Source organism: Anguilla anguilla, chromosome 12 (assembly GCF_013347855.1).
Source record: "Anguilla anguilla isolate fAngAng1 chromosome 12, fAngAng1.pri, whole genome shotgun sequence".
Classification (NCBI taxonomy): Eukaryota; Metazoa; Chordata; class Actinopteri; order Anguilliformes; family Anguillidae; genus Anguilla; species Anguilla anguilla.
Genome location: NC_049212.1, coordinates 31,875,050 through 32,120,049, shown reverse-complemented (window position 1 = coordinate 32,120,049; position 245,000 = coordinate 31,875,050). Strand labels below are relative to the sequence as shown.

The 245,000-nt window shown below is 43.5% G+C and overlaps 10 protein-coding genes and 2 long non-coding RNA genes across 17 annotated transcripts in view; 8 read left to right on the top strand and 4 right to left on the bottom strand.

Moving 5' to 3' along the window:
• The window catches only part of bmp16 (bone morphogenetic protein 16), a 9,081-nt gene extending 8,771 nt beyond the window's left edge, over nt 1-310 (bottom strand). For both annotated transcript variants that reach the window (XR_004761642.1, XM_035383807.1), the window contains exon 1: nt 1-310. This exon is cut by the window's left edge and continues 433 nt beyond it. The gene's annotated coding sequence lies outside the window, so the exon portion shown is untranslated.
• Nucleotides 311-44,651: 44,341 nt separating this feature from the next.
• Nucleotides 44,652-71,382, top strand: LOC118209814. Its single transcript, XM_035385492.1, has 16 exons — nt 44,652-44,672; nt 44,760-44,807; nt 50,101-50,152; nt 50,269-50,456; nt 52,197-52,328; nt 52,843-53,037; nt 55,456-55,554; nt 56,061-56,255; nt 58,048-58,073; nt 58,280-58,329; nt 59,469-59,608; nt 60,222-60,322; nt 64,013-64,245; nt 67,033-67,337; nt 68,133-68,204; nt 69,808-71,382. Exons 4-16 carry the CDS (start codon nt 50,324-50,326, stop codon nt 70,104-70,106), a joined length of 1,980 nt encoding a protein of 659 aa, XP_035241383.1. The 5' UTR covers nt 44,652-44,672; nt 44,760-44,807; nt 50,101-50,152; nt 50,269-50,323; the 3' UTR covers nt 70,107-71,382.
• Nucleotides 71,383-72,643: 1,261 nt separating this feature from the next.
• Nucleotides 72,644-75,960, top strand: LOC118209138 (usherin-like). Its single transcript, XM_035384297.1, has 2 exons — nt 72,644-72,901; nt 75,651-75,960. The coding sequence occupies exon 2, from the start codon at nt 75,670-75,672 to the stop codon at nt 75,958-75,960; it is 291 nt and encodes a 96-aa protein (XP_035240188.1). The 5' UTR covers nt 72,644-72,901; nt 75,651-75,669.
• Nucleotides 75,961-76,721: 761 nt separating this feature from the next.
• Nucleotides 76,722-80,567, top strand: LOC118209815. The gene is made up of 2 exons (XR_004761772.1): nt 76,722-76,820; nt 79,004-80,567. It is a non-coding gene; the product is annotated as an uncharacterized LOC118209815 (long non-coding RNA).
• Nucleotides 80,568-98,559: 17,992 nt separating this feature from the next.
• Nucleotides 98,560-108,275, top strand: si:ch211-261a10.5 (potassium channel subfamily K member 13). Its single transcript, XM_035384296.1, has 6 exons — nt 98,560-98,908; nt 103,072-103,924; nt 104,143-104,196; nt 104,927-105,010; nt 105,472-105,613; nt 107,940-108,275. Exons 1-4 carry the CDS (start codon nt 98,560-98,562, stop codon nt 104,994-104,996), a joined length of 1,326 nt encoding a protein of 441 aa, XP_035240187.1. The 3' UTR covers nt 104,997-105,010; nt 105,472-105,613; nt 107,940-108,275.
• A 1,586-nt stretch (nt 108,276-109,861) lies between these two features.
• calm3a (calmodulin 3a (phosphorylase kinase, delta)) lies at nt 109,862-120,293 on the top strand. Its single transcript, XM_035385330.1, has 6 exons — nt 109,862-110,268; nt 112,897-112,927; nt 114,675-114,818; nt 115,995-116,101; nt 117,016-117,151; nt 119,191-120,293. Exons 1-6 carry the CDS (start codon nt 110,266-110,268, stop codon nt 119,217-119,219), a joined length of 450 nt encoding a protein of 149 aa, XP_035241221.1. The 5' UTR covers nt 109,862-110,265; the 3' UTR covers nt 119,220-120,293.
• A 9,441-nt stretch (nt 120,294-129,734) lies between these two features.
• Nucleotides 129,735-164,321, bottom strand: ptgir (prostaglandin I2 receptor). The gene is made up of 2 exons (XM_035385944.1): nt 162,573-164,321; nt 129,735-134,029 (listed from the first exon to the last, which is right to left on the bottom strand). Exons 1-2 carry the CDS (start codon nt 163,395-163,397, stop codon nt 133,757-133,759), a joined length of 1,098 nt encoding a protein of 365 aa, XP_035241835.1. The 5' UTR covers nt 163,398-164,321; the 3' UTR covers nt 129,735-133,756.
• Nucleotides 164,322-186,214: 21,893 nt separating this feature from the next.
• LOC118209004 (4F2 cell-surface antigen heavy chain) lies at nt 186,215-196,189 on the bottom strand. 4 transcript variants are annotated; one of them, XM_035384084.1, is made up of 10 exons: nt 192,302-192,552; nt 190,475-190,871; nt 189,944-190,108; nt 189,392-189,480; nt 189,105-189,182; nt 188,798-188,853; nt 188,183-188,378; nt 187,763-187,870; nt 187,474-187,548; nt 186,215-186,782 (listed from the first exon to the last, which is right to left on the bottom strand). In XM_035384084.1, the coding sequence occupies exons 2-10, from the start codon at nt 190,860-190,862 to the stop codon at nt 186,648-186,650; spliced, it is 1,290 nt and encodes a 429-aa protein (XP_035239975.1). In that variant the 5' UTR covers nt 190,863-190,871; nt 192,302-192,552; the 3' UTR covers nt 186,215-186,647. The 4 variants fall into 4 exon arrangements, with proteins under 4 accessions (XP_035239975.1, XP_035239973.1, XP_035239974.1 ...); XM_035384082.1 differs by lacking the exon at nt 192,302-192,552 and adding an exon at nt 195,821-196,189 and having other exon boundaries at nt 186,218-187,045; XM_035384083.1 differs by lacking the exon at nt 192,302-192,552 and adding an exon at nt 191,953-191,973 and having other exon boundaries at nt 186,218-187,045.
• On the bottom strand, nt 194,776-202,635 carry ppm1na (protein phosphatase, Mg2+/Mn2+ dependent, 1Na (putative)). Its single transcript, XM_035384086.1, has 6 exons — nt 201,589-202,635; nt 200,377-200,948; nt 197,791-197,908; nt 197,482-197,596; nt 197,254-197,317; nt 194,776-197,016 (listed from the first exon to the last, which is right to left on the bottom strand). Exons 1-6 carry the CDS (start codon nt 201,995-201,997, stop codon nt 196,987-196,989), a joined length of 1,308 nt encoding a protein of 435 aa, XP_035239977.1. The 5' UTR covers nt 201,998-202,635; the 3' UTR covers nt 194,776-196,986.
• LOC118209006 lies at nt 195,212-198,158 on the top strand. Of its 2 annotated transcripts, none has more exons than XR_004761660.1 (3): nt 195,212-195,285; nt 196,935-197,032; nt 197,788-198,158. It is a non-coding gene; the product is annotated as an uncharacterized LOC118209006 (long non-coding RNA). The 2 variants fall into 2 exon arrangements; XR_004761659.1 differs by lacking the exon at nt 197,788-198,158 and adding an exon at nt 197,378-197,468.
• A 1,582-nt stretch (nt 202,636-204,217) lies between the features above and the next one.
• rtn2a (reticulon 2a) lies at nt 204,218-220,778 on the top strand. Its single transcript, XM_035383880.1, has 10 exons — nt 204,218-204,416; nt 206,242-206,295; nt 207,281-207,919; nt 209,287-209,487; nt 214,703-214,910; nt 215,883-216,021; nt 218,074-218,143; nt 218,664-218,710; nt 219,711-219,769; nt 219,975-220,778. The coding sequence occupies exons 1-10, from the start codon at nt 204,386-204,388 to the stop codon at nt 220,054-220,056; spliced, it is 1,530 nt and encodes a 509-aa protein (XP_035239771.1). The 5' UTR covers nt 204,218-204,385; the 3' UTR covers nt 220,057-220,778.
• Nucleotides 220,779-226,828: 6,050 nt separating this feature from the next.
• Nucleotides 226,829-233,250, top strand: rhoub (ras homolog family member Ub). The gene is made up of 3 exons (XM_035386658.1): nt 226,829-227,266; nt 230,238-230,296; nt 232,377-233,250. Exons 1-3 carry the CDS (start codon nt 227,053-227,055, stop codon nt 232,830-232,832), a joined length of 729 nt encoding a protein of 242 aa, XP_035242549.1. The 5' UTR covers nt 226,829-227,052; the 3' UTR covers nt 232,833-233,250.
• Nucleotides 233,251-245,000: the final 11,750 nt, after the last annotated feature.

The following is a 245,000-nucleotide window of genomic DNA, read 5'->3' as shown; positions in this document are numbered from 1 at the left end:
CTGCAAAACCCTCCAGCTTACTCTTTCTGTACCTCTCTTCTTCTGTTCTTCTCTTGCGCCCTGTCTTTTTATCTCCTCCCCCTTTTTCCTCTCTCTCTCTCTCTCTCTCTCTCTCTCTCTCACGGTGTGCTGAAGACCCAGCTGGTAAACTCAGTTTAGCTTTAATTGACTTTCCTGTCTGTTTGGATCCTCCCTGATAGTGATGTCACCAAGGCCTATCCACTCACTCACTCTCTCTCTCACATATACGCGTGCACACAATCAGTCGCGTAAACGCACACACATACACACACACACACTCCGAGACAGAGACACACACATGCTCTCACAGATAAGGCCGACGCTGGGTTTCCACACCACCTCACAGTTACTCATTAGCCTTGTCATGACATGGGGCAAATACTACATATCTATTATATTAGATATCACAGAAGCCACTCGCTGGGGCTACAGCACATTGACACCAAGCAGTACAACTCATAAACACCACACAGTGCAGCAGGTAAACAACAAGCAATACAGCATGCAATCACTGAGCAGTACAGCACATAAACACTGAGCAATACAGCATGCAATCACTGAGCAGTACAGCACATAAACACTGAACAGTACAGCACATAAACTCTGAGCAGTACAGCACATAAACACTGAGCAACACAACACATAAACACTGAGCAGTACAGCTCATAAACACTGAGCAGTACAGCACATAAACACTGAGCAGTACAGCACATAAACACTGAGCAGTACAGCATGTAAACACTGAGCAGTACAGCACATAAACACCGAGCAGTACAGCACATAAACACTGAGCAGTACAGCACATAAACACTGAGCAACACAACACATAAACACTGAGCAGTACAGCTCATAAACACTGAGCAGTACAGCACATAAACACTGAGCAGTACAGCACATAAACACTGAGCAGTACAGCACGTAAACACTGAGCAGTACAGCACATAAACACCGAGCAGTACAGCACATAAACACTGAGCAGTACAGCACATAAACACTGAACAGTACAGCACATAAACACTGAGCAGTACAGCACATAAACACTGAGCAGTACAGCACATAAACACCGAGCAGTACAGCACATAAACACTGAGCAGTACAGCACATAAACACTGAACAGTACAGCACATAAACACTGAGGAGTACAGCACATAAACACTGAGCAGTGCAACACATAAACACTGAGCAACACAATACATATACACTGAGCAGTACAGCACATAAACACTGAGCAGTACAGCACGTAAACACTGAGCAGTACAGCACGTAAACACTGAGCAGTACAGCACATAAACACTGAGCAGTACAGCACGTAAACACTGAGCAGTAACACAAGAGATGGCAGTAAAAACAGAGCCAAGGGCCGAGGTCGTGGAAGGCACGACTTGATTGGTGGAATCGGCCAAGGAGGAGGAGTGGGTGTCACATGCGGCCATTTCGCGGCGTACGTGAGCAAGGTGTAGCTGTCCTGGCAATGACGTCTGTCAATTTGGTATGCATCTGACGAGCCTATGAGCGAGCGTCTGTTTGGATGCATTGTCTGACAGATTAGATTGCATCTGGAGGATTGCTTGCCTGACCCACCCCCCAACAAAAACACACACACACACACACACCCACACACACTACTCTCCGCTCTCCATTCAAAAGGGATGAATGATCTCTGTTCTCATCCGCAGTCTGCGGTTGTCTCCCTACCGTCCCATTTACAAACCTCCTTGGCATTAAACCATTTTTGTGCACCGGGACAACAACAATGAGATGTAGTCAGAGGTTTGGACTCCCCAACGACCACCCTATCACCAATATTCTATCATTCATCCAGTAACAGACCAGCGGAACAGAATATGCCAGGTTTTTAAATAAAAAATAAGTCACAACTAGAGATGTCTTTCAAGGAGAACAAAACAGTAGCTACACGTGCTTTGGTACCCAGTCCCATTGCGGCTGACAAGTATATCAGAGATCAGTCCTAAAGAGGCACACATCAATTATTACCTTTACACCACAGTTGCGTGACGCTGCAGTAATGTTGTCGAAATGTTTTTCCGTCCCAGGGAAGGGAGGTAGTTTGCTCTCTGATCCTAAAAAGCAGGTGCTACTCCCTTCTCTCACGGGGAGTGAGGGAGGGGATTGAGTGCAGAAAACAAAACTTTGCTTCCTCCATCTTTCCCACTCAAAGGAGCAGATGTGCCGGGTCATTAGTCCAATGCACGCCGGGTCTGTTTTAGGCCAGGCGGCCGTCGGCGGAGCTATCCAACTGATTTTCTTCGGACGTCAGGCTTGAGTGGAGTTCTCCCACTTCTCTGAAACCTCTCACTCTTTCTTTCTTCTTTTTCCTTCACTCCCACTGTTTCCCATCTCTTGGTGCCTAGCAAGGGCAAATCACAAAGCCAACTGCTATGTAATGTGGAGGAAATGCTGATGACTAAGCATACTTTTTCTGCTTTATTTTATTTAAAAAAATTTTTTTTTTTACTGATGTAACACTATTAATTTAATTACATTCAACAGAAGCTCTCTTCCAGAGCAGTTTTTTTTACAGGGAATCAATTTAAACAGCTGAACATTCAGCAAATCAAGTGCCGTTAAGTACTTTGCTCAATGGGGACAATTGCAGTGCCCACTCTCAAAACTTTGACCTCCTGTGTTAAAAGCCCCAGTTCCCTAAGCACTATACTACACAGCTGCCTGATTAATAGACCCTTCTTTCACCCACGGAATGCTGTTGTCATTACAACCGAATGCTACAGGACGTCTGTGATGATTGACACCACGGGATGTATATAGCTTAAGAGCTATGTTCCAAGGTAAAGCGATAACACCAAGCCAGTGGTTTGATCCTCATCGATTCTCACTGAAAAAAACATGTACTAAAACCAGCTACTGCTAATAATCCTTGCATTCAGTGAACAATATCATGTCAAAGTTCCCCTAAAGTACTTCTTTAGCAGGTTGAACAAACCCCACAATCAAACTCAAAGGCCCCATTCTCTAACAGCAAACCTGGCATGTCGCAGGAGATACAATATTCAAGTCAATATTGGCCACTACATTTTCATAGTTTTGCAAACTGACATTGCAGTCACGGTTCAGATGATGACCTAAGTGGCAACTTTTGTCAGGTAACAGGTGGGTGAGCTTCATCATTGGCTCATCTGAAATACGGAAAGACAGAGAAAAATATGGCAGAAAGAGAGCTTTTCCTAAAAAGCTAGCAGAAAACACAGTACCCATCACAAAGCACCCAGCTCCTTCTTTGGATAAGGCAAAAACCACCAAATGCAATCTGTAGCATCACCTCACCTGCAAAATGGACCACATCACACAGCAAGTCTATCTTTACTGTGGCATGTTTATGGTTTACTATCCATGAGAGGCTGTTAATCTATTCATGTAACTGAATGTCTTCCTCCTTTGGCAAGCATACTTTGAGAGTTACGAGGCACTTAAAGGTATTTTTCCCTAGTGTGTACCGCCACCGTTTTGGGAAAGGTTTTGGGATTTGGATACTTTTTGTCAGCGAGCATCAGATTTCTCCTGGTCATCGTGCAACCCCTGCAATTCTCCTTCCTGTCTCCCAGAAAACAGGTCACAGACAAGGAGGGAGGGGTTCCAATCACAGACACTTCCAGAAGCTTCTGGGTGAGCCTGAAGAAACATAGGTAGATAGAGAGTAAGAGAGAGGGATGGGGGGAAATTCAGCTCTATTAGAGGGCAAACACATACACAGGCTAGCCCTACATTAACAAGAATTCCAAAGTACATTTTTTCAGTGATAAGATTCCAATGGGCTGACTTCATTTCACTCTGCTATGGGGTAAAGAAACAGTGATGATGGGGGGGGGGGGGGGGGGCATGTTTGGGTATCCTCCCACCCCCAAAACCACCACCTCCACCCCCGCTGCACGACAATGAGAAACAATGTGTTTCTTTTAAAGGAGCTGTTTACCAAAGACCTTCCAGAACATTCCCAGCAAACATTCAGAGGAGGATGTTTCCTTCTCTGCTCAGCATGATAAAACTCACCCCCCCATCTCCCTCTCTCTCTCTCTCTCTCTCTCTCTCTCATACACACACACACACAGACTCTCTCTCCGCCCACCCTTCTCCTTCTGAACACATTCCGATGAAATCATCGCTGCAAATGTTAAAAACAAGGTTGTTGGAGGGTGGCGCACAGTCCTGGGGGTGGTGTGAGGAGGTGTTGCTGGCAGGACGTCGGGTGGATGGGTAGTGGGGGGGTGGGGGGGGGGGGGCAGTGGTGTTGGTGTTCGCCCTTGTTAATGTGACAGTGGTTTAATAAACAAGTGCGTGTATGGGGTTGGAAGACTAAGTGGAGGAGATATGTGACATCTCCCGTCCAGAGGGCCACCCGCCTGCCCGTCGTCCCTTATCCAGGACTTGCAGGAAATACTGACGAGTACTTCTCAGAGTCGTCGGGCTTAGACTGTGACCTCACCCTTGACCTTGAGATGAAAGCAGACCACGCATGCTCAACTTTCAGGGCCAGTGTGTTTCTGAACAGAATCACAAAGATCATTTTTATCACAATCACAAAGATTACAGTAACTCCCCCCCACCCCCCACAAACACTCACACACTAAATGGATAAGTAGATATCATGGCTTCTGTAATCACCAATAAACCATAGTGGCCCAACATGGAAAGCTCACCAGGCCGTACAAGACACAAGATTGACCTGTCTGTTTGGACCAGTCCTACCTTTAACAGACTTAGTTTTGGGTGACTCGGTTGAGATGAAGCAGTTGGGATGTCTGGTCCCTACCACAGACCGACCAACTCAACCATCTCAGAGGAGCTTTTATTAGTATGTGGATGGGGGAAGAGTTTCGGAAAAGAGTGTAATAAGATAGCCCTTTAATTCACAGGGGCAACGGTGAGTGTTTTCTATTCTGTTCACTGTTTCAAAGTCCTCAGTTGCCTTGACAACAGTCCCACAGCTCTGGCACGTAACTGACTTGCCCCACCCTGACACAACTGTCAAAACTCAGGAGGGAGGAAGTTAAGGGATTGTATTTTTATAAAGGAAATAAAGTACCTGAACCTTGTAATAGCTTTCTAAAACTATTATTTAAAAAAATAGAAATGACAATTTTAGATGTATAAATCAAACAATTCACGTGTGGTTAAAATGTGCATTCTCAGATTTTATTGAAGGGTTTTTATTTTTTTACACCTTTAAAATATAGTTTCACTAGAAATTTGAAATTACAGCAGTTTTTATACGTCACCACACCCTCCATTTCAGGGCACCATAATGTTTGAACATATTCTGAATGGATATAAACTTAATGTCATGTAAAGGAAAGTAGTCATGCTTTAGTACTTTGTCACATGTCCTTTGCATGCAATGACTGCTTGAGGTCTGTGACCCACAGACATCAACAGGTGCTGAGTATCTTCTCTGGTGAAGCTCTGCCAGGCCTGTACTACAGCCAGCTTCAGCTCTTGTGTGTTCTGGGGGGTAGTTGCCTTAAACTTTCTCTTCAGTATATGAAACACATGTTCAATTGGATGACTTGGCCAGTCAAGAGTTTTCCAGTTTTTGGCTTTGACAAACTCCTTTGTTGCTTTAGTAAATATGTTTTGGATCATTATCTTCCTGTAGGATGAAGTGCTGTCCAGTTTGAAGACATTTGCTTGAACTTGAACAGATTAGACACCTTTGTACACTTCAGAAATCGTTCTGATGCTGCTATCAGCAGTTACATCATCAACAAAGACAACTGAGCCAGTACCTGTGGCAGCCATACTTGCTCAAACCATAACATGCCCACCACCATGTTTCACATATGAGGGAAGGTGGTCGTTCCATTCTCTGGTAGTTCCTTTTGGCCCCCAAACTTTGATCTCGCCATGATTCTGATAAAAGTTCATCTTTGTCTCATCTTTCCATAAGACCGTTTTACAGAATTTGTGCAGGCTCTTTTAGGTACTTCTTAGCAAACTGTAACCTGGCCATTCTGATTCTGTGGCTAACTAGTGGTTTGCATCTTGCTGTGTAGCCTTGGTAGTTCTGTTTGTGAAGTCTCCTGCGAACAGTAGTCACTGACACATCCATGCCTGCCTCCTGAACAGTGTTTCCGATCTAGCGAACAAACACCAATAACAGACTCCAAAGGCAAGCCAGACACTGAAAGCTCTCTGAGCACTAAGCAATTGAAAACTCCTGATTTATCAGAAACACCTGTATTTTTACAAAGAGCTGCAATTTCTACATGGTGAAACCAAGGTATATAAAAATATCCTTTAATAAAAGCTGCAAATAGTTTGATTAAAAATCTAAAATTGTGGCGTACAGAGCAAAATCAAGAAGAGAAATAAATATAGTTTTCCCAAACATAATGGATCTCACTGTGTGTGTGTATACATGTATATGTATGTACATGCATAGTCACAATATTTCAATTATAGTTTTGGATTGCAGTTTAGCATGTTGCCACTCCATCCTTGTTTGATTTAACCTGCACGTGAACTATCTTGGGAGCTCCAGAAACCGCAACATCATGCTACAAATAATATAAGGCTGAATTCCAACACTGTATACAACTTTGGCATGTGGTTAAACAAAACAGCCGTTGAATTTCGCATAACCAAAGCTACTCCCCCACACTGTCTCCGGCCTCTGTCTTCCCATGTTGGTGGCCGTGCGAGGTAGGCTTTCTGAAGGCCACTGTGATCCTTACCCAGAAACCCGCTGCCCAGGTTCTTTTCTCTCGGACTGAATTTTCTATCTGCCTCAATATAATGTTGACGTATGCATTTTGAAGGCATAGAGACGGTGGCTTGATCTGATCTTCCGAGGTAGTCTGAAAAAGACCCTTTGGTTTTGATGGATTCAGTCCCTGTACGGCTCGACCAGTCCGCTCCGTCGGATTAGCAGCTTGGATCCTTTCCCAGGATGTCCTGAAGCACGGCGGCCAGACCTGTGCCATCTGGCACTGAAGTAACAGCCTGTTTGGCCATGTAGCTTAGCTGGCTGCTAATGGCTAACTGCTGAGGTGAGAGTGGTTTAGCAAGCACTACAATAGCTAGCAAGGCCAGCTAACAGTCAGGGCTTTTCGGTGTTCACTGCGCTGATGTTTCTAGACAGGCAGTTCACAAGCGCGGTCAGAATGTCTCTCTCTTCTCGGTCGTGTTCATGGCCTGCAACGGCCCGGACTTTAACCTCGCTCCTCTACCCCCCGAACCCTGGCGTTCAAAACGTTTGTTCCCGCAATCAGCGCACACGAGACAGACCTGTAATTCACTTAATCTGGCAAGCAGCTTATCTCCAGTGGGAGCAATGACTACACAGGCTGCAAAATCACTGTTTTATTCACATACACCGGGGCATGCGGGATATTTTCCACTGGTGGGGTGAGAGGGTGTGGGGGAGGGGAGGAGGTGGAGGTGGGGTAGAAGGGACAGAAATAACAGGAAACAAATCCCTCTGTTGATATAAACCTGTCTGGGTGGCTTGCCATGTGAAATAAATAGATAAATAAGGAGGGAACCTAAAGTTGTGGAATTTAAAAACCAGCGACTCCTCAATCCAAACAGGAACACCTGCGGCTCTCTCTGGACCGGGCCCGTCGTCATGGCAATGCTAGCATTGCACGTAAACAGTTTATAATCTGGTTGGTTGGGAGGAGGCCAAGGAAGGGATGGAAGGGTAGAGGATGAAGAGATGGAGACCAAGGAAGGAGAAAAAGGGTGAAAGAGGGAGAGACAGGCAGGGTGAAGATGGAATGCTGGTTTTTTATTTTTTTGGCTTTTACTTTCTTTTTTTACCATTAATTCCGGAAACAGATGGCTATACGGGCAAGAAAAAAAGAGGCTTCCAGCATCTTCCAAGGTCACTTCCTGTTCCTGTCCAGAGCGCAGGCGACACACCTTTGTGGGAATTGACCCAGAGAGGCCCTGCATCTGGTCGCAGTGGCACCCTCTTTTTATTTCGATCACACCCCCACAGCCCTGCTTCGCCCACCCTGCTCAGCCATGACTACATCTCTCATCCTCATCCGGATATAACAGATGTGCAGTTCACTCAAGGTATATGAATTTCAGTAGCGTCGTATCCTGCGTTCATTCCAACGTGGGATATGGATTCCAGCGAGATCACATCCTGCTCGTGCTCCGAAGTGGGCTATGAATTCCACTAAGATCATATCCTGCGTCCACTCCAAGAGGGCTTGTGAATTTCATTAGGATAGCATTCAGTATTTTTTCTAACATGGGAGCAACACACACAAGGTTGTGCCTGATACTAAATTTTGCCCTTCGGAAGTATCTTCCCACGTGAGTGCAGTTACACTCTCTTAATGCGTTACTCTTGTGTCACAATTACATTCTGCATCTTCAAATGTCACTCTGGGTGGAAACGATCGCTGCAATCGTCTGAAATACCAAGTTACGGTTTTCTTTTACACCTGATTCCACATGATATCACCTGTAAGCTAACCGCTAATGCATATACAGCCACGCGATTTGCATTCATTTGGTCTCTTGCACTTTTCTATCACAGCCTTAATTGCTAAAGAAGATGACAGGAGCCAGAAGGAATGCTAGCCCCACCGCACAGCGATGGGACAATGAAGATAGCGGGTCTATTACTTCTGCAGGGCACGAAAGACAAGGTAGTAGTAAACCTGAAGCGATAAAATAGCATACTGTATATGAATCAATACAGGACATTACTGTAATATCCTCCTAAGACCTCAGGAGAATATTATGTGTATTTATATAATATACAGGTACATGCTATATAGTGAAGAAACCTTTCACTGTATAGTGAAAAAAAGAAACCTCAAACTCATGCCCCCCAACCCAATAAGTGTACTGTCAGAAAAAGCCTGATAACTCACTGAGGGACAGCACCGGATGGTTACAGATCGCTAAACGCAGTACACACGCTCTCTCCGACAGGGTCTGGGCCCTTAGGCCGAGAGGTTCTGAGGTCACAGGAGTCTGACACGGGGTGCGGCGTGGCGTCACGGTCGCACAGTTATCCGCCGCACCCCGTGGCAAAAAAGGCCTGGGCGTGACATCATCACCGCGCGCCATCATAACACCCTGGTCCCAGGCGAAGGGGATACGTATGCTCCAGAGGTAAAGAGACCCCCTCACCTGAAGGGCTGCTCGAGCCTGGGGCTGCAGCTTAAACAGGGGAAGGGTGTTCCTGTCTGGGGATGGGGGTGGGGGGTGTTTTGAAAGGCGGAGGGGGCCTCTCTTCATTATCTCAGTTTACTGTTTACCCAGATTTGCGTTTCAGGATATCATCAGTAAATAAGCTGGCTGAGATAGGCATGTTCTGGGGCTTCGCCAGTACGCCCCCACTCCCCCCAACTGCAACTCCAACCCCCCACTCCCACCCCTGCCCCTAATCCTCACAGTCTTCGTTGAGGCCCCACTACCAGGTTCAGGCTTGAGTGGCAAACCTGGAGACAGTGGTAGGGGTGGGGGGCGATGGTAAGGGTGTGGGGGGTGGAGGTAGGAGTGTGGCGGGGGGGGGCGTGGCAGGGGTGAGGGAGGTGTAGAGAATAGGGGGCACTTTTTCTTTGAACAGAACAATTGAGCCAAAACAATCTGGGCCCTACTGCCCAGCTCTGAACACAAGAACATCAAACAAAAAACAAAAATGGGACTAGAATTTGGGACTAGATTTCAAAAATTATTGCACCACCTAATTACTGAAGCTGGCCCACACGGGCCAAAATTACTGCAATGTTTATTAATGCATATAATTGTAAGTGCTACTGACAGAAACGAGTTAAACTAGGACAGGTGTGTTTTCAACACCCTCCCCCCTCCCCCCTCCCCCCTCCCCTGTCTGCAGTGTCATGTGACACAGGGTGGCTGCGGTTGGGTTACCATTGAGATTTTGCCACGAGGATGGGGCAGATATTGCGGTGCGCTCCGTTCCGCTGCAGGCGTCGATGGAGCCGCTGGCGACGACTCGTCCGCCGCTCGCGAAGGTTGCCGACCCCAATTTGGCGAGGAAGAAGGCGGAGGAAAGGAGGGAGGAGAACGCACCACCTACGTCAGCCGCTACTCTAATGGGCAAATGTCCTTGTCCGGACGCAAGTAAATCAAGCAGTTTGGGGGGGAGGGCGGGGGGGGGGGGGGATTGAGACAGATTAAGAGACACAAAGAGACAGAGAGAGAGAGGGAGGGAACGACAGAGAGAAATCACAGTTTGGGGGAACGGGAGGGGAAGAGGCGTGGGTGCGTGTGTGAGTTGAATTAGAGGCGATTACATCTGCTTCCCAGCCCATCCTCAAAAGTATCTCTTGATGATGTGAAAGAAGGGAGAGGAGATAAACGCAGGAAGGAGAGGAGAGAACAGAGCGTTTCATACTCAAGGAGGGCAAAAAGAAAGGGGCCGGGATGGGGGGGGGGTCTTGGGGGGGGGACTCAGTTCCTCTGAAATGTCTTAGATTTTTTAGCGTTTCATAGCCTATCATTTAGGCAGAGAGGGAATGTTAACGGTGAGAAGATCGACTTAAGAGCCAATCACAATCTGACAGTTACATTATCAATTAAGAATCTAATCCACTGAGCACTTTACACATCTACAGGAGTACTAGTGGTTACAAGAAAGGTATAGTAGTTAATAATAAATACTAGTTGCTACTGTTTAGTTCTTGGTAGTCATCTGAGAAGGATCACCAGAGGGAGAGAGAGAGACATCAAATTAAATAGCTTAGTTCCTGATTGTCTCTATGTTTTTGTTCATGTTGGTAATATGAGCCCATTTTTCACGGCAATGAAGCACATTTGAAATTCTAACTGAAAATGAGAGAGATGGTGAGTTTCATAGCAAGCTACAAGCAAAAACAAGCCAAAGAAAGAAGGAACGCAGCCGATTTAGGAAGGGGACGCAAACGGAAAGCAGACGGTCTTTCCGCCCCCCTTTCACTGGATGATAAAGATGTTATTTCTTATTGTAAGTCGCTCAGAAATTAGCGATTTGGCAATGCGAGATAGGGTTTGGGTCTTGGCGCGCAAATGAATAGCTTGAGCCCTGGCAGGAAGTATGCTTTTTAGATACTGCCTTTTCTTGTGCCCTTATGTGTGTGTGTGCGCGGGCGTCTGTGTGGGTTTTTTTTTTTTAATTGAATGATTATTTCTGTGAGGGACTTCTTGGCTGCCTCAGAGGTATGTCTAGGAGTCCAGACTCCACTGGGTGTCCTCTTTAAAGTGTGCCACGGATGGTTGGGAAATCGTTGGCGCTGGTGGTCTGCCGACGCTTGTCTGTATCGCTCTGCGTCCCTCCCCCCTCCTGTCGAAAGCAGAACCTTCAAAGTCAACAAACAGCCCCTTGCCACCAGACCGGCTTTTTAATAAAAAAAAATAATTTTGTTACCTCGAACTTGGCTGTTTTTGATTATTTGGAGTCGAAGACAGCAACATTGTCTGGAGGTTTGGCATTAAAATATCTAAATGTTTACTGAAAGATGGAATAAACGGCACAAAAGGCTGCTGGGCTCGTCGTTTTAAGGCCCTGTTTTACTGCGTGGGCAAACCCCGCGTTTCAGTAGGGCTTTAGTGGAGATTAACTCAGATGATTGCATCTCTCCATAATTAGAATCCCCTATCTCTCACTTCCTGTCTAGACTGGAATCGGTACCCATGTCACACCCACTACCCCCCAAGCCCCACCCCCCTACACCAGCTATGTGACTCCGCTCAGCGTTTTGACATCACTACGTTTACAAATGAATAACTGGAGACTGTTTCCAAGCAACAAGTTCCAATGCTGGACTAAGATGGTGCTGCAGTGTGAAACAGCAATCAGCAAAGAACTTGTGTTCCAGCATTTTGCTTGAAGAGGCCCAACGCCGACTCTTGCTCCTTACATTCACCAAACTGAGTTTGAGGCGGAGATCGGCTGAAGTCTGAGAAGGGCCCACACTGGCTCCTCGTGACTCGGCAATCCTCGGAGCGCCTCAAAGTCGTCCGCCACAGAAGATGCGACGCAGACCGGCAAGCCAATGACTCATCCTCCCTGTCCTCTGCGGCAGCCTAAAAAACACGCCCCCGCATCTACAAAGCAAGCTGGTCAGCCGCAGCACTGATCCAGGAACAGCTTTCCCCGGTCAGTATTCTAATCGAATCCATTCTTGGCTAAAGGGCATGAACTGATCCGAGATCAGCACTCCTTAGAAGCTGTCCTGAATACGGTCCTGAAGGTGCCGCTGTTTGCCATTGCATGCCCCAATCTAAACACACGTGCCTACCTGCCTACCATGCCCAGAGTACATTCATTTGAGGGAGACAGAGTGGAACAAAAGTCCTTTTGCTCCTCTTGTGACTACCTAACCACAGGTGAGACCATAAACACATGGGCAGAGTCTGAATCTGCTACATCCTCACATGCAGGTGAAGGTGCACGAATTTGGGATGAAAAGCGACACAGAGTTTGCTTGTTTTCTGTTGAACCTGTAAGTAACATTACAGGCAGTGTGAAGCTGGCAACAATAAGAACTTTTGCAAAGGTCTGAAACAACAAGAAAATTACTATTACTTTCAACATAATTCAATAAGCTATAATCAAATCTGCCTTTTTACTGTCACTCATAGTTGCTCATTTCACGATACTAACATTACCTCTAGCTATCCAGCTAGCTGTGTTAGGTAGGGTAACTTACACGGTGCGAGTGGGTGGGGTTGAAGACAGAGGAGGAGACATCTTTGATTGTAAAAACAGACTAATAAATCCAGCATAGTATGCCTTCAAATATCCTACATTTATAGAAAATTTTGCTACTTAACAATTTGGGCTGATTTGGACATGGCCATGGTTTCTAAATTTCAGGGGTTCAAAGGCGTTGAGTGTCATTGTACAAGGGAGGCTCCTGGTTGCTGGGTTTCTCCCCATTTCATCGCGCACAGGCAACTTCTCTGGTGGACAGGGTGCCTGCAGTGGTCCTGCTCCAGCTGCACGTGGAGTGTACGTCTGCGATGCATTGACTGCGCAGCAGAACTGGCAGGCTCCGCAGTGGAGAGCAGCAGTGGCCGGCACCACGCACTATGAGTCCCGCGTTGATGGACACACTAGTGGCGCTTCAGCAGTGGGGTGGTCCTAGAAATTCCATTAGGCATTCTGACTTGGGTGAAGAAAAAAAAAAACAGCAGTAGATTTTTTCTTAAACAGAATGCCTAGCAACGAGTCTAAGTTGAAAATTCACTGGAATTGTTGTGACCTAATGGCTGTGTTCATGTATTTTTGTAAGTTATCACTGACACGTTCCCTGAGCTTGACAGGAAGTGAGAGAGGACCACAAACAGGAAGGTGTGGAATGTACTTCCTGTCGGCTGGCAGTGGCAGCAGATTCCTTGTACAAGTAGAACACCTCTCCCCTCTGACTGACACACACACACACAGGCGCATGCACACACACACACACGCAAGAGAATGTTTTTCCATTGGACTCAAAGAGTGGTAGACTGCCAGGAAAATAGTCCAACTGAAGAGAGTGGTTTAAAGAGAAAGGATGAGCACTGATAGCAAAGAGTCTGAAAGTGTGCCCCCCTAGTGTCTACACTGGGTACTGCAGAAGAACAGCAGCGCACAGAAACATGCCATGTACCTTTCTCTTCCCGCTCATGTTCAGTAGGGATCTGGTAGCCAAACAGTTTGAAGAATGATCAGTTGGATAGAAAAAGAGACAGTTTCTTGGGAATTTGGCCAGGACACCAGGGGTTAACACCCCTACTCACTTTCAAAAAGTGTCATGGGAAATTCATTGTTTACAGTGACTCACAGGTTTACATCTTATTTTAAGCACTGCAGCAGTGTCCCGCCAGCTTCACCACAGATGACTTAACATGCTTTGACTCTAACACATTTGAAACCCAAGAGAATTGTACTTGAGATGCATAACGCTAAATGATAACGTCAGCAAAATGAATGTAATTACAGAATAATGCAATAGCACAACATCAATAACTCCCGAATGTCTCATAGACCCTGCGAGCTTGGATACGAACCACTTGTGCACTTAGGCTTGCCTGACGCATAACAAGGTGCGACCGACCTTGTTCGTCCTTCCTTATTAAATCATAAAGATGAATGACGAATCAGGATCTTGCTCTCTTCAGCGCCGGCCGTCTGTGGATGAGTCACCCGTTCATTCACAAAGGCACATCCTGACGGAATGTTTGGTACAGTGCACCCACGCACAGACATAGCACTAATCCTATCCCCAGCCTGCTCCGCCCTGCCCCGTGCTACAGAAAATTCCTACCTCTAATAAGATTGATATAATTCATATTTCTGTCTGTTACATTTAAACGTAGGTCATGTTCTGGAACCTACCCAGATATTATAGCAAAATATCTGACCTTACATTGTTATATTGAATGTAGTAATATCACAATAGTGCTAAATGTTATCAATCGTGCTAAAAATAAATAAATCTTAGCATATGCTTGTCAAGTTAACAACATCAACAACAACAACAACAATAATAATAATAATAATAATAATAATAATAATAATAATAATAAAAACATAATGCACTTAATAGTTTTAATGATCACTGTTATCATTGTCATTAAGAAAGCTACCGTGATTTTAAAAATCTATACACTTGATTACCTCTTGCTATTCACTGCATTGCGTTACACAAACATTCATGTTCTTGGCATTCATACAGTAGCATTAAATGTCCTCTTCAGTCTCAGACAGGTTTTCTATAATATTTCAAAAACATGTGCTAGATTCAGGACAGAAGCTTTGGCTGCATTATTTCAGAGCAATTGAATGTGTTGAGTAAAAAGGCTGTCGAACATAAGCAACACAGGTAATGAGCAGAGGTGGAAAGTCCAGGGGTCAGAAAGTAAAGATCCTGACATGCGTTCCTTCCACCTATGCAATACTGGGGGGGGGGGGGTGGTCTCTTTCTGAACCTGGATTTTCCAAGCTCTGGTATTGAGCTATATTTCATGCTAAAAAATAATGGGAAATTATGTACTTTCATACAAACAAAAAGAAAAAAAGAAATCTGCCATAATCTTAATTCCCAAACAGATAAGAGTCAGAATTATTGACACCCCTGTTATAAGTACTTAGTGCGGTCTCTCTTCACAAGGGTACATTTACTGTAGTAGATTCAATTTAAAACATAAATATTCAGCTGGGTCAGGTCTGGAGCCCAAGATGGCCATTGCAATCAGAGGTAGGAAATCCAGATCACACACACACTCACACACCAATGGTGAAAGTCTAATATGCAAGGTACCAATCAGCTCGTTGGGAGCAATTAGGGGTTAGGTGTTTTTCTCAGGGACACTTTGACACGCCCAGGGCGACTGCCAGATAACCGCTCTTACCTCTTACCTATCTGAGCTATGTTGTGGCACATGGCAGGACTTTTACTTTGTGAAACCAGGACTTTCCACCTCTGTCACAAACACGTGTGCACATCCCAACCCCTGCCCCCCCCCCCCCCCCCCCCCCCCCCCCCCCCAACACACACCAGTAGATGAATTGTTTATGTAATTCAATGCAAGTTATTCACACTTCAAACTGACAGCTGAATTAATATAGACAATGTCATCGGTTCTGAGCCCACTAACTAAAGTATTACATCTAAATTCCACCTGCAACCACTTCCTCTTCCCGTGTCCTTTTCCAGAAATACTTTTCAACAAGAGATGGAAAATGGCTCACTTTGGATTCTTACATTACATTACATTTATTTGGCAGATGCTTTTATCCAAAGCGACATACAAAAGTGCATTTCATGGTCATGGACAACCACAAAACACAGGTGACACAACCCATCTCCACTGCAGGAACAATGGCATAATTACACCACCTAGTGGCGATTACATGGTGGAGCGGCCTGGAAAGACGGGAACATGGTGCGATAACCAATCAGATTAACCCTTTAACTGACCGCTGAACCGTGCGGTAGAGCTGACTTTGACATTGAAAGAAATCATGAGAAGAAAAAAAAATCTGGCCAGCATCCTAATTGGTGTGGGGCTCCAACCCCCCTTAATAAAGTGGCATAGACAGCATCTAATTTTAGCATTACTACATGGAGCAGCAGGTATCACACTTATCCCTCTTTCAAGACAAGGAGAGCATCACAAATCACTCCCCAGAGCTTAGGGCATAAAGCAGGAATTTGGTATGTAAGAGATAAACCACAATGTGCTTCAGCTAGACGAGATCTTAATGTCATGGTTTCTGTGCAGGGTAGATCATTTTTCCGTGCCTGCACCGGCTCAGTTTTTAGCATTCAGATTAGCCACGTTATTTTGGGTTCCTGTGGGATGATTGTTCCCGCCCTAACATTCCTTGCATTCCTGCAGGATTACCACGGTGATCCGTTTCACTTGTTGGTTGCTCACATCTTCCACTGATTACCAGCTACACCTGTGGCTGGGTATTTAAAGCATTTAAAGCAGTATTTAAAGTAGGCAGTGGAACAGTGCTTGAGTGTAACGTGTTTCGCTCTAGCCAGTTCGCTGGCTCTTTTCTGAGCAAGGTATAAGTATTTTAGGAACCAAGGAATTACAAAGAATTCAGACTTCAGTTTTTTTTGGGGGGGAAAAGGTATTGGGACGGTATTTGTCCAGTTTCTGAGGTTGGCGGTTTTAGGGGTTATTATGTCACCGCACCGCTTCCGCAGGCGAGGCCCCCCGCAGCGACAGAACCTCTCCAACCTTCGCTATCCCTCACTGACCCCCTGTGACAACTTCACGGTCGCAGGAGGGCTATGGAACTGCCAGTCTGCTACGCGGAAGGCTGACTTCATTTCGGCCTACGCGTCCCTCCTCTCTCTACATTTCCTTGCCCTCACTGAGACCTGGATCACACCAGGCAACACTGAAACCCCTGCAGCCCTCTCCTCCTCCTTCTCCTTCTCTCACACCCCCCGCCCGTCTGGCCGTGGTGGGGGCACAGGTTTGCTGATCTCTCCCTCCTGGAAATTCTCTGTTCTCCTCCTCTCTCAACTCTCCATCTCTACCTTTGAATACCACTCTGTCTCAATCACCTATCCTGTTAACTTGTATATTGTTGTTATCTGTCGTCCTCCAGGGCCCCTGGGAAGCTTCGTCGATGAGTTCGACACCCTGCTCAGCTCCTTCCCAGAGGATGGCACCCCACTGATCCTCCTGGGAGACTTCAACATCCACCTAGATGCCTCCCAGTCCGCAGCCTTCCTGCCCCTACTCCACTCATTCAACCTCTCCCTGATGCACTCCCCACCAACACACAAGGCTGGCAACCTCCTAGACCTGGTCATCCTGAGGAATTGCTCCTCCTCCGATCCCACGGTGACCCCTCTGCTCCAGTCTGACCACCACTTCATTTCCTTCTCCCTCCCTCTTGCTCCCCTCCCTCCCTCCCCTCCATCCACTCCTACTGTCATGGTCCGCCGTACCCTCCGTCACTTCTTCACTCCCCCCTCTTGAATACCAGTCTCTGCTAGCTGCATTTTCTACTGCTGTAACCTCTGCTAAAATTAATTATTATCAAACAAAAATTCATAAATCTGCCTCTAACCCGCATCAACTGTTCTCTATTTTCTCTTCTCTCCTCAGCACCCCTCCTCCCCCACCTCAGTCCTCCCTCGCTGCAGATGATTTTGCGGTTTTCTTCGATGAGAAGATTGCAGACATCCACAGCTCCTTCACGTCCACCGCCACTCTTCCCCACTCCTCCCTCTCTGTTCCCTCCCGTTGTTTCTCCACTTTCTCTCCCCTCACTGACTCTGATGTTTCCCAGCTCCTACTCTCCCACCGCCTTACCACCTGTGCTCTTGACCCTATCCCTTCCTCTCTCCTCCAGACTATCACACCTGACATCCTCCCGTTTGAACTCCTCCTTGTCTTCTGGATGTTTCCCGTCTTCCTTCAAGCTGGCCCACGTCACCCCACTGCTGAAGAAGCCCACTCTGGATCCCTCCGTCATCCAGAACTACCGTCCTGTTTCTCTTCTCCCTTTTTTATCCAAAACAATTGAGCAAGCTGCTTCTAACTAACTCTCCTCTTTTCTCTTGCAGAACAACCTCCTAGACCCCCACCAGTCTGGCTTCAGACCTGGTCACTCGACAGAGACCGCACTCCTCTCGGTCAGTGAGTCGCTTCACGCCGCACAAGCAGCCTCCTGTTCGTCCGTCCTGATCCTCCTAGACCTTTCTGCTGCCTTCAACACAGTCGACCACCCCATCCTCCTGTCCTCCCTGGCAGCTATGGGGATCTGTGGCACAGCACTAGACTGGATCGAGTCCTACCTCTCCGGTCGCTCCTTCCAAGTCGCCTGGGCCAGTGCAGTATCGGCACCTCGCCCCCTTGCCACAGGAGTTCCCCAGGGCTCAGTCCTTGGTCCACTGGCTGCCTGTTATGGCTCGCATCAAATTTAAGACTTTGGTGCTTGCATACCAGGCGGCTAAGGGGTCAGCACCAGGATACATCCAGAGGATCATCAGACCCTACACACCAGCCAGACCTCTCCGTTCTGCCACCTCTGGACGCTTGGCACCTCCCCCTCTTCGTGTCTGTACTTCCCGTTCTCGTCTGCTGTCTGTCCTGGCCCCTCGCTGGTGGAATGACCTTCCCGTGGCGGTCAGAACAGCAGAGAATCTGACAACCTTTAAGCGCAGACTAAAGACTCATCTCTTCAGGCTGCACCTCTCCCCACCCCTCCCTAGCCTCTAGTTTAGCTCTACTCTATTTACCTCAATGTACCTAGTTAGGCTAATGTTATCTCGTTAGTTTTGTATTTGGCAGGATTGTTTTGTTTGATTCTGATTAGGCAAATGTGATTTCAGTGCTAGTTTTGTACTTGGCAAGATTGTTGTTTATTTGCTCAACAGGTTACCTTACAGGGTTGGAGTCCTGATCTATGTGGTCACTTCTGGCACTACGATCTTTACTTCACTCTAGTGTTTTTCTGCACCTCTGCACTTTTAACTGATGCACTTGTTGTACGTCGCTCTGGATAAGAGTGTCTGCTAAATGCCTGTAATGTAACGTAATGAGTTGGAGTCTGACCCATAAAAATCACCAGGTCTCTTCTCTGGTGACACTCTGTCAGGCCTGTGCTGCAGCCATCTTCAGCTCCTGCTTTTCTTTCAGGGGCTTGTTTTGGTCAGTTTTCTCTTCAGCATATGAAATATGCTGCTAAAGCAACAAAGATGTTTTTCAAAACCAAAAACTAGAAAATACTCGGACTGGTCAAGTCATTCACTTGAACTGAATGTAACTGAAAATGCATTTTCATATACTGGAGAGAATATTCATTATCATTATAAATATATATCCTTCATTTTCAAACCATTGTCATGTCTGTTATTTCATTAAGTTGGGCTCTACAGACATACAGAATTCTGATTGGTTGTTGAACTTAGGCTTCTGAATAAACCTGACCAAACCTCACAACACATTTTTATGCAAATATTTGGGCACCCCTGGCCAATTTGCATGTTTTTTATTATATTTTTCCCCAGCATGGAACAAACTTGACATGATATTAGGGGATAAACTTGAACTGCTATCATTGAATGTTTAACAACAAAATCTGTTGTTTTCAATGTTGTTTTAGTGTCACCGACCGTTGTCATTTTTCAAAGTGAGTCGGCAGCTTCATTATTTAAATGATCAGCATGCCCCTTGTTTCAACATGCAAGCCTTGCATGGGGAGAGTCAGCGGAATGCACTCTCATCACACTGGTCTAATGGAGACTAAACACAAGCCCAACTGTGTTTAGAAGAGTTGGAAATACTAAAGCTGCTGAGAGAAATTCCAATGTATTTTATATTTTTTTTGTTCAACCTTGGCTGCTACTAAAACAACACAGACAAAATAAATGAAATCCCACGGTGGCTTTTCAGCCTTTCTCAGTTGGTACGTGCTCTCGCTCGCCGTCATGAGATATCTCCGGTCTCAGACACCTACTGTGGAAAGAAGCACACTTATAAATCCTGTACTGATTCATGGTAAATGGACTGCATTTGTATAGTGCTTTTATCCAAAGCGTTTTACAATTGATGCCTCTCATTCACCCATTCACACACACACTCACACACCAACGGTTAAAGGCTGCTGTGCAAGGTACCAATCAGCTCGTTGGGAGCAATGAGGGGTTAGGTGTTTTGCTCAGGGACACTTTGAACCCGCAACCCTCCGACTGCCAGACAACCGCACTTTCCTCCTGGGCTATGATTCATAACACAATCCACGTGTGCGGCAACTTAGGCAGTAGGCACGGTCTTCCAACTGCCCTGAATTCCTCCCACAAACTGAGCCCTGCCAGAACACAAAATTTGTCTTCAAAAGTTCATTTTGAAGTAGAAAATTAAAAATAAGATCTCTCCCTTGCCTTCCTAGAGCTAATTAGTGAAATCAGCTGGCTGAGTTCATGGGTGGAAGAAACAAATGGCAGGACTTTTCAAGAGTTTCAATAGAAATCACAATACATCCTGATATACAGTGAGCTCCATAACACTTGGGGAAAAAATACATATTTTTCTTGATTTGGTTCTGTACTAATTTTAGATATGTAATCAGACAATCAAGTGGTTAAAGTGTGAACTCAGCTTTTACAACCACAGTGTATAAAAATCCACTTTAGTTTCCTCAAGTAGCACTTTTTCCCACGGTGCGCAGTAACTGGCACCGTGGGCTATGTATTGCAAATTGTGGTCACTCACTCACTTCATTTAGTCGGAGTAAGCAAAACAGGATGCATGCGCAGGTGGTGCTTCGTTTAGTCGGAGAAGGCGAAATGCGAACATGTTAGGGTTAGCTAGGGTGGCCACCAGCATGACCTCAGCAAGGAGGACACTTCCGCAGTGGCACGTTATTTTTTCCTGATTCACTGTCTTTTTCTTGGGGTTTTGTTGTATGCTATTATTATTCCTGAATTAAAATGTCACAATGTGGGCGAAAAGTTACCAGGATGTGGGCAACATCAAAGTATACAGATCAGAGGGTCCGACCATCTGACGCAGCTGAAGGTAGTCCAACGTTAGTGTGGACTGGAAATATCTCAGCAAGATGGGAAAGCACTTTGTTGAGCCTTTGTTGGAAGCATCAGTGGCTAGAGAGAAAGGAAGCCCACTGTCCTTTATGTAGTCAGTGTGGGTCTCGACAGAGAACGGCGCCAGTACATTTTCACAGAGTGCCTTAGCCTTTGTTTTTCCGCATGTGATGCGTTCAGCTATTGTCGAACCGTTGTAAATTTCCCTATCCACTTTAATGCCACAGTCTACACTCCTGTAAGACTGATGGTGTTTGACAGTGTGATAGACTTTGCACAGCTCTGCTGCTGTCGTTTTGTTCTCGATCGGGGATCCGGTAGGAAGGAAAAAAGACGAGAGATGTACCTGCACTCCTCAGACTGAGTCGATGCTTGTCGGTCAAAGCATGGCGTTCTACGGCGCCTTTCCCTTTGCTGCTCACATCGAAGTCAGTTCTACACACTGTGCAAAGTGCATGAAATTCGTCAATTCTACTTCTCTTTATGAAATCCGTTTCCTTGCTCCATTCTTCGCTAAAAGACGTTTTTCTTTTAGGCATCTTTCAACAAATTTTCGTTGCTAGCTAGCTGGTTAGCTGGTTAGCAGTTTCATCCGACCTCACATGAAGTGTCTCTTTTCAAAAATCCATTTCAATCATTCACAAATGACCTGGGACTTTCAAGTTATAAGGCGCTATCAAGTCTCCAGTGAAAATACTGCCCTGGCCATATCAGTCAGAATTAAAGTTGCGCCGTGGGTCTGGGCGGTTTCCTGCTTGTTATACATAGCCTAGTCCCCTGGGATTTCCTCTGGGATCCCATCCCTATCCCTAACATAAAACCTATTTCACGAATCTTTGTGAAGATAACCGGAACTGTGATTAAATGACAAATCCACAATGTGCAACCTGTACATGTCTGAGGGTGAGGCTGCCAGTTCTTGGCAGTCACCTTGGCTTTCAGAGATTACAGAAAGCTTGACCAAAGAATAAATGAGCAAACAGGCCTGTCTCCTTCTGTCCCACCTACCCCACCCACCTCCCCTCCTCCATCTTCACAGCGCATATTCCACACATGGAAACATGGCAATTCATCAAGTCTGAGGCCTGGTTCCCACATGTCTGACTCCTAATTGATACCAGTGTCCATTCAGTCTTCTTGTTCCAAAATTTAGTTCAAGGAGCATTACGGTTTACAGTTTCAGTTTTCACCGAAACCTGGCTAAAAACTGACAGCATTGCAACTCTTGTTGAAACTTGTCCTCCCAACAACAATTTTTTTTCAATCAGTGAGACAGGAGGAGGTGGGGGAATAGCTGCAATTTTTCTGATCAGTTTAGCTGCACTAAAATTGATTTGGGTAAATTCTCTTCCTTGGAATATCTTGCCATTGTGCTAAAAGGTTAATCAAATGTACTTATTTTAACATTATATAGACCACCGAAGCAATCGGCAGTATTGCTTTCTGAATTCTCGAGCTTATGTCTACCATCATTATTAGCTATGATCGAATAATTCTTAATGGAGACATGAACATTCATATTAATAATAGCTCTGACCTGAAGGCCATGGAATTTATAAATCTCCTAGACAACCTAGGATTGACACAACATATAGGGCCTAACGGAAGCTGCCCACCAACGGGGTAATACACTTGATCTGGTAGCATCGCATGGAATAACCATTCACAAAGTCTCAGTGTCTGACATTGCTGTTTCAGACCATTACTGTGTGCTCTTTGATGCTATGTTAAGTAGGCCTACACATAGTAACAAAAGAGAATTTATAATCAAAAAACGGTACATAGACACTGCACCAGAACAAAAGTTTTCTGAACTCTTTTGACCCATGTGATGTACACTGCTCGATAAATGAAATGGTTGATGCCTTTAACAATAACTTAAGGAATGCATTGAACAGTATTTCTCCAGTTAAGACTAAAAAGAGGTCACATGACAAAATATCACCATGGATGAATAGCACTATCCGTGATCTTAAGAAATTATGTAGAAAAGCGGAACGAAAATAGAGGAAAACTAAATTAGAAATTCACCTTAGCATTTTTAAGGAGCAGATTAGTATGTATAACAAGGATATTCACTCGGAAAGAAAAACCCACTTTTCAAAGATAATCGCGGATAATAGCAAGCAATTCTAAAGTACTGTTTTTAACTATCGAACGATTATTAAATACCGCGCCAAACCCTTGAGATTCTTAGCCTGACCTCTGGCTCAAAATGTGAGGAATTTTCACAATTGTTTAATGATAAAATAACCATTAACCATTAGAGCACACATGATTTGCCCTGTAACAAGCCAGCAACCATGAGGAATTTTAACAGTATCTCTGATGCAGAACTCGACAGAATTATAGCACAGAGTATATCATCAACCTGCTGCCTCGACCCTGTCCCTACAAAATGTTTGAAAAAGGTTGTTAATACTGTTTTCACATCAGTTCTAAAAAATGATTAACACATCTCTCGAGACTGTAATTTTCCCCAACGCATTCAAAACCGCTGTTGTGAAATCGCTATTGAAGAAACCAAATTTAGACTACAATGTCCTAAGTAATTACAGGCCGATATCAAATTTACCCTACGTGAGCAAGATACTTGAGAAAGTAGTCTTTAATTTGGTAAATGGACTGCATTTATATAGCGCTTTTATCCAAAGCGCTTTACAATTGATGCCTCTCATTCACCAGAGCAGTTAGGGGTTAGGTGTCTTGCTCAAGGACACTTCGACATACCCAGGGTGGGGTTTGAACCGGCAACCCTCCGACTGCCAGACAACCGGTCTTACCTCCTGAGCTATGTCGCCCACTTTGGAGAAAAACGAGCCCTTAGGTCCTCTGAGGCAGGTCTTTTAAACGTACCAATGCTTCCCCAAAAGAAAATTGGGGAAGCTGCCTTCATCCACTACGCACCAAAATTGTGGAACCTCCTGCGACACGGTATTAGAGAGGTGGACTCATTAGACATTTTTAAACGACAGCTGAAAACATACCCTTTTAACCTGGCATACAACTAAAGATACCCTTTTCTACTCCTTTTAATTATTTATTTATTTATTTTATTTATTATTTTTTGTTTTACTCATTGTTGTGATATGGTTCATTGTGATTTGGTGATATGGTTTTATTCTGATATTGTGGTATGACTGTGTTGATCTGTCAAAGCACTTTGAGCTACATACTCTGTATGAAAGGTGCTATATAAATGAAGTAATTATTATTATTATTAGTATACGGTCTGCTGAAGGCCCATGCTAAACAACAAGACTGGAAATCTGCTTTTGACTGCCAGCATTCGTATGAGGTGTCCAAGGACAAACCTTCGCTAGTGGAGTCTGTGAGAACTGGGTAGTAGGGGAGTGTCTGAATAAATGTAATGTATCATAAATGTAACACTGTCATGGTTGTGCCTCCTCTGTTCCCGCCTCCCCGTAGTTTTTGTCCAGTCTCACGTCCCTTAGTTTGGTTTGCCTGTGTATGTCTTATTCAATTATTTTCTGTCTTGTTATTTATTCACTGTTCCCACCTGCCTCTTGTTACCCTCACTTCTGTGTTAATTGTGCATTATGTTCTCCTGCTGTTCAGCAGGAGGTGGAAATAATTAGTGAAATCAGCTGGCTGAGTTCATGGATGGGAGAAATATGAATTACATGAGACACCTTTTATCTTCAACAGTTCATTTTGAATGGTATGAGTAATATATCCCAGAGAAAAGGAAAATTCAAAATAAGAGCTTTTACATAAGACAAAAATGAGCTCCATTCAATACCAAGAATAAAATGCTACAATGTGAGATGCAATTCAAAGAAAGCTTTTTGCTAATTATTCAGATTGTTTAAGAATGGCAGCAACCTCACTTTGTAGTTATCTATTTGCCATAATCATTTCTTAGTCATTATAGGCAATATTGATCTCATTTATTCAGCAAATCAATTTAATTGTTAATACAAAATAAAACATGCAAACCAATTGTTCAGATTAAAGGTAGCCTTAGGCTGCTTCACACCAAATCAGGCAAGGGGTTGTGTGGCAGTGTGGGCGTGTCACTACATGACCCTTTTGTGTGATGTCGTGTTGTGAACTTTAACCCCCCCCCCATTTCATGTCCACTAACTCGAGAAAAAAAAGGACAAAAACGCAAACCGAAGGAAGCTTCTTGCTATTGTTATTTTGCAGCGTAGACTTCCAGCTAGACGCAGACGTCGAAGCTGGGTGCACAAAATAAATAAATAAACCAAGCGAGGACACAACTGGGAGAGTATCATCGTTTGGTCCATGAACTCCATAGTCCTAGGTACAAGAACTGCTAAATAGCAAATCTTTTATACAGCTTAATTCCGACGTTCGGAATTGATATTTAGTAGCCTAATTATTGTTTCGGTACTCGTCCCATTACCCGGTAGACCTACTGTCATATCACAATGACGATAATAAAATCAAATCTTAGGAAATGAATCGCATCAGTAATTCATCTGACAGTTGCTCGGTGAACAGCAGACTGCTATATGGTAATTTAAACAACTTACGTGATTGGCCACTGCAGCGTGACGTCGGGTTGCGTTCCGGCAAAAGTTGATTCTGGTTCAACTTTCTTGCCGCAGGCCGCTGCTTTTTTTTCGGCACCCCATGCGGTGAAACACTGCCACAGCCTAAACGCACTACCCCCATTCAACTGAATAGGAAGACTGCCGTTTTTGCCGCACAACCCTGCGGCAAGCTGATTTGGTGTGAATCCAGCCTTAACACCCACTTTTTCCCCTTTTCCAGCACACTGGGGTATCCTGGGGTATCATCCAACCCTTTTATTCCTAGTCAGGGTCACGGGGGTTGCTGGAGCCTATCCCAGCATGCACTGGGGCGGGAGGCAGGAATACAACCTGGACAGGTTGCCAGTCCATCGCAGGGCATCAGGAGTACTGGAGGAAAGGAAACCCATGAGAAGAACGGAAGAACGTGCAAACTCCGCATGCAAACCAAGGGCCTTCTTTCTGTGAGGCAACAGTGCTACCCTCGGTGGCACCGTGCTGCCCACACCAGGGTATGCCACTCAAAAAGAATGCCTGAAAAAAAGAAGGTGGCTGGCAAACTCAGGGGAAGTTGCTTGCTATTCTAATAGTTCACAAGGGGGCGTGACGTGAGGGGTGTGTGGCTTGAGGCGTCTTCAGGCCACGGCGTGACCGTGATGGGGAACCATATTGGAAAAGGTGCCATTCAATGTCCATCAATGAATTTCCTTCGTTCTTCCTCTTTTAAATATATTATTTAGGTAGAACTTCTTAAAGAATGAAGATAAACCAGTTGTACATTTCTGAAATTAACAGTCCATAGAGAACTTTTCTTGCTGGGAATTATCTGATGCCACTCTGTAAAAGAAGATACATATTCAACACCTGCTATATGAACAGAAGAGAGTAGACTTTGAACATACTTATAACATGACTCAAACTACATGCTTTGCCCAATAGATGTATTATCACCATGAAGGTATTTCTTAATATCTAAAAATTTACAATATAATAAATCACATTTACCTCCAGCATTATGACTAAAGAAATGACTAGGATCTATGGCCTCCAATGCCACATAGTGCTTCACGATTAAATAAAAATAAAAGAATGAACAGATATCAACAACATCAATAGCACAATAATAAACACCCCGTTTTTTTATGAGACACACTAGACCAGTGGTGTCAAACTCGTTGCCATGGAGGGCCGTGTGTATGCAGGTTTTCATTCCAACCAATGCTGCCTTAATTGAGTCCAATTACTCATTCAGCCATATGCGTTTAACTGCATTGAAGCACAGAATATAAGAAAATGTTTATTTAGACAATGCGGGTCACCATAGACGTCGGGTCACCATTGTGCACAAACCTGCATCCCTAATTCAGCAAATAATTTAACTAATTATATAATCAAGATCTGAGGCTGGAATGAAAACCTGCATACACACGGCCCTCCATGGCAATGAGTTTGACACCACTGCACTAGACTGAACACCATCAGGATTGTTTGGAGACTGAGGTCTACTCAAGTAAGTTGATTGAGGAAGGAGGGGATATTGAGGAACGCACCTGTAGTGATTTTCCTCCAGGGTATCGTCCCACAGGTTATGTAGGCCCAAATCTAAGCTAACAGAGTCTGCATCACAAGTAGGTGGCGAAACCTCGACAGGTGCCTCATGTGTCCTCACGCTGTTATGATCGGGTGGCAGACCCGCCACCAGGTCAATTGCTTCAGTCGTCTGCCATCCTAGGGGCATCGTGTTTGTTGTAAATCCAGTTGAGTTATGCTTTCTCACGTAATACGCTGTTACCGCAGTCGGGGTTCACAACATCCCAGTCCCAATGGCATCTTTCAGCAGTGGTAAATAAGATCTTTTGCAGTGTAGCATTAAAATGCTAAAATGCTCCACTTAGCTGTTGGACTGATGCCGAAAAGGGGTGGTGTGTATCCTTTCAATTCCCAATAGTTTGCACATTCTTTGGAACACTTCAGATTCAAAATGAGCTCCACAGTGACAGTGTAGAATTTGCCATTTCAGCCAACACTGATTTTACTGATGTGCAGATGGGACTGGGTAGAGTCTCTTCCATCTTCACAGTCAGCCAGTCCTACCCCTACTGAAGTCAGCTCCATAGAATTTCAACAGAAACTCTGGGGATTTTCAAGACTAGGCTTGATACAGTGTTAGATACTATCTTGTCTGTAGGTAAATAGAGCACTAATTTAGTCAGGTTAATGGCGAGCATTCTTGGGCTGAATGGTCTGTTCCCATCATTATATTATGTAATGCTATTGTGGTGTGAGGATGGCTGGTTTAAGCAGCCACACCTGCCCTAGGTCAAGCTAATTAGACGTGGCTAATTAGATAATTAGTTAAGATAATTGGCCATGCTAATTGGAACCGGGAACAGGGGTGGCTGCACCTGTGCGTAGTGAGGTAATCAGTGCGCACAGGTTAAATCTACCATCCCCACCCACACAAGGGAGAGTCTCTGGAGTTACCCATTGTTGGCCTGTGGCACTTTGGTGGCCTGTGACAGGCGTGTTTGCCACAAGTATGTTATGTTAACTTCAACTGCTGCCCTGGCCAAGCAACCACTCAAGCTAGAGTTTATCCCTTTCTGGTGAAAACACTTATTGTTCAGGGCAGGATCTGGCACAGTGCATGGACCTACGAGCCAATGTAGGCGGCTGTAGTCAGTGTGGATAGGGAATGGCCTTCCCAGCAGGCATGCATGTCTGAGCAAGCAGTCTGAGGCATGAGGTGAATTTAATCATTGCTAGGCACTCCCACCTGGGTGTGCAGTAATTTTGTTCAGGACAGAGTGTAGCACAGTGGGTAAGGAACTGGGCTTGTAACCGAAAGGTCACAGGTTCGATTCCCGGGTAGGACACTGCCGTTGTACCCTTGAGCAAGGTACTTAACCGAAATTGCTTCAGTATATATCCAGCTGTATAAATGGATACAATGTAAAACAAATGCTATGTAAAAGTTGTGTAAGTCGCTCTGGATAACAGTGTCTGCTAAATGCCTGTAATGTAATGTAATGTAATATGTAATGTTCAGTGGAGGACAATCTTATGCACCAATAGGCTAATACTTGTTACTCCCCAACCTGCATCTGGGACAGGACAGCTCAGATTCCAAAGACACCACAGTCCGTGTACAGGATAAGGTAGCCTAAAACTGGTGCAGAGGTATTTTAAACTCCTGAAATGATCGTTGACATGCCCGAGCCCAGTGGAAACAAGCATACTTAGTGAGTGGGTAAAGCAGTTGAGCTGCTGAAGTAAAAACAATAAATATCAATAATTTCCTGAATGAAAACTGTGTCTCATTTTAATTTAAACATCATGTATGTCCCTTCATGCCTTCATTGTAGTGGATTTTAAAAATATAAATCACATCTTGTTTCACAACACAAATGAATGACACTTCCATTGCTAAATGTGATCTATAGAGGTAAATGGCTACCGTTAGCCATATATAGACTATATTGTTTTGAACTGGTAAAAGTAATATATATTGGGGGCTAACAGAATGAGGTAGTAGCAAAACATGTAGTAGGCTACTTGCTGTCTGGGTGTGTTAAAAACTACAGATGATCTGGGAGTGCCCTGGAAAGAATGTTGTGGGAAAACTTGCAGATGTGATTGAACACCCCCAATGACAGGGTTGGCTACTTTATGACTGGGTCGGCTACATTCTTGGGATACTACTTTTGTTGCGGGTGACACAACAAATTCAGTTAAACTTACAACAACAAAAAAAGATGGTTGACAATAAATGATTGATCTCACTGGGCTGGAAGCACAGTTAAACTGAAACCGGCTTGTTAATCTTACTCTCTTGTGCAGCTTCCCACTACATCAGTAAAATAATTAACAATTAATATTGAAATTAATAATTAAGTGAGACCACTTAAATAAAATAATCATACAAATCATCAATGAACTGGAGAGCACTCCTGAGTAGAGAAGGGTGTAGAACAGCGTTTCCCAACCTTTTTCCTTCTGCGGCACACTTTCCAAATTTACAGAATCTCATGGCACACCACTCTCAAAAGCATAAAAAATAAACACCCCGCAGCCCCCCTCCACACACACCCGCACGTAGGCCTAAATGTTCTTTTGGGGTTTTAATTAAGCAATATGCATTTTAATGACATTTATTTTGGCTTTTGTTTGTGAACGGTATTTGTTCATTTAAGTTTTTTTTTTTGATTCAATTGAACATTAAAATTTTTTTAAAGGATTTTTCACACGGCACACCTGACCTCGCCTGACGGCACACCAGAGTGCTGCGGCACACCGGTTGGGAAACACTGGTGTAGAAAATCTTTATTTTGACTCAAGTATTTACTTGCATTGAATTCTCAGGACTTTCACTGGGGCTTACCAGATGCTGAGCATTCCAAGGTGTTGTTTGTCGGAGTGTGTGTTTTCAGGATGGATGAACTTTCCCTTCCTTAATGTCCCCCCTGCCCTTTCCTTTTCAAGGAGGAATCATGCTGGACACCACTGTTGTCCCCATAACTCTCACTTATTAATGAATGAATCATTGCACTGGGGAACCCCCTACTCTTTGTGATAAGTGTAATGGACTCCTTTATGACCACAGTGAGTCAGGACCTCAGTTTAACGTCTCATCCTTGTGTTAGCTAAAGAATAAACGCCAGCTCCTGATTTTGAGCATGTCTCTGTGGAAAACATTGGAGGTTGTTTGTATGTGTGCGTGTGTGTGTGGGAGGGCATTTAGGCTATTCATTGTGAGCTCATTCTAATCACTTATTTACGCTCCTTGTATCCATGCCAAAAGCTTGAGATTACGTAAGCCTATATTACACTACGCAACATTACAGGAATTTGGCAGTTGATCTTATCGAGAGCAACTAACAGAACGATGAGCAGTCAAGGGTATAAACAGATGTTAAGATGAACAGCCCCGGAAGTGGGAGAAAAATCCACAGAAACCACAAATATGAAAAACAGGATTGACTGCAAACTTCCCAGGTGGGAAAAACACAGTAATCATGGGGTTGTGTTTCCAAGCTTCCGTAGAGGGGAAACACCTCTACAAACTGTGGAATAGGGAGGACAGATAATTAAAAAGTGTCCATCTTTATTCTCACACCTAGGCACCAAGGAATGCAGGGGATGTAAATAGATACCTATTACCTCATACAGCGATCAAATGATGCAAAATTATAATCATGCATGCAGTCTCATAATTAATAACAACCAGTGATGTAACAAAAGCTCAAGTTCTTTGAGCTGCTGAAGCATTTATGTGAATAATAATCTAATGACATGGTTTAATAAAAAAGAATTTATTAAGATAGTCGTGCCATTACAATTTGAAAACAAGCCCAAATACAATGTATAATTAAAGTATAGTATAGTATAATGGCTAAGGAGTTGGTCTTATAACCTAAAGGTCGCAGGTTCGATTCCCCGGTAAGACACTGCCATTGCACCCTTGAGCAAGGTACTTAACCTGCATTGCTCCAGTATATATCCAGCTGTATAACTGGATACAATGTAAGTCGCTCTGGATAAGAGCGTCTGCTAAATGCCTGTAATGTAATGTAATGACACATGAAAACAAAAGAGAAAGTTGTGTAAGGTAAAATTTCAATTTTCCTAATCAACTCCATTGTCCCTTCACAACGGGACATATTCTTCCATGGCGTGTACACAGGTGGAGCTGTAAAAATTCCACTGGTGCAGAAACTTCTGAGAACAAGTCTAGTAACAAGTTCAAAGGCTTTAGACCTTAATATAAAAACCTCTGAGTACAAGTCTAGTAACAAGTTCAAAGGCTTTAGACCTTAATATAAAAACCTCTGAGTACAAGTCTATTAACAAGTTCAAAGGCTTTAGACCTTAATATAAAAACCCCTGAGTACAAGTCTAGTAACAAGTTCAAAGGCTTTAGACCTTAATATAAAAACAAGTTTAAAGGCTATAGTCCTCAATATAAACACCTGTGAATGCAGTAACAAGTTTACACTTATAATTAAATAAATAGGCTATAGCTTATAAAAACATTTGAGATAGGCCTGTGCAAAATAAAAATATACCAAAATGGCCTATTATTAATACAAAATAAACATTGGTTTATTATCAATGAAACAGACAATAACCAATTAAAAATAATTAAACTAAAATAAATGTTGGCTTAGAGGCCAAATAAAATTAAATAGGCATAGGCCTGTAACAAGTTAAACCGTATTTTTCTTTGAAAGTACACCTTCAAGAAAGTAAGAATACAGAAAATAACAATGGCATATTTAGCACTGCTATAAGACCTAGCAGGCCGTGCTTTTAGAGGAAAAAGCACATTTTAGAGAAACTGCTATTTTACCCTTCACAATAAATAACAAATGGGAATTTTTTTGAACCAAGGGACTTCCTCTGGATGGGCCGGCCATTTGGCTCTCTGAAATGTTACCACCTGGACACAACTAAGATAAGGGGAACTAGTCTCTTTGTCTGTGGTTGTGGGTGTGGGTGTTTTGGGGTCATAAAGGGTGAAATGGCCGGCCACATGGTGGGGCAACTGCGCGGGACAGTACCACAGTGTCCTTATGTGGGCCCCTCTGCCATTACACTTTTTATTTCTTTTCTGGATCTGGACTTTAAACCATCTGTATCTCTTATTTACAAACCCCGGAAAACCTTACAAACCATGCACATGTTTTCATTGTATTATTATATTATGCCTTATGTAATAATAACATGGATTGCATGTACAATGGTTAAACAAAAGGGTATTTTCATGACAACTGCACCATAATATTACATCAACTTGACATGTTTGGTATGTACGTATGCAACATAAATCAAGCAATTGAATGATATATGTTTCATACCAAATAACATTTAATAAAACATAGTTTCAGTAACTCAGGAAAAAAATTAACACAATGGAATGTCCTCTCTGGTAATCATCTCCTTTTCCCCATTTCCTCACCAATTGTTTTAACAACCCTAACCCTAACCCTAACCCAAATGGTGGGGGCCGGAATTCAAGATTTATGATTCGGCCAGGTTAATTTATGGCAATGCCGCCTAGACCAAACGCGGGATTTGGCTTAAAAGGAAGGGAGACAAAGCAATCGAGGAAGATCGTAATCGACTTCCCACCGTGCACATACTATGTGCGCTGTGTGTAGACAGACAAGGAAGATCGCAATCGACTTCCCGCACTGCGCATACTCTGTGTTCTGTGTGTAGCTAAACAGGCTGGGTAAGAACTCTTTTACTCTGTATTTATGTTTTTAAACCGTATAATTGATTTTGAATTTGAAGATAACAACCTACCTGCCTGTTAAATAAATTTTTCTTATTTTTAACTTGCGTGGTCTTCATGATTCTAATCCATTTTATCTTCTTTTCAGCCGAAATTCCGCTTAAATACTCAGGGGGACAATTATGACTAGGACCTACTGATCAGGGGTCTAGTACAGCAAACGTCTTTAATGGGGTTTTCAAGTTAGATAGGCGACCACAATCTGCCCGCTAAGGGATTGGTGGTATTGGTTCTGGTGTTGTTTGGCATAAGAGGACCCATGGGCGTTGTACGCCGGTTCTCCCCAAATTCGCCTTAAGGAGCCTGATAGATACGCACCGTCCTGGGCTCATAACTATCGATGCACTATCCATGTAAGCCAGGCATGGAAGGCATGTATTATGGTGGTCAGCCTCCTACCCTCTGGATTCTTCACCGAACTGAGATTTAACAATAGTGCTAAATCCGGGAGCATATATTGAGGAATGATGGCACAAGATAGAGTCGAGTGTAACCACTCCCAAGTTCCACGTATAGTCAAACCCAAATTTTAAATTATCATGTAATATGGAGTCAGATTAACACGAGAGTAAAACATAGTAACTGTTACGCTTTCTTGCTGTAGTCATGAATATATTTGATGTGTTGTTCCGCGCATTTGTGAATATTCTGATGCTCCAATTGGAATATTGACAGTCCGGCGACAGATCGGATATATCTCTGATGACAGCATAGCCCCTTTTTACGAACGGAGAGTAACCAGAATGTTACTGATCCGTTTCAGGCCAGTTTTAAGCGGGATATGAAGCAGCGCCTTCATATCTAACCCGTGGCCATGGAACCAGTGCATTCTTAATTATAATTGTGCCCTGTTCTTACGAACAGAGGAAAAATAACTAACATCTCCGGTTTTGAATCACACCAGCCAAGGGAGAACACGCGGTGCCTTCCCCTCCAGCTACAAACCCTCATTGGTCTAGCTGTGAGGTGTTTACAAAACTATAAATTGCATGCCTAGACACATCATTTAAGATCTGTTTAAGATCATTTAAGAATTTCAATTGTGGACTTTAAACATGCAATGAATGACTCTGTAACTGAAGTATGTCCCTGCTCTTAACCTCTTCTCTTAATTATTGTTACATCTCTGTCTCATTCCCCATTTGATGTTTGTATACTGTGTTAGAATTAAGTCTTGTTGGGTAACCTTGTGTTTCATATCAGGTCCCCCTTGCAAAAGAGATTTCAATCTCAATGGAGTTTTCCTGGTTAAACAATGGTTAAATAAAATAAATAAAAAAATATTGTGGATTTCATACCAACTTCCCTGTTTCAATACCTGCAAAGTGTGCTATATTGTTCATGGAGTCTCCACTGTATTGTTCATAAAGCCTCCACATTTATCATATTGACATGTATTTATGTATATGCTTAACAGTTTCTATGATGTAATGTGTCAGTCCCACAGGGAAAGGCTTCATGCTTCACTTTTAGTGAAGTGAACTGTCCTGTTAACCATCCTGTTATTTGAACAAACATTGTACTACAGAAGATGGACTATCACATGATGCCGAGGCATACAGAGATGGACCTGGAAAAGTGAGCATTCAGGCCAGTTCTTCAGAACCCAGGAAGACTCCTGGGACTTGCTTGGCTTCAAAAATGTGTCACTTCCAGTTTGTCATGTAAAGCATCATGATCCTGCAACTCTACACAATGGACTGAAAACTCGTCATCTGTGACCCCCTGGGTCAGTAGTTCCTAGTGCCCCATGTGGTCAAAGGGGGGACTGTAAGGTAAAATTTCATTTTTCCTAATCAACTCTGTTGCCCCTTCACAACGGGACATACTCTTCCATGGTGTGCACACAGGTGGAGCTGTAAAAATTCCACTGCCGTACATGAGTGGAGCTGAGTGGAGCCATAAAATGCCCCAGGATAGGGACGGCAGCTGAAAGCTGCATGGGACTGTCTTTTGCAATCTTCAAATGGCTTATCCTCCTGGAAGAGTTGGAGGAATTAGGTGGCAGGATATTACCCTCATGGAGCTGTGGCCATTCCAGGTGGCGGGTCAAGAAGAACTTCAATTGGGGGCCATGAACGGCTGCTCTGAAATACATGGACAATGGCCCAGGCTCTCCTGGGTCAGACAAAACTACTACTATGGACTGAAAGAATGCATCATATGTATTTGCATGTGGATAACTAAGGATGATATAATAAATGTGGAGGACTGTGAATAATATCGTACATAGACAAGCACACTGAACGGGTATGAGATGGTATGTGGGGTTATGATCACAAGTATGTAAAGCATAGTATATTTATACACAGGTATGCCTACATAAGTGCCTGGGTCACAGATGGGTCACCACCATGGACTCCCATAGAGAAGTATTTGGAGAATAGTGGACAGAACTGTACAGAATCCTTTGAACACTGGATGTCTCCAACCTTTCTGATGAAGTCGTTGACACTTTGTTTGACGGCTCCACCAATTCAATCGGGTGCACCGTTTCCATGGCACCTCCCCAAAACATTCCAGATCACCTCTCCAAGAGAAAGAGGAACTGTGATCAATAGATAGAAATTCAACTGTGTAACAGGGCCATCACTTATGCAGTGCAGAGTGGTTATGGAAGAATTCTGTTCCTTCGCATTATCCAACACTGGCTTCAGGCGTGCCCAAACAGCAGAAATTGAAGCATATGCCTTTGACCGATATTCACCTCTTGTTTTCATCAGACTAAATGTAACTAAATATAAAAAAATAAATATCATTAATTTTGTCTATTTTCTACTGAAATCAAGTGGTATATTGTAAAGTAACTGTGGTCACGGGTCCAGAAAATACAAAAATAAAAGTAGATGTTATTGTTTTGAATAAATATTAAGTTATTTATGAGGTAGAACTCTATTAGATGATAATCATTGTTTTATGGGTGCTTTGTAATGTTAACACCTGTCGAGTCAAATTTGACCAGCTAACATAACAGGTGTGTGGCCATTTATAACATCATAAGAAGGTTAATTGTGTTTTATTGAATATCTTGTATCTTGCCATTCTCCTTTCCTCTTGTTGTTTTGTCATTTGTAAACTGTGAAGCGCATTGCATTTTGTGTATGAAATATGAGTCACAAATAAACTATTACTATTACTATTAGCTTGCTGATTACTGTGGTGCAGGGCTGCAGCCAGCACAAATTTTCCTATTCTTGTGCTGTGAAGAATGAATAGAGTGCAATAGCCTATGACTCGTGACATTTTTCATTTCCATAGTGTATTCAGCTACTTTGAGCTCTTCCAGCTAACTGTTACAAACTTCTTCACACATTCACCCCGCCCCCTGAGTAGCCCTGGCTTCCCAGTCACGCTGTTACTGCCAGCCCACCACAATGGGCATTGTGAGTGCTAAAATTAATCCAATTAAAAATCCAAATCTGAAAGTTGTAGTACAGCCAGTATAGGTGGCTTTCTACTAAGTAGTGTTGCTTTTAGTACTGTCCTACTGACGGCAAAGCTATTGAATGCACTCCACGTTCCTTGTAATGTGGAGTAAACTTAAGAGCTTAAGAGTTGATCGATGGCTCAGACACAATATTTAGTGTTAGTATCTTCTTTGGACGTCGTGAGCTAGCAAGTCCGAATATCCCAATACAAAACGAATTTAGTAGTGACGCAGAATAACTGCATATCGACGATCGACTGGAACAACTACAGAACACAGGTCAGACAAGATAGCTACAATTCACATAAAGTACCAGTTATCCATAGCCATGAACATATACATAGTATGTACTTGAGAAAATAAAGACGTGAATATCTGAATCGGATACGCATAACTTCGTGAACGCCCAAGACAGGATCCCGTAGCGTTGAGTGACAGGTCACACGTGCGCACTCCTTACTCCTCCGCGCTCAGGAGCCCGGGCGTAACCCGAGATGACCGGCGTTTCCCCCTCTTTCCAAATACAGCAGCTGCAGTGAATTAGGCTGTCAGCTGCTGAAGGGTCTGCCCTTTTCTCAACAGACCCCACCGGGGGGCAGTAGTGATTGGGCTGTAGTGATGGGGGCAGTAGCGATGGGGCAGCAGTGACTGGGGCAGTAGTGATGTGGGCAGTAGTGATGCGGCAGTACTGATCGGGGTAGCTCTGGTTAGTTTGTGCCCAGCCATTGTGGAGCTGGGAGGTTTGTCTCTGCCTGTCTCCTCTTCACCTTACAGAACTATGCAGCTGTGCTGGCTTTCCAAGTGCCACTGCATACTCCAAACTCACACTGCACCCAGTCGAATTACTGTGTGTCTGTGTGGTTTCCTGCAATTCCGTGCTACTGTTTCCACTGTTTATCTGGTTGTAAATGGTTCATGCCTGACTGGGTGCACTGTGAGTTTGGTGGGCATTACTACGTGGAAACAGGTCTTCCCCGTTCTGAAGTACCGCAGCTACCCAAAACTGCTGTAAGCAGCCTGTTGTCTGTGTTGCCTTTTTAATTTTTGCGTTTTGAAGTGTGGCATTGTTTTTATTTAGCGTGATTGGGCCTTTTGCCCCGATTGTTTTTGGGGGATTGAGCCATAATGCTGGGCACTGGTAGTACAGAGTGCCGACAGGGGTTTAGTCCTCTCTATCCTTTCACATTGCTCTGACACTGATATGATCTGTCTTATTGAATGTGATAAGGCCGCTAAATTTAGCTTGCAAATCTGTACTGGCTCTGAAATTGTTTTGCTTGGCAGAACGTTTATGGAGGTGGTATTTGCTGGCAGAAATATAGCTGCCTTGATCCAAAGTATCCATTTGGGGAAAAGGAGACCTGCATATTTAGGAAATAGTTTTTTGTTTTTTTTGGACATTGCATGTTCGAAATATTTAATATAGCTGCGTTTCCACCGCAGGAATTTTCCCTTTGTTTGATATAACAATGTGTTCTGCACTTTTTGACCTATTTACCTAAGTTATTTTTTTGTACTGATAGTATTTGGACTGATTGGACTGTTTCTCTCATCTGGTTATTAACAATTTGTGTAGTTAAGTTATCATGGAATAGCCTAGGCTACTGTAAAATGTGTGTGCATGTGTTGTGTTACCTGTGAGGACCTAGCATTTAATTTGTGTTGTATAATCATATAGCCTTCTTTATGTGGTTTCCTGTACATTTAGCCTTGATGTTGTCCTTGTCTCAGGTTAGAAATAATTGTTTCCACGAAATAAATTGTTTACTAATTAATCATACCTACTCATCTTTCTTAATATTGTTGTGTTTTAAACTCAGATTAAAGGTAGTCCTTGATTCTGGCAAAAGGCTGTTGATAATTGAGCTCAACAGCCAATCAAATTACACTCCTCCCTTTCGTGCTGCTGAAGCAACGTCCTGATTGGCTGGAATAGTGTATGGCTCTGTCCGAGCCACTTTGTTTTCCATTTAAAAAGCCAAGACCTGAGAGAGCCTGAAAATATTGCCTGATAATTTTGAGGGGGCCCTTTGATTAGATGTAGCCCCAGAGCCCTCTGTGTTCTTAATCCGGCCCTGGTTAAGTGGTGCGCTCAATGTGAAAATGATCGTGACACTGCCTATTAATGTTACCGTATGGAATAATTCATGTTGCTAAAAAATAAGATTTTCAATACCTCTGACCATCTCACCTCTTCAATTCCCGTTTTCCCGTTTTCTTCAATTCTTGTAGCGTCGAGGGTGTTGAAACGGGGTCAGAGGGTACAGAAAATAATGTTGTCAAGGGCTCAGATTCTGTGGTCATTGCGGTTATTTCTCTGGGGAACCCTGAAAAGCGCCAAACTTGGCGCTGAATATATATATATATATATATATATATATATATACACAGTTGAGGCCAAAAGTTTACATACACCTAGGACCTAGGCTAAAGATATTCAAACTCAGTTTTTCACAACTCTGCACATTTCATGTTACCATACATTTCTTTTGGCAAGTCAATTAGGGAATCTACTCTGTTCACACCCAATATAGAGTGTTCCTATTGCATAGTATGCAATTGATCTTACTCGACGGTCAAGGGACGCCCCATAATACATCACGACTGCATGTCCATCATCTGTGCAACCAATCATGTGGTATGATTGCAAGGAATAATTTCTGACAAAACAACTATGACAGTGGCACCACATGGCTTTTAAAGAGATAGTAAGGATTTTTTAAAAATTTCTAGTCTGATTTCAGACTTATTACATTACATCATTGACTCACCAATGATGTTGTCAATCTATAGTCCAGCCTTCGCATCATAACATCATTGGTCCTGAGCCACAAGTTATAATGGCAGTGAGGGGGGCAACCTTCATGCAGCCCCAAAACCACTTAAATATACTACATAGTTTACTTTCAGAATCCAAAACGTTGAAGTCAAATTACCGCTAAATTTATTAGTGTAAAATGTTCTATAGAAGATGCAGAAGATGCAGCGCTAGTGAGCAGAGACGGGTACACAGAATGATATGACAATGAATTGCAACTCGCAAAGACTCCAGACTAGAGTATAAGCATCTGCTCTTCATTGAACATTGTTGGGAGACAATTTGATGTAGGGGCCTACATAGCCCCTTGAGGGCGCAAAGTTATTATTATTTCAAGAAACTAGGACTGAAAAGTTTAGCTAAGTAAAGACAATCTAGCAAGGTGTTGTTGGCTAGCTTCGGGGCTACCGTAGCTAGCACATGCCTGAACATGCCTCCCTGGGGGTCATTCATATGTTCCCAGGGTCCTAAATTTGACCCGAACACAATAGGAGGGTTAATGTGTGTTAATAGAACTGGGGAACATAAGACCCTGGGAACATAGGACCTTGGGAACTTAGGACCCTGGGAACATAGGACCCTGAGAACATACTTGTAGATACGCTCTTGCTGCTTGGATAGCCAAAGCTGTTATCCCGGTTTAAAAGCGTTTTCATGTCTAGCAGAACATACAAGCTGTACCGTCAGGCTCGGTGGAATATTTAGACAGACTCTAAGAGCAATGACAGAGGCTCATATTGTAACGGTTGCTAGTGGCGCTAGATAGCCACTGAAAGGCTATAGAGTAAGTATGTGCATGTAGCTGCTTTTTGCTCGGCTACAGTATCAGCATTTTCACTTACTGTATTGTGGCCAAGGATTTTAAAAAATGCAACAAATCATTTCACAAAAAAAAAAAAAAAAAATATATATATATATATATATATATATTTACTTTTTTTTTTTCTTGTAAATCTAATGAGGTGGGTTACCATTGCGTTTAAACATTTTTGAAATAAACTATTGATGACCACAGGTCTGTGGCATGGCTAAGTAACCAAAACATGTACTAGCTGTTATACTAACTGTCTCACTATGTTGTAAATAGTACATACTAACGTAGGATTTAGTATGTAGTAAGCTAGTATGCGGTTTCGAACACACCCACAGTCTCGAAGGGCCACAAAAAACCTGTATAGTATACCTTTAAAGACAAGTAGGCTACCAATAATCAAAGAAAAAATCACCCTGACGTAGTTCCTACTAAGGCCTTTTTTAAAAATCAAAACCATAAATTGAATAAATAACTACATTTTAACTATGAGTTAGACACAAAAAAAATGCAGTTAATGCATATGATGAATACTGACCAAAAGATAGATTTCTTTATTGAAAATATATTTTATGCTTGTTAAGCAGGTTTTTGATCTTCTTAATACAGTATAGCAATCTGTTAGCAAGGCAGAACCGTTCCCAGTGTTAAAATATTAAACAAAACAAAAAACGGGGAGTTAGAACCCATGCCCAAAGTGAGAACAGGATGCTTCAGACCTTAGCCTGCACAGAGAGGGGTGAGGGAGTACTAGCAAGCCTCCGTCTGCACGCTCATGCCTTTTTTTTTTGTGGGTGCACCATGATATATTACCTAAAATTAATTCTGATAGACTGAACTTGCAGCGTGACCAGTTTTGTCTTGCTCCATGGTACAACACCCATTGAATATCCTAGATCTTTTTCCAGACTAACTGAATGGTTTAAAAAAAACAAAGCAACTATTGTTTTTGGAGGAAGTTTTACGTATGTGCACACGTGCAGGTGTTATCCGGTAACATGGGTAAAAAGTACCAGGCCGAACAATCTCAAGAAAACCGCACAGACGTCAGATTTGCATGTATCACCATCAGCAGGAGACTGGAACGGCTGAGAAATGTCACGGCGTGTTCGGACATGTTCTGCGTACGCCAGTGTGTGACGCCAATGCGTGACGCCCATGCCAGAGCGCATGCTCTCCTGAGTCTCGGGGTGCACTGGGGGAACTGTGATTCTGCGTGCGGCTCAATCGGGGTGGTCCTCACCAGTCAGCACCGAAACCTGAATCTTCTGTCAGAAGTGAATTCAACCACCTGTGAATTGTTTGACTTCAAATCTAAAATTGTGGAGAACAGAGCCAAATCATGAAAAAATAGGTCTGTGCGAAACATTATGGAGGGCACTGTATGTGACAAAAGAAGAGCTTGATCACTGCACCAACTTTGAAATGTTTACAAAGGATTGATTTCTAGTGAATTTTAGAAACAATTATTATTTTTTTTTTTTTTTTGCATTTGGAGCTCTTCAGCAACACACTGTAGTGGTTTGGTCTGTGTTTGAGTCTTGATTAGACTTGATTAGCCCTTGATTAGGGCGACATAGCACAGGAGGTAAGACCAACTGTCTGGTAGTCGGAAGGTTGCCGGTTCAAACCCCGCCCTGGGCGTGTCGAAGTGTCCTTGAGCAAGACACCTAACCCCTAACTGCTCTGGCGAATGAGAGGCATCAATTGTAAAGCGCTTTGGATAAAAGCGCTATATAAATGCAGTCCATTTACCATTAGAGCCCGTCCGATGCCGATCCCGATTTTGGAGAGTCCTAGCCCACCGATTACCGATGTTTTGACCAATATTTTGTCAAAAAGTGCAACATTTTCAAATCAATTTGAAAAACCTATATTTTATTAAAGTTTCTATATTTAATAACATTTAACTTATAAGCAAACAAATAAAAATAAACACACAAATAACTTTTTAGATTAAAAAATGTAAAAGATGATATTAAATTAAATATATATATTGACACCATCTTTAAGTGTGTGGAATCAAAATAACTCCACACCTTGCTTTTCCTCCTTTCTTTTCCAGCCATCTATAAAAAATTAATTTAAAAAAAGTTTCAAACATGTATTTTTATGAATATTATTATTGTTGTTGTTGTTGTTATTAATTTATCACTATTTCTTAAAAAAACGGGAATTTCTTTGATTATAATTAATCTATTCTCAATAAATTAATTATATTTTCTTATTTTATTCCTACTACATGATCTCAAAGAGTAAGACTTTATCTAGCGAGCTTCCCTGTCCATAAGAATTCGGTGGTGAAAAAAACTACAATGCGCTCTGACGCGTGACTAGATGACACACTCGCTCGCAATAACGCATTAGCTATTGACACAGCCTCATTATTTCTTATTATATATTCTCAGTAAGTTAAATGAATTATATTTTGTTATTTTATTTCAACTACACGATCTCAAAGAGTAAGACATTATCTAGCGGAGCTAATGAGTGAATCAAGTGTAAAGTTAGATGAAATTAAATTGACTGGATGAAATAGGCCTACGTGAAAAAAAACTACAATGCGCTTTCGTGCAGGTTACCCGCGCTAACTGTTGGTTGATTCACTTCTCCAACAGCAATCCTTCTCTCATGTTATCACGACAAAGTTAGATAACATGGCTTAAAATGATCCACGTTATAAGTGTTTTATCGGCGTTTTTACTGTCTGGTTAGCTTGCTACGATGACGCGTGACTAGATGACACACTCGCTTGCAATAACGCGTTGTCTATTGACACAGCATCATATAGTAGCTAATATCATTATCTCAGATAAAAAAACTAATGTGTGATGCATTCAATCACCATTTTATTTTGGCTGGTTATTTATTTGAGAATACAGCGATGTCCTCTGGAAATGTAGATCCTACGCTGCTTAGGTGCTCACTGCCACATCACAAAGGCTTGCTAGCCAGCTAGCTTGCGAAAGTGAACCAAATATGTTAGCTAGCTCGCTCGCTTGATAATGAGGATTGATAAACATAGTGATCCTATAAACGCATTTAATAAAAAACTTTCACTAAATATACATACCTTTATTGCGGCAATTGAATATGTGCAGACAAGTCTTGCAGTGGAGAATACTGAATGAGGCACGAGTGACAAACGTCTTTTTACAGAAGTAGCGCGTCAGCTGCTGCAGTTCACACTTGTATTAGAGCTCCCTCTACTGGATAATTCTAGTAAATAGCAATTACAACGTTCAAACAGACAAGTACAGATAAATAATCAATGTTTTTTTTGTTTATTATACTTATTTAAAAATCGGGACACATCGGCTGCATAACTGCCAATCTCGATGTCGTCAAAAAAAGTCAAATAATGGCCGATATATCGGTCGGGCTCTTGATGTGAATGTGAATACAGTGGTGACCAAAAGGGGCTAAAACGGACACTCCCAAGGGGGCTAGTGCAATTACTATGTTTATACATCTTTTATCACTTCATCTTCCATTTCATCCCATAACTTTCTTGACACATCTCATAGAGGAACTGTTGATGCTACTTGGTCTTTTCTCTCTCTCTCAACTGCTTCCACGGATGTTCGATTGGGTTCAGATTCGATGACTTTGGTGGGAATGTCATCCTAATAAGCTCCCCTTGTTCTCAATAATGTATTCTTGAATAAGAAGTGAAATTGGACTATCAAAATTGCATTATACCTTGATAAATAATGAAAAAGATCAGCTCTTGGTGGTGTCCTCATACTTTTGGTCCCCACTGTATATCAATTGAGGTTCATTACTGTTATTAGGGATTTTTATGGTTTGACCTAAAGCAAGATTGCAAACATTGGTCACCTGGGTGGAGTGGGATTTATTTAATTTGTGAACGGGGAAGTGGTGTCAGTGTCGGGAACTGGCGAACTTGAGATTGTGGACTCTAGGGGAGTGGTGCTCTGTCAAAGATAGGTAGTCAATCGGCAGTCTCTCTGTAATGTCTATGAACCAATCCAACATCATCCTGCGAGCTACTACATACACTAATTTCCTTAATCAGGGTGCGGCTTTGTGCGATGTGTTTCAGTAGCTTGTGAGCATCAGACATAAAGCCTGAAGGCAAGTAAAGAAATAAATAAAATAAAGCCTGAAAGCGTGTGTCTCGCACTATAAGTGAGAGAGTTGGCAACCATGCCACACCTGCATGCAAGTTAATTGGCTTAAAGACCTCTATTTAAAATAACACATGGGATTCCTTAGACCTTGCTAGCTTCTCAATGCCAATGTGGATACATGTCTCAGTTTTTGCACATATTGTAAATGCACACACACACAGACACACACACAATGTATCTGATTACTTTGGACATTGAGATTTGTTTTGTAGTAAACTTTTTGTTGTTGTTTTTGAATATATTGTGATTTTGGCAAACATGGTGTTGTTGACTATTATGTTGCATACTTGTCAGAGTAGGTAACACACACACACACAAAAACACACACATATGATATATTTGATAATAATTCTGACAGTTCCTGAGGTCCTATGAGAATACAGCATGGGAGTCATCTAGACTTTATGTGCACTCTTTCATCATTTTGGAGGGAATGATGAAATAAGCAATAAAAATAAACAAATGCTACTAATGTGGTCTAAAATTAGTTATAGATTCCATTACCCAATGGGAAGATGGGAGGAGGATCTTCCAAATTCAGCACAGAGTATTTAAGCCCACACATTTACAGTATGACTTCCCTCTTCTGAAACAATGGGACTCAGTGCTGCTGTTTTCAGTAGGTTGAACATCAGGGATATTTTGTCTATTTTTTACACAAATAATTTAGGCAACTGTATACTTACTATTCACTTGTTTTTTGCAGTTCTGGTGGCAGCTAATGCCTGTTTCCATCAGGTAACATGTGCACCAGGTAAGAGGATGCAGATTTCTTCTTATATCTTGTGTTCAACTGTAAACATTTAGAGGTGCCAGTAGATCTGTTGGTGTTGCTTAATAATAATAATAATAATAATAATAATAATAATATTTAAGCTTGACTTGTGAACTTGAGTGAATGTGTTATATTTTGTCTTGTGAGAACAGAGTTAACCGGAGATGTGAACTGTTTCACAATTATTTTTAATTTATGAAACAGCAAGTTTCACTTTCGGATGGAATTGGTGTCAGGCATAAGAGATACAATAGAGAGTTTCAGTATTTGAATATTCATGAGTAATTCAAATTTTTTATTCCATGTGCTTCATTGGACCAATAGGGTACAGCTCTCAGGACTGAAAGTTATGTTTTATAAGTTTTTGTATTTGGAAGCGATTCCTTCTAAAAAAAAATGTTCCTGCATTCTGCGTATAATGAGCTTGGTTGCTAAGCCAGCTTTATGCTTGCAAACCCATATACTTGCTATTTGAAATTAATGTATTCTTGTTAGAAATAAGTAATTTTGAATCGGAGTTACCATTTATCCATCGTCACAGCTGTTAAAGCTGTAACTGGCTAAGTCAACTGGTAGCACGATCTCTCAGCTAAGTTGACGGGAAGTTCAGTGCGATAATAGGCTAATACTTTAGTCTCAATATTGACAGTAGCCATCTTTAAGTATACAACAGCAATATCTTAATACACGATTTACTCTTAACATAATCCTCTGAATGGGATCTATCTATCTTTTGTAGTGAGGTTTGGTCAGGTTTATTCAGAACAATTGAGGTCATCAACCAATCAGAATTCTGTCTGTAGAGCCCAACTTAGTGAAACAACATAGACACAACAATGGTTTGGAAATAATGGATATATATATATTTGCTACGATAATGAATATGTGATTAAGCGCATTGAAAACAAGAATTTGCATAGTAAGAGAAAAGACATGATACGATTATTAATCAGAGAAAATGATGATTCTGCGACGGCTAAACATTGAGGTTAACAGTAGGCTATCACTACCATTTATCAAAGATTAATTTGTGTTATGAGTTAGTTACTTTCTTACGTGGTTCGTTCGTTTAATCAGTCTCACAAAATTAAGTTTTAACAATGTAAAAAAAGGTCAGGGAATGTGCTATTCCAAACCAACACACGCATAGCAAAACCACCATAACAACTAGTTACAAGTTTTACGCTATTCCATGATTTGATGTCAGTGTTAAATAAAATGTGTTTCAATACTCAACGGCAATAAAGAGGGAGGTCAGTTCCGTTAGGTGATGCGTCAGCTCGTCAGCTGGTCCGAGGTCAGTGGCAATGGTCTCTTGTATATCTCGATGGCTCGGGGACTATGTCGGGGTTGCGACGGTGTCCAGTCAAGATTACTTTGGATGTGTGAAAATCTTCTACTTGGGCCATATATTTAGGCTATGTCTATGGGTAAGTCCCGTGGGCAGGATGCCGGAGGCCACAAACGTTACTGTGTAGAGGAGGGTGGGGCAAAACCTAACGCGGGATGAAATATAACACATACTTTTTAGGTAGATGCATCGTGCTTGAACGACGTGTTTCAGGTTAAATGCGCAGAATTACCGGGAGCGTATCTATGTTCCCAGGGTCCTATGTTTCCAGGGTCCTAGGACCTTGGGAACATAGGACCCTGGGAGAGCACATTTGTAGAGCTGAGGAACATAGGACCCTGGGAACATAGGACCCTTTGTCATGTTCCCAGTATGTGCCATATACATATGGGGAACATAGGACCCTGGAAATGTAGGACCCTGGGAACATATGTACACTTGCAAACTTTATTCTTCATCAGGAAAACCTAGTTATTTTTATTAGCCGCAATGACTGTATGACACAAAGGGCACAATGTGATGTTGTGTGAGTTTTAATTAGTGCCAGAGTAAAACTGGATTTTTTGGACTGTATGCTGACACATCAACTGGAGATATTGGAAACTGTGTGGGGTACTGGCGGTGTTGTGTGTTCACTAACTATGGCAGAATTGCAAACAGGGGGTGTGGGGGGTGGTATTGGGGAAGGTGAGGAGATTATAATTTAATTTTATTACTTTTCCCCCTCTTTTGTTTTTGTTGAATCTTTCAAGTACGTATTGTTGGACATTTGAATCTGGTGATTGGTTAAAAGGAGGACTACTCAGTGTATGGAATTTTTTTTTTAATAATAAAATTGTCTGTCTGTCCATCACTGCAAGTTCTGATGATGGTCTCAACTAGACTATAGACTGCATCCAGAATTTGATGCTAGACGGTTGTGAACCAACAGAGGGAGACAATGACAGTAAAGACACGTGAGTCTGAAGCCCAGCCAAGTGGCAGCAATAGCAGCTTTGAGTCCTCATCCCTAAATGGTAAATCCAGTCAGGATCCACTGAAAGAGAGGCCAACGAACTAAGAGGCGATTTAATCTGCAGTGTCAGGTAATAAACTTGATACAGCTGCTGTGCTGAAGTAATGGTATTCCCCGTAACATCCTAGTCCTTTGTATTTCACAAGATATGATGTCACTTTATTCTTATCTTTAAAAAAATGTTTTAAATCATATTTGTACTGGGTTTTGTAAACGATAAGATATGAAATCTCACTGAAACAGAACCCTATATTTAATCTAGCAATCTAGGGCCAGATTTACGTACATAAAACTTGCAGCGCAAAAGCCTGACAAGAGTATGTTGGTGTTAACGTCTTATTAACTACAGATAATTACACAATCTGTGAATGGGACTGCCTAGTAATCGCTGTTTGCAAATGAAGCAGAGCTTAAAATAGTTGAAAAAGTTATATATATATATATATATATATATATATATATATATATATATATATATATATATATATATATATATATATATATATATATATATATATATAAACTCCTGTATGGTATATTGAATATCTGCATTGGATGTATTTTCTTGCGCAATGTCAGAGCATATCCTGCACTACAGTCAGCATCGGACAAAATGCAAACTGTGACATTCCAGCTGTGGCAGTAACTGTCTGTTGAAATGATGCAATTGTAAGAGGATGTGTAATGATGCAAGGCTTGGCTATTTTTGGTGGGATGGAATGGGAACATTGTGTGGACGAGGACGGAGTGTAGCACAGTGGGTAAGGAACTGGGCTTGTAACCGAAAGGTTGCAGGTTCGATTCCCGGGTAGGACACTGCCGTTGTACCCTTGAGCAAGGTACTTAACCAAAATTTCTTCAGTATATATCCAGCTGTATAAATGGATACAATGTAAAAATGCTATGTAAAAGTTGTGTAAGTCGCTCTGGATAAGAGCATCTGCTAAATGCCTGTAATGTAATGTGTGGGAGTTCCCTGGAGTTTCCCACTGTATTAATTATTATGGCTGATTAATTGATAATGTTTGATGATTTCTTGCTCCGGGAGCTGAAATAGAGTGATTCTTGCTGTAGAGAATCTCTCATTGCATCTTTAATGCCTACAGTATATGTGTGTCTCCATATTGCTTGTGCCTTGATTTATGCCTGATCCTTAGAGGTGGATAAATGTAATGCAAAAATCGACCCTCGTTAATTGCGTGAACAGAATACATAATCAGCTACAATTATTATATCTCTGCCCTTTATTTGCAAGATCCTCCCTTAAATGCATATGTATGAAGGACAGAAGTGCACCATGTGATGACTCTCATAGATGACTTGCATACTGTGCTTCTAGGCTCGTGCGCTGGTTTGATTCATAAGCCGTATGTTTCTGGAGCAGGATGTGCCATACCTGCGCCTGAAACTAGTCCCAGAAGGCTTAGTAAATCTGGCCCATAGTCAGTTATAGTTCAAAAGCCATTCAATCAAACAGACTAAGCTTTAGCTGTTTTCAATAAAGCTAACTTTATGCTCATAAGGATCAACCTTATACTCATAAATACTGAAAATATAACAGGAAAGAGTGTGGGAGGAGTATTTTGGGAACAGAGCTTCTAATGCAAGGTTGCAGGTTCGATTCCCAGCTGGGTCATTGTCAGTGCCCCCTTGAGCAAGGTAGTTAACCTAGCTTGCTTCTGTATATCCTGTTGCATAAATGGACAGTGTATTTAAAAAAAAACAAAGCTTGTAAGCTGCCCTGCATAAGGGCGTCCGCTAAATGATAATTGTCATTCTTAAAAATGAAAACCTTACAAGGGAAAAGGTTTTATTGCAGGGAAAAGGCAAGCAGAAGTTGGCATGAAATGCCAAGTTGGCTTCTGACAACCCAGCTCAACTGATTGTAGCAGTTTTAGTTAATGCATCTCTTATGGTTAATAAATTCATCTTTCAATGGATCAAGAAATACATTAAAACGTGTGTTTCACTGTTGCACTGGTGCTTAAGAACTAGCTTGTTTCAGATGGATCCAGCTGACCCAAAATGATTTTTTTCAATTCATTGGAAAATGTGTCTCATTTTGTGTTCAATACTGTTCAATGCTCAAGTTCTTTTCTTTAGTATCTTGGGATTTTCATGACTTGCCAATGAATGAAAGAAGATAAAATTGTACAAATACAACTGGTCAACTACAATGGAAAAAAATGCCAGGGTATTCTGATTCAGATCCCCTAACGATTATTGGGGTCACCAATTTGTATTGATTCTTCTGCAAATTAATTGTTTCAGTGGTAGTCAAGGAAAGTAAGTTGACAAGGGTTGGCAGTAGGTGCTTAAAGTTAAAGCTTCTGCCAACTCTGTTTCCAGTTTTCCAGTTGTCACGAGCTTATGTGTGACCCATAGTAGCGGACTGACCCATACTAACAGAGTGACCCATACTAACAGAGTGACTCATACTAACGGTGTGACCCATACTAACGGAGTGACCCATACTTACGGAGTGACCCATACTAACGGAGTGACCCATACTAATGGAGTGACCCATACTAACAGAGTGACCCATACTAATGGAGTGACCCATACTAACAGAGTGACTCATACTAACGGAGTGACCCATACTAACAGAGTGACTCATACTAACAGAGTGACCCATACTAACAGAGTGACTCATACTAACAGAGTGACTCATACTAACGGAGTGACCCATACTAACAGAGTGACTCATACTAACAGAGTGACCCATACTAACGGAGTGCCTCATACTAACGAAGTGACCCATACTAACGGAGTGACCCATACTAATGGAGTGACCTGTACTAGCATTGTGACCATTACTAACATGGCCCATACTAGTGTGTTTTGTGGCGTCTCACATATGCTGTGTGTGAGGGCTGCAGTAAATTTGTTGCCATCTTTGTATCCAGAGGATCAACATAACGGAGCCCCAGGATTCAACAATGGCATCTGTGCTGAGAGGTATTATGCCCTGTGAGTGTGACAGTTAGCACTCGTTCTGACCTCACATATAGCGTTACTACCTCCATCCGTGTCTGTCTCTGATTAGTAACCTGTTGCATGGGTCTGCCTTTTAGCTGGAGGGAGGTGTGCTGCGAGGATGGCACTGTGCTGAGACCTGGAGATCCAAGCATGCGGTGCTGTGGACAGCAGACGTTCGACCCCAGGTTCAGCTCCTGCTGCAAAGGGCACCTGCACCAGGAGGCGGGGCTTTCCTGCTGCAATGGCACCGCCTACAGCCCCTTAAATTCCACCTGCTGCCTGGGTATGAAAGACAGAGAGAGAGAGAGAGAGAGAGAGAGAGGATAATAGAAAGAGAATGAGAGAGATAGAGAGAGAGAGAGAGAGAGAGAAAGAGAGAGAGAGAGAGAGAGACTTTTGACAGCGTTTACTGAAGCGTGTCACCTACAAAGAGCAAATAAACATCCAAACACATACAAATAATTAAAGAAATGAATCCCCCCACACACTCCCCATACTTACACCTGAACCATTCACTGCACATCAACCCCCACTCCTCAAATGCCCCAAAAACCCTGAACCCTGAACAACCCCCCACCCTCCAAATGTCCCAAAAACCCTGAACGTTAACTCTGTGACCAGATGTCCTCTCAAAACCTGTACAGGTGCCGATGAGCCCATTCCACCCACTTTGTTTTTCCGAGTGAGAGAGAGAGAGAGAGCGTGTGTAATGGAATAATATCTGTCCTATGGAACGGAGGTCAGTAAGTCATTAGTTTTTTTTGGTAAGAAGGTTTATTTAGAGTAGGGCTCAATGCCATTTTCATTTTTAAATTGCATGCCCCATTGAAAGCAAGGACAGTTATAGAAGCATTTAACCCCAAGAAAGGAAACAAAACATGCATTATTATGCTTGACTATAAAGCATTATGTGTTGGTTTTGCTTTCAACTCTTTACCTGATTTGAAAAATGCATAAGACTGCATACTGCTCTCTGGTCGTGCACTCTGTCCTGTGCAGTCTTATGTGTATTTTTACATGATTCTCTTGGCTACATATTTCTATTGAAAATCAGATCTTCAATGAAAAGTGGTGAACAAAATCCTAACCTGACAGCATACGCCACACCAAACAAATGTTTCTCAGGCAGCTTCCAAAAGCTCCACTCATTTCGTAATTTTAATGGCTTGAAATGTACATGTGATGTCAGCCTCCTATAAACCAACAATATTTGCAGTGCGGTCGATACTTAACTACTACTGCTTAACACTATGTTCATTACTGAAGACAGACAGAAATGAAATGTGACACAAACCTATGCTGGTTTCATGTTCTGTGTCAGAAAACATACAAATTGTCCATAATGTTTTATTTTGCATCCGATTTAGCACTGAATTATAGAAAGGACTGTTGTATTAGAGTATCCCTCTGATGTTTTAAGGGCTGTCAGTTTTGAAAGTCAAAAGAACAACTTGAAAATCCTTGATACATAGCATACTGTATGTGTTGCAGTTGAAAGCTGCTCAACAAACATTTAGTCAGTAAGACTTATGCTGTGAATTACACATTTTTTCCCTAGTTACCTTTTACGTAAATTGGTCACCAGCGCACCAATGCGGGAAATAACAAGGAAATGGCATATAACAAGACTAGTAATATAGCAGCAGCATACTAACAACTGTGAAACATTGTTGTGCAGTTTGTGAAATTATTGTTCACCTAAATAACCATCACTCTCTCCATCATGCTAACCCCTAGTGCTAACCTGACCGATGCTCCTTTTTAAGTTACACCTTTAACCATACCTCAACCCTTAATATAATCACAAATCATCTGAACCCTAAACACAACTTCATACCTTAACCAAGCTATATAGCTGTATAGTATTTCTCCCTTGCAATCATGTTTTCCTTGACAACATATAGTGGCAACATGTATGAGAGTTGTCAGTGTGTTTCTGTGTGTGTACATACTGTACATGCATGTGGGTATGTTGTGTGTTTCCTTTGTTTGTGTGCAATTGTCTTTGTCAATATTTTTGCAGGTGCCGTGACAACAGGCGTTAGTGAAATGGTGTCAGATTGCTGTGAAACAAGGGCATTCAACCCTGTCACTCAGGTCTGCTGTGAGTCCCGCATACACCAACGCTGGCCAGATTTCGACTGCTGTGGGACAGGTTGGGAAGTCCAGTCACTTCACTGAGTGTAACTGTGTTTCCAATTGTGTCATGTTGTTCTGTTTTATTTTCAGCAATACCATGTATATTAACATATGTCAGCATTCACTGGATTAATTAAATGGGCATATTGTACAGCATGCAATTTGCCGACAACATTAGTGACGTTTCTTGTACTTCTATGAATATTTTGAAATATTTAATGAAAATGTCTTTCAAATGTTATTTCAAATTTGATTGTGAATGCTATCCCAAAGGAAGTAGGAAACTGGCTGTGAAATAAACGCACAACTTTCTGTATGTATGCTGCATCATAACCCAACTAACTTCTTGTTCTCTTCTTGGCAAGCCGTTTGATCAGGAAAGGGTATTTTTTTTTTTCATATTAAGTGATGTTAAGACAGAAAACTGAACAGGAGAGTGAACTGGGGGATAAATCACAGTGCATCACAGTCAAATGGAATGCTCGGGTGCATTTTTTTGTGATCAGAATTCTTATGACTCTTTCATGCAGAGCGCTTCAATACGACTACGCATCTGTGCTGTGGCAAATACAAGGATACGATCGTTGTAAAGCCGTCTGCGCACCATTCATGTTGTGGAAAAGAATCTTTTGACAAGACTACCCACTGCTGCACAGCTGATACCCTGAAGATACTGCCCCTGAACGACACAAATTGCCACACCTACGAAATTCCACCTTCCCCAGGTTGGTTTTTGGCTGAACCGCAACAGTGGGCCAGCCCTACAAACGCGAATGTCTGTGACTTAGTGACTGAGTGATGAAGTTACACCATTGGTCGGCCGGATCACGTGTGTCATGACAACCAAATAAACAACCGTGCGAGTACAGCATTTTCTCCTCAGGCAGAGTGACAAACAAGGGCAGGGAATAGGATTATGTTATGTACCGGAGAACAAGAAAAAAGGTAGATTTAACTAGCTAACGTTAAGTTAGATAGATTTTGCAGTTTAAATAAACATTCGCAATGTATTCTCTATTTATGTTCATGGCCAACTAATTCTTATTAATATTAATAATATATTGTGAAATAATGTTCCAGCTAACGTTAGCTAGGTAACGTAAACAGATTTGCAACTATGAAAAATGTCCTTGTTATCCTCCAGTGGTTATTTTTTCAATACTTTCGCGATTTTTTCAGTGCTGGCAAGTAAAGTCAGAGGTGGCCCAGCGCTAGCTTTTGGTTGCTAAGGGGACCTGTATCGACCATCCCATATAAATGAATGGAACTTGACATCAATTTACTAGCATACTGTATAAGTGTCCTGTATTGCGTATTTGAGGTTAATATGAGAAAGGGTGGTCGCTATCGGCACGTCCAGGAATCTGTACATATTCACAGTTGTAACCCAAGTCACAGGACGCAAAATAGCCATTAGGAAAGCAGTTTGAAATTATGAAGCAGCCTCTGTGCCATTGGGTTTAGTGGGTCGCGATGAGATAATAACAAGCGTGTTGCTTGTCTTAAAGTTGATATAGTAAATAAGGCTGTATTAATATAACTAAATTTATATGTATTGAGTTGTTTTTTTCACATTTAGGCTGGTTATTATGTGTATTTTTACATGACTTACATTTTAATAGGTAACGATGTCCAGTTCTCTCTAATAAATTACGAAGTAAATACACTAGCGGTTCAGGTGGTCGATACACGTCCCGCCCCTCGGGTGGTAGATAAGGTGCTCTCGCTCTAACGTTACTTTCGCTCGCTAGAGAGGGGCTCAACGTTCTTAGCTATGCCCCGAAGTTTTGAATAGAAAGAAATGCCTTCTAGTTCTAATATATGTAACGTTAGTGGTGGCTACTACAACATTTTAATGTTCTTACTGGTTGCGTAATCAACTATTTGTGATGTGAGAGAATTATCTAACGTTACTCATTCTCAAATGTAACCTTATTAGACTAGTACACAGGGAGGAGTACTGGAGGCGAATGGAGCAGGAGAGCAGAGTAAAGCAGGAGAGAGGGCAGAAAGAGATTTGTGGAGAGGACAGGAGAGAGGAGAGAAAACGAAGACTGAGCACAGGCTATCAGGCTGGGACCCTAAATGGGTAGACAAGACAAGGTTCCACCCATGGCTCTCAGCCAGGCTGCAAACTTTGCCACTGAGGCTAATATACAATGCCCTCTGTAAGTAGTGGGCCAAAGAGGCATTATGTATGAATAGATGTCAATAAATATGTTCTAATGTTTGTTTTGCAGTAAAGTGTTATTTTATTTCATATTTTGAAATGACCTATTGATATTCACTCCGGCGCCACATGCACACCACCCAGGTACAACAAAACCCTTTCCCCCGCTGCTGAAAAAAATCCTAGAGGAAACACTGTTAGGTCCAGCCGTATACTAGGTTTTAACATGGTCTTGTTTGAGATTCAAATAGGCCTACTGCCTGTAAAATGTTGTCCACTCAGCCAAGTGTTTATAACCAAAACCAATTGGCGGTCTTTATCAGGGGTCTACTGTGTGTGTCATAATGACGGACCTGATGCGTTTATCCCACACTCATCTTAATTTCACGTAAAACATTGTGCACAAACAGATCCCAGGTAGAAGTGCCCAGCTGCAAGGAGTCAGTAATAAAAATCTAATTGAACTTTGCAATCTTTAAATAAATTCCAGATGTCCAGACCACGCTGAGAAACGGCAGACTATTTCCAAGAAGAAAAATAAATAATAAGAAGAATTATTATAATTTGTATTATTATTGTTGTTGTTTTTGTTGTTGTAGTTATTATTATTATAAAAAATAACAGAGCTGGGAGAAGCAACACACCACCCGTATAAGCATTCAAAGAAGGTTCTTAGAACTTCTTAGCATGAGTGAAGTCTTTATACCAGTGCACAAACAAGAAGGAACGTGAAGAATCATCAGTTCACTGGTCACAGTGTATTGATAAACTAAGAATATTACCTACCATGTCGTGAGACACAATTTTTCCCAGAGAAGAATATTATGTTTTTCATGACTACATATAGTGGCAAAATGTCATGTTAAATAAAGTGTGGCCCATTGTCAGTGTGTTTCTGGTTTGTATATACATGCATGTGGGTATGTGTATGTTTCTTTGTTGTGTGTAATTGTCTTTGTCAATATTCCCACAGGTGTGGTGACAACAAGTGTTAGTGAAATGGTGTCAGATTGCTGTAAAACAAAGGATGTCAACCCTGACCCTCAGCCAGATTTCAACTGCTGTGGGAAAGGTTGGGAAGTCCAGTCACTTCACTGAGTGTAACTGTGTTTTCTATTGTGTCGTCTTGTTGTTCTGTTTTATTTTCAGCAATATCATGTATATTATCATATATCAGGATTCACTGGATTAATTAAATGGGCATGTTGTGCAGCATGCAATTTGCTGACAATATTAAGGAGGTTTCTTGGACTTCTATTAATATTTTGAAATATTCAATGAAAATACATTTCAAATGTTATTTAAATTTGGTTGCAAAATGGCTGCAAATTCCAAAGGATGTATGTAAATGGCAGTGGAGAAATAAACTGCTGCATTTCAGGATATATGCTGCATCATAGACTAACAGACTTGTTCAAAGCCGTTTGACCGAGAAAGAGTTTTTTTTTTTCATGTCAAGTGATTTTGTGACAGTTGGCCTTGCTCAGAAGAGTGAACTGAGGAGAACTCACAGTGCATCACAGTCAAATGGAATTCTGGGATTTTTGTGTTCAAAATTCTTATGACTCTTTCATGCAGTGTGCTTCAATAAGACTACGCATCTGTGCTGTGGCAAAGACTTGGATACGATCATTATGAAGCCGTCTGCGCACCATTCATGTTGTGGAAAAGAATCTTTTGACAAGACTACCCACTGCTGCACAGCTGATACCCTGAAGATACTGCCCCTGAAAGACACAAATTGCCACACCTACGAAATTCCACCTTCCCCAGGTTGGTTTTTGGCTGAACCGCAACAGCGGGCCAGCCCTACAAACGCGAATGTCTGTGACTTAATGACTGAGTGATGAAGTTACACCATTGGTCGGCCGGATCACGTGTGTCATGACAACCAAATAAACAACCGCGCGAGTACAGCATTTTCTCCTCAGGCAGAGTGACAAACAAGGGCAGGGAATAGGATTATGTTATGTACTGGAGAACAAGAAAAAAGGTAGATTTAACTAGCTAACGTTAAGTTAGATAGATTTTGCAGTTTAAATAAACATTCGCAATGTATTCTGTATTTATGTTCATGGCCAACTAATTCTTATTAATATTAATAATGTATTGTGAAATAATGTTCCAGCTAACGTTAGCTAGGTAACGTAAACATATTTGCAACTATGAAATAGGCGAAATATCGCTAACAAGCGACATAAACTGCACCACCCATGAACGGCCACATGCCTCAGGTTGGTTTTTCGAGATTCAAATACAGCCTGTGAAATGTTGTCCACTCAGCCAAGTGTTTATAACCAAAACCAAACCTAACTGAAGCAAGGATGCCATGAAGATATAGAGTATGTAGAAATGTTTGTTTCAGATCCTTCCACAGCATTACTATTGGGTTCCAGTCAGGACTTTGACTAGGCCACTCCAAAACTTTGTTACTTTTTCAGTCATTCAGATGTTTTACTTGCTTTTGTGTTTCGGATCGTTGTCTCGCTGCATAAACCAACTACACTTTAGCTTCAGCTCACGCTCAGACGACTGGACATTCTCCTTAAGAATTTTCAGGTTCAGAGCAGAATTTATGGTTCTTTCTATAATGGCAAGTCGTCCAGGTTTAGAGGCAGCAAAGCATCCCCCCACAGTCACACTACCACCACAATTTTTAACTGTTGATATTCTGTTCCTACTGTAAAATTCTGCATTTGCTTTATATCAGATCTGTGTCCTCTGAAAAGTTCTACTTTTGACTCATCTGTCCACAGAACATTGTCCCAAATGTTTGGGGATCATCACGGTGCTTTTTTGCAAATGTTAGATGAGTATTGATGTCTCTCATGGTTAGCAGTGGTTTCCCCCTTGCTGTACTCCAATGAATTCCATTTTTGCCCAATCTCCCTCTTATTGTGAGGTTGTGTGCACACTGACCTTAGCTGAGGCTAGAAACGCCTGCAGTCATTCCTGGATTAGTTGTAGCTGCACCCTTGGAGAAATTTTAGCAGGCTGGCCACTCCTGAGAAGATTCAGCACTGTTCAAAGTGTTTTCCATTTGGAGGTGATGGCTCGCACTGAGAGTCCCAGAGCCATGGAAATGGCTTTGTAACCCTTTCCAGACTGATATATTTCAACAACTTTTTGTTCTCATCTCTTTGGGACTACCCCTTGATTGTGACATGGTGTGCTTGCAGTAGCTTTGTCATGACTACTTCACTCTGATGATAAGGTTCAAAAGTGAGTTTTAGATTCAACAGAGCTGGCTCCAGTCAAGTCTGATTGTGTTCAATCAGCTGAATTTAATCCATTAAATTTGGTTAATTGGTTGTTTGAGTATCTAAGGAGGCAATTCCTTTTTCACAGGGGTGATATGGGTGTACTTTAAAAATATATTTTGTGTTTACTCCGTTCCCCTTTGTCTAAAGATCTGAAACCATTCAGTGTGACAAATATGCAATGATAGCAGAAATCAGGGAGGGGCAAATACTTTTTCATGGCACTGTATAGTGAATGTTTTTTTCATTTTGTCTTTTCCTTTGTGTGTTGTGTGTGTGTGTGTTTCAATTTTCCAATTCACCAGGGCAGCTGCTAGGGCGGGACTACCAGGTACGTTGTCCTGGGCCCTGGAGGAGAAGGGCGGACCAATGGTCTGTGGTAACTGTTATAGTCTCTAGCTCGAGCAAACCATACACACATAATCAGTGATTTTACAGATGGCCCTTCGGCTATCTAAACTGCATGGCACATGTACTAAGCCATAATTTCCATAAATGCTCATGTCTGCTTTAACACTGAAGCTTTTCTGTCTCCAGCGGGGCTCAGACCAGAACCCTGCCAATACACCACCATGTCAGAGAAATGGGTACGTTTTTTTTTTGTTCTACTTAGTTTTAATTGAAGGCTTTCACATGATATAATTGCGACAGTAGATGCTCACACAGGACAGTTCACAAGATGAGTGAAATGAGGAAAATCCCTCCCATCCCAAATAGGGTTGGGTATCAAGACACGTGCATTTCGATTTTGCAGTTCGGTTCCTAACTTTTGAATATTTCAGTCGCGCTCCCGAGTGAACAGCAGTGGGCACTTTACAGTCCATAAAAGTTGCACTTATCTGCCAGGACCTGCTACGCGGACCTAACGTCACGTCATTTGTTACGCAGTACGTCAACAAAGCATATGAGAAGAGACACATCTGTTTACATCCTGGACCATGGCTGAACGCAGCAAACGCTCGGAAATTTCGCTTAGTTTCACTAAAAAAAATAACGACACAGAAAAATGCAACAGCATATTTCGTGCAAGGGAGGAAGCTCCTCCAATATGACGAAGCATGTATTTCGCAAAAGGCGAATGTCAGCTCATCTGTGTTTTGTACCTGAGCGTGAGACGTTGTCATAACATTTTTCCCAACCATGAAAACTGCCAGACTTGTTTACATTTTGGACAGATGTGGCTAGTGGGTAAACTAGTGACTTAGCCTACTACTAGTTAAGTATTTTAGTATTATTTCTGCAGCCTGCTTGAGAATACTTGGTATACGGAAACAGCGATAGATTTACCCACTAGCCACATCTGTCCAAAATGTAAACAAGTCTGGCAGTTTTCATGGTTGGGAAAAATTTTTATGATAACGTTGCTACTGTTAACGTTAGCTGTACCTTGTTGGGTCGTTATTGTGGCTGGGAGACCGCAACACATCGAACACGCTGCATTCCTTCAGATTCGTTGCAGGTCAGCCAGCGTGGTTGAATGGAATGGCCTGCCAACGGCCCAGACCTCAACCCAGTTGAACACTTGTGGGATCAGCTCCGGCGTGCTGTACGTGCTAGAGTGGCTAACGCAACCACGCTGGCTGACCTGCGACGAATCCTGGTTGAGGAATGGAATGCCATCCCACAGCAACGCGTGACCAAGCTGGTGACCAGCATATATATATAATGTGTGTGTTTTTGTACATTCCTGTGACTGTGTGCATGTGTGCATGTGTACCACTGACAGTATTTTCCAGCAACGCTGTGGATTGGACTGCACATACGACCCACAGAAGGAGCGCTGCTGCATCAACAGGACATCGCACAGTGGCAGGCCTTACCTGCCTGGTTACACCTGCTGTGAAGGCCAGCTCACTTCTACCCCAGGTATTACAGTGCAAAGAAATTCTTCTGAAATCACACACATTTCTGCTCTAATGGTTCATTTTAATATCAGTAGGCCTATCAGATGTCACACAGGAGAAAAAAAGGTAAATTTCACATTTTGAAAAAGAAAATTTCAGTGACTTTTCATTTCTGCTTGGAGTCCAGATTTGATACCAAACCGTGGTGTATATTAGGACAGTGTCAAAACAGAATGAGCCATCCAGCTGTCCCTTTTTATTAAAATCACAAATAGAGTTACTGTTCTGCACATTTGTATTGACAGCCAGATTCCAAGCAAGATTTCTCTTCATAGTACCATTCGAGAAAACTCCCAGAGATATGAAACGTGTTGTATGCTACCTATGACTGTGGTGCATAAATCTGTACAGGCAATGCTCATTTAGAGCAATGTCTTTCTTTCACCAAATCTATTGTACAGAATGTTTTTGTTTCATGGTGTAAAGACGCTGTCCTTAGCTACCATTAATCATCTCCACTATCTTTCTCACTCGCCTCAAACTGCTCTCCCTCTCCTGTCAGCATAGGTCTGTACTTTATCTTCACAGAGCAACCTCTACCCTTCTCTCCCCTACCCCTTCCCAACCTCCCACAGGTATATCTGAGGGGCGGTGCTGTGGTTCGGTGGGGTATGACCCCAGAAACCAAATCTGCTGTGGTGGCAAGGTGACCACAAAACATCCAAATGGAAACCAGGTAAGCCCTGCCCCCTTTTTTTTTCCTGCCAAAGAAACCGAACGATAGGACAAAGAAGTCTCTGTGTTTCAGTTCACTCGGACCGTTTGCCTGGAGAATTATTCTATGTATTTTGCAAACTGTGTGTGTGTGTGTTTGTAATTGTGTGTGTGTGTTTTATTTATTTTGTTCTACACTTAATTTGTTTGCTGTCTATCAAAGGGCACAATGGCTTTTTTGGAATGTTGGGTGTTCACAAACAGAAATCCTTTGGAGAGTAGAATTTTAAATCATAATTTTTGAGAGTTCAAAGGCTTAATAGGAAACTGGTTAACTATTAGCAGAATTTCAATGGGATCCATACAATGTTTTTGAAATTCAGATTGAAATCACAGAATTCAGTTTTAAAACCGTACATACAATTTCAAATTTATGTAATCCAAAATCAGATTAACAAAATTCAAATTCAGTTGTCTGGTGGCACAAGATTTACACCATACTCCTTTAAATGCATCAAGGAGAGAGCTGCACCATGCAGTGATTCATGCAGATGACGTGCATACTGTGCTTCCTGGCCCGTGTGCCAGTTTGATGTGTAACAACAGCCACTTTGTGGTTACCCACCCACTGTGGCTTGTGGTTTCCCATAATCATTAATGTCGAGAATCTTACCACCTTCAAACGCAGACTGAAGACTCATCTCTTCAGGCTGCACCTCTCCCCACCCCTCCCTAGCCTATAGTTTAGCTCACTGTACCTAGTTAGGATAATATGATTGTTAGTGTATCTGGCAGGATTGTTTTTGTCTGATTAGGTGTGATTAGATGTGATTCCAGTGCTAGTTTGTACTTGGTAGGATTCTTGCTTGCTGAACAGCTTAGTCTACAGGGTTGGAGTCCTGATCGATGTGGTCACTTCTGGCACTACGATCCTTACTTCACTCTAGTGTGTTTCTTTTGCACCTCTACATCGTGAACCAATGCACTTGTTGTACGTCGCTCTGGATAAGAGCCTCTGCTAAATGCCTGTAATGTAATGTAATGTAATGTCGAGGAAATGACCATGTAGCTTTACACGGGACACCACTCATGCCAGGAATACGCTTATTTATTTTCACGTCACACCATTTGCGTAGGCGTCGCGGTGTAACCGAACAGTTGAAAATCAGTCTCATTAACTTAGTTATCTAGACTATCCAACCATAAATTTGGAACTTCAATTAATAATCAAAATTACAAAAATGAATGGTCAAATAATTAAATCAAAGATTTAAGAGATAACCTGAAGGATTTAGTTCTTTGCCCAACTATATTGATTCTCACATTCTGGTAATATCAAAACGGCTTTAATAAAATAATTAACGTACAAACACAGTGCATACACAATCTAATCTAACTGGGGAGAACTATGGTAAATATAGGAAGGTTGGAATGGTGTTTGCGTGCGCGCATGTGTCCATTTGTCTATGGACGAAAGGGGGAAGGGCAAACGGTAGGTTGGTTGTGTTTGTGTGGGGTGGTGTGTATATATGTACAGTTTAACTGGCGTGACTGAATAACTTAGCTCAGATACAAATGAGTATCGTTCCTGGTAGTGCCAGAGTAGGTAGCGTAACTTCAGCTCCTAAGCAATAGCCTACATGCAACCAAGCTAGTTATTCGCCCACATTCCTGACTATACTACGAGTGAGGTGTCGTTAGAGTTGGGAAGTTAGTCAGGGAGAAAGAGACGGAGAGAGAGAGAGACCGCATGTATGATTGCACTCTATGGTTACATTGTCAGCGCAAATAATTTGAAAGGCCAAATGGAAATACACAAATTTGCATTAACGTCAGTACAGACTAAGGTAAGTTAAGCCTGTCGAACGATACTTGTTGCCAAAACAAATATATAATCCTACCCAAAACACACCAATTTGCCGTCTTCCAGTCAGACACACACACACACACACAAAAACAAATATTTAAACTTTAGTTGCTCATGTAATGACATTACATTACATTTATTTTGCAGACGCTTTTATCCAAAGCGACGTACAAAAGTGCATTTCATGGTCATTGGACAACTAATGACGTGCAAGGGACGTCTCAATTGACCATGTGTGAACAACACATAACCTCCTTACACAGAGGGTTATGTGGTGGCTGCAGTTTTAATCAAAAGCAGCGATTGTTTGTCTGTAAGGCATCTGAAGCAATGATTCACTGGCCGTCATAAAGTCCTGTGTTACTGCCCCTGCAGGCCCGTGTCTCTATCAGCACTCTTGAAGCCTGGCTTCTAAGTGGGGATCCTAAGCGTTATTATGTCACTTCCATTCAACCGGAGCCAGAATAAGCATCCTATTGCCTTCTGTTAAAATCCACTTTAATGGTAGATTGCAGTTAGAATTAGACTCAAGTGTGGCTGCAAATCCTGAACTGAAACAAGGGGGAGCTCCACCATCAGGACAATCATCCGTCATTGGCCAATGCTAATCACCTCAAATTTCCAGAAATCCAATAGCCACTATATAAATTTTGCCCTCCTTTACAGCCTTGTACACAGCCTATGAAAATAAAGCTGGACAAAAAGAAGAAGAAAAAAAAATTCTTCTTCAAAAAAGTCAAAAACACAAAAGTGTGTGTAATGCACAGTACGTACGTAAGAGGGGGATGCAGTCATTCAGTGGTGCAGCTTTTACTGCTCACTGCTCACTGCTCACTGGTCACTGCTCTCTCAAATGAGCTTCAGTCTGAGCACTGACTGCTGGTCTGTAGGTGAGTGAGCTAAATTCTTTTGTGAGTGTTAGTTTGTGTGTGTGTGTGTGTGTGTGTGTGTGTGTGTGTGCGAGCGTGCGTGTGTGTGCGTGTGTACGGGCAAACGTGTGAGTGCAAAACCTTGCATGTCCTTGCTTGTGTGTGTTTCTGTAAATGTGTGTTCATGTGTATGTGCATAGATGTGTGTGAGTACTTGTGTGTCTGTGAGTGTGTGGGTGTACAGTACGTGCACATGTGCATGAGGACTGCATTTTGGTCTGTGCACGGTTCTCCAGCAACTGTCTGTAGCTGGTTACTATTCACAAAACTCACAGGTTTTCTGTGTGTGTGGCCCAAATGCGGTGTGTGGTGGTGTGTAGACATAAGATTATGAGAGCAAATCATGCATGTTTTTTGTGAAAAAAGTGGGTGTACAGTAATATGTGTCCATTCGTATAGAAATGGACATGTTTATGTGTGTACGCGTGTCTCTGGAAATGATCTGCAAAATGTTTCCTTCAGTGACTTAGGGATGTGCTTCTGGTAAAAAATTTGCTTGTAGATTTTGGCCCAATGTTTATAAATCAACTGCTATAATGTTATCATTTTATTGATCATTTTTGGTTTTTATAACAACGTATCCCATCCTAAGGCAGACAAACAACTTTTCTCTTTTACATTATGAAAGTATGAAAATGACCACACTATAAAGATGAAATTGAATATATATTCATTTCAATGCAACAATTGAGACTTTAAAATGTTTTTTTTTTTTTAATTTTCAGAACTTCAGTGAAAATGGATTTGCTTTGTAAATTGTACTTGACAGTGTGAGGAATCTGTCAAGGCAGTTCTAACCTCATTTGGCTCAGTCAGTTATTGTGGGTGGGTTTTCGATGCGATAATAATAGCATGTGTGTGTGTGCGTCTTTAGTCAGCGTGTTCCTCTGGTGAGCTGCGGGTCTCTCTTCCACAGTGTTGTGGAGAGAAGTCGTACAGTGTGCTGGACCAGACAAAGCTGTGCTGCAGCGGAGTGCTTCATGACCTGATCGGATGCAGTTTGGAGGGAGCGGAGTGCGTTGGGACCAGGATTCACTGCCCACAATCAGAAACTCAGTGCGGGTCGATTCTGCACCCACAACGAGGCCTGCACTGCTGCGGAGAACAGACCTATGACCCCGATAAGGACCTATGCTGTGCTGGACACCGGTAGCTGCTACATCTGTCGACAGTATCCTAAAAACAGGCTACTTATTGGCGCATGCATCTGTTTGCTTGCCTGAGAGCGAGCATCCCATACTTGTCCCGGAAGGGAAAATTTCTTCATCAGTGTTAAAGAATATGTTCACTTTTTTCAGCCCAGACTTTATTGAAATGTTGTTTATCATTTATATCTGCATAGCACAACCTTGCCGATAGCTTTAGTAGAGAGACTTACCCCTCCACTGCAGCTTCTCGGTGGGTTTGACTACCGTCCAAATGGGGAAATTGTTTAGGACTTCAAAAATCATGATAAATCTCAATTTCAAAAAACAGGAAACTCGTAGTACAATTGCATGCCTCTTTGTGTATTTTATGTCTATTCAGAATATGTTTCAAATAACAGTAATATCACTTCTGATTTGGAACTATTCCTTGCAATTGTACATCCCAACCGTTAGTAAACTTCTGCATTAGCTTTTTGGAGAGCAGAAATTTCACTTGTTGGTGCCCGGTCGCAGCCCCATAGAAGAAGATGTCCTGCTTCGGGCGTGGATATAGCCAATAGAATGGATTTACAAAAACACAAAATTAAGTCAATGAAACCTGACAGAAAGCATGGTTTGCAGCCCATTTTTTGATATCACATCTAGGCATGTCTGAGTAGTCTGTGAGTTTCCCCACTTGAAAATGGCTTTTTTTTTAAAGGATTGTACACAAAATAATGAATCTAAACGGATTCATTACATTACATTACAGGCATTTAGCAGATGCTCTTATCCAGAGCGACGTACAACAAGTGATTCATCAAAAATCCACCTGAGAGCAATACACAAAGTACCAAAAGAGAGTTCCTATGAGACAGATAGGGACATACAGCAATGGGATCCTCATCTTGTAATTTTTTTCCCTTTTAAAGAGGATAATGTGGCTCCTGTTTATGACTCCAGAATTGATGTGGGATCTTGGAGAAGCGTTTCTTTGATCTGTTGTGAGGTTTGGAATGTTCCTCCACCCAGATTCTGGAGCCTTTGGATCTCACAGTTTCTGGGCAGGCCCAGACAGCCCACTTCAGTCAGTTTACATGCCAGGAATTAAACATTTTCTCAGTGCAGCGGTATGTCACGCGGTCTTATCCTGTATTGATGTGGAAGCCAGACTTTGTTTCCCAGATCGCCTACTGTGCATGAACATATATTCTGTTCCAAAAGGATCTGCTGAATGCCCCTGGAATGGCCTTGGCTAACTGCCAGTAACAGTTACTGTAAAGGATACAGCCTGGTTGTCTTTGAGTGGCTGGAATTCTTGGCTAACTTCTCCTCTTGCTTTAATTGCTTGGGAGTTGCCTCTGGAATATGCGGTGGGAAAGAATGGAATGCATTTCCCACATGCTCATGTAAATGTCACCTGGTCAAATGCCTGGTGTTTGGCTGAATACCCTCCTTGCATGACGCAGTGCTTGGTGCCAAGTAACTCTGGTCCCCTGCCTTTTTTCTCAGCAATACTATAAAAAGAAGAATTCGTTTTTCCGTTGGACGGACATCTAACTTTCTAGCGTGACATTTTTCATATTACAAACAGGCCCTTGTTGTCTACCATGCTGGTAGACAACAAGGGCCTGTTTGTAATATGAAAAATGGACTGCCCAAATATACTCTTATCTGTGCCGGCTCCTCAGTAAGTTCAGTAAAGGCAGCAGTGGTACTGCTGGCTTCTAACTACAGATAACAGTTAATGATTCATTAATGTCACTGATTGGCCAGTGATCTGGTGTCCCAGGTCTAATTTTTTCCCTGACTGGAAGGGAAGAATGAAAGCCAGCAGCGCTACTGGCCTCAAGGGTCAGATTTAATGCTGCCTTCATGTGCTCCTCGTTACCTCCGAGTTCACAAGTACAAATTGTAACGTCATGCACTCAAGTGCTCTTAGTCGTTTCTTTTTGTTGCTAGTATTTTATTTATGAAGGCAAGCAGGGACAACACGAAATGTCACAACTCGGCAATTCAGGTATCATAGCAAAACATTTTCCACTGGAAAATGACCCACTTTGCTGGGTCATTCATGTGTGCGCAACTCGTAAATACAGATATTTCTGACAGCACGTGAAGGCAGCATAAGTATCCCTGGAGTAGAGGCACATTTCCCGCTTGTGACAGTAACCTGTAGGAGCCTGGTGAGATGGTAAGGGGCGTCAGAGCAGCGGTGACACAAGGAACTCTCACCCACCAAACTCCAAAAGGATGAAGCCTTGGTAGGATAGGGCCTTATACAATCCTGAGGGGGACTCATAGTGTTAAGCTTGGTTGAGGGCTTTGCAGCGGTCACAGCGGCGCACTTCAACATGTTGCTATCGTTAGTGACTCAGTTTGGCGTGGCAGATGTTCAGTTTTCCAGTACCTCAGGACACTTGATACACATCTTCGCATTGCAACTTTACGTGTATTAGTGAAATGGCTTGGGAACTGGGCTTGTTCAATTAATCAGGCAACAGGATTCTGTGTTATTTACTGGATTACAATTTTCCTGCATCACAGATACTGTAAGGGCCCTCTGCAGTGGACTCCTGGTCTTTTTCAGCCCATAATAAAAGCAACATTTACCAATTTAATTTAATATTTGTACATTTTTCTTTGTACACCATATTTATAAAGCACTACTACACAGTTAAATTAGAAAAATGATAATGATTATTGTTATTATTATTATTATTATTATTATTATTATTATTATTATTATTATTAATATCCACTCGGGAATGTTGCTAAATTGAGTGTTTATTTCTTTGTTTCTTTGAAGATGGCCAGGGAAAAGGGGAATGGGGTGCTGTGGGGTCCAGCCCTATGACCCTGGGGACCCCAAAACGAAGTGCTGCTCTGGCCACCTCCACAGCCTGCAGGCGGGGCACCATGGCAAGGCGCAGTGCTGCGGGGTCCACCTGATCGCCAAAGCGTCCCTCCAGTGCTGCGCCTCGGCCCAGAAGCAGCTGCCGTACCCCAGGACGCCCGGCCTCTCCTGCTGCGGACACTTCCAGTACAACACTACCCAGCACTACTGCTGTGCGGGACACCTCCGCAGAGCCACCCCCGCCGTCCGGCACAGGGGTGAGTCCCGCAGCGGAGGCCGCGCCCGAGCGTGTCTGTCTGTCTGTCCCGCCTGCGTCTGCCTGTCCAACTACAACGACAACCGCAACAACTCCACTTGTGTAGTAGTTTCAATCACGGTGCTCAAAGTACCTTTTCAGGGTACTTGCTGTTGGGAGCTTTAGATCAGTCTTGTCATTCAGCGCCTATTCTTTTCCGGTTCCTGAAACCCACAGGCTGGGGGACAGTTCAGGTTTATTATAAATACTGTGGAGCATGAGAATTGCCTTTGGCCTTTAGCAAGGAACCCCATTACTTCACAAGCTACTTATCAGGAGATCGTGTTATGCTTAGGGTCACTGTAAAAGGAATAAAATTAGGTGACTTGCAACAGTCACATAATAAGCAGGCAGGTGGGTCTTTTATGCAGGGAACGGGTCCCATCAAGATTCAATCAAATGCACTTGGCCGGGGAAGGGCAATTCAGTCACATCTGACTTTTTCATATTCAATCAAACAACTTCAATGTTGGTAAAGACTGAAAAATCCAAGAAGCGGGAAAAGGTGTAAAATATCACACAAATCACCCTCATATGCATGGATCCACGTACAGATCGGTCATTAACCAAATAGCATGCTGGTAGGAAAAGAAATAATTTACTAACTAGTGGCCTATACAGTGTATAGAGTATCTTACTGAGGTTAATCTGTGGGGCTTGATTGCAAACGCATGTGCCTGTAAACAGTTTAGGGGTCTTTGATTGAATTCCCTTAGCTGTCAGTGTCACTCTAACCAATGTGTCTTTGCCTCTGCAGAGAACTCGGGGCACTGTGAGCTTATAACTTCGGACACCCAGAAGGCTCTGCATGAGCTATGCAAAAAGACAGGTAATGCCTCCTGTTATTGTATGACTACACACTTATGGCTTTGCAACAAAACAAGCACAAAACCATCCAGAACCACGGCGCAACTTGGCGAACTATATCTTTTGGTTGATTGTACGTGGTCATATATGGCAATTGGTTCTGTCAGAATTCTGACTGATAGCAATATGGTCAATATTTTCACTGGAGACTTGACACATCCCGCCTTCTAACTGCAAAGTCCCTGGTCATTTGTAAATGGTTTAAATGGATTGTGAAAATAGACACTTCATGCTACAATCATATCATGATAACGGCAATGACTGTGCTGTGAAGTTTAGGTAGCAAACAACAGGGCTGAATCCTTTTGACGTAATTTACATAGAAACTCTACGCTCAATTCGTCTAGTTTCACTGACTGTGGCCAAGCATAATCGATAACATTTCAGAAAATATATAACTTTAAAAGATGTAATCAAATCTTCTAGTAGGACTTCTGCTGTTTATTTAATTGACATTAAATTTTGGTGCCGCTGACTGTAATCAAATGTTTTTCACATACCATTCGATGAAGCAAGTACCATTCACAGTACATTTTTACGGGTTAGTGCTGTCAGATTGTGCTAGCTACTTTACATTAACCTTGTACAGCGATCAATAAAGGCTAACAGCACAGTACCACTTACATCTTGTAACTTCTACCACCACTGTAATGAACTAAAAAAAGCTCCAGCAAGCTCCAGCAAGCTTTATTGTTTGATTGTTTTTATTTTTACTTATATATATATATATATATTTTTTTTTTTGATACAATTTCTTTTATCCTTCAACCTAATAAAGTTTTATTTTTTTTATTTCTTTCTTTTTTTCCCCCATGTAAAGTGGCTTTGAGTACTTAGAAAAGCACTATATAAATCTGAGGTATCATTATTATTATTATTATTGTTATTAATTTGCCACGCATAGCCTACGGCACCAGTTCCTGCGCTCCGTGGGAAAAAAAGGCGTTGCAAAATATCTGCATCTGCAATATTGCTGTTGTGGGATTGATGTGGTTTGAAGGATTCGCTAATGTACCTGGAACAGCTTCAGGTAAACCTCGTGCAGTACATCTGTAACTCGCACAGAGGAGAATGCTAGTTGCAACCTTATTCGGCCCTATTCCATTCCACTGAGTTTTGTGCAGCCCAGCACAGTGCAATTAATTTATGTATTTAGATACATATTTAATTATTATAAGATGGCTTTGTAGCTATATTATTATTATTAGTAGTAGTAGTAGTAGTAGTAGTAATATATAATATTTAACATTATAAATAATTAACAATAATGTTGTTTAGTTTACATCATTTTAAATATTATTGATCATAATCATAATAATAGATTTTCAGAATATATTTTTCTGAAACCCAAAGTTGCTGAAACATAATGGTATTGTAACAATCAATGACTTCAGTAAAACAAATTATATGGTGACCAAATTATATGGTGGTCATATGTGACCATGGATATTATTCAAAATGGAATTACTGGAAAATATTAATTGTGTAAATTTTGAAATGGTGCCCTTGTGTGTGCATGTTCGTGTGTGTGTGTGTGTGTGTGTGCGTGTGTGTACGTGTTCCAGTACTCATAGGGTCAGTGGAAAGCATGGCGGTGAAAGAAAATGGGTACCGTGAAGTTGTGGTAAAGAACGTCCTGCAGATCCATGTGGAGAAGAACTTGATCGCCCTGAGGGGTACCCTCGTGCTCCTCTTGAATCACTGTAGCTGTCCGCCACTGGCCAAGGATGGGCTCTACCTGTTCAACCTGCAGGAGACCAACAGAACGACCATCTCTGACCTGAGCACGACCGTCTCCCCGGTGTATGACCTGCTGTCTGCGCGCCAATGGGCTCATCTTAGGAATGCATCCACATGCAGCTAAAGTCTGAAAGTTCGACTTTTTTTTAAAGCCATTTTTGTGACTGTATGAACTCCCCAGTAAAAGATGCCGTTTGTTTTCCGATCCCCTTTTTTGTACTTGGAGGACAGGGGATGCATAAAGAAGACTGAGGGTGTTTTGCAGTCCAAGCTACTTCATATGCTATATAAGTGCTTTGATAGACTTATAGACTTAACCATTTGGTTGTATCATATATGCTATATAACTACTGTATCCTCAGGGCATTCAGCAATCCATGTTAAACGTCATATTTAGATAACAATGCAGCGGATTTGTGTTTTTCTTTATGAAATCCACAAGTGCTGCAGCCCTGGAGCTCTTTGTATTTCTTTGTCAACGTGCCCTGGGAAATTGACATGGAGCCAGGCACAGAGGCAAAAACAACACTGATGAAATCTGATGAAATATCTAGTACAGTGTCTAGTATTCCGTCTGGGTTCATTTTTTGTCTGTTTTTGCTGACGACATGTTTTCACTCAGTTCAACTGTTTCCATCCACCTACCGGGTATTCTCTGCACCTGGGTTCAGTGATGGGTCGTCTCCTCGTGAGTAGATTAAGGGCTCTTAATGCCACAACCTTGGTTTGATTCCAACCCAAAGTCTGGAGACAGGCACATGGTGCTATTAAGCTGTGTTACTCAATGTTATTCCCATCTCAGTTTCTGATTGCCCCCTCGCCCCCCTGTGCTTTGTGACAACAAAATATGGAAATTCTCTCTCGTTCCCATGTTTTTAATTTAACCGATGTTCAATGTTGTGAAACTAATTTTTCTCAGCAGATATGATGCTAAATCACAGTATTTATATTTTTTTTACTGATTTTGAATCGAGTATAGTGTTGTAATTCCAAAGGTAGAATATAAATTATTTTTTTTTTTTAATTTTGTTCATTTTGTACTGTATTCACAGTCCTGCACTACCACCAAATGTGATTCAGGCATCACCACTGTTTACTGGACGAAGACACAGCGAGTGTAACTTCTGTGGCAATATTTTTGATCCCTGTTGATCCGATTACATACAATGATATGTGCTTTTAGCTTCCCATTGTTACAGTATTGTCTTCGCCAGAAGTGTGTGTGCTTATAGCATTGTGTAACATTGTATAATGAATGAGACTAGGCAAGGGAGTTAACTGCAGAGAACATCCTTCATATAAGGGGTTGGACTTGCGAAATGTACAACTGAAAATCTAATAATCAGAAAACGAAATAAATGTGTTTATTGCTTATTCAATAAAGCTCATTTTGAAAGACACCTTTTGGTTCTTTGGTTATTTGTTTTTCTCTTTGGGCCATACATGGAAGTGGACAGAGGGGTAGGCACAAGACATAATGAACAACCCTTGGCTATTATGATGTTATGACAGCCACTGGATAATGGATCATGAAAGCCAGTGCTTCTTGTTTTTTTTTTTTTTAATTCAGTTTGAAAAACCATCTTTGTCTTGTTCATTTGTGTGTGGAATTCTATGGGCTGTGATACGGGAAAGAATGATGGCATCAGTCTGGTATTGCCTATGGGGTGACATAGCTCAGGAGGTAAGACCGATTGTCTGGCAGTCGGAGGGTTGCCGGTTCAAACCCTGCCCTGGGCATGTCGAAGTGTCCTTGAGCAAGACACCTAACCCCTAACCCCTAACTGCTCTGGCGAATGAGAGGCATCAATTGTAAAGCGCTTTGGATAAAAGCACTATATAAATGCAGTCCATTTACCATTTACCATGCCTAATTCTCCCACACGTTAACCACATTGTTTCCGAAAGTAAATTAAAGTGAAAATCGCTAACACAGCCATACAAATGCCCTTAGGTCAGAGCAAGAATGAAGCAATAAAGTAGATACTGAGTGGGGGTAGGTATTGAAACTTCTCATATTACTTTAATCGGATTTGATGAGTCAATAGTCATGTATAGTACATCACTGCACTGTTCTACAGATTAAAGTCCTTGTGTACTCAGATTACCCTGCAATGCTTCCTTGCCTACAATTGGCCAGCCAGCCGAGAGGACTCTTCCTGAAGAAACTTGAGCAGAGCAGGGAATAGACCCTCATGACAGATCCCAAAAGGAAAATAGCTGATTGGAAGGGCTTGAGGAGACAAAAGATGGGTCCTAAGCGTTAGCTGTACTACAACATGAGGAACATTCCAGAACATTTTTACACAAGGAAGTATTTTTGCCTTCTCAGGCCACACAACGTATCCCATCCTAAGGCAGACAAACAACTTTTCTCTTTTACATTATGAAAGTATGAAAATGACCACATTATAAAGATGAAATTGAATATATATTCATTTCAATGCAACAATTGAGACTTTTAAAATGTTTTTTTTTTTTTTTTTAATTTTCAGAACTTCAGCGAAAATGGATTTGCTTTGTAAATTGTACTTGACAGTGTGAGGAATCTGTCAAGGCAGTTCTAACCTCATTTGGCTCAGTCAGTTATTGTGGGTGGGTTTTCGATGCGATAATAATAGCATGTGTGTGTGTGCATCTTTAGTCAGCGTGTTCCTCTGGTGAGCTGCGGGTCTCTCTTCCACAGTGTTGTGGAGAGAAGTCGTACAGTGTGCTGGACCAGACAAAGCTGTGCTGCAGCGGAGTGCTTCATGACCTGATCGGATGCAGTTTGGAGGGAGCGGAGTGCGTTGGGACCAGGATTCACTGCCCACAATCAGAAACTCAGTGCGGGTCGATTCTGCACCCACAACGAGGCCTGCACTGCTGCGGAGAACAGACCTATGACCCCGATAAGGACCTATGCTGTGCTGGACACCGGTAGCTGCTACATCTGTCGACAGTATCCTAAAAACAGGCTACTTATTGGCGCATGCATCTGTTTGCTTGCCTGAGAGCGAGCGTCCCATACTTGTCCCAGAAGGGAAAATTTCTTCATCAGTGTTAAAGAATATGTTCACTTTTTTCAGCCCAGACTTTATTGAAATGTTGTTTATCATTTATATCTGCATAGCACAACCTTGCCGATAGCTTTAGTAGAGAGACTTACCCCTCCACTGCAGCTTCTCAGTGGGTTTGACTACCGTCCAAATGGGGAAATCGTTTAGGACTTCAAAAATCATGATAAATCTCAATTTCAAAAAACAGGAAACTCATAGTACAATTGCATGCCTCTTTGTGTATTTTATGTCTATTCAGAATATGTTTCGAATAACAGTAATATCACTTCTGATTTGGAACTATTCCTTGCAATTGTACATCCCAACCGTTAGTAAACTTCTGCATTAGCTTTTTGGAGAGCAGAAATTTCACTTGTTGGTGCCCGGTCGCAGCCCCATAGAAGAAGATGTCCTGCTTCGGGCGTGGATATAGCCAATAGAATGGATTTACGAAAACGCAAAATTAAGTCAATGAAACCTGACAGAAAGCATGGTTTGCAGCCCATTTTTTGATATCACATCTAAGCATGTCTGAGTAGTCTGTGAGTTTCCCCACTTAAAAAATGGCTTTTTTTTAAAGGATTGTACACAAAATAATGAATCTAAACGGATTCATTACATTACATTACAGGCATTTAGCAGATGCTCTTATCCAGAGCGACGTACAACAAGTGATTCATCAAAAATCCACCTGAGAGCAATACACAAAGTACCAAAAGAGAGTTCCTATGAGACAGATAGGGACATACAGCAATGGGATCCTCATCTTGTAACTTTTTTCCCTTTTAAAGAGGATAGTGTGGCTCCTGTTTATGACTCCAGAATTGATGTGGGATCTTGGAGAAGCGTGTCCTCACTGTTGTGAGGTTTGGAATGTTCCTCCACCCAGATTCTGGAGCCTTTGGATCTCACAGTTTCTGGGCAGGCCCAGACAGCCCACTTCAGTTAGTTTACATGCCAGGAATTAAACATTTTCTCAGTGCAGCAGTATGTCGCCTGGTCTTATCCTTTATTGATGTGGAAGCCATACCTTGTTTCCCAGATCGCCTACTGTGCATGAACATATTTTCTGTTCCAAAAGGATCTGCTGAATGCCCCTGGAATGGCCTTGGCTAACTGCCAGTACCAGTTGATGTAAAGGATGCGGACTGGTTGTCTTTGAGTGGCTGGAATTCTTGGCTAACTTCTCCTCTTGCTTTAATTGCTTGGGAGTTGCCTCCGGAATATGCGGTGGGAAGAATGGAATTTCCCACATGCTCATGTAAATGTCACCTGGTCAAATGCCTGGTGTTTGGCTGAATACCCTCCTTGCATGACGCAGTGCTTGGTGCCAAGTAACTCTGGTCCCCTGCCTTTTTTCTCAGCAATACTATAAAAAGAAGAATTCGTTTTTCCAGTGTACGGACATCTCCTAACTTTCTCTCGTGACATTTTTCATATTACAAACAGGCCCTTGTTGTCTACCAGCATGGACTGCCCAAATATACTCTATCTGTGCCGGCTCCTCAGTAAGTTCAATAAAGGCAGCAGTGGTACTGCTGGCTTCTAACTACAGATAACAGTTAATGATTCATTAATGTCACTGATTGGCCAGTGATCTGGTGTCCCAGGTCTAATTTTTTCCCTGACTGGAAGGGAAGAATGAAAGCCAGCAGCGCTACTGGCCTCAAGGGTCAGATTTAATGCTGCCTTCATGTGCTCCTCGTTACCTCCGAGTTCACAAGTACAAATTGTAACGTCATGCACTCAAGTGCTCTTAGTCGTTTCTTTTTGATGCTAGTATTTTATTTATGAAGGCAAGCAGGGACAACACGAAATGTCACAACTCGGCAATTCAGGTATCATAGCAAAACATTTTCCACTGGAAAATGACCCACTTTGCTGGGTCATTCATGTGTGCGCAACTCGTAAATACAGATATTTCTGACAGCACGTGAAGGCAGCATAAGTATCCCTGGAGTAGAGGCACATTTCCCGCTTGTGACAGTAACCTGTAGGAGCCTGGTGAGATGGTAAGGGGCGTCAGAGCAGCGATGACACAAGGAACTCTCACCCACCGAACTCCAAAAGGATGAAGCCTTGGTAGGATAGGGCCTTATACAATCCTGAGGGGGACTCATAGTGTTAAGCTTGGTTGAGGGCTTTGCAGCGGTCACAGAGTTTCACTTCAACATGTTGCTATCGTTAGTGACTCAGTTTGGCGTGGCAGATGTTCAGTTTTCCAGTACCTCAGGGCACTCGGTACACATCTTCGCATTGCAACTTTACATGTATTAGTATAATGGCTTGGGAACTGGGCTTGTTCAATTAATCAGGCAACAGGATTCTGTGTTATTTACTGGATTACAATTTTCCTGCATCACAGATACTGTAAGGGCCCTCTGCAGTGGACTCCTGGTCTTTTTCAGCCCATAATAAAAGCAACATTTACCAATTTAATTTAATATTTGTACATTTTTCTTTGTACACCATATTTATAAAGCACTACTACACAGTTAAATTAGAAAAATGATAATGATTATTGTTATTATTATTATTATTATTATTATTATTATTATTATTATTATTATTATTAATATCCACTCGGGAATGTTGCTAAATTGAGTGTTTATTTCTTTGTTTCTTTGAAGATGGCCAGGGAAAAGGGGAATGGGGTGCTGTGGGGTCCAGCCCTATGACCCTGGGGACCCCAAAACGAAGTGCTGCTCTGGCCACCTCCACAGCCTGCAGGCGGGGCACCATGGCAAGGCGCAGTGCTGCGGGGTCCACCTGATCGCCAACGTGTCCCTCCAGTGCTGCGCCTCGGCCCAGAAGCAGCTGCCGTACCCCAGGACGCCCGGCCTCTCCTGCTGCGGACACTTCCAGTACAACACTACCCAGCACTACTGCTGTGCGGGACACCTCCGCAGAGTCACCCCCGCCGTCCGGCACAGGGTCTGAGTCCCGCAGCGGAGGCCGCGCCCGAGCGTGTCTGTCTGTCTGTCCCGCCTGCGTCTGCCTGTCCAACTACAACGACAACCGCAACAACTCCACTTGTGTAGTAGTTTCAATCACGGTGCTCAAAGTACCTTTTCAGGGTACTTGCTGTTGGGAGCTTTAGATCAGTCTTGTCATTCAGCGCCTATTCTTTTCCGGTTCCTGAAACCCACAGGCTGGGGGACAGTTCAGGTTTATTATAAATACTGTGGAGCATGAGAATTGCAGGCCTTTAGCAAGGAACCCCATTACTTCACAAGCTACTTATCAGGAGATCGTGTTATGCTTAGGGTCACTGTAAAAGGAATAAAATTAGGTGACTTGCAACAGTCACATAATAAGCAGGCAGGTGGGTCTTTTATGCAGGGAACGGGTCCCATCAAGATTCAATCAAATGCACTTGGCCGGGGAAGGGCAATTCAGTCACATCTGACTTTTTCATATTCAATCAAACAACTTCAATATTGGTAAAGACTGAAAAATCCAAGAAGCGGGAAAAGGTGTAAAATATCACACAAATCACCCTCATATGCATGGATCTACGTACAGATCGGTCATTAACAAAATAGCATGCTGGTAGGAAAAGAAATCATTTACTAACTAGTGGCCTATACAGTGTATAGAGTATCTTACTGAGGTTAATCTGTGGGGCTTGATTGCAAACGCATGTGCCTGTAAACAGTTTAGGGGTCTTTGATTGAATTCCCTTAGCCGTCAGTGTCACTCTAACCAATGTGTCTTTGCCTCTGCAGAGAACTCGGGGCACTGTGAGCTTATAACTTTGGACACCCAGAAGGCTCTGCATGAGCTATGCAAAAAGACAGGTAATGCCTCCTGTTATTGTATGACTACACACTTATGGCTTTGCAACAAAACAAGCACAAAACCATCCAGAACCACGGCGCAACTTGGCGAACTATATTTTTTGGTTGATTGTACGTGGTCATATATGGCAGTTGGTTCTGTCAGAATTCTGACTGATAGCAATATGGTCAATATTTTCACTGGAGACTTGACACATCCCGCCTTCTAACTGCAAAGTCCCTGGTCATTTGTGAATGGTTTAAATGGATTGTAAAAATAGACACTTCATGCTACAATCATGATAACGGCAATGACTGTGCTGTGAAGTTTAGGTAGCAAACAACAGGGCTGAATCCTTTTGACGTAATTTACATAGAAACTCTACGCTCAATTTGTCTAGTTTCACTGACTGTGGCCAAGCAGAATCGATAACATTTCAGAAAATATATAACTGTAAGATGTAATCAAATCTTCTAGTAGGACTTCTGCCGTTTATTGAGGGTGTGACATGAAATTTTGGTGCCACTGACTGTAATAGAATGTTTTTCACATACCATTTGATGAAGCAAGTGCCATTCACAGTACATTTTTACGGGTTAGTGCTGTCAGATTGTGCTAGCTACTTTACATTAACCTTGTACAGCGATCAATAAAAGCTAACAGCACAGTACCACTTACATCTCTTCACTTCTACCACCACTGTAATGAACTAAAAAAAGGCTACAAACTACCTTTTCTATGAGAAATGTGTTGTCGAGCTTACACGCATACACTGCTGGCGACATTGTAAAGCTCAGTTTTGCCCTCCATACTATATAGCTAGCTAGCTATGGCACGTCCTCACTTCTGTAATGTTATTTGTTGTCCTCCGTGTGTCCATACATCTGTATCAGTGGTTGTAGCTGTGTGTCCTTAATTCCTACTCATGCGTGCAGGATAGCATCTGTACGCGCTAACTAGGTTAAGTAAAGTAGGCAATCCGTACGCGCTAACTAGGTTAGCTAAAGTAGGCGAAGCGCGAACATGTTAGGGTTAGCTAAAGTAACGTTTGGCGATAAAGCTATGCTTAAAAATGGCGTGCCGTTCGAAGTGGTGATTTTGGGAGATGCATCTGCGCATGCGTCCTACAAAAATGCGTCTTACTAAACAAAGCACCACCTGCACATGCTTCCCAAAGGTTGTCCGTTAGTGAGTGAGTGAGTGAATGACCACAATTTCAGCAAGCCTTCATGGAGAGGACGCTGGCGCTGTTTCTTCGCCGCTTCTCCACCTGAGTTTAGATTCGTTTTCTTGTGCTCCAGCAAGCTCCAGCAAGCTTTATTGTTTGATTGTTTTTATTTTTACTTATACATATATATATATGTATATATATATACATATATATATTTTTGATACAATTTCTTTTATCCTTCAACCTAATAAAGTTTTTTTATTTCTCTTTCTTTTTTTCCCCCATGTAAAGTGGCTTTGAGTACTTAGAAAAGCGCTATATAAATATGAGGTATCATTATTATTATTATTATTATTGTTATTAATTTGCCACGCATAGCCTACGGCACCAGTTCCTGCGCTCCGTGGGAAAAAAAGGCTTTGCAAAATATCTGAAATTGCTGTTGTGGGATTGATGTGGTTTGAAGGATTCGCTAATGTACCTGGAACAGCTTCAGGTAAACCTCGTGCAGTACATCTGTAACTCGCACAGAGGAGAATGCTAGTTGCAACCTTATTCAGCCCTATTCCATTCCACTGAGTTTTGTGCAGCCCAGCACAGTGCAATTAATTTATGTATTTAGATACATATTTAATTATTATAAGATGGCTTTGTAGCTATATTATTATTATTATTAGTAGTAGTAGTAGTAGTAGTAGTAGTAGTAATATATAATATTTAACATTATTAATAATTAACAATAATGTTGTTTAGTTTACATCATTTTAAGTATTATTGATCATAATCATAATAATAGATTTTCAGAATATATTTTTCTGAAACCCAAAGTTGCTGAAACATAATGGTATTGTAACAATCAATGACTTCAGTAAAACAAATTATATGGTGACCAAATAACATGGTGGTCATATGTGACCATGGATATTACTCAAAATGGAATTACTGGAAAATATAAATTGTGTAAATTTTGAAATGGTGCCCTTGTGTGTGCATGTTCATGTGTGTGTGTGTGCGTGTGTGTACGTGTTCCAGTACTCATAGGGTCAGTGGAAAGCATGGCGGTGAAAGAAAATGGGTCCCGTGAAGTTGTGGTAAAGAACGTCCTGCAGATCCATGTGGAGAAGAACTTGATCACCCTGAGGGGTACCCACGTGCTCCTCTTGAATCACTGCAGCTGTCCGCCACTGGCCAAGGATGGGCTCTACCTGTTCAACCTGCAGGAGACCAACAGAACGACCATCTCTGACCTGAGCACGACCGTCTCCCCGGTGTATGACCTGCTGTCTACGTGCCAGTGGGCTCATCTTGGGAATGCATCCACATGCAGCTAAAGTCTGAAAGTTCGACTTTTGTTTAAAGCCATTTTTGTGACTGTATGAACTCCCCAGTAAAAGATGCCGTTTGTTTTCCGATCCCCTTTTTTGTACTTGGAGGACAGGGGATGCATAAAGAAGACTGAGGGTGTTTTGCAGTCCAAGCTACTTCATATGCTATATAAGTGCTTTGATAGACTTATAGACTTAACCATTTGGTTGTATCATATATGCTATATAACTACTGTATCCTCAGGGCATTCAGCAATCCATGTTAAACGTCATATTTAGATAACAATGCAGCGGATTTGTGTTTTTCTTTATGAAATCCACAGGTGCTGCAGCCCTGGAGCTCTTTGTATTTCTTTGTCAACGTGCCCTGGAAAATTGGCATGGAGCCAGGCACAGAGGCAAAAACAACACTGATGAAATCTGATGAAATGTCTAGTACAGTGTCTAGTATTCCGTCTGGGTTCATTTTTGCTGACAACATGTTTTCACTCAGTTCAACTGTTTCCATCCACCATCAAGATTATTCTCTGCACCTGGGTTCAGTGATGGGTCGTCTCCTCGTGAGTAGATTAAGGGCTCTTAATGCCAAGACCTTGGTTTGATTCCAACCCAAAGTGTGGAGACGGGCACATGGTGCTATTAAGCTGTGTTACTCAATGTTATTCCCATCTCAGTTTCTGATTGCCCCCTCGCCCCCCTGTGCTTTGTGACAACAAAATATGGAAATTCTCTCTCGTTCCCATGTTTTTAATTTAACCGATGTTCAATGTTGTGAAACAAATTTTTCTCAGCAGATATGATGCTAAATCACAGTATTTATATTTTTTTTACTGATTTTGAATCGAGTATAGTGTTGTAAATCCAAAGGTAGAATATAAATTTTTTTTTTTTTTAATTTTGTTCATTTTGTACTGTATTCACAGTCCTGCACTACCACCAAATGTGATTCAGGCATCACCACTGTTTACTGGACGAAGACACAGCGAGTGTAACTTCTGTGGCAATATTTTTGATCCCTGTTGATCCGATTACATACAATGATATGTGCTTTTAGCTTCCCATTGTTACAGTATTGTCTTCGCCAGAAGTGTGTGTGCTTATAACATTGTGTAACATTGTATAATGAATGAGACTAGGCAAGGGAGTTAACTGCAGAGAACATCCTTCATATAAGGGGTTGGACTTGCGAAATGTACAACTGAAAATCTAATAATCAGAAAACGAAATAAATGTGTTTATTGCTTATTCAATAAAGCTCATTTTGAAAGACACCTTTTGGTTCTTTGGTTATTTGTTTATCTCTTTGGGCCATACATGGAAGTGGACAGAGGGGTAGGCGCAAGACATAATGAACAACCCTTGGCTATTATGATGTTATGACAGCCACTGGATAATGGATCATGAAAGCCAGTGCTTCTTGTTTTTTTTTTTTTTAATTCAGTTTGAAAACCCATCTTTGTCTTGTTCATTTGTGTGTGGAATTCTATGGGCTGTGATAGGGGAAAGAATGATGGCATCGGTCTGGTATTGCCTAATTCTCCCACACGTTAACCACATTGTTTCCGAAAGTAAATTAAAGTGAAAATCGCTAACACAGCCATACAAATGCCCTTAGGTCAGAGCAAGAATGAAGCAATAAAGTAGATACTGAGTGGGGGTAGGTATTGAAACTTCTCATATTACTTTAATCGGATTTGATGAGTCAATAGTCATGTATAGTACATTACTGCACTGTTCTACAGATTAAAGTCCTTGTGTACTCAGATTGCCCTGCAATGCTTCCTTGCCTACAATTGGCCAGCCAGCCGAGAGGACTCTTCCTGAAGAAACTTGAGCGGAGCAGGGAATAGACCCTCATGACAGATCCCAAAAGGAAAATAGCACCCGCTTTGGTGACATTTTCTAGTGGCTAACAGGAGTTGAAATTCTGAAGTGATTTTTAAACTTTCAGCTTTCAGTTTTTGAACAGTACAACAGTAGTAATACCTGTGGCTTTGCAGTCATTCTTTTGCTTTTTGCATAGGCAAATGTGTTGTTTTTTTGTGGTTTGAATTGATCGAGTTGAAGCCAAACTGTTTTGTTCTGAGTTGGAGGTCACTAGTTGGCCTGCCTGCACGTATCCCTCATAGAAGATTTTATTGTCAAGCACATTGTCTTATGTGGCTGATTGGAAGGGCTTGATAAGACAAAAGATGGGTCCTAAGCATTAGCTGTACTACAACATGAGGAACATTCCAGAACATTTTTACACAAGGAAGTATTTTTGCCTTCTCAAACAAAATTACGCAAATACAATTAACTAAAACAAACTAAAATAACAAAGACAAAAAAAAGCAAAACTGAGTGGCAACTTTTCAGTTCCCTGCTCGTAGCTGGCCATTTTCACTTTTCAGCAGTAGTTCACTTTTCCTCGTCTTGTTAAATGAAACTAAACTGAAATTAAATGCAACTCAAATAAAGAAACACTACTCTCAGTGTGATCTCCTGGTCTCAGCCCCAAACTGTGGAGAGCAGCACACCTTCCTGTTGTAGGGTAGTTGTAAGTTATTTCTCTGCAGTCCTCTCTCTCTGAGGGCTCAAATGCTTTATTTCTGCATAAGCTCCCAAATAAGCCTGTGTCTGTTACATTCAACATCCCAACACTACCTTCCACTTCCCTTCAAGATTGCCAGACCCCTCATGCCAGATACTCATAATTCTAAGGTCAAATCTATACATGACACTGGGGGGGATTAACAACCTCCTTGCAAGTAGAGGAGGCATAGTAACAAATGTTCATTCGCTGTTAACCAACAACAGATCCCTGTAACCCCCCCAGACACACCCCTCTCCCCAATCACATGTTAGTGGCGACTACGACAGTGCAAAACACTAACAACATGACAACGGAACCGATAATTCCAATCAAACCTTCAGATCCAAGGATCAAAATATGCTCATTGACTCGCAGAGGCCCTGCACACAGACCTTATGCCATGCTACAGTTATACCAAGCTTGCAATGTTGAGGTTCTTCTGGACGCTGGCAAAAGCTATTTATGCCTGCGCACTGGGTTGGGTGTCCGTTGATGGCTACGGAACAGAAAACACCTGCAATGCTTGGATACCCAGACCCAGCACAACTCTCCACATTCTGGCCAACACAACCAAATCAAAAGATGTGGGAAAATCAAACAGAGACTAGGTCACCAAGCCCCCCTTTGCTTCCGGATAAAGATGGATATCCTAAACGGCGTAGCAATAAGGCTGACACCTTGACAAAAGAGGGAATATCTACGGGTCAACTTTGGAGATCCTGCACACCAGCCTTGCAGTTCCTGTAACATCCAAATTACCTCACACTTCAAACAAACTCCTCCTAACACAATACCTTGGCACAGGAAACTGCAACCCCCAACTTACGCTACGTATACGAATTCCTGTCAGGTCAAACAGAGCAGGTCATTTAATCACGATGTGAAGAGCAAGTTTGCCAGATGAAGTCATACTGTCTCTCTCCTAGAGTTGCCAGTTCTCACGCTTCCAGTATGAGACACATGCCTCCAGGGGATGTCTCATGCTCTGAACCCACCTTAACACACCTCACACCAAATAAAAAACAACTGAAAACAAAGCTGCACCCTTTTTAAAACAAACATTGCAGTGTGCTTTGAGTGCATAGCATAATAACACAGATTCTGCACTTGCAAGGGATTTGCTGCGGAGGTTAAGGAAGATCTTGATTGCAGGATGTAACTGGAGTACTGTATCAGCTGATTCCCAGAAAGTCTCCTGCTAGCGCCAAAGGTCATTGTTTATGTTTTCCCCCACCATGCTATTGATAGGAACCCAGAAAGATTTAGAGTTGTATCCTGGACAAAACATGAAGGCACTGAGATCATCTTTGACTGAGATCATCATGGCTAATGGCCATCACTTGCTTACCCCAGGGACTTTTTGCGGATGGAAAACATTTAATTGAGAGAAAAGGAAGTGTGGAGTCATCCACTGATAGGATAAAATGTATCAGGCCAAGACGGAAGCCTGAAGTAGGTGCAAACAGAATTAATTGTTCGCATGAATTGTTTGGATAGAGGGGGCAAACGGTATATATAGCCAAAATATGTCACAAGAAAGGAAGATCAGAAAGACTGTTGCGCAACAAGTGAGAAGATGCCTACGCAAAACAACCAAACAATGGGAGAAAAGGGAGACTGAGGAATAAGGACAGACCACACAACACAGAATAAGCAGTTTAAGGGAATAAGAACAAACCACAAAACATGAAACAGAACCAAAGGATAAAACAGGAAATTCACCACAAAAAAAGAGATTAAGCTATGTTTCCACTTGCCCAAAGTGCTATGTATCCATCCAGATAGTTTTGCTGAGATTTGGCAAGTTTTTCTAGATATCCACTGCAGCTCACCCTGATAAAACAGACCAGCATTCTGGGGTGTAGTGTCATTTTTTTAACAAAGTTGACACTGCGCCACAAAATACTGGCATGTTTTGGTTGAGACTTCGTGCGGATATACACAGTTGGCGTACTTCAGCAGACAGTAGTTTTATATGAAACCATGCAAAATGAAGCTCTGAGGAAGGACATGAGTAACCGTGGCATTATATTTGGAAAGACATTGCTGTTGAGTTCTTTTTTATTTAAATATTTTGCCACTTTGAGGCCACGAAATGGTAAGTGGACTGCATTCATATAGTGCTTTACACACACACACTCACACACCAACAGTGAAAGGCTACCATGCAAGGTACCAGTCAGCTCGTTGGGAGCAATTAGGGGTTAGGTGTCTTGCTCAGGGACAGTTCGACACGCCCCAGGGCGGGGGATTGAACCGGCAACCCTCCGACTGCCAGACAACCACTCTTACCTCCAGAGCTATGTCGCCCCCACAAAAGCCTGTTCCGTTGAAGAGTGAGCTCCAGTGGACATCTAGAAAAATCACAGTGAATCTACCTGAATGGACAGCAAGAGGTGGACCAAAATTTGGGAAGACCAAATGTTTGCGAGGAGATCTTAAGAGCAGAGTGCAGAGGGCAGGGGGAGAAAAAACTAGCAGAGAAAAGAAACAAGCAAGAAGTATACAAAGGTGAACAAGGACATGGGTGGGCACAACTGAAAGACTGAATGCAACTCCAGCCTCTCATTTGAGTAACGGCATTTGGCTTCAGTGAGACCACAGGCGAGAAAGAAAAGGCTTTACTTTATATTTTACACTGTAACTGCATTTTGAAATGACAATATTCATAAAAGCATGAGTGACTAAAATATCAGCTCAATGAGCAAGTGGTACATAGAACTGGTAGACCATTGTAAGATGCATCTTACCTACCCAGCTGTGAGTGTGTGATTACTGTACTCAAATAAAATTATGCTCATACCTCTAATCAAGAACATTGAGTTGAGTGGTCTGTTTAAATTCTGAAAACATTTATAGAACATAATGCAATAACTCATAAAAGGCATGAGAGATTGAGCCCATTAGCCTTGAAGTGAACCTCTGATCTCTGTGCTAGAGTGGACCCACATCAACATCTACTCTACATACAGAGCAAGCAGGAAGTGTTAAATTGGGCCTAGCATAATTGTGGTTGGCCAGGAGCAGTTTATCTAGCCTGATTTGGGAGGAGTTTCTTCATCATAAAGCACTACTTGGATAAAACTTTGCTATTGAACCCCTTTGGGCCATTGAGTCTGTGACTCATTATTTCCTTGAAAATGCAGAACCACGACTGGAAGGTTATTTATAACAACCATGTGGCCATTTTTATTTATTTAGTTTGTTTTGGTAAGGCATGTTGTACATTGTTAGATCTGGCCTTTGATAGAGCGCCTCTTGTCACTGAAAGTTACTGTAACTGAAGAAGGAGCGCTGGGCATCAACACTGTTGACAGGGCCTGTCAAACTTCTGATTGCAACAACTGACAAGGACAGCAATCTTGATCCCAGTGCATTCCACAATCTGCGTACATTGTCACACTTTGTTTCTCCCAGCAATGGTGTTGAAATGCATAGGCCTATACGAATAACACTGTAGGCCATGTTAAGTTGACAGTTATCATGCAAAACTGCCAAAAAATCATGGAAAGCACTAAAAACGGAGGAAATTGCAGAACTGGCGAAAATAATAATAATAATAATAATAATAATAATAATAATAATAATAATAATAAATGGGGAAAGTCACAAATTTACTTAAAATGGGGGACCGAATGTCATGATGCAGTTGTAAGTAGTTGTGCTAAAATGGTATAAACTGTGTAGAATTTTTTCGGTAGGGATCAGGTACTGACGACTCTGAAGATTGATTAAATAAATGTTTTCAACATGACACAATGAGTAGGCTCACTGTGTCTCACTCACACTCCCTTAGAATTTCTCAAGAATTTGGTATTTTATCTCTGGATCTTATGTGGCTTATGAGGCAAGCCATACAGCATAGGGGTCCACACATCACTCCAATAGCGAGCAAGAAATGTAAGATGAAGGCTGTGGTGATTACATGATGAACCGAAACACATTTTCCTGCCATTGTCTGGACCTGCACACCCTCTTCACAAGGCAAGGCTGATGGCAGACGTTACTCAGGGGGACTGACTTGATCTTGAATGTCGATGTTGAGACGTCATGCCAACCGCATGAAGATGATCATTCCTGCAGGTAAGCGTGTCTGTCAATACAATGATGCCCGCACACACAGTGCAAGCGTTCTCCCATAATTCCCTCTGATGACCTGAAAAATCTTTCATTTTTTGCTACTGCCACTTTTTGAAAATAAGTTTGAGTTATAGGCTCTGTATGTTTCTCAACTTGCCAATCTTTCCATAAGCCAGCTAAACTAGGTTTCTAATTAGATTGCTAGTTATCACTGTACAGGCCATATAGTTAGCAGTGAAGGATGGAGCTAGTAGGCAGCTGACATGCAAATGTGACACAGCCTATGTCACAGATCTTACAGGCCATACTGTTCACATGGTGGCCCAACACCTATTTGTTGTTCACTATTTGTAAATATAATAACCTCCTGCCCCACTACATAGTGACCCTGAAGTGTGTGGCACTTACACTGTATCATTGTGTGAAGTAATTATTTCTCAGAACACATAATCTGGTTGGTCTTGTCATAACCGATTGCTCTGAACTGCTTCTTACATTTGAACTTGAGTCAAGTAGGTCACAAGACCTTTCCCTGGAATATGTCCTATTTCTGTTATAGTCGCTCAGCTTCACTGGCAGAAGGCCAATTTAACTTTTAACCTCACTGCCTCAGTGAAAATCAGTCCACACAGCAGGGGGGTGTTTGGGGGGGGGGGGGGGGGGGGGGGGGGGTGGCATTCCGCTGCGGAAGGATATATTTCCAAGATCCGCTGCGGGGGCAGTTTCCTTCTCCTTGGAATAAGTGCTACATTCATCAGTACATTGGACCACACAGACCCCCCTAACACTATGGCTGCTAAATCAATGATGTAATTGGGAGTAGGACGTCCGGGGTAAGGGGGCTAGGGGGGTGGAGGTGGGAAGGGGGTGCGGATGGGCGGAAGGGAATTGGGCTTCTGCTGCTAAACATGACCTTTTCTTTCTTAACTCTATTTTATTATTTCCCCATGGACACATTTTTTTGTGGTTTTCAGTTTCCCTTATCCTCCCTTATTTGTTTATTTTGTATTAATTCTGAGGCTATAACTACACATCCTACATTGGAGAGCCAAATATGACCATGGATGGGAGAGGAGTGTCAGGGGTTATAAAAAAAATGATAAAATACATTTTATAAGTTTCAATCACCTAAAACATTTTATAAGTTTTAGGAGATTCCCAGTGTCCATTAGCACATGTCCACTGTAACACTCAAATAATATTTATTTCAGAACTTCTTTTGATTTAAATATATTCTTAATTGCCTATTTTTTTTCCATTGAAAAACATTTAGCTGATTTTTATTTTATTTATTTAACATTTATTTAACCAGGTTAGTCTCATTGAGATTAGAAATCTCTTTTTCAAGAAAGACCTAGCCAAGAAAGCAGCAGTCGATTACTGATAACTATATGATGGGAGCCATAGCAACTACTTGTTCTATATTGGTACAGTAAGTGTAGGATTAACAGGGATGTAAGTAAACTATTGGTAAATGTGGTTGTGCTCTATGTTATCTATCCTGAAATTGAGTTGTCAGCCACATTAACCTGAAAAACTGCATGTATTGTAATATAACGACAAGCCTAGATGTTGAGTCTATGGTTCAGTGATTATCTTATTTACGCTACAGCATTTAAAAAACGACAATTAGCGGAATATCTCATTTCTTTGGCTGTGACTCCTTTTAAAAGTAGACTGTGATAATGATATTGTGTCCAATTTACACTGTTTGACACCCTTGTTTTGACAAGTTATACCCTATCCTTTCAAAATGCCGGAGGGTAATTTCAACTGTTTCAGTTGTGTGACTTGTAACAACATGCTCACAGAGAAATGTTTTATACAGCCTAATACCAATAAAACATTTAAGGTAAAGGGGAGAGTAACACATTTATCTACTTTCGTGGTGTATCTGTTGACGTGTCCTTGTGGTTTATGTTACGTAGGAAAAACAAAACGACAACTCAAAACTAGAATTTGCAAACATGAATGTGCCATTAAGAGAAAAGATGAAAGGTCATCAGTCGCCAGTCATTTTACATTACATTACATTACATTACAGGCATTTAGCAGACGCTCTTATCCAGAGCTACGTACAACAAGTGCATTAGTTCAAGTTCATTTTAATGCTGCAGGCCATGCAGCCAATTCAGTGAGGTTCATGGGCCTGGAGATTGTTAATCAGTATCCTAGAGGGGGAGATTGTGAGAACTGCCGTTTGAAGAGGGAGGCCTGGTATATCTTCACTTTAAATACGGCCGCACCTAATGGTATGAATGAGGACCTGTCTCTTACCTGTTTTTTTATAAATCTATCGTTTTTTATTTTCATTTTTATAAATCTAACCAGTTGCTTGTCCATCTGATGATGTTAAGATTTTAGCAATCTGTGTTGATGTACTTATGTGATAGCCTGTCAATTATGAGATTGGATTTGTGGGTGGAGATAATCATTGTCTTGAATGACACTTGAATTATCATTGGTTGATCATGAGGGTGTGTCTATGGGTGTAGGTCAGGGGTGTCAGACTGAATCCCAAGGGGGCTGCAGTGTCTGCGGGTTTTTGTGGTTTCTTTTCAATCATCTGCTAATTAAGGCCTTGAGAACAAGGTGTGTGAATTCTGAAGCCAATCAAGGACTTAAATGAACCACTGGTGCCAAAAACACCTTGAAAACCAGAAGATGCTGCGGCCCTCCAGGACCAGAGCTTGACACCTGTGGTGTAGGTATTTAAACCTTGAATGAACACTGTGGTGTGGGGATGGCTGGTTTAAGCAGCCACACCTGCCCTGGGTCAAGCTAATTAGACCTGGCCAATTGGATAATTGGTTAAGAATTAGATAATTGGCCAGGCTAATTGGACCCAGGAACAGGAGTGGCTGCACCTGTGTGTAGTGAGGTAATCACTGCGCACAGGTTAAATCTGCCATCCCCACTCACACGGGGAGCTCTCTGTCATGACAGGGTTTTTATATCTGCTCATTTGGCGGTACCATCTTGCCAAACCCTCGTAAAATAAATCTGGACTGTTGGAACATCTCCTCCCTGTGTCTCTGTGCTGGAGGGCCCCTTGGAAAGCCACTTCGGTGGCCTGTGGCAGGCGTGCTTGCCACAAACACTTTGTAAATAAGCACAAGGCTGAAGAAGGCACTGCGCCGAAATGCGTCTGTGCTGAGACGTTCTGACAAAAATAAAATCAGATTGTGCAAAGTGCGGCCCTTTTCTTTCAACTTTATTGATTTACACTTTTTGGTCCAGCACTCTGAAAGCTTCACAAATTTTGGGAGTGAAGCCCGTTTTCTGTTTTTGCATTACATTGTTTGACCATGTGATTCAAGGATAACAGACTTTGTAGGAAGCTGGACATATTTGGTGGCCATTACTGACTATTGCATAGATTCCAATTTCTTTTGGTCTTAGGTACTTTCATGGTCAGAGATAATCATGTAATTATGTTTGATTATCCTTTTAACTTTCAAAAGTTGATCCTTTTTCATTCACATCCAGGTCACCAGCTTCTTCTTTCCTGTCAACATCCTCCTGTACTCTCTCTCTCTCCCACTCTTTGCCTTGAACCCAACAGAGCAAACATGACAGTAGGTCAGAAAACTAGGGCCTAATGCCTATACATGCAAGTTGGCCAAAATGAGGATTAGACTATTGTCATTGTATTGTCTTAATTTTCAATATTTTCTCCTACATGACACCTGCTTCTTTTGCCCTGTCACCACCTTCTTGCTCTCTCTCTCTCCCTTTCTTTGCCCTGCAATCATCCTCCTGTTGTCCCTCTCTCTCTGCCCTGATAACAAATTCAGAGCAAATATGAAAACAATAATAAGTAAACCACTTATAAATGTATATCATGTTATTCAAAAATTGATTTGTAACAGTTTGCGGAATGAATGATAAAACAAGTACATACATTGTCATATACCTCATGTGTACAGAAGTAGCTGTGCTGGTATTATTTGTTAACACTTTTCCTGTTTACTCTCAAATGACCTTTTTTGTGCGGTTCCAAAGAAAAGCAGAATGTGGCTTGCATACCTTTCCATGTTCAAAGAAACTGTGAATGACATCTGACTGTAAGTGACTGTAAACTGTTTGCACTTCCAATTACACAGTAAAATAACCCTATAGAAAATTAGAAACTAATTCAATACCTGTTAGCTAAAGTACTATTAGGCCTATTGCATGCACAGATACAAACTTTTATAGGAAGGTAGGTTTACATGTATTCATTGTCTCAACAGATATTCTCCCAGGTGATTCATAGGCTGCATGAAATTAATTGGGTGGGGGGGTATGATTTGTTGACCAGATTTGGAACAGGTGCCTTCAACTTTCCTGTAAGTGTTGACTATACTTGTTTTGTGTAATACTTATGTGTAAAGAGACTGTCTGCATTCAAGGAGTGTTTTCTAAGTGTGTTTTATGAGATTCTATCTGCCTTGTCTGTCAGACAATTAGGAGGTCGGGAAGGGTGCAGTAATCTCTCCCAATGGAATGCATCAACATCCCAAGTCTGCGAGTGTCTAGACTGAACTGGACACTGCTTGAGTTATGAACAACCAAAAAAATGTTTCCTTGATGCCAGACTGGAATGCAGACCTTTTAAATAGAAAGCATACGAGATCAGTTGAAGGAAGAATTTGAATGGGGGCTACATTCTTTGATGCTAAAATTCCTCAAGGGAATTCCTGCTTATTCTGACTATGTTAGAAATCTGAGAAAACAGTTCTGAACGGAATGTGGGAACTTCGCTCCCAGCAGAGGCCAAAGCTTTACTCGGAGAACTCCAAAATACAAAGAAACAAAACATAGTTGATAAATTTAAAAAATGATAGTTCATGGATACATTTTAATAAGATTAAGCAGTGTAGTCTGACCCTGCCTAATGTGTCTCCTAGACAGAGTATATATGATTCCTCTTGGGGTCAAAATTAGTGACCCCAGGACGAATCCTGTGAGGAGCTATAAGAACGATGTTGGTTTTTTTCTCAACTGCTTCCCTTTGGAGAACATCCAGTCTGTTCAACAGCTGTTTTTTAAATTTCCTTCTTGTTTTAATTTTAAACCAAAACATTAGACACCACCAAGCATCTACAATGACCTTTGAATTTCATCCCATGGGACTGATGGAATTGAAATGTAAGCTCAACTAAAATGTAAACTCCATGTCATCTGAGACAAATTAAGCATAACTGAAATTCCTGCACCTGGCATCCCAAGGGACACTGTAAACATAGCTATGTCTGGAGAAAGCACTGGAATTATAAATGAATAAACAAAGCCATAAATGTGTCTGATAACTGTAATGTGCATGGAGCCGCAGCTGCTGGACTAAGATTTTCCATTTGAAGATGTTTGAGCCTGTGTGTGCGTGTACACAGTCACGCACACGAGGCCACATCTTCTGCCACAAATGAGAACCTTTTTCTAATTTCAAGCCTATGAGTCTCAGATATTGATGCATTTGGAAAAAATCTCTTAAAACCTTGTCGTAGGAGCCTTTTGATGAGGAATATGTGGAAAAATGTGTGATTTTATGTTTTGCTGAAAATTTATGAACATGCAATTTTACCACTTGTGCTCGATTAACGTGTGTTCATTTCTCTATCATAAGCCGTCTCCAGTGTTGTTTCAGAGATTTTGGAAGTTTGTCCAACGGGCCTCATAACCGCAGACCACATGTAACCACGCCAGTCCAGGACCGCCACATCCGACTTCTTCACCTGCGGGATCGTCTGAGGCCAGTCACACGGAAAGCTGATGAAACAGTTAGTTTACACAACCGTAGAATTTCTGCACAAACTGTCAGAAATCACCTCAGGGAAGCTCGTTTGCGTGCTCGACGTCCTCACCAAGGTCTTGATTTGTCTGCAGTTCGGTGTCACAATCGACATGAGTGGGCAAGAGCTCACCTTCAATGGCCACTCCTTCCATGTTCTCCCAGTTCTTCCATGGCCTGCATACTCACCAGACATGTCACCCATTGGGCATGTTTGGGATGCTCTGGACCGGCGTATATGATAGAGTGTTTCGGTTCCCACCAATTTCCAACAACTTCGTACTGCTATTGAAGAGATGTGGGACAATATTCCACAGGCTAAAATCAACAATTTGATCAATTCAATGCGAAGGAGATGTGTTGCATTGCATGAGGCAAATGGTGGTCACACAAGATACTGATCAGTATTCTGTTCGTTTCATGGTAACTTCTTTTTTGGGGAATCTGTGACTAACAAATGCATATCTGTATCCCCAATTACATTAAATCAATAGATAAGTGCTTAATGAATATTTTTCAGGTGACTGATTTACGTTTATTACCTTTGAACCCAATAAAATCTTTGAAATTGATAAATGTTGCATTTATATTTTGGTTCAGTCTAAAAATTCAAAATTGGGGTCAAGTGGTAGGAGAAATGGTCTATATGTTTCTAAGTAAGAATATTCAAAGTTTATTTTAAACTTTTAATCTTATTTCATTCTTTAACTTCTCAAATCATATTGTTTGTCTCTATGTCTCCCTGTTCGGTGTTATATATTATTATTATTTATTATTAATTACATTTATATAGCACTTTTCCAAATGCTCAAAGTGCTTTACAGTGAAGGGGAACTCACCACACCCACCACCAATCTGTAGCACCCACCTGGGTGATGCACGGCAGCCATTTTGCGCTAGAACGCTCACCGCGAAGGTAGAGAGGGAGAGAACATTTATTCAGCCAATTAAATCTGGGGATGATTTTTAGTGGCAAGTTTGCGAGAGCCAGATCTGGGATTTGGCCAGGACACCAGGGAACCCCCTACTCTTAGCGATAAGTACCATGGGATTTTTAATGACCACAGAGAGTCAGGACCTCAGTTTAACGTCTCATCTGAAAGACGGCGTCTCCTACAGCACAGTGTCCCCGTCACTGCATTGGGGCATTGTGGTTTATTTGTACCAGAGGGAAGATTGCCCCCTGCTGGCCCACCAACACCACTTCCAGCAGCAACTCAGTATTCCTTGGTGGTCTCCCATCCAAGTACTAACCAAGCCCACACATGCTTAGCTTCAGCCATTTGGCAGGAGCAGACTGCATGGAGGTAGGGCTGCTGGCCATACCTCCATGAAGGAAGGAAGAAGGAAGCAGTTTTTGTGATCTGTATAACAAAGGCAGACATCACATTGGTAGCTATCATTTGTACATTGCCTACTACCTGAACAAAATAGTGACACAATAAAATATTCACTGGAGTTCATGTAAAATCGAGGGCTAACACTATCATTCCTGTATTTTGTAAGGAGTGATGGTGGGGGTGTTGGTCACGCTCCAATTACCCAACACAATGACACAAGCATAAAATATACCACAACTCTTGTAAAATGGACGGCTAATACTATCATTCATGTATTTTGAAGGTAGGTGGTGGTGGTGGTGGTGAGGGGGGGAAGGCAGCAAAGATAATAGTGACACAAGCCTACCATTCGCTATGACTCATGGAACTTTACTGGACATTAGTTCTTACATAATGTAATAGTGGGCCTATTGCCTGCTAATACACACGTGGCTATACCACCACTGAGTCCCATTGTTGCATTTATGGTCAAAACGGCCTTAAAGTAAGACTAACATTGTTTTGCTTCACTTAAATTGATTATTCACACATTTGGAAACCCAGTAAAAAAAATACTGGTGGTAATTTACTTACTTCAAGTGGAGAAAAATCCAGATGTTATGTGAAACAAATGTGATCTGCTTGAGAAGCATGTGTGTTGTGTGTACTCTAGACTCTATGTAACAGTTGAAAATGTTTCACTCCAAATACACTGCCTGGCCAAAAAAAAAAAAATCACTGTTTGGATTTTTTTGGACAGTGCCCACTGTACAAGCCTCTGGAGGCAGTGTTATGATCTGGGGTTGCTTCAATTGGTCAGGTCTAGGCTCAGCAATGTTATGCGGCAATAAAATGAAGTCAGCTGAGTACCTGAATGACCATGTTATCCCATCAATGGATTTTTTCTTCCCTGGCGGCACGGGCATATTCCAGGACGACAATGCCAAGATTCAAATTGTGAAAGAGTGGTTCTGGGAGCATGAGGAATCATTTTCACACATGAATTGGCCACCACAGAATCCTGACCTTAACCCCATTGAAAGTCTTTAGGATGTGCTGGAGAAGACTTTACGGAGTGGTTTGACTCTCCCTTCGTCAACACAAAATAATGCAATTCTGGATGGAAATAAATGTGACGTTGCATAAAGTTGTTGAAACTGTGATGTTCTGTGCAAGGACCCACACGCAGTCCAGGGAAATCCAAAAAACGTTGTCTTTATTCAGTCCGAGGTTCGAAGCCAGGTAATCAGAGAGAGTACGGTGCCGATTCGAGTTTCCAAAAGAATAGTGAAAAAACTGTCGAAAAGTCAAAAACCAGGAGATCAGAGTGGCGAAGGTACAAAGGGACAGGCAAAAGAGAAGTCAAGGCAAAGCGAAGGTCAAACCAGAAGCAAACAAAACCAAAAGGGGCAGGCAAACTCGAAGTCATACAAAGGGGTGTCGCAGGAATCTCGATAGACAAAGGCTTACTAACAATCGGCACAATGAATTCGATCAACGTTCTGACACTGAACAGGTGGAAAAGACTGACATTTATACACTGGGGAAGATAACAATCAAGGAGGGGTTAAGAGAGTGAGGGAGGAGTAACAAACAACATCCAGGTGAAGAACATTAGGAAAACTAATTAAATGACAGGGGACTGACAAAACGCGGACTGGAATCACATAGACCACAATGATAATAGACGGCCTGGGTTAAGCAGGTACAAACGCGTGCAGAGAGAGAGAGGTGCAGTCAGAGCAAGAGACAGGTGCAGGCAATTGCAGAACTCAGCGTTAGAGCAGGCTAGAAAGAAAAGGGGCGGAGCTACAGCGCAGCATGGAAAAGGGGAGACTGGTTAATGTATTAGTATAGTGATCTAAACTATCAAAAACCCAAAACTAGTGTGTGTTAGTCCATTAGTAATATTCACATGTTAGTATATTAATGAGGTTAGTACTTTACAATCTATAAGTTAGTAAGGATTAGTAGAAATTAGTAAAACTAGAAATAAGTAGGAAGTAAGTAAAAACGAGACTGGAAGGAAGGGGGGGAAACCACGAAAACCCGGAACCACCCGAATAGTGAAATCACACAAGTACAGGGGAGTGAAGCAGCTCAGGGAACACAGACACAGAGACAGTACTGGGGAGACAAGTGACCGGGACTTACAGACTACAACAGAAACAATGCCATGATGAATGCGTGCCGTAATTAAAGCTAAAGGTGGTCCTACAAAATATTAGTGTGCAACCTTTTTTTTTTAGTCAGGCAGTGTATGTTGCTAAAATATAGTATAGAACCTAAGGAACTGGGAAATGTTGTTCTAAAATGATATTTGGCTAAACTTGTGTCTAGGGTGCCTGAAAAAAAGTGTTACATTTTCTAATACTGTGAAGTTATTGACAGGCAATAAATAGCAAAACCTTGCAGTGAATTGACGATGAACTGTTTGTTTTTTTTTACTAATTATCTGAATAACCATTAAAATACACAAAATGCTCTGTTTTTTTCTGCCTCAGCAACACTGAAAGACAGTGGCGGACTCAGGCTGTTCGAAGGGCAGGGCGGAAAAAAAAAACTGCACCTACTGCACGACATGGGTCCCCACCAGCGTGGAAAAAGCTATGATCTCACTTGGAAGGGCATTTAAGAGGGTACTTCATGAGTTTTCACCACTCTAGAGAGCACTTTAGCAAACGCTTTTTCAACCATGGGGGCACCAGGGACCCCCCCATCCCCCCGAGTCTGCCAGTGCTGAAAGATAAACTGTTGTGTATGATGCTTTGAAGTAGTACAGACTAGTTAGAAGTATTAAATCACTCACAAAGGCCAAAGTTCCCCTCAGAAAGACTTCCTCCTTATCTCCCGTGACGGAGAAGGCTTTCCTGAAGATAAAGAAACTGTTTACATCCGCCTCGGTTTCCACCCACCTGCAACCTTCTCTGCTCTCCACAGCTGGGGTAAACGCCTTTCACGTAGGAGTGGGAGCAGTCCTGTCCCAGCGCTCCACCAAGGAATTCAAAGCTTCACGTGATGTCTGACTTCTGCACAGCGGAATTATGGCATTTGAAACCGTGAAATTGCGTCAGCGAGCTCAGAGAGCCCTCGGAGAGTGGAGACACTGGGCGGAGGGGGCTGAACATCCACTCGTGGTTTGGACGAATCGCAAAAATGCCTATGTTCAAGGCCCGAAGAGGCTCGACTCCCGCCACGCCAGGTGCCAAGAACCGGAAGTCAGATGCCCTTTCCCGATAGTCTGATCCTTCCGAGCGGGAAAGGCACCCAGAGCCCATCGTCCCGAGCTCCCTCCTCCTTGCCCCAGTCCTTGACCGACGGCATATTAGGAATAGGCTACTGTGATTGGTTTTTCACCTGTGAGGAACACAGCGTGTGGCCAATCACATTTTAGAAAATAAAAAAATATTCAACTGTTGATTTCAAAGCTATGCTTCAAAGTAACGAGTAACGACAACCTTCATAGAAATGTAGTGGAGTCAAAAGTACAATATTTATCTTTCAAATGTAGTGGAGTAAAAGTCATCCAAAATTTTCCAAAAATAAATACTCAAGTAAAGTACAGATACTCGAAAAATGTACTTAAGTACTGTACTCAAGTGAATGTACTTCGTTACTGTCCACCCCTGGTCCTACTAAACCGGCTATTTGTCCCCCGGGCTGTGCACTCCCAGGGTCTTCAATGGGTTCACTCCTCCTGTCGAAAGTCTGCTTGGCAGACTCCTTTGTCCATTCCTTAGGATCAAGAAAAAATTTAAGAACCACTTCCACACTATTTGATCTTTTTGTGGAAAACCTAAATGATTTCTTGCATCATTTATTTGTTGGCACAAGTATAGAGTACAGAGAACTTCAAAGACAAACATCAATGTCTCCTTCATTGGGTAAAATAAATCCAAACAAAATTCGCCATTTCCCTGCACAGTTTTTTTCAATTAATGTACTGAAAATAAAGTTTTCTATAAAGACTCTTCTGAAAATGATTAAATTGTATTGAATAGTTATTTGAGTTATAACTTTTGCAAATGAAACCATCCTGATTTTGACTTTGGAGCTTTGAAAAATGCTTGATTTAAGGTAGGATTCGATCACCAAATCCAAATCCCAGTCGGAGCAATCATGAACCCAATTTTCAGATTTAATACAATCTGAATACTGTCGTCCTGTCAGGTAAGTTTTGAAAGCTTGAGAGAAAGAGGATTAGGACAATACAATCTGTCTGTTAGCTGCTGTTATCGGTTACACTGTAATCTGCTGCCCTCCTCTGACAAAGAGGGGAAATCTCCTCCCTGAATACCATTAAAAACAGTTGAAAGAAGCACAAGAAAAATAGAATTGTGATGGCAATGTGTGCCTTACTATACGTCAGTGCTGTACGGTTAAATCCATACAGGATTATCAGTGTAGGAATTACAGCCATTTTTATACACCCCCCCCCCCTCCCCCCCTTGGACTTTTCACTGCTCAGCTGGAAAAAAAATAATAAATATTCGATGGTTTGCCATGGTATTACAAAAATAATACGACTGTACTTTATCGGGACAAAAAGACAACTAAATAAATGACACTAAAAGAGAAAATTCATATATGCTGAGTTTGTTACACAGTTACACAGTTACACACAGTGGTGCCAGCTCATATGTAAACATGGACTATTTAATCAGCGTATATATGAACCCAGCATTTCTCCCATTACCGCGATCGCCCAGCAAAGGGAGCTGGTGCCTGCAAAGCGATTCAGGACCCAAGGTGACGAGAAGTGGAAAGGTGAGTTTTAGTGAATTTGTTCCTTTATAAAGTGGTGTAACAGCAGGGATGCCATTAAGTTGTACATGAAATATGTTCAAATTAATTTGCAATAATTTTACCAAATTGCTTTTGTCACTGCGTGCACTCTTATTGGCCCGTTAAATGGAGCACATTCAAAAACTTTTGAGCTGTACTGTAACCTTAGCCAGTATATCAAACTGGTTACCACTGTGTGTTCAAAGTTTTCCTGCTAGTACTGCACAGACATGGTTATACTGTTATACCAGCTATTAGATTCCTAACTCTTTTTCAAGATGTGACACTGCTCCAATTCTTTCAGTTGGTAGAGGCAGGGAAATCTGGTGTCAGGCTATTTTATAATTTGCCAACAGAAAACTTTAAAAAGGTCATAAATATGTATTGTACAACCTGCAAACACTTTCCAAGGGCAACATTTCCAAGTAAGAGATTAAGCAAAAAAAATTTATTTTTTTTGATGAGACCTACTTAAAGACACGTGACAAATGGATGGGTAATGATTGCATGAACAGGTTGCTGTGTACTTAAGATAAGTAGAGGAAATCAGCAGGAATGGGAACAGGAAATGAAGTCAGTCAAATAAGAAAATGGAAAGATGGAAAGACAAACGTTGCAGCAGTGGAAATCTACAAGGGCGCTGTACATGCTGAACGTCGTGTCATGTGATGAGTGAAGGTAAGCTGAAAACCTGCAGCCACACTGGGAGGCATTCTACAAGCTCAGAGGCGATGGTGCCAGATGCTGGATGCCGCCGCCGCCGCCGCCGGCCCTCGTTCCGGCCGAGCAAGGACAGCGCCCGCTTGGGCCTGCTGGGGGCGCTCATCCTGCTGTACCTGCTCTGTGGCGCGGCCATCTTCTCCGCCCTGGAGTACCGCGCTGAGCTGCAGGCGCGGCGCCGTTGGGACGAGCGCCTGGCCAACTTTGGCCGGCGGCACGGCGTGGACCCCGGGGCTCTGCGCGGCTTGCTCAAGCTCTACGAGGACACCTACTGGGCCGGGGCTCGCACCGACCCCGTCTCCCCCCGCTGGGACTTCGCTGGGGCCTTCTACTTTGCTGCCACTACGATTGCTACCATTGGTGAGCAGGACCAGCTAACCCTGTGGAGGGGGGGGGGGGGGGGAGGGAGGGTGAGAGACTTGACTTTTAAAAAACCCTTTAATTGATGAAAATTCAAACAAAGGCATAGAGTAAACTATAGCCATACCCAGTCATTTGTTCCAGTCAACCAAAGAACAAAACCCTCAAAACAGAAAAACCTAACTGAAACAGATAATAAAACAAATAAAAAACACTTCAAAACTCAACATAACCTAAGCAAAAAAACAAAAAAAACGTTATTTCCTCAGCATTTTATTTCCAATTCCCCATCTTGTAATTTCCTTAATTGACCATTTTGTATCAAACTCTACGAGGTTGCGATTCTTTTTATAAAAACCAAACTCCAGCTTAACGCGGGAGATTATCATTGTTCGAGGAACTGCAACACTGACCTGAGTACCTTCTTGCCCCATTGCTGCCTTATGGGTCCTAAAAACGACAAGTTTTGCCTGACCAAAAATTTAACAGGGAGCAAACACGTCTATTTTCCTTCGAGTACTTTACTCCAAACAGAAACACCATTTTTGAAAAATGAAAACCCAAGCAGGCAGTCCAACGGTCCAAAAGCAGAAAAAGTGCAAACAGCCTGGGACATTCTACAAAAAGGTGTCTGCCTCGGTTTCCACCCATCTGGAACTTTCTCTGCTCTGCTCTCTGCAGCTGAGGTAAACGCCTTTGTCCTGGGAAACTCCTAGCGCTCCACCAAGGAATTCAAGGCTTCACCCGGCGTCTGACTTCTGCATAGCAGAATTATGGCATTTGAAACCGTGAAATTGCGTCAGCGAGCTCAGAGAGCCCTCGGAGAGTGGAGACACTGGGCGGAGGGGGCTGAACATCCACTCGTGGTTTGGACGAGTCACAAAAAAGCCTATGTTCAAGACCCGAAGAGGCTCGACTCCCGCCAGGCCAGGTGCCAAGAACCGGAAGTCAGATGCCCTTTCCCGATAGTCTGATCCTTCCGAGCGGGAAAGGCACCCAGAGCCCATCGTCCCGAGCTCCCTCCTCCTTGCCCCAGTCACATGGGGTATCGAGACCCTGGTGAGGGAGGCTCAGCACTGAGAGCCCAACCCCAGGGGAGGGCCTACTAAACCGCCTATTTGTCCCCCGGGCTGTGCACTCCCAGGTTCTTCAATGGGCTCACTCCTCCTGCCAAAATGGCCACCCAGGAGCTTGACACTGTGGAGACTGTCGTCCATTCCTTTGTCCATTCCTTAGAATCAAGGAAAAATTTAAGAACCACTTACACAGTATCTGTTACTTTTGTGGAAAACCTACCACCATTTGTTACATCATTTATTTATTGGCACACGTATATGCCTTATGGGTCCTAAAAACGGCAAGTTTTGCCTGACCAAAAATAAAATTTAACAGGGAGCAAACATGTCTATTTTCCTTTGAGTACTTTACTCCAAACAGAAACACCATTTTTGAAAAAACGAAAACCCAAGCAGGCAGTCCAACGGTCCAAAAGCAGGAAAAGTGTAAACGGCCTGGGACATTCTACAAAAAGGTGGAAACAATTTTCTATGCAAAAACAAAAAGGACACCTTTTGGGAACCGCCGGATTAAACAGAATTACTGTGCTATGTGACTATGTCATGCAGGACTTTCCACTGGAGGTCCCCCATCTTTTTTGGAAGTGAATTTTTATAGATCAGCTTCCAAGATGGAAGACACCACTCGTCACTGCTAAGTGAGCCCTCCATCTTGTATCCGGCCGCCTTAGCTGCTCTCTGAAAGATACTTTAACACAGATCATGTAAAGCTGCTTTTTTTTTTAATCCTTAAAATTCAAAGTCCTTAATCCCCCCCAGTTTAACAAGGGCCCCTGTCCTGCAACTTCAGGGTCAATAGGGCCTATAGTTAAAACAGGGAAATCACTGCAATACCTTGAAAGATCCTTGGATTTAAACCCATCCCTGATGAACCGTGCGTAATCAGAGGATAAAGACTCCTTAAGACTCCTCAAAAAGGACCCGACTGTCCAGGCTGAATGATATCCAGCAAGCACAGCCAGTTCCTCCTCCTTCCTCCACCCAAAATCTTTATAATCCAACAAATGGTGGATCTGGGTGATGCCAGCTTTAATGAAGCTCATCATCACACTGTTTGATGGGGAAAACTGTTGCGGGAACAAAGGATTAAAGAAAAGGGGCTCCTTCAGAACAAAGCTACTCCCACCCCATTCTACCCTGGCGCTGTTGAACATTGACCAAGCCTTTAAAACTGTGGAGTAAAAGGGAGGCCAGCTTAACTGGCCTAGTTTTACACCATCTGAAAGGAAAAGATGTCGATCAAGACCCATCCCTCCTACTGTTCTGAGAAGTGAGCATGCAAAATTCACCCAGGGCACGGAGTTCTTATCAAACATCAGTTAATGTGATGTTTGTAGCCTGAAAGCTGCCATTCTGCCTCCCGCCAGTGTCCCACCAAAAAACTGTCACATTCATCCCAGTTTACCCGGGCTGCAGTTGCCCTCTCATAGAGTCCCAGCACATCAAGCGGACCCTTTACCACCGTTTCATTTTTTAGCACCACAGTCATGTCAACAGGGTATGCTGTCAGCTTAACAAGTGGTGCTCCCAGAATTCCAGGGGCCTCTACTCCGCTCAGCCGGCTCCTCAGGGCGCAAAGCATGGGTTCTCCTGCCAGTGAGTACAGCAGGTCAGAGAGGGGACGCCGCTGTCTGATCCCTCAGGACACAGGGAAAGGAGCAGTGAGCACATTGTTTATCTTACTCATGCTCTGTGCATCTGTGTACAAGAGCTTGATATATGACCTGATATTCTGGCCAAACCCAAACACCTCCAGGGACAAAAACTGAAACTAAACAAAAACTGACGGTCCACCCAGTCAAAAGCCTTCTCCTGATCCAAGGAGAAAACCAACATTCATATCTTTTACCTTGGCCATGCAAAGCATATCACGGACCAAAAATAGATTATCAAAAATAGACCGGTCTGTAATACAGTCAGTTTGGTCCTTGTGAATAAGCAAGCCCACTGCGTCCTTGATTCTGTTAGTGATTGCCTTTGCCAATATCAACATATGTAGTCCACACATAAAAGAGCAACTGGACGCACGTTTTTAAGCAGGCAAAGGTCCCCTTTTTTAGGCAGTAGTGACAGAACTGCCCTTCTGCAGCTAGAGGGGAACACCCCCTTCTCACAGCCCTCCAGAATGACCTCCTGGAAATTCTCACTGATAATGTTCCAAAAACCCTTACGCAATTCAGTTGTGAGTCCATCAAACCCTGGGGATTTCCCACAGTTCTGCTGACTCGCTGCGACGGCCAGCTGCTCCACTTGGACAAAGGAGTTTCCAGAGCCAAACGCTGTGATTCAGACAGCCTGGGTAGGCCCCGGTGCGGCTCAGCGATTGCGCACTCCTCACAGCTCTCCGCTTGATAGAGCTCAGAAAAAAAGGAAACCAGTAGTGCAATTGAAATACCCAGACATAACCACGAGATCATTCATGTTGCATTTCCTAAGTGCTTCAAAAACCACTTCAAAAAACTCAATACGTTCATTCCCGCAATTGGAAGCATGTATGTGAAAAAGACTAAACAGACTCTCCTCAAACTGCACTTCCACCCTCAGCAGTCTCCCTTTTACAATTTCCTCACTGTATTTTATTGAGGAAACCTGACCCAGGGGACAAAAGAATTGCTACACCAGCGCTGAAGACTGATGACATTTGCTCACATTACGTTTAACTGAAACACAGTTTCACTCATCAGCGCCACTGAGGAGGACTAAAGGCATTACTGAGAGTCCTGGTAACACACCAGGGAAACGGGCAAATGCGCCAATTCTGCAACCTAGAAAGAGCAAGAGCTAAATGAAAAAAACAAATAAAATTCAGCAGGGAGTCCAGTAGTGGCTCATTTTCTACCTGTTAATTGTTTGATTATGTCATTGATTGGCCAGAGATAACTGCACTACTGACGTAATGATCCAGGTCTAAATCAGATCCTGATTGGACGGGAACAATGAAAATCAGCAGACTACTGGCAGACTCGAGTTTCCTTCCTTAAAGGATCAGCATAGAAGTGGTACAAAGTGTAAACCTCTCCTTAAGCCTCCCCTGTCCCTTTTCTCCCCTGCTACCTTTGCTGATTATCATTCCTCGCTCTCGGACAGGGTTCGGGATGACGAGGCCAGCCACGTCGGGGGGCAAGATCTTCCTCATCTTCTACGGGCTGTTTGGCTGTGCGGCCACCATCCTCTTCTTCAACCTGTTCCTGGAGCGCGTCATCGGCGTGTTGGTGGAGGCCACACGGTGGTGCCGCCAGCGATCAGGGAGCGGAGACGGACTTCCGGAGGGTTGGAAGCCCTCTGTGTGCTCCGTGGCCCTGATCCTGGGGGTGGTGGTCCTGCTGATGGTGGGTGGGGCCTCCATGCTTTTCTCCGCTCTGGAGGGGTGGGGCTACCTGGAGTCCCTCTACTTCTGCTTTGTGGCCTTCAGCACCGTTGGCTTTGGGGACCTGGTGAGTGGCCAGAGGGAAGGGAGCTGGGCCTACGGGGTCTACCGGCTGGGGAACTGCCTCCTCATCCTCGCGGGCATCTGCTGCCTCTGCTCACTCCTCAACATCATCTCCATCCTCATCAAGCAATCGCTCGACTGGATCCTGAGTCACCTGTGCCCCGCCCCTGGCCCGCTCCCTTTCGGGCTCTGTGGTTGCCCACCCTTTCTATGCGGCAACCCCTCACCCATCTGGCCCTGCTGCGGAGACAGGGCCGTACACCCCGCCCCCTCGCCTGTGGCCCAGGGCAGGGGCCTGCATGCGGACGTCTCCGTGGATACCGTGTGCAACAGCAGAACGGATGTCGGTGGACGTCGGCTCTCGGGGGAGATGATCTCGGCGAGGCACTTCCTGGCCGCCGTTATTCAGAAAGCCCCCCAGCAGAGCCACGCCCGTCAGACAGGCTTCATGGAGGATGTGGGAGCCCTCGCTGTCATGAGCAACCGACTGCAAGAGACCAGCGCTAACAGGTAGTTGCTGCCTTACCTGAACCTTCCTGCTTATACAGAAAATGTTTTATTGCTTTCGATGTGCGAACAAAGCCTGTGCTTTTGAAAGTGAACTGGTAGAGGAGTCATGTAAAGGTTTTCCTGTTGAATAAATTATGGTGTGATTCGTTGCCCCCATTCATGGTTCCTGTTGCACAGTTACAAACCAATGTTACTCAATCCCTCTGAAACGTGAACAGGCCTCTCTTCACATCTGTATGGACTTACTGCTGCATGGAGACCAGCACTAACAGGTAGTTACTGCCTTACCTGAACCCTACTCTGTTCCATCAAGCAAAGATGACCCGACGCCACAAAATGCTCACTCTCAGCACACCACAGGTGGGTGGTCACAGACAAACCTGGTTTCTCAGAGGGCAGTGCAGGGCTGCAATGCATTTAATGTTCCCAGGGAGGGCCATATCCGTTCCTGGACGTCGTGCCAACTTCTGGCCTTCATTATTTAATTAGTCCTAACATTTACCCCATCTGGCATTTTAGTGACTTTTCTAGATAAGCACATGAGTGACAGCCAAAAGCTGTTCTTGTGTCGCCATGTGAAATGATTCACTGTGGCCTACAAGTTAATCAGTGTTGATGTATACAGCCAATTAGCTAATTTAACCAGGGTAATTGGTGGAAACAAAAATCTACAAACACTCCAGCTTTCCAGGACCAGAATTGCACACCCCTGCCCTAAATGAACACACGTTTTCCCACAATTTAATTTTGGAAGATTGGCTGCACGTGCCATCTGCTACAGCATGAGGGACAACGAGAGACTGTAACTCCGGCAATAAGGGAGAAACATGCAATAAATTAGCCTTTTATCCCTTTGGAAACCAGAGTTAATTTTTCTTTCCTGCTTATACAGAAAATGTTTTAATGTTTTTGATGTGCGAATAATGCCTGTGGTTTTGAAAGTAAACTGGTAGAGGAGTCACGTAAAAATATGATCTTATGACCCATTCATGGTTCCCACAGTTCTGCTGACTCGCTGCGACGGCCAGCTGCTCCACTTGGACAAAGGAGTTTCCAGAGCCAAACGCTGTGATTCAGACAGCCTGGGTAGGCCCCGGTGCAGCTCAGCGATTGCGCACTCCTCACAGCTCTCCGCTTGATAGAGCTCAGAAAAAAAGGAAACCGGTAGTGGTAGTGCAATTGAAATACCCAGACATAACCACGAGATCATTCATGTTGCATTTCCTAAGTGCTTCAAAAACCACTTCAAAAAACTCAATATGTTCGTTCCCGCAATTGGAAGCATGTATGTTAAAAAGACTAAACAGACTCTCCTCAAACTGCACGTCCACCCTCAGCAGTCTCCCTTTTACAATTACCTCACTGTATTTTACTGTGAAACCTGACCCAGGGGACAAAACAATTGCTACATCAGCGCTGAAGACTAAATATGATCTTAATCTGCTTTTCCTGTTGAATACATTATGGTGTGATTCGTTGCCCCCATTCATGGTTCCTGTTGCACAGTTACAAACCAATTTCACTCAATCCCTCTGAAACGTGAACAGGCCTCTCTTCACATCTGTATGGACTTACTGCTGCATGGAGACCAGCACTAACAGGTAGTTACTGCCTTACCTGAACCCTACTCTGTTCCATCAAGCAAAGATGACCCAACGCCACAAAATGCTCACTCTCAGCACACCACAGGTGGGTGGTCACAGACAAACCTGGTTTCTCAGAGGGCAGTGCAGGGCTGCAATGCATCTAATGTTCCCAGGGAGGGCCATATCCGTTCCTGGACGTCATGCCAACTTCTGGCCTTCATTATTTAATTAGTCCTAACATTTACCCCATCTGGCATTTTAGTGACTTTTCTAGATAAGCACATGAGTGACAGCCAAAAGCTGTTCTTGTGTCGCCTTGTGAAATGATTCACTGTGGCCTACAAGTTAATCAGTGTTGATGTACACAGCCAATTAGCTAATTTAACCAGGGTAATTGGTGGAAACAAAAACACACCAGCTTTCCAGGACCAGAATTGCACACCCCTGCCCTAAATGAACACACATTTTCCCACAATTTCATTTTGGAAGATTGGCTGCACGTGCCATCTGCTACAGCATGAGGGACAATGAGAGACTGTAACTCAGGCAATAACGGAGAAACATGCAATAAATTAGCCTTTTATCCCTTTGGAAACCAGAGTTAATTTTTCTTTCCTGCTTATACGGAAAATGTTTTAATGCTTTTGATATGCGAACAATGCCTGTGGTTTTGAAAGTAAACTGGTAGAGGAGTCATGTAAAGGTTTTCCTGTTGAATGAATTACGGTGTGATTCATTGCCCCCATTCATGGTTCCTGTTGCACAGTTACAAACCAATGTTACTCAGTCCCTCTGAAACGTGAACAGGCCTCTCTTCACATCTGTATGGACTTACTGCTGCATGGGGCCACATCAGAGACTTCTAAGGCGGAAACCCATGGAGCCTGAGATTTACATTGCCTGAGTCTAAGCCTTTCCTAAACTTGGGACATCTGAGATTTAAAATAAATGAATAAATTTAGAGGTATGCTTACAGAGAAAGGTGGCACTGTTTGAGCCCACCTGGGGGACAGAGGAGCTGCTGAACTGATTGGCTTGTGCTGCAGTAACGGCGCCCTGTGATATATTGGCGGCCTGTCCAGGGTGTATTCCTGCCTCTCACCCAATACATGCTGGGATAGGCTCCAGCACCCCCCGCGAACCTGCCCAGGATAAGCGGGTATAGATAATGGATGGATGGGTGGATGGATGCAGTAATAATGGCCATCAAGTCTGGAGAAATGGCCTTAAAAAGCCCTGGATGAAATATTACTGGACAGGCAGGACCAACGCACAGACTAATGTACAGTGACAGATTTATAAGGGAGGAGGAGGACCTGGCCAACACTAAGTTTAATGCTGCTTATTTTATTTCTCATACGTTTCTGTTTTCAAGCATTATGAACAGTAAAATAAACCGAAGACTGTTATGCTTATGCCTCTAGAGATTTTTAAATATATATATTTTATCTGTAAAATGGTTTTTGGGACTGCAAGATTAGCAAATTTTTCTATGTGCATTTTTCATATTATTGGACCTAGGCAAACGAACATACTTTCCAAGTGGTCATTGTTAGCTGTTTGACACCATGAAGATAGAATTTTTAGACCATGGGTTAAAAGCAGATTTTGGAAAGCAAAGCTTATTTTGTGTATGAGGATTGATGTTGAAGTTTAAGTACATCTTGTAAAGCCCACCCTGAAAATTCAAACCCTAGACTTTCAATGGATTCAAGTTAATAAAAGTTAATAACATTTGATTAACTTTTATGCCACATTTGCTTCTGAGAAATTCTAATTAGGGCGGATTAAGGAGGCAACAGAGGAAAGTGGAATGCATGACTGTCGATCAATTTATGGTGGGATATCGCCATCTACTGGAAAATGTGGTTAACTGAATTTCGTTCAACAGGATTAATTTCACAATGTTGATAATCTTGATCATTTTACATGGCTCTACTTTCACATTCCACATTCCATATTGGACATTTTTGTTGCTGAAGACAAGTAATCTTTTCTGTAACATTCTTTATTCACACACTAGTTATCTGTTCTACTCTATAATAAGATGTTTTCCAACATTATACCATAATGTATAATGATATATTAATCAGCGTTTTTGACCCCTCAACCAGGTGCTGTGATTTGCCATTTTAACGTGAATGAGGGACAAAAATTATTCCCTTGTTTTTAGTATCTCAAGATGGGGTACTTATGCCTGAATGCTTATTTTCTATTGTTAAAAATGCCATATCCTTAGGTCAGTGGCTGGGCTTCTTGTTTTAATTTATTATTTTGTTTCACTGAGGAAGATTCCTTGGTTTAAGCATATGGTGCACACGCGCGCGCACACACACAAACACACACACACACACACACACTTTAAACTCTGAAGACCCCCATCCATACAGTGTGTAACAATCACTGACTACATTTTGTTTTTTTAACAGAGAACCAACTTGCCCAAAGGCTGCAGCATGAGATCAAGACCTTGTGACTAACTGAACATGACTATACCCTTATAAACGAAATATTGTGCATGTGCTGCTAAATGAATAGAAATGTCCTTTGAAGACTTTAGACAAAAAGCCAGCTAGTTAAATCATTTTGAATTGTTCAATGAAAAGCACAAAGCCTCGCTGATGTAACACATTTTGCCTGCCAGGATAAAATCCCCCCTTTCCCCAAAAAAAAAAACATCTGTTACAAAACAAATCAATCATTTACATTTTGGTGCTGACATGGCAATCGCAACAGTTTAGCTAAGAGGCATCTGTCAAAGTCTCTCTCACTGGAGGTTGAACATAAAGATTATACGTAATAATCCAATACCATCTTTATAATAAGAGAATATGTTTTTTTTTTTTTTTTTTTGCTATATCCGTAAAATTGAATAATGTATTGCTACAATTAAATGCTGCAAGGAAAACTCAAGTCAATACTTTTTTGGTGCATCTTGAATAAAACATGTTTCCATGCAGAATTAACAGTAGTCATTATCTTTCTAACATGAATAGTCTTTATTTACTCAGACTTCTTGAAACTTTTTTCCTTGCCTGATCTTGTTCACTGACGTGTGATTTAATGCTAGCACTTCCCGGAAGTTCAGGAACGCTCTCCTTCATTCATGGCAAAAAATCAAATAATTCAAGGCAGTGTCAGCAGAGTGTATTATTGCACGTACGGTCATGATATTCAGATGATGTCCCTCAAAGTTCCACATAATTTTCCATCACGCTGTGAAAGCACTGGTTGCTAGCTGACTTTGCACCTCTTCCTTTACTAAAGACAAACAGCACAACGCACAGAATCAGAACGGTAAAGTTTGGACGCTACTTGCATAGCCAATGAAAGTTGCCGGGTACCTTTGTTTACTTTTTTTTCTTTTTAAGTACTATTAAAACTGACATGAGAAGTGTCCTGCATGTGGATAAAAACAATTAAACATAAACAAAAAAGGAAAAAAAGTGTCAAGAAAAACCAGGATACATACGTCCGCACTTTAAACCCTTTGCAGCAGGCATGAAATATAACAACGTAAAAAATAATTATTATAATTGTTCCAATATGTTATATCGAATTATATCTAAAGGTAACTTGCTTTCACTCAAAATGCATGAAAATGCCGTGAAATTGTAACACGCCTGTGGAACTGTAAATTTGCACTAACATATTTTTTTCATGCAATGTATTATTATTATTATTATGCTGAAACTGCAAATAGTATTTGTATATATAAACAGCATTACCAATAGAGTTTTTAAAACGACTAATACAACCACTCCTACTATTATCATTTATACAAATGGTAGGCAACCACCGTTAGTTCATAATTATTGTTAATCACAGTAAATTCTCCCTTTCATCACATATGCTGAGACTGCTTATTTCAGTAATATTTTATTGGACACCATGCTTAAAACTCTGAAATTCGTATTAATTACACTTTTAGAAATCGCGGATTAAAAGTAGACTGCGCTGGACTCCAGAACGGTGCTACCCAATTTGACGCATTGCAGGTAACAGTTAACCAATTGCCAAAGCCCTTTCTTTTTGTACAGCGTCTCTCAGCCAATAGGAATCTGTGTTGTATTTCCGGAGTTTAGCCTTACTTTTTTTAACCTGCGTCTTATTTTGGCACAGTTAGTTTATGACACCGTGGATGTAATTTTAATTTACAGGTAAAACTGAAATGATTTATGTGTTTAACAAGCACGTCTTTCATAAAGCTAAAAGTGGAACTGATTTCATGTTCCGCAGTACATCAGTAAAGAAAGGCATTGCACACATAAATAATATTGTTGCGCTAGCAGGGTAGGGGGGCAAGGAGTGGTGGAGCAACCATAAAAACTGCCTTTTGCGCACTTGCAGTATCTCTACGCGTACCCTGCAACTAGTGCAACGGGTCGACTGATTATTGCTGAGCACTGTAAGTCACGGTAGGGTCGTTTCAGTAAAAGGCTTCTCGAAGTCAATAGACCTTAAATATATTGGCATTATCTGGCGCACTCTCTCTAGTTGCAGTTTCTGAGCAAACAGGTTCGTGTGGGGTAAATGATGTCATCGAGCGGAGGGATATACGGTGGTACAAATGGCTAAAGGAGCAGTGAGGAGCACCCGACTTCTGATGAAACTTTGCCTGCAGTGAAACCTTCAGCACAACGTTACAGTAAGCTGAATCCTGCGGTGTACGTAGAAGGTGTAGCCAAATACAACTAAAGGCTGCTCTGTTCTCCTATTTCCTTCACCGATTTTTGAGGACCGAACAGAAAGAAAATGGTAAGTATAATATTTGCAGCCGTTAAAAGCGTTGTAGCAAGAGATAACACCATGTTTTGTTGACGGTTAATCTAATTTATTCGTGTCTGCGATTTGCACAAGACGTTGGCGAGGGCTTCCGGCCATATGCGGCGGTGTAAATGAAGCTTCTGAATAGTTGTCTGTATTTTTGATCGAGCCAGCTATGCAGAAGCATAACTGGGGATTGCTTGAAGTTGCTAGCGTTAGGCACAGTCTCTTCTGAAATATAAATTTAAGAACGTATAACGAAAATATGTTGGTACTATTGGGTGTCACTGGCGAATGTCTTGATGCCATTGCCATGCATGTTCTGCCAGTGTAGAGCGTTATGCAGCAAGCCAATAACTCGGGGCTACGCGGTAACGTTTTTTTTTTATTTATCCTCTTGCGTGCCGCTAGCCCGAACGTTCGCTCCGGTTGTCGGTTTGCTGGCTTGCTCGCATTTTGCTGTGGTTACTCGCGCTGTATCGCACTGTACAGCTGGCTAACGGTACCCGGCTGACAACACGTAGATCAGATAGACTGTCCTTTGAAGTGGGGATGGGCTCGGGCATATGTCAGGACGGTTGCGCGGCGATTCAGTTGCTGCCTTTCTGGTTTTGACTAGGTATAGTCGAACCACACTGTAAGCGGTTATTCTGTTTGGGTGGTTCACTGGCGAGCCAGATTACGTATTTTAGTTGTTTAGCTAGCCGTTTGGCTTATTAAAAATGACATCTTTGCATAGTATGCGTTGCCTCTGTAGGGACTCTCGTGTACCGTTGCACTCCCCTCAATTAGCTAACCAGCTAGCAGCTGTCGGGAGAACCGTGTCAGTTAAATACCCCGTTTATCGTTGGGATTCTGCTGTTCACTTCTTTTGGCTATCTGTAGTTAGCGCCTGGTCGCCGCTTAATTGTGAACAGGAGCGGCAGTGTATTGTACTGCGCTGCGCTTGCCATTATGTAGAGGGTAGTTTGGTAGATGGCTGGGGCTAGTATGGGAGGGGGCGTAGCTAACCTCTCTTAGTAAGTGGTGTAAAAATAGACAGATCCATGTCTCCCATGCATCTAGCAAGCTAACGTTAGTTAGCCATGCGTCAGTGCGCCGTTGGCCCAGTCCATCTGCGGTGAAGAAGATTAATTAATGGTAGTATTAGCTAGGCGGCTAGTTCTCTATAGCTCGTCTGTTTGCTGTTACCATCTTTTAATAGCTCAGGGGGGAACCCACATATTAGAAGTTTAGCTAGGTCTAGGTTGCTTTGGTCAAAGATGTTACCGGACAAACTTTGAGCTTATTTGAAAACATTTCAGCTATAGCTGTAATGTTGCTTTATTTTATGTCGCTAGGTTGAACCAGCAGGTCATACTGTATGAGCCATCTGATAAGCTAGCGAGCTATTGAGAAAATGTGGCGTGCAACAAGCTGTTTTTCTGTCACATGTAATACGCATTTTCTGTCTCTTGTACAGCTCCCTGATGTTCATTAGCAGATGCAGATTAGATGTGTGGTTTATCTACATTGGATACTTTAATTCCAATAGATGTAGATAAAACCCATCGACGATGTTGCAGACTGCACCATGGCTGTAACTTGCTGCAGCTTCGGTTCCCCCCTACGTTCCGCAGCCCAACACCACCCCCTCCCCCCTCCCGCATTGAACCAAACCACGTTTGCTGCAGTAGGCTGACACTCGGTCTGCAGTGCACCCTTACAAAATATGAATGCGAATTAAGAGGCCCTGCCTCATGCAGCGTTAAGCGATTGACGTTATGCCTTTGTCATCACGTGTTTCACCCTGTAGCGAGTAGCTGTCATTTTTAATAATAATTTGGTTTTTTTATCAAGATTTGGCCTCCAAAACACCCCGACAGCTGATCAAAGATGTTGAATGAAAATGATTTTGCTACGATTTCTGCAGATTGTGCTGAAGTATTCACCATCTGCTAAACGCATATTAGTGCTCCGTTTCAGTACTTTATCTTCTTTAATGGGGCGACGTGAACTCACATGGCAACGACCAACCTTATGTATAAGTACAACCAGTGTTTCGTCACGTGCTTCCTGGGGTGGCACTATATTACCATGTTTGGTTCCTGCCTATTGATGTAAAGTGATATAATAAATATAATATAATATAATACACACATAATTACAGAAATCACTTCTGATTAAAGTGGTTTTGAGAAAATAACCATCCTTGAGTTTGTGTGGGTTGGCTGCTCCATCTGGCATGAAATGCTGAATAAAGTGATTGCTCTGGAGACTGTGAATTGCAGGTAAAAGCACCAAGCATTCCCTTGCCCTCTTCATAGTAACCCAACAATTTCTTGTAGCCAAGCAGCGAGCAGCATTGGCAAAAAAAAAAAAAAAAAGCATCAGAACGTGGAAGGACGATCGTTTTAAGTGTGCCACGTTTATGACCCCGTTAATACCATTCTAATTATACTGCGGTGCGTGTATTCCAGGCCACAGAGTATTTATACTCGTCCTTCAGCACACTTTCTGAGGCTGAAGTGGGTGCGACTGGCGCACCGGCGGAGGGAGCTGTCCCGTCCCGTCGTGCTGACTGCCTCTGGGTCTGTCCCCTTACCCATCTCACCTCTCTGTCACCGCTTTCCCCCGCAGGCCGACCAGCTGACCGAGGAGCAGATCGCCGGTAAGTTGCGCACGTCTGGGAGGGGGAGGGGGAGGGGGAGGGGGAGGGGGCGTGGTCGATGGCGCAAACGACTTGGTACACGTTTGCACACCTTCCTCGCAGTTTGAATTTCCGTGCGGTGGGGCGTACCATACATCAGTCCTGTGTGGACACAATGTCTGATGGTTTTCAATGTGTTTGGGCGCACAAGGGATTAAGTTAAACTTTTCATCAGCCAAAGCAGTGATGCCCAATCATGTTCCATGGGGGTCCGAGAGTTCGCAGGTTTTCTTCTCGGCCAATCAGTATACCTGCTGATTTTACAATTTGGCACACCTTCAATCAGAGAGGAGGGGAGTCCATCTGCAGGTGTAGTGATTGGTTGGAAAGAACACCTGCATACTCTCAGCCTCCATGGCACATGATTGGGGATCACTGAGCTAAAGTATGGTTACCCAGATCTGGCCCTCAAATCTGAATCCAGCCCAGGTTTTCTTTTCTCCCAGGTAATTAACTGAACAGTTAGTGCTACTGATTGGCCACTTTGTCGTCACACCAGACTCCCATTTAAAGGGAGGGTTGGAAACCTGTAGTTCTGGGCCCTTGAGGACCGTGATTTCAGTAACAGGGAGCTAAAGAGTCCAGTCATTTCCACACACCTTAATTGATTTCTGATTGAAAGTAAAGCCAAAAAAAGCCTACAGACACTGTGGCCCTTCTGCAAGGTCTTTAACACCTTCGACACCTTTGCTGAAAATTGAATTCTCCCTCCTCTGGGAATCATGTAAATTCCCATGGTACATATACTGCAGTATATTTTGAAGAGGTGCTGTGGTATGGCTGTATTGTGGGGCTGGGCCCTCACCTGACCAGACTCAAGGTTAGCTTGGTTTCTTGTTAATATGCATGGGCTATATTGTCACACGGGTTGGAATAAATGTAGCACCATACTGTCTGGTGCCCTGAACACCTGGCATTGATGAAAAAGTGTGAATTATTGGGCTTCCGGAGATGTTGGTCATGATCGTTATGATGCACCTGCTGCCAAGAACTATAGCTGTCATGCACGTATAATCCATGGGAAAACGTTAATTTATCTCCTTGCATGCCTTCATATCTAGCTGGGTGTTTGTTAAGGTTTATTTTTGTTTGTTTTGTCCTTCTGTTCCTGAAAGTCTGTGTCGCAAGGCTGGGTCGGCAGCATAGAGGGCAAATCTGCTTGCACGTCCTTATCCGCTTTGTTTAATCTTAAAACGCCTCCTTTTTGCGAAACATTCCCTTTGCTCTTTATTCACTTAGTTTGGGTCAGAGTTTGAACTTGACCCATTTACCATGCGCTCAAAGGACATGGTACGTGCTTGTTTATTTACCTATGCTCAGTGGAACATGAAATAGACCATGACAAATCAAATCATTTATAATCAGTTTGCCGGTGAAACGTTCTTCGGACTGGCCCTGGTATGTGCTTCCAACAGATGTCACTAAGAATGAAGCACATATAGGGAAGTCTGAGTCGAGTACAGTGACATCGAATTTGGCTTCAGGAGGTCAGTCTTCCAGGCATTCTGTAACCCACGATCAGAAGTCTGACTGAGCCGTATCGGTAAAGTTCCAGTTTACAGTCTTTCGGGATGTAATCAAAAAACTTGACCGGTAAAACCAACGCATGCCCGGCGGGATGCTCAGAACACCTGAGACCCAGCGACCGACCGACCAGCAGTATCGGCCGCTAGCAGTCCGCTGATCCCGCCCGTCTCCTCCTCCGCAGAGTTCAAGGAGGCGTTCTCCCTGTTCGACAAGGACGGCGACGGCACCATCACCACCAAGGAGCTGGGCACGGTGATGCGCTCGCTGGGCCAGAACCCCACCGAGGCCGAGCTGCAGGACATGATCAACGAGGTGGACGCCGACGGTGAGCCAATATCTGCTCGCAGCACAGGGGTGTATCACGCTGAGGTTCGGGTCATTACATCACGGGCATTGAGCGCACACACACACACACACACACACACACACACAGCTTTTTAGCACTTTTTCACATTCTGTCCATTGTACAGCTAGATTGCATTACATTACATTTATTTAGCAGACACTTTTATCCAAAGCGGCGTACAAAAGTGCATATCATGGCCATTGGACAACTACAAAGCACAGGTTCAATAAGGTACGATACTTATTTCTAGCCAAGAACACAGTTCAGTTCACACAGTGAACACTATTCTGACCTAACTTATGCCAAGCCAAACTAGGGAGAAGAACAAACTACAATATTAGGACAAATACAAATTACAAAAAGCGCTGGAATGGGGGTACATGTAACATGAGTGTCATGAAAGGGGGGATTTAAAGTGAAATGATACAGAGTGGTGGCAGTTAGTCCAGGTATAGTCTGAAGAGATGCGTCTTCAGACCACGGCGGAAGATGGGTAGTGAGGGAGAGGTTCGAAGAGGAGGGAGAGGTTTGAAGAGAGCTAGATGTATACTGGGCAATGGAGGCAAAGTATCTCTGCCGTGTTTCAAGCCGATGTCTCTGACTTTGTGTTCGGTCAGAGGGTTCCCACACTGGCTGGGCCCTCAGGCCAGGGACCGGTATGTTTCCTAAGAGCACATATACTACAGGCAACACTCATCACACCATTATTCCATGTAGTAAAATGGTGTGCATTGGCCACAGCAGTGTCTGTTTTTCATTCAGAAACTCTCATACCCACTGAGCGTCAGTATTTCTGCCATTTAGCTCCTTCATTTCATATAACTATTGCCCAGTATGTTCTAGGTGAAGTTCAGCTATTTACATATTTGCATTATTACCATTCTGTCATCATACCAGTTTCCTTTTATCCTGTGTGCAACCTAACAAGATTGAGGATCTGATATTTTAAAGAACTGTTAAAGTGCATCTGAATATCACAAAAAAGTAAAGTGCATGCTCAGCAGTGATTCAAATGAAAAATAAAGTGCAGTTTTATTGGTTTATTAATGTGGTTGAAGGAATAGGTAAATGTTTATGGTATTATCTTTCATCTCCTAGCCCGTCTAAAATGTTACTGCACATTAACCACCCGCTCCCACCCTGTTCTGCTCCCAGGCAATGGGACCATAGACTTCCCAGAGTTCCTGACTATGATGGCGAGGAAGATGAAGGACACAGACAGCGAGGAAGAGATCAGAGAGGCCTTCCGGGTCTTTGACAAGGTGAGGGGGCGGGGGCGGGTTCTGACTGGCGCGTTGGCACATCGGCCCCGGACCACGTCAGTTTGTTTAAATGGGTAGGTCGCTTTCTAACCCCAGTGTGTGCATATGTAAATCTGTCCTCTCTCTGTTTTAAGGGCCAGTTTTAAGTGTGCCTGTTCCAGTTGCCTGGCAGTATAGTTGGACCAGGACAAGAGGAGTGTCACCCCGTTTAACTTGTGTGGGTGGTGCTGTAGGTTAAGAGAGGCTTCCATACCGGGGTCCATAACGAGGCCCCCCAGAGGGCTGGTGAGGCGCTAGATACTTATGTGTATTGTAGAGATATTCATCATTGTGAAGTGTTTATCAATTGGCAGCTAAAGGGCACTTAGACACAGATTTTTACGGTCTGTGACACCCCCGGCCATTCTTCAGGCCAAGTGGCAAGACCTTCTCCCTGTGCGCGTGCATGTGTGTGTGTGTGTGTGTGTGTGTGTGTGTGTGTGCAGTCTTACTCTGAGCCTGCACAGATCCCTCAGTGCTGTAAAGCCCAAACCATACATTTTTTTTCACAAGCTTGTATTTTCATCCCTTCTTACCATTCTTGACTTCAAAATGACCTTTAATGTACCCACAGTGCCTTCATTTAACTTGAATTTGACAGAACCCATGGTGGTGACTTTTGCTTTGTAAATCTGTCCATCAAAAACTAGATGGAAGACATCTGTTTTCATTGGGCTGCATTTTGTGGGAATGTTTTTCTTACTACGGCAGATTCTTTAACGTCGACCCTGTCGAAAAGTTAAGTATGAAACCGGGAGAAACCCTTGAGCGTCTGATTATGGGGGGGGGGGGGAGAGCTGCGTAACCTAGCGACGGCGTCCTGCCACACCCAGGCGGGGAGGTGCGGAATGAAAGCCCGTGTGTGCCCCCCGCAGGACGGTAACGGCTACATCAGCGCAGCCGAGCTGCGCCACGTGATGACCAACCTCGGCGAGAAGCTGACGGACGAGGAGGTGGACGAGATGATCCGCGAGGCCGACATCGATGGAGACGGACAGGTCAACTACGAGGGTGAGAGTCCCAGTACCCGCGTCCGCTTCCGTCTGTCTGTCTGTCTGTCTGTCTCTCTGTGCTTCAGACCTGGGTCTGACCTGAGTAACTACTGGAAACATTTTATCCCATTAGAGACCAGTAAATATCCTGCAGGTGAAAGTTTATTTACAGTACACTCACAGACAGGACAATTTTTTTTATTCTTATTTCAAATACTCAGTTTAAAACTACTCAGGAAATTCTTGGGTATCTGCTGGTTTTTAAAAATTGCACCAGTAAGACCGTTAAGTAAGAATTTAAACTGCATCATCTATGCAGGTCTGATGTGTGGATACCTTAATAGCCTGTGATGACTACACCTACCCCTTTTTATGGACTTCTGAGGTCTCGTACAGTGAGTGTGTCGGTTGTGAAGAGCAAGACGTGCGTGTCTGATCACAAAGGGGTGGAGGCGTTCCTCATGCCAGCCTTAAGCTCAGCTCTCCTTTCACAAGCTGCAGAATGCGGTTAGGAAGCGGTCTTGTGATTTGTCATGAGCTGTAAACAAGTGTGACTGCTCTTCGTCAGCGTAAACCCAATACAGCCTTACAATAAACAGGCTCAGGAGCAAGAGATGCTCGCCAAACGCTGTGATTAACGGGGAGAGCAGCTACTGTTCCTGAAGCAACGAGCAGGGCCAAATTATACCCTTACGTCTGGCCTTCTGCTCCCTGAGAAGGGGAAAACATGATTCAGCTTCATCAAGAAATAGTTTTCTAGTCTGCGTCTGCAAAGTGCCGGCATATTTTCCACTCATGACGAAGTAATAAGTAAAAGCAATAATATTTTTAGAAGGAATAGCCCATTACACATCAACATGGCATCTTATTTATAAACTGTGGTATTAGCAGCGGCCGGGTAGAGGGCCTGTAGGACAGTGTATATACACAAGAGACAGTTTAAAGGGAAGGGGTGCGCACAGCTTTTGGGTACGTGCATTTTGTTGGATCAGTGCTGTCCCGCTGTGGATGCACTGGACCAGTTTACGCCGTTATAAAAGACTAATCCCAGATCAGTACTACGGGTTGAGTTGCATAGCCAGCAAGCTCCACTGAGTTTAAATTTCCTTCTGCTTCATTATTCTCAAGCACAAAAAGTCTAAATCAAGTCGTTTTTATGTCCCCCCCCCCCCTCCCCTCTCCATATGAAGTTGGTCCTAGATATATTTATCTCCTTTAATTAGCCCTTGCTTTGGTTAAGTGAAAGGGTTTTTTTAAATGGGGTTGCTTTTGATGTATGGCTATTTTTATGAGGAGTACCAGCTCTGGGGAGACGCGGGCTTTTCATAGCTGGCGGAGCCAAGCGCTCGGCAGTAGCAGGGAGCTGAGCTGGGCTAGCTTCAGTAGAGGAAGAGCTCTCAGCCTCGCGGACGGTTCTGCGGCCATTTCGTGAGCCGGGCCGGACCCCGGTGCCTCGTGGCAGGGGAGAGGGACGGACGCGCGGGCAGTCTGAACCGGGGGGGAGGGAACTTCACTTTCCGCCCCCACCATCCGTATGAATCACAGGGCTGTACCTGGTCCGTACAGGTGCGCTGCTGGAGAGGCAGGCAGTCACCGTCACGCCCGCTCACGTGACGAATCGGCTGACCGGAAATATGCTCAGCAATAAAACCGCTCTGGTCGGGTTAGGTGTAGTGAAATCTTTCAGAATTGTTTGTCAAGTTTTCCTCATGCCTCACAAGCATGTAATCTAAGCTAAAACTCTGAGGTGCTCATGCTTTTTTAAGGTGGGTTTCTCTAGAGTGCATTTGCATTGCTACAGTCTGAAACGAGGTTAGTCCTTAAATGCCACCTGAGGATTTCCAATGGTGGAAAGCTTTCCGAGTGGGCTCTGTGCCTAACATGTGCATTGGCTGATTTGGTCAGTTGTGACCTGTGTCCTTTACTATCCTTTTGAAATGAGACCCGGAGGTTTGAACTTTCTCTCAAGGAGATTTGTAATATTGTGTGTGTGTAAATGTGTATATTTGAGATGATTGCATGTACCACACATCTAATTCTGTCTTTTTTTTCTTGCAGAGTTTGTGCAAATGATGACTGCAAAGTGAGGAGCAGTTTTCTTTATCTTACATTGCCTGTCCTCCTACAATCACTCTATAAAAAAAACAAATCAAACAAACAAAAAAAGCTACAAAAAAATCTTAAATGTTAAAATTCTGTAAATGTGGTTCGAATTCAACCTACTTCTGAGGCATCTGACAGCTGCAGAATAACCCCACTAGGAGGCGCCAGATAAAGTCTGATCTGCATGAGCTCTCTCTTCCTGAATAAACCTACCGGGTCTCCCAGACGCCCACCAATTTTTTTGGCGAGAAACCCCAGAAAAGAATGACACTCAGAGCAGGGGGGAGGGGGGGTTGGAGGGAGGGAGGGGTTTTTAAAAAAGGGGAGGGGTTTAAAAAAAAAAAAAAACTAAATGAAAAATAAATAATGCTCCCGACTGAAAATCGACTGACAGACGCCTTCACCTAAAAAGAAAAGCATCTTTTCATCTGAGCATTTTTCGGTTTCGTAACAATCTTTGCCAGAAGCACAGTGCTGTATCCCAATGACGGATGGACGGACGGACGGACGGACGGACGGACACTCGTGCGAGCGTGCACACGAGAACCTTGCATGCACCTTTTCTGGCGGTTTCCTCTGCCGCCGCGGGGGTCCCGGTTTTACGGTTGAGCGGAGACGACGCTTTGTGTACAGACAGGTTTATACGAGTGCGTGTGTACAGTGTGTGGCGAAAAACGTTGGCACACGCGCGGGTGCCCTGGGGCGTGCGCCTGGGGTTCGGCCCCCAGCGTTCACGAGCAGTGCGGAATGAACAGATAAAAACGCTTATAGTGGGCTTGTTTTACCCTTTGGTTTTTTTATGGCTACTTTCTCCCCCCCCCTCCTCCTCCTCTTCCTCCTCCTGTAATGTACCTTTTAACATAACTGCAACGTCACGCTTTGGTAGCGCAGTGTGTGTTCGTGTGGATGTACAGATGCAGAGCATTTAATAACGATAACATTGCATTCAGTGGACAAGAGCATAGTTGTAAATATCTAATCCACAAACAATTATAATACAAATGTAAATGTTAAGCTTTTAAAATGTGCATTATATATTAAATGTGTTGTAAACTTTGCATCGCCTAATATTAATATATTATAGTATGGCCTGTGACTTTAATTTACCTTTTCCCTTTGTTATTGAAATGTGCCATAATTGAGCCTCACTTTTATTTATTTTATTTTTTTTGGCAAGATGACTTTTAGTAAATTAGACAATACTATAAATATATATATATATTATACATACATATATTTGCACTTTTATGTACAAGAAACTGTTCAAAACTGTTCTGATCAAAAAGTGAAACCAAATTTTGCTGTCGCTGCTGCTCCCGTCTCTTGCTCTAGTTGTGGTTTGTCAGGTCCTGGTGTCAGGCGCACTTCTCCACGCTCCTCTTCCTGAATGACTGAATGCTTCCACTGTGGAGGGATATTTTTGGGTGGATGGGAAGGGGGGTGGGGCTTAAAAAATGTAAAGCTTTCCTGAAGTGGTTTTCCCTCGTTAGATTGTAATTTTGAGGTTCACACGTCTGTTAACTGCGAAGATGGGGAAACGAGTCTGTCGGACTGCAGCCTCTAAACCGTGTTGAAGGGAGTTTCTCTGGTCCCTGCATTCTTGAGGGGCTTTGCCCAGTCTGGTTTCTGCAGTGAGGGGGTTGGGGGAGCGGGATTTGGAGTGCGGCCTGCTGGGGTGGGGGAACTAAGGGCCTGACCGTAGCTCTTCAAGTATATGGAAGTTTGCGTCCAAACTACTACAAGCTGTGAAATATCAATGTTTTCCAATAAAATAAATAAAGTTTACTACCTTGACGTTGGCTTTGGCGGTCTTATTTAACGTTTCTCCACCTGGGGTGCGTTCAAAAATGGGAGCGCCACCGGCGCCAGTTTCCACACGCATCGGCGTGTGGCTCGTGTGGCAGTTGATGGTCGCCATTGTCGCCCCGCTATACGGCTGACCCTGGTCACTGCGACTGTATTCGGCGACGGCGAGAGGCGGAGCTGGAGAGTGTCAGTGTGACCGCTGGCGTTGGCGTTGTTTGGGTCATATGGTTAGACCTGAATACAAGCAACCCGTTCCGTTGCAATACGGGCATTTTCACAGACACTTATCCAGAGCAAATATTTTATGTATATATACGTAGCATCTTTATACAGCTGGACATATACACTGAAGCATATTTAGGTTAAGTACCTTGCTCAAGGCTACAATAACGGTGTCCTACCTGGGAGTCAAACCTGTTACCCTGGCCAAGAGTCAACTGAACATGTGTACTGCTTAAAGGGCAGCTGGGTAAGCAAAGGGAGTTCACCCAAGCATAATGACAGTGAAACCAAAGTTCTACTTGACAGCACCTCCCAAACTGCACTATAACAATTCTCAACATTATTTGCATTAATATGACTAAGATTTATCAGCTCCTCTTAAGGAAAACTGAATGTAGCTTTGTCACTACTTTCTCACTTCAAAAAGCTGCAATGTAAAAATACTTTTTAAACAATTACCCTATCCCTTTATCCTCTGCTTTAGATTCACCAATTGCAGCCTTTAATGTTTTTAGAAAGAAGCATGAGAATCTTAGATTGTGGTAATGGTCATTCGTACAGTTCAGAAACATTTTTCATCTGTTCTCCCATTCTTTACCAGAGCTTCTCACAAGGCATCGACTTGATGAATCCTTATGAATCGTGACCAACGTCTTTTGACGATTTTGCCATACAGTTGATTCACACAGCAATTATGCATGTACTGTAACAAAAATTGTAAAATGGGATCCATATTTAGCTTTATATTCAACCCCTCAAATTTTAGCGTGCGTATGGCACCCCATACTGCCTGATGACGTAATGGGTGCTGTTCTAAATGCCACCACTGGGTGGTGCCGTACCACAAAACTCAAATGAGCAGCGTACTTTACGCTTCTCTGCTTGATGTTAAAACTGAATTTCATAATATGCCATATTATCCTATATCTACAATCTGTGTGCAGGTAGAGTTGAGGACTACTTGGTCCTGAATTTCACAACTAATATGTAGAATTGTGCCTGCTAACACACACTATGCAGACATGTAAATGGAGAATACACAAACCAAAGTAACAAGTAGACAAACTCCAGTCAGACTTAACTCAACTCCTAACTCATAACCCATGTACACCTATCCACTGTCGCTCACCGCACTATAACGAGACACAACATTGCTCTCACCCAAAACTCAAAGGAAAATTAACGGACAAGTCTGACTCAAAGCTGTAACCACGTCCACATCCTCCCGCGCGCAAATCTCGCTCCATGTACCTAATCCGCAGATGGGACCTGATGACGCAACTGAGCAAAATGCACCATTGCGTCCTGAGTCTTTACTGACCTCCTGTGTTTCTTAACTCAGCTACAATTGGAGGGGGAAAATGGTCCCAGTGCCACAAGGTCATCAAATTCAACATGATTTTGCGCAGTGTTCATGGTGTGATAAATGGGTCTGGAACGCACGATTCGGTGAGCAGCTGGCAGAGCTGGCACGTAATATCCCATCAGCCACTGCCATTCACCAGATTTACCGGCACAATTACCGCGCCAGTCGCCTCCACACACTTACCGTCTTTACAACAGGGCCCTTCGCCAGCGTCTATGGAACATTCTTCCTTTCGCTGTTTACCACCACACACTCTCTGAGAACTGGACAAACGAAAGCATAGTGCGTGCGTCCCTGAGGGACCTGTATGCTCTGTGGAATGAAAACCAAAGATGCCGCTAGTCCATGAGAAAGACTGTACAGCATGGTTGCCATTTATGTGCTGAATCCCCATAGTGAAGAACTGATGGAACCGATGGTAGGGAGGACGTTCCGCGCCCTAATTTGACACAAGCTCTCATCTTTAGCGGCACACACCAACAAGGACAAAATGAGATGGAAGAAGAAAGAGACCGTGGGAAAAGGAGAGAGGAAACTCAGATCTGGATGTTTTCCCAAAATTCCGTGCAGGAATGAAACGTTGCCGCGGCACGGAAACGCAAAGATGCGCTGATGGATATGTGGTCTTGCGCCGAGACAAACGAGCGCCGGCCCCGGAGGAGGACGGCTCGGGCCTAGATGGGCAGCGCTGCGTGGGGAAATGGATCCGCGCGCCCGGCCACTGGTGCCTCCCGGCAGAGGACGGCAGGTCACGCGTGTGCCGAGCCAGACACCGATCACAGTCCATTACCCAACCACGGACTCCCCGCGCCCCCGTTTCCCCAAACCTGGCTCCGTCTGGGAACCCAAACAGTTCCCAGATGTGGTGCTTCGAGGCATCATGAAGCAATGAAACACAAACCACCGACATGTCTGCACTGCACAGAAAATGAACGGGAAAGCAGAACTAATGTTTTAATTTCCATTGATATTAGGCTTGCTCTTCATAATTGAATGGCTGTTAGGGTTACTGCTTGTAATTTCCTGGATTTCATTAGGTATTAACCACAGCAGGCTGTGGTGAGCTTGATTTTGGTTGCATAATGACTGCATATTTTATGCATGTGGTAAATGCCAAAAATTAAAGGCTTTAAAGGCATGTTTAAGTTTTGGAAAATACTGGTATTATAGCGTACTCGTCATCTCACAGTTCATTGTTGTACACGAACAACAATGAACTGCTGCGAACACCTTGAACACTTTACCTTTAAGATGTAGTATTCTTTTTCAACAGAGGACCAAGCACACGCGCTTCTAAGAAACAATACGAAGCCCTTGTCAAAAGGGAAATTAAATGCTAGATTCCTTGATTTTTCACTCAGGAGCCGATTCTACCCAAACTGTAACCAGAGAAAATCATCTCAATTTTAAAAAGAGGAGAAAAAATACGCTGGTTGCTTACTCGAATCACATTGGAACTATTACAATACTTGCCATCCTTCAGCAGCCCAGACGCATTCTGAAAGCTTCTGTCAGAACTTTGCTTGTGTTATTATAGCGAAAGGCGCAGCCATCTGATCGACGAAGCTCGCGCGTCACACAGGTGTTTTCACTTTTTTTTTCCCAGACCCGTCACACCTGATGAAGCTGTCGGCCTTGTCAACGGAGACGCGACCAACTTCAGAAATGACGTTGGAACAGTTTTGTCAAACAAATTAGATTATAGTGCAGTGTGACAAAGAGGACAAGAACGCGCTGAATATGTCTGCAGGTGCTAGATACATAGTGACTGTAGAAATTGATATTCCGTGTGTAGGGAATATGAAGAAGGCAATTTCACCAAATAGAAGTCAGGTTTGGGATTAATTAGCTAATCAACATAGTATGCAAACGAGCTTGTTAACTATTTTAGTAAATGGTATTTTATAAACAAGCTGCCTCAGCTGAACGTTATATGGCTTTGATATCCAGCTAACAGTGACGGAATAAGTAAAGTTTGTTAGTCAGCTATTTCACAGACAGTCCTGAACTCAACTATAAAGTTTAGTCTACAGTGTCCAAACATTAAGGGGAACGGCGTTAGTGCCTCTGTAACAACAGTATATGGTGAACAGGAAGGCATTCTGGTAATTTTGAATTACCGGTCAGTAATGTGGTATGATGTGCTGCGTTGGAATTTAATGACGAGCGAACAGACTTTTTACTGTCTGTATCCGCTGACTGCTAACTGTCTGCCATTGAAAGCTGGTTCTGGCTATAGTAGCCTACTTGAGATCTTCAAACATTTGTTGATAAATTACGATTAAATGGACCCCTTCCACAGCTGAGTCGTGGTTCCCAGAAACGATCTGGCGCAAGGGCAAAATGCACGAAATTCTGTCACCCTTTTACAGACCACAGGCAAAACCTGTTCTGCCTTGGTTAGCATTGAATAAATTGTTATTGGTGTGCGTGTGCGGATGTTTGCATGTCAGTTTTGCTACTGCTGCACAGGCTGTAGGCTAATAATTAAGATTTGCCAGATGCAAATGGTTTACACCAGTGGTCTCCAACCCTGGTCCTGGAGAGCTACAGGGTCTGCTGGTTTTTGTTTTCACCTTAAAATCAGCACCCAGTTGAGACAAGACACCAGGTGAGTCGAGTTAGTGTAATCAACTGCTCTAATTGATTCATGAAGTGCGGAGTCACTACGAAAACCAGTAGACCCTGTAGCTCTCCAGGACCAGGGTTGGAGACCACTGGTTTACACAAATTGACCGCTTTATTTATTTATTTTTAGATTGCACTAAATTAGCGTTACTATTTTCACACTAAATGCTAAAATATGTTCCATTTTGAGCTCATGGGGTTAAAAATTGAGTTGTGCCTAGTGTTTATTTGTGCATGCTGCCGAGGTTCTTTTCCCCTAAATCTGACTTCCACTCAAATACATTGAGAGGTGAAATGAAATTAAGAGTTTAATGACACTGCAGGCAGTTGGTTGCTTGTGAAAAGAGATGTAAATAATTTGGCTCCATATCTTCACTATTCTAGATTTTCTCCAGCATTTTATACTGAATTACTGTCTAGTCATTACTAAATTTAATGACTCCCAGTTTCATTTTTCACATGACATGTACATGAAAGTGACTTGACAAAATATCAAGAAAGATCTATTCGTATGCATTTACTGGCAAACTTATTAGGCAAGAATTGGCTGCTGAAACATAGTTACATGGTTGTGAAGGAGATTATCAATCACATTCTAAAAGTAGAAATGTTTTAAATCAGTGGTGTCAAACTCGTTGCCATGGAGGGCCATGTGTATGCAGGTTTTCATTCCAACCAATTAATGCTGCCTTAATTGAGTCCAATTACTCATTCAGCCATATGCGTTTAACTGCATTGAAGCACAGAATATAAGAAAATTTTTATTTAGACAATGCGGGTCACCATAGACGTCGGGTCACCATTGTGCACAAACCTGCATCCCTAATTCAGCAAATAATTTAATTAATTATATAATCAAGATCTGAGGCTGGAATGAAAACCTGCACACACACAGCCCTCCATGGCAACGAGTTTGACACCACTGTTTTAAATCAATGTTGTGTTTGAGAGGTTTGTTTTGGTGGATGCACTATGGTCACGTCATGCAAGTGGCTTTCACTGGGTGGATTTATGAGAGCTGTGTACGTCAGCCCATATCTCGGCCAACCAAACACAAGCAAACAGTTGGACGGCTCTGGAAACCCCTGAGGCCTGTTCCATCACCATACTCCATCTCTGGCCCGAGATATTGGCCGACCGTTCGGTAACTGGTCTTGAATGCGGTTGTGGGTGGTGCAGTGTGGTGTGGGAGTAGCACCTGCAGGCTACCTTATCAATGCCCCATAGACCAACTAACTGACCTAATTTCAGCCGGGTCATCTGTGAGTGGGAACCTGGCCAGATTCAATTTGGGATGTTAAGGAAGGAGGGGGGAAGGGCGTGTTATATGAAGACTACATCAACAGATTACAATGGGTCTTTCACCTAGGGCTGCTGAGGGTGTGTGTATACAATAAAGATTATTTCAATGTACTGTAAATGACACAGTAATCTCAGCAGCTGTTATCCAAGAATATGGAGAGGGCATGTTGTGCTTAAATATCTGTGAGATTCTGGGTTTTTATTTCCCCTGTGCGTATAGGGAGAAGCCCCACAAGTTCCTCAAATGCTCCCCTGAAACACACTGTTGGGAATTGTACTTGTTTTAATAATAATATTACTGTAGTATGAACAGCACTTTGCTGTTGGTGCTGTGCACAGCGTGTTGCTGTAGATTTGGCAAGATCTTAAGGGCTCGTGACCTTTTGGGAAGCAACTCACACGTTCCTCTTGTTAGCGGTTTACTGAGCTGCTGCTCTCTTCCAGCCTATTTCCTGGTTGTCTGTTGGTGGTTATTTTCCGTTAAAATGTGGTGATTTAGGAGGCTTACTGTGATCAACGTCCGCATAAGATGGGCCCAGTTCAAGGTTTTCTGTTCCAGGTGTGGCACAAATGCTTTCAGATTAAGACAATTAAGGCAATTATGGTCTCCCGAATTGAAGCATCAAGCACAGAACTAACTGACCTGTCAGAGCCTGTCTTACATTAAATGTTGAAAAGAAATGGATAAAAAATAAATAACATTATGCCCCGTTCTTCCATTTATTTTTGAAGAACATGTTTAAAAAGTTGAAATGCATAACAAGAACATACTGTACCAAGCTTATTTCGTACAGCTGATTGGAGTTTTGGACAGAAATCCCTAGTGCTGGAACTGTGCAAGTAATTTCAGCTTGTCGGCAGGAACCAGGGGCCTCATTTATAAAAATGTTCTTAGATTTATACTTGAACTTAATCTTAAAGTCATTTCCGTCGGTGTGCTTACGTTCGATTCATAAAAGATACTGAGCATAAAAAACCTTGCTTGCTACGTAGGTTCTAAGAAGCCCATTCGTCACTTACGCACCTGTGATCTATAAATCTCAAATTAACTTAAAATTGACACCTGAACGTGCCTTACAATAAGTGATTTCCCCTTATATAATGCTAGCACAAATGAGGGTTTAGTCAGGAATAACCATGGACCAAAAGAGAAAAGCAAACTTTTTGGAAGATCATTATGTGCAAAAAAGTCATTCCGGTCTCTGAAAACTCTCTTCCTTCTAAAAGCATGGTTTTCAATGTCTTCCAATAACACAAGAACAGCCATGGTTACGTTTTTCTAATTTGACACACTATTTATAGAACATCGCATCCTGTTTTTAATTCAAAACACCTTGCGTCTGGCAATTAATTCCTCACACCTTTAATTGATAATTCCTATCAAATTGTTCATAAAGCTAATGCAAAATTCACCACAGGCTTGGACGCATATGCGTCCCAAACTGCAATACCTCTACATAACCAGCAGGAAGATTACTTGTGTCAAGTCTAGACTTTGCGTAGAGATAAGATCATTTCCACGTCAAAGTAAGGTTTTATAAATAACTACTTATATGTGGTTTTCTGCGTAAGTCATACTTCAGATCAAAATTGATCACAAGTCCGTTCTATAAATGACGCTCCATGACTATAGATGGATTTATTCCCTAAGTTGGTAGAACTTTAGTGAAGACATCACACTCAGTCTAGAAAACAATTACAAATAAGGTCATATCAGAATGTGCGATAGGCAGAAACAAACCACAGAATGTACCCCCAGAAATAAACCCAGTCTTGCTGAGTCACAGTGTGAATGACGCATTGAAGACAAAGTACAATGGAATGCAGCCTTATTTTATCCATTAAAATGTTTTTTAATTGTGTTGAGATCTCTTCCAGCAAGTAAGGAGCTAGACTAAGACCACCGTGTGACCTCAGACATTGCCATATTTATGCAGTATTAATTCCTGAAATATCTTGGAATTCCTTTACCAACTGAGAAATTAAATTGTATGCAGGACAAAGGATTTTGAAATATGTTTATTTCACATTTTATTAAGTCTGCACTGGGTATTTTGCGCCTTTTCCTAATATTAATCATTTTGGAGCAAAGACTACTTAAAATAAAATGGCACTATACACATAAAGACTATACACAGTTATTTTTCTTTCTTTCTTTTTTCTTTTTAATCAACACTGCAGTCAGCAGTGTTCCATACAAAATAAACATATTGACATATAGAGAGATGACCTTTACAGAGATGGTAAAGATTATTTTGTTTGAGGTGCGCAATTTAAAAAAGGCATTCTTGTGCATACAGAGTGGAAAGAAATGTTTCCACTTATGGCTTAAATTAGCCTTGTGTCATCATATTCGGTTTTCTGTTTGTGGGTGAGAAACATATCATAGTGCAGTGTCTGCCATAGAGTCAGTGTATCATAGTTGGATTCCTTACCTTAAGTGCTCTACCTGGTTCATATTCATCTTCTTCTCTGTTTTATCATTGACGTTAATACTAGGACTGAAAAAAAACAGTTGCCAGATCAGCACTTGGTGGCGAGATTTACCCAGACCAAGCGAATAACCGAAAAAAAGAGGGGATTTTGTGAAACTAAACTAAACAGTGAAATCTCTCTCTTCATCATTAGATACGTCTGTAGAATTGGGAGCACCACGGTCTCACCATATAAGTATAAGCTATGTTAAAAGACATAACCTTCCAGAAACATAAAGTAACGAATGAAATAAAAATCTTGACTCAGTGCATGCTCATCAGAACATTTCTGCCAGGAACCGGCCACTGACAAGCAAATGGGGTCATCTCAGAACTCAGGAGTTGTTTGCAATTCATTAAGACCGGGCAAACAGACAACACATTGATTACCGGACCCCTGGCACAAGCGTGACCCTGCCTCATGCTGGTCAGATGTCTATTGCCTGGTCATGTTGAGGCCTTTGACTTCTCTGTCATTTCCTTTGATTCCCAACAGCCAGGATGCTTCTGGTAAAAATAAAGAAAAAAGTCCTGCTGGCTGCCAGTTTGGGTTCATAGGCCTATACTATTCCTGTTTACATAATTGTGCTTTAGTATAGTGGCTCCCAAACTGGTGTCAGGAGACAGCAGGCTTATGGGACTGCTCTGGTGATATATTAAATTGTGGTGAAATATTGTTGTTTATACAAACTCTATTATTGTTTTTCATTTTTATTTGTGTTTCATATTCACTTTTACAATACAATACAGATTCTGCAATGTTACCACAACAGTGCAATTTGACAGGACAGCAGAATGCAACACTCTGTGGAATTTGGAACTTCCTGCTTCAGAATCACGTGATTTCATTTCACATATGACGTATGTAGGGCAGAGAGGAGATTTATATACACTTAATACCTTCCAAACCGACTCACCCCGGGTCTCAGTCAATAAGAGTTAATTGGGTTGAGTTTGTTCAGGGGAAAAAAATCGAACTTTGGGTCAGTCAAATTAACTCTGGGGTTAATTACAATAAGTGTAATTGTGTCCATATGTGTAATAAACAAAAGCTGTCCCGTTATCAGCGTTATTGTAAAAGGAGATTATTGCATGTCCCGTTCCTTACTGCAATCACTAGGCAATGTTTCTGTGTCACCCAAGTTGCCAAGACCGTATTTTATCTTTCTTATCTTTTCTCGTGCTCAGAGGCAGACTGCTGTAGCAGCCAAAAACTGCTCACCCACAATTTTACAAAAAAAAAAAACCCCATCTGTTTTCCTCTTCTGCATTCAGAAGATAGATCAGATTGCATCAAACAGAAAGTGTGTGTTTGAGTGTTGAGTGGAAGGGAAGGGGTGGAATACAGTGACCCGGGTTTTTAAATAAATTTTATTCTAGTTATTCTTCAACATCTTTACGAGCACAAACACAGCACAGTTTTTCACTTCTTTCCTAATAATGATGGGTGTCAATGCTGCCAAGATTTATTAAATGTTGACAATTCTGCTTAAAGTGCTCACCTACATCAAAACCAGCTATTTATTTTCATGCACAATTTTCACTGGCTGCTCACAGATACCTTACAAAAACAACATTGAGTTAATGAAAATACAAACAGCATGCGACACACATTATACCACAGGAAATACATATAAAGGGACGTGTCAGGGACACTTTGACATTGTACTTCTTGTACATGCATTTGATAGGCGTGCAAGCACACACACGCACACACACACACACACACACACGCACGCACACGCACGCACGCACACTTAGAGTTGCAGCATTCCACATTGTGCCCCATAGCCGATGCACTCTCGAGGGTGAGTTGTGATTGGTCAGCTCTGCCACTACAGCCTCATGGGAGATCTTGTATTGACGCACCCCTTACTGAGACCTTAAATGCAGTTTCACATATCCCTGCTCAAGTCTCAGTAGAGCGGCTTACATCATAAAATAAAATCTGGTATTGGTGCAGAAAAATCTGAATCCAAAAGTTATGAATGTTAGACCCTCTAGGTTCAGTTGAGAAAGGTGTGGAAAATGTATTGTATTATTATTCAGTATATATTCAGCTGTATAAATGGAATTTATGTATTTTTAAAAAGACAAGAGTATCTGCTAAAAGCTTGCAATGTAGTTACCATTGGTAAATGTGTTTACAGATGTATATTTTTATTGCCAAATCAAATAAAAACCAGACTTATGAGTGCACCAAGAAGTATTTGCTATAACCCCAAAAGTATTGTGGATCCATTGTCATGAGCGATGAGCAATTCACCTGCTCAGATTCAAGTCTGTGAGTAAAACAACGGAAAAACAGGTGTCAGACTAGAATGGAGCACAAGGGAAGCAGCTTAGAATGAAAGAGAAAATGGAATGGCTCTTAGCTCCATTATTTGGAGAAGTGAAAAATACATACTGGCAGTTTACAGTTACAGGTATGCACAGGTGAACACAATTAGAAATGCGGAGACAGTGAAATTGTCAATGACTAACCTCACATCATGGAATTAACATCAAAGGAATTAGCATCACTGATCACATTAATGATCCAGAGATTCTGCTGTATTTGAACTTTCTGCTCTGGCAGAAAACAATGGCAATCTCTTAACTTGTGATCTGACATAACACAGCAGTCTGTGAGTTCTGGAACCTTTCTGGAATCTTGGGGACCATAAGACAAACAACACCAGACTCACACCTATGGAAACAATCCATGGTGCCTTGCCATGGAACACACCACTGCAGTCTCTCACCTCTAGAACTAATCTAGAATATCATACCGTAAAACAAACTGCAGCATATTCTCTCCTCTAGAACTGAAGACTAGCATACAATACTGTAAATCAAACCATATCAGGCTGTCTCCCCTAAAACTTAGCTAGAGTACCACACTGTAAAAGAGAGTGTAATGTTACACTACCCAGTGTACTGTAACAAGAGGGAGAGAATGTAACATCCCTTCCCATGTTTACATCTACAGCACATTTATTATTTACATTTAACACCAAATGTTAAATCTATTTACATGAGATATTTGGGGATTTGCCTTTTACGACTAAAATCGTTGCTTTGGTTTTTTTGCTCTGAAACCAGAACCGCAATTTCAGAAGTAATCTTTGTCATTTTTATGAGAACAACACATTCAATCGTATGGTTATCTTGTAGTCTGTGATTTCTCAACCACATCAATTTCACATTATAATATAAATACATTCCATTTCATTTATAGTTACGGCTGTTGTCTTTTTGGCTGAGCAAAGAATCTGTGAGCCTAGATAAGCACAGCAATTTTTGAAAAATAAATACCAAAACATGATTTACGCAAAGATTTCCGTTGAGTCATTCTCCATTAATAAAAGCTGTGCAAAGGCAAGGCCTGTGAAATCCTGCCCCTCACTATTGAAGCCACAGGGCTGTGCTGGAGCTTCCTTGGTTCCCACTCAGTTTCCTCATTGCTGTCATACCTTTAGCTTGGTCCAGTGGCAATGCTGCCACGTTGAACTGGTGAAGTTTCTAAGTGCATCTATGAACAGGGCCAACCGACGTATTCTGGAGCTGTACGTGTAACAATTATGTAACCCTTTTGTTTTTGTTTTATTTTCCATTATGGGAACATTTTTCAGATGGGATCCACTCAATTTCTCTACATGGAAGAGGTGCCCCTGTATGCTTTTTGTCTTGGTCTGAAGAGTCTGAGGTGGAAGTACAGCCCTCACTGTTTGCTTGTAAAAAAAAAAAAGAAGAAGAAAATGGGTGGATGGAAAGAGGATTGGATTATGTGACCGTAAGGGATGGAGTCTGCATTTTGTAGTCAGGTGGACACTAAGTCCTCTCAGTTTCTCCCTTTGCCTTGGACCGAGAAAAGGAGGTTGTTTGTGCTTTCTCGGTCACCATTGCCTGCTTTTGAAATTCAGGTTATTTCCTGACGCCATGCGGTTCCGAATCGTCCCGTCTCATGACTCCAGGACGTGCGATGGGATGGGTCGTCACAAGACCTTACATTTTTTTTACATTTACATTTAGCAGACGTGATGGTGGCACCATCAAAGACACCATCGCAAGCTCACACCATCAGAGACACCATCACACACTCACACCATCACAGAGACACCATCATATGCAATGTTGAGAGGCAAGATATTTTTCAGTGATTCGCTGTTGGAATCATGGCAGTTCATGCGCATATGAATTGATGACAGAGACAGGGTTGGCAGTACAGCCCGGATGGCAAAGCTTGAGTGTTTTCCCATAAGCCATTTTGTTTTCACTGATGGCTATGTACACACCACAAACATACTGCAGAGTATGTTGGTTGTCTTTGGGGCAAAATTGCTTTTTCCACTTTGGATTTTCTCTTCAAATTTATGAACTGTGTTGCAACTGAAACTCAAATGTTGGCAGGTATTTTTAATGCACTGGGCCTATATTCATACAGTGTCTCAAGGTATGAGTGCTGATCTCAGATCAGTTTAGCCTTTTACCTCAGAATGGCCAAGGTAAGAATATGGCAAGGGCACAACATGATCCTGTTTACCATAGCCAATGCCAGTCTTTGGGGCACAGTGGGTGGAGCCTCTCTCAGTCATGTTCCTTCCTGTCTCAACCCCCCAGGACAGGAAACACAGGAAGTCCAGTGTTTAATCTTTTGCAGTGTTAGACAGCTGATCCCCAAGACCATCCAGATCGCAATGCCTTCCGTTTGTGGCCCGCAGAGGTGCCAGGGCCAGGCAGCTCACAGGAGGAGGTTGGAGTTGGTCTTGGTCTGGAGGGTGATGGAGGCCATGGGCTCCTCGGTCCCAGGGTGGGAGTTGAGGGTGCTGCTCTTGTTGAGCGCCCCCCGGGGGAAGCGGCAGCAGAACAGGGAGCGCAGGTAGCGGAAGACCGCCTTGCGGAAGATGATGAAGATCCAGGGGTCCACGATGGGGTTGGAGGCGGAGAAGCGGAAGGCCAGCAGGTTCTCCTGGTCGTTCTCCACCGGGGACACTGCGCTGACAAACCCACAGATCTGAGAGAGAGAGAGAGAGAGAAGGAGAGAGGTGTCAGGCACAGATATAAGAGGGGGGAGGAGCTGGAATGAGAAAAAGCGTGAGATATAATTTTAAGTAATTTGAGGAACAGAGTTTGACTTCATATGACTTTTTATTTAGACCTTGTCATCAGAGCAAGAGAGAGAAAGAGAGAATGACAGAGAGCAAGAGAGACCAGGTAAAGAACCTGTATTCCAACCAAAAGCTCAAATTTCAGACGATGAAAGAACAGACAAATTGAGAGAACCTCTCGGTCGTGTCCTCGCACGACTGCGTCTGGCTGCGTTCCCGTTACAACAGCAGAGCCCGTCCGCCGGCGAGGAACCGCTTTCCCGACGCGCTCTCCGAAGCGCTGCGAGCAGCCGCCGCGGGACGGCGTCTCCGCCGCGGCCTGCGCACACGCTCGTCCTCACCCCTAATCCCGCCGTGACGCGTATGATAATAGACGGCCCCTTAATGAACAATGGGAGCCGGCTGGATGTTTGCGCGACTCGTGTAAATGTTTCCGCGTTGCTACGGCCCTGCAACGTAAAATTAATGACCCTTAATACCGGACAGATGCGTCCAGTAGCCCGGCGCTGATGTGCCAGGTTCTAACAGCGCGTCCCCATGCGAACTGCGTGGGCTTCCTGCGCCCTATTTACGTCTTGCTGCTGTCAAGCGGCATCGGGTTCCATTACCGAGCGGAAAAACTCAGATTAACCCAAAACAGCATTAAGCCCAAGCAATTAGGCGGGGAAGCGTATCTCGCGTTGCACGCTCAATGCAGTTACGAGGGCAATTTGCAGACTGTGAACGGGAAGTAACCCACGCGCTTGGTTTTTGGAAATCGCGAGACGCTACCGCGCGGCTCAGTTTCACTTCCTCCTCACGGGACCCGCCGCATCGTCTCAACACTCTAACCTACATCGAGCGTATCGCACCACAGGACAAGACGTGTTCTGTGGTAAAGCTGGCACAACTGCGTCGGGTCTGACTGTGCCTTCACACTGTGAGAACTGTGCCACAGTCCCTGTCACTGAAGCAGTACTGCAGTATCCACTTTCATTTTTTCAGCGTCCTTCAGGCAGAGCAGAAATAAAATTGTTTGTTGTGTCCCGACGTATGACCGCTCTTCCGAACTGCCTGAAGCCTGCATCTGTGCAGACTCACTGGTAATAAATAACTGGTTGTAAATGTTTGTTTTCACATATAACCTACAGGCACTCATTTCAATTGCATTCATTTTAGCACCCTTTGTGCTGTTAATTTCCTCTAAAATAAATCTGCATGAACTTCTTAACGTGTCGTTTTAAACACTCATCAGATTATTATTTCACAGCAAAAAAAATGTGATAATTTCAAATTGTAATAAGAATCAAGTTTAATAAAATTAGGACCTGTTCCCTTGTTTGAGTCTGTTGTGACTGTGGTTGGGAGACAACATAAGCCGCGTTTCCACCAAAAGTAATTTAGACCCTAGTTCCTGCGGTCGAAACGCACTGAGTTCCTCAAAAGGTTCCTAGTTCCGGGGTAAAGTTCCTGCGGTGGAAACGCGGCTATAGCTAAAGGCCAGGGTTCATTTCATCCATAGACTGTCAAAAGGCAGGTGTGTCCTCGATGAAATGGGAAGACACTCCGTAGAAATGTTGAAATGCATTGTTTATTTAAGCACGGCATACTGGGAGAAAAGCTCTTGTTGCCACATGTGGTTATTGAGGGAGGCACCGTTTTTGTTTTAGGGGGGGGTCGGGGGGGGGAGGGGTGGCCTTGTTACAGCTAAGTTTTCTGGGAAACGAGAGGCCCCCGGAGGACAAATGCTCTCTCGTTTGATGTAAAGGGGTTTCACCATCGCGCAACTCGCACGGTCTTTTAAGGAGCTGGGACCCACCAGCACACATTCGTCACGCAGTGACAGCACAGGAGAAGAGTGACCCGGACGCAGTGCAACGGAACGAAAAATAATAAACGATGCAAACGATCGCCCCATAATCCCGTACTGACGGAACGAAAAGGGAGTACCTTCTGGGGAGCTTTCACAGCTGTCCCCCTGACCCTTTGATTGCAGTTTGTTTGAAGGGTAAAGAGCTGCACATGTTTTCCCAGGCGGGAGGGCCTGGCACCACGGCCCAGTGCCAACAGGCGGGCAGGACGGGTGAAGCACCAGGGACGCAGCCGGTATTCGGGGTGTTTATTGAGGGGTCTCTCATGGCACAGTCCAGCGCACTGTAGTCAAAGCGCCTCACTGCAGCCCCATCGTCACTAGATCACTTTTGGGTATTGTTCATCAAGTCTTCATCTATAGGGCATGTACCTCCACCGTTTATTCAAAGCTGCAACTGAATTATGAAGCCTGCCGAGATTCCAGTGTTTGGGGTTTGGACAGTTGAGAGGAAGTTGAAACATCGTGATTCGGGTTATTCGGAGTGTTAAAGCTGAGTGATTCAGAGTTTTTTTTTGGCTGGCTGTAGTGTCAGTTCCTCTGACTGACAGAAGCTAATTCAGCCAAGTCAGCTCCACAGAATGAAGCAACACATGCAAGAAACGTGTCTTGGAAAATGTATTTAGTTGGCAAGCTGGACATGGGAACAATAAAAACGTTTTGTAAGTGGTGCTTATTTGTACATGTCCAATACGCAGCTGTTGATATATTACGGTGCTTGTCTGTAGTGTTGGGATGGCTGCCAGAAATCCACATTGGATTGCCTGTTCTGGATTGTTGAATAAAGGTTTGGTCATTGTTTAAGGTTTAGGGGAATATAAAGGAGGAGTTCTGCAGGTGTAAATCCTTGTTCCAGGCTTTGTCTTGGATGCAAAACCAAACAAGGACACAATGAAGGATGCATAGCAGTGTGTAGCAAAGAACAGCTTTTACTGCCAAGCCGTTTTAAGGGAGGCAGCATTTCATTTAGCATTAAGCAGACACTCTTATCCGGATGATTCACACAGTGTGAATTTTACACATAGGTAATCCTTTTTTTGTCCTGAGGCAGTTCAGGATAGATGATTAGCTGTCATTCTTTCAGCTGTTTTTTTCACATATAATTTTACATGGAACTTTCTGAAGCTGGAAAGTTTTACTATGATGTTTTCTGGATAGAGTAAATGAGTACTCAATAGTGAACCTCGGGGGCAGCATCTGATATGACGTACCTGATCACTGACCCTCACATGCATTTTTTTCACCATCCAACTGAACCCTCGTCATGACTTTCGTATGAAAGCGTCATCCTACGGCGGCTGCCTTTCACAACTCAACCGCGTCAAATGACAGTTGGACGTCACGAGGGCTCTGGCGAGGACTCCTCTGATTGGTAGGACCAACTACTGCGGCAGACTCCACCGCTCCCATTAGCTGCAGTTGTCCGCCATTACGCTGTCTGACGGCCAGAAGCACTGCCAGTCAGCAGGTGCCCTAATGTCTGCCAGGCTGCCAGGGCTGGTCGAGCAGAGGCGTTCACCTCCCCCGACGCGTTGTCAAAACAGCCGCGGTAAACACATTCGCGCAGGCCTGGCAAGGCATGCCAGCCTCACGCCACCCAGCCACATACGGCCTTCCACCGGGAGGCCGGCCACAAATCAGCGCCCCAGCCAGGAGCTCAGGGTGCAAATCAGCGCCCCAGTCAGGAGCTCAGGGTGCAAATCACCTCCCCAGTCAGGAGCTCAGGGTGCAAATTACTGCCCCAGTCAGGAGCTCAGGGTGCAAATCATCGCCCCAGTCAGGAGCTCAGGGTGCAAATCACCTCCCCAGTCAGGAGCTCAGGGTGCAAATCACCTCCCCAGTCAGGAGCTCAGGGTGCAAATCACCTCCCCAGTCAGGAGCTCAGGGTGCAAATCACCTCCCCAGTCAGGAGCTCAGGGTGCAAATCACCTCCCCAGTCAGGAGCTCAGGGTGCAAATCACCTCCCCAGTCAGGAGCTCAGGGTGCAAATCATCTCCCCAGTCAGGAGCTCAGGGTGCAAATTACTGCCCCAGTCAGGAGCTCAGGGTGCAAATCACCTCCCCAGTCAGGAGCTCAGGGTGAAAATCATCTCCCCAGTCAGGAGCTCAGGGCGCGCTTGATAAAAAGCCACACCGCTCCTTAAATAATCACTTATTGATGGATCTCCTGGTGTTTAATCTTGCAGCTTAACCTTGTGTGGCTCTCTGCCCTGGAGGCGTGAGTAATCACTGGAGTCCCTGGTGCAGAAGGAAACCACACAGGTGTGGCCACGTAGAACTCACACTCTCACACTGCATCGTATACACTGCATCATACACACTGCATCATATACACTGCATCATATACCCTGCATCATACACACTGCATCATACACACTGCATCATAAACACTGCCTCATATACACTGCACTCATACTGCATCATAAACACTGCACTCATATACACATCATCACACTGCCTCATATACACTGCACTCATACTGCATCATAAACACTGCACTCATACACACTGCATCATATACACTGCATCATACACACTGCACTCATACTGCATCATAAACACTGCACTCATACTGCATCATAAACACTGCCTCATATACACTGCACTCATACTGCATCATAAACACTGCACTCATATACACATCATCACACTGCCTCATATACACTGCACTCATACTGCATCATAAACACTGCACTCATACTGCATCATAAACACTGCCTCATATACACTGCACTCATACTGCATCATAAACACTGCACCCATATACACATCATCACACTGCCTCATATACACTGCACTCATACTGCATCATAAACACTGCACTTCACATTCTGAGAGGGCCAGTGACTTTAAGCACTTGAACGGTGGAGGGGAGTGGTCAGGCTCAGCAGACCACATGCTGTTGGGGAGTCGGGGCCGCAGGCGGAGTCACGCTGCCTCCACAGACAGAGGGGTGGCCCCGTGAGGGGCTCGCCAGCACATGGCGGCATGTCTGAAGCCCCAAGCCCTACGTAACCCAACCGGCCCACCTCATACAGTATGTCCCCCAACAGCATCCGCTGTGAGTCTCCCTACATCACCTCCACGTGTCCTGCGATCCTATTGGCTATCTTCCGGGTTATTTCTGTGGTCGTGCAGTGAGTGAATACTGGCCTACAAAGCCTAACGGCAGTAACTACGCAAAGGGTAAAACTGAGAACAATGGCTTTAAAGTGTTTTAACTGGCCAGCCGTCATGGTTTTTGGGCATAAAAATTACCTCATGAATACATGTATAATTAGTGCAATATCACTTATATACCTATAACCCATTTGACTGGCCAGTTAAAACACTTTAAAGCCATTTTTCTCAGTTTTACCCTTTGCGTAGTTACTGCAGTTAGGCTTTGTAGGGCAGAATAGCCAATGAGGCAAGACACAAATTTCCCACCATTCTGACCAGGTTGGCTTCACAACCTTAGAGTTTCCATGAACCTTGTTTCCTAGAAGGCTGACCTTGCAGTCAAGGTACTTTTCCAGCGATGAGTGTGTGTGCGTGTGTGTGTGTGCGCACACATGGGTGTGTGTGTGTGTGTGTGTGTGTGGGCTTGTATGTGTGCGCACGTGGGTGTGTGCGTGCACACTTGGCCGCGCACCATCTGCTGTTTTACCATCTCACATCTTGTGTCATCTGACCATCTGCGTCCTCCCTCCATCTTTCACATCACTCGGTTCCTTGGTGGGCCGTTCCGTACCCACGCCATTTCCCACCCCTGTAATCTCTCCATATATCTGCCTCTCACCGCCCACATCCACCCTTTCCTCCCTCCATCCATTACTCGGTCTGCCTCTAGCTGAGGTTCCTCCTCTGACCGTGGTGCTTTTCTGTTAAAAGGGTGTGCCCGCCTTATCGCAGTATAAATAGCACCTCTGTGTGGATGCCAAGTACAACATGCACACTCGCAGAGCGCCTTTGTCACCTGGGGAACCACAGACCCTTGTAGAAGCGAGACCGGGGCTCATCGTTCCAAAACGGTGGGACCGGAGGCCAAAATTTTAAGGTGGTGCGAGCGACCGCGACAGCGACTGCAACCGCGACCGTGGTACAGAGACCGGCCTTGACCGCGGAGATTGGTGGTGGAAGAAGGGCTGTCGGGGTGGGACCTTTCCCACCCCTGCAGTCAGTTTTCTTTTTCGGCAGAAGGAAAGTGGTATTGAATTCACGGGGTCGTCCAAACCTGCTGGAGCCACAGGCGGCTGGACTCACTCTGCAAACGCAGCGATCAATATCCTCTAGAAACCGCAGTCATTAGAGCGGAGCCATTACTGTTCAACACAGCCTCCAAGTCAACCTCTCAGATATCAGTCAGGCGGCTCTACCTCCCCCATATCCACTACTACACACTCTGTGTGTGCATTACACCCCTGAAATTCTCATTCTACCTCTAATGCATAATTGAGCTCCCTTTGTGCAGGATCAATGGAGAGTAGGCCTAATAATGGAGACGGTGGAGAACTGGCACAGCAGGAAAAAAAAAAGAAAGAAAAAAAAAACACTTCGCAGAAATAAAACACGCAGGTGCAATACAGGGTGTGACTGTTTGCATTTTTACCTCCCAATGACGATACTTTTTATCTGCATTGTGCCAGGAAATATCTGGCTGTGTAAATGAGCCAGCGTGTAAAACACAAAGCATGTTGCTCAACCTGTGTAAGGGCACGGGCAAAGTGCTAATGCAGCAGCAGTGCTCCATTAATACCTGTACACACTGCCACCCAAATCTGTTCCCCTGCCAAAAATGGATCCTGGCGAAGAAAGGCTGCCGTTGGTTTCCTTCTCTGATTCCATCAAATTACATTACATTACATTTATTTAGCAGACGCTTTTATCCAAAGCGACGTACAAAAGTGCATATGGTCATTGGACAACTACTAAACACAGGTTCAATAAGGTACAATACTCAGTTCGTACAGCTATTTCTAGCCAAGAACGCAGTTCAGTTCACGCAGTGAACACTATTCTGACCTAACTTATGCCAAGCCAAACTAGGGAGAAGAACAAGCTACAATATTAGGACAAATACAACCCAGTGGAGTGGATTCCCAGTGGAGGTTAATGAACGCAAGACAATGCGGGAAGAATCAATGCTAACAGAACATGGGATGGACTTGAAATCAGGGCCCGATGCATATAAAACACAATAACTGTGAATAAACTCAGACCAGATGCAAATTTTCGACCTGTCAAGATCCACGCGCGAAAGCATTCTGCAAAAAATGTCCTGTCGTTACATGTTGTTGTTTATGCACGAGTCGGATTATTCCTAAGTTTGAAAGCTGGCCACAGTCTGATGAAAGGCGGGCGTACAGCGCGTTTATTTTTGGCAAGCCCGCGTACCTTAAGAGGCTTTGTTGCTTTGTTGATGTTGAGTGATGACGCACAGCCCAGGCTACATGCTTCACGCGATTGGAAAAATGTTTCTCCAGTGATAACTTCGCCTGAATCTAAAGTCAAGTTTGACTGGAAGGTGGAAAGCTTGGTTGTGGTTACCACTCACACTTGTAGAAAAGCAGGCAGACGGCATTGAACTCAAAAGGACTGGCTGACCCATAGCTTGAAATAAGACAGTTTTTCCATTACCAGGAACTATAAAATGCTGACAAACACAAAAAACAGAACTGAAACCATAGTACGTGTTGCAATGGTGGCCCACCCAACATTTCACACTGTGTTTTCCCCAAATGAAGCACTGCAAGTTGGGTTCCTTCCTATCCTTATTTTTGAGCAGCCTTTTCCATAGATTCTAAACATAATGTCTCATTGTACAATCGGCCGCATGGAAACCAGTAGCCATCATTCCATTTGACAACAGTGTTCAATATTTATGAGCTCCAAAAAAAAAAAGAAAGCTATTTGGGTCAGAATATCAATAAAAGCTGACGAACGGTGGGCAGCACCATTGCTTCTGAGCAGGCCTTGCACAAATAAAATATTAATTGTGACTAATTAATCTTCAAGAGCAGCCATTTATTATTAAGCAGCTGCAGTCATGTAATGAAGCATTAATGTTGCAGAGGCAGGGTGTGGACAGAGGGAATTTTTTCCCTGTGAGTTCAGGACGGTTTTTGCTCTATGTGCACGCAGAGCAGCGGCCCTGGACGGGCCCCTGCCTCTGCGTCTCCGTCTCACATCTGGAGCCGAGACAGCCAGAGCAGAAAACGGGCTCCGGGACGAGGGAAGAGGGGAATGCGGACAATTCACAGAGAACGAGAAGCACAACGCTGCCGTTTTGGGAACAATGCAAACGGGGTCAAAACCCCGGAAAGCCAACGTTCCCGGAGAAAACACCGAGCTGTTCCGTCACGCTTCCGAACGTCAGCTATTGTGACGATACTCAGAGATCATTATCGCATGGACAAGTGGGTCTGCCCAGCATATTCGTGTCCATACCACAGTACAAAGCTCAGCATCACAAAGAAAGATATTGAATTATACTGTAGAGAGAAGGGCTTTCCATTCACGGCCAAATACAATGCAGCTTCACCCACCAAATAAACAATCCCACGACCACTGCTATAACCAAGAACAGTGTAGTCGGTCCTTGCAAGTCTAGACTGTATTTTTCCATTTAGTAACTTCCTGTGTTGTGTCAGACGCACAACACAATCACACAAAAAGCTTAAAATACTAAATATAATTCAAAAGTCTAAACAACCAGTGTTCATTTAAATGTATTTTACTTAACATTCATGTTACAAGGTCATCACATTGAGATATACAACCTACTTTTTATGAGAGAGACCTTACCAAGTGAGCAGAAAGTATACACAGTGTTTATATATAAACAATTATACACTACACTGTCAGAGATTAAATACATTTTTAAACTTTATTCAGTTCCTCCCTTTACTTCACCAGCAAATCCAGCCAGAGCAACATCTGCGATAGTCTTGATTTTCGAAATGTGTGCCTTGACGCTCTTTGTCTTGGCAGCGCTACAGAAGTAATGATGAAAGCGCGGCCTTTTAAAGAGTGTTGATTGTTGGGTAAACACTCATGCGGTTTTTACATCACCGCCGGTGTTGGACTTAATTGATGGAAATGTGGTTTCAAAAAAGGTAAACGAACAACCTCAATGGAAAAAGAGAGGGGGAGAGAGACAGACAATCAGAGACTGAGAGAGGATATTTGTTGCTAACTTTGGGACGAATAATTGAATAAAAATAAGTTGCTGCAACTGGTCCTGCCCTGTCGGAGTAGACAGGTCCTTGGTGTTACCATATCAAGGAAAATTTAGGTGAGTGCCAAGATACAGCCAGCACCATAGGCAAACTTTAGGCCAGGCTACCAGGGGTGTTCTGTTTGTACCACACTTTGGTCAGATGACTTTTGCATTAAAAAAGAATTCACTGCAGAAACAAAGATCTCCCTTGAGGTCCAGCTTTAAACATCAGCTTTACACCTTATATTTATGCTGGATACTCCCTAAGCATTAAGCAAAATGATAAGGCTAGATGGGTTAAATGGCTTTCTCTCACCATCCAAGCATTCTTGCATTCATTCTGTATGTTCTGGTTCTGTGGAGATGATTAGGAGGAGAGATGACCAGGTCACTTACAGATATACTTATAGAGCTAGCTCTTGATTGGTTGACAGGAAGGTCCCAGATGACCCTTCCTAAATACACAGGCCTGGAGCCTCTGGCTAGGGCATGGGCCATATGGGTCCACAGGGGCCCAAAAACCCTCAGGCATCCGGGGGCTCTGGGCTCCATGCACGCTAGCACAAACCAGTGCCAGGGACCAGCACCATCACAGGTGTGTGTAGGACAAAGTCAGAGGTCACACTTAGGGGTCAGAGGATCACACCCCCCTACCCATTGGAGGAGAGTGACAAACAACAGGCTTGCCCGCCCGGAGGCACACATGACGGGGTAATGACTCTCAAGCACGTCGCTATGAGGAAATGTGCCAGGGGAAATCCGCTCTTGGGACACACAGGCTGTAGATTTTGTCACCAATCAGTCCTCGGTGTAAGAAAAGATGTACTTTGCATTGGGAAAAAGCAGAAGTGTCTATAAAATTAAGTGAAGGAGAAATATCGACCGAATCCAGGCCATTAACTTGGTCTGCTCTTAACTCATCCATCAAAACAACACCTCCGGGGTTCAGTTTCCAGGCCTACAAACACATTTCATCACCCAGTTTAACATATCAAATAACAAATAACAGTCAAATGACTGTGTACAAGTTTTTTTTTTTTTAAACTGTTATACAGTATATAAATAAATAACATTCTAAACCAGGCAATTTCCAGAGAGTATAGATTTCAGTGGCTTTTTTTTATTTTTATTTTTTTCCCAAGTTGCCAAAGACATGGCTGCCGCCAGTAGCTGCAGTGGGACCTTTAAAAGGCCTGCTCCTAAAGGCTCTAAACTGACTGCAGCCTGACGGGTCACAGGAGTGGCTGTAAGACTCAATTTTGTGTCTTCTTCTCATTATCTTATTGCCCTAACAAGGTCAACTCTGCATTTCACAGAGAGCCTGTCAGGGCTTGAGAGGACATTACGGACACAACTTATTACTTTATTACGTTCCAGACTGCAGAGGCATATTCATAAAAATAAAATAAAAAAATATCTATTAACTCTTTAAAAACAGAAAATGAGAATGTTTACAGCAAAATGAGGAGAAAGTAACCTCCATAGTCTGTGCCAATTTTAGATTTTACTGTGGTTTCCTCGATCAGCATAGCTCAGTTTTGCGGAACAGTATAACACAACATACACCCTCACTTCCTCATTTTTGTCACAGTGAGATATGTACTGTTGATATGAATTTATCCAAGTGCATGTAGCTTTAAATCTATCCTGCACTGGGCATTTTAGGTGAGGGATCTGATACAAAACAATCCATTGTTACAAGGGTTCTAATTTGTGATGGCATTTTCCATTTATCTTTTACCTTGAACGCATCTTATTGCTCCCAATGGTTATTTCAGGTACCATAAGTTTTCTTGATCAAGGGGCAGTTTTCTTACTGTATATTCTAGAGAATCAGAGTCTCTCAAACTGGAAATGAAAAACAGTTTTTAGCCCACTACCTGAAATCAAAGTGAACGCCAGCCGTCAACCTGCTGAAAAAGAAGGCTCATGTGGCTCTGCTAGGCCTCGGCTGTCCAACGTCAGGAAAAAGGATACTCGTCATTTTAAATGACGAGTAAGTGGAAAACAGACGCGACAGTTGCAGCAGTTCACATTTGTGTATTCTCGGGTAAACATTTAAAATATTTTTTGGCAGAAACGGGCCATCTATTGTCTTGCTCAGGTTTTCCGTTTTTAGAATCTCTCCGATTCACTTTCCTGGGAAGAGTCCACTGCTCTTTCCATCCTGCCCACTTTCCCCCGCACTTTCCTTTTCATCCTCTCTCTCTCTCTCTCTCTTTCTCTCTCTCTCATAAGCCAGCGAGCTGAAGACATGCTCCGTTAGCTACTATTGCAGAAACGTGCGTGAAGAAAAAAATGGCTAAAGGCGGAGGGAAACGCAAGCAGCAAAAGATTCGCGCTAACGGCGAGCGCGAGACAATACGAGGCTCGGCCAGACGCTCGGGGGCGGGACTAACGTCCGAACCTCAGCGCGCCCGTCCGTGCGTTAGCGAGAACATTCCGGACACGGAGGTATAAAAGCGGGTGCTGACCGACAGACGCATCTCACGGACGCGCCATCAGCCTTTTGTCCACTTCTGAGATTAAAGGGAGCAAAATCAATTGTTGTGAAACTCACTAAGTGCTGGACACTGGAGAGGGAAATAAGGCTGATTAAAATGGACTCTGTGCGGGGGCCGGGGTTCAAAGGGGTGGGGGGGGGGGTGGGGGGTCTGATAGCAACTTCCTCTCATGGGGCACTGGCATAGAAAGAAGCCAAAAATTAAAAAAAATAAAACATTGTTTAAAAAGAGAGCGAAATAGACATAAACTTTTTTTGTATTGATGGTGGTGAACTGCAGCAAGCAGCAAAGTGTAAACCAAAGGCTTGGGGGTAAGAGCCAAGAGGTTGGGGGAACTGAAACCTCAGCATCTACTGAGCCACAGGACAAAAACAGGAGTGAAGACAAGCTTTGATCTGCTGGCACTTTATAAAATCGATCCTTCTTCCCTCAGCATCCATACAAACTATCATAAAAAAGGCACTGAAAACCCGCTGCATCACAGGGGCTGTTCATTTATGAAATTTATGATTAGTTTGTGCCCCCCCCCCGACACTCACACACATATGCGCACACACACATGTGCACACAAACGCTCACACGTACACACCAAACAGACTTCCACAGCCTTCCAACTGTGTTCATCTGCGACCGCAAACATTTCCTCCCTCTCAGAAATCTCACTTTCCTTTCTGTCAATTATGCAGGGTCCGCTAGCACTTAAGAAACCAACAAACCTCATTCCTGTGGATTAAAACCATGAGCAAAGTGGAAAAAGTGACACTGACCACAATAACTTTAGTTAATGATGTCATTTGCACATCTGCATTTGATTGGATCATGAGAAACACCACAGAGATGGTCTGCATGTTCCTCACAAATATGTTGTGTTCTCCATCCATAAATGGGTTTTAGTGTCCCACCGTGCTTCCTTGTGGGATTTTTCATAGAATGCCACTGAAGACAGAACACTAACCAATGCACATCTGTTGGATTTTTAATTCTCTCATAGGCCAAATGCCTCTGGGCCTTAATAGGGTTCCTCAGCCTCTCTTAAATGAAGGGTAATGGGAAAGGGCAAAAGGAAAACAAACAGCACGCAAACAGCTCAGTGAATTACGCTAACCCATTTCAGTTTAGTTAGCCTTTCTCAGAAACTACCACAAAAGCAACACGGGCCTCATTGACCCAGCCAAGGTCTTAATTACTCATTTGGAGCCATAGGTTGGGTGGCGGTTTCCATCGCCCATTGTTCGAGGTGTCAATCATCTGCTGGTTTAAAGGCATCTCTGAAGCCCTGCGGCTGTAACCAGAATAGGTGACAGGATATGAGAGGCATAGTCCTTCTGCTAGCAGCTATACCACTTTGCAACATTCTCCTTGCAAACTGCTGGTGATAAGTAGGGGTGGGCTAGCTTAGTACCTGGATAGGAGACCTCCTGGGAAAACTATGTTGCTGCTGGAAGTGGTGGTGGTGGACTAGTAGGAGGCCCTCTTCCCTCTGGATCTAGTATTAATCTCAGGCCCCAGCTCAGTGTTGGGGACACTTTACTCTAGAACATGCCATCCTTTAGATGAGACATTAAGCTAGAGTCCTCACTCTGTGTGGTCACGAAAGAGTCCATGGATCTTTTCACAATAACACGGGTGTTAACCCTGGCATCCTGGCCAAATTTCCACTAAAACTCTCTCTACATCTGGCTACTTAATCATCCTCTACATCTGACTGGCTAGAGTATATCTTTCAGGGAGGAAGGTATATTCCTTAACTGACAGTTGAGTCTAATTGCTGTCTAATAAATAGCTGTAGCAGAGTGAACCAGGACGTGAGCCAGAATTAAAACCAGAAAGACTGAATTTTTACAGAACCTGGGTGAACCACAACTGGCCTTAGAAGAGCAGCTTGGTCTGTGGAGACTGAGGGTTAAAAGGCCAGTAGGTTTGAAACCCAGAGAAGTCATTACATTTGTGTAACCAAGGCAGGCAGCAATTAGTCAAACCAAGTGCTTCCACAAGCACTAACTTATTCAGGTGGAACATACACTGTCTAGACTGTGACCTTCCACAGGGGAGAATTGATCAGAGTGCTACACTGTGCGTATGACATAGTGCCAATCTCTACGCCAAGAGATATCTCAAACTACAGCTCTCCAGAAAATGGACCACTTCTGAGCATGATAATGTGTCAAATCAAGTGACTATAATGTTATTTGTGTAGCGCTTTATACAGAAGACTGTCACAAAGACGCTTTACCGAGTGGCAGAAAAGAGCAAAAACAGAGCAAGAACCGAAGAGCAAAAACCAGGCCAGAATGGCCAAGTAGCAAGCACACAAGGAAGAAAACTCCCAGTGGGGAGAAAAACCCTCAAACGGAGGCGAGCAAAAACTCCCAGATGGAAAAGAAATCTCGAGGAATCCAGCTACAGAGGGGGAGATATGCGTGTGATATACTGTCCTGTCCCCCATGAAGTCCCCCTTAGGATTCCTCACATAGGTCTTCCTGTGAACTGTAGCTGTTGACACAACCGTATATCTGCCAGCTTCTGTACTCCTGAGTCTTGCACTGTTCCAGTTGCGCTGTTTCACTTCAGAAGCAGCGATGCTCTGCACTCCCTGGCACCTGCCGTTCCACAGCCACAGCACCTGCTCAACACCTACAGTGGGACTTCAGGTCTGACGATTGTTTTTTTTTTCCTGTATGGTCCCGAAAGGCATTCAAATAAACACCAAGAATTAACCGCTCATTTATTGGAAGCCTTATGTCCGTTTGCTCATGGTTCTGATCAGAGCTCATGCATCAGGCGCATTTCTCTGAAATCTCACAGACCCCAGAAACCGCTGAACTGCCGATGATCCACAAAATGTTAGTCATGCGGAGTGCTGCGCTTTGTGGTCCATGAGCAAAAGATACGGTGCGCACATGCGTCAGAGAGGTCAAATGCACCGCATGCATTTACAGTTCAGGCGTTTAGCAGATGCTCTTATCCCGAGCAACTCATACAGTCTACACTCTGGTTTATATACGATGCATTTATTTAGCTGGACGTGTAATTAAGGAATTCAGGTTAAATGCATCGCTCAAGGGCACAACATCAGCACCTCGTTCGTGAATCGAGCTTACGACCCTGGAGCTGCAAGCCCAGCTTCCTAACCACGGCGCTGCAGTACAGTGCTGCCCTGTGCACAGTGTTTGAGGACCGTGCCTTGCTGACAGGAGCGTGCTTTCATTTTTCATTTTAATAATTTTCGAAAATTCTCAGCTCACCGCCACCAGCGTACGCTAACATACGTCAAATCGACACCCCCATAACCACTCGCCACTCATAAACACATCAACCCCCCCTCTTCCCATCCGTCACCCACTGACATGTCAATCTTTCCCCGCTTCTCACCCCAAACAGTGAGAGAAAATAAAAGAAAAACCAGATTAAAATTATCAGACAAATAAGAAACAAGAATAAAAATAACAGACAGAATCTGATAAGACCAACACGAGCATCCATTAACTAGTGCTGTTGGTGTAAGAAGAAAGCTTTTAGGCAGTGCATATCTTAATATTGCTGTACTATTTATTTCTTTCTTTATTTATTTATTTAATATTTGTCAGATGGCAATTGTCTCTTAGGAGGCATGCATACATGGTTAGGTGCATTTAGGCTCATTTTGGGAGAGTTTTTTTGCGTAAGGTATTTTTTCTACAGTTGAAGTATGGAGCCGTGGCGTTAGCACACCGTCAGATGCAGGGAATCACTGCAGGGTGTCCAAATTTCATAGAATTATTTTATTAGATTTTTCAAAAATGCTGTTATTTTATTTATTATTTTCAACTGAAATGTGGCCATTATCATTAGCCATTGAGATATAATGAGATTGTTGTTGCTTTTCCAGCAGAGTAATTGTGCTTTTGTTTGGCAATAGTTGAGAACATACCAGGTGCAGGGTGCAGTACTGTGAGCCGTAATGGTGGACAGAAGTGGATTCTGGATGACGTCTTTCCAGAATAGCTGGATTGGTGGGCAGAACCTGGCAACCTGAATAGTCATCTGCAGTTTTGAAACTGAAGTGCATAGATGTGTCTTATGTCGATAAATCCTGTTCTGCACATTGTGTGCTTGGTGGATAATCTTGTATTAGATTATTTCTATTTGGCATTGTCAGAGCAAAGATATTACTGCATATTTGTTTCTAGAAATTGATATGGGCACTGATAATTGGGTATATTCCCCATTCCGCAGTTGGCCGAGAGTCAGTGGAATCTGTTTTTGACGGTAGCTCATACGATTTGGAGAACATGATCTTTGTTGTTCTGTCAGTGGTTGAAGGCTACTGTCTGTAATAAACTCACCCTTATCTTCAGCTGGTTTTTTAGTTGGAGGTAAGCTCTTACTATTATATCTTGGATTAGTGCTGTTAATGGTGAGTTGTTTTTGAATATGTTCCAGGTAAGTGATTCCTTAATGACCTGAAAATAAAAGGTCACAAGCTGAAAATAACGAAGTGTACTTTCAGTTTGGGAACAGTAATTATTTGGACATGTATGTGTGTGCGTGTGTGTGTGTGTACTCTGCAAGCACACTAAAGGGAATTCCCAGATAGACTAGTTCCAGAAGCAAACAGCAGGGAAGGAACACACCTTCAGTTATCTCAACAAATGTTTAATTGTTTTTAGAAGTGCGCATATCTGGGGGCGTCTGGGAAAGGGAGGGGGGGGGGGGGAGGGGTGAGGGTAAAGATCATCTGCACAGGCATGCATTTCATTAAAGATATTAAATCCACAAATTTCAGTAGTATTGACCCATTGACCCCATCGATGCTTTTTCAATGCAATTTCAATTTGAAACTGATTCTTAGACATACCACCCATCATCATGTTTTTTATGTATCGGGGGTGGGGATTACCCTCTGCGATGTGTACCCGCAATCCCTAGAAGATGGGGAATTTTCAACGATGTCTCATTACAGTTTGCTACGCCTTGTTTCCAATACTAGGATAACACTGTCTGGCCAAACCCAGAGGCTTCTTTTAAAACTGCATTAGTTTCTGGATGCATTAAGGAACTCAGTCCTTGCCAAAAACTGCCTTTGGAATAGTCTTTCCTTTGAAAAATAATTTAATTTGAACAAGGTCATTTGAATATATTTGAACATACAATATTAAATTTACAAACGATTGAATGCCAAAATCGTCAACCAGGATGCAAAGCATTATCAGGATTGTTATGGCCTCTTGGTACACATGAACGCGGTCATGCGTGGCTGCTCAGGCACGTGTGCCTCGGTTATGTCAACAACCTCTACTGGACGCATAGTTTGCAAGTGGGCCCTCAGATTGCCATCTAACCTCCACTTAGTAGATTCTGAACACTACTGAGTCCTTTAGCTTGAATCGTCCCACAAGCTGCTTGCAATCCAAACACCTCTCAACCATTCTCAGATGTTCAGGAGAGATACGTCTCCTTATTGACGGCTGGTTTAGAGTTTTCAGCCAGGATGCTGCAGCTTTATTCTTCATTGGCTCATTTGTAAACGGTTGGCTACCGCGGAGATACGAGAGAGAAGTCTGGTCCAGTGTGCCTGTGGCTTGACACATTTGCACATCTGAAAACAAAATGAAAGAAAGCCACCCAGTCTACAATTATTTTATTTTCAATTTTACTGAAAAAGGAAACTACTATTTCATTACAGACAGTGCCACTGTCAAAGTTAAAAAGAACATTTAAAAATAAAAACTATATTTATTTCAGAACAAGAACATTACCCCAATCCAAGTATGTTCTTGTTGAACAAACAACATATTTACCTTTCCTAAAAAGGCATTTTAACCAGAATGTTGGTCAAATAAGGTGCTGCCAGGATGGTTATATACTGTTGATAAATAGGCTGATAAAATACCCAGATACCCAACTATAATTTAGGCAATTTATCCTTCTTCTGCTTTCTTTTTTCTGAAAGAGGAACCATGAAAATGACATAGTGACATAGCTGTAAAACAAATTTTATAGCTATTCATTGAGTACAACAAATCAACTGGATGATAAAACACCCTGGATATCTGGATCTGAAAGTAAACAAAAACCAAGTTCAAAACTAATGAGAAACATGGGACCAGAGTGTTTTAGATTGAGAACAATAACAAATAAAAACGATATATGGCTACAAGGTTAGCCAAGGTCTTCATGGTTTTAAATTGTTGAAGCTTTAATTTTTTTTTTTTTTTCTGTGAGAAACAAAATACAATATAAGACGTTTTTTTTTTTTGGTCTAACGGTATCCAAGGACAGGATTTTAGCTGGGAAAAATTTGGAAAAATATCTGAAAAATGTCTGCCTTTGATTTGGTCTCGATTGTTTAGACAGAGAGCCAAAATTTGCGCTCTATAGCCATAGCTACAACTCCTTTGTTCTCCATCCCTCCCCTTTCCTGACGAACAAGGGCTCCCGTCACTGAGAATTCCACCCCGTCTGTGAACCCATGTGACCCAGCTGCTCGATGACCCAGCCAACCAATCTATCGACGAAGGAACGAAACAGCCCCATTAGTCAAACTCATGTCTCCTATGCAAACGGGCAAATATTGCACTGATTATTCAAGCAGTGACAGGAATGGCAATAAAGAGCTATTTACAACATGCAAGGCGCGCCGATAAAAAATAGTTTATAGTGAACGTACGGGTAAAGTTTGCCTGCGAAAAGGTCCTTCAAGCAATGATGCCTTTTCCCCTGACACCTGCCATTATTTAGACCCTGCGTCTTCAGCTGCTAATGTAATTGGATAAGGATCAGGGTCCTAATAAGCTGTGACATTATGGCTGCGTTGTGAAAAAGATAAAGGACAGAAAAGGAAAGGCACTGTCTGTTTTTTGTTTTTTTTTTTTAAACCTGAAAGGTGGTGGGTTGGACACCCTGTCACAGAGAGCTGTTACCAGAGCCAGAAACCCAATAAGAGACATAGGCAGTGGCTTAGGGCCCTGTGACCACCACGGTGCCCTCAAATTATTATAGAACATATATTATTTATAATGTTGGGTTGGGGGGTGGGGTGGGGGGGGGTGGCAAATCCAATCCTGCTTAGGGCCTCTTAAAGGCTAGGGTCGGCAGTGGCCTTCACTATGGCTAATTGTGTACAGTTTGACATTACTCTTTCTGGTTATAGATCATGGCGACAAAAAGGGAGCAAACATGCACTATTTAACACTGTTGCGAAACGTCGCAGACGTTGACGTTGTAGTTTTTATGTCTCGTATCTTGAACACGGCCCAAAAAATTCCCTGTGAAAACAGGGAACTTGTGTCATTGTGAAACAGCAGCTAGTGTACTTATCGTTAAAAACAGAAAAATCCATAAACATACCTATCAAACGGAGCCAGAAAGTCATGCAAATTCTTCTGGAGAACACCTCTAAGTATTTGAAAATCAACTAAATGACATTGTTAAATACCACTGGGAGGGTATTAAAAAAGTGTCTTGTGCATCAGTAAAAACCTAGGAAAGCATTCTTTTGGACATACTTTATACTGCTTGTGATATGCAGAATTTGAAAAAGGGTCTCACAAGCCAACCGAATGATATCCCTGGGTTTTATTCATGCCCAGAATAATGTGAATATGTCTTTGAAACCTTTTGAACAGTCCTATATAGGATCTGAATGATCTTGAAAGATTCAGTAAGGAGGAATGGTCAAGAATTAAATGGTCATCTCTTAAAACACTGTAAAAGACAACTCAGTGTTATCCTTGCAAAGGGATGTTTCTCAAAGTACTCAATACAGGGGAATCAATCATTTTCAGCACTGATATTTTGGGGGGACTATTTGTTAAAACAAAAAAAAACTTTTTTACAAGAGTGAAAGACAACAGTGGTCATATTTTTAGCACAAAATATAGCTCATAAACTTTAATGCACCCTTTTTTGCTCCTTTTTATCAAAGATGGATAAATTTGGAGTTGACATAATACATTTCCCGAGATTCCCGATTCTGTTGGCCACTGTCAACACTGGCACAATCGAGATGCAATACTAGACCTTGGGACGTGTCCCAGCACTGAAAAACAGCAACTAAGTGAAGCCGCCCAAGGGCCCTTATCTTTGTACATGTGAACCAGGTCACTCCCTGACACTGAAGGCACACTAGTCACACTAGCCCCCCCCCCCCCCCCCCCCCCCCCCCATCCACCCACATAACGCAAAAATTATCGAACCTATATTTTAGCTGTCTGTCTTCCACACATTCAAATTGTGGCCAATGACAAAGGCTTTGTGGTGATCGGAATGTGTAGTTATGCAAAGGAAAACTGGTACATTCACGTTTGCATCGAAAGGCCCGGGACAGAGAACACCACTGAATTAAACACACAAACTGCGCCAAAGCCCTGCTGTGGTGGTGAGGTGCAGGCAAAGATCTGTTTGTGACTGACAATTACATAAAGAAGCTATCACCATTTCAGCTGACCTCTGGAGAATAACGCTCCAGGTAATTGTGGCTTGTGATGAGAATCACGGTTTTTGTAGACTGACTCAGTCATAAACAATGAAAAAAAATGAACATAACCAAACTGCAATTGCTTCAAAACTTATTGCTTATAATTTCAGTTTGTTTGATTTTGTGTTTGGAATGTTTACATGTTTTTGCTCTGACTTGACAAAATTGTGGTAGGAAATGAGTGAGAATCTGTGTGTGTGTGTGAGATATAGTGTGTGTGTGCGCATTGTGTGGTTTGACTGGGATTGTGTGTGGATTTCATTTATTCATTTTGCCTTAATTTGCCCAGGAAGATCAACGATCCTCCTCTTTCATCAATTTATCTTTTTTTTCAGTGGTAGCCAGGGGTGTCTGAGAAGGCTGTCAGTGTTAGCTGTATTGCTAGAGTGGCACCCAGATCGGACCCTTCAATAGGTTTCAAAATATATTAACTGTGAGCTGTCCAGGTATGTGGAGCTCCAACCACCTTCACTCCCTACTATCACTACTTTCAAAGTGTATTCTGGTCAGGGGTAATGGAGACCCATCCCAGCACATGGCTTCTTGCTCAGCACTTACTTTAGAATGTCTTTGTTGAAGCCTCCAGGAAACAGCATCCCCTCAGGCCTGGCCACGGTGCAGCCAATCAGCTGCAAGATGCATTACTAGGCGGCCAGAATGTGAGGAGGCTTCTTTTTTTTTTTAAATGCCTGCTCATGTAAAAACAGTTAGACCATGAACTGTAAGCACTAAATTCAAGCAACAACAACAAAAAAAGAGAAAAGCGGAATAAATATGAGCAAAGGCTGAGAAAAAGGAGGACTGTGTCTCATGGGTGGGAGGTCAAGATAGAGAAGTAGAGAGTGAAGGCCAAAGTAACGACGAAAAAACAAGAGGCTACGTCTATAAGATGGTGGATTGAAGGCCACGACAATAACCTGACTCTATAGATATTTGACTCGTCGATTATCTTAAGAGCACGGGGGGATATCAAAAAAACCAGACACAATTAATTAAATACCAAGGGATACAGAGATGCTGAAGGATTGGTCGGACCGTGTGGGGAGTGGAAAGGTGGGCGGGGGGGGGGGGGGTTAGGGTTAGGTCTTCAGATTAAAAGCAAGCGTTTGAGAAGCTTTCTTGCACCGCGTGCACCGCACTCGTGCTTCATCACTGTACCGGTCTGAGCAGCGACGCGGTTATGCTCCATCTGGGCCATCTGCGCAAGGACGATAATGGCTCGCGAGAATCACCACCACAGACCCTGCCCTCCTGCAAAATGGCCCATTATCTCTCTGACAGGTTATTGTCTGGTCCAGATGATTTATCTGGAGCCGCTGTAAGAGCGAGGTTCTGGTGTTCGTCTGCGTTTGGATGTACCTACCCCCCCACCCCCTCCCGCCCCCCGGGAATGATTACACATACCTCTCACCCCGTGCTGATCCCACAGAGTAAGAATGCCGCCGTATGCGTTTGTCAGCACAACAGGAGTGAGACGCCGGGATAAGACCCAGAGAAGGGCCGCCCACTTTCCGGAACCATTTTCCAACCCCTCAGTCAACAAAAAATTTGGTCTTTTAAGAATCCGGTCGCCACGGGAGTTTCTCACGCTGAAATTCTAAGCCCCAAATGGCGCACGCTCACCAGCCCACCCATGCAGTGGATTTCAGCGCTGTCCGAAATCTGTGACTGAACCCAAACGAGTAGCAGTTGTGTATCTTTTTGAGCCCTGGAGTACATAGGACGGTGGCGAGGGCAGGAGTTTCTGCAGAACAGCTGGCTTGCATCTGCAGACGCGCAGCAATTAGGCCGTAATTACACCACTGACAGCGCAGCCTGGTTCCCCCCGTAATGCGGCCTGCTCCCCCGGTGGCATGGGAAACCAAGACCTTGAACCTCTTTCCATTTTGAAAATGGAAAGATGCCCTCCAGCGCCAAAAGCCCTCAGAACTGCGAGAGGTTGCACCACTCGGAGGCTGTTATCGGAGGCTGGCTGGCTGGGCATGCAGTTAGGATGCCATCCCTTTGAGTGTCGGTGATCCAGCCAGGTCTGTGGTTATACGGTCCCCCACGCCCCCACACCCCCCCTCCCAGCCCCCCCCCCCCGCTGATGCCAACTTCGATAATGGACATCTTTCCAGCAGAATTTACCTTGCTATCTGTGCTGTGAGTGAAAGAATACACCATGAGTGGATGGAAGAGGTTCTAATGTTACCACTTCCGCATCCGTTAGACAAAACACAATCTTGCTCCATCTACTTTTTTTTTCAGCACAGCAAAATACGTGGCGACTGTCCCCAAAACCTAATTCTGCATGTAGGGCAAGTTGAGTCAAAAAAAAATGGCGGGGGGGGGAGGGAGGGGGGTGGTGTCTAATCATCACTACCACTCAAAAAGACAAAGAGAGGAGCCACAAACCAAGTCCCTCCAGTCTTAATTCCACCCATCCCTCAGTCCCTCCCCCCTTCAGAACCAAGTCCCTGCAGTCCTGCCCCCGCCTTGGCCTTGTGCTCAGAAACGTCCCATAAGTATGTTCATTAGGCCACTAATGTGACCCCAAAGAGGAGTCATTAAAGCCAGGGGCGTCCTGCTAGCTAGCAGCACTGCTGTAGACAGGAGCACACAGGTTATTAGTGCATTTTATCACAGTGAGTTCCTGCTTCCGGCCATAGTGCAGCACATTAAGCCTGCAATCTTTTCTTCCATTGATTTATGCATTGATTACTGATCCAAGGTGGTTAGATTGTCATCTTATGCCACTGGCTGCAAAGACTAAAGTTCCTCTTCATCTAGTGAGAATTTTTGCAATTTTCAACACAGCCTCAAGCAAACCATTGACCAATTCCTGTTCAATGAAGGAACGCCTTGAGAGAGCGGTAGTCTCCGCTTTTTTTTTCGGTACGTGTTTCGCCAGCCAGCACCTCTGCAATCCAGGTGTGCGCTCTTTTTGTTCAATAATGTAGTTGTTCCAATGGCCATGATATGCACTTTTGTACGTCGCTTTGGATGAAGGCATCAGCAAAATAAATGTGATGTAATAAATATAATGTAATGAAGGGAGCCCCATCATCGCAGCCTTCGTTTCCAGGGATGGCAGGTGTGACAGAACGCATGCTTTTCGAACCCGCTCCATGGGCCCCCCCTGCATCGAGCTCTGGGACAGAGAGCCCCCGGGTCACAGCGGACCCTGTTCGCTGCCGTGGCAACAGCACCGTCCCATGTTAATGAGTGCGTGGCCTGACAGCTGAACACAGCTGCTGCAGTGCATCACGCTGAACTCAGCGGTCCCCTGCCCTTTCCCTCCTGGTCCAGGGCCCCCCGTATATCCGTCCCCTACCCTCCCCAGTTTTGGAAACATATTTAGTAATCTGCTGGTGGGGGGTGGGGGGGGTTCAATCCATTACTCCCACTGCTTTTAAGACACCTTACAATACAGCCTGTAAAGCAAAGCTAACAATGCCTTCTGGCCAAGGGAAAAACCCCATTAGGCTGAAGATCCTTAACACACAGGATTTAGACACACGATGTTATCAGCAGCTCTGTCTCAGCAGAGTTAAGTCTTTTGTGTAAAGAAGACGCTGAAATGATGATCTCTATCTACGTCTATTTCGACCACAGTGAGAGAAATGCTGCACAAAGAAATGCAGAAAGACCACAGGGAACAGAGACTACAGTTCTGAAGCACGCTTGTAAACATCCGGACTGCATGGCCACCTTAGTCACTGGTAAACCACTTCTGCACATGTGATTCACATGAATGCCTTAACATCTGTGATATAACTGACCGATGAGAGGTGGGGAAAAAAACGAATGTTGTAGTTGTTATAGAAGATGGATTGTAAACAATTACTGAATCCTGTTAATTATTCCTAATGATATTGCTACATCGGGGTGGCCCATGGAGGATAGGCTTCCCTGCTATAGCTGGGTTTCTCCCAAAATTTCCTCCCATCTGGGAGTTTTTTGCTTGGCACCGTTTGAGTGTAGTTTTTCCTCACTAGGTTTTCTTTTTTTTGTTTTTGTTTTTTTTACCCCAAGTGCTTGCTTTCTGGGGGTTCGGCCTGGTTTTGCCCAATTTTCTGTTCTTTTCCTATTTAAAGCGCCTTTGTGAGTCTGTAAAAAGCGCTAAACAAATAAAATTGAATTGAACCGAATTGAATATATAAAAGTGTTGAAAGCTTGGGACAGATACGCAATAGTGATTTCAAATGCATCCGTGATGCAAGATCTCTCATCCTGTGCTGTGGGGGAAAAAGTCCGTACGTGAGAGTTTTCCAACGCTTCGGCACGCATCCCAAAGCCTGTCTAGAAAATAAACCAACAATAAGCCCATCAATTAGTCAATCAAAGACATCTGCTTGGCTTTTGGTGTTCACACACCAATATTTCCCCAAGGAGTGAAAATGTCATCGCCTGGAACTGCGTGCCTGTAAGCGCAAAACACGACTGGGGAATAGAGAGGGAGTTAATATGGACAATGTTGCTTGGGCAATGACAGACTAACAACCATGAAACGAATACAGTCCTTCACTGCGTGATACCCTGTGAATGTTTTTTTTTTTGGCGAATACACTGGGAGAAAACTAAAACCCAAGTAAAGGACTTGGTTGGACATGCCTCATATTTACAAATAAACCTTGTGAGGGCAATTAATTGGCTGCATGCCTGGGAGAGCATGTCCAAGCAGTGCCGGAGGTTCGTTTTCAAAAACGTATTGACTTTTCCCAGAAAACATCAACACAATTTCAAGTTCCGATTTCATAAGGATAATGAAAGGATAATTGCAATGTAAACTGAAGATACAGTAATGTAAAAGGACAGCCGCAAGTCCTATTCAAGTCATATTCAAAGCATCATGCTTTAAACATACCGTAATTCTATTTTGGAAAAATCTGGAATATATAAATACAATAATTCTTCTTCTCCTTCTTCTTCTATCCTATTATTATTATTATTATTATTATTATTAACTAAATAACTGGTGTCACTTTCTCTCTGCAGGTCATGTGAGGGCGAGCTTTTGTAATGATTGAAGTAGGAAGGAAGGTCAATGCTCAGTGACTGATATCACTAGCCTGTGACACACCGCCTGGGCTCATTACGATCGCTTATTTCATTCATCCTCATCCCCTCGGCCCCTTGCCAGACTTGGAAATCGATCCGAGGTCGGCCAACTCAAAGGACATTCCAACCCGTCAAAATGGTCCTTTTGAAGGAGCTGGAAGCGAGGAGCCAGAAGGCTTCCGGAGGATGCTTGAGCAAGGAAACGAGGGCAAGTACTTTTTTTCGCAACGCGTGACGTGGGACTTCGAACCGACACTTGACTGAACAAGGATGTTTCATTTGCCTAATAGCCTACATGTATCCTTGACTCCTCCATCCTTTCCTCGCTTCCATTTCCTGGTATCCTCTGATGGGTGGAGCTAGGAGCTAGGCAATTACACAAGGAAAGGACGCCAGGAAAGGAATCAAGGAGGTAAAAATAAGCGAGTGGCCCCTTCAGTCTTTACCAATCACTCTGGGCCCACTGCCTAAGTCACCTCTCCCTCATCCCTCTACCCTTCACACTCTCCATCAACCACAATTTAGGTCCATTTCCTGGAGAGCTCCACATCATCCTCCATCCATCCATCCATTTTTGAAACAGTTTACTCCTGGTCAGGATTGGAGGGCGGGGGACCCTGAACAGCCTATCCCAGAATACAGTGGGTGAAAGGTAGGAACACTCCCTTCACTGATCACCGATCCATTGCAGGGCACAAACACCATTTGCTCACAATTTAGACTCTCCACTGAACCTAACCTGCATGTCTTTGCATCGTGGGAGGAGTGGAACAAAAGTACCTCACGCGGACGCACGACAGCGACCGCGCTGCCCGCCACAGCATCGTGCTCATTATCCTTTCATCTCTCTCTCTCTCTCTCTCTCTCTCTCTCTCTCTCTCCCCCTCTCTCTGCACATCAATGCTCTGTGACAGCAGATTTAATTTGTAAAACATACAGTAAACAGGAAACGGCCGCCGCCAAGACAGGAAACGTCGGACAAAAGGCGGCTTTTGTTCTCCCGCGGCGCGCGGAGTGATGTTCCGTTGCCAGGTCCGGGGGCCCTCGCGCTCCACGGCTAGAGGGCCCGGCACTGCCACGGGACAGGTAACAGAAGCCGTTTCGTCTACCTTTGTTTACGGGGCCCGAGACGGGGGAGCACTCACGAACGTGCGGCCCCTCGCTCCCCCCCCCGGTCTGTGCGGGGGTGCCTATGACAGCCCCGTAAAGGCCACATCATTGTGCGGGACCACGATTGTGTGCCCTGAGCCTTTGTTCGAGACCACCTGCGCATGTGTCACGAAACACCTTCATGGAAAATTAAACATTTTTCCTAATTTCCTAGCCATTTGCCTGGAGGTCAGTAAGCCCTTCTGAATGGAAAAGCAGCTGCGCGGGTGGATGTTCGCACACTGCCCCTAGGCCACTGTTCCACGTGCGTGACTCAGTTTGATGGAGGAAACCAGGGAGACGGTAAAGCTATAATTACAGGCCAGATTATAAATGAGATTAACAGCTATATGGGAATCAAAACTTCACCTGTTTGGATACTGCTAGTTTCTCTGCATAAAACATTTAGTGGCTTTCTCTCAGCCCCAGATAATGCCAAGGTCAGGACCAATGTTCTCCATCACCCTAGTAGTTAAAAAATCATAGGTGTGAAGCACTGTAAAGAACGGTGACAATAATCATAAATCTTATTCGAATTTGTGATTTATGCACAGTGGTTGTGTAAGAGTATAATTTACATCAGCCAATAACTTTGGCACATTGTACTGTACTTTGAAACTGCATAAAACATCTTGTTTGCTTTTCCAAGAGTCTTCACAAAAAGCAGAATGCTTTGTGGTAATGACAGACAGGCCGACTGCAACTCCCGATCCCCGACCGTCAGCCAATCAGCAGCCTCCTTGGGCGGAGCCTATTCCAGTTCACCAGGGTGGGCAGGTTTTTTTTTTTTTTTTTTTTTAAGAGACATACCTTTCAGTAGGCCCTCAAAAAAAAGATACAAGAACGCAACAGACGATTTGATATCTAATTAAAATTATGGCTCATGTTATGCAACTCTCTAAGAAGCCCTGAAAATCAGAGCCAAAAATCAGAACCAACCCTGGGGCTCTCCAGGACAAGAACGACACATACCTGTTCTTAAACCGGCTCCAAGTTTAAAGACCCATTTCGTTTCCATAGTAACTCTATCACGCACGCACGTAAAAAAAACGTCAGAGCACGCGATTGTGCTGACAATGCGAGCGAAACCCAAATAAACACCCGCTGAAAAGGCCCCAAATCTTTGTATGTTCAGGTCTCATCTTGAGTTACACGAGCAGGGAAGACAGACTGGGAGTTGCCACCCACACTTCGGGGAATACGAAGCAGAGGGAATGCTGGGAAAAGTGCAGCGTTCGCTGTGTGAAAACACTTAGCCGTTGTTGCCACCAATGAACGCTCGTATCCCAAAGGGTTGACTGGACCCGGGCGAGCTGGTTGTATTCATACTAAAGCATCTTTCACATGGGAATCACTGCCTCTTCAAACGGACCATTCACCCTCGCACATAAAGCGCTGGCGATCACAAGATAACACTTTGCTAAACTAAGTCACCAAACAGACAGATATTCTGGGTTAACTAAACGCAAACAGTTAAATCCAAACGAGATCACATGTACTCTGTCCAGAGTAAAATGTAGTTGAGAGATAACACTGAACTAAGGAGTTATATCAGAAGAGATGCCACTTTTTCAACAGGCATTTTATTTAAAACAGGGGATTTCAATCTTATCCGACAAGGGCGGGTGTGGGCACAGGTCATTGTTTTAGCCCAGCACTGCAGCACCTGATTCAACTAACCAATCATCGTCTTCAATCAAGACCTTGATAAGCAGAATCAGGTGTCTTAGTGCTGGGCTAAAAGACAAATGTGTGCCCATACCACCCTAATCAGATAAGATCGAACACCCTTGGTCTAAAAGTAAAGCACTACTTATGCACCTCATCCATGTTGATAGTCGTTCACATTCAACCGTTGAGAGCTTAGACTGATGGGTGGTTGTGGGCAGATAATGAGAGCAAAAAGATTAACGAGATTAATGAAAGATGTCAGAGGTGAAGCACAGACAGGGTCGAGGGTAGCTGTAGACATCTCAAGCCACAGGCTGTCGTGCACACCGTTTGCTTAAATGTCACATCGATCATAAACATCACAAGCAAGTCGGCTTAGACTAAAGGTCGGGTATCTCTAATGCGGTTGCAACGCAGTGACATCTATTCAAAGAATCTGATTGCCACATCCCCCCACCCCCACAGGGGAGCAACCTGTGATTTTAAGTCTATTCTGAGAGCTCTGGCTCCGCGCTGTAGCCAGATACCCCTCCTGAACAGCGGGAGAGGGGTGAGGGGGCAGATCGGGTACTTACGGTCAGGGGCAGCGAGCAGATGACGAAGATGATGGTCATGGAGGCCAGCAGCACCAGGTGGTCCACCTCTTCCTCCCCCTGGCCGATCCAGAGGCTCATCTTGCGCTTGCGGCTGGTGGAGAGCATCGAATTGCGGCGGGAGATCTGGCTCCGGTGCATCCGGCACAGGCTGACGATGACCGAGCCGTTGCAGAGGAAGACGGCGGCGATCAGCAGGGCCATGAGGGAGGCGTACGCCAGCGAGAAGGCCAGCACGCGCCGCTCCTCCTCCGGCTCCTCGTCACTGGCCACCATCTTGATGAAGCACCAGGTGCCCGGGCAGTACTGCTTGTGCCGGCCGAGCCCCAGGAAGGGCATGGAGCAGAAGGCGCAGGTGAACAGGTAGATGAGCAGGAGGGCAGCCTTGGCGAAGCTGCGGCGCACGTACTTGGCGTAGAAATAGGGATGGCTGATCGCCAGGCAGCGCTCCACCGCCATGGCGCACAGGATGAGCATGGACGCCAGGCCGAAGAAGGTCATGGCGAAGGCGAAGAGGCTGCAGAGCCGCTGGTCACCCGTCAGGCCCAGGAGGGAGGCGCGGCGGGCGTAGCACACGAACACCAGCGGGCTGAGGAAGCAGGTGCCCAGCAGGTCCGTCACGGCCAGCCCCGTCACCAGGATGCAGAAGACCGACGACTTGGCCCGCCGCTCCTTCTGGTGCACCCCCAGGATGGCCAGCGCCGTTAGGTTGCCCAGCACCCCGGCCAGGAACATCAGCGTGCTCACCACGGGGTTCCCATCCGCATGGACCACGGTGGTGTTCTCGCACGTCTCGTTGGGCAGCATGGCGCGACAGTACGGCGCTTATTGCGCGTGCCGGCGAGAGTGTAAGAAGGATTGCAAGGAGCAGGAACAGAAAACCGTCGGTCTATTCCATTTAATGGCTGCAACACCCTCCCCCTCTCTGCAACTCTGTGGGCAACAACCCACAGAGCCCGTGAACCAGCGGTTCTGCGGTCCTCAACGGAGTCTGAGACTACTTTACGTCCAGGGAGCGAAGAGGTAATTCGAAGCCATAACAGCACGAAATGTTTGACAATTGGTATAATTGGTTTTGTCTCTATTTTTCTTCTCTGACGTCAAAAGTTAAAATAACATTTTCTCTCGCATCCTCTTGGCTTTATTGTTTAAATATTGCGCACATGCACTTAACGGACTCCTTACCTTCCTCCAGGTCATGAAAAAACAACAATTTAAGCAGCTCTTAACACGATATCATTCGAGCCAAAAAGCCTGTAATGCTCAAATAAGCTTATTACTGCCATTCCCCTCTTCAGCTGGAAAAACATAACTGATTGCTTGCTCTCGGTTTTCTTTCTCCTCGGTTGAAACATACAACGATATTTATGGGTCCTGACAGTTCTTCAAATAAAGGTAAGAAACTTTTTAGTCTTGTAAATTCTCGAATTCTGTAATACAAGCATGTGCCGTCCTCCTTGCATTCAACTGTCCTCAAGTCAGGACAAACTAACAAAGTCCGCGGCGCGTAATGACGGTTATCACTCTTTCTCCCTCTTTTATCGTTTCCGTTGTCTCTGCCTCTCTTCGTGCGTCTCTCTTTCTCTCACTCTCTTTCTGTCTGCCTCACTGTCGCTTAGAAAGCTTGTTCAGTCAGCCTACCTGGTTCTTGCCCGGCTATACAACGTCTGTTCACGATAAGTCATGCGCCTCGTTTAAGTTAGTTCTGGTTACGTCCGTGGGCGTGCATTTGCGGAACGTGAGAGAGCGTTTAAAGGACAGTTTCAGTCGTCACAAGTAATATCCTTATTTCAAAAACATGCTGTTCACTTGTCTCTCTGTTAACCGATTAATTAAGTTGTATTTGGTTATGTAGACAAATAATCAAGACACGAATTCCATTCTTTTCATTATAATATAAATTTTGACACCTCTATTTGTAATTGAATTTCCATTTAATTGTCAGTGTACTTTAATTATTCGTTTGACGCTGCCCAGCTGTCCGTCAGAAGAATATAAATTAAGCTATTAATTATGATTTACATCAGCTTGATGATTTTTGTGATTTAATTTTGAATTATGACGTTGTTGTAACAATTCGGAATTGTTGTTGGCTATATTTTCGTTGAAAAGTCTTGTCCCTGCAGTATATATACGTATATTTATTATAGTCGTAGAATTGTTCTTTTTATTCGAATGTAGCCTACTTTTACGACCACAATAGTGCATTTAAACAGACAGTCCGAGTTGCATGTAAATATATCCAACCTATTATTGCTCGTATACAAAACAGAATTAATGAAAAATCTTATCTTAAAAATAGATAAACATTTTATGGATTTATATTCATTCTGTAAGATATGTTATGCTATCTGGGTTCTGTTAGCCTGTTCACTGATTTCATCTTCTACAACAGGCCTATCTGTAGTTAAGAGATTATTTATTATAGCGATTGTGGGAATTTCTTTAAGATTCTTTTTGATCGAGAATGCAGTAGGGTAGCAATTTGTTATAGTCAAACAGTTAATTGGTTCCATGTAATATATAACATTCAAATTTATGTAAGAATATTGGTTCAGTGTAATATATAACATTCAGATGTATACGTAAGAATAATCTAGTGTCTTTGGGGGACCGGGGTTGGGATTTACTTTCAGTGATGGAACCTGTTTAGTTATTAGAGTGAAATTTATCAGACAAGTAAAACAGGCTGTGTGCCACCTGAAATGATTGATTAAACAAACTATTTTTTTCAGTATGCTTTCAAAAACCTACTTCAAAATTCGACGTGATTTTTCATCTCAAAGGTCATTTGTGGAGGTTTGGTGTGTATTTGCTTGCACGTATATTTGGTACCGTGCCTGTTACAAATATGATGGCCCGAATAACGTTTAATCCAATGGAGCAACTTCGTCATAACGTCCATATTTGTTGTGTATATGAACACGTTATATTTCTAAACCATATTTTACCGCTGATGTCAACTTCAAATAATTGTTTATTCAATTTAAAGAGTCCATACATTCATAATACAAGCAGTCACTTCACTTGTTTCATCCACGTAATAATGCTGCGCCAGGTCCATCCGCAATGCGAGGAAACTGTCTGCGCTAAAAGGCAACTCCCTGACAGTTGTGATGGGCGTTGAAAAGAAGAACGTTGAAACGATCACTCCCATCAAACTATGTGTGTTTGCTGTGAATGGCACAAGCATGTTATCTACACTGTAACAGATGATAAGAACAGCAGTTTACTCAAACGGTATTTAACTCTTTTTTACTCTTTATTTATGTAGAACAATTAATTATTTTTATTGCAACTATTCTTTGTATTTAATAGAACTGGAAACGTTTTACTGTGAAAAGCTTGGAGACTGAGATATTGCCCCAGAGACAAGTTGCGCTGGTTAGTTAGTCTTTAGTCAACCATTCGTCAAAATATTCTTGAAACCCGATACACTCATTTTACATTTTTTCCAGAGTGAATAACACAGCTTTATTTTTTCTCATACAATCCATTTATAAAGCTGGATATTGGTCAATTCATTTATAAAGGTGGTACACAGTCACAAAGCTTCACAAGCCCTGTGCTAATTTACCTAAGTCACCTCTTCATGCAGGTTAATGTTTCAAATAATTTTTTCATCATCCTTCAAATGGTTGACATTCCAAAAAGGTCATGGTTTTGACTTGCATGAGGAGAATGTTTTCACTGTGATGCATTTGAACCAAAGATAATTACGCAAATGAAAACCATGTGAATTATCACAGTAATTTGCTATGAACACATTTCTGAAAAGGGCGTACGATAAATGTATGTATTTTTTTGTGTCAGAAATATGGGATATTTTGTGTGTTCCATTTTTTTTTTTCTGACTGTTCATTACTGTGCTCACAGCACACTCTGCAAAGAGGAATCCACGGATTGGTCAACCAATCAGCCAACAATTATCAGTCAGTGAACAAATTTTGAGAGCTTTTAGTTGGGCTTAACATATTGTATTGCTGATGATTAACATTGAAGTCACTTGGAAGAGAATACACATTTTAATTGTTTGTGAAGAGTCTTTCCTGGTTGTTTGAAACAAAATGTGGAACGGTTGAAAAATCCTTTTGCATTGTAAAGTTTACAGAAAGGGGAAAAGAGCCAGAAATTAAGATCAATTCACTTGTTGAAGTGATTGCTTCTGATTATGTGAGGGTAGAGTGTTTAATCTAGACTCAATGGTTTTCTGTCCTAAACTTTGATTAATGTATTCAAGCAGGTTGAATGTTGTCATGCAATATTTTACTTGAATCTGAGCAGTCACAAAACTTTGAGTGTTTGAAATGAAAATGTGTCACACATCCTTAAGTTCATCACGAACAGTTTGACTGTTAGACCTCAGGTTGCCGTTTATGATGCACCTCCCCTGGGGGATTCCTGAGATCCCAGTTTCTATGGGGACAATGTCTGGGAGTGGAAACACTCCTGTAAGCAGCCTTCTCGCGGTTTAAATAGTCTGTGAAAAACAAAAACCTATTTGTCATTTTGTGTAATCTAAAAAAGAAGAGAGATGATAATTAATGATCTAGGATTCTGATTCAGGCTATCGACCTATGGTAATTGTATCTATGCATTTATAGAACCTCATATCGCAATGCATTCTAGTAAATGGTTGCTACTCATACAGAAAATGGTTCAGTGTTCAACATAGATTAAGAAAACTGACACTTACCACTGAGCATTTTACTTTCTTGAGTGAATGTCATAGCGCACTTATTAATGCGATACTAAGGTTTTCAGTGTATGTAAAAACAAGTTTTCTGTGTAACTCTGGTAACAAACCTAATTATAATCCTAATGTTTTTCCTACATTTTAAGAAGGTAGAATGTTTTCCTACATTCTACATTCTAGAAAAGAGCACTTGCATCAAATTATTTCTCATTATCTTTCCCCCCCCCAACATTTTGTGAAGGGAACCAAACAACTTTGCGATGGAACACTGCCGTCTCCAGGGTGATCACAAGCTCTGAATATTCAATATGAAAAATACAGCAGATGCATCATCAATGCATCATTTCACATAGTAATATTTTTATCCTTGTTTACAAAAGCCACATCTCCAAAACCAGCCTTTCTTTCACAGAGGAGTGTCAGGGTCACTTGGAATGGAATTTAGTCTTGGCTTTGGATAAGAATACAGAACCCTGGGGGGGAAAAGAATGATGGAAAAAATAAAGAGGTTGGAATCTGATATTGAGGGAAGTATGGGTCTCAGTCCCCACGTATCAATCTCTGACACTTTGCAGGATGTCTGATCGGAATTTAGCTCAGCAAAACAAGCCATTAAAGACTACAGACCAAACCTAATAAATTTACTCATGAAATTGAATAACACAATATACATTTTTCCCCTAATCCAATCAGCATACAAACATACACTGTCAGGCAAACACATGCACACAGCCAGGAAAGGTGTAATCACAAGTGGAAAAGGAGAGAACAGCTTCGTACTGTGTGAGATTTGATCAGTGTGGGAAGTCAGTGTTGGGTATAATGACCTTGTATCTTAAAATATGGGTCTTTGTGTCCTGGGGCTGCTTGGGTTTGTTGTTTGTGGTAGCAGCCAATCTCTTGATCAGTTAAGGTTGTTGGGAAGCATACTTCAAAGTTCCTCCTTAATGTTTTCCTGAAGTCATTAACGCAGTACATGTTGGGCTCATTGTCAGTTGCTTTTGTTTTTCTTTAGCTCTTCTTGTTTGAAAAAAAAAAAGGTTTATTTTCAGTCAGCATGTAAGCAGCATTTCCACAATTTAGTACCCACTAATTTCACGTGCCAGCCTCTAATTTCACCTGACTACGATGCAAACTCTTTCTTAAGAATTCATTTATCATAGAGCTAGAGAGACCAGTTTATCTTGGGCAGTTTTCTCATCTGCAATTCAGTCATCCCTTAGCATGAGGGCGATAGAGTCTTCTTGTCAGTCAATTATCACACTTGCCTCTCCCTAGTAATTACGTCAATTGCCACTAATTAAGCCCAGAAAATGATTGACAGGACCGTTCCCACAATTTTTAAAATAGTGTTTAGCAGATACCTTTTTCTTTTTTTTCTTTTTTATTTGAGTTCACCTGTTTTAGCTTTTCATTTTTAAGCCTACACTGTTGGAAAGTATTTTTATGCCAGTAATACAATTGCACTGTATGTGTAATGGGAAGCAGGGCTACATGTAAAGTGTAATTGTTTTACTGGCACTAAAAAAGTTTGCAACAGTGTAGGTTTAAAAATGAAAGGCTAAAACAGGTGAACTCAAATAAAAATGTGACATTTAAACTTTGTGATTTTATCACGGTCAATTGTTTAACAATCTCCCCAGGCATTCTTTGGCCGTGCTTACACTCCCAACAAAATGGTTCCAAAAGGTTCCTCGTTGTCTCCAGAGAGGAACCCTATCTAGTGTAAAGGTTCTTTGTCAGGCAAAATGATTAAATCTGTAAGCCTTGGCACTTTTTACACCTACAATAAAGGAATAAAAAATGGTTCTTCTATGGAGGCAAGCCAAAAAATATTTTTTTCTGAGTGTGTAGTAGAAACTTCTCCACAGGAAGACTCACATCTTTCTGCACCTACAAAGTTGGCTGGAACAGACAAATGTTTTTTTTCCCCTTCTGCGCAAAATTTGGAAAGATTTTTTCGCCTCTATTCCAGATCCCCCCGAGGATCAATGTAGTGCCTTGTTCATGTGCCAGTAATTTGACCCAAAGAACGGCGGTTTCTTTTGGAGTGCATGTTGTCAGTTTCACGGTCACTTCGTCGAATGTTTTTTATGCAACGGCTATTTATTTACATGTATTTTACTGTTTCTCACTGTTTGTGGAGCCAGCATTTGGTATTCATTTGTCAGCTGTTCGACCTTATTGTACCTTATTTCTAGCCTGATCACTGTGCTCTCAAACCGGCGAATCATTTCAACCAGATTTTTGCCATGTTCCACAGACAACTGGAGTGGTGCCCCTGCACCCTTCTCACGCAACAGCTCCCGCACCTGTGCCAACACAACAGCCATTTGCTGTGAAGGACTTCAAGTACGGAGTTCACTGCCATTTAAAACCAGAACCCCTTACATTAGGCATGAAAGGGAATAAAAACCATGAATGGTCAAATTTTCGAACGCAACGGTAGCATAACAGGCAAAGATCAAGTAGAGCAACTCAATGCTTTTTTATGCAAGATCTGAGAATCCGGTGAGCCCAGCAGAGATGCCAATGGTAGCTGACGTAAGGTGGAACATGCTTTCTCTCACATCAACGCGCGCAAAGGTCCACAGGACCAGACCAACTAGGAGGTGCCACCCTTCAAAAATGCTAGGAACAACTTGGCCCTGTGTTCGGCAGGATATTTCAGAAATCTCTTGACACGCGAGCAATTCCTATGGCATGGACTTATGCCAGTTGTAATTACGTGTTTTGCTGCGAGTGCATTGTTCTAGGCTAACCTGAAACAGGAAGCATCCAAACAAGGCGACCCCCTACAGTTTGACGACAGAACATGGAGCATAGAGTGGAGGATCCAACTGTGACTTTGCTAAACCTGGTCCACAAGCATGTATGTGCATGTCCTCTTTGCTGACTTCTCATCAGCCTTTATCACCATCCTGCCAAGCGCACTCATGAGGAAGCTACAGGACATGGACATTAACAAACAGCTTTCTCTATGGATTGAGAACTTCCTGTCTCACAGTATGAGTACAGTATGCCGTATACAGCCAGGGTCAATCCTCCGCCATCACCACAAGCTCAGGTGTCCCTCAAGGATGTGTGCTTTCAGTAACTCTTCGTAATCTACACAAATGATTGCAGTAACACCCAGGGTAACTGTTCACTCACTGAATCTGCTGATGATCCAGCATTGGTCCGATTGATTCATAAGAACATTGATACCAGTTATAGATCTGCCATCCACACCTCACGCTGGTGAGAAGACAAATCCCCCATTATAAACACTAATAAGACAAAAGGACTAGTTATAGGCTTCAGATTGAAGAAACAACAGATTTCTCCTGTGACTATCCATGACATCGGCATAGTTTCCGTAACAGGATACAAATATCTTGGCGCACTAATTGACAGTAAACTGACCTGGAATTCAAATACAGATGCTTGGCACGCCAAAGTCAAGCAGAGGCTTTTTCATGCAGAAGCTCAGGACCTTCGATCCAGATATTACCATGCACAAGCTGTTCTACAAGACCTTCACACAAAGTGTCCTGACATTTAACATCCAGTGCTGAGTAAGCACCCTCAATGATCAAAAGCAAAAACAAACTGAACAGCTTAAACATTGCCTGAAAAAAAGCGCAAACATCATTTTCCGACATCACAGAGCCCTCAGAACATCCATCCTGCCTTCAGGTAGCTGCCACGTCATTCATCCCCAAAAGTATCCGACTTATGAGCTCTGAATCCAGGGATATATATCACTTAAGTCTGTTTATTGTGTGTATTAGTACAGGGTTTTTTTTATTAGTACAGGGTAAACCTGTGTTTACTTATAATGTGTTTCAACTGTTATGTCTTGTGATTGCACTGTTGGTACTGACAGGTCTTGTGACTGCACTATTGTTTTTATGACCGGCCTTTTGTATGTCCAGGACAAATTCCCCTTGGGGCAAATAAAGATCTATTCTATTCTGTTCTCTTCTATTACATTACATTACATTACAGGCATTTAGCAGACGCTCTTATCCAGAGCGACGTACAACAAGTGCATTGGTTCACGATGTAGAGGTGCAAAAGAAACACTAGAGTGAAGTAAGGATCGTAGTGCCAGAAGTGACCACATCGATCAGGACTCCAACCCTGTAGAGTAAGCTATTCTATTTTATTCTACCTTCAGGTCCCCAAATCTGGAGGAGAAATTTAATTTCCTCGAATTTTAAAACCCCTGCTTTAAAATGTTACATGTTCTATTCCCAAAAAGGAGAACTGCTGAGGTACTGTTGAGAAAGGTACAGTACATAACCTAAACGAATTGCTTACAATGCTGTGCTGATTGGCTTCAGAAAGACTCAGATGTTGGGTGAACAGGATCCTGTAGCCTAGAAATGGCCTGCTCATTTTATTTTTAACCAGGGTAGTCGCATTGAGACGGACATCTCTTTTGCAAGTGAGTCCTGGAGTCTTCATGCCTCTGGACTGGGGGAGGAAAGAAACCAGAGTACCCGGAGGAAACCTACTTGAACCTGGGGAGAACATGCAACCTTCATGCAGAGATGATCCTGCTCATGTCTGGATGTCATGTCATTAGTTGAATAGAACAGGGAATCTATTGAAGTGGGACACAACTGACTTAATTTTTCACCCTCGGTATGGAAGCTTCTAGTCACCTGGGCTCCTGCTGCATTAATTCCTCCCACGGACATCCCAGAAACATATAGGTAAATACAGTACAGTATGTCACAAAATTATACTGTGTAATATATGAATATATGATCACATGGTACGATCCTTCAGCTGGACCGATCAAACTGAATCATCCCATTGTTTGATAAGGTCTGAAATAGCTCAATAAATAATTGTTTTCTGTCAATATTGTATGTGACATCCCAGTTGTGTCCAGGTATCTAATTGTATCGGGGTGTTTTGTTTGAACTGTACTTACTCACTGCCAGAGCCACCTGCATAAATACTCTATGTAGTCATTTAGGGCCACAGTGATTCCTAGGCCGCACAATTCAAGATTTTTCTTTTTTGGAACACGTTTTAATTGCACTGGTACATTCTTGTTTTGAGCAAGGTGTTTAACCTGAATTGCTTCACTAAAAATCCAGCTGCATGAATGGATTGTGTGTAAAACATGTAAACTGTATAATTTGCTCCAGAGTAAGCTAAAATCACAGAAATCAGTGGACTTCTGCAATGTTCTGCATTATGTCGCTGCTGTTTAATTTTTCTGGTGGTGAGGCATGTTTGGGGTGATTGACTTGGCAAATTGCTGCAAAGTCACAGCCGAAGAATTTCGCTGGGAGATTTCGCTGTGGGTTAATGGTTTGGTTTTTGTTATGTTTACTCACTATACTTACTTTAAGAGTTCTTGATGAGTCAGTCAGTGTTGGCCTGTATGTGGTTGAGATGTGGTCTGGTCATGTGTTCAGGATATAAAACAGGGAGGGGTAATGAAATATGACTTTTCCCATGTCAAACCCCAGGGTTTCCATCACATGGCGTGGCCTGGGAGAAAAACATTCATCATTTTGTGATTTCGTTTTTCATTGCATGTGTGAGTAGGCAAGAGAACTGGTAAAGGTGTGAGCCTGGTCTCAGGTTCAGTGGCACGTGCACCATGAAATGGGTTACAGGGAGATTATCCCCTGAGACTGGGCAGAGAAAAAGTATATTATAATTCTCTTTAACATAACATAATGCTATGTAATAATGTCCAGAATGACAAAAACATGTTCCAGTGAAAATATTTTCAAAAAAATATTTCATTTTTATTGAATGCGTAGATTTCAGCATAGGAGAATATAAAATTAAAACCAGATACTCATGTCCCTTACAGGGGCCAAAAATGAATTTCCTGATCTTAGGAGTTTATGGAGGGTTTCTGAGACTCATGTCTGAGCCCAGTCTGCATAATGGCCCATGTCACCTTCCTCTCTAGGCATGCATGGCAGTGGCTGCATTGGAGATTGAAGGGCAGGGGCTTTCCCGTTTGTAATCTATCTTAATGGCAGTGCTTACAAAAGCAAGAAAGTGATGGAATCATTAGCTTGAATGTTAATGACTCCCAGACTGTCACAAACACTTCCAACGGGAGAGTACTTCATTGGTTTAGCAGGTTGGTCTCGTGTTTTTAAGTAAATTAATAACGGCGTTTCTTTTCGTGCAGAAATCAAACGTGCATTGCAAGGAAGGGTCAATGGGCCTCATTCACAAAACTGTTCTTAAATTATTCTTACTTTTGTTCTTAAAAATGTTCCTACAAAAAAACAATCCGAGATTCGTGGCACATGTGCAGACCTTTGTTTTTGTGCATGTCCCAGGCGTATGAGATGATGAATGCTGGCTGTTTGTACTGTAAATTTTATGCTCCATCTTGTTCATGTGATTTGCATAGGGCAGCCAAATACAGATTTAAAAAAAAACAAAAACAATGATGTAGTCCTGGAAACTTTCCTATACGTAGTTTACAACCAAATGTGATCGTACACATCTTTCGTGAATGAGGCCTAATGTGTTCCACCAATGCCACCGCTGACCCGCACAGCTGGAAGAACTTTCCAGAACTTCATGCCGAATGTTCCATATTGATGCAAATCCGTGACACCCTGCATAATCCTATCCTTTCCCCACTCCTGAGCTCAGCAGCCAGAGGACCAGAGGAGTTTTCAGCAGAAATAATCATATTAGACAATATTGTTTCCTTATTATGTCTATGCAGGCCTGCATTATTCCAGAACTTTCCATTTAAACTGGTTCCAATGGTGACACGGCACTTCTGCTCTTTGCCTCAAAGAAATAATTCACTTTTACGGGATTTTAAAAATATATTGTATCAGTTTTAGTGTATATTTTTGACAGTTTTTCCAGACAGTTTTTGTGTGTAATGAAGAATCTTTGAAATTTGCAGACATTTTTGGCAATCCGCTGGTTTCATAATGGCTAGTATTGGGACATTTAGGAGTTTGGGCCCGAAAGCAAGAAAATATACATCAAGCACCTTCAAAATAGCCTTTACGGCAATGTTATGCCCCTCAGAGGCTGTAAATGTTTTTATATTACTATTATTGTATTATTCTCCAAAAAATTATTAAACTTATTTTCTGTTGGAGGGATTTCTTATGGTGCATGCAACCAGAGACGACTATGCTCAAGGGAAGATGAACCAGCATTATATAAAAACAGATGTTTATGTTTATAATTGCAAATAAATAACATAAAATTAATATATTTTTTATTTTTATTTAAACTTTATTTACCCAGGGTAGGTTCACTGAGCACGGATGCTCTTTTGCAGGAACGCCCTGCTTCACACTCGTACACATTCACACCTGGGAGCTGCCCAGTACAACCACAATCCTCTATTGTTGGCCACTGAGCAGCTCCACTATTCACGTGTACAGCCTCTGAACACACCATGACTCTACAAGTTGCTTTAAAGTAATTTGAAGTCCATTTTCTTGCGTTAGTCCACTAAATCCCAAATGCCCTTGACAGGAAATTCTGACATCGAAGTGGAAAATAACAAAGCACAGATTGTTCTCAACACTGAGGCAAATTAGGTGGTGCAGCTTATTTGTGCAATCGTTTGACATAACTTTACATCATATCCTGGCTGTATCTCCCAAAATCTGACCGAAGGCACGCAGTGTTGGGAAGGGGTTGGCAGCATACAATTCTGCCTTGCACAACATCAAAGCAGTACGAGACAGAAGCACTTAGCTAGGTCTACAGCCATAAAATGAAATACATTGTACTGACTTCCTGAGCGCAAACAAGCTAGCCAGAATCATTTGAACCCACCGTTATTGTACGCTGGAGATTCGGGTCAGTTTCGGTTCTGAGGACCGCCTGTACTGTACCGTAGGTCTGACTCAGGCCTGCGCGGCTATGAGTGAGCGTCCCTGGCGTTCCGCTAAGTCTGGAGCGTGACGCGAAGAATTCCAGGACTTTCCCGGCCCCGTCTCACCTGCTCTCGCCGGGGCGGTCGAAAAAAAGATCCGCTTAAAGGATAATTTTTACGGCCGCATTTGTCACATTTATTTCTTCCGAAAAAAGCAGCGGCGTGCTCTGGTGAGTCACCCGCTCGTCTCTGGAGAATTTCAGATGTTATCCCACCCGGGGCCGGTGAAGTAGTCGCGCTGAATGAGAGGCTAATCCAGCGGTGCGCAGCTCTGCTCCTGGAGGGCTGGGCTGCATGCTGGTTTCTGTTTCGACCAGTTACCTTAGCTTCAGATTTCTGACAGCTATATAAACTATGCTGGTTCACTCCTGTGCTTGCGCACAGTGTAGTACAATGGCTAAGGAGTTGGCCTTGTAACCTGAAGGTCGCAGGTTCGATTCCCTGGTAGAACACTGCCGTTGTACCCTTGAGCAAGGTACTTAACCTGCATTGCTTCAGTATACACTCACCGGCCACTTCATTAGGTACACCTGTTCAACTGCAAACTGCACCCGTTTACACAAATATCTAATCAGCCAATCATGTGGCAGCAACTCAATGCATTAAGGCATGTAGGCATGGCCAAGACGATCTGCTGAAGTTCAAACCAAGCATCAGAATGGGGAAGAAAGGTGATTTAAGTGACTTTGAACATGGCATGGTTGTAGGTGCCAGACCGGCTGGTTTGAGTATTTCAGAAACTGCTGATCTACTGGGATTTTCACACACAACCATCTCTAGGGTTTACAGATAATGGTCCGAAAAAGAGAACATGTCCAGTGAGCGGCAGTTCTCTGGGCGAAAATGACTTGTTGATGGCAGAGGTCAGAGGAGAATGGCCAGACTGGTTCAAGCTGATAGAAAGGCAATAGTAAATCAAATAACCACTCATTACAACTCAATACAAGGTATGCAGAAGAGCATCTCTGAACGCAAACCACGTCAAACCTAGAAGCAGATGGGCTACAGCAGCAGAATACCGCACCGGGTGCCACTCCTGCCACCTAATGAAGTGGCCTGTGAGGGTATATCTAGCTGTATAATTGGATACAATGTAAGTTGCTCTGGATAAGAGCGTCTGCTAAATGCCTGTAATGTTGTAGTCATTGATTCTAGCCTTAATTCAATTTTAATGAAATTACTGGTGTTCAGTTCTCAGACAACCGATGCATTAATTGTCTGTAATGTAATCTGATAAATTATTCCTTTATAAAGAAGTTAAAGGTTTAAAAGAGAGTTTCTGTTGAAATGCTTTAAGTCCTAAATGCTGTGAAGGACAAAAAGTGTGAAGGAAGGCCATTGAAACAAACGCATTTGTGGAAAATGAAGAGGTCAAAGGACAAGCAAAATGCAGTGAGCCAAACATGCATTATTTTAAAAACATGTTTCTCTGCAAAATGGTGGAACTGCGTTCAGCATAATTAAATAATGCAGAGATTGATTGAATTGAAAGCCAGCATACATAAGGACAGGGGCACCACCGGGGATTTGGGGCCCAATGAAAAGATCTCACATATTCTAATATTTTATGTCCGTCAGGGCCCTGGTAATTGTCCTAAATTCCTCTCTCCAGACATCACCTCTGCATGGGGCTTATGAACCTGTATGTCAAAAATGAAAGAAAGAGACCGTTTGGAGGCCACAAAAATTATTGTTTAAATTATAATTTAAGCAGGAACCAGCTTTAGGAGCAGACCTGCAGACATTTACTGTCAGCCAAATCGCCAGATACCTGACTCTCAGCAATACGACCATGTCACCTCTGAGAAGGATGCTCAGAGCCGTTAAAAAGAAAAAGAATTGAAATGGTGGCAACTTCACATGAACAATTCTCAGCCAAAGTGAGTATCTGAGGCTGTGCTGTAGAATGGCGAAGATAGAACGGCCTGTGAATTACTGACCGTGATGAAGGCGCAGATGATGTAATTACTCCCCATGAAGGTAAAACAAACCAATAAAGTTATAAAACCGGTAAAATATCTACTTGTAATATCCACCACAAATTTTATCCTTTCCACAAATGTAATCCTCTCCAAATGTAATAACACCCACAAATGTAACATCTGCCACCAACGTAAATCCTTCAATAAATGCAATAGTATCAATCAAGTTAGATGTCTTCCACCAATGAAAATATCGTCCACAAATGCAAGGTCAAAATGTGGGGCTTCTGCCCCCGGGATTCCAGTGGATGGGCGGGATCCTACGCTTGTAATCTGAGGGAAGTAAACATCGCGAGTCGCGGTGAGTCAGACCCTGGAGTCTTGCGGTGTCTTTTCCCAAATTATGTTGCCGTGTCCTCTTTGAGGACCAGTAACCGGAGATGCGAGACAGCTTTCATTTGAATTCGCTTTAAAGCACTCTGTCAACACGCTAATTCTTTTAATGCGTTTTGTCTGATCAACCGCTGCTGTTGCACACGTCTTCCAATGAGCGCTCGTAAAAAATCAGCCGAGTGTATGGAAGACGGGCAGAGGTCATTAGGATTCTGTACAAAACCTCACGAACAGCATCAGATATCTGGAAAACAAAATGGAAAACAGCTGCACAAACAGCTAGGCAAGTCATGTGTGCACATAATTCAATGAAAACCCTCATTGAGAAAGTGAATAATGAGAGTAAAGGGGTGGGAGGGTTAGGGGGGGCATGCGTCGAATACATCCTTTCCAAGCAATATTATAAAAAACGTTTAAAAACGTGATCGTGTGTGTTTACTGGAATGAGCAAGGAGAAGCAGAGCCTGTAAAGTATGCATAAGTTACGCTTTGATATGATTTGAATCTGTGTACTTTACGCCAGACTTTTACTGATGGATGACTGAGAAGGATCTGGCTGGACCCACGGGCAAATCTTTCAAAAGCAATGCTGCATGGTGATTTCACTTCCCTAAATTACACCGAAGAGACAATAACATGCAAGTTTACACAGGAGACACACTGGTAGAAGCTGTAATTGTTTTGTCAGAGAAATCAGGGCTGCGTACTGTTCAGTTCAAGATCATATTTGGCACAATGTTGGATACTCTCCAGAAGGCTGGCAAAAACGTGAGACTAGACGGTGTTGTGATTACCGACTCACTTACTGGTTCTGTCAGTGCTTTCTGAGACAACAGCTCTAGCTCCCCCTTCCTGCCCCCTCCCCCCCCCCCCCCCCTTCCAAAAATCCAGCAGTGCCCCTGAGTGGATCACCCCACCACCAAGAAAAGAGAGAGGCAGCAACTGACAGGTCATAAAGGTCACAAAGCAAGAAGCCTAATAAAGATAAAGAACAAAGTTCTTCCCTGTTTTTTCGCCAGAGCCGAGGCGTGCAGCGGCCAGAATAACTTACAGTGTGCTAGGACCAGGCAGGCCTGTCTCCATTCACACCACCTCATACTGTCTCTGGGACGTTTCGACCAGCGACAAGGGGCCAAATAGAAATGCCACTCCATGTTTGGTCTCTGCGGCACCTGAGAAGGCATTACCCACAACGTCGGACTGCGTGGTGGTAAATCCAGCAGATGGCGGTGGAGTCACCCTGGCACTGGGGTGTGGAATTTTCTGACTTGCACAGTGCGTGTTGGTGCAGTCAGGGGCGGGGTCAGGTAGAAGTCCGTTACGCACATTAGGACAATCTTTCCAGGCAGGGTAGAACAAAAGAGTGCGTAATAGGGCACAACAGAACCTGAAGTCACTACAGGCCATTCTGTTTTCTGTTTTGATGGGACAGAGAAAAAGGTTCACTATATGGCACTCTGTTCTTAAGCTGGGAAAAAGCTTACGACACTAGAAAGTTCTTATTGTTAAACACCTTATTAAACACTTGCTTTTATTTTGATCAGAAAATGTGTATATTTAATTACAATTCATACTTTTGTATGTATTTGAAAACAAGTTGATTCTTTTAAGTCTAGTCATGTATATATGTACATCAGGTGCATGCAGAGACCTTTTGAAGGGCAGGTGCTCAATGTGAGAAAAGGGCACACCAACTAAAAGTGTTAGGCTTTTTTTCTTTCTCCTTCCTCTATTTACTCCAGTTCTGGATTAAATATAGGCACTCAAATTAATGACAGCAACAGTAATAATACAAATATTATTTTGGTAAACCAAATCAAAGGGGCACATCGGGCACTTGGGGCAAAAGAGGCAGGTGCTCGAGCATGTGCCTGATGTACATGCATGTATCTGTGAGAAGATTAACTTTGGTTTTTATACATTATAATTCACAGAGTGTGTTTTTATTTGACAAATATATAAAAGAGTATTTCTCTCATTGGTTCATGTAGTTTGCTAGAGTGTACATGTGACAGTACGTGAATAATAGTGCTTAGTGCTGTATAGACAATTTGCAAACATGCAAAGTGAACTCACTATCTGAGTCTAGAAGGGATGTATAAATGTAGAAGTCCACAGGGAGGTATAAATGTACAAGACTACAGTGATGTATAACTGTATAAATGCTTGATAAGATGATTAAGATAGAAACATGATAGAGAGAGAAGATAAAGTTCTCTATTTTGCTTTTGTTATTTTAAAGCTTTTTAAGTAGTTTAACTTGCATTAATTCACTTTCTTATAATTTGCTATTATCTTCTCTGTTTGCTTTTATCTTCTGTATTTTATTTAATTTAATTATTCTTATTGTTTTTCTTGTTTTATTTGCTCTTAAATATTGTTAATTTTTTATTTTATTTGTTCATTGTATTAAATGTCTTTCTTTGTGAATCACTTTGTTACTTTTGTTTGGATAAGTGTTATATAAATTAAGATTATTATTATTATTATTATTAGCCACAGTATTTTAGGTGGTCAGGAGTTTGTGGACAGATCTGATTCTAGGTAAAATCAGAGAAACAGGCACTTTGCACTGGAGCCAGACTTACTTAGCGGAAGTAAATCAGTCTGCCCATTACATCAACACATTCCCTGTTGTGCAGGAATTACCTGGACTGGAAATTTCCTTCATGCCGTGCATCAGACTGTTTGAAGTGCGTGCGTGCTTGTCTTTTTTTTTTTTGTTTTTTTGCTTTTTGGGTGGGGGGGTTGCTACAGACAAATTTATTTGGTTAAATACGTCAGATAACACTCCCCTGTCCGTATGGCTGGGAACGCCACAGGTGATGGTATCGTTGGTTATACACCAAGACCAAATCGCACGAACTCCCCGGCAGCTAATTCCTGGTCTCCAGACGTAAATAGCTCCATCTGCTTCCCCCCCACTTCAATACGTTCCATCTGACGTTCCGCAGAGCCCCGCGCGCCTGAGTCCTCCGTATTCTTGTGTGAGGTAAACACAATATTTCGCTTCTTTGGCTCTTAGCCGAATGAGAAAGAGCACGTCTTTAATCAAGACCAATCATCTGGTTTTGTTTTGTTTTCCCGTGCATTCCTTCTCTGTGGGATAGGCAGGGCCAGGATAGGCAAAAACCAGTGAGGAAGGAAATTATTTTAAAAAGAAGGTCTAATCATTGTACAAAGCCCGTTGCTCAGAACAAATAACATTTTATCACGTCAGAAACACGTACACTATAGCCAATAAGCAGCATATGTTTAATGCATAGCCAGTCAGAGGTGAACTTGAATAACCTGAATAACCAAGTATGGACATACCGTGTCAGACCTCCAGCTTTGGTGTTTGGTGTTTGGAACAAACACATATTATATATTAAAAGGAAATGTAATGTTATTATTTCCCTTTTACAGGGTATGTTAGCAAAAACTGTGCTTTCTTCAGGGTCAGGGTCAGGGGCAACCCCCCCCCCCCCCTTCGGACAGTGTCCCTGTTCAGGGTATATCCGCCCAAACACTTGCCCTGGGTTTTGTTTCCTAGGTTCCTTTTTAAGGAGTACACAGTGGGGTTGCTGGACGGAGAGGGTGCTTGGGTTCACGGGAAGCTGGGGTCTGCACCACAGCAAGCTCTGATGAGCTAATCAGTCCTTTGTAATCCCCCCCCCCCCCCCCCCCCCCCCCCCCCCCCATGTATGCTATAGTCTTTATTCCAAGCACAATTGCCAACAATTGCAATCCCAGAATCTTAACAACCTGTACATTTTTCTTAGTCGCTTATTTAGGTGCTTTCCATGTTTTGAGGGATTGTTAACTCTCTTAAGCGACACTATGTCATAAATAAAAATCTCAGTTTAACCAGGGTAGTCACATTGAGATTGACTTCTCTTTTCCAAGCGAGCCCTGGAGCCTTCGTGTTTTTGGACCATGAGAGGGAACCAGAGGAAACCCATGTGAACCAGCAGACTCTACGCAGAGAGGATCCGGGTGGCCGGGATTCAAACCCGGAACCTCCTTCTTGTGATCATTTTACTGATAACCGCTGCGCCACCGTGCCAGCCAATTAGAGGAGAGGAATGAAGACCAGCAGTACTAGGCCCCATGGGACAGATTTGAGCATTCTGGTGTAGCGTAATAGATGGGGAACTTTGGCTTGCAACTGCAAAGTTGTTTGATTCCCAGGTTGGCTGTTACCAGTGCCTTACCTTGAGTAAGCAATGTAAAATACTCAATACTCAAGTCAAAATACTTGACTGTATCTAAAAGAATGCTGATGAAGCTATGCAAGTTGCTGTGGGCAGAAATATGGGCTAAATATAACCAGAAAATAGCATTAATTACAATGTGTCACTGGGGAAAAAAACAGATTTGTTCTCCTTTTATTTATTCCCAAGCTGATTTCTGTATTAGACTTTTTGACCTTCTTAATAAGGGGAGCTGGATGCTGATATAGGGCCAGCTGTTGCTTTGTATGGATGGAAGCTGTTTCTTTGTTGTACAGAATGATTCCTTTATATTTCTCAGAGGACTAGATGACTGGATACCAGTTAAAACACGAACCCTTTGAAAGCTTTGCCAAATTTTTTTGTTATTATGACAGCAAAGGCTGCTCACCTCTGAAAAATGCAGAGGGAGTTTTTAAAAGCAAAAGTAAATATTTTTCTGGCATTCCATTGTTTCTATCACACTCATCTTCTGTTCATTCAATGGAAGCAGTGCCCTTGCCTCCTTCTGAAATCAATACATCTTCTTCTTCTTTTTCTTCTTCTTCTTCACTTCCTGATTCAGGGATACTAAGGAAACAAGGAAAAGAAATCACTGATTAAGCCAGACAAAGGACATAATGTTCCAAACAGTTTTTTTAAAAGAACACATTTATGAAAAACTTATGAAACAATGCAGGAACAGAAACTCAAACTCCGTTTAAAGTGACTGCCATAAGTGACTGCCAAACATTGTGGACTCTCTGATTTCCACGAGGAGAGTGCAATTATTTTTCAATTTATAAAACCGCATTCTGCAAAAAGTCTTAAAATAGGTTTGAGTATGTGGGGGGGGGGGGGGGGGGGGGACAGTTTTTTATACCTTGGTACATCCAGCTGTGATATTCTGGCTTTTTTTCACAAGCACATGAAAACAATAATGAAAAATGGTGAAAAGGGAACTGAGTTGTCACACGGAGCTGATTTCCAAGCTTCTTATATTCTGGCTTTTGGAGAAACATGAGCAATGATGACAGTGTTTCAAACAGTCCAGAGAAAGATTTACTTTCAAAAAATAAAATAAACCATCTGACCTTTTCAGGCCTGACAACGAATATAAATACCCAGATCATATGTAAAATATTCACTTTGAATATGTTTGAAAATGTAACCAAACTAATATCCAGAACTACTTGTTCTGCTTTAGATGTTTACTCCAGATGACAAAACTTGTGATCTTAGAATTTTGCTTGTTTCAGTTGTTTTGAATATTTGTAATCTTTAGCTGAATTTGTATACTTCGAAAAGTGTCAGTCTTTCCTTCCTTGTCCACTCATCTCCTTCTGACCCAGAGGAAGGTTATCGTTTAATAAAGGAAGGAAACAAGATGCATCCCTGTTCGCCTCCTTTGGTGAAGGATTGAGGTGTCCTTTGAGGAAGCAATTTATTCAGGCTATATATGACTGCAAATCCCACAATGCTTTGCTGCAAAGAAGTAATTGAAAATGGTAACATAAAGCTGGCGCATAAGTATAACTGAGGGGGGAAGGAATTAGTTTTTAAAATGTATAAAAATCACAATGACAGATCACATAAAAGTGGCACACTGTACAGACAGGTGATAACATGAACAAAAAGCTTGTAGCAGCTGAAATCGAATAGATCTGTAGCTTAATAAAATAAGACAAATGATATTAAACCAATCAATAAATCATTAAAAAAATGTGACATGCAATTCCACTTTTTCATACATAAACAATGCAATGCTTACAAATCTCTATTTATTGACATTGAAATAAAATGTAATTACAGGGCATATGTATGCTTGGGAATTTCAGTGTCATTCCTGAATGAAAAATCTTCCTGCTGAAAGGAAGCATAGTTAGAAAATGAGGAAACCTTTGAGAGAATTTAAATACAGCCGTTGTCGGTATAACCAGCACTTACTGTGCACATCACCTGAGCAGGGGTATGGTCTCTCTTGAAAAAGAGATTTTTACCTCAATGAGACTACCCAAGTAAAGCAAAGGTTCAATTAAAATAGAATGTAAACTTAGTCTGTGTGAGACGTGGCTGTTCTGCCAACCCCAGGCATTTGATTCACCTTCATCTGTGTCCAATCAGGCCTCAGAGCTACGGCAAGTGAACTCGTTTGATACCTCTTTTTGGTGTAGCATGTTTTTCAATATCCATTCCTTTGCAGTGTGTTCATACATAAAACATATGTTATATGTATAGAAATGGCCAGTTTTGTCACAGTCTTTTAAAAATGCTTCCCCCCCTCCTACCACCTATAGAGTATTGGGCCGCACGTGATGTCATACATGCAGGAAACTGGTAACTCTTGGGAACTGAGGGGCGGTAACATCATTATCAACCAGTGGGTGGTGCCTTGTGGTAAGTGACGTTGCTTACTGGTTGGGATTCCCTCAAAAGTCTAACCTTCATATTAATTCCATGCAACTATTCTTGCACAGATGATCTATATCTCATTGGAACATGTGTGATTGTGTGATTCATCCATGAGTCAATAATATAGATGTCACAAGCAGGCAAAGGAAATTTTGGATTCAAAAGACCTATATTACAGTAAGGTTTCTAAGAATCAGACTCTTATTCATTCAATTCACCTAACGTGTTCCTGTAATGAAATTACGCATTCCTTACGTTCATTTGAACTGGAAAGAACAATTTCAAAACAAGACCATATATTAGGAGTCAGTGGCTCACTATAATCCAGAAATAATTATCATAATTCATCCCAGGTGTATAGGTATAGTAAATCGTACATCAAATCTGAATGTAGCCAGTGCATATAGTATGCTACCTCAGCATTGGTTGACCAGGCAAACTAATTTTTCTATTTAACAGGTACATGCATACACTGTGCAATATCAAATACCAAGCAGCCAAGGCGGCTATATTTTGACATCCTGCTAGATGGCAGTATGATGTTGATCCACTGTGGTAGTTAAGTAAATTCAATCAATAAATCAACCTTTATTTAATGCTCGGAAAACACAGGGCTGTAGGCCACGCTCTCAGCAAGACTAGTTGGCTGCAGAGTGGGAAAATGACTGACGGCCAAGTCAAGGCTGCATCAAACATGCGGTGTGTATTTGTGAAACAAAAATCATTAAAATTGCCCAGGAAGAAGTGCAAATATTGCATGAGGAGAGTCCCGCAGCAACAGGTGCAATTTTGCTTATTAAACTATTCAAAATAGGACCACGTGATCGTTTATTTTAAAGTTTTGTAACTCTATGTACTTCGTTGAGGTTGGTAATGCTAATTTGCAGTAAGTGTTGCTCTCTCAGTATTGAGTTCTGCAAATGTGGATCCCTGGCAAAAAATTACTGACTAAAGTTACCACTGCTCTATGCAGTGCAACTGATACTATAACTGTAACTATAAGAAATACCCCATGCCTGGTAATTATAGCATCTTAAGTAACATGATAGTGTCATATTATATTTACAATGCTATTGTACCTTGTTGTATTGTTAAGGTTTTATTTAGCCATACATGAAGGCTGGCTTTACTCGAATGAAATGGATCTCTGTTCATGGGTTCCAGGAGTAGAGAGAGGGATGGTTGTGGTTCTTGTGTTCAAGAGGTGATGTTTTAAAAAAAAAAAAAAAGAAAAAAACTGTTTTTGGGTGGAGCTCTCAGAAGTGGCAAAGAGTGTGAATCCCCCAGCAGGTTGGTGCGTAGGCTGCGCTGCGTAGGCTGCGCTGCGTAGGCTGCGCTGCGTAGGCTGCGCTGTGCGTTTCTCGTGCAGCGGGTGTCAGAAAAAATCCGGTAGCTGAGTCCTATTTCAGAGATGTGGGTGCTGCCGGTACAGAAACAGTAATTGTCTGCTGGGATAGAACCAGCGACAGACTGTGGGGATGGAATGAAGGTAGTCCTGGTAAGAGTGGTGGTCCTTAATGGAATGAGTGTGTGTGTGTGTGTGTGTGTGTGAGTGGGGGGGTGACTGTGCACATTTAGGACTGGATGTTCCCTGGCCTGCCGTCAGGGTTGCCCCTGGAGGATGTGATGGCACAGTATTTCCTGTGCAGTAACCACACACAGGCAAATTATGTGCCACTGTCTCTGAAACAGTAACCCTGACTCACTGTAACTGATGCAAGCTTAAAAAGAGATTGCTACAGTTACTGTGAGACATCACTTTAGGCTCTTCTGGTCTTTGTCGACCAAAGATCTGTCTGTACATTCAGTTTTTCATGTTATTAAATATTTAATAACTACTGTATTAAGTGGTAGGAGGAGAGGCGGGGGTGTGTGAGTTCAATACATAAAGACGCAAGATTGAATTATACAGTGGAGAAGGAAATTTGCAGCCTACAGCCAAATGTTTGGCCTCAGTCTCTTTGAATGAGCTTAATGGAGTCTTCCTGTTTAATGGTGGTCTGCTTTGGTTTGATGGTTAGGGCAGGCATTGCTCAAATGCGAGAGCATGTCATTATATAACTTTGTGCCTGTGTACTTTTTGATAGTTATCTGCCCATGAATATAAGCCTGTTCAAAGATTGCCCTGAACTGATGTCCCTTAACATGCAGGTTTTTTTATATACTTTCAACGGCCTTGTGACAGTGTTATGATTGCTCTTCATCCATTGAACGCATGAAGCATCAACATATTTCAACTGCATATTATGAGAGCATTGTGTAGGTATTTGTCGCCCCCTCCTGGCAAGCTGATAAATCACATTGTTATCAAGAATTACAGACAGGGGGTGTGAATATTGCAACAGTGTATTTTATTTATGATATTTTGAAACATTTACACAAACCCTCTTTTTTTTTTGGCATTTGATTAAATTAAAGCTTAGCAGGTATGTCTGTTTCTGTGCGAGTCATCGTCCAGCCCTTCTTGTGACCAAAGCCAGGGCGTCTGACTCAGGGTCCCCAGGTTGTTCCTGTCTGTAGTTTTAGGAATAGCTGCCTCCCTCAAACAGTTTAATGACAATGGCCTCCTGCGGATTGACTGTCAGTGTCGTCAGAGACAGGGCCCCCACGCGGTCGAGTCCCGTGCTGGTCACATAGACGCCCCCCGTGGGGAGGCTGGGGGCCCAGCTGGGGTCCAGGGCGTGGCTGTTGGGGCCCAAATTGAGAAGCACCAGGAAGTGAACACAGCCCCAGGAGCGCAGAAAGGCCAGCAGGCCAGGAGGCGGAGGAGGAGGGGGCGAGGGCAAGGGCGAGGAAGGAGAAGAGGAGTTGGTGTAGACCTCAGAGGAGGAGGAAGAGGAGTTGCTGAAGGGGAGGAAGGTGAAGTTGCCGAAGAGGAGGGCCTCCTCGCGGGAACGGGAGTGACTGAGCGAGTGGAAAAGGGCCAGAGCTGTGCGTTTGGCTCTCCTCTGAAAGAGAGAGGCGGGGGGGGGGGGGGGGGGTGATGAGAGAAAGGCAGGTAAATCTTTAAATCTGTGTATTTATAAACAGTGTTATGAGTGTCCACTGAGGATGCGGTTCTGCTTGTTTGTTTCATGTGCGTTGCCTACTAATCTTTCACAAAGAGAGGGGGAGGAGGAGATGAAGAAGGGGACAGAGGAAGGACAGGAGAAGATGTTGGTGTCATTAGAGAGGTTTGTTGAGAGAAACAGAAAAGGAAAGAGATAACAGAGGTAAGGAAGTGGAACGAGGACTGAGATGGATCACTGAAGAAAGCAGAAGAGAGGTGGAAGGTGTAAATTAAAGATGTTCAGGAGGCCGAGCAAGAAAAAAGAAAGTGAGGAGGAAAAGAGGAGTGCCCAGAGTGCGGTGGGTTTCGGTTTGACTGTGTACTCACACCACATGGCTTGGATTCACCCGCCATGTCTATCTGAGCCTCACGGTGCTGCAGACTCCCAGGCATAGAGGCATTCTTCAACGAGAGAACAAGTTCAGAGCCACAGCACAGCACAGCACAGCACAAAGGACAATATTCACTGCTATCTATTGCTATTTCCTTTTGGAGTGAGCGTCTGAGGTTCAAGCTGACTTGCCAGTTTCACGGTGAAGTATTTCAGGTAGAATGCCTGTTGAGTGCTTGTAAATGACAGCAACAGCTGATTGGTGGTCATAAGGAGGCTGCTAACCTGTGTTTGGCTGATCTCTTCACCGTAATTTATGACGGGTGTCCCAGGAAGTGTCATTGACAGGATCATGAGTATCCTTTGCAGCTCCCATGGAACTGCCCCTCCCACCTGAAACCATGAGAATAAACACACACACGCACACACAAACTGGTCAAACACAACACTTTTCAGTTACTCATCACTTGATTAAGCTATTAAAATGTGGTTAAATCGGTTATAACTACTTGCTGACGCTAAGAAATAATGCAATCACATGATCTTTTGTTTTGTTTGTTTTCTTTTGGGGGTGGAGGGTGTAAACCATATAAATTTGTATCATGTAAAAATTAACGTGAGAAAATCCTCTGGAGAGGTGGAACAGTGGCAGGCCAGTAAAAAAATGAAGTGATCGAGTCAGTTAAAAATTGAAGATCTCCATACCGTCCAGCTTGGCCATTGTCTCTGGGGCATCAGCAAGGCGGTCTCCACGGCGATGGCCACCTCCAGTGTGGACAGCAGGTGGGGCGAGGAGGGGAGCAGGGACTGGGTGACCAGCTCCACCAGGGAGCTGTTGACCACAGAGCTGGTGTCGTTGAACTCCGGAACAGGCTGCCACACCTGCCTCACCATCAGAATCCTCAACGCGACAGGCAGAGACGCAGACAACAGGTGGAGGCGCACAAGCGGAAACAGACACAGGTAAATGCACACGCAGAAAAAAGACACACAGGTGGATACAAAGGGAGGAACAAACAAGTGAAAACAGACACAAGTGGAGGAACCGAAAAGATGGAGAAACAGTCACAGGCGGAAATTCACAATAACTGTACAAAATGAGCATTGTACCTTATCGAACCTGTGTTTTGTTGCTGTTACAATGACTTTCATATGCAGTCTTGTACATTGCTTTGGATAAAATTGTCTGCTAAATAAATGCAATGTCATGTAATGTATAAAGTGTCACATTTTCACAGTAATATCAAAATTCTGCAGTGGACACTATAACAAATATGTGCTGGCATAAAACAGACAACATGTGGTCACATGGATAATTACCTTTCATGGCCATCTTGGTCATAATCCTGCACGACTGCCCTCCACTCCTGGAGAATCTAAAAAGCACAGGCAAACTCACTCCTGCCCCCTGCTGTCATCATGGGGACATGCAGGCATGCACAATTGACTGGTTGAAATTCACTTAAGACAAGCTCATATTTTACGGTTTCAGAAGGAACCCTTTGCCATGTACTAATTCTGAAAACATGAATAACATTAGACAGTATAAACCGTTTGCTAGTGTATTTCATGCAATATCCATGACCCTTCTCTCACATTGGGGCATGTATTTTGATAGTCTGTGTACCTGCACTGAATAGGCAACATCTGTATCACATATTCCAAACCCTGCAACCCCCTGTTCCAGCCAGAACTGCAGTGCATTCTGGGAAGACAAAAGGAAGCCAATCATCTCTCAGAGCATTTTATTACTGTAGTCCAACAGCAAATACAGTAAATATCATTACAGGTAGACCATGTCCCCTTTCCATACCATTAAACACATCTCCACATTCCATCCTAATAAAGTAATAACAATGTAATTATATGCCAACTCTTCCAAAGATACTGTACATTACGAAGGTTAGATCTCACCTGTACTGGTTCAGGTGTTTCTGTTGATCCGTTCCTTTGGACAGGATCTGATAAATCCAGGTGGCAGAGGTCCAATAGGATTTTCACACCTGGTTCAGTGACATTTTGAGATATTATAAGGCAACTTTGATACATTTCGCCACACAAATAAAAATGTTATAATTCTGAAATGTAAAAATAAATAAATAAATAAATAAATAAACAAATAAAAATCTGTGAAGAAAGGAAAATCTCCATAAGTTTGCATGGTTCAGCACAGTTCCAGTCTAGAAATTGCATCTCTAATTTTTTGCCATGTATTTTTTGCCGGTAGTACTTTTCTTTTCTATTAATTGATTAACAACAACCATTGATTGGCCAGAGATTTAACTCAGCTGGTGTCCGAGCTTTAAATAACAAGTCCTGATTAAAGGGGAGGAATGAAAAGCAGCAGTTATACTTGTTTCCCTACTGTAGGCCATATTACCCACTCAGGAGATCCCAGGCTGTATGTGGGAGGTAAGAGTATGGGTCATTTGCAGGTTCGCCTTGCTGGGCCTTCAGCTAACTCACCTGCGCTGTGACCTTCTGTGACCAGCTGCTGGAACTGGGTCAGGGTTCCCAGGGTAGCATTGAACTGCATGAGGCCAGAGGTGGGGCCATCCCGGGGGAAGAGTCCCTCCAGGACCAGGGCCCCCACCCCCAGGGACTGCAGGTAGGGAAGGCGGTCTCGCACCCCTGTCGAAAAAACACACATAACCCACATGTCAGAGACTCTGAAAGGTTGTGAGATTTCCCATGCTTGCTGAACACTTTAATTTGATGTGAATGATCAGCAAAATGACAAATTAAAATCCTTTTTTTACTGAATTCTCATTCCTTTGGTGCTCCTTGTGAGAGTTCAACAGACATCTAGGGAACTGCTGTTGGGATCATTCACAGACCTTTCCAGGAATGTTCTGTGAACTAAAATTTGGTGACTGGCTTTTCCCAGGTCCCAAAATGCACTTGGCTGTACCCTCCTGTGGCCAATCAATTTAATTCAAAAGATGATTGGGCGAAAACCGAATCGCCTCGAAGGGACCAGTAGTGTGTTCGACTCACCGTTGATTCCCCCTGTCCCGTCCCCAGTGGAGGACAGCAGCAGGGCGGGCTGCATTCGGTAGAAGAGCGCCCTCTGCCACCACTGCAGCGGCGGTGCGACGGGGCGGGGCGAGGTGGCGATGATGGCGATGGCGGTGCACAGCATGGCCAGCCAGCCCAGCCAGAAGAGCAGCAGCAGACGCGAGCGCAGCTTCCTCCACCAGGGGGTGCCGGCGGCCTTCTCCAGCTCCTCCTTGCTCATGGACCCGGAGGGGCCCCGCCCTGCCGGCTCCATGTCCGGGATGAGGAGGGGCACCGTCTCCGAGCCCCCCGGGCTGCCGGACGGGGCCGGGGCCGCCCCGCCCCCCACGCTCCCGTACCCCGGGTCTCCGTCCACCTTGAGCGGCATCTCGTCTCACTGCAGGAGGAGGAGGAAGAGGAGGAAGAGGAGGAGTGAGACCAGTCAGAGCAGCCTACCAAGGAAGCTGTGAGATATGCAGTTTTCATTATTTTATTTATATTTTTAACATTGCTCTTCACACTGTAGTTCTTGTCCACCGACGGCAACTCAAAGTAACAGATATAGCCGTTCTGAACAAAAAACAGTGAGCAATTTTCAAGTGATGCAAGTGGTGAACTAAACAGTGGCTATAAAACAGTGTTCCAACCGTGAACTGGGCCATGTTTCACAAAGCAGGATTACCCCCTTGATTCTGTAATGGTGTAGGGCATATTTTCCTGTCATGGTTTGGGTACACTTAGAAGGTAAATGTGAATCAATGTACTTTCAGGATGGTTGTCCAGTGGTTTGAAGAGCATGATGCTGAAGCTATCCATATGTCATGGTCTTCTCAGTTAGCAGACGTGAAACAAATCAAACTTGTGTGGGATTTTCTGGAAGAACACTTGAGACAGTGTTTTCCACGTTGATTAGCTACAAAGCAGGAGCCAAGATTGACTGTCAAGATTGTAGAAAAGTGAGACGTATATTCCTCCTTATTTCCACAGCACATACAATCCATACTGGTAATATGTGGTGTCCCAGTGCCATATTATGTGGTTTTACATTTGTCTTCACGTTGTTTTCTTTGTAGAAACATTGTAAAGTAACACTGTTCACAGAGCCCCACAGCACATAAAATGATTACTATTAATAGAATAGGATTACTTTATTAACATGATATTGTATGTCACCAGTCTATGAGACTTCTACAAGTCATTTTGTCCTGTCTTTTATGCATGCAAGGATATAAAGTCAACAAATATAATATTAAAAATGTTCTGCAGCCATTTAATTCAGAAATAAAGCCCATTTCTCACATTGGAAATGAGCTATTTCGCTTGTAGTGTGGCTGTCAGTACATTAATCGTTTTAGCTGTAAGATATTTTGTAAATTATGAAAGATATTGCTGCCTACTTTTTCAACATCCTTATATATTCAAGATATCGTCAATATTTTTTTGGAATCAGCTGTAATAATTAAACTGTCTGAAATCACCTCATTGATCGAGTCGTCTGACCTATTCAGGGAGCCGGGGTGCATGCAGAAAGTAATTATTAATTATAACTGATCGCAAATGCCAGCCAGTCGGCCCCTTCAGGCAACCTACTCCAGATACAGCACAGCAAGGACCTCCATCTCTCTTCTGCTGTTGAAGCGAAAATGAGAATTCGCATCCGAGGACAATCCATAACAAAGAATAATTTATAATCAGGTTCAGTAAGATAACCATTTTTTTTTCCTCTTCAGGTTTGCACATTTCTATCATCTATTCAGCTGTCTGAGCAGCGCTTGCTAAGTCGTGTACGGTGGGCATCAGTGAGCGGTAAAACAGAGGAGCACTCACCTGGAGATCCTGCGGAGGTGTCTTTGTGTCGCGTCAGATGCGCTCCTCTTTTCTCTTTGACGTTTTAAAACAGCGTACCGTGCGCCTGCTCCTGCTGCCCTCGGGGTCCTCAGGGCGCGCCTGCTTGTGCCCCGTTCGGCCCTTCGGCGAAAGTGAGGTAGCTGGATTGGGCTCGAGCCTAATGAAGCCGCTTTCAAGGCTAATTAGCGCACAGGCGTCACCTGCAGCCACAGCCACTTAACACATTCTGGGCATATTGGGACCGACTGCAGCACGCCTCCGAGTTTTTAGCCCGCGGCCACGTCTCGATTGCAGCGTGCGGTCGGAGTTCCATGTCAGCTGATCCCCAGCAGGTCACCTGTTAAGTCTCGAAGTTCGCTGTTTATTTGTCTTGCTACAAAACAAATTTTTAGTTGCAGGTGCAGGGCGAAAGGTGTGGATGAAGTAGGCTACAGAGCACCTGGTATGAAAGATAAAAGCTATGAGGGAAGACTTAAGATGTTTAATCTCTTCTAGCTTAGTAAAAGGAGACTCAGGGGTGATTTGATTGAGGCTTTTTAATTCATAAAGGGGATCAACAAAGTGAACTACAAGAGATTCTTAAGGTTGAGTTCTGTTAGTACATACAGGGGACATAAATGGAAATTAGCAAAAGGTAAACTATGTACAGATATTAGAAAGAATTTTTCACACAGAGAGTAGTCAATGTGTGGAACAGCCTGCCAGGTCACGTAGTAAAGGCAGAAACTCTGGGGATTTTCAAGACTAGGCTTGATACGGTGATAGAAACTATCTAGTCGGTAATCAGAGCACTAATTTAGTCTGGAAAATAGTGAGCGTTGCTGGGCTGAATAGCCCATACTCGTCATTATATTATGTTATGTTATTTTTCTCTACCAATAGTCCTTAGTCTCTTGTAAAACATGGTCATGCTGCATGTAGGCTACTGCATGGCAAATAATAATAAACTGAAAGAGGTTCCATTTTCAGTTGATTCACTTACAAACTGATGGGTGAAATCAGTTGGGTCCCATTTGCTGAGACTGTGGAAGCCTGAAACCATGTGTAAAATGCGTGAGTTTACTCCTGGGGCCACACTGCAGTCTGCCCGTTGCGACTAGAGTGGTGCCGATTTGCGTTGGTCGCAGACCCAAGGAAAACAAAATTGTGACAAATAAGACACTTCCGCCGCCACCACCACCACCACCATGCCTGACCTACTGCGCGTTCGCTCCCAACCTGGTCAAACCCCTCTGTGCCCCTGCGGAATGAAAACCTGCAGAACGGTAAATCTCCAGGAACACGGTCGGTTACCACTGTGTTAGCGGCAACCACACTCCGCAACCTTTGATAGATTTGTTTGTGTGTGTGTGAGTTGGGGGTGGGGTAGGGTGGGGTAGGGTGGGGTAGGGTGGGGTTAGGGTAGGGTAGGGCAGGGAACTCAGTGTGTGAATACCGAGTGAGACAGAAAAATCTTGGAACCTGAGGAAAGCAGCTTGGTGTTAGGTGCTTTGCGCAAACTTCTCACAATAGCGACAGGAAGGCGGCGGGACCAGCCTGTCGCTCCCCGAAGATCAATGGCCAAAAAAAACGCTTGGAGTCAGTGGCAGCTGCTGAGCTGAAAACTGAGGAGGCAGAAAACTTCCCCTTATTAGTCTCGACTTGTTTTCAATCATTTTCCTTGATTAACAATACAACAAGTATGTCACAAAATGGGCAATACTATCAAATACAGTCAGTTATGCTGAAGTAGGTTAGGCAAGAAAAAAAAATCTTTTTAATTGTGTCACAAAATTGTGCACATTTCAATCAACATTATTTAAAATTGAGGACACATGTACTGTTTATTTTCCATGCTCACACTCGAATAACATTCATGGCAAAGATCTGCAATATACAGATTTTGTCATTAGAATTAATATAATTTTAAAACTTGAAGCACAGGTTTTGTTACATTTATTTTAGGTTGTGCCAAAAGCTAATGCAGTAGTTAACAGAGTGGTGAAGGCTTTTCATTAAGTGGACTTGAATGAATACAACTGATTTTTTTGTTATTTTCAAAATTTAATTTATCATTTAAACTCCCAAACAAGAAAGCAGTTGTGTGTTGCCAGTGGTTATTTTGATTTTTGGCAAACTTGTTAATCAAGGAAAATGCTTGAAAACAGGTCAAGACCAATGATGAGTTCATGGGGTTTTCTGCCTCCTCAATTTTCAGCTCAGTAGCCACTGCTGTGGAGCCTGGTTACAGTGTTCCTGCTGCAGATTAAAAGGTTGCTGGTCATATGATTTAGGTATGATGACATCATCACCTCTAATGTCCCCTGTGCAGAGATATTTTCAACCTCACATCTTTATCTTGGAACTTCAGTTCATTTAGTCTATTTGTCAAAGGCTTAACACTTGGACAGTGTAAAGGATTATGAATTAATGAGCACATCCATTTAAAGCGCATTTGGAGTCCAAGCATGTTAAACTGCCAAAAATGTTTAATTTTTATGCCGAAGTTACCAACAGACATTTGCTTCAAGCAGCCTTCCCTTTAAGAGCTAAATCAATTCAAACAATGTTTTTCATAATTATTATTCTTAATGGCATTATTTTAATACCTACTGTTCATAGTTACCTACAATGTTCAATTCATTTACTGAGACATTTAAAACGTAAAACTTGGAATATTTACATTTTTTAAAAACTCTCTATCACCACAACTACAAAGAGCTCAATAAGGCAGCACAGTAAAAAAAAACAAAAAAAAAAAACAGGGAAAATGGCCGAAGGAGAAGTTGTGAGTCACTGGTTTCCCCCGGAGTGAGTTCGCGGTTTAGAGTACAGTTCCTGGATCATTCACTGGATCATTCATGTCGGTCAGGGCGGAAATTTGACCGGATCCCATACGGTGCGGCGTGCCAAGATTTTTGCAACCACAGATACATTCCTGTGTCAAGATGATCCAGGAGTCACAGTGGGCTAAGGTGCAAAAGGTGACGGTGAGGTATTCGTGCTGACCCACCCATGCGTCCGCACACTCACATTAACATACTGTGTATTCAGACGGGCGCACCGGCCATGATGGATGGCTGCAATTAGCGCAATCAACCGCTTTCCCTAGCACGACCGTGCGAAATACGTGCCGCACGCCTGTTTACAGCGAAGCGACGGGCTGTTTGTCTCTTTGGCATCAAATCCGATGCCCGAGCTTGTTTTTAGGGTTGCTTGTTTACTCGTCCAGCCAAGCCCCGCTTCAGGAAACGCTTCTTAGAGTTTCCTGTAGCCTCAGCTTCACTCTGTTCTTTGGTGCCTTGAGTGATGTCAACAGACATCATAGTTGCAGGAAATGCTGAGAGTGGATGGATCATGGCCCAAATGATAAAGACATGGGAAATATTTTAACCAAATTTGGTAGCCAATTGGTAGCCACTGGACATTGCTTAAATACAGTGAGCGTCATAATGTTTGGGACAAAGACTTAAAAAAAAAAAACTGATTTGGCTCTGTACTCCTCAATTTTAGACTTAACAGGCAATGTATGATTTCTGAGCTCCCCATGGCTCTCTTTCTTCTTAATCATGTTCCATTGGTTGGTTTTGGTAAGTCTATGGTTTGGCGAGGTGTGTCTCGATCCTGTCTTCTCTCTGATTAATTAACTACATAACAGGTGAAGTCTCTTGACTGTTTTTTTTCTTATTTCTCAGCCTCATAATGGCTTCCTTGACTTTTATTGACACAACTCTGGGTCTCACATTGGCAAACGCCAATAACAGACTCCAAAGGCAATCAAAAGGCTAGAATCAAAACTAGATACTGAAAGCTCTCTTTTACCTCTACTAAGGAAGCAATTGAACACACCTGACTAATCAGAAACACCTGTGAAGCATTTGTGCCAAACATTATGACACCCTGAAACACGGTGACTATTTATAAAAAGTGCTGTCATTTCTACATGTACTAAATAACCTTAAATAAAAACTGAGAATGTGCACTTTAACCACGTGTGATTTGTTTGATTACAAATCTAAAATTGTGGAGAACAGAGCCAAATCCCAAATATTATCGTGCTCATTGTCTGTTCACTCATGGTCTAATGGAGGCCTTGGAGCTGAGCATCTGTGTCCACCCAGGCACTGTAAATTAAAAATAAATTGTTCCTAAAAACAAATCATTATATTTGTGTCATGTCATAAGGTGCACAGATTCTGGTAAACATGGTTTGAATATGATGTTTCCACAGAACGTCAGATGCCTGTTTTTCATTTTCAAAATGTTAAATGTGCAATGATTGGGCCTTCGATTTCTATACTTTTTTCAAGCAGTGCTAAGAGATCAGGAGTGGATTTGAGCTTCTGTTCCAACGTTCTACACCCATTAGTTAGACTTAGAGGCTCTGATGAAGGCAGTAATGCCAAAACGCGTCAGCGTTGTTTTAATTTGTGCCTAAAAATAAACAGTAAAAAGTAAGGAATCTGTATTTTTTCATTATTTTTGGATGTGCTACCTCACTCATGCTTATGAGTTGTTTGATCAGTTAATGTATATTTGGGCTCAGCACTCCTCTTCATTTTGCTGGTTGATGCGCACTTTTTCCTATCTTCAGTTAGACTTTTAGAGTCCTTCTCTTTTTGCATTTTGGTAGGCGTCACTATGGAGATGCGGGGCCGAAGGTTCTGTTTCCATGGGAACCACCTCTAGCAAGACTCCTCGGAGTTGCCGGTGTCCTGGAATGACAGGCAGGTCAGTGGTGCCAGCACTCTGAATTAGCACGTCTGTTATGCATAACTGCACTGTTACTTAGGAGTGGGTAAGCTTACCCAGAATTACTATAATAGGATTTAGACTCTGTGGCTGTCCATTGTTACAATGTATTATCTTACTCCCCAGGCCTTTCTAAGGCATGTCAACATATTTATTTTTGGACGCCCAGCACAGAAGGTTTGGCTGCGTGCAATACTTACTTCATGCTCTTGTTGTCTGTATGCCACTGTCAACTTCTGATAGGCAGAGATAATGCAGTCCCTCCTGCCAAACAAAGACAGTGAATTTTTAAAGTCAAACATCCGCTTTCTTGATTTTGAATAGGATCCTGCTTTCTCACATCTTTCATTGGAAATTAATGTGCACTATTACTGTGCACCTTTTGCTGTGCATCTGCTTCGAAGCCCTAACCCGGAGTGCCCACTCACTTGCTGGAGATACCGCCCCCTGGTGGCAACCCAGGTATATTTTCTGAGGTCAGGAACTTTATCACATAAAGCAAGTCAGGCTCTTCATCTTTCGATCTCAGAATCTTCAAGGCCTCTGCAAATGAACAGAGGAAGGTTACAGTGCATAAAAGAACAGAAAACCTGAAATTTGCACACCTTCATGTTTTTACCTTTGATGAAATGAACTACAATCTTCATGTTTTAACCAAATAAAAATGGCTCTGTCTGCCATGCGCTTTTGCTTTTAGATGTAAGTTTATGTTTTGCTTTTTCCCTGTCCTGCAGTACCTGCAACTTTGCCTTCAATCACCTCCTCCAGCTCAGCCTCACGTTGCAATGCCTCAGGTGACACCTGGGGGGCGCCAGGGAAGCATATTATGATTATGCTCATGTTGTCCAGACTGCCCTGTGGGTGGAGACAGAGAACAAGATTCAGACTTGTGACACCACTGAGCTGAGATCTGGCACTTCTGTTGAAGTTCATGAGGGAGTTTCTTCAGGGTTAAAAAAAAAAATCAACTAAAATTTAAATTTATAACACGTTCACTAATAAACCAAAGGAAATCTACATATCAGTAAAATTAATTCAGATAGGGCTTAAAAACTAATTGCTATTCCTTCATTGGCAAAAAACAAAGGATTACATTTTAGGACAAGTTGTCACCACATTCCTGAAATGATTCCAGAGGAAGAATTTAATATTTTATCATCTTAAGTCTTTTGAATAAAAAATTCTATTTACGCTGAAGAATTTTAATATGGTAATATGAGTCCTGTGGGGGCTACCTTTGAGTCTTGAGGTCTGAGACAAGCTGAGCTCTACTTGCTCAGAGATGAGCAATGACCTGGCAGGAATCTCATTAAGAGATCTCCAGGGTGCTAAAACTGCCTACTTCTCCCTTTTCATGGTTGTGGAAGTTGGTTTATCTTTGACTTGGCTCTCGTCTATTTCTGTGTAGAGAGGTATTCTTTCCTGTGGTCCTCTCTTGGCATAGTCCATTAAAGGTTTACGGGTGGCTTGTGCAAGTCCAGGCTAATCTCATGATCTTGTTTGTTCTGTGTGCTCAAACACTGCTGAACCGCATGTCACAGAGCTACAGTTTTAAAAGAGCGTAGAATTGAATGAAATATAAAAGTTTTGTATATAATGAGGAACACCATTTTGATACCTAAATTTCTCTTTAATTTTAATGACATTTAGAATTTTAATTATCAACTGAGTTTATTTCTGTTCCTGCATTTTAGGATCTGTTCAGTGGTAATGTGCAAGTCATTTTACAAGTTTGCATACTGACTCCAAATGTGTCGGTTAGCTGGCGTGCGTCTAGTAACAACAGAAATCACGATTGCACAGACTCAGTCCATCATTCTGAGTGTCTCCAGGAAGAATGTTTTTTTTTGGAAATCATTATATTGTGCTCATTTAAATAGCTGAGTCAATGTCAGTAAAAATATTTGGCGCAGTTTTTAGAATGGATTCTTAAAATAATCTGTTGGCATGCTGAAAACAAGCACATGTAGATAACAAGCTCTATAAATCCTGGAATTCATGGTCAGTGGGTGTAAAGAGGTGGGGGGGTGAGGTGCTGGGGGTTGGAGGTGTGTCTCGATCCTGTCTTCTCTCTGATTAATCAGGTGTTCCCCAGGTTAGCTACGTAACAGGTGAAGGAGCTCTGGGCAACAGGCCTTCACAGATTCACCCTTAATCCTGCACAGTGTCACCTCTCTCATTCTCACTCCTAATCCTGCTACTTATAAACAAAAATATCTCTCACCTAGAACACGTTATCTCGCCACTGTGCCATAATTAGTATTTTGCTATGATCAGGTGGGAATGTTATGTTTCGCTACATAGCACTTCATCTATGGTAACTAATTTAAATTAAAATGTTTTTCCAGCTCAGTCCACTTACTTGCTTTTTCTGGAATACCATAAGGACTAAGCAACTGTATTTTCAACAGGAGTGTATGCGTCTATATTTGTGTGTGTGTGTATGTGTGTTTACTAAAGCCTTGTGTCTCGTTAAAAGGCACAGATCCTATGGTACTTCTCACAAACAGTAGGGGCCTCTCTGGTGTTGAGGCAGAATTCCCAAACTGGCTTCTCACCTGCCCACCAAATCATCCCTAAGTTTATTTGGCTCAGCAGTTTCACTCTACGTAAGCTAATGTTTGGTGAGTGTTCTGTCCTAAAATGGCTGCTGTGCACCAACCAGGCAGGTGCTACATATTAATGGAGGTTAAGACAGATTTCCCCAAAGCTATGTGTTTTACTGTGCAGCTTTTTAAGATTTTGAAAAGTGCTATAGATATGCAGTTAATATTATTAGTATTGTTACTACTATTATTATTGTTATTATTATTATTATGAGAAATCTTTAGAAGATGTACTCAATCAAATTCAATGGAGGTTTCCACACCACCATTCTGCTTGCTGCCTATCTGGGTTACTGATAAAAAGCTGGAGGCACATCTCCTTAGAGACCCTGCAAAGAAGAATAGTTCAATGGAATTTCTTTGCTGGCTTGTATACAAGGCCAGAAAATGCTGAAATGTGCAATTGTTCCTGCAGTCCTGTCAACTTTTTTTCACTAATCACCTAGTAGCCAACATTTTACAACTTACTTTGAATGGATTATTCATAGAGCAAGAATCAAGAATCAGCAACAATTTGAATATTAGGGGCTGCTACAACTGGTGGCGTAAAGGATATATATTCTTAAAATCAGTTTTAAGATTAGATTAACGGCTTCACAGACCGATCCGCATCCATTCATGATTCATGCAGCGACAGGAACGGGACGCCTGATTCTTTGCCCCTAAACGGGGCCTCTTCGGGAGCCGAAGGGCACGCCCCCGCGCCGAAAAACGCACCTTGTAGAGGCACAGGTCCAGCACCTGCGTGCAGACCTCGCGCAGGTCCTCGCAGACCTGCAGCCGGCTGCGCACGAACGCGCAGAGCTCCTCGTTGCTGATGGCGTCCCACACCCCGTCGCAGGCCAGGACCAGGAACTCGTCGTGCGGCGAGCGCTCCGCCTCGAACACCTCGGGCTCGGGCGACACCAGCTGCTCCGTCTGCGGCCGCCACTCCACCTCCTTGAAGTCGAAGTCGCCCAGCGCGCGGGAGACGGCCAGCGAGCCGTTGACGCGCTGCAGCGTGACGGAGCCGCCGGCGTTCTGGATGCGCTCCTTCTCGCGCGGGTTGCAGGGCTTGTGGTCCTCCGTGTAGAAGCCCACGCGCCCGTCCCGGCAGAGCAGCGTCCGCGAGTCGCCGCAGTTGACGAAGTAGACGCGGGCGGGCGAGACCAGGACGGCCGCCGCCGTGGAGCCGCTGCGGTCCCAGCCGTCCCGCCGCGCCAGGCCGTGCATGTGCTTGTCGATGCGCAGGAACCCCTCACGGATCCCCTCCTTCACCTCCTCCTGGTCCTCCTGCGCTTTCACCGCGCCTGGTGGAGGGGGACGGGAGGTCAGAGTTAGCATTAGCGCGTCCACAGCCGAGCTACTTCCTGTAGGGCTTCACGCATGAAGCGTTTTGTTTAATCTCAGCTCTCATCAGCAACCTGACGTCATCATGTTCACCTTCCTGATTCCACAAGGGAATTCATATTGAGGTACACTAATATTGCTATGCTATAAGCTACGCAATATTTTACAACTGCAGCTCATTTCCTTGCATGTACATAAAAAAGTATTGTGAATTATAAGTGTACAGTGAACAGCAGACAGTTGCTTTTGATGACAACAAAACATGACTTATAATTATGGGACATAATACATTATAAATGGTGGTCAAAAGCAGTCTTAGCCATATGTATGATTTTTTGTATCTAGATTGTCACTTATCTGTCAACATATCTGTCTGTCTGTTTGTCAGGGATGTTACATTACATTACAGGCATTTAGCATGCTTATCCATGTATTTTTACATAGCATTTACATTGTATCCAGTTATACAGCTGGATGTATACTGAAGCAATGCAGGTTAAGTACCTTGCTCAAGGGTACATCGGCAGTGTCCTACCGGGGAATCGAACCCGTGACCAACTCTTTACCCGTTATACTACACTACCGGATGCGCTGCAGTACCTGTGGCCAGGATGTGATCCAGGAGGTTGTGGGAGCAGTACTGCGCCACCATGCTGCCGGCGTGCCCGTCGAACACGGCGAAGTAGCTCCAGCCGGCCAGCTCCGCGCCGATCTCCGGGGCGCAGGTGTGGGCGTCCTCCATCTGGGTACGCCAGCCCTGCATGCTGGCCAGCGCGTAGCCTGCGCCCCACTTGGTCTCGCCCTCCGCCACGTGCTTCTCCAGCACCGGCCTGTCCAGGTAGGGGCTGAGCACCAGCCCGTCCTCGCTGTCCTCGTCCAGCAGGTCCCCCGCCACCCCTTCGGCCTTCTCCCCCTTGAAGAAGAAGGTGACCAGCTTGCCCGTCTCCTTCACCAGCTGGCGCAGGAAGGAGGGCACCTCCACGTTGCTGGCTCTCCTGGCCTTCCTCATGGCTGCCCCCTCCTTTCACCTCCTCGTCCGCTCGTCCCTCTCCTCTCCTCTCCTCTCCTCTCCTTTCTCTCTCTCTCTCTTCCTCTTCTCCGCGGGTCCAGGTTTCGCCCCTTGCTCGGTCGGTGGGTTGGCTGTCCCCGGCTGAGGTCTTGGGGTTCTGGAGCGGTCGGGCGGGCGGCTGATGTAGGGTCGCTGTGACAGCACAGCGGGGTTCACTGGGGTCCGGAGGGGGCCCTCATTACTCTGAGGCTCGGTCCTCTGCGATGCGTTCGGAGCGATCGCTGAGCTTGGCGCTGTCGTGCGTGTGTCGCTGTCCTCTCCTCCCTCTGGCTGCACAACTCCCTGTGCAATGTGTTTCCCTTCGTCACCCGCTCTCTGGGGCCAGTGCTTTCCCTGTCTCTCCTGCAATTGGTCTGTCTATTTCTGTGCCTTTATCCCTCAACATGCTTACCCATCCCTCTCTCTCTCTCTGTTTCTCTCCCTCTCTCTCTCTCTCTCTCTCCATCTAATTTATGCTGCCTCTCCCAATGTTAACCTTTTAAATGAGCTTAGATTGCTAGATATCCACCTGGTGGGTAAATCTGCATGTCTGTGTTTCATAACAGCCTAGTAATGCACAGGATTAAATCCTTCGGAAAACTGGTGCGGGCTGTGATGATGTCACAGTGCATTAGGGAACTTTAATCCCTGACTGTGGCAATTCATCAGCTGATAGCATAAACTCTGAGTAGATTCTACCGGTGACGTACTCGGATGTACACTTGCTGGGCTGGATTTGTGGTCCACGCATGTCTCAAGAGGCGGTACGTGCTTAAACCGGACATGAAGATGTAGGACAGCTGGCTTTTCTGCTGCACTAGAAAAAGCAGTAACGATAGAGCTTAATCATTTTTAAAAAAAAACACCAGTGTAACTGAATAGGACATCTGTAAAGCTCTGACAAATCTTATTTTTTCTTCTTAATTCAGCCATGAAATGCCAAAATAAATAATATCCTGGAAAAAGTATGAATGCATGAAGACATTCATTCATGCATTTAAAAGTTACAGCAGGATTTTTTGGGCACAGATCTGTAATGTATGTATGGAGTCTCATAATGATGTAATATTCTACCTTCCATTATTATTTCAGTCTGTTTTCATTGAGAGAACGTATTCCAATGTCAGTGTGCTTATTGTTCATATTAGATGTTACATGTGTCGGCCATAAAAAAGCATCATTATCCAGTTATGGGATGGCAACTAATAGACCTGAAATCGTTCAAAATATATTGGAGTATATTTCCTGTTAAGTAAAATATGGAAAATGGTGTTTTTTCCTCCTTATTTATCCTTTTCTGAAGTCTAAATCAAGAAACAGCTATTTAGACAGCTGTGATATTCCTCTGCCAGTCACAAAAGAAGACCTTGAAAGCCATTGAGGTGGAAACCCTACCCCTGGTTTGACCTCATCTGTTAAAGCAGTTTGCTGGTGGGTCAATGCTGCTAGGCAGTGTCCTTGGTCTGACGTGTAGCCTCTGTTCTGCTGCAAGGGTCACATGACGCGTCACATGATCACTCTCGTCTGTAGTGCAGCTCTCGCAAGGGGGCCCTAGAGCAGCAACCGGGCAGCATGCAAATTCACCATCCTTTTATAGCCGTTAGACGAGCAGAATACTCCAGAGCCTGTATGGGGAATGTCTATTATTACATAATTATTATTATATGTTGCTTTGTGTTGTCTTTTGCATTATGACATGTGATGCATAATTGTTCTGCGCGTTTGAAAATAACATAAATACAAGGAATGCTTGTTCCCCCTGTGAAAAGTGGCCATGGTTCACATTTAGTTTGTTTACTAATCCATTCATATTTATATATCTTTTATTTGTGTTTGTGGGTTTGTGTTTCTTTTTGCTGCTAGCCAGAAATGAGAGAACAATGGAGCACATGCAGTCAGACAGAAGACAGGCAGGGAGCTGCCCTCATGCAGGGAGATGTATACTCAAACAGCTGGGCATGAACAGCAAGGAGAAAATACATGTACACTCATATACACAATCTTTCTCTCTCCCTGCATCTCTCTCTCTCTCCCTCTCTGTGTTTCTGCTCTTCTCCCCTGCAGTTCTTGTGGTGATGGAGAGAGAGAGAGAGAGAGAGAGCAAACAGGAGAGGGAGGGGCATGGGGGGAGAGGGAGAGGGAGGGTGTGTTGTGTGCATTAGACAGAGTGCGAGAGAGAGAGAGAGAGCAGGAGAGAGAGAGAGACAGCAGCGCACCGGAGGAACAAGGAAGAGAAGGAGGGGAGGGGGAAGGAAGAGGGAGCGAACGAGAGGGAGATTCACAGGAGAGCTCAGCCGGGACGGAAGGGGGACTCCAGTCTGAATGGGCCCAGCGGTGCCTTGATGGAGCATGGGACAGGTTCTAGGATTCTCTCACTGCAGTGCGTACAATCCTTCCTCTTACAATCTGTCTGCCTGCCTGTTTGTCTCTCCATCCATCTGCACGTCTGCTTTTAACATTTCATCTCTCCGTCTCTCTCTCTATCTCTCTCTCTCTCTCTCTCCTCTCTGTCTATCACCCTCCCTCCCTCCCTCCCTCCCTTCCTCTGTCCCTGCCTCCCTCTCTTCTGTGCCTGGAAGCATAAACACATTGTGTAGCGGTGCTAAACCATGGGGAGGGAGGACAGAACGGATGCGCCTTTCATCATCACTGTTGATCTCACTGATGCTGCTCATGTGTGGCTTTTCAGGACAAGCATGTTTTTTATCTGTCCGTGAGTGTCTGTGAGTGTGTGCCTGCATCTGTTTGTTTGTGTGTGTGTGTGTGTGTGTGCGCGCGCGTGCGCGAGATGAATCTTAATTTCTTTATTGCCTCCTTTACTTTTACATTCCCCCTGGTATTGCCTGACCTCATGCCCAACATTTGGCCAAGTGTGCATCTGCGTGTGTGTATGCGTGTGTTGTTGGTGTGTGTATGTGTGTGTGTATTTGTGCATGTGCCACATGTGTGTGTATGTGTACATGCTTGTGGTTGTATGTTTGTGTGTGTGTGTGTGTGTGTGTGTGTGTGTGTGTATGTGTGTGTTTACTGCAGTGTTACTACCCTCGCTCGTCGCTGGCTGATTTATGACATGCTCCAAAGCTAACGTTGTTAAGGCCTCTCCCATTCCGGGGCGGCAGAGCACTGAGTTAGCATCGGTCCTGGTAAGATTTGGCCTCCTATGTCGTGGCAAAACTCGCGTAACCGAGCCGTAATGGAGACATGCATGTGGGGATGAGATGTGCTGCGGAGGCCACTGGCTGGCCCTTATTTATTCATGAGCGGTTTGATGACAGGGCCCCCGCTAGCTTCCTCTCCGGAAATAAATTGATGGAAACGAACCGGCAGCTGTGGACGAGGCATCCGAGCCGGATGGTTGCGACGGACGCCGCCATTTTTTCCCCCCCCCGATCGTCGAGCTACGCGCGTAACCAGATACCATTCGGCTAAAAGGCCAAATATTGGATTAGACATACAATGTTCCTTTGGCCATAGCTCATAAGCTTTAAACTGCTGGTGGGATACCATGGGGCTCCTTAAAAAATGACCTTTTAAACATTCATTGACCTGAATCTGTTTTTGACTGTTTTTTGACACCATTGTAAGGTGCCAGCTTAAATGATCTGTTAATTTGGAGGCCGTTGTTTTAAAAGGAAGTTGTTGGTTCCCCTTATTTCAAGCTTGTACACCTACACAAAACCTTGTATTTTGAATGTTTTATACAGGTATTATTACCACAAATGGTGTTGATGTTAAGTGGTTTCCACTTGGCTGGGTTCTGGGATTGGTTGATTAGTTTTCACTTTCGCCATTTCTACAGTTAGAGAAATGGAGCGTGGGCTTGTCAGTTTAATTACCACCCCAGTGCTAATTATGTTATCAGCCCGGACAGGATATAATTGGCTAGATCTATCACGTGTCGCACTCACCCAGTGCAGAACATTATCCTATCCAGTGAGATTTGGTTTCCGAGTGAACGATGTATTTTGCCTTGACGCCTTCCAGCCAGGCCTGGAGCATGCTGACAGTTTGCTAGCTGTTTGTGAACACTGCTTAAACACAGGGGTTCCACTGTGAGAATGTTTTGTTTTTAGCCTGCTCCCCCCCCCATTTCAGTGCAGACAAGGGACCAATTTACAGCAACTTCAACACTCAGCATGCTAATAAATTTTCCTCCCCCTCCCCCCCCCCCCCCTCTCTCTCACTCTCTCACACTCGCCGCCCAGAGGAATTTGGTTCAGTCTCCTCAACACCTGACTCCTCTCCTCCCTGTACTGACGGTAAGAATTACACCTGACTCCACTCCTCCCTGTACTGATGGTAAGAATTACCTGGAATGATGCGCAGCTCAGATGTGTCCCGGTTGGAACCCGCCAGTAGTAGTCCTATGTCACGTGAGCATCTTTTGTGATTTGATCATAAGGCTCCAACACAGTCATTACGAGAAAGACTGGATTTTCCTAATTATATTTTTCTTTTTATTGAGTTTACTTCAATGTGTATTGCTGCCATCCTTTTGTTGTTTTGTTGTTGTATTATTTGCAGTGTAAAACACTTAAACTTTGTTATGAAAAGTCCTATAGAAATAAATTTCTATATATATATATATATATATATATATATTGACCAGTTGTTCAGTGGAGGAACGAGCACATCCAGCTGCTGGCATAAACCATCACTGCGGTCGTTTAAGGCAACAACCATCCGTGAGCTTCACACCTTTTAAAAGACATTTTAATTGCACACTATTCACAGGGTACGCATAGCTTTTTCAAAGCTACTGCACTTGTACCAGTTCCCAAACGCTGACAACATTACCACACTCCGCAAGTCCACAGTTGCTTACACATCCCTTCCCCCATCCCCATCCGGTTTGCAATTAGTACCCCTGATTATATTGTTGTTTAGGGCCACCAAAATCCTAGAGCCAGCTCTGGGAGTGGGGTTGTGCAGTAGGTGGCAGACCGTAGAGCATTTGAATGCGGAGGTGGGAGCTGGCGTGTCACCATTCTGAGAGAAGGTTAAAGAGGGAAAGCACGCTTTCTTTTAGGGTGTTAGCATTCAAACACAGGGCGCTTCTAAGTAAAAAAGAAAAAAAAGAGCTCTCCATTCCTGTCCATGCCCTCACCTGAACTTAAGCAGTACATTGTGTTGATTCTTGTCTACAAATACAATGGGGCCTTCCCAACTGGGATAGAAAAAAAAATTGATTTAAAAAATGACTGTTAATGAGGTTAAAACACGCCTCTCTCTTGGCGGACACAGGTGGGAATGAGGAGTCGGACTTCCCGGAGCTGCAGACCGCGCGGGAGTGGTCTGACGATGAGTACGGGGGCGAGGATGATGAAGGGGGGACCAGCAGCCCGTCGGTGTGGGGGACCCCGAGACAGAACTCCTTCGAGCTCACCTTCTCCTACTTCACCATCCCCGAGTCGGAGGGGGGCGGGGCCTCCCGGCGGGACTCCATGGGAGGGGCCCGTCGGAGGGGCGGGGCCCGGGCGGGGCGGGTCTCACTGAACCGCGTGGACACGGATGAGAGCCTGGTGCCCGCCGAATCTCCCGAACTGGAGTGGGAGCAGCATGCCTTCCTGTCGGGGGAGGAGGAGGAGGAGAGGGAGGATGCGGAGGAGAAGGAGGAGGGGGGAGAGAGGGAGGTGCCCCAACAGCCATCCCAACAGTCATCCCAACAGCTACCTAGCCAAGAACTCACAACCCAGCCCCTGTCTCAACCCAGCCTAGAACTGACAACCCAGCCCCTGTCCCAACCAAGCCTAGAACTGAAAACCCAGCCCCTGTCCCATAGCTGTGATCCAGAGCCTCTCAGCAGTGGTCGGGACAGCCCAAGCAGAGAGGAAGAGGAGCCCTCAGGCTCCGAACATTGCAACCAAAAAGACAGCTTCACAGGTGAGAAACTGGGGCTGGGGGGGTGGGTGGCGGGGGGCAAGGGAATGCCATCCAAATCACAAGAGAATGTTCATTATTTTCAGAGGAATATATGGAACACAAAGGGGCCCAGTGAAAGGAATATGCCTTATAAATAATACATAAAGCTGTCATTTATTGGTGTCCAGCACTTTCAAGTCATGCTGTGTGTTCATGGTGGATTTCATTATTTATGCGTTGCCCGAGCGGGATGGGTGTGCATGTGTTTCAGTCAATGCTAGCTGAATCCCCTTTTGAGTAGCAGTTGTTTGATCTGGTGAAGGATGATTGACAGGTTGGAATGAAGGAAATCTCATGGAGACGCCTACGGACAGTGGCACGTGAAGATATTCCTCTGATGAAACAGCATTCATAAAATAGCTCTAGTAATATACCATTCGCTGGCCATATAGGTGCAGCACACTGAAAAGGTTAAACCAAAAACCCATGGAAATAATATGCAAAAAACTACAGATACCATCATCCTTTTGTACCTCCCAAGTCTGGCCTGTGAGTGACTGATAGCATGTGCCAATGATTTACAGCCGCCTGGATGGAAATGAGCTCACAACACGGTCCAGGGCTGTGGGGTGACTCACACTGCAGCTCTCCATGAACAAACGCAGCACAATATCACTTTAAATCCTGGGCTGTGACCCTGTGAGGTCATCCTCCGCTTTCTCTGAAACCCGCCATAAAAGCCTGAGTCTGATTCATTTTCCAGTCGATGGCAAATGCATGACTCGTACAGCTAACGCCACATAGAAAAACAGAACCTAGTGTTCTATGACATTTAAATATTCTACACGGGCAAATGGGAAATTGTTTTTTGAAAAAAAAAATCTGTATTATGCTTTGTTTTCATAATTCCCAGAGCTTAATACATTTTTTATATTTATCATATTCAAAAACCTAATTCATTTTTTTTTTAATATAGCGATGCATTTTAGCAAGCTGGTTTTTGTCAGATGAAGTCATGACCCTATATTATTTTTGTACAGTAGTTTCCATGGTTTCCAAGCCACCAGTCAGGATTTTTTCTCCTTTGGCAATCAATACTGGAATGCACTCATGGAATTACTTTTGTCCTACATTGTGGTCTATTTTATATCTTACTTCACCATGTGTGAATTCTGAAACAAATATCATAAGGAAACATAGTTAGGTCTGCATCTGGACTCCATTTGTTAGCCAAGATGGTGTATGTTTGCAATGTCAGGGCATGAACATAGTATACTGGCGTACTGTTAAAGTCAAATACACTAGCATACTCTTTTTTGAATGAGTTATGGGGCCATAATGATGTACAGTAATGTTTCTTATCTCCCTTGCATGCTAATTGTTTCCAGTAGCAGACCCCCTTGTTGCTACGGAAACCACGACAGTGCCGCTCACATCTGTGCATCAGCCGGGAAGTGAGATCACCAAGGCGACATCATCTGCCTCGACTTCTTCTATTGGCCAGAACACTCAGGAAGAGCTAGACAGTGAGCAGCATCTCTCAGCGTCAGACCTATCAGAGTGTGGTGGGTGGTTCCTCGTGATATCAGGTAAAAATAGTATGTTTTTTACTAAAATATCTGAAACAATTTGCTGTTGGTTTCCCATTGATGTCCATTGTGATCCCATGTGCATTTGATAAAGGGATCAGTTCAGAGAAGCCTTGCAACACTGTGCTGAGCTCCCAGGTTCAAAACACTTCCAGAATGACTAAGAATATCCCTAAATCCTGTGTGTAGAAAGACAGTTGATACTTGTAAATAATGTGAACTATTAAACTTCATGGCTAAAATTTAATACAGATAGGAAAGTAGGCTATATTTAAAAACAACTAAAATACTCTGAATAAGTATTCTTTGCTGCTGCTTAGTAGGTTTGGGCTACATTTGTAAAAAAAAAAAAAAAAAAAAAAAAAAAAATTTAAAAATGAAAAAAAGCAGCCCACACATTCTGGATTTGTCTTTTGTTCATTCAAGCTGGTGGTTATTTAGGCTTAATTAGTCAGCAGTAGCCTCTATTAGATGGATGACGCATTGGGCCAGACATCTTTTCTGTGTTGACATGCGTGCAGCATAAAATAATATTTCCCCTGAGTGATTTCTTAAGGAAAAAATCGAACAGAACAGTTTGAACTGCATAATCAAGAGCAAAAAGAACACTCAGCATTACAAAGGCCTTCCAGCTAAATGTAGGCTGGACAGATCCCATATCCACAGCGACCTGAGCATACTTTAAATGGCAACGGTGAACAAATGAATCAACTAGTCATCATGTCTGTGCCCGATATAGAAAGGAGGAGGCATTCACTGATTTGCTCACGCAAGTATTACCCATACCTCCCCAGGGCGCGGCAAGGAGCCTGGTATAGATGTTTAAGTCGCAGCCGGTGGAGTGCTCGATTGTCTCCATGGCGATGACCCCCTGGGACCTCCTGAAGAAGGGGTCAGTTGGGCGCTGAGGATCTGAAAGGGGTTCCCACTGTTTCTGTGTGCGCCAAATGAGCATCATCTCAGGGGCTGAAGCTGCATATGCAGGGGAGAAACTGAGAGCGGGGGTGCAAAGAGAGGGAATAAGAGAAAGAGAGAGAGAGAGTGAAAGACAGAAAGGCAGTGCACCTCAGTCTGGAGGACAGAAGGAGAGAGAGGAGAAGGGACTAACGTAATATGGCTGTTCTTTGGCCCCCAGAGTCAGTACTAATGGAGCAGCGGGAAGGAATCAGTGTCTCAAAATGGACACAGGACTCCTATTACTAGCCTTGGACTTACTGTTCCATCTTTATTCTCCTTGGACCCAGCTATTCGTTTCATCCCCTGTGGAGGACATGAGTTTCTGGTCTTAAACTCAAGAATCATATCTTTATTCTACTATGCTGATAGCGCTACACTACAAGGGCAAATCAATTAAATGAATTATATTTTTGAAAATATTTTCACTGCAACATGTTTTTATCATCCAAGACCCTTGTATTATGTGAAAGGAAATTTAAATTCATAAACCTTTTCTCTGCCAGGTGCACAGGAGGGTATTATGGCAGAAAGGCAAGTGGTTGTTTGTAGTTTATGGCCTTTCAAGATGGGCTCATTACCAGATGAATCACTTCCTGTCAAACTTGTAAATGTGACATTTTCAAGCTAGGAGTTAGCAATTTGAAAGCAGGAGTTTGCTGTTTAATGTACTACAGTGTGTGTATGTGTTTATGAGTTTAGGGTATGTTTCTGTGTGTGTGAGTGTGAGTGTGTGTGTGTGTTTTTCATAACTGTGTGTTTGAGGGTGTATGGCTGTGTTTCAGGAGTGTATGTGTATGTATGTGCATGAGTTTGTGAGTGTGTGGGGGTCATCAGTATATGGTTGCATGTGTGAGTTTCTGAAGAGTGTGTGTGATTTTCATAAATGCGTATTTGTGAGTCTGTTTTTCTTGAGTCTATGTCTTGTGTGTCTGCACATGTTTGTGCGGGGTTGGGGGGGTGTGTCATGAGTTTATGGGTGCATGTGTGTGTGTGTGGGTTTCAGAAGAGTGTGTGTGTGTGAGTGTGATTTAGGGGGCGGGCACTACTGGACAGATATAATTAGTCTGGCAGGGCTGCTTACTGCTGACAGGGCAGGGGTGTCCAGAAGTAGCCCTGAGAGAGTGGAGAGAGGAGCTCAGGTCTGAGAGCGGCGGTCAGAGAGCACAGAGAGGAGCTCCCAGAGACAGAGTCACAGAGACAGAGTCACAGAGCAGAGAGAGAGAGTCACAGAGCACAGAGAGAGAGCCACAGACGAGGCACTGCCAATCAACTGCAACGATGTCCAGCAAAGGTGAGGCACTGCGTATAGAGGGGAAAGCAGACAGGAGCTGCGTCCACCCAGGGCCCTGGAGCCGCCTGTCTGGGACCCATCTGAGGAGGGCCAACTGGTCCCTAACACACCCTGTACCCCCGGTGGGCCTGGCTGTGGTGGGCTTAGTCCCTGAGGGTGCACTGGGAGCCCCCCTCTGAACCTTATGGAGTTTAGAGAGGGCTTTGTCTGTATTGCAAGAGGGTGTGCTGCTGGTGTCCGAGTGGCAGTGGAGTGAGACTCTGGGTGAGTTTGGGGCAGGAAGTGGGTGAGACTGGGGGTGAGTTTGGGGCAGGATTGGGGTGAGACTGGGGGTGAGTTTGGGGCAGGATTGGGGTGAGACTGGGGGTGAGTTTGGGGCAGGAAGTGGGTCAGACCGTGGGTGAATTTTTTGCTGGGCTGGGGGCTGAGATTGTAGGTGATTTGTTTTGCAGGCACAGGGATAGATACCTGGTGGTTGAAAATCTCTGAGTCCAGGGTGTTACTTTTGGCAACGACAGGGATAGCAGTTGGAATTGCTGTGAGCGTGTGTGTTTGTGTGATTGTGTGTGTGCATGTGCATATGTGGTTGTGTATGTGAGACAGAGAGAGAGAGAGAGAGAGAGCATGAGATTGTGGGTGTGTGTAAGAGTGTGGGAATGTGATTGTGTGACAGTGGGGGTGTGTGCGTATGAGTGCATGTGCATGTATCTGAGTGTGTGTGTGTGTGTATGTGTGTATGTGTGTGTGTGTGCGTGCGTGTGAGTGTATGCGTGGCGGTACTGCATGGCTTCGGTTATGATCGTAAGATGCCACGCCCTCGATTTGCACATGGCTTAGCTCAGGCCGGGGGTGCAGCCATCTTGGTCCAGTCGTGGGTGACCAGCTTGGATCTGTGTGCATGTGAATCTCCAAGAGCCCCTCGAACTCACCCCTCCCTCAGCAATGCACACTCTGTGGCGGGACCCCTGCGACTGGAGGCACCTTCACGGTCGCGGCCTTGCCCTGTCGCAGTCGGGATGCATTTTGGAAGCCGCTCAGTCATAAAGAGTGTAAATTTGACTAAATATAGGAGTTGATACGTAGGCAAATCGGCGAAAGTGGCATTTATTTTTAGCTGTAGTGTGCTTTGTGGTCTCAGCGGCTTTGTGTGTAACGCAGGTGGCACTGCTGCCAGGCTTGTTGGCGCTGGTTGGTGTGGCTGGGCTTTTCCTGGCAAAAGACATAAACCAACGGGAGAGCATCTACAGTCGTTATATCTGTGGCCAGAATAATGCTTTACGAACAGTGAACCTGTTGATCAGCTCTTCCGATTTGTCTTCAAAAGGCATGGGCCCGGAGTCAATAAACATTTGTGCTTATCTTTGACTAACAATTTTAAATGATTCTTGTTATTCACAAGCACAGTTTGCCGAGTTCAGCAGTCACTGAAAATAACTCTCCAAAAGTTTTTGGAGAAGAAATGTAGCCCTTTTGTTTACATGTTGATTCCTTATAGGCCACAGGAATGCAAGGAACAGAAACTCCACCTTTGAGTTACTTGCGCTTCCTGTAGTTAAAGGTTTCTCAGTACGATAGTGGTTAGATTGTAGCGTTGGTGTTGGCTGCACATACTATATGTGCTAGCATGTTGTATGTTATTGAGAGGTTATCTGAGCTGTGCATTGTCTCCAGCCTGGTGTATCAGTTGGCTGGAAGAAGTGTTGTACAATGTCTTGTATGCATGCACAGATCTCTGGAGAAATCACTCTAATTCTGAGCAGAGCTGACAGCACCACCACCATTGTTGGTATAATTGTGTAATACTGTTCACATTAAATATTAAACTGGCAGTTTGACTGATGTCTGGCAGACTGTGAATGAATATAAAGAGGGAGGGGATACAGGGAAGGGGGGGGGGAGCATGAGGGGGTCCTGTCAAATTTAGAACCCTCTGTCCAAGTAGCCCCCAGACCCTGGCTGTCAAGGCTGTGCTGGGAACACATGTTGAAGAGTGAGGGAGGAGGGGAACGAGGTGGGGGGTGGGGGGGGGGGGGGCACGATTGAGGACTGGCAGCAGGTGTTTTTAGTGGCAACGTTCATTTTCTGGGTCTCCTGACCCCCTCCCCTTCTCCCCCCTCCCCCATCCTGTGTCTGTCTATATTTATCTGGGGCTGAATTCCTCTAGCTCTGCTCCTTGCTCTTTGAGACAGCCCAGGGCAGGGCCACCCAGAGGCCTTTCCACAGTTCTGGTTAAAATGGAGGCCTTTCCACAGGTTATGTTAAAATGGAGGCCTAGCCACAGCTTAGGTTAAAATGTAGGCCTTTTCACAGTTTAGGTTAAAATGGAGGCCTTTCCACACTTTAGGTTAAAATGGAGGCCTTTCCACAGTTTAGGTTAAAATGGCTGTTAGGAGGGCAGGCCTGGCTGCTGCCTGTTCAGAAGGCACATAGAAGGACCAGCAGGAGCGACTGTGATGCGAACCATTACACTAAACCGGGAGTGCTAAGGCTGCCACTTGGGCATACGAGGCTGCTGTCGAGGCATGCTGAATAATGACACCACCTCCTTCTTTTATTTGATTGGGCGCCTGATAGAACCAATCACATCTAATGCTGCCCTCTGAAGGCATTCCAATAAATGAAACTCCTACGTGTTCAGAAGTGTGAGTGAGAGAGAAAGGTGTGACGCCTTTCATTCCTCTCCACTCTTCTTCTTTTATAACCTCCTCTCTCTGTCTCTCTTCTTCCCTTTTCCCCCCTCTCCACTCTCTCCATGCTCTCATCTGTTTCTCTGCTCTGGTTCCTTCACACCATCTCCCTCCATCTTCCGTTCATTTCTATTGTTCTTTTTCTTCCTCACTCTTTCTCTTTCTCTTAAACCTCCCTATTTCCTGCCTCCACTTCCTGTTTATGCTGCACCTCTCCTCCTTCACTCTAACCTCCTTCCCCACCCCCCCTCTCTGTCTGCCCCCTCCCCCCTCCCAACAGTGACAGATCTGATATACTGGCGGGACATGGAGCAGACCGGCATGGTTTTCACGGGGCTGGTGGTGGGCCTGCTGTCCCTCTTCCAGCTCAGCATCATCAGCGTGATCTCCACCCTGTCCCTGGTGGCCATGTGCTTCACCATCGCCGTGCGCCTGTACTACAGGATCCTCCACGCTCTGCAGTGGAACGACGGCAAGCACCCCTTCCAGTGAGTGGGGCTTCCTTTCACGCCAGCTCAGTGAAAAAGTCCTGCATCGTCCAACAGTCTCGCTGTTTTTTTAAAAAAAAGGCCTTACACTCACATCTGTTTCCATCAGCGTCATCACATGTCAGTAAGCAGAAGGGACAGGCACACTATTTTTTATTTTATTTTGATTAATTTATTTATAAGACACTTCATGCATCCACTTAAAAAAAAAGTGTTTTAAGTGCATGCATGAAGTGTCTTGCACCTGAGTTAATTAAGCATCACAGCAGTTTTCTCATTTTCGAACGTTTTCATTAGCATTTTTGTCTCTTCCGCTTTCATTGTTATGTGAGGGATTGACCACGGCATAAATGAAGCTTAAACACCAAAACAAACGTGTACAGTTGGCTGTAATTATGGTAGTAATTACACAGTCCTCACTAGCAGTCATCGTGAATGGAATTGATTAATGAATGGCGGCTTTAATCACTTGAATATCTCCACACAGAGAATAATTTGAAGAACAATTTTCTCCTCACAGGGAACGGTTGCTATTAAATGTGGTATACTTCTTAAAGTGTATTTTAAAATAATTTAGGTAAAAGGTTCAAAGGACAAGCCAAATTGCATCATTAGTTAACTACGATTTCACTTACTGCTTTACAATTATTTAATCGCCACAACTGAATTCTTCAACTGTATTAAATGGGACATTCATTGCAATATGAATTCCAAATGAATTGTGTATACTGCATATATTTGTAGCATTTATATTTTATCTTATTATTTTATCATGATGAGTTTGGCAAACACCATTATGTATGATATACACTTTGCATATTGAGTGTGTATGCGTGTGTCTGTGTGCTTGTGTGTGAGCATGTGCGTGTGTGTGTGTGTGTATGGGTATGTGCTTGTATGAGTGTGTCTGGGTGTATACATTTGTTTGTCACTCGCTCTCCCTCAGCTTCTGTCCTCGCTCTCTCTGCCCAGGTCGTACCTGGATCTGGACATCACCCTGTCCGCGGAGCAGGCGGGCACCTACATGGAGCGCTTCATCGTCATGACAACGTCCGCCATCGCAGAGCTCAAGCGGCTCTTGTTCGTCAGCAGCCTGATGGACTCTCTGAAGGTGCAGCAGCGAATCTCAACACAAATCTGCTTTCACAGACGTGATCAGGTCCAGCAAAAAAAGCTAAATTGGGCTGTGTTCTGCAGCTGGCCTTGAAATGCAGAGTCACAAAAACACCCCTTCCCTCTGTTTACAGTCTTTCAATCCAATCCAATTATGTTACTGTAAGCTTTATTGGCAGGACAAACCAAAGCAGTGTTGCCAAAAAAATCAATATAAAATAATGTGTTGATGAAAGAATGTCTTTTTTTTTAAAATGCATCAATGGTACAAAGGGATGATGCAATTCTTCCATTCAGAATGATGTATGGCTATGGATTTGGGCTGTGGGCCCCTCTACTAGGACCACACCTTCCTGTGACAGTCAGGTTTGACAAATGGAGACAATGACAATGGCCCTCCTTTCACTGGATACCTGCCTGTGAGCATTAATGACAGTGTATTAGAAAATTCATCTCAATGTCTCACAGCAGGTCCTCCTTCGCTGGCAAGCTGGCTATCTCTCTCTCTCTCTCTCTCTCTCTCTCTCTCTCTCCCTCTCTCTCTCTCTCTCTCTCTCTCTCCCTCTCTCTCTCTCTCTCTCTCTCTCTCCCCATTGTCTTCCTATTTTCTGCTGTGCTCACATGGAATGCTTAACCACCCAGACCTCTTTCTTCACGCCCCTGTGTCACATTCAAATTCAAGAATACCTTGTAACAAAACAACTCCTGTTGCCGAGGGACTAAAATATAGGTGATGGTATTTAAAAAAACAACGAGTAATGGTCTGCATGTTTGGGAATGGGGATTGCTCGTTGCTTTTTTTTAGACAACAAAGATGATGCAATTCTCTGCCTCGCTCTCTGTCTGCTCTCTGTCTGCTTGCTGTTGTCTGATTATGGCAGTCTGGCACTGCCCTGCCCTTCTCTCTGTCCTCCTCTTCCTCCCCTTATAATCCGTATATTAGATTCATTAGCCCGCCCTCCGAGGGCACCCTAATTGACCACAGTGGGTCCTGCACGCAGTTTTTCGGTCGACATCAAAACGCAGTCCCCAGACTAAGTCCTTTCGCTGACTGCAGCCCGGCTCAAGGCTGTAAAGATAATTGCCGTAGTCACAGCGGGAAGAGACCCAAAGTAAAGCTGTGCCTTTTCATCATCTCCCCTCTTCTGCTTTGTCAATTTATACCCCACGTACCTTCATGCATCTTTCCCCTTTTATCGTTCCTCCCACCATCTGCCTCTCCCTCTTTCAGTTCAGTGTTTCATTTCATTTTTTTCTCTTTCTCTCTCTCTCTCTCGTTCTCTGTGTCTCTCTCTCCCTCCCTCCCTCTTTCTCTTTCTTTTTCTCTATCTCTCTCTCTCTCTCTCTCTCTCTCTCTCTCTTCCTCTCTCTGGTTTACTATGCAGTCCAATGTACATCATGAATGAAATTTCTCTATTTATAATTCTTGGCACGGGAAGTTACTAAGCCATCCAGCCATCGCTGCAGAATGATCTCACAGCACATTGCAGTATAATTCAATGCAATACGACATACATTCACTATACGTAACCAGCGCAGCTAGAGCTACACAACATCCCTGGCCACATATAAGACATGGGGAAATATAAACCTGTGTGAACCGGATCATGGACTAGTACAGCTTGCCAGACCCTGTCACTGATTTTCCAGGTATATATATGCACTTGTGCCACGTTCAACTCTGGCCTTAGAGGCATGTGACATGAAACGCATGTGACCTTCTATAGAGAGGGAAGGGACAGAGAGATTCACTCAGGAGGGGGGTTCTTGAGTCAAGTTCTGCATTGAAGTGAGGAGCAGAAGGACATATGCAGTGTAATCTGATGGGGGGGTGCTGCTCCAGTGACTGCGTTGCTATTTAACATTGACAGGCTTACTTCTGTGCCACTGAGCCAGCTATGAGTGTCACATGAAGCATGGGGCATCAGGTTGCTTTCTCAGGCTATCGTGAGGGGGGATTTGATGGGACCGTGGGAGGGGTTGGTGAATGATGACTATGTTGTGTGTCGGTGTCATTCTCATGGTTTGTGTTTTTGGCGTGTGTTGTCAGTTCCTGATTCTGATGTACCTGCTGACCTTCTTAGGAGACCTCTTTAATGGCCTTACTCTTTTGATCATTGGTAAGAACCCGCCCCCCGAAATCTTTTCACTCGACTTCAATTCAGCACTGACATCACAATCAGTTCGCTTCCATTCATTGCTGACATCACAATCGTTTCTCTTCCATTTGTGCTAACATCACAATCACGGCTTCTGTTTACACTGACTTTACAATCCGTGACTGTTCACACTGATCCCTCCACTTCTTTTCATTGTGACATCACATTCAGTGCCCTTGTGTTCACATTGTTGCTGCATTCACACTGCTTCTGTTCCCTTTAGCATCACTCTCACGCCAGTTCTGTTTACCTTGAATCTTCACTCACACCACTTTTATTGCTCACATTTAGTCCACTGACAGCATGAAGCTGTAATGATATACATAATACAACCTAAAAATATTTAGGTTGCGATAACAGTGATGAAAATGATAGCCAGGTTCTCTCCTCGTAATATGTGTGCGTTGATGCAATGTTTACTCTTTAAGAGTGCCAGAATAACTGAGCTGTTTCCTCTTTCTTCTCCTTTGCCATCTGCTAGCTGTAATCTGTCTCTTCTCCCTCCCACTCTTCTACAAGCAGCACCAGGTAAGAGGCTAATGCTACTGCTCTGGTCCTTGTTCTGAGGGTTCTTGGGTGTTAAGGTGGCCAACCACAGTTACATCCCAAAATGTTTGTTTATTTATTTGACAAAACTGAATTTGGCCCTGGGGATTGCATGGTTCAAACCAGGCTTCAGGCTATGAGTACTAGTTCCACAGTCTTTGTGGTTCATCATCTGAAGAACCCACTATAATTATGTAAGATCACGCCCCCTTCCTGACATTAAGATTTTATTGCACGTAGCACCATTTCACATACGCCGTCAAAATGCCGAAGGGGGCTCGACTTGAATTGACGGCGGCGGCAACTGTGTCACGATTGGATGAACTGGGAGCGGGGAGATTGGTTGGTGCGGTCAGGTGACAAGTGGCGGGGGGCAGTAACGACGTGGGACGGCGGAAACCTGACGATACCACCCGGGGTTTGTCACCAGTCGGCCTCGCTGCCCCGTTGGCGACTGCCCGTAGCGCCACACGTGTGGCCCGCTTCGCTTTAGCGAAGTTAGCGCCACTTAGCTCTTTCTCCACCCGCCGCCGTGGCACACCGCCCACCCGACTCAAACGATCCTCCATGTGCTTCCTGTTAATGTCAGCGGAGTCCTGGCTGCAGCAGCGAGCGGCGGACCGCGCGCTCAAATTAAATCTGTGCGGCCGTGACACTGCGACAGCTTGACGCTGTTGCTAGCCGTAACAATGAGGGAAGGTTGGCAGGGTTTTTTTTTTTTAATTTAGGCAAGGGCCTTTGGGACGTAAACAAACCGCTATTTGAATATGAATCTGTGTGATATGAATGCCTCTGTGATGCAAGCAGGGAAACCGAAGCGAGCGCTATTTTCAGCAATGCGGTCTGCAACACTTTTTTCCCCCAATGGGACTCCGAGCACTTTATCATGTCGCTGAAACTGGATATGTGCTGCCCCCCCATTGGTCCGTTGGGCCAGCGTTTGGACAAATGCAGCTCAGTTACACCTCTGTTTGTTTGACAGGCACAGGTTGATGGCTTTTTGGCAAAAGTCAAAGGTAGTGTCGACAACGTCAAAGATATGTGAGTATGGCACCCCCTGTTGGCATAACATTTAAATGAGTTTGCACTCTGACCTTTGCGGAATCTTATTGACTTTTCTCTATCTTTTACATTAAAACCAGGTTATTATTTGGACGTAACGTGAGATTAAATATTCAGCCTTGCTCTGTAAATGAGTCCTCTGAAACCCATCATTCTCCTTAAGGCCCACCTCTTTTTTCCGTAGACTTCAGAGACTGTTCCACGGAGGCGGCCGCGCTCATGACTCTGACCCCGCACCCGGCGGTGCCAAACCCAAAACAAAATGAAGAGATGGCGGAAAAGAAAGGCGGGGCTACAGGCTGTCACTCACATGTCTTAACCAGTAGCCTATGGCTAGGGTTCCAGTCTGTGTGATGGGAGTGGGGGGGGGGGGGTTGGGTGGATTATGGGAGGGGCTGGTGAATTGGTGGGTGCGGGGAGAGGGGAGGGCATATGATGTGGGGATCTGAGTGTTGGAGTGATGTTGTTTTTTCCAAAAAAAAAGAGTTTTGATGGGTGCCATTTGAAACAGTGCTCTTCATAAGCCTTGAACCGCCCGCTCGGGCATCAACAGTGTTTCAGCTGGTAAAGTGAAGTGGAAAACTCCCATCCAATGAGGTGAGGCCTGACCAGTCCTCATTGGCCAATGGGTTTCTGTAGGTTTCACAGTGCAGAAGCCTCTTTGACGGTGACTGGTAAAGATCTGGACAATCGCCGGCCGCTGGACCTGCTGTTATAATAATGACTTCAATGAAGTAATCGTGTGGTGAGCTTTAAGTACGGAACCTGCGAGCTCCCTGAAACCCAGGGGTAACTAGAGTTGGCTCTTTCCTCACCGAGAACGCAATTCGTGGGCTGAGTAACTGGGAATCCCTGGATCAGAGGTCAAGGAACTGGGGTTCATTCCTCAGCCGCCCAGGGCAAAGTTTGAATTCGAGGAGCAGAGTTTGGATTTGCAGCACGCTGACCCTGTTACCCAAGAGTGCTATTAAACTGCATTGTTATTTTCTTTTTCTGTGTTTCCTCCCCCTCACCCCGCCACCCACCCCAAACGCTCACACACCGCCAGAATATAAGTTTCCTTTCAAAGGGACTCATGTTCACTGCTCACGAGAAATAGAACCCAGGAGGTGTGGTCAAGTCGCCCAGCTGGCATCAGATAACATGGCAGGGAATTATGATCTGAAGTCAGGCTCAGCCACAGACAAATGGTCAGAATGGCCGGGGTTGAGAAACAGGCGGGCACACATGCAGATTCTATAGACTAACTACATAGTCACTAACTAACTTGTGCTCCTAAACTTTCCACCTCTTATCTCCAAGATGTTCTAGCTGGTTACAAGAGCCTCAGGCATTATATAATGGTTTATGTACATTCATGGGAAGGTGTATCCAGACTATCTTTTGGCAGGTATTGCATTTAGCCTGCTCTACCATGAATATTCATAAGACACATCAAATTGGATGTTTTTAAATGCTAGAAATACAGACCTTTCAATATTATAGGGATAGCTCACTTTATGGAGTTTGTTATGTGATTTCAGTTATAGTGTATATGACTGTTTTTGTGTGCAATGAAGGTTATTTTTAAGTACTACCAGAAGTTCCTCATGACCTGCCAGCTTTGAAATGGCTAGTATAGGCACATTTAAAAGTTTCTGCTTTAAAGCAAGAAAATGCACTTCAGGTAACTCCAAAGTGGCCTTAACAGAAATGTGATGCCTCCAGAAGGTTTATGCATATATACTAACAGATTTTTATTTTTATTTTTTTAAATTACATTTAGTCTTATGTTCAGTTGGAACTACTTCTTTTAATGCATGGAACCTTGAGACTGCTGCAGTGGAAGGGAAGAAGTGGTGCGGCTTCCTATGTCAACAGCACTGCACGTGCAGAGAAGGAGATTAGTGCATGTGAGAGAGTGGGCCTCAAAGCAGCAGCAAACCAGCAGGTGTTGAGCAAGTGATTCATACTTGGGCAAATCAAACTTGCTGGGGGGAAACAATGGCAAAAATGTTATGTCACTTTCACCAACTACCTTTAGACATCCCTGGCTAAATGTGGCTAGTTGTCCTCAAATGGGATATTAGCATGTCAGTTCACCTTTTCTCTTTGCCGTCTGTTGCAGCTGCTAATCTGCAAGTTCAGGGTCAAATAAATAAGGTTTGGGAGTATAGCTGAAACTCCCTTCTGTTTCATAGGCGTAGGCTAAAGTTATGCATGCATCAACATGGCAGTGCAGTAGCTACTTCTTGGCCAGGCCAGCAGCCAGCAAACCATGTTTCTCTGCTCCTTAGTAGTGGATAGTTTCCGATGCTTCTGAACTGAGAAATGCTGGCATGAAATAAAAACAGATTTATCTATTTATAATTGTGAATGGATACTGTAAAATGAATTAATGTGTATAGCTTCTGGAAATATAGCAGTGGACTGATATATCACTGTGCAAGCTGCTTTGGAGTTACTTGAAGTGTATTTTGTTGTCTCAAACCACAAGCCTTGGAATGTCCCTATAACCAGCCATTGTAAAGCCAACAGTATCTAAAATATCCTTCGTCACACACAAAAACTGTCTGGACCAATTCACAAATGTGCAAAAACTTAAGTAACATTTAAAAAAATTATAATAAAAAAAAACAGTTAATTATCCCTTAAGGAATATGGAGCTGATATGTGTGGTGTACAAAATCAGTGATGCAGATTTTAATCAGATCTCATTTTCTTGGATAGCTCTCCTGTTGTCCTTTTTATAAATTTTCACATTAGCAAGTACCCACAAATACCAGGGCTCTCTCGGGTATGGGGGCGTTAAATGTGGCACATTTTCGCTGCCACCTTGTAGGCCTCCAAGGTGATCAACCCCATCATAGCTGGAAAAAAAACACCAGGTAATATAGGCCCAATGAAAGAAGTTAATCTACATGTGTTATGCAATGGATGGACCCAGATCCAGAGCTCTAACCTGGTCCCCTGGTCCTATGGAGGACTGAACCTACCCATGGTTCTTTGTTATCTTCAGCACCCCAAACATATTGGGTCCACTGTGCAGTTGCCCTCCTTTATGCCAATAAGCAATCATAATCCTTTTTTATCAAGACATTCAACTGTAATTTATTTGAACTTCACCCCACACCCGCCTTGTAGGAGTTGTGACATAGGAATACAATATACATATCAAAAAGAAATGGGACAGTCAGGCTTGAATGTTAGCCTCTTACCCCATTCATATGGGTAAAGTGCAATCCCCATAACCCTGAGAGGAGCTAATACATGACTGGTGCCTTTAAGTTAGTCAACAAATGCGTGATGTAATAATGAAGAAAAACATTAGTACACTTTAAGGAGGGTTGAAAATCTGCACTCATGCCACTATTGATGGGCCAGAGCCTCTTTAATACGGTCATGCAGAGTTAGTAGCTAGCATCTTTTTTAATTTCTCTTTGGTGCAGGTGGCCTTAAGGTGTGAAGCTACATGGATCATTTCCCAGTGGGTTTATTCTTTGTGTTTGCCCTTAATATCTTTACCCCGTCTGGTGTGTTTCTGAAAAGGCTGTTCCTGTTCTGATGTCAGTGACCTGGAAACTGAGTAGAGCTGAGTAGAATAGAGTAGAGTGAGAGAGGAAAATGAGTGGAGCCTTATGACCCAATCAGTGCTGTGATTAGTGAGGCCCCACCCCCTCTGGCACCAATAAGTCTGATTGGTCACCCACTCCAGGCGTGTTATCATATAGTCCAGGGCTGGCCAACCCAGGTCCTGGAGAGTTGCAGGGTCTGCTGGTTTTTGTTTTTACTCTGCACTTAACTGATCAATTAAAGCAGTCCATTACACAGTTAACTCACCTCACCTGGTTTCTTTGGTCCGAGCGGTTGCTGTATTTAAGGTGAGAATGAAAATCAGCAGTCTGTGGCTGCGGCTCCCCAGGACCAGGGTTGGCCACCCCTGATAACGTCCAGTCCTCTGCCCAGCAGTCTATGGCTGTGTTCAGCTGTGACACTGGTGGCTTAATTGGCCATGCGGAGGAATGTAGTCTACCAATTCAATGCATACCAAAAAGAAAAAGGCCCTACCATTTAAAGGAGATGTGCTTTTTCCAGGGGTCTTTCAGTTAGGGGCGAAAATGACAACATCTTCATTTCATCCAGCTGGACCCAGTCAGTCAGACTTTGTCTTGGAATGGATGTAATGAGAAACCGGTATGAGCTTTAATATTGCCTGGGAGAGAGCAGAAAGATTTCTATCGGAGGCCACCCTTTAGATTTGTGTGCCTGAAATAAGAGCACCCCCAGGTGGAGTGAAAGGAATCTGCAGCCTTATTGGGGATGGTGGACATTGAGTTAGAACAGTGGTTCTCAACTCGGGCCTGAAAGGGCCGGTGTGGGTGCAGGCTTTTGTTCCAGCCAAGCAGTTACACACCTGATTCTACTGATCAACCTTTGGAGTCTTTACTAAGGACCTTGATTAGTAGAATCAGGTGTGTAACTGCTTGGCTGGAACAAAAGCCTGCACCCACACCGGCCCTTTCTGGCCCGAGTTGAGAACCACTGAGTTAGAAGCATTATTTTAAAAAGACTATGCTGACCTGTGGAAAGTCAAATCTTTACATGCTGTCTTGAGCAGTTGTCATGAATTGTTATAATGTTTAAGATGTATTTTGTAATGTTAACAAGATAAGGGATACTCATGCTCATTCTTGCAATAAATTTAACATCTTAGAAAACTGTTGCATTTGTAATGATTATACATTTCTTCTACAGTACCCACATTTAGTCAAGGTAAGCATCATTATTTTACTGCACACTTCATAGTTTAATCATCTCTACTATTAATATTTACTATTTTCAACTTCATATTTCAATTAATTTTTTTATTTCTCCACATTATACATAAGCAGATTTTAAGGCAGGGCTGCCCAACCCCGTCCTGGAGATCTACCATCTTGTAGGTTTTCCTTTCAACCCTAATTTGGCACACCTGATTCTACTAATTAGCAGCACAAAATTGAATGATGTGTGCTTTGTCAGGGTTGGACTGAAAACCTACAGGACAGGTAGATCTCCAGGAGCAGGATTGAGAAGCCTGATTTGACAAATCAGAGCACAGCTTTTAGCTGAAAAAAATAAATAAATAAAGACAGTACAGCGTGGCAAAGCTCACACTTTGTCCAGGAGATGGCGGTAGATATCAAGGTTTGACGCAAATCCCCAGCTGCCTGATGCTTACGCTTATTCTCCAATGTTGCATTGAAAATTTAAAGGCACTGTTTTGAGTATTGAGATGTCTGGTTTCATTGCAGGCTGTGATTCAGAATAACCTTGCGACGGTTTAATTTATAGGCCTATATGTCACTTAATACTGTCGAGAATATGTTTATAGACTGGAGCCAACTGTGAGACAGATTTGGGAACGTTTCCAACCCGTATGACTAAGCACACTAAAAGCACTATATACAGTAGGCCTCTGTATCGAGTTTCTCATATTAAGTGCACACGTAGAGATTCTGAACAAGCTCAGAAAGCTGTTTATGTGCCACAGGTTTGTAGACCACCCTGGATAACTTCAAACCCGAATATCAGGAGGAACAGGTTGCCATATGCATTGCATGTCCTTAGGTATAGGCTCTCCAATATCTGTGTTGCAGTATCAAGCCACTTCAGTGGCTTATTCTCACTTCGGGCTTCCAGGAATCAAAATAATAGCAGCCTGACAACCCAACCTGCAGGCCAATGAATTACTCTCCTTCCCAACACAATCAAAGATAGGCCTATGACATGTTGACTTCACTGCACGGAAAGGGAGAGAAGTTTGGTATTAGCAGTGGGGTGACGCTATGTTTATTATTAGCAGCGTCCGTGTTTGTTTTTCTTTAGACAGGCCACATACAGAAACGGGCCCGCCTGAAAAAATAAGTCCAAATTCCAAATGTGTCCCTCAGTATCGGGCGGGCTGGAGGAAAACACTTGAACAGGCAGCACGTGGCGAGAATAAACTCGGCCCTCTGAAGTGTAATAACCGGGCAAGTCCGGTCATGTCAACCTTATAGGAAATTAAATGTGCCATCAAACGTTTTCATTAATTTATACTTAGAGTTAGCTATTTGTTTTTGACGTGTTTACCTTTATTTGCTTTCATATTTAACTCGTTCTTGGTAGACCTTTCATAAAACCTCATTTCTTTGGAAGTAGGTTATGTGCAAACCCGTATTTACACACTGTGTGTTGCATGACATTAACTAGTGTTTGTGAAATCCTGGAGGCCTCGTTTCTGGGGTAATATTTCACGCGAGATGTATTTCAATCACGTCTGCACTCCGGCAACATGTAGGCGATTATTTGTCAAACTGAATTAACTGAAATAATACGAACAGCTGGAGGAAAGAAATGATTGTCCATGCATTTCAAGGGACCATTATATTTTACAGTCCAATTAACTTTGCCTCTGTGTGTTTGTGTGCGTGTGTGTTTCCAGACTTTAAAGTCTTGTTGTTATTTGAGAAATGCAGTGCACTTAATATTTATACTACGACTAGCACTACTACTACTAATAATAATAATTATAATAATAACAATGACAACAACAATACGAATAATAATAAGCATAACAACAACAACAACAACAACAATAATAATAATAATAATAATAATAATAATAATAATAATAATAATAATGAAAAACCTAATTTGACTAAGTGGAAAGTTTACTTTAGTATCATATTATCATAGCCATAACGTTGCAGCTGTCGGGTCGAGTGCCCGTAAATTAAGCACAGCAACCTATCTGAAGATGGTAGTTCATTTTTAATGCGATGTTAATCCGTCGCCAGACCGGTATGCAGCACGAAACAGGTATTAAATCTTTTTTTTATTCTGTCAGTACAGTAATGTTTCACACATAATAAAGTGATGTTGCAAAGCCGAAAGATGTTGCTTTCAGACGATAACGTGAGGACGCGCCTGCTCCAGTTGACGCGCGCGCTTCATTTCAAAGGACTGCAGTGCGAGGGGAGGAGCTATGCAAATAAAGTCTGGGTTTAAATCGTAAGGCTTGCGACTGGGACAACTTCAGAAGTCAGTGGTGTGACTGAGGGGTGCGGTCGTATTTGAATGCAACTTTTCATTTGCGTTACACTAGCGCAGTTTCGTACGTACGTTCAGTACTACTCAGGGCTATAACAGATGACAACCCTAAATACTGGAAAACTTAACACGGCTAAAAAGTATTCTTGATGCTTTTATCAGTGCCGACTCGTTTTAGCGCGAGGAAGCACTCAAATCGCGTGTAAATCATGCCTCAGGGTCCAATGGATTACAGCAAAACGATGGCTCCACCGGTTCCGCCGCATAAACCCAAAGTGACCAGGCTGGGAGAAACTCAGGAGCGGATTCTCAAGTGTGTTCTTTTGGGCGATGGAGCGGTGGGGAAAACAAGCCTGGTTGTCAGCTACACTACCAATGGCTACCCAACAAAATACGTCCCGACTGCATTCGATGACTTCTCAGGTAAGGCACTCCGAGGCAGATGAAATGACAGAACGCAACTGCATTTAATAAAACGCACTGCAAGTTGCAACCCATTGCAACTCGCCGTTTTTAGTCAAGTATGTTAAAAAAAAAAAAAAAATAGTTTCAGTGGTTACTTTTTTTCTATACTGACTGATAAGCATGGACTCGCTGGAGGTCAAAGTACTGCGCTCGGGACATGCTTCTGTTGCGGTGCCTCCGTGATGCAGCACTGTTTAAATATGATATATGGATGTGATATTTTATCACCGCGCCTTCTCCTCGTGATAATATCCTAACTTTATTCGTACGTTGATTTGTTAATCAAAAACAATAGTCTATATATTGTTTTGTGATATTTTCTACTATTTAATTGGGGTTTAGTAAAAGTAATAAAATTGTTGAACGCCATATTTTATCAACATTGTGCGCCATGAATAGTAACGAGGTAATATGATTTCTAAGTTATCATAACCGTACTGTGTGAGTTGCAGGCTGATTCTAATAAATTTGAAGACATTGCGGCCGCAAAGCTGCTCTTGCATATTATTTCAGTGTTACAGGAAAGCCAGGGACCGCTGTCTCGCGCTCCCACCGTTGACACAGAGACCATGCACGTGCAGCCTTGTTTGCACCCTCAAACAGCTGGGTTTTTGGAGGTCAAAGCGGCTGCCTTGGTTATCTATCCTGTCGACCTTTATCAGATTTTCCATATTATACTGGCACAACAGCCAACCGCCCATCTCTGTATTTTCCATTTGGCAATCATCCAATTTCCAAAATGTCATCCAAAACAAGTCTTTGTTAGGGGAAAAACAGGCTAGTGTTTCAAAGGGAACTCTTTCCACCCCTTCAAAGAGATAATTTAGCACATTCTTTAAAAAAAAAACAAAAAAAAAAACAAACAGACAAGGAAATCCCCCATACAGTGGCATTATCACAAACAACAATTTGTCATCTACTCCCTCTAGATAAAATGTTTCTTTTCTCTCAGAGTACCCCAACCCTCCCTATGTTATTTTGTCAGTCTAGATGCAAACAAATTTTGGTTGATTTATTTATTTAGTTTAAGGGACAGTGCATATTAATCAACAACAAATGTAAATACGGCAGATTTAGCCAAAAGGCTCAATTTCAGCTGTAGTCCCTGCCCAAAGTGTTATAAAAAGGCTCCCTAAAAAGATCATTTTTGAGTCTGCAAAATGAAGTGCACAGCTGTTTATATCTGCTTCCCGCGGAGTCAGTCTGCCCAGAAATGTAACCCTCGCGTGGAAAGGCTACACTACTGAGTCATTCAGCGCAGTAAGAGAAGATTCAGAGACTAGTCTGCATTTAGCACAGCTGAGAAAACGTTTGTCAATGAAACTAGTCTCCAAGCGGTGGCTTTATGACTATAATAGTGCTTTTGTGGAAAATTATATTAGCAATCTTTTTTTTTACTCTTTGAATGGAAAAGGTTAGTCATTGCCCAGCATGGACACATCTGCAGCAGAAAAGTCACACAGGAGATTGGATTAAGCCCCCCGTGACAAAAGGCCGATTTTTCACGGGGCATTGTGCGGTCGGAGCAGCGTGTGATGTCATGGCCCTGATCCTGGAACTGCGCCCTGGTTGTGAAACGCGATTTGAGCGGAGGTTACGCAACGCCACAGGTGGCAGGGAGTGGAGAGGCCAGGCCGGTTTGAGGGAAGAAGCGAACGTGGATCTTGTGTCAGAGAGGCCTGACATGTTGCGCAATAGGGAAGAGCCATTCCTGTGGATGGCCGAAGAGCCAGCTCCGGTGGAACTGAGCTCCGGTGATGAGTGAGTTTAACGGCGGCCTGCTCTTCGAACGGCAAGCCGTCGGGGTCAAACGCTTGCGTGACTGAAAAGTGTGAGCTGGAAAGAACATCAGGATAGCCTGCTGGGTCCTTGGCTCTTACGCTCTCAGTTATTTCGCAGTTGTTTTCCTCAACCCTGGAAAGAGATACTGTCCTACAGATGGAATACCTCTCCTCTGCCGTCTCCCTTCAGTAGCTGTGCCCTGCACTGTGGGGTGGGACAGTGGGGTTGGGCTTCACAAGGAGTAACGAAGTACACTTCACATGTACCAAATAAATGATAGCCTACCTTACTATCTACGTAGTATACAGTATCACAGTCACACATCTGTATAGTTACACAAAAGCTTCTAAAGTTACCATTGACGTTCGTGCACAATAAAATATGGCAAGACATTAGCTGTTATGAGTCACTTTTTCTTCGTTAGCAAACGACTTGCCAAAAATTAGCTAGCTCCTCCGGCTATTGAGCCAGAGTTAACAGTCGTACATCATCGGGCTTGTTCAGACAACAGTTGGCGTACTCGCACCGTCATGTGTAAATGCTGTCAACCTGGATAACAGATAGTCCTTGGTTGTGTGAACCAGAGAAGCCAGTAGATTGTTAATGCTACAATGTTTTATGCTCGATGTGTGAAAGTGACTATAGAGAGCATTGAATTCAGGAACAAGTGGTGAGGGCAGGGGGTTAGCTCAGGTTTAATTGGCAGCATCAATAGCAGTGATTAGCATACAGTGCTACTCAATATATGGGGGGGGGGGGGGGGGGTTATGGCTCCCCCCTACGCAATAGGCCAGGTTTACACAGTGACTTAAACAGGTTATCAGTATCGCATTCATCTCAAAGTTAAAGTTTGCCTGTGGGAATGGTCAGCAGGGAGCAGGGTAGGGAGTGTGCCGTCGAGCCATAGGTCATGTGGGATTGAGAAAGCGAGGTGGCAGTTTACTATAATGGAATGCAGTATACTGCTGTGTTGCTGTTGTTATGTTGTGAAAATGCTGCATGTTTGCTCTGCGGTCCCCTGGTGAAGTTAGACATGTTATACCTTTGTTGTGTTTTGTAGTGGTGGTCCTGCTTGTTGTGTCCATGGTTTGACTGTTTCTCTCTCTCTCTCTCTCTCTCTCTCTCTCTCTCTCTCTCTCTGGCACAGCGGTCGTGCAGGTGGACGGGAGCCCGGTTCGGCTACAGCTGTGTGACACCGCTGGACAGGTGAGGACCGCCCCCCCTCCCCCGATCAGGCCGTACACGAACGTTCACAGTCTCCCAGCACACCCCACGACCCGCGCTCTGGCACGGGCATCGCACACTGGCGCACGCAGAACGTGTCCGAACATGTCGTGACATTTGTCGGCCGCTGAAGTTTCGCTCCTGATGGTGACGCACGCAAATCTGGCGCCTATGCCGTTTTCTTGAGATTGTTCGGCCTGGCACTTTTTTGGCGGTTTTCGCTCATTACCGGGGCACCTGTGGTGTGGGTTGTGCGCTCCCCGCTGTCACATCCGCGTACGCACACGCAGAAACAAAATGTCCTCAAAAAAACCAGGGTTGCCTCGGGTTACGCACTCGTTTTTCTTTGGATCGTTCAGTCAGTCTGGAGCGGGCCCAAGGACATTCCATGGGTGTTGCTCCCTGGAGCAAGACAAAACCGATCGCGCCGCGAGTCCCGTCAATCAAAATTGATTGCAGGTAAGGGCACATCGTGGGGCAACTACAAAAAAAAGGCATGAGCGTGCAGACGGGGGCCTGCTGGTCCTCCCTCAGCCCTCTCTGTACAGGCTAGGGCAGAAGACCTGAAGCCTCCTGCTCTACCCTTGAGCGTAGGTTCTAACTCCCTGGTTTTTTTTTTTTGGTTTTTTTTTTTTAATTAGTTTTTTTTTGTGTCTGTTCTTTTGACGCGGGGAACGGTTGTGCAACCGTATCCGCTGTGCAGCTTTTGAAAGTGCCGTGAGTGCGCCCGGTGCGGTTACGGGCCCGGGCGCGCGTTCGGGCCGCCTGCAGCGAACCTGCAGCCCCGCACGTCACCACGGCCGGCTGTTGTTTTGTCTGGGAGAGATTTGCGCTCCACTTTTTGGCAGCGTGCAATCTGCGCCCAAGCCGGAGGTCCGTGAAAACCCCTTGGTGACGTCTGAGCAGCTTGGTCCCATTGGTTCATGAACGTAGCCCCCCCCCCCCCCCCCCTTTTTTTTTTCCAGACAGACGCAGACCAGCTGGGACAAACAAACAGGGTTAGATAAGAACTCGAAGTGCGAATATCACTTTTCAAAGGTTTTCAGACTTTGAGGAGGGCAGGGCAATGCATTGCATTTGGGGAGGGATGAGACAACAGAAAAGAATGCAGAAATAAAGATGGTCATTGTTGTGGTTAAGGAGGCTGTATTGATTAACACTGTGTGGGTGAGAGTGGTGATATTGATGGGGGGGGGGGTCTAAGGGAGTAAGCACAGGAGCAGGACTGTGGGACTACCTTACCATTTTAACCACCAGAAGGAGGCAGGGAGGGGGTTAAGGGTAAACATTTTGTTTCCAGAATCCGCCGCTGAGTTAATCTTTGTTTTCAAGGATTTGGGAGGCCCTGTTCCCTGAGCTGTGAGGCTCCAGTGTCTTAATTTTTTCAATTCACAAAATTTGGTGGGGGCCGGGCGGTGTGTAAGACTGGGGGGGTTGAATTATATCAGATTTTGAAAGTTTGCCATGGAGGGATTTGCAGCGCGTTTCGTTTCCGAGAAAAAGCTTTTATTCTTGTTTGCTTATCGGTAAAAGCACGTAAAGTACTGTATTTATATGTGTGGAACTAGGACAGGCTACACTTCAGTACAACCGAACCACTGAAGATTATCAACCTGACTGTGCTATAACCTGTATCACTGATAAAGATTCCCACGTCTTGCAATATTGCTTTCCTACTGTGCTGGAACTCAAAGTTGATTGAATTTACATAGTAAAGACTAGTGACGATTAGAGGAGGAGTTTCATTGGACCAGAAATGTGTGGAGCTACTGTTGGGTATCAGCGATTCAGCTGTTTAAACTAATCAGTTTTCTTGTGGATAGCACAATCTTTTGATTTGTTCAAAAAAGGCAGATATTGACTGCTAATTGTAGCTCCGCCCCTTATAGAGGTTCATAGCCCCTCCCTCTCCCATCATCATTAAAATCAGGTTAGAAGTTTATCTGATAGCCATATTGTCTTATTTTCCAAGCTAAATATTGTTGATTGAAAACAGGGGAGCTCCCAGCCTTCCGAACCTCACCTCTTCCCAATTCCCCTCCCCCCCTCCGTGTGTCTCCAGGACGAGTTCGATAAGCTGAGGCACTTCTGCTACCCACGGGCCGACGCCCTGCTGCTGTGCTTCAGCGTGGTGAGCCCCGCCTCCTTCCAGAACGTGTGGGAGAAGTGGGTGCCCGAGATCCGCCGGCGGTGCCCGCTCACCCCCGTGCTGCTGGTGGGCACGCAGTGCGACCTGCGCCAGGACGTCAAGGTGCTGATCGAGCTGGCGCGCCGCAGGGAGCGGCCCGTGCCGGAGGCCGACGCCCGCGCCCTGGCGGACAAGGTGGGCGCCGTCACCTACGTGGAGTGCTCCGCCCTGACGCAGAAGAACCTGAAGGAGGTGTTCGACGCCGCCATCGCCGTGGGCCTGCGCCACGCCGACAGGCGCGACCGCAGGGAGCGGAAGGTCCGCAGCACGGCCGACAAGATGAAGATGCTCTCCAAGTCCTGGTGGAAGAAGTACGTCTGCGTACAGTGACCCACAGACACTGCAGTAGGGTGGGGTAGTGTGAGGCGGGGGACTTTTATTCTGAAACGAGGACTCTTAATCTTGAGCCGGAGACAGAGAATGTCAGATATGACTGGGATGGCCTGCCGTGAACACTGTAAAAGTGGATAGGATTGCTCAGAGGAGCTTGGCCTGTACGACTACCTATTAGATCTTCAAGTGGAAGGGCATTCATTCTTCTCAGTGTTCCAAAGAGGTGAACGAGCAGCAAGGGCTGTATGTTGCTGGTCTCCGTGAGCTGATACTCAAAGGAAACTGGGACATTGAGTTTCTGTTTTCAGGCTGTGATCAACTGACTCTAAAACAAAGCCATGATATTTAAAGTGAAATAATTATTCTTTACATATTCATGTAAATGATGCGGATATATCGTATTCTTTTTTCTTTTTTTTTTTGTTGGCGGGGGGGGGGGTGGGGGGCTGAGCAAGGTAAAATTGTCATGTTGTATCTGTTCAGTGGATCATAGAACATACATGCACATCCAAAACTGTAGACAGCGGACTGAATAAAAAAGGAAGAGTCCACACACTGTGTATGCTCCCCAGTGCCATACATTTCAACCGGAAAGTACTTCCTTTGTATTTGTTCCAAAATGTTGGTATGCTGATATTCCACCATTGTTTTTTTTTTTTCCAGATCCTGTTCTGTTTACTGTATTTATTATGTGTGTTTTTTTCCTTTTTCTGTCTGTACGCTTTGTTTTTCGTCATCATCCCTTTCTCAGTCCTGGGGATTTCCATCCCCTCTCGGGCTGTGAAGGTGGTTTTTTTACGCGGAGACTGCAGAGATAAGAGCATGCTGAGATTTCAGGTTTCTTCCAGCTGTGATGTTTTCTTCCAAGTTTTACACTTCATAGCCCTGTCCTCAGTACTCATTCTGTCCCAAGTCATGTCAAGTCTCCCTGTCGGTTCATCACTCCATGTTGCACCATGCAGATTTAATTTAACCTCAACTAAGGAACCCCTTTGTCCGGTTCAACCTTGACGTCCAGTTGTTCAAAATGGCCGACAGTGTTTTACAGGTGATCTAATCATCACCTTGATTTAAATGATCAATGAATGTGTTCAGGCTTCACTAATGAGTGGTGCAAAAAGGCTGAATTGACCAGGATTAACTCCTAATTTAGCATCTTGCCTAGATTATTAGACTATTAGATTCACTGTTTAAAAAAAAGCGTGCTTGAACAGCCAAACAAAATGGATTCTATTGCTTCTCATTCTTCAGAAGCTAGCCTGCTCTATCTCTTTGTGTTTTAATCAAATGAGGGTATTGCAATAAACTGTACAGCCACTGATCAAACAAGTGAATAAATATGTGAAAGATTAATATTGTCTGTCTTATGAATACATTTTATTGTCATGAGGTGATTTTGTGCGACATATAAATTTTTTTCAGGGTGATTCTGTGTAGATATACCAGCATGCTGTCCTTCATACACTCCACATGTGATTGAACAGGAGTGTGTTTGTGTGTGTCTTGCTGCCAGTTACCCTGACTGAAAATTGAAATGAAACTCTGAATAAATAAAATGTGAAATCATGAAAACCACTGCACTTAAAGGTGTGCTTGTGTTCACAGAAGTCAATGTCAAAGAAGGGATTTGGAAATTTGAGGTATATTTTCCCCCCAGTTTCTTAATGAAGCATACAAAATCTTTGCTTAGCAGTTTGTCAAATGTTGGATAACTCATAAGCCACAGTTGGGATGTTTTCCTTTCCAGTTCTAAATTTCACATTAGCATAACATCACACCAGTTTATTTCATGTGTTTATCAACAGTTTTCATTGGCTGAACCTTTGTGAGTGTATGAGTGTATTATATCAAATGATGCAGCTGTAAATTGCATCAGAGCAGAGCACAAACAAGCTGGAGACCTAGCATTTCCATAGCAACATTTTTGGTTTGAGCTTTTTGAAAGAGCTCACGCTGTTCTGACTAAGCTTCAGCGAAAACAGGAAAGGTCTTCCCAGTTTCTGAGGAGCTCAGCGGGATTTTTGGCAAAGAATTATAAAAATATTTGCTCACATACAGACATGCTTCAGTCCCAGATCCAAGCAGAAACGGCCTAATGAGCAATAAAATAAACTGTTTCAACCACACTCACGCAGAGGAGAGGCATGCTATTCAGGGGATTAACACACAACCAACCCACTCTTTAAATTTATAGTTGCTAGCTGTACATACTGCAGTTGTACAAAACTGTTTAGAGTCAGCAAAGCTTGTGACTCCATTTTAATTCTCATTTTCCATCCTTCATTTCTGGACACATGAGTTTGATTCTTAAAATATTTTTGCATAGCAATTTTGACAGAAAAAATAACATTTAAAAAACATTTGTTCATGAAAGTTAATTTAATTTTTTCTTGTTCTTTTGTCTGTCATTTCATGGCATTACTGTTACCATTATTTGTATTACATGAGGATAAAATGGAGTAGCTGTGAGTATCAGGGTGTTTGGGGGTTTAGCAAGTGACCTGTCCTGCCGCTTTTGCCCTCCCTACACTTCGCATAAAAGATTGGTCACAAAAAATATCCCCCAGTCAGCGTAAAAATGCTCAATGCTGTGAACGCTAACCTGCGATTGTTAATGTTTGCGCTCTTGGAAAAAAGGGATCTGACAGGGTTCTTTGGCTGGACTTCAATGGGAGCCAACAGAACCCTTGAGCTAGATACTGTACACTCTCAGAAATAAAGGTACACAAGGGTACAAATTCTGTACAAGTACAAAACTGTACCTCTAAAGGTACTAGTGACAAGTGATTGTACCTTTATAGGTACTGAATGTTACCTTTTTTTCTGGTAAAGGTACAGTTCTGTACCTTCGATGGGTACTGCCACAGTGACAAGCGATTGTACCTTTCTAGGTACTGAATGGTACCTTTTTTTCTGAGAGTGTAAGGTTGATTCATCTCTATGGAGATGCAGATGAGCCTTTTTGGAACCCTTTCTCCTGAGAGTCTCAGACAGGCTGCTGTCTCAAAAACTCAGTTTGCTAAAGGCATTAATCACTGTTCACACAACTGGTTTGGTCCTGAATCTGGGTTAATCGGGGTCTTTGAAATTCGCACAAAAACCAGGCTACTGTACGTTCAGATGTGAGCCATCGCAACCAGACGGATACTTAATGTCTGCGAAGTTGTCTATAAAACAATAATGAATGTGGTAATGACAGAGGGGGAAATGAGCTGAAAGTCTGTGCATACTTCTTTGATTTGTGTACTGTAGAGGGTGAGAGACAGTGGAACTGAAATGGACACGTAAAGAGTATTTTGACTATTATAGCCTGATCATCATGAGTCCAGCCACTCGCCTGTAACACTGGTAATTTGACTGAAAGCGCGCCTGTTTTGTCTTAGCAGAGCCACTAGTTCAAGTGGCAACAACTGTATAACGCTTGGCCCCCACCCAGTTAATGAACAGTCTCCACAAAGCCAGACTCTGCTCAGACAAACACAGCGGTCCCACCCTCACGGTAAAAAAAAAAAAAGAAAAAAGTACGCTGTTTGGATGCAAGGCCTTGCGATAGCGGAACAAGATAGCCGTCCGTCTTTATGGCTCTGCGTGTTTCTCATACACCCGCCGCAAAGGTCGCGGCCTACTTTTCTCCTCGCGGAAACTGAGCGCAGGTTCCCTTTTTTCCCTCACAGCGCCGGCGCCGTATTGTTAGCATGTTCGTTTTCGTTCGCGCGCGCAGCGCTCGCGCTACGGCCGTAACCGAAGCCGTTCTGAGCGACGTAGACGCGCGGCAGCGGCCTGTCAGCTGACGGCACGCAGTGTCGTGTCTGAATTGAGGTCAACAGAATGAACTGAGGGTGTCGCGTAACGATGAAAAAGTTCATTTGACTCCAGCCGATATTTGCTGCGGGACGTTGGCAGAGAATGGCGCTGTCAGATACGAAAGGCTCAATGTAGGCCCCCATATTCAGTTTGAAGATTTTGAAGAGCTGTTTGAAGACTGTGATCTCATTCGTGTTTCACTGCATCCAATTTTACTACGGTTTGTTATGCTCATTAAATGTCCCAGAGACCAGGCTAACGTCACACAATGTATGAAAACACATTTAGCCAATTTGCTGTAGAACTATGCAATAAAACAACTGTTTGGGATGTTTTGCTGAGAAAATACATTATGAAACCATACATTAACAGAATTAACAGATTCGTTATGGTACAGATCAAACATGCCTACTGTATATTATGACAATAATGAATTTTTAAATGTTTTCTTTTTAATGTTTGAAATGTTCATTAAGCTAGATAAAACGATTCTTTTTAGTTTATGCAACTGATTTGGCCAGAATCGAAGGCAAATCAGATTCGACACACATAATCACCTCAAGATGAGCTACGCCTCATCAAGCAAAACTACAGTAGCACATTTAATGCTTGAAATAATTTCTGCTTATGTAATCTCTGGGAATGTTTAGGTAATGCATGAGCTCTGACACAGCGGGGAAAGGAGTCCAGTAATCGTTTCTGATGGCACGGGGCTGGGCCAGGGCTTTTGCACTCAGATAGCTGTGACCATGATTGAGCTAAAGGGCCAGGATTAAAGTTCATTAAGGGTTTCAACATATGTTATATAGATCCAGGCCAGCGGCGGGCTTTGCATGTGGTCTGCAAATTCATATTGTACAAGAGCGGGGCCCATGCTATTATGTAACCCGTCTGGTTGTCATGAGAACGGCACAAGAGGCAGAAAAGAGGGGGGCGATCATTTTTTTCTCTCGTTCCTTTTTGGGGGTGTTCCCGTCTCCCGTCGAGGGTTTCTTAAAAATCCTCGGATGTCCGAAGGGGTTCACATTTATAACAAGCAAACGTTTATAACGTTGCTGCCCTGCGCCTGTGAACGCTGTGTGCAAGGAAACACAATGGCGGACGTGGAAAGGACACAGATGCGTATTGTGCAAAGGGCCCGGTTGTGAAATGCCCCGCTCCTCACCCCGACCGGGGCGGCTGGCTTTTATTGCCCCGGGTCCCTTTCTCCTTCAAAGCCCGCTCTGACGGGGCCATAAAGCGGCAGTAAAGTCTCGCCGCGGCTGTGACGGTGAGAACTGAGAGCGGCGGCGGGGTGATTGTTTAACGGCCTTTTCGTAAAAACTGCACAGGTGGCCGCGGCCCGAAAGTCGGCCGATTTTTTTTCCCAGCGCCGCTCTTCCCTTTCGCCCTGGGAATCGGCCCCCTCCCTGCTCCCACGGCAGCGGCCGGGGCGTCTAAAACCTCATCGCTGCCCCCAGGACAGAGCTTGTGTGCTGGGGAACGATGCTTTTCCCTGACCCTGTTCTGTGTGTGTGTGTATGTGTGTGTGTGTGTGTGTGTGAGAGAGAGAGAGAGAGTCAAGTTGACACATTCAGTCATTTGTATGGAATTGATATTTGGTTTTTGGACTCCTGAGGCATATGGTTTCATATTCTCACGAAGCAATCGCTGAACAAACTCACGCCATTTACCTGGGGTTTAAACCAAATTGCAGTTTGAAAGGAATTTATCTTATTTCCAGGGCGTAAGTAGCTTGTTATCTAGCGCCTTTATCAGTGCTGATATCACCGATGACTTGAGAAACACCCATACCAACGCTCCTTTGAGGAGACAAGTTAATGATTGCTCTGCAGAATGAATGGTGGCTGGAGGTAGTTTTCTCAATGACTGCATGTCACTTGCATCTTTTCAGTATCATAACCATCATCGTGTGATTAAATGCACTGCAACCGTGTGTTCTTTGATATTAAATATGATTCTTCTATGATAGTATTTCAGCTATTTCTGCTAATGTTTTGACTAGTTATGATTCTGCTTTCATTTTGTTTTGGTGCTTCTTGCCAAACTTTCCTTCCATTCTGGAAACCAACTCCAGGTCTGTAGTGAGGAATTCTTCTGCCAAAAAATATAATTTTTTTTGGTTAATACTGTATAGGTTATTGGGCTATGGGTCATAAATGATTTTATTTAGAATTTTAAAAATAAAATAAAATTAATGTGTATTATTCCCTGTTTTGAATGCTCAGTGGCTTGTGCCACATCCTAAGTGTGATTGGCTGGCAGGGGTGGGCTGCTGGGACAGGCTTATCTGATTGGCCACCGGAGGCCCATTGTTCTGTGTGTGTGTGGAGTGTGCCCATGCAATGATCTCACCTCTTTTATCAACATGTGATAGCTTCTACCCCTCCACCCCTCTCTCCCTCTCTCCCTCCTTCTCGCTCTCTCTATCACTCCCTCCCACTTTCCCTCCTTCTCTCTCTCTCCATCCCATCCCATCCCTCCCTCCCTCTCTCCCTCCTCTGTCCCCCCAGTGTTTTGCTTTTGTGTTCGCCTCCTCTTTGTGTGCGGCCTAACAGTTCCAATGTTTTGATCCTCCATAGACGGCTGCCAGTTTGTCCGCCCGTACGTAAACGGAATATATTCCATCGTAAATATATGAGCTTGAAATCATAAGCATATATCAAGGCTGCGATTTCTCGTGAAAGATATATTACGTGATATGAAAGCGCCGTTTGTTATTTGTCCACGTGTGCTGTAGTGTTGTAATGCATTTTGTGATCTAAATAATTTATGTTTTTGTTCAATATATATTAGCGGTATGTTTTATTTCCATAAGGGAGAACAAAAAAGCAGCTTAATGCCATTCAGCGCTGACAACTGTCCTGTGTCTGTGTCAACAAAAGAAACACACTGATCTCTATGGAACCGAAGAACTGATTTTTAAGACAGGGTTATTGTTGCTTCCCTTGGCTTTTCAGTACAAAAAAGAGCATATTACTGCAGTTCTGTTTTAATACCTTTCTGTGCATTACGTTGTATAGTGTGGGATTTTTCCTCAATCAGGTCTGCCAAGTCCTTTTCTTTATCCTACATCCTAATATTTGCCTTTGCTCACAGAGCAAATGTAGAGTCAAACTGAGGTTGTTTTGCTTCTGTTTACTTTCTGAGACATAGGAAATGAGATAGACAAACACACACACACACACACACACACACACGCACAGCAAATACAAGCACAATTCAACAAGGGCTTTTATTTTGACAGGCCGTTCGAAGGCCCCTGTCCTTCATTAGATTCTATCAGCTGTAGAATGTGAAAGTGTCACCCGCGGCCGTGTTAATTTAGGGGGTCACCTGCAGCACCCCCGTCTGGCCCCGGGGGGCCCGATGCTGACGAAACCGGGCATACCACAGTGGTCTCCCTGGCGTCCTGCCAGGCCCGATGCAGGCCAAGTTATGTAAGTGTGTACCTGTTGCTCCATGTAGGGTAAGAATTTATCTCTTTAGCAGATAACACATGCTGGAGCACTTCACTTGCCTTTGCACAACAGCGCTGACTGACTTCCTTAGGCTTAGCTGAGCCGGGGCTGCCCTTCCTGGCGTGCTTCAACTTGTAGCCGGCCTGCCCTCTCTCTCTCTCTTTTCCTCTTTCGCCTTCTCTCTCAATCTCTCTCGCTCTCTCTCTCAAGCTCATTTCAAGGTAAAACGGTCATGTATCAATGCAAACAAAAGTAGAAATGCAGGGCACTGGTAGATTCTACAGAATGATGAAACAAGAATTTGATTTTGTTTTACATATTAACTAAATGTTTTTTTTTTTTAAACAATGGGATGTTGCAAACATGCCTTGTGTATGCAGAGACTGTTTTTGCTCCTCCACCCAGATGTTTTTCTTAAGTACATTTTTTTGTGAGAAAAACTTCCCCCTCACTGTATCTCCCTCCTTTTTTCTCTATCTCTCTCTCTCCCTATCTCTCTTGCTCTCTCTTTCTACACCATTTGTTCTTTGCTTACTTTCTTATTCCTGAAAGGAGGAGGTGATGCTGGATCCTCTTACTCTTTTTACAAGCCTCTCTCTCTCTCTCTCTCTCTCTCTCTCTCTTATTGCTCCCATTCCACTCCTTTCTTACATGGGCGTGTCCCTTCACCAACCGCCTTCAGAAAGTCCCGCTCCCATGATGCACCTTGCAAAGGCTCCAACAACACACCTGAGGTCAATGAATCTACCAGTTAGAAACAGGTCTGTCGCACTGCTTCACAATGAACATTTTCCAGAAGGGAGGGAAACGAACAGAAAAACACAATGAGGCACTTTGGGAATACCTGGATAATTATCCCTTGACCCCCTTAAACAATAATCATCAACCAGGATTCCTGGAAAATGGTGGGATGCAGAAAGTGTTTGGGCAGCTTTAAAAGCAGAAACATACCGGGGGGGAAAATGCAAGGAGCTTTAAGCATAGAAGAGTGTCTGTGGTCCTGTGCTGTTAAACGTCATTATATGTAACTGCCCTCCCTGTGTTTCTGTCTGGGTACACTAACGCATGTGCAGACAGTATGTATTACTGTGTTCAAAAGGGAGGTAACAAAACTCCTGTTTGTGTATTCCTATAGCAGACGCTCTTACCCAGGGCGACTTACAACATAGTGCATACAAGAAGGCTAGGTCTACGCCTGTATAGACAGAGAAATTGCCTGTGATGCAATGCAATAAAGAGTCACCGTATGAAACAGAGCTGTAATATATATATATATATATATATATATATTGCCCCTCATATAAGTTGCATATAGAAGGACACATGTAAATAGAGTCAGCTGTAAAAGAGCTAACAAAAACATTAACTGCCAGTGCCGGCACTTTGATGAGGGCTCGAAGAGCACTGTGATAGGCTACGAATCACGTGACCAGCGTGTCTCGCTCGACCTCACCACCGCAGGAAAAGGTGTATGAGGACCGAATCTTCTCGTCCACAGCCCAACTCGCACAGTGATTGTACGCCGTGGCTAACAACAATATTCTGCGAATGGGGTTCGGGGCCAAACTGCAAGGCCGGGCCTCTGGTTTCCTCGTGAGTGTGCCGCTGAGGATTGTGGGTATTGTTTCAGTAATGTCACCTCCTTGTGTGTGGGTTGGCAGTACTCACGCAGTTGACACAGGCTAACAAACACAGGTCACCAGGTCTTATTGACAAAGGAGTTTTTACTTGATCTGAGCCGGAGTAACACAACCCGAGCCCGCAGCCGTGAGTGGTTATTAAGGAACAAAATGTTGAATTTGACCCGACCTTGAACTACCGCTGCGTGTATGAAGCAATGCGGAGGAGGGTGGACATCCAAACTCCAAATCAGGAAACGATCTGACTCTCATCCAATAATCTGCTTTCATTAAGGAAGGGGAGAAAAATAAACAGCCTCTCTCGCACACACATAAAAGTGCTTTCATCAGCAAAGGCTATTCACCCCATGATGAATGAGCTTTCTGAAACTTTTTTTGTTTTTTTTGGTTCACTTAATAACAGAGTGAAAGAGTGGGCTGAAGCTTAAACTCCAATAACAATGCTAACTCCCTCGCTCGCTCCCTCCTTCTCTTCCTCTCTTTTTCGCTCTCTCTCTCTCTCACACCCTCCAACACAAACTCCTCTGTCTCTGTCTCTCCTCCCTATGGTCTCTCACTGGGAGCTAACACACCCCCTTCTTCTCTTTTAGTCTCCCCGTTCTCACCCTGTAAGCACAGTCAATGTGTGACCATAAGAAATGACAGCCATTTTAAACACTTTTTTTTTTTTGAACAGGAAACATTTAACACTACACTGGAAGTTTTTTTGGTTCTAGAAGGCCAGCTCTAGAAGTGCAGTAGGTGACTGATTATTTTCATTAATTAGCTCCCTGACTGTGTGGCACCTATGCAGGATATTGCTTGGCGTGGCGGTTTTTTTTTTGGCACGAGCCTGGCAGAGACGGCGGTGAAAGGAAAGTCCGTTAAGATTGATGCCGAGGCCCGGCCCTCATTGGCTCTGTATCGTTAGCGGTAATCACTTCCACTTCGCTTTAATGGCGGAAGCTATTAGCGCCGCCGCGGCCGGGGCCCTGGAACACAGCCGCGGCGGGCGCCCCTAATTAGGGCCGGACCCCGGCTCGCTTTTCATTCCGCCGCCTTTGAAACCCGATCGAGGGGGACTGACCTTTGACCCCGCCCCTCCGAGGGAACGGGATGGAAAAAGACCCAGCCCCCCCCCCCCCACCCCCCCACCCCCCCACCCCCACCCCTACCCGGGGGCCAGGATGTGTCTTGGAAGCCCTACCGTCGGCCCTTGACCCCAGACGCTGTCCAGACCCGGCGTCTTTGTCCGTGCTTAGCGGGACGGACAGGAGCAGGGGGGCGGGACTGGTCCTTCCGAAATTTTCCACTGACCCGTCAGCACGGATCCATTTCTCTTCACTCCCAGTCGGCTGTGTTTATGTGTTTGAGTGTGTGTGCGTATACAGCGCGTATATATGAGTGTGTGTGGTGTGTGTGTGTGAATGTGTGTATATTTATGCATGTATGTCTGAGTGTGTGTGTGTAGGGTGTGTGAGTAAATGTGTGTATATTTATGCATGTATGTCTGAGTGTGTGTGTGTGTGTAGTGTGTGTGTGAGTAAATGTGTGTATATTTATGCATGTATGTCTGAGTGTGTGTGTGTGTGTAGTGTGTGTGTGAGTAAATGTGTGTATATTTATCCATGTATGTCTGAGTGTCTGTGTGTAGTGTGTGTGTGAGTAAATGTGTGTGCATATATACATATGTGCACACATGCATGTGTGTGTGTGTGTGTGTGGGTTCAGGAAGGCTGTCCTTTACACTAAAAAGAACGATTACTCAGAGGGTGCTGTTACGGACCCTAAACTGGCCAGTCACTCTTAAATATGATGACTGAGAATAAGCCCGGAGGCTTCCTATTTAAAAAGAGCTGGCTTTTCCATTTCCATCTGTTTGAGTTTATGAGAGTGAACACGCTTTTCTTCTTCTTGGTGTTCCATTATAATTTCCTCGGCAGTTCAGCTCGGGCGTCTGTTTTTGGGGCCATGGTATAATTTCAGGTTTTCCATACACTGGCTTTTTCCCTGTTTCCATTTCCCAGTGGAAAAGCCCCCCAAGACGTAAACGTCAATGGGCGCAATTAGTGTCAACAGCGCTATGCAAAATTAAAACTGACTGATTGACTATTGATTGCTATCCTTTTGAGGTGAATTTCATGATGGATTTTTCATGCAAACAGCCTTTTTGAAAACACTAGCCCTGTGCTGTTCTGAATCAGTTTCCCCGGGTCATATGAGTGAGCATGGGGAGGATCCGTCGAATTTGTCATCGTGGAGTTTTTCCTTTTCGTGTTTCTGACTCAGCTCAAGATAAGAACTGAATTGCATTTCTTGCCATAGCAAATATTTGTGTAGCCCATGGATGTAAATATTGAAGGAAGAAGGAGTAATAATAATGCCGTAGCATCAAGATACAATATTGACATCTAACGGCATCTAATAGTTTACATCTAATGGTAGGAAAAAAATCCAATGGCAGTTTGAAAACTGTGTAATGTCTTCAGCCCTCCCCTGCTTTGTTTTATTCATTCACTCACTCCCACCCCTCCCTCCTGCATTTATCTCTTATCCCTCCCTCCCTCCCTCCCTCCCTCCCCCCTTTCGCTGGAACCTCTGAATACCGCCAGTCATTTCCCGGAAAGTACGTAGGAACAAAATCCCTTTGTCGCGCCGTTAGCCGATATGAATTCTCTCTCTGTGGAGTTTTTATTTGCTTCTTTTATCTTTTTTTTTTCTTCGTCCCTTGTAGAGCTGAAGCTTTGCTAGTGACGTGGAGCCCTATTGAGCTGCAGGCACTTCTATTCACAAAAAAAAAAAAAAAAATCTGGTTTGGAGCTTTTGACGGAAGATCTGTGCGTCGGCCGCTTTGCCGTATTTCCTTTTGTGTTGGGAATAAAACGGGAGGAGGGTGAGACGTGCGTTTGTTTCGGCGGGGTGGGTGTACGAGCGAGGCTTCGGCCCGGGGTAGGTCAGGGTGTCAGGGGCGCCGATTTCGGGTATGAATAAGATAATGACCGGCGCAGTCGAGGGTTCGACTGAGAGCAGGCCTCTGTCTTGGCCAGTGCAGCGTTTTACATTACAATGCAGAGTGACACGTAGTCACCCTGCGACAGCGTGCGTAGGATTTTGTAGGTCGATCTCTCTGATTATCCGATTTTTCTCTATTGTTTTTTTTTTGGAGAATTTTCTCGAGAGCTAGGCTGTGACCCGCACCATTCAGTGGGAGGATCAATGGAGGGTAAGAACAGGGCTGGGGGAGGGGGGAGGGGGCTACTGCAGTAAAAAGAGTGGGAGAA

Excerpts from the sequence above, each read along its gene's own strand:
- LOC118209814 (XM_035385492.1), top strand. The coding sequence starts at position 50,324 with ATGCGGTGCTGTGGACAGCAGACGTTCGACCCCAGGTTCAGCTCCTGC. Across the intron at positions 59,609-60,221 it reads CCAGCTCACTTCTACCCCAG|GTATATCTGAGGGGCGGTGC; the intron begins GTATTACAGTGC and ends AACCTCCCACAG. Across the intron at positions 68,205-69,807 it reads TGAGCTATGCAAAAAGACAG|TACTCATAGGGTCAGTGGAA; the intron begins GTAATGCCTCCT and ends TACGTGTTCCAG.
- LOC118209138 (XM_035384297.1), top strand. The coding sequence starts at position 75,670 with ATGGGGTGCTGTGGGGTCCAGCCCTATGACCCTGGGGACCCCAAAACG.
- si:ch211-261a10.5 (XM_035384296.1), top strand. The coding sequence starts at position 98,560 with ATGGTGCCAGATGCTGGATGCCGCCGCCGCCGCCGCCGGCCCTCGTTC. Across the intron at positions 103,925-104,142 it reads CAAGAGACCAGCGCTAACAG|GCCTCTCTTCACATCTGTAT; the intron begins GTAGTTGCTGCC and ends AAACGTGAACAG. Across the intron at positions 104,197-104,926 it reads ATGGAGACCAGCACTAACAG|TTCTGCTGACTCGCTGCGAC; the intron begins GTAGTTACTGCC and ends TGGTTCCCACAG.
- calm3a (XM_035385330.1), top strand. Across the intron at positions 116,102-117,015 it reads CCTTCCGGGTCTTTGACAAG|GACGGTAACGGCTACATCAG; the intron begins GTGAGGGGGCGG and ends TGCCCCCCGCAG. Across the intron at positions 117,152-119,190 it reads CGGACAGGTCAACTACGAGG|AGTTTGTGCAAATGATGACT; the intron begins GTGAGAGTCCCA and ends TTTTTCTTGCAG.
- ptgir (XM_035385944.1), bottom strand. The coding sequence starts at position 163,397 with ATGCTGCCCAACGAGACGTGCGAGAACACCACCGTGGTCCATGCGGAT. Across the intron at positions 134,030-162,572 it reads TCTGCTCGCTGCCCCTGACC|ATCTGTGGGTTTGTCAGCGC; the intron begins GTAAGTACCCGA and ends TCTCTCTCTCAG.
- LOC118209004 (XM_035384082.1), bottom strand. The coding sequence starts at position 190,862 with ATGCCGCTCAAGGTGGACGGAGACCCGGGGTACGGGAGCGTGGGGGGC. Across the intron at positions 190,109-190,474 it reads CGGGACAGGGGGAATCAACG|GGGTGCGAGACCGCCTTCCC; the intron begins GTGAGTCGAACA and ends TTTTTTCGACAG. Across the intron at positions 187,046-187,473 it reads GTGAATCCAAGCCATGTGGT|AGGAGAGCCAAACGCACAGC; the intron begins GTGAGTACACAG and ends TCTCTCTTTCAG.
- ppm1na (XM_035384086.1), bottom strand. The coding sequence starts at position 201,997 with ATGAGGAAGGCCAGGAGAGCCAGCAACGTGGAGGTGCCCTCCTTCCTG. Across the intron at positions 197,597-197,790 it reads GATTGAAGGCAAAGTTGCAG|AGGCCTTGAAGATTCTGAGA; the intron begins GTACTGCAGGAC and ends GTTCATTTGCAG. Across the intron at positions 197,017-197,253 it reads ACAGACAACAAGAGCATGAA|GACACCGGCAACTCCGAGGA; the intron begins GTAAGTATTGCA and ends CTGTCATTCCAG.
- rtn2a (XM_035383880.1), top strand. The coding sequence starts at position 204,386 with ATGGGACAGGTTCTAGGATTCTCTCACTGCA. Across the intron at positions 216,022-218,073 it reads GCCTGATGGACTCTCTGAAG|TTCCTGATTCTGATGTACCT; the intron begins GTGCAGCAGCGA and ends GTGTGTTGTCAG. Across the intron at positions 218,144-218,663 it reads CCTTACTCTTTTGATCATTG|CTGTAATCTGTCTCTTCTCC; the intron begins GTAAGAACCCGC and ends GCCATCTGCTAG.
- rhoub (XM_035386658.1), top strand. The coding sequence starts at position 227,053 with ATGCCTCAGGGTCCAATGGATTACAGCAAAACGATGGCTCCACCGGTT. Across the intron at positions 227,267-230,237 it reads TGCATTCGATGACTTCTCAG|CGGTCGTGCAGGTGGACGGG; the intron begins GTAAGGCACTCC and ends TCTCTGGCACAG. Across the intron at positions 230,297-232,376 it reads TGTGTGACACCGCTGGACAG|GACGAGTTCGATAAGCTGAG; the intron begins GTGAGGACCGCC and ends GTGTGTCTCCAG.